The 282119-nt window shown below is 42.6% G+C and overlaps 2 protein-coding genes across 4 annotated transcripts; one reads left to right on the forward strand and one right to left on the reverse strand.

The window, feature by feature from the left end:
* Positions 1 to 62292: 62292 nt before the first annotated feature.
* On the forward strand, positions 62293 to 65827 carry irx3a (iroquois homeobox 3a). The gene is made up of 2 exons (XM_085765684.1): positions 62293 to 62846; positions 63475 to 65827. The coding sequence occupies exons 1-2, from the start codon at positions 62628 to 62630 to the stop codon at positions 64531 to 64533; spliced, it is 1278 nt and encodes a 425-aa protein (XP_085621810.1). The 5' UTR covers positions 62293 to 62627; the 3' UTR covers positions 64534 to 65827.
* Positions 65828 to 107562: 41735 nt separating this feature from the next.
* On the reverse strand, positions 107563 to 221908 carry fto (FTO alpha-ketoglutarate dependent dioxygenase). Of its 3 annotated transcripts, none has more exons than XR_015034633.1 (11): positions 221754 to 221908; positions 201590 to 201667; positions 200442 to 201477; positions 197894 to 198019; positions 193810 to 193889; positions 193188 to 193331; positions 187071 to 187190; positions 170073 to 170197; positions 109569 to 109709; positions 108333 to 109091; positions 107563 to 108298 (listed from the first exon to the last, which is right to left on the reverse strand). XR_015034633.1 is itself a non-coding variant. In XM_085765696.1 (10 exons), exons 1-10 carry the CDS (start codon positions 221829 to 221831, stop codon positions 109085 to 109087), a joined length of 1935 nt encoding a protein of 644 aa, XP_085621822.1. In that variant the 5' UTR covers positions 221832 to 221908; the 3' UTR covers positions 107563 to 109084. The 3 variants fall into 3 exon arrangements, 1 of the variants encoding a protein (XP_085621822.1); XR_015034632.1 differs by having other exon boundaries at positions 108329 to 109091; XM_085765696.1 differs by having other exon boundaries at positions 107563 to 109091.
* Positions 221909 to 282119: the final 60211 nt, after the last annotated feature.

Raw genomic sequence — 282119 nt, forward strand, 5'->3', positions numbered from 1 at the left:
TGCTCTTCTTCTCTCTCTGCCTATTTCGGACTCTTTTTCTGTTTTTTTTCTCTCTGATTTATACCACTAAAAACTCAAAATTACAGAAACTTTGAAATACGAATACTTGAACAACGTGCTTTTGTCTGTGTTAGGAGAGCACAAACATTTGGTTGGAGACTGAATCTTTTCCTCTCAGTGACATGTTTCACCACAGCACCCTGCTGTGTCCATATGGGTTCACTGTCACACATTGAGGGCAGAGGGGCTGCTTATCTGTGCTATTGATTTTCTCATTGGCTCCGCTCCTTGTTTGGTAAATGAAAACATGCTGTGTGCAGGAAACCAGACTTGGGCTTTTCTCTCCTAGATGTCTGCAATGTACTAGTACACAGACAAGAACTTTTTTTGGGTGCTACTCTATTTTAGTCTATGTTCTTTCTTTCTTTTTTTTTTAACAAGATATCCATTACTGACACATATCATAAGTAATCTAACTAATTCACTGTGACATTTTCATACAATGATACATGTAAAAATTACAATGTGACTATAAGCTCACTTGTCACACAAAAACATAAAACTTTTTTTCCTCATTTGCAGCGTTAACGGTTGATGTTGTGTTCACATTGGACATTATGACAAATTACTGTAGTGGTTCACGCTACTTCACATTCACTGTCCTATCAATCTGGTTGGTATTAAAGCAGGGGATTTAGGATGCAAAGCTGACACTTTCACTGTCACTGTTTTGTGTTAGAAGGCTAAAAAGAACAATAAGAACAATGCGGCTTAGAGGGGGAAGGTGGAGGTGGAATAGGGGGATTCATGCCCCTGGTGCACATGTGCAGGCCTCTCCTGGCATCAGGTAGGAGCTGATTGATCGCACTTCAAAGGCAGGAAGTACTGGATAATTAAAGCTGCAGTATAAATAGATAGCAAACACTATACTCCGGATCATATGTTTGATAACAAATAGGGGCTGTACTTGAGTTCAAGCTGGTCTGTGCTCTGTCCTGAGAATCGCAAATTTACATGCCCTTGTAGTGGAGAATAGGAGAATAAAAGAACCTACGGACGTACAGACCAACCTGTGAATAATTAAAGTTTTTGTTTTTTTTCTTGGTTTTTTCTTTTGCACGGTGTACACATGAGTTTATTTTTCAGAGCAATAAATATGCTTTTTTTTTCTTTTAGAAAATAAAGTAAATTCCATTGTATCCATTTTCAGAGGTCTCTAAAATATAAATATTCTGATACAATATGCACCTGTCCCTGAAGGTAATGTTCTTTGTTTGTTTGTTTTGTTTTTATGAACTAAAACTTTTTCAAGTACAAATGGACTTTTAAATAAAATAGTTAAGATACCAACATGTAAACATAATTGATAAGGAATCATTTATACTGTATATGTCAGAATTAGCTAGCTACCCAGCTTTATTTCTGCTGTTTTTGTAGCGTTTTACAAATGTGAGCAAGCAGTATTGTTGGCAAAGCTAAATTTGCTGAATGTTAACACCCACAGTGAATCAAATGTCAGTACTTAAGATATGCTACCATATTGTTTATTTGTCGTAATTGATTTATTGTGTCGTTATTCAAAATGCCAATATCAATTTTACATGGATCTTACACAAAATTAACAAACATGCCTGCACCTGTTTTGTAAGAAATTGTTTTTAAGCCGTTGAACAATGCTGCTGACTCACCAAAACAGAGAAGCTTGCAAAATAAAAACACCACCACTAAACTGAATATTGCATAGACAGAAAAATACAGACTGAGGAAAATTTAAAACAAAGTTTCCCAGAATATGTTTTCATGGCAGTCACCATAAAACCCTAATGTGAACTATTTGAAAATGCTTCGGCTTGTTTTATTTGTATCTCAATCATGGTTTCAAAGATTCCCACTAAAAGCTGTGTTAATTGCAGGTTATGGTGGCCTTGACGCTCTGTAGACACAAAACCTAGCCAATTACATGCATGGTGACTGTAGCAGTTAAAGACACAATGCCGTTGGTGTAAAAAAGGCGGTACATTGGCTGCACGCGGCACAGATGTGGAGAGACGAGGAGACAAATCTCCCACTTATGGTTGGTATACACAAGTGCTGTCTTTTAGAGCTGCACAAACAACACTGCACCACAAACAATAGAGTTGTCTGCCACTATTCACAATAGATTGTCAACTCAACCGCCCTGTGGCTGACAGCCACCGCCTGCCTCTCATACAGGCATCATGCGGTTGGCTAGGCTGCATGCATCGCGCAAGAAGAACCGTAAACCCAAACCCAATGAGTAACAGCACGCACAGTAATGTCATACAGGATGGTTAGACAAGTGCCTGAGAGGGTAGAGGTTGATGTTTTCAATTCCATATATGCTTATGTACTAATATATTCTATAAACACTGTACTACAATGCAGCAGGCATTTGTAATACTGTAATTTGTTCCTTATGATGTTATCTGTCCTATAAAATGTGCATCTCCTCAGTAAGATTACACAACTGGGCCCCATTAAGTCCTCCATCCCTGTGTATCTGAGTCTGTGATGTGTCTTGCTGTTGACATCAACACCTAAGGTTATAGGGTCATTGATAACATAGATGCTTTTGTCAGAGCCCACTCATTCCTTTGAGCCAACATGGTCCACCGCTCTCATACATGATGGACTGAGAAATAATACTTAATTGTTTTAATTCCTCTGCCAGCGTGGTTACACTTCACCCTGTTTGTGTTTGTCAGCAAACTTTTGAACCAGTTTGAACCAAACTTTGTGGATGGGTGGGTAATGGGACTGTGAAGGAGCCATTAAATTTTACTGGCAATTTGGTTAAAGGGGCAGATCTATTATTATGTTCAGGATTGTTTTGCCTTGGCAGAAGTATGCACTCTTTGGAGTGCCATTCTAGTTTTACATTGGATTTTGTTTCAGCTTGAGGCAAGACCCAAGAGAGGGACAAATAGAACTGGAGCTCGGACTGATCCGAGTAATGGTCATGAAAGAGTACAGTCTAGGAGAGAGCGTGCCTGGGGTTGAAGGCTGGAGCTCTAACCGATGTTGTGGGACTCCAGACTAGGGCTATAAGGTCTAGTGGCTGCAGCTGGGTTTTGTGGTTAAAGTAGTGGGCTGGCCTTAATGGATTTGTGATGATGTATCTCTGAATTCTTGCCTAAGACCCCTGACTGGGAGTGGGCTCAGGATGCTTATCTCTGTGGACATCTTGGCCCAGCTTCAGGGTTGGGGATCTGGTTTCACCTGCCCATGGGAGAAATCCACCAGGACTGGAGTAACTGGGGATTAGTAGGGATGACCCTGGGAGCAGCACAGCAACATCTGAGACCACTAAAGAGAGAAAAGTTGTTTGACCTTGAGGCATGGACAAGGTGAAAACTAAGCGAGATTATTAGATTAGTTGAAGTGAAACATAACACCTGGATGTAGCCAAGCAAAATGGATATGGTTTGGTTGAAAATACTATTATGACAATAATTTAAGGAGACAAGTACATTAGAAAGGAAACACTTATTAACTTATTCTTGCCACTGAGAGTTTTAAAGCATGAAAAGCTTACACTCATGCTCCTATCATCAGATTCAGAGTTTTTGTTTACAAAGCTTGCCAAAGTAACAAAGTACATCACATGTTACCCAAACCCCCTCTAAGTGAGTCATCCAGGTTACATGAGTAAGAAACCACCCTCGAGCAAAACCAGCCACAGTGACACTAGTCACCACTCAAGGTCACATCCCAGCTTCTCTCATGACTGGCCAACATGTCTTCAGGCCTAAGCCCAGCAGACAGATTACAACAACGGTCCCAACAAAGACCGGCGCCTGTGCTCCCTGTGCTTCTACCCTCTCCAAAATCCTGCAACCAGAGAGCTCCTAAAGGGCTCGTCACCTTGTCTGTAGGCTGGAGCACCAGAGCAGGGAAAGCCGCCACTTCAATCATCTAAGGGTCAAAGGTCATGTAGGTCAAATACTTTGGCTGAGATCCCCCAACCCCCATATCACAGTAATAGGCAGTGGTCAGTGTCATGGGCCGGTCCCTGAATACACCCAACTCAGTTCCTGTTGAAACTACAGGGAGTGGGTTTACACTGGGATATCAATACCACGGTTCAGTGGTGAGGCTATTGAAAAGCTCATACAAGGGGACTTTGAGTGATATGTCTTATTATTGTGCTGTGTTAAAAAGTTATACTTCACTTATCATCACTCTCTTACTCTCCCCTCTTAATTTCCTAGAGTTATATCATTTTTAATGCTGTATGAACCTACTTTCTGTCAGGGTATACTTTAACATTCATTCAGGTCAGAGAGAGAAGAGAGATATGTGGAAAACGAGAATGAAATTTAAGACTTGGTTGGGAAAAAAAAGTGATTAACTCTTTTGTGCACACTCCAAAAAAAATAAATAAATAAAATAAATTGGCCCAGTTTGTAAGGCTGTGTTAACAAGATAATCTAAAAGTTGGGAGGGTGTTTTTTTAACAAGGGTGTTTTTATGGTCTCTGTTACAATAAAATGAACAGGTAAAACACTGAGTGATTAAAGATAATGAAGAACAGATATGGTTGACACCGTCTTCAGGATCCCTAATGAAAGATTACACTGCACTTTGAAGAGGTTTACTGCCTCTGTAAATCAAGACTAAAAACTTATTATTTGAAGGGGTATTAAGGGTGCAGTGGCCGTACTATGTGCTAGCCTGTTTACGATTAAGAAGGCGGGAAAGAGCATTGGGGATTTCATTGGGGATTTTATAAGGGAGCCCCTGTATGCCCTGGAATTCCAACACTTGAAGAGTAGCCCCTGCAAGCATGTTGTGCGAACATGTATGTCTTTTGTGCAACAGCACTGCGACATGACAAAGTGTGAGTGAAAGCAGATCATGGTGAACCTATGTGTAAGTCCTTCAATACCCCTGACATCCCAGCTCTGAGCTCTGGGATAAAGAACAAAAGAACAGAAACAGGTAAACATGTGCTAACAGCTAGCCTGTTACTTGTCTGCCTGGCTTAGCTGTCTTGTTTGGTTTTGACAGCCACACGTCTCTGATCAGGTGTGTGGCTGCAGATAACTTGGACAAAATTAAGACATTTTTCCTCTTTACTACACTTTTTCCCACGGACATCAAGAATCAATCACCAAGCATTCCAGCACTGTGTCAGATCAGTTGTGGTCTTGACTGAGGTTTTTCTTGCTGAGGGCTGTTGACCCTACTCCCCTGGCTGACAGGAGCCAGAGCTGGGAACCAGTAATCAGGGTCAGAAACTTTACTACAGTCTCTGGAAGGCCTTCAAAAGGTGGTGAATCTCCTCGATGATAAAAACACATTCACACCGAAGACACCACTTTTTTACCATGTCCTCTAAATGTCAACTGTGAGGGGATTACAACACTCCTATAAATCAAGCAGCAAGTGGGGCAAGCTAGGAATTCTGGCCTAATATGGAATGAGCAAAAAAACATTAGTGTGTTTTTTAGGCCTCAGGTCCTTTCAAAAGCAGAGGTCAGTCAGTATAGGCTGAGGTCATATGCTATACCCCTGTAAAAATACTGCAGAGCGAGTGGTTTCAATTTGCTCAAGTGATTAAGTTCACGCCAGCCCCCAGTGCACTGGCAAGGGTCATTTGTGCTTGGCCAAGTTACTGATGAAGGTAGGGAGGAGTGATGCTAACCGTCAGCATTGGTACTGACATGGCATTAGGGAAGCATTACAAGACTCTGAATCATGGGGTGTGCTACAAGGTCTAGTTGAGGTTACAGGGGAGCTAAAAGCATTTTATGTCTCCACATATGCAGCCAGACCTTTGTTCAAAATGCTCCAAAAGCTCAAAGTCAAACTCATCAATCCCAGGTGTATAATAACCTCTATAATTCAGATAGTTCAGACTGTGTAGAAAGCTTCCCATGCTAGTTGACTTGAGCCAGCCAAAGGAACTTTACACTGACAATAGCAATTTAATTAGCAGTAAAGACTCATCCTCCTTTTAGGTGCCGGAGTTAACTCATAAATTGTCTGTATTTGCTCTGAGGAGAAACTGTTGGAATTTCACAAGGCTCTGTAACCTGGACTTGACAGCATCTGTCACTAACAATTCAACTGTGTAGACAATTGACAGTGTTGCAGTCATTTTGCAAGGGGGATTGCTGTGCACTGTTTGGGGGTTGGCAGTGTAACACCAGATGTGAGCTGTGCACTGCGGCATCAATAATAAAAAAGTCTCCCTAATCTTAACTCTATCCTCAGTCACATCAAACCTTATGGTGAACAAAAACACAGTGTCTCACGTAGCTAAATTATTGATACAACCGCAATTTAAAATCTCCACACTGCAATTTTTCGCAATGTTTCCCTTCTCAGCCACAGCTCCTATTGTTGATTTATTTATTTATGTATTTGTTTTCACTCTGTGTTTTCCTTTTTTATATATTTCTGGAGGGGGAGGGTGTTTTTCTCCATTTTTCACCTTTCACATCTTGTGGAATTCAGTGCTCTCATTTCCTCCCTGTGATATGGAGTACGGTGCTTCAGAAACAACTGTCAGGTTCAAATCAAAAGTGGGTGGAGTGGGTGTAATATTGAACTACTGAACACAAGCCGAGACTTGAGCGACGGATATGGCACCCGATTATACTCCCCTCCACTTCTTCCTTTGCCTTTGTCAGCTCCGGGGGTTTCTCTCTGTAGTCAGAACAATGTGTGGGTGATGTCGGCGCTCGGAAGGAGATGTTCTGTACAGCGATTTAGTACAAATGCATCCCATAATGATCATGTTTTGTTACCTTTATGTATCTCCAGCACCGGTTCCACTCCTCTGGAAACTGAGCGCCGTAAACAGCTACAGAGGCTGCTCCCTTTTAGCCAAGTATTTACTACTGCTGCTTTGCTCCGCTATCGTACTGATGGAGGCTCCTCTTCATCTCTCTGCAGCGCTCCACAGCCAGCAGGTGTGTAGAAGATGTGCGCACACACACTACAAGAGCTCATACATACACAACTGAGTACTGAAATCTCCCACAGCTGTTCACTAGACACAGTAAATATCTGCATGTAATGTAGGTGAACAGCTTTTTGGCTGTGACACCCAAACGTGTTCAGCCGTTCCGCTGTTGTGGGCACTTAGAACAATCTCCTGTCATGTTGCACCAAAGGCCCTTTAGCTTTACAATAACAGAACAGGTTGACAAAATGAAAACTCATTCCTCCCTCATTTACGCGTCATTTCAGCCCTGACCCTGGCAGTAAAAGATCAAAGAGCTTTTGAGGCCTGCTCTTATTTCAGCCTGCTTTAGAAGGACAGCTGAGGAGTTTGGCAGTGGCAGAGCTGGGACGGGAATTTTTCAGACCCCTATCCGCTCACAATGAAAACCCCGACTCATATAGCTAAGGCACAAAAGTTGTTATGGGTTAGAGTAATGGTTATGGGATCACAGATGGTTATCTGCAATGACATGCACATCAGAAGCCCACTAACTCTGATACTTGGCAATTCAGTGCCGTAAATCTGGGGCCAGCGATGAGTTATCAGGCTTATGCTGAGCATTAAAGTTAAGGAGAATTAGACGATTATTCAAATGTCATCATTACATCATTCTCCCTGTGTCAGATTCATATTCCTACCCCCAACACCCCAGACCCCCCACCCCCCAGCTATAACCATGGTAACAGAAGAAGCCCCAGGGGTTGTGAATCAATAGCAATATGCCAATCTTTATCTAAGCAACCCCCACTCCCCATCCTTGTGTAGCGCTGTCACTTTAGATCTAATGATCTAACCTATGAAGCATTGATGAGCGTTCGGCTAGTGCGTCACTCTTCATTCACCCGCACACACACACACACACTCAAGCTCTCTTTGTTGAAACAATAACAACTGAATTACTTCTGTCATGTTTATGATATTAGTGAGTGTTGCTCCTCACTGAAAGAGGATGACAGAGTTGAGGGCGGCCATTTTGGTTGCAGTGACCACTGCACAGGCCATAACGCAAATGGATCAGTATTGACCAGTGTCACTGACCTCAGAGACCTCTGCTCTCTAGCCAATCTGCACCAAGCCTTAGGGGCGATTATGACATTTACTCACACAGATTATAATTTCAAATGACTGTTTAAAAAAATTCCCTGGTGGAGCAGACAGAGGAGAGCAGTGGTTAGAGGGGAGCGAGAGCAGTCAATAAGAATAGACTTGAAATAATCAATAGGAAATGGACACACAACAGAGGCCCTGCAGGCTGTGCAGATCAATAAGCTGTGTTAAGTGGTGGTGATACCCTCCATTGATGAGCAAATGGCTGTACAGCCTGTCCTTTCTCTCTCTCCCTCTCTCCCCCTTTCTCTCTCTCTCTGGCTCACTTCAGTGGGTCAAACAGCGGGGCCAGGTGGTTAACCACATGTCGCCTCCAGACATTGCACACCGGAGCTCAGTTTCTGATACGCTGAAACTAGTCAGCTGGTCCGCTCTCTGCCCTGCCCTCCACCCTCAAAAGGCCCCCCTGCTCCCTGTGCAGGCTGAGGGGCATTGTGGGAGGTCAGAAGTCCTGCTCCTGCATGTACTGGAGTAGTTACTAATTTTTTGACCCAATCCGCCATTGAATACATATCCCTGCTTTACCAAAGGGATGTCATATCCTTTTTGCTGTCATTTGCAGCAACTGTACACTGCCCCAGAGGGGACAGAACATAAGAAAAGCAAGATGGCTGCCAGCCTGTACACAACGTCAAGGTGTAAGAAAGAGTTACACAGAACTTGCTGCCTCTTTGAAGTGTCACAAAAAGATCAAATATAAGTTATACCTATTGGGTACACCACATTATAAGTCCTGTCTATTGTCAACAAATCTAAAATATATTACTCGCTGGAATAGTCTCTGTTGTTTCGAAACAACACCTGTTTTGGTGTCCCATTCTGGGCCCTCCATTGCAGTATAAATCAAAGCCGTGCTGTGCGCCAACATGTGTACATGAAGTGAAGAAAGCGGTGCAAGGCAACAGGAGAGGGAGGCTTGTGTCTCTCTCTCCAGTGTTGTGTTCATCATCTCCTTACCAGAACTCCATCTTATTACTTCTGCCATATGACACTTGCCTCAGATCGCACGACCCATGAATAATAGACAACCACGCCACCTCAGCACAGATGAAAGCGCATGCAGTGCACTGTGGGTCGGATACAGTGGGCTGAGATACGGAGGTAGCAAGGAGGAGAGGGGTGATGATGAGGAAGAAGAGAGCAAAAACAGATACCATGCAAAGGCCTGTGATTTTGAGCCCTCTGTGTGTATAGCTGTGTGTGTGTGTGTGTGTGAGTGTGAGTGTGAGTGTGAGTGTGTTCATTCCTACCTCCAGCTGCAGCAGGGGTGACAGCACACATCAGTGTCAGCTCAAGGTAGCAGCCAGAAGCACCTGAAACGAGTGAAGAAGGGGGGAGAATATAGGGATAAGGAGGGAAAGGGAACAATGAAACAGTGACACACAACACACACACACACACACACACACTCACAACGCATATACACAGACACAGGGGAAAGCTTTCCTCTCAGGAGAGCTGATCAGTGCGAGGCAGTTTGCCCGTCTGCGATCTGCAAGGGCCTTGGCGTTGCTCCCTCATGGGGTCGGGAAGAAAAAACAAACACTACTTTTGATCATCAGGTCCCACTTCTCACCTTGGAGCTTTTGGAGAAGAGACGCAGATTCTAAACACAGTCTGGTGCTTGACTAAACACACATGGGTGATAACACATGCTATGAGACACACTGTCACACAAAAACAGTCAACTCTAAATGCAGACAAACACACACACACACGCACACACACACACACAGGGCGTGTGTGCAGAGGTTTATCAAGCAGCAGAGCAGGGGATTAGGCGTAAAAACATGTAATCCCGGATACTACTTTCAGCAACACCCAATAAAAAAACATTGTTCCCACAAGCCTCAAGTTGTCCATTCAGGAGCAGGACTGTTACGTCACACCAACAGCTGTTAAATGATATGAGCTTACACTTAATTTTTTATAGTCACTCACTGCATGTGTCTCACATACAACAGTGATGCGTGCAGTGTTGGGTTCCCATTGTGAATTGCAAGTATTGTGTCACTGTAAAAAAAAACCCATTCAGCAGCAAATCCTACCAGGAGCCAGCGAGCAGGCAACAAAAGGCTTGTCGTGGTGAGCAGGCTAGCGCCCACATTGTGCTCTAGTCAGTGGCAGAAGGAGACAATGGAGAAGAGCATTTTGGGAGCTTGACCTGGGCTACCTTTACTTCACCTCAGGTAGACAAGGTTAAGATGGATGGCCCTAATTAAAAGAAAGGGCCTCTCTTCTTCTCTATAGCATCAGGTTTATTTTACAGGAACTTTAACAGGGCCTTTTGTGGGGAGGTAATTATAGGTAAAGTGATTAGAGCTCCCTGAAGGCATGGAGGTGACAGACAGACTCGACGGAGTAACCCAAGTAACCTTTCAATATGACATCTCTTCCTATTGTCATTCACACCGCACACTAATTTCAACCATGCAGCATGCATTTACGCAGTGCCTCTTGCACTCCCTCTCTCACTGTCATTTCACTATGTCCGAGAACAATGCACATATTGCCAAATGGGGCTCAGACGAACTCCAGTTATGGAGATCATTTTTCCAATGAGGAGGGAGTTATGCTGGCATAAGGGCAAAGGCGGCTGAGTTTCCTCCACAACAATGGCTGCAGACTGACCAAGCAAATCTTTGAAGCCGAGCAATTGATGTGGAGCAGATGACGTGCCTCGTCCCAACCGTTTAACATGGCTGGTTATGCCAACTACGAGACTTGCCCCCATGGGACTTTCTGAAACGGAAATGTGTGTTGGGCATAGCAAAGAATGCACTAATCTGCTGTTTATTAAGTGTGGGGTAACTTGAGATTGGCGATTAAATGGAGATTTGAGCGTGATACAGCCGCTCCATAGGCGCAGTCACATGGCGCTGTGGCTTGTCTCGCTTCAGCATATGGGCCTTGCTAAATGTGTGAAACACTGTGAGTAGCGTGTGCACTGTCAAGGTTGCCAATCAAGAAGCAAGCCTGTGACAGTGAGCTGCTTAACAAGGATTTCATGTCCCTGATATTTCCGATATTTCTGTGAAGCAAGCAGGGGACTTGATCATATCTTTAGAGCGGAAAAAAATTATGTAGGAGCAAGAGCTCAGAGACATGCCAACACCAGCTCTTGTCATTCAAGAGGGCTGAGTTTTGGATTTGGGGTTAGGGAAACAAGATAATGTTCACTTAAAAAGTCACAGAGTCATGTTTCAAATGCCTGCACCCGCTCCTCTGTGGCTCCTGAGATCCTGCAGAGAGCATTTGCCTCCACTACATTTATCTCTAACCTTTATGTGTGCTTGAATTAATGTGTCATTGTGTTGTGGGTGTATACATACTATTGGTGTCTCTGTGTGTGTACAGAGTGATCTCTTAGGCAAGCCTGTTTGAGTGCGCCTGAGAACCATTGCCACATACTTAGATATCACTACCAAAGCTATTCGGAGAAGCAATTAAAATCTGTTTAGCTGTCTGCATGCATGAACGCACCCACCCATACCAGGCTGTCTGAGGAGTCAGGGAAGCCAGATACTATTATTATGCCCCAGTCTCCATAGCAAAAGACTACACAGGTCAGTGTCAGCCTTAAAGATAAACAGGCAAGATTATAATTTCAAAACTCTTGGTCGAGTCCCAAGAGTGAATAACTCCTGTTGACCATGATCAATGCCATGATCCCATCACTGATGTGCCCTTGCTCAGTGCACATCATTATATCTGAATTTTTGCTTTGTATGGTTAAAATAGACCAAACATAATTCAACCCCTTCCATTGACGTGCTAATGTTAACAAACACATCAAGTTCAGAATTATGATTATTTTTGTAGTATGAAAAGAAAAGCTTTATCTTTATCTGTGAAAGATCATAAAGATTAAAATGTGTAACTACTTTCAATATGTGCTTCCCTCCTACTGGTTTGGAATCTCTATATCAGGTCCATCCTTCTCCCTCTGAGATAATTTTCTATCCCTAAAGTTTAGATTAGAACTTGAGAAACTTGGATGGCATGTGAAACTTCTCCATCTTTACAACCAAGTCCAGTTTCCCCTAAGTCAACATTTCCAACATAACCAGTAAATGTATTACTGAGAATCTTTAACTGATATTTAGACATAATTAGTTTGGGTTGGGTCTATAAGTTTGTAGATAGAGTAGACGCAAATGTCCACACAACAATCACTACAGCAAGAAAAGATGGAAGAAATTAATATGAAAAAACATACATTTTGCAAATGTCAGAAAAGAGAATAAAGGTACCAGTTGGGGTTGTAGTACAACATTAACCTTTGAGTACTCTTTCAGTAAGATGCCAGGTAGAGATTTCTTCTTGTATTTTGTGAGGTTGCACCACATTCTCTTCCACCAGCTTTCAAGAGACACGAGAAGCAGGATCAAAACATGTGTAGACTGCGCTACCACCGGAAGCTTGGTCCACCAAATCCCCATTTGTTTTTGGGTCTTTAGAGAGTTGATAGTTTGAATCTGGCTTTTGATTCCCTGATTTGAAACCAAGATGTTGGAGATGTTCCTTTGGTGGTAGTAAAGATTAGAGAGAGAGAAGAGTTTTTAAACCAGTTCCTGCCTTTTGTCATAAGCACTTTTATAGTTTTCACAATTGACTGGACTCACTCTCCTAAGTTGTTGCTTTCACAGTAATATTGGATATAGATAGCAATGATGAAAAGAGACCAAATTAAATCCTGGATTAAAATAAAATATATTGTCAGCATATAGACAAGTAAAGAATTATGGAGAAGCTGGTGTACATTAAATCAGTTTGTTCCGCATTTCTTAGCTAATTCATAATCAAGATGTTGATTCATTGGCCTATGGCTTGATGTCAGTAATGCAATAATAATGATCAATAGTTTGAGCAGTCCTGTGGAGCTACCTGTTTTTAAAAGCAGAGAGAGAATGACCACTCCTGTGGTCAGAAGTCCATAAATAAATCTGGTAGTAAGCCTGGTAACTCACCTATTTTCGTTGACAGAAGAGCGTTATGGAGTTTGGATGAAGATAAAGGAGCATCAAGATCAATGAGAACCTGCAGGGAAAGCAGCAGAACCTGCAGTGGGTTTAAAAAGCTGGAGCAGGATTGGGTGTCATATAGAGATGGGTTACAATGCAGTAAAATTATTGTTGGGTTTCTTTTGGGTCTGCACGTAATCTACCAATGATGGATTTCATAAAGATTGTATCAATGAAAAAGTCGGCTGCATGAGCAAGGAAATGATTGAGCTCTTTGCTGAATAACTCCCTCTGAGCGCAAGCTCAGGTGTAACATTAAAGGCCCTAATACTTTGTACTTCAGAAATGTCATTTTCTTATTTCTGAATATGCCGCAGTCTGGATTTGTTTTGCCAACATGCTGCACGTTTTGGAATAGTCTGAGTGGTTATTTTACCTGTCACAGCTCTGTGATCTGAGAAAGACATGGGGAGTAATTCAAGATCTCCTCCTTCTTCTGTGTACTTCAAACGTCTGAGCGGACAAAGAGGAAAGCCAAAGGTTTCCTACATCATAAGTGCAAATGTTAAATGGGGTTGGCTTCCATTATTCTTCCATCATCTAGTATCACTGCCAACACTTAGAAGTTTGTTTGTTTTTTTGTAAAAGAAAAAAATAGTCAATTTTTTAACAGAAGAATAGATAAATGCTTTGTGGATACTGATAGACATAATGCATCTGAGATTTTTATGCCAAATCAATATGCTATGTTTTGGAATACAATTTATCATACTGGCTGTATCACACATCATTGCAGGACACATCAAACATCATTGCAGGACAGACCTCTCTCAGGTGCACTCCCTTGGCATTGAGTGATAAAAGCAGGCATCGCTGTAACATGAGTTATATAGGTCCATTATATCATGTAGTAGCTCATGTTGATTCTGACCCTGTATCATAGCAGTGAGTTCATACTCAGCTGAGTGTGTCAACAACACATAGGCATGCCTCTGCCTCTGTGTCTTATCAAAGCCCAACCAAAGCCTTTTTAAGATGCTCATATAAATCACTTAACAGCCAATAGAGGTGTTCTTTATTGCGGGCATTAGACAGGGCCTCTTTTGTCAGCTAACGTTCTTTTGATAGTTTTACCAATCGCAGCTAATAATGCATCTGATAAGATAAGCTGCAGCGGGCCTCTCTCTTGGTGCAAGGGATTTCACAGGAACCCTCCTGGTTGTGTCAATACTCCTTTGTAAAGAGTCTGTGTGATTCAACACAACTGAACACATCAGAGGACGGCGAACTCATCTCAGGTCAACGTGCTCACCCCGGTCTGTGTGTGTGTTTGTACGAGGGTGGGAGCAACACAGAACAACAGACCAGGCTTTGTGCCTGCTGTACTAGCCGCACTAATAACGGCCCTTGCAACAAGCTTGCTTGACAGCTGGGTGGGACTTTGAAGAATTCATAATGAAGTGATGCCTCAGATTAGCGCAGGAGCGGCTGCCTTTGAAGAAACAGCTCAGGTTGTGAGGTCCTAATTAGGAATGGCCTATTTTAGTTTGAACACATGCTAAGGAAAGAAAGCTTTGTGTGTAGGCCTGTGTACGTATGCTTATCATCATGCATGCTTACAAGGGTACTGTCTGTATGAATTTCTGTATGATTGTGTTTGAGAGTGTATCCATGTGCACATGTGATGCCTGTCAGAATTAATGTTGTTTGTGTGTACAAGCACGTACATATGTGTGTACGTGTGGATGCAGAAAGATGTTATTTTGAATTTGCTGTGAGTTTTTAGCTTGTACTTCTGCAGCACCCCCTTGGATGACTGCAGGTCAGAGTTTGGGGGTAGAGTGTATGTGTATAACAGGTGTGTGCAGGAAAATAAGCAAGCAGTCAGGAAAGAGATGCAGGTTATCATCACTGTCTCATAGTGATGTTGTTCCAGCCACACTGGGCTTTTTTTGAATAGAATAAATGAATAGTCCACACTTACACTCATATTTCCCTACAATGCTCCCCCCCTTAACACTTCCTCAATCAACACTGCTGCAAAACAATGGTGGAATGTTCCAGCCTGTTACCATTCCTCAGTGGCTATCTGATGAAGGGGAGCCAGGGATAATCCAGGCCGTCCTTATCAGTGGCAGGGATCCCATTTCCAAATTCAGGCCCCGCTGGCTGATAAGGGCAGCCCCTGATAAATGTGTAGTGATGGAGTGATACCTGTGGTCTGAAGTTGATGAGAGCCTTATGAATGGCTAAAGCAGAGAGGTGATGAAGGGGGGAGTGGGGGTGGAGGCTGGACAGTAGCTTTCAGCACGGCTGATAAAAGCAAGAAGGAGAGGGTTGTGATTAATGTGCCTAAGTGGCCAAGGGTCACAAGCAGGCCCTCACCAGTGACTGCTCTTAAGAGAGGTCACCTCCACGACCATCCGTCACATAGACACACACATAGACACCATTACGCACACTCCTTGTCAGTGTTTGTGTGTGTATGTGCACAGCTGTGTGTGTGTGAGTGTTTGGATTAAACAAAGATGTATTCAATTATTACAAAAGAGTACATACACAGCCATGGTATGCAAGCATACCACTTGTGCATGCAATATGTATGACATATCTCTGAGTCTTTAAATACACTAAATCCTTGCACTTAGATTGGATGCACAAGTGTGCCATTTCCCAGTTCATGGATGTGGACATTGAACACTGAGTGGGTGGCACAGAGGGATCACTGACCACTTGAGGAGGACATATGACCTCCATTTTTCAGCAGCCCCGTCCTTGGGGCCAGACAGTCAGACACAAATGCATTATTAATTGGGCTCTGTTTCACTATGTCCATTGCTCCTTTATCAGCATGTCGACCATCACCAGAGTCATCCCTCATTTATTAGCTTAGAAAAAGACCCATTCTCATTATAAGTGACATGACAAAACAACTGTGCATAAAAACAAAAAGAGTCATGTTGTCCACGTTATGTCAAGATCTCACATGCCTAAAGCTAGTTTACCATATACCAGTTTTCACAAGGGCTAAATTTAATTGTGATAGTATGGTAGGCTACATAACTTGCTGTAGTAGTACTTGATGTACTTAGTAGTATTTTCTTCCTTCTTAAGACAAAAAAAATGATAAATGATCACCAAAACAACAAAAATGAACAAATTCATTGCAAGGAAAAATATAAACAATACGGTTTACAGACACACATGTGCATTAATTATTTTGTAAATAAATGAAAAATATTGCAGTGGTTAAAAGTGATAATTGATCAGGTATATTTGTAGGAAAACTGTATGAGTATACATATTTTACACTATAGCCTACACTATAAGATCCCTTTCAACATTGTATTCAAGTGGCAGCTTCCTGTAGGCTCAAACTTAGAATAATTATCTGTATGATACAGAAATGCATTTTTTTTCTCTACACAATAAGTATTTTGATGTTTGAGGATGTTGTTGATTTTGCTGTTGTTTTCTCCGTGGGGACTGTTACAAAGGGGCCCCAGTCCCTGGAGAAGTCCTTCACCACAGGGAACCCTTAAAAGCACATATTAAAAACACACTGTCTGTCTTCCTCCCATCTCCTCACATCCCCAGGCCCCACCACACACTGTAAACAGCTGGCTTACTGATATTTTATTAATGATGTTCTTTAATTAGTTTAATTACGTAGAATCAAGTCTTTGTGCATAATTTCACCCTGTTTAATGAAAAAATATCCCAATTGCCATTTATATATACATAGAAATCTCTGCCCTCTGGCTGAGAGAAGTGTAATTGTTTGGCTTAAAAAAGGAGCCATGCACTGCAAGGTGCTTGAAGTCTGAGTCAGACTCAGTGGGCAGGTTTGTTTCACATGCTTTTTGGTGTCAATCAGGCTTTGTTTGCTGATGAAAGCAGGGTGGTGCTGTGAGCCAAGCAAGAGCTTGCTCACACAATGTATCATGTTTGGTTTGATTATGCCAGTTTTACTTAGATTAAAAAAGAAGAAAAAAAATGTTTCATCATGTTTTCTTAGGCTTCTTGACTTGTCCGCTCATGAACTGCAAATGCCCCTGGGAAAATGAAAGTTAATTGATGGCTATAATTTCATAGCCGCATCACATAGTACATTCAATAATCCATAGCTGATGATTATGGAGTCAGGAAACTTGGACAGCATCCGCCTAGGTTCATCAAACACCCAAAGACCTCTGGGCGTAGGAGTGCCATGTTTCACTGTGACCCACATGCCAAGATGCAGGTCCACCTGGGACGATCCACTGTATTTGCACTGAAACCTAATAAGACCAGATCGGTGCTTAAACACAGGGCTTTATTTAGATAGCACAATGGTTAGTCAGCAGCAACATTATCTGACCTCATACATCTTATCATGCAAGCACTCTGTCAACAGTGTTACTGGAAGAGGACAGCGCTAATGCTCACACACATTAGCATCCCTCAACAGTTTCCAAGATGGCTGCCGGGATAGCTATGGGGGAGGGGGGGGTTGCTTGTCAGACACTGATGTTCCACCATGATGACAACGGGAGTAAATGAGGTTTCAGAGACCTCATCTAAGACAAAATCAATATGCTGCCTTCTCAGCTCAGAAGAGGAGCTTTCTGCATTATCTGCTTTAAGCTAACACGAGGGGAGGGATGGCAAATGAGAAAAGATGCTGCTATTTTTGGGGAGCTGGAAGATGTCTGTCTCCACCTCCCATCAACATTGTCTCTTGATCTCTTGCACCATCCCATCCCATCAACACACACAAAGAAATGATAGATATATTTTCTATCCAGCCCACCTGGTCTGTAGTATCACTCCACGGCCCAGACTGCTTTAAAAGTCAATTACCAGCCTAAATGACTTGAGGAATATCTCTCAAGAATGATGTTTCACACACTTTATCGATGGCAATAACATTACAGCTGATTAGCGGAACCAAATGTGCTCTTTTTGTAATGCAACACACAGAAGGGTAACTGGATCGCTGTGTTGGCTCCAGCAGTCCCCGGACGAGCCCCGCTGGCGGCTAGACTGGAAACATCCCAGAAAGCCTCAGCCCTGAGAGGGCCTAATGTTTCAGCTGGGGCAAAGGAGCTTGGAATGGTAATGTTGATTCACTAAATAGTTGACTTAGAGGTCAGCGGCTTTCACGCGTCACACAGACAATACAGTCCTGCTTTGGTAATACATTAGACTTACTATTTATTGAATGGGGATCAAACTGGAGGAATACCCTGGCAATCTGACACTGATACTGGAATGTGGGCAAATTTCTGTCTCTCTGTCTGTCTCGTTTCCTTTTCCACTATGCACAGACCATCGGCTTGTTTGCTAAGCCAGTAATCATGCTTAGCTACATTAGTACATATCCTGTTGTCCAGCCTCATCACAGTTTGGTATGGAGAAACAAATGAGGTTATGGATTTGGAGCCTTTCTCTCTGTTTGGCTCACCAACTGGAGAATTTACACTGAAATGCAAAGTGAGAAAGTGAGAACTACCCACATATTTTGCAGGATGCCATGTCTATTACTGGAAAAATAAAAGTAATAAGGTGTTATGGACATCTTCATAATTGATGTGTCTTCTTAGCTGTCTTCCTTACTGTCTATGCTGGTAGGCCTTCATGCAGTCATCTTGTCTGAACTATAAGCTTAGTCAATAAATATGTACATGTAACTTCAAAGTGTCAGCATGCTTCATAAATCTAGAAAAATAAAGTAATGTAAATAATCAATTTTACTGATGATTTATCAATACAATAAGGAATGACTGACCGTGAAGCCATAAGAAAAATGAATGTAACAAATAATGTTTTGTTTTGTCAGAAAACCTTTATCACAGATTGATTTTATTTTGACTGGAATCCTCTTGTCACTCGTAGTCACTATTGTCACCTCATCTCTCAACTGCTCAGGAGATGCAGAAAAGCAGAATGGTTTTTTTTTTCAGTTTACTCACTGCACCTCTCCTTACCTCCAGGGAAAACAAACTACTTTCAGTAAATGCATCATTATTACTTACGGAATTAAAGAATTACTACAGGAATAGCTAAATATCTGACACACAACTTAAAGAAACCAGCATATCTAAATAGCATTTAAACAACAGAAATGCAGCTGGAAATGAGACACTATGTTAAAAGCAACAAAGTCCCTGTTGTGAAATAAAGTGCTTCTGAAATGCTACAGAGCTTTTATTTGAGACTGTTATAGGAATTGTTGAGAATAATGCAGTAATTATAATACAGCAAAGTGGAGCAACTGAAACGGAGGCTTCATATTAAAAAGGTGAGAATAATTATATATTTATCAAATAGATACTGGAAATATAGACATCCAATACATGATTTTGTCAAATAACAAACAAAATCAGGATTTTAATAAAATACTGTATATATGTGAGCACAGAGAATAGAAAAAAATAGACAAATAAATATCTGAAACCAGCTGGGACTGGGCCAAATGCAAATAGGACACGATGATCACATGAGGATGTTTACAGTGGTTCCACAAGAGTTTTCAACTACTTCCTCAATTTCGCACATTGACCATATACAGTCAAGCCATATACTACGTTTTGACCTAGTCTTGTTGGAATAAATAGTAGTGTAGGGACTATAAATAATTAACTCTAATTAAGATTATGTACACATGCAGGATTAATTATTTAGGTTAGCATTGATGCATTGACCTACCCTCCATGTTCTTGGATGTGATCTATCAAAACGATGGTAGAGATTTGGGGCAGAGGAGGGGTGTGCTTATGTGTGTGTGTGTGTGTATGTGTGTGTGTGTGTGTGTACCAGGGGGAGAGGGAGCAGGCGCCAGCCTTGCTATCAGACACCATGCCTGGCATCAGAGGTGCTCCAGGGTATGCCTCAGCCTCTGCCCTGTTAGCATCCTACGCTAAAGCTCTGCTCTAAAGATGTACTCCTACTCAGCTCCTATCTCTTCAGCACTGGGACCACAATCCCTCAAAACAAGTTTGACAAGAATTTGCACCCCTATTTTTGGTGAGGGTGTGGAGCGCTTTTTTCCCTCCTTCGCTCTTGGTAGGGTGCCTTCCCTTTCCACTCCAATCTTGTCCAAAACCCCATCCCACTCTTCTCTGTTTCTACTTCAGACTTTGAAATAAGCAACAAGACACAGGCCGCTGGGAGAACACGCACACACACACACACACACTCTTCAAATGGCTTGACATTAATAACAATATCTTTAATGCTAACACATTAGGGACCACAGTAATTAATGAATGAATAATCACCAATGTGAAAATCGTTATCAATAATTGTATGAATAATGCACATGCATAATGCATGATAGTTGCCCCAAGGCAGAATCTGGCATGTGTGCTCTTAGCCAGGACATGGGCACTACATGGTGGCAGAGACAGGGCTAATCAAATGATGGCATACACGTCACTAGACTTAGATTCAGTTTAGTGTATCTTACTACAGCAGTGCATTTACCGACCATCTCACATTTTGTCACATTTCGAAATGATCCACTCAGCATTGTGGCCTGAACTTTTTGTTTTTGATAGTGGTCTGCTTGAAACAAAACTGGGAGTCAGCCTTGGAAACCAGGCTGAAATGAAAGGAGGGGTCTGGGTATTAGCATTCGACTCACACCCCAGCTTCATCAGAGCTAATAAGGGAGGCCTGCACTGGGGTCTTTCATCTAGATTAGGGCTCTTATCGCATGCCACCTGCATGGAGCAGCCTGCCATTCATATGTAGATCTGGGCAAGCCAGGACTAGGGTGTTTCCTAACTCTGTCACCTCTCATCGCATTAGTAGACATTTCCACTAGGATGGATAACCTTGTTGCTAGTATTCATTGGGATGTTTACCATCCATCTTACTTCCTAAAATCCAGTAGCATGTTGGAGGTAGATGTGATCAGACTCATAACAGATCAAGCATATTTTCCATGTGAGCGTTGGATTCTGTGACCAATGGTAAAGACAATGGACAAGAGAATATAGAGATTTTTAATTGCCTAAGAAAATAAAAAGTGCAGAGATTAATTTTCCAACAGGAAAATACTGACAAGTATGTTCTACATAACAAATAAAGCAAGAAAAAATAACTATTGATATTGTTTCACACATTGATTAAACATTCAGTATTAAATTCCAGAACAATTTCAAATAACGTGACAGAATACACTAAAAAATAAGAAACTAACTCACAAAGGATCAACTGTATGGATGAGCAATTAAATGAACGGCATGAGATTACATTACATCAATAATTTCTGTTATACTCCTCAGGGTAGAAGTCATTATTAGTGACTCTGAAAGGTTAGACATGTTACTATGGGGTGCCAATAAGGACACAATGGAGAGCGCCATGATGGATGGGTCCTGTGGGGATGACTCAGCCAATCAATGCTTCTCATGAAAACAAACATGTCGTTAAACCCAAAGCAGACTTCACCCTCATTCACCCTCTTCTTTTGGCTGTTCATGTGAACTCGCTATGATTTTGATGATGGTAACCAGCCAATCAAGATGAAGCATCCTACAGTTCGGCTGAGGAAAATAAGGCAAGACCACAGCATGTGGAGGCTGGGATGACAGCTAATTTGCTTTAAGTGTGTTCAGCTGGATGAAATGTACAGTGTTCTCTTGTGATATTAAAGGATGTGTAGACAGTGTGTTGTCTGGTTCTATAGACATGGCTGAAAAATTGGAGGCCTTCTCAGTGGACCACAATGAGTGATCAAATGGGCTGTTGGAGGGTGGGAGGGGGAACATTATCTCCCCGAGACAGTGAGAAATGGGGGAGTGGGACATAGGGGGACACATTAATGAATAGGTGGGGCAACTTTTTTTCAATTTTTTTTCCCCAGCACTTCCCTTGGCCTGCCAAGGCCTCCCAGGTTTGTGCAATCTCTCAGTGTCAACATCTTTCTGTAAGGCTGATTCAATTAAGATTACGCCAGTTGCAGAGAGAGAGAGTGACAGGGGTCAGGTTGATTTTGCCGATTGGCTTTGTGCCTTTTGTTTTTTCAGCTCGGGTTTCTGCTTTGCCTGCCACTTGCACTGGGAAGAGGATAAACTGTCAGTGCCCTCACCAGCTCTGTTGGAAATAGGCCACTTTAGCTCAACTGTTTGATGTGATGAGTAAATATATTAGTCACTTGTATAATTATGCTCCAGTGTGTATTTTCCCTATGTGCCTCTCTGAATTTACCACATTCATATGTTCATAAGCATGTGATGTGACTGGACACAAATGGTTTCAAACATCAAAGCCACATGCCACAGGCAGGTGACAATAGCAGCTTTTCAAAACTCAGCTAGGTACTGCTGTTGCTCTTGCTCCTGTTACTGGTAATGCCTTAACCACTCCACATCACCACAGTTTATAAGCCCCTCTTACACACATCAGTTGTATATTCTACACTAATTAAGTGCACTTTATGACGAACAGAAATGAGCCCATTAACATCCTCATCAGAGGGGGATCTGACAATATTTTACCTCAAGGGGTCTGTGTGTGTGTGTGTGTGTGTGTGTGTGTGTGTGCGTGTGTATGTGAAGGGGTGGGTGGATGCTCCTACACCATGCTAGCTTAAAAAAAAGCCTTTATAGCCTTCAATAGACCCTAGGCCTGGCTCTAACACAATGTGTTGACCTCTGCTCCACCAGGTCATCCTCCTCTGCCTGGGTTAACATTACACCCAGATTTTACCCCACAGCTGCAGCTCATTACAATGCCCCATAAAAAACGTGGGCAGCCAAATGAGGGGTGCAAGCCACTGTTAAAGAGGTGAAGGGAACGATTGTGGGGGCGAATGGAGAAGTGGGTAAAGAGGTAGAAGGGGGAGGCGGGGATGGGTGAGAGGTGGAGAATAAAAACAGAAGCGTTAAGTCATTAGGGCCCATTGTTGCGCTCAAACGGCCGCCACACAAGCTCTCTGTGAATGGGAAATGGAGCTTAATGACCTGAAAAGGAACTTCAAAAGCCGCGACAATAGATGAGAAGGGGCGGCCCCACTCGAATGTCACTCTGCCACTTATTGCTTAGTTGGAGAATGGCTCGGCTGTTTAGATTGGTAATGTGATGAAAGTAAAACTAGCTTGGTGCTTCCTATGGAAATGCCCCTTTTCCTTCCTTTGCCCAGCGTTCTCTTTCAAATAAATAGTTTTGGAAGCAATTTATCCACAAACACTCATTCATTTGTATGCATAGTTATGTTTCCACATTATTATTCAGTGCACTGTATTCAAATACAGAGAGAGGGAAGTGAATGTGTGTGAGTGTTTGTGTGTGTATGTTTTTGTCTTACATGTTTATCTGTGTCTATACACAACTAATAATTTCTGTGCACTGCCATGGCAAAGTCAGCTAGAGGGAGATTTAAATGAGCAAAACGTAAACGATATTAGCTCCTTTTGTGGTGTGATACATGCAGATCATCCATGCACCACATTTTTCTTATGGCAGCATAAGTAGTAGTCGGTGAGCTGGTTGGTGTCACAGGCAAGTTGGCTGAGTTGCAGCCATTTAGCCAGTCTGTGAAATCAGGGGTGACGACAATGGCTACCATTGCCAGGTTGGTGTTGGATGGAGACAGGATCAGCTGGCATGCAGCTTCTGAGACTGTCAGTCACTCAGCACTATGTCTACTGCCACACCGCAGCTGCGAGTTAGCATAGCCTATGCACTACTGACTACACCCTGCTGAAGTATCCAATGAGCGTCTGATACAGTTATGTTGGACAAGCCATATTGAAGAAGGCACCCAAGCGGTCAAAGAGCTGGGAGGTGCAGGATTAAACATTTAATATTTCATCATCACATGAGGGCAGAAACAGCTCAGGTATGAAAAACATTAATGCAGCCATTATAACCCACAATATCATGTAATGACAAGTATTACCAGTCACTCACCATCATTGATTATTCAAAAGGAAAATATGCACCACTACATTGTAATCAATTATTTCATTTAATCTAGAATTAATAATACAATTTAGCTCAGCTATACTTTTACAGTGATAGTGAATCATAGCAAATTATAGCCACAATATACCCACAAAAACTCAAACTAAATATTTCCAGTGTGAAAATCCAAGGTTAGAAGAACATTACAAACAAGTCTAAATTTAGTGTGATCTCAAATGCAAAATTGTGTTTTTGCCAACAAACACAACAACAAAAAATGCCCAGAAGTTTGTTTCCATTTTGTAGCCGAGGGCCGGCTATCACATTTTTGACTTATTCACTGCCCTAAATATACTGTTGCCTGCAAACAGCCAACAGTATTACAGGATTTGTTTTGCATACTTTGCTTGCTTTATTTTCACATATCTGTGTTAACTACTTGTTTTTAAGGGAACTTTTGAGTTGTATCTGCTCACACAGTGACTCGCAGGCTCTTTGATCTGACATGGATGCCATTTAATGGAGATAACTGGAGTCACTGTGAGTCTACTTGTATTTGCCTGCAGCACCGTGTTTGACAGCAATCTGAGCACATGCCAAATGCGATTTTGTTTGGAGTATACAATTAGCCTGAGTTCCTTGCTTATGAAAACGTTTTTTATTGAAAGAGAGAGAAAGAGAAGTGAATATGTGTCTAATTTATTCCCTTCAAAAAATAGTTGACACCATCAACATATCATGTGTTATAATGCCTCTTCAAACTTTAATGCAATCTCTTAAAGAATAAGCCAACATGGATAGCATTCATTAAAAAAATAAAAAATAAAGAACAAACAAAGAAAAAAAAAAAGCACCACAAATGTTATTTATGCCCATTTTGTAGTCCTAAATGGACTACAGGCAGTGGCAAGCAGCATGACAATCAAGTGCCCAGTGCATAAGCGACCAGAAAATGAGTTCTTGTGCATTCATACAAATTCACTTGGACAATTCAACGGCTAAGCATCTCATATCTACGAGGATCAGATGTCCAAAATAGCCATAATTCTCCCTGTTAACAGCCATGCCACAGGGATGCTGACATACTATCAAGCAGAGCTGCCAATAGGCTCTAGTCTGTCCTGAGGCAATTGGACATGTGTGCGCGCACACACACACACACACACACACACACACACACACACACACACACACACACACTTCACATAGCACGTAATACATACATGTCACAAGACTATGGATACACAAGCTTATATTATACATTACCACAGACAATCCATATTAGTAAGCTATCTGTCCTGCTCTTAAACTGTTGGTTTTATCACACAGACCAACGGCAAAACCTTTTGAACAATGGGAAAGCTGTTTGGAGCTCATATGTTCAGCCTAATACAGTGAAAAGTGTTTGTCTTTAGAGCAGATTGAGCCCCACATGGTGTATATCTCCCTTTGATACCTGGACTATTTGATTTTCAAAATAGTGAGCAAGTAATGTTTAACAAGTCCTCTATGTACGTGTGTTGTGAATATTTCTGCATGTGTTTGATTGTCATGTAGAGGAAGAAACAAAGGGGGCATTGACAGAATTTGCTTTGTTTCTCTGTTGTTGGCAATTTCTTGGCAATGGCTGGCAGATCCTCTGAGCTGCCAAGTACAGGGACCCAAGCCCACAGTAGGTGTGAGGTGTTTTCAAAGAGCGCCTGCAAAACAGTAGAATGGCAATGGGAATAATCAGATATTAAGGGGCGTTTATCCGTGCTCTGTGCAAGTTCATTATGGATACTTGATTTTAGCTTTAGGCCAGCAACCAACTATGCACAGTAGGACACTGAGGACAACTTCACTGAAAGCCGAGCTCCCACCCCTCCAATGAGATTTATCATAAATTTAATTTCCCTAAACCAAACTGCTGCCGATCCTTCCTTGAGATTTGGCATTGATTGGACAGTCTGCGCTTCTCCCTCCCACTCACTGATGCTGCCTGTATTAAGAAAAGGCCTCACCACTAATTACACCCTCCCAGTCTAATAGAGGCACCCTGTTAAACAAACAATTGATCCCCACTTAACACATGTACCCACGTTAGTAAAACACAATTTGCCAATTTGCCAAAGGCAACACAGACAGAAGAGGGAGAAAGAGAGGGAGGAAAGCGAGAAAAAGAGAGGGAAGGAGGGAGCCACTGGGGGGCTCCTGCTATGTGAGGAGGAGGGGGGATGATGCTGGTACAGGGGAGGTGGGGGGCGGCGGTGAAAGGAGAGAAATCTGGAGAGTTAGGGTGGAGAATGAGAGAGAGAGAAAGAGAGAGATGAAGATAGGCTGTCCACAGCTCTGGTCCCTGGCTGGATCTCAGAGATGTTCAATGTCGACTCTTTCATCAATGCTAATTTGACTGAATGAAAACCTTAAAGGACTTTAAAGGATGTCTAACATCAGATACATGTGTGTGTGTGTGTGTGTGTGTGTGTGTGTGTGTGTGTGTGTGTGTGTGTGTGTGTTAGATAGATAGATGAAGAATATAACTCAGTCCTATTGGAGGCCAATATCCGGTGTCTTAAAAACACTTTAAGATGCTAAAACAAATGAGTTTATCCAGAAGCTATAGTCGCTCTTCTTTATGTGAAAATCTATGATTATGAGGTTCTCATCATTTTTGAAGTTTTATGGGTGTGTTGATCTTTGACAGTATCAAGTCTGTGGCTCTGTTCATTCTTGAAATCGATCCTGCGTTATGACATCACAAGTACATATTTCAAAACAGGTTTGAATGTGCTGGGGATGCTTTGCGATCCACTTGCCTCGCCCCCTCAAGTGAGTTGGAATCACATATTGTTCACAGTGGTCGCATATCTGACAGATCAGATGTTGAGCCTTATTAACTTGTATTTAAATTCCATATAATGTAAACAAGGTTTTGAATTTCTTACTTGTATCTATGTATCTTGCTGAATGCGGATTTAGAAGTGGCTGCCCATTTCCTCTCAAATCACACAGTTTTGACAAGTCAAGTGGAATACAGCTACAAGTAGTCACTTGAGTTGCATTTAAGATGCATTCAGGTGCCAGGTACGGCCTGGAACCCATCCAAAATACATCTCAACTAGATCTAAACCGAAGACGTGGGCCCAAACAAATCATTTATGTTAACACATATGTTGGTCTTGTAGCAGGGGGAATAAAGGGTCTGAGCGAAGCTAACAGATTGCCTTGTTTGCCTCTTTGAACTGCCCAGCACGTTTTGGGAACAGGAGGGGAACAACAAAAGGTGTTAATAGCTTTATGGAGGCCCCATGCTGACAGATAGGCCATTATCTTCCTGATTCACTGCAGAATGGATAATAAGTCTGATCCGTTACCCTCTTTATCTAAAGGGCCATAGCTGTATCACTCCAACCATAAACGCTGTCATTAAAAAAACAACATTAGTGGAATATTGATCACTGTTTCATTTCTTCAAAGAAAACGCTACAGTGTAAATATACCAACTTAGATTACAACTTACTGTTTGCTCTGCTGAAATATTTGTTACAGACAAAACCCAACTGTCTTAATAAATTATTATGCAGTGGATAGGTATAAACACGTACTGTATACTGTGTGAATCAAAATCCTTAACGTGTGTTTGGTATTTGTTTTTTCCTACACATAAGTCTTTTATGTTGTTTTGCACCAATGCAAACTTTTGTCTGTGTGTGGTGTAAAGTGTTATTTGTCATTCCTTTGTCAGATGTGCGTTTGTCTGTGCAGTGTTTGCCTGCCTGATTAGCTTAGCACATAATGTGTGTGTGTTTGTATGTGTGTGCATGCGTGCGTGCGGCGTGTATGTGTGTGTGTGTGTGTGTGTGTGTGTGTGCATGCATATGGGAGGGGCAGGGCACGGTTGTAAACTTATCAGCTGGTGATGACTTTCCACACAGCTCTAAGACAACTTAAGCCCTCTCTAATTACAGCACATCTGTTGCAGCAGAGAGGTATTCTTGTCATGTGGTTTAACAAATACTTTCGCATTCAGAGGAGTACATACCTAATGAGCCTCACAGCCCAGGGCAACTCACGTCTTCCCACTAAGATCAAAAAACCTAACCTCCATGCAACATGCACACACGCACAGACACACACACCTACTTGTGAAAAAAAAAACACACACAACCACAGAGGAGCGCTGACACACGCACAGGCGAAAAGCAGAACACACAGACAAACACTGACACTACCGAATACACACACACATGCACAGACACATGAACACACACAGGCACAAACACCACAACAACCTGTTTTTCAAAAAGAGACAAGAACAAATGATTCAAATGAAAGGAGCCAAACTAAGAGCGGGTATGTATTTACACTCTCTGACAATATTGTGAAGGTGTTATCAAGGTGGAAATCAAACAACCCGTCTGCTCTAATTATTACCTGCCCTAAATAAAGAGAAGTTGTCTTTGCAACCTCGGGGATGAAATAGGTTGAAGAAAATAACATCAAGAAGCAGATGAAGAATACACCCACAAGGATATCTGGCAGTCAGTGTAAACGTGCTAAGGCTGTTCTATAATAACCCAGTAAGCTGACTGTAATGATTGTTGGGGAGACAGGGGATAAAGTGCTTGTCTCAGACTGCGGGAGTCACTCACAACAGGTGCTAGTAGAGCAGGCTACAGTCCCCACTGACCAATCACACTGCTGCTAAAGCTGAGGGGTGGATCTGTCATGGCTCCATTACATCACTGAGTGGAAAGCCATGAGGGATATTGCAACCTGCAGAACATCAGTCAGGAGCACATCTGCACATGGACCTAATAGAAGATAATGAGACATCATTGCCACTAAGACAACATGGCACATATACAAAAAGAAACTGTGCCCAGATCATCTCCACTAACTGAAAAGCAGTCCCTTTTATCAAACAAATTACACCAAAAAAGCCTCAAATTATTTTCCCTGCAATGTTTATCTTAAGGCTTTAGTCAATAGCTGCTGCTGGATCTTTGGAGTTGGGCATGACATGGGTTTAGCATATGGTTCACTGCAATGTTGAGGCTTAACTCAAGCTTGTGGTTTTCTGACTGTCAACCTTCTTGGCTTAGACTCCATTTTCCATAGACATTCCAAATGTCATTATGAGATATATTGCTTTAAAAAAAAAAGTCATACACACATTCTCTGTAACACGTATGCAGCCTCACAGACCAACACACAAGCATGCACATGCAGGCACGCATCCTCGGCCATAAGAACACACATGTTTCCTGTCTATATCCGCCTTAACACCATGTGTCTTCCGTGTGGCTGGTCTTCCTCCTCCTTCTACAGCCAATTGCTGCACTAATATGGCTGCACCCCCTAAAGATACAATATACGCTTATTGGCGAGCCACTCTATTAGTGACAAAAGGTCATACTGTGAAAATATTAAACTTATGAAGGACCTGCACTCTCTCCGCACCCAAATATGCGGAGAAAGCACAAAAAAGGTGTTGTGTCCTCTGTGTATGATTATATCTTCTTCCTTCATCCTTCGAGCAGTGACCCAAGGGCCACTATTTTATTGGTCTCAGATGCTGGCTGCCTCACAATGTACAAAAGAGCCCGTTATTCCAGACCAATATTAAAGCTGGCCTTCGCATGCAGCATTATCCACATGACACGCACATACACAAGCACACGCATACACACTCATTCATAATATGTGCACAGAAAACAGTGTTTTATGTGTGTGTGTCTGTGTTTTTTGGGTGGAGATGTCTGTAAGCAGCAGGGCCTTTGCTGGATATGTGGCCTCTTTATTCTGTCAAAGGTTGTGACAGGGCTGACAGAGAAGGTGCTGTGTCCACCTTCCATATTCAAAAGCATTATACTGTGAAAGAGCAATGAAAGAGTGCTTTCAGTCTAATCAATTGTCTGTTTGACTACAGGAAGGTATACAGTGCAGTCACATGTTGAATGTATTAGCCAAGCATCATTGAGTGGGTGAAGAGGTTGGCAAGGATATAAGAGTGTTGGTGCCTACAGTGTGAAATATGAGTGTTTATCTGCATATCTGTGAGTGTGTATGTGGTGCACATATATTGCAACACATGTGTGACCCTGTTATATGCAGGCCTGTGTGGATGTTTGTTTGTACATACAGTATGACAGTTTGTGTGTGTTCTTTTTGCTTCAGCCATAAAGTGTGTGTGTGTGTGTGTGTGTGTGTGTGTGTGTGTGTGTGTGTGTGTTTATTTGTGTGTATGGGTGTGTATGTGGAGTTACAGCTATCAAATACTTTTAAAAGCTTGATTTCCCCGGGGAAATGACAGAGGTCATCTCATCGGCAAGGGATGAAAACAACATTTGCATCCAATTGGTCACACCCACGACATTAAAGTTTTAGCCAGACAAAAACATGTCAAAGAAATTTACATCGCTGCACTGACAGCCCTACAGACTCGCGGACACAGCCCATTGCCACTTCCAATTATTAAGGCTACTTTTATTGTATGTGAACTCCATATTCCCCATTACCAATAAAAACATAACAGGGAGGAGATCTTTTTTCTTTGTCACAGGCATTATCACCCTCTCCATCCGTTAAGTGTGTATCAACCTGCCAATCAGAATTAGGGAGGGGTCTAGCAGACGTGAGATGATTCGCCTGGCTCAGCCCCCGTGCATGGATTTAAATAATAAAAGAGAGATTTCTCTCAAGGCCCTGAGCACCGTGCCAATAAGAGAGCGGGGAAAATGGGAAAATGGCCGTGTGCAATGAGAAATAACTGCAAATTGAGGGTATAATGAACACGTTTAATATTTCATTTCTCTGGATGGAAATATCTATAGTGGGTGGCTTTTTTTCTTTTGCTCACCATTTGGTGGAATTAGGCTCTTTTTTTGGCCTCAGAAATCATAAAAAAAATTTCAACCAGCTGCTGAAGCTGAGAGAAAGGAAGAGGGAGAGACAGGCCAGGCGGTATAAAGACAGTAATCATTTACAATTACACAACGCACAATCCCTTCATCGTGAGCTGTCCTTCGATCTCATCTACAGCAGATCAAGAGCTCATATGAGTGTTGGCCTGAGGATGAGAGATTTCCTCCTTCACTTTGATTGGTAGGCATTGCAAAGAGATTCTCTATACTTTGCAGAGCAATAATCACCTCCATTTTTTTGCCATACTTAATGGCACATATTGCCCATTACCCCTTCAAATAAAGCTCCTCGTATTACCTTTATTGTTCAGTGCTTGGCGTATATCTGCTCTAAATGCCCATCATCATCACACTTTTCATATCAGATATTCCACACACAGTATGTGACTTTTAAAGCAGAAGCCATCTCAACATTTTATCTGTCAGCATGAATAGTAACAACCCAGGAGAGGTTTTGTAGAATGATATAGGTTCCATGTGTCTTTTAGCTGAGGAAATCTATTAATATGTGGTCAAGTGCATTTTGCCTGTGTTTCATAGGAGCTAAATTGCATGAAATCTTCTTTTTGACGTTACAACACTGGGAGCTCTCGTGTTTTATGTCCCATGTGCAATACTTCTTTTTGTTTCAAAAGTTTCAAGTTCAGAGACTTTTCCATGTGCCGAAAATCAGAGTAAATGGCCACAAATATGTACCCTAAGTGAAAACAGGTTGGTCGGGTTGTTTATCTTGCCTTTATTTTGACTGGGAGACTTCGACTAGTGCCAGGACTGGCTAGACATTTCAAGGGATTTATCCAGCCAGTCCATATTATTTACCCCTGTGGATAAATGTACTTGATAGCTCTCTCTTTTCTTTTTTTCTCCTTTTTAAAAAAAAAACATGAATATTAAGTTTAGCAGCACACTGTGTTTAAATATACCACTCTGAAAACATTACCTGATGAATGAGTAACTGCAGTTTGGGAATTTTTCATGAAATAAAGTTACTGAGGTAAGATACTAAAACTGTATGGGATGTCTTATTTATTTATCTTTGCTCACAATGATAGGATTATTTAGAGGGCAGAGCCTTTGCCATTGCTGCCCCAACCCTCAGGAGCTCTCTCACTCCAAATATCCTTGTTTTTGTTTTTTTGTAGGAAATTCTCCATGTAAAGTGTCTTTGGGTGCCTTTGAAAAGCTCTATACAAATCTAATATATTAATATTGTTATTATTATTATTTGGGCAGCACACTGTTGAATATTTTAGGGTTGTATGACACAAACTTCTGTTTAATCTTCTTTTATAGTGCTGGACACAAACCCCAGCGTAATTCTCTCTTCCTGGCCCTTGTTGAGTTATGCATGTTATCAGGATAAAAACCTCAGTGGCATTATGGGAAGTAACACCTTTATCAATAATACATATATCTTGACTGGTGAACCTCTTCCAGCTACTTTTGGAATCTGCCCATTGCAGTCCTAACACCATGCTAATGAAGTCATCAGAATAGAGGTACCAGCAACATTAATTGCCTTACATGAATAATAATTATGATGATGGTAATGATCATGTCTGTCTGTTGTGAGCAAGCATGGATTAGCATTACTTGGTATTAAGGTATTGCGTTCATTAGACTTCCTGAATCGATGCATTAGGCTTTATGTTTTCCCTATAAATCAACTTCAAAGGAAAACTCTCAGACTGCATTTGGCGGAATGAGGTCAAGATGCACACCATTAATTCAACAGCTCCCAACACACAAACTAGAACAGAGAGACCAATGGGCCCGAGCAGTTAAAAATTCATTTTGGCTTGTCCTGAATTTGTGTACTGGTGATTACTGACTTTCTTTCTTTTTTTTTGCTTTACTTTTAATCTGTGTGGAGTCATGAATTATTCATCTCAGCACTTCAAATATTAAACGCGTGTATTAATTTCATTTATCATCTGCAAAAACAAGAGGCAAAAACAAAACTGCAAACTATCACAAATCTTCATTTATGCTTGAGTCAGTCTCAGGAGAAGACAATAGACTTTATACTATTAATTTTAAGTTTTCATGCAAGCATTTTTGAAGATGAATATGGTGAGATTAAAACCATGCACTTTCATTTGGAAAATGATTTAGCATAATAGTTGTAATTAGTGAGATGAAAGGACAACATTATATGAAAAAGCCATAGAACCCCCTAAAAAGCAATATTTCTTGAACTTATTAAGTATAAAGTAATAACTTAGGGGCCAGAGATATACTTTGTCCGTCAATCAGATCCAAAACCTGTCAGGTTGGGGGGAGGAGTCAGGTGTCAGCCCATCCTTACACTGAAGAGATGGAGGACAGAGAGTCAGGCTAATCTCTGCGCTGAGGGTTAGTTAGTTAGCAGCCTGTCATCATTGGTGTCTCAGTTGTGTGGAGATTGTTTGTGTGAGGTAGAGACACCTCCACCTCCGAGGCCCCTTCTCCTGTTGTGTTTCTCTGTGATCTTGCAGTCATGTATGTGATTGGATTTTGGCTTAACAAAAACCTGAAATTACACACCTATTGTGTTTCAGCTAAGCCCGCTTTCACAGCGATATGGGGCAGGGTCTGCATCGCTCTCTTGGCTGCCGACTTCTGGGATCCTGCCCCTTGTCCCTTCCAGGTTGTTGAAGGAAAAGGATAACAGGATTAGGTCAGGGTTTCTGGGAAGCATCGATTGCCATATTCGACGGGCTGGTAAATAAAGAAGGTGCGACATGGATTGCTAGCTATGAGGTGAGATGAGTTGTGAGATGGGCTCGGCCTTTACCCTGTGTGAGGGAGGATGGCACCTTGGTAGTGCCAAAGTGCAAGGTGACAGGACTTGGGAGACGGGATAAGAGCTACTCACCATCGTCTAAACCACACTCAGGGACCCTGACACTGTACCATCTGTGACACCACCCCCAGTCCCCTCAGGCTATGCTTATGCTCATCACAGAGATGCTGATAACACAGGGTGTGACTAACACGCCATACAAATCTCCACATCCCAGGCACAGAGAGAAACAGAGGGACACACACACACACACACACACACTTAGACATAGACTACATCCACTATCGTAACCAGTCGGCAGCAGGCAGGTTGCTCTCAGCTCTCAGGTCAGGGGGGTGTGGGTGTGGGTTTGTGTTGAGTGGGTGGACCCAGACAGGATAATGACAGGGTAAGGACTGTGTATGTTGAGTTGTATGTAATTAAATTTGAAACTGACAGTATTATCATACAAACATGCAGCAGGGGGTGAAAGGTAAGTGGGAGGAGCTGAGAAGCTGTGCCACGCTGGATTTGATTGGGGTCAGGATATCATAGTTGTTGCTGATCTCTCAGGCGGGCCAATTTAAAACATGACACCCACACTCGCTGCTCATTTTATGACTGTGAGTGTTTAGTTTGGGATCATGAAGACGTGATAATGATGTGGATACATAAATATGATATAAACTGGATTTTTTATATTTGTTTTTATTGCAAAGTCTCTGCTCTCACTGTACTATAAGATTTAATTCCTGAATGAATGCAGTGTTTGAACAAAAGAGGCATCAGTAGCTATTGCAAATGATCCCATACAGAGTTAGTTTTGAGATGTGGTTGAAAGTCAAAAAAAAATGAAGTTAGTGGATTTCATTTTTTCATTTGTCATTGTCATTTGGTTTTAAAGTTCATATTTTCAAAAGTACATAAAAAAGGTGACTGCAACATCTGTTTCTTCATAATAGAAAACGGTAAAGTTTATTTTGAGTGTGCTCGACTACAATATACTTTTTAGGAAACCTTGCATCAGCTTCAGATTGTTTCTGATAAGAGCAACAATACATCTTCTCTACTGATGCATGTTTACCGGCCGGAGGCCGCTATAGACGTGTGTGTGTGTGTGTGTGTGTTTGTGTGTGCTTTACCTGCCTGCCATATGGGGGTTTTCTTGTGCCCCTGATTCTTGTTCAATAAACTGTCTGCACGCTACACTGTAAAGACTTCCCACCTCCAAAACACACACACACACACACACACACACACACACACACACACACACACACACACACACACACACACACACTGCGTACAACACACAGACTCCCTCCTTGTTGTGTTTCCTCTTCCTTAGCTTCATAGCAGTTCCTCATTATGAAGACACAATGGGAAGGAGCGTCTGCCTGGGCCAATAGCACTAAGCATAAATAATGCAAGGTCAGTGTCTCTCTTCTCTCCTTTCTCCTTTCTTTTTCCCCAGGGGAGGGGGTGGGATCTAAAGCTCTGACACACCAGCAGGTCCCTTTCAGCCCATTTATAAGCTCTCTGTCCTCTCAACTTCCTCTCCTCTTCTTCTCATCTCTCCTCTCCTCCCTGCACCCCTCTTTTCTGTCTACCTCCCCTATCATCCCTCCATCACTTCTCTCCCTTGCCACAGTTTACCCCCTCTTTCCTTTTCTGTTCCTTTACCCTTTCATTTCTCATTTTTGGATTTGCACCCTCGTGTCCTTTCTTTCCCAGTAATCCTCCCTCTTCTCTCTCTCTCTCTCTCTCTCTCTCATTCTCCTTGTGCCCTTTCCTCTCTGTCTCTTGATCTCACCCCCTCCCATATTCCCACTGTCCTTATATGCCTTCTCATACACCCCCTCGTCTTTACTTTCTTCCTCCACCACCTATTAACCCTCCATCATTTAGTATCCTCAACCCTCCCTTCACTTTTTCCTCCTTCCATTCAACATGTTCACAATTTTCTTGACTCCATCCTTTCCCCTCTATTCTCCTACTGGTTTTCAGAGAAGTACATCTTGAAAAGTGGAAGGAAGGGAGAGGAGAAGAAGAGGAGGAGGGGCATGAAAACAAGGTTCCCCAGAGCCAGAGGGACAGCTTATTCTTATCAGGCTTCAACCTGCTTATTAGATCCTCCAGGACACGCCACGCTCTTCACTTTAACAACACCACCTACCCCCTCCTCCATCTCTTGCTCCTCTCTATTCTTTCTTTCCCCCTCCATCTGAGGTTTTAATACTCCATCTCACAGAGCTGGGGGAGAGAGAAGTTTAGTTTCATTGATAGGAGATGAAAACAGAGCCTTATGTATGGTTCATGAAATCAGAGTCTCACTCTAACTGCTGCTATTATAATACCAATCCATTTGTGTCATAATGGCACTAGAGTCTATCATGGGTTTACCTGTCTCATTTAATGACTCTATCTGCCTTGCAATTTATAGTGTCTATGTGTTAAGAGGATGGAGACAGGGAGGGACAGAGATGGGAAGATGAAGGAAATGTCAGTGCATGGTCTCCAAGCAGTTATTTTCTTCTACTCCCCCACCACCACAGGTCAAAGACTGCCAGGCCAGGAAGGCCCATCCTGCCCCACAACCATCTGCCGTGCCCCAGGAGCTGCCAGGATCTACCCCCATGGAGCCCGTGAGCAGCAGCACTGCTTATCCCCCCACCCACCCAGCCTTCAGCACCCAGCACCCAGTCGCATGGAGAGGCAGCCTGTCAGAGGGGGTGTGTGTTTCAGGGAGGCAAGGACAAGAATACAAGATGTTGTAAGTGTCTTGCATGTGAGTTCAATAAGGAAATATGAGAAAGCATAGGTTACCTCCACAAGTAGGTACATGATATTAGTCCAGACACCGTATCTGTGGATACTGTAACGATGACTATCCCTAGTCAGCAACCAAGCTCAGTAAAATAATGACAGGGTGTAATTTTTGCAACGGCAAAGCCAAGTGAGGGGACTGCTTATCTAGATATGTGTGTGGGTTTACGCCATCCAGAGGCAAGAATAGATGAGGGGCACATGGTGAGAGTTTCTTGCAGTAACTGTAGGCCACAGGCAGCCCTCCTGCTGCCTGCCCCCAAACCCTCAGAGACTTAGTTGAATGCCAGACCTCCATGTGGAGTCTTAAGATAGACTCACTCAGGCAGCAACAGCACAGGGTATCATATCTCTAAGATCCTTACCAAAGACAAGATCCCAACAAAGCGCCCTTGCAGAGATTTACACCAGCCACTCAACCAATGTAGAGGGGCCTGACTGTGGACATACACTTGCACGCCATCCGATTAGTCAACATCCATCATATCCTGACGAGGGGGGGACTCCCTCTGAAAATAAATGTATATTTAGGAGCCTTGCTGTGAGGAAGGGGGGCTGTGGGATCTTGTTACGACAGCCACTCCAGAGGCTAAAATTAATGGCTCTTAGGCCGTCACTGGAGTGACACCCAAGCCCTCGGAGAGCTATCAGCAAGCAGCAGTGGCGAATTCCACAGCTCGCCGCCACGTCCACACCAATTGTCACTACCATGTCGAGGGCGTCTTAACAGCTGTCACTCACAGGGCAAAGCATGATGGGAGGTATGGATATCCACACATGCTAATTTGTGCTAACAATATGGCATCAGCATTACCAAACAGTTTTGACAGCATCTTTGTCATATAACAACGATGTGAGATAAAGACAGCGATGATGATAACCATTCATTAGTATAATTATGCCCCTAGTCTGATCTCTTAAAAGAAAATTGCACTGAATGAGTAATCAAACAACTACCGTCTCTGACAGAACTATTTTCAAAGCAGACAGGAGGGAACATGATCTTTCAAGCACTCATCGCATTTAAATGTACAGAAAATTGAGGAGGTCTTTGATAAGAACTCTTTTACAATCATAATAGACTTTATCTGAAAAGGGAAAAACCCTGTGAGTTGATCCTTTCTGAAAGGTGATCAATTAACTCTGTCCATACAGACAACATGGCTCCTGTGTGGAGTATATTTCAGTATGCATTTGATGAAAATGTTTACAGCTTATAACTTGTGTTATGTTATATTTTTATAGAATAAAAATGAATGAACTTTTGTGATATACAAATAGAAGACTCAACAGAACACATAAAAGCTGGTGATGAATAGGGCAGTGCAGGTTTTACATGGATCCTTGGAAAAAGGGTGAAATGCTCTGGTGGGACGAAGGAATCGCTGCCACAGCCTAGGTCAACACTTGGATTCAATAACACACACACACACACACACACACACACACACACACACACACACACACACACACACACACACACACACCTATTGGCACTTTTTCTCTCCAACACACATGCACACACATCACCTTCCTCAAATACACCCACATACTATATGTAATGTTTCTCTAGAGCTCTCTCTCTTTCTCCATCCTACACACATACACACACACATACTCACGCCCCTGTAGGTGCAATAGACTCACATGATCAGATAGTGTTAAATGAGGAACTAATGAGAGCTGACAAGAGACAGACCAATTAAACCTCATCAATTCCTGCCTTCCCTCTCTGAGGTGCCAGCAAACACCCCAATCAACAACTTGATCAGTCAGAAGGTGACACTACAACAAAATGGCCACAGCAAATCACCTAACAACAGTGGCAGGCGTATAACCCACCTCTGGTTGTATAGGTGGGGGCTTCATCATGTGGTGGTGGTTAATAAACCTGGTCTTATGGGTCATCTAGATACAGAGCTAGTGGTGGATGGACCTAGTGGAGCCGATCCGGTCTTGAGTGGACTATTTTTAAGAGTGTGACTGAATGGTCAATTTGGAAAACTGTAGTCTATGACAATTACAAAATTGCTTAAAAAAAAGTAAAAGGACATAAAATGTTATTGTTATGTCATCAGAGTGCAGGGGAAAATATAGGCCATACACCTACCTCATAGTATTATGGAATACTGTGCAGTGTTATGACATCTGTTAAGCTTTCAAAAACATGATTGCAACACTCGAACTGGGGTGATATTGTATCTCCATACCTGTGTCTGTACTAATGTTTTCTCATTATACCTGTCCCTTGTATTTTCAAAGTAAAATCATGATGAACTTTTCTTTAAAAATCTATTTTAAATATGACGTCGGTATGTCTCCGGGTTTAGGATGTGCTAATACCCTGGACAAAATTCAGACTGTCCAAAATCCAAACAAACCAAGTCCCCAAATTTTGTCCCTCAACACAAAATATCACCCTGGCAAATACCGATGGTGGCCCCACTCAAGACTAACCTGTGTGTTGATAACCCCCTATTCCTGACAAGTTGGCCCCCAATGGACAATGAATTTGGATCTTGTGATCACAGCATATGGGCTCTAGCTGTCACAACTTTGACCACAAAAGTGAGCACCAGATACATCCACAGCCCCTTGAGGTGGATCCAGCATATTTCTCTTCTCGCATTGGAAATCAATGAGCAGCAAATTATTTATGGAAAATATACGCTGTGTTGAATTACTGTCACAGGAGACCTAGGGAATTTATACAGCAGCCTGACCATACAAATCATGCGTAGCCAGCACCTGCAAAGTGACAGGTGACTCACTCCAAGGCACAGCAGATATGGATGTGTCTGCTTACATAGAAATGAAACTTCCATTCATAACTTAATTTCCTCTCCAAGGTCTAAACAATAACAAGAAAAACTTGAGCAAAATCTATTACAATAGCCTTTTGTTTTCCATAAACTCTCCTGTGGCTACTGCAGCTCCCTGAGAGATGTGTTATCTTCCTCTGTTGACCCACTTAGGCCACTGTTGATATATGTATTGATTGTATCTTCTGTGGCTGTCACAACAGAGGGTCACGATAAGCAGAGATGGAATAGACCAATCAAGGCAGCCCATACAGTATCCCAGCACATTTGAAATTAATACCTAAGATGAATACCTTTTTTTGAAGGAGCAGCACTTTTTTTGTGTCGATCAAGTTGAAATCAGGTCATGGAAAAGGTATGTAGAGTGTGTTTGACAGGGTAAGAATGAGCACAAGTACAGATAAAAACAACAGAGAGCATAAGGGTTCACATGAGAGGTCAGAACTTGGGTCGTTTTTGCGAGAGACTGAGGTTAAGACAGACAGGAGCAAGGGCCACAGGGCAAAGAGGCCTGTACCAGCTGATTTACGACAGGCAAGGTGGAAGGCGCAGGATGCCGTGCTCTCTGTGATCACAGTTTCCGTGTTGTCCTCCTGTTTTTTTCTCTCTCTCTCTGGTGGGACACTTCCATCCCACAGGCCAAAACTGACAGATCCATAAACTTTCCCCCTTCCTTTCAGCTAGCTCCTACTCACCCCCAAGGTTGCTTAGAACTACATTTATCATGTTGTCACTTTATAAATCACTCTGGCTAAAGTGGGCCTGATAACTGTAGCATCACTGTCAAATGGCTGTGCTCCTAATCTGCCTGCCAGACAGCCCCACAGGTCCTCAGACCACCATGAACGTCCACACTCTCCCTTAACAGGGGACCACTGGGATATAGCAGGAACATTTGCGTGGCTGCTAATTCAGCTGTTAGGAAAACTGACTCTCACAGATATGACATTCTCCTCACACAGGAGAATATGAACAGAGAGCCCTGAAAGCCCCACAGACCGTGGCCAGGGTGTTACATTATCAAAACAGAGTCTCAGCCGCTACACAATCATCATTTCTAATTTCCTACAGTCTGTCAAGATTGAAGAGAAAGTGTGGAAACACAACAATTATTCTTCCCGTTGTGGGAGGCCTATGTGACAAGTGCATGGGCATGTTTGTTTAAACCTGCCTGGCAAATCAATATTCAACAGACTCAAGTTGAAATGCAATACCACACATTGACATAAATTTCCTAATTTACAGCAGAATGATATTCAAAGTATCTGTATGTCCTTAGTATGAAGTATGAAGTGCCTTATCTATACTATTTTTCTAAGATCCGTTTAGTTGATTAAGAAGATTAGCAGTTTTTTTTTAATCTCTACATGCAAAGAGTGTATCACTTTGTGCTCCAACAACCCCATCACAATATGAAAATGTACAGTTATAAAAATAGTAAAAAAGCAAGAGTTGTCATTATGTGAATTATGAGTGTAAAGATCATTGGTTGAAGCCCTGACTACACAAACAGGATGTGTCATGGAGGACACATGGGGGTCTTCCAGCATGGGGGTCTTCCCTCTCACAGCTTCTGTAGGCAGATTTATCATCCAGAGGTTAAGGGTGGGACACCGGCAGAGGAGGGCGAGCTTCAGCGTGGGAGGATGGGGGGGGCAGCAGGTCTATGAGGCAGGCAAGTTTGCTTTTACGTGTTTTCTTTTCTTCCCTTTGAAAAACAAGGGGGCTTGCAGGTTGCTTACCAAGGGCCAAAGTCCATAAAGCTGTGAGGAGAGAGCTGCAGCCACATGTCTGAGGAGTAATGCGATCCCAAGGGGCTGACCGCTGTTAACTTTTATTACTGTAAATACTCTCTGTTCGCTTCTGTCCTGTCACACACAACCCCTGGCAGCTTTTATGTGCGGCTTGTGTTTGATTAACCTCCGCAATACACTCAAGGCCCATTTGTACTCACCCAGTATACACATAAACGGACACAAAATGCACCGCTGTAAAGTAGGTATATGCTTGTAGACGGACAGACATTAATATGGTGTCAGTAAAGGTTACAAAAACATAAGTCTTGTATCAACAATGTTCCATTTGTTACACTGTCAACACAGATACCCATATTGTATGTAATGTCTCTATACACAAAAAATATGGAGAGAAAATAATACATCTCTTGTACATACTCAAAACTGTAAAATATGAGGACTATTTCTGCACACAGTGGGTACAGTATAAAAAAAGGCCTTATGCTAATTGAAGTTTTAGTTTAACAGAAGCCCCTGGAAATGTATTTGTGGAGAGTCTGCCTGATAGTGGGAGATGTACATACAGACAGACAGTCAGACAGACAGGGCTGTGTGGGGGAGATCAGTGAGGTAGAGAGCCCTGATTGATAAACTCCCTATCTGGCTATTTACGATCTGGCTGCAGAAGAGGCAGGCTTCGCCAGACAGAAAAGCAATTAATCTGCAAACGAGCTGGGGAACAGCCGGCCTGAGCATTGGAGCCTCCTACCAGCGTCGCTCTGGAGGGGAGATAAGGCTGCAGACGGCTATTTATTGTACATTTTAATTAAGTGCTTGTTAACGCTAGTTATCTTAACAGTCACAAAATTACCGTTGTAATGCATTTAGTTTGAGGAAAAATGGAGAGGGCTGGAGCACTTTATGAAAGCTGGCACAGCTTGCCTTCATTTGAAATCACAGGATAAATTCAGAGGAGGCGGATGCCACAATGATCTAAGCTCAGGCACTAATGGTTATTTAATATGGCCATCAGCGGTCCCAAGTCCCCAGCATACGGCACTCGCACAATAGCCTCCAAACCCTCTTTAACACTTATTTGAGATGACAGGAAAAATGAAACCGTTTGTGCTTTCAATGGAAAAGCAATCATTGGTACATTATACTCCGCTTGCCCTATCATGCTAATGCTGGGTAAAAATGTCACCAAATGTATTTAAAGGGCTGATGGAGTGTTGCCGTTTGATTCCTGCTGCCTGCCTGATTAATAAAAACCTTCAATTTGTATGTAAATGCAACCTGGGGCTCATATCATCTGCACACCTGCACCTGGAGAAAAATAATAAACTCAAGTTTAATGTGGCAATTATGAGAGTTTATGGGGATTGTGGGGAAGAGGGCGGCAGAGGAGAGGCTGGCTTGATGAGAGGGCTCTCAGAGGGGAGTGGGCCGACCTGGACCCACTCCGCTACAGGAACGACCTGATGCACAAATATAACCCCAGCCTGCAGAGTTTACCATAACACGCACACCTCTGCAAGACAGGCAGTTACCTAATTTTCTGTAAAAACAATTACTACTTTGTTTGCATTATTATCAGACACTCTTTGATCAAACATTATGTTTTTTTAACTGCTAAGAACATTGATATAAAAAGAATATTTAATGTGCAGAGGGTTACAGAGCACTCCAGTGCTTCTGATACTGTCTTGTTCCTCTAAATTTTATGTCGGCTGCTCAGCTCTCAACACAATCTCCTCATGGCTCTGTCTGTGTAGTCTTGTAAGTGCTTGCATTGTGCTCTTGTCAACAGAATTATCACCATGTCACAATGCTTAACATTTAAAAGAAACATGCTTGGGCCTATTATCATTCCGCATGTGAATAGTATTGACCTTACGTCAAGCTGGTCATACCCACTTTACCCCTGGTAATTGATTTGTGTATTGTGTTGTGCTTTTCTTTTCTTTTACATCATACATTCTCAGCCTCACACCCTACTTCCTCCAAGAACAAAGTGAGAGTGTATTGACTAAATGTGAGAAGAGTAAAGATTACAGAGCAAAGATTAAAGGCAGGTGCTGTTGACTGAGCTCGCTGGGGTGGCAGCATGCAGCTTTCACCCACACTGGGGCGACTTTGAAGCCAGCCCTATCCTCCCTCCTTCACTGGGCTCAGCACTAACGTGTCTCACCTTGCCCACTGTAACCTGTCAGGATCAGCACTCCTCAAGCAGCAAGACAGAGGAGAGGGGAGGAGAGGAGAGGAGAGGGCCTGCTGAATATTTTGACACGACCCCTCCCTTTCTTTGCCTCAGATAACAAGAGTTTGGACCAAAACAGTAACAGTGGTATATTGCTGTACTGATGCAACAATCAGTCAGGCAGAGAAAGAAATGAACAAAAAGGGACTGGATCTATGTGCAGGGAGCACAGCATAGTCAAGAAAATGAATATTTATTAACTGTCATTTCCATAGATAATTCACAAGGGCAATATACAAGCTCAGGTTTGGGTGCCCCAGCTTTGCAGGTAACCCCACTATTATTGAAGATGTGTGATACAACCGCACACAGCACACACAGGAAAGAAAGACGGTGAATATAGTGATTTGGAAGAGTGTCAAAAACTTCTGTGGTCTGCATTATGTGGGTGAGTAGACAGGAGTGATGCGGTGAGACGGTGATAATAGTTATCTCCAGAGATGATCTGCTCGGGCATGATAATAGCGCTACAGTAGTGTGACTGTGAATCAGTGCCTTGATAGAGCAGAAGATGTGGGCCCTTCTCTCTCAGCTCAGTGTAGAAAAAAAAAACCCACCTGCCTAATGGCTTTAGACAGCAGCCATTCGGCCCTGCTAATCTTCCGTCTCTCTGAAAATAACTTTTTGTGCTGTATGAAGATTGGATTTTACAGATCACAACGGCAAGGCAATGCATTCACTCAGCTGTACTTCTCATGAGAAACGTATCGTGATCTCTAATAATATTCTGTATACGGCTTCAGCCAAGCGCTACCTTTAAATGCGATGCTGTATTAATATTAATATTTATGGACTGTGGAAGAGCGCAAGTCATCTGAGCGGTACGGGCAGAACAAACTTCCATTAATTCCTATGGAGGGGAAAGTCCAAATTAATTCCTATTCACATTTTAATGCCTTTATGCTAATGCAGGTTCAGAGGGAAAGGATGGTGAACCCACAGGAGGAGGGTTAAAGTTGACTGCTACACCTGAGAAATCTCCCTTTACATAGGGAAATGGGCTAAAAGGCTGAGCTTATTCTGCTGCTGCCATTTACAGAATACACAGGTCATCAGATCGTCATTTGATTTCCTAGTAGTAATGTCCCTTAATGTTTCTAAGGGTGCTAACATTAAAAAAAAAGCTTTTTATTTGTCTAATTCTAAACAACCATTTGCAAATTTAACCACTATTATTTACGGATTAGTGTTTTTTTTTTCAACATAGTTCTTACTTTGGTCAATTTTACCTTTGTTTCTGTCAGTTATTATGACAGTCACTAAAGCAATTGCTGAGCAGCAAACAACTGCATAGGAAAGATAATCAAACCCACTTAAATTGCTGGTAAAACCAAATGTGTGCAGTGTTTGCAATATTCACTCTTTGAACAGGCAAACAGTGTGTCTTCATAATTACACCAAGTTTGGTAGGCAAAACTTCAAAGGGGCATTTGGTCTATAATCTGTAATTAATGTTTTACAACAGACAGTTTTTGGCTATCGTTGTACCATTTGCCTTAGTTTTTTCCCTCAAAGAGGCTGGCAAACTCTGAGGTTGGTTTAAAGCCTGAATTATTGTCTGACCATTTGTATTTTTTTCTTCAACTGATTCCTTTGGTAATCTTGCCACATTCCCAGATCACAGCAATTACAATTTTGTTATTGCCATCAGGAATGGTGCCCCCAAAGTATAAGATTAAGGCCGGAAATATCCTTAAAGGTGGGATGCACCTATCCAAACAAATTATGTTTGATCACCAGCACACAAATACATTTAACATCTGATGCAGAAACAATTTCAAGACCACATCTGCCTTGATCTTCATCTGATGAGGAATCCCAGCCCCTCCAGTCAACTCCCCTCTGTCCCACAGGGAAAATCCAAGTCTATCCATTCTGGTTTGTCTGGACTGGTTAATGCGGTGCTGAGCTGAGGCAAACACAAATAGATTGCCCTGGTAGCAATTGTGCCCCCCTCCACCCCACTGTGTTACAGCTGTTATCATTACATATTTACTTGGAGGACAAGCGCGTGCTCTCTCCAGATAGGTCCCTATCAGTACATGTCTGTGTTGTGACACCTGGAGGGTAATTGTCATTAATTGCACTCATTTGGGCGCAGGTCAGGGCAACTGAAGCGCAGGTGTTTGGGACAAAACATGATTATTCCCATCCAAAGAACGAGAGGCTGGAAAAGAATGATTTTGCTATTGTAGAAGGCCCCCACACATAACGACTGTCCATTTTTCTGGTTTCATCACGCATTAGTGGGTAATTGGAGCTAAAAAAAAAAAAAAAAAAAGTGGATAGAATGTCATCATCATTATTCCCTCCTTTCCTCCATTTTCTCCATTCATACAGAGATGGAGCACTCAATCAGTTTAGAATGGGGAACTCTAAAACGCTAAGATGACTCCAGTGACTGGACAATCAACACACCAGCTATTTAACTGTTACACAACAAGTCACACAATCTGGGGCAGCAGTTGCCCCAAAATAGTCTTTAAGAAATTGGATTTGAATAACATGACATTCCACTGTTATGATACTGATAGTTCCATATACCCTCTCCAGACAGCATAGCTTGTCTGTTATTACTAGACAGTGAAAGCACTGCTGTACCACAACATTAGAAGTTGAAAACAAAAATCGACTGAGCTTTGGAAAAAAACAAACAAACAAAAAACAACCCCATATAATATAATACAATTTAAAATGATATATACATGAAACCTCAACCTGTAAGTGTCAGCTAAAGAGATACTTCTGGTGTTGGTCACAAACACACAGTCTGGAGACGTGTTACCAATGTGGCGCCCAAGTGGGCCTTAAGTGAGACCTTTGTGTCATCAGAATTAATGAGACCCTAGTCAAATGAGGTTAATTGAAAAGTGAAGACCTTAAAGCACCGCTCCTCTGTCTCCTAGCCATCCATCTGTTTGACTCTATCATTATCTGATTACCCTGTTATCGAGCCCCTGATGATGTTTTCAAGCACTACCATTAAAGCTTTATTATGACTCAGCTGCTAAAAATGTAAAGTAATTACCAGACATCGTGTTCATGTCTGTATGCGTTAAAAGCTTGTCTGTGCGATGACTGCGTTTTTTTTAAAACATATTTTTTACAGTGTACATTCAACATTCTTCTTCACTCCGAAGTTCAGTTTTTCCTCCCCTGCTGCTGCTGTTCATCTGCATTTACCCTGAGACTGACATGACTGCGACACTGACACACACTCCTTAGGCTGTGATGTTTTCTTTTTTTCTCTTATGATGAAAACAACAAAAGAGCCATTTAAGACTCAAAACTACAACGAAGCCTGTCACTGTGTGTGTGTGTGTGTGTGTGTGTATGTGTGTGTGTACCCCACATGGGCGGAGTGCAGACACCAGGCGCAAACATCCTCAATCTGTCCTAATAGCACAGCAGTATACAAAGCACAGACTTCAAATATAACAACCAAGCTACATTCCCTCATAAAAACACTGTTTACCGTCGCTGTGATAATTTACCCAGTAACATGTGCCCTCCACAAGAGCAAACACCAAGGGATGCCAATGTGTGTGTGTGTTGGCTGACAAAAATACACAGCAACAGCTGGGCCCCATGTTTGAAGGCCTGCCCTCCACACTCCATAGCTCAACATGGAGGTACACTGTGACTTCTAGACTAGTTAGTGAGAGGAGGAGATTGAGGGTGGGCCTGAACTTGTGTATGCAGGTGTTTCTGACAAATGAGATGTTAATCACCACCTTCAGCACTGCACTTTCACCCAAATGTATGTCCTTTTGATCAGGACAGTGTTGTGCTTTATTATGATTTCCCATTAATTGTTTTAGATGGACAGAGTTTGACATTCTTTGCACTATATTTAATCTGTTCCAGGTCAGCACAACACAAAAAAACTTAATATTCATCACTGAGTTTTGCTCTCATGCCAAAAATAATTGTGTCTGAGTAGGTGTCACATCAGCCATCACCTGTTTGTGTCTAAAACCTGCTGCACATCACCCTTCTGTCCACCTGAGCTGTGGAGACTAATATGGGAGAACCTGAGGCTGGTAGTGCCAGAGCCTGCTTGCCAAAGCCTTGGAGAAGACAGATGGCATGTGGAAATCAATAACCTCACACAACATCACCCATTTTGTGAACAAATGAATTTGCTTTGACAGTATGTGTATGAGCGATCGGGTGACCTGCTCTCTTCCCATCTGAACATCCTCCCCTCCCCTCCCCAAGCGCACTGTTATTTATGGCAGTTGGGCCCTACGCTCCTGTGTGCTTTGATGTTTAATTCAAGGACCCACAGTCAGGCAGGGAGGAGAGCGTGGGTGTGTTGGGAACTCACCGGCTCAGGAGCTCAGGAACTCTTGATTTCCTACAAATATTCCCCATGTTGCTCACACTGGTCTCTGTCTCTGTGACTGCTGAGGAGTTGGTTCATGCAGGGCCTGAAGGTGTGGGGAAGATGATCTGTCTGTGGTTTGATAGTTACATTGCACAGACTGATACCATAAAAAGTGTCTGATGCATTAAGAGTCTTGCAAGCACAACATTCTTGTAGGTGTTCCTAAAACACCCCCACCCTAAGGCAGCCATGGTAGTAGGTGTTAACTCCAATCAAAGCCCGGTATTGTCTGTCCTATCATCAAACAGCCATGCTTTGCTGTCAGACCTTTAGTATCCTCCACCTCACTCTCGCTACCTCTAACCTCCACTATATCTTTCTCTCTCTCACCTGCTTTATCTCTCGTTCTCACTCTCTCTTTCTCCTTATTGGCCGCTCTCTGAGATTTATTCCAGCCAAGAGCAGCTCCAGTGAGGGGCTCGTGTTAGCAATTTATGGTTTAATAAGACTTACATAAGTCTTGCAGGTGTGCTTTACGTCCCCCACCCGAGCCCATTTGGAGGATTTATGGAAGGCCTTTGGATTGCTGGCTGATTTAGAAGTCCTCTTTCCTGTCTCTGGCCTGTCCAGGCCACCACACACTCCCCTAGACGTCTAGCCTGACCGGCCAAATGTTCATCAGACTGGGGTCTGGCTGGGAACGCATCTGCTAAAGAAACACAGACACCACAGTAAAGCCATGTCTGGGCTGAGTACAGGTGTGTGATATACTGTTCATAAACCCAGGTAATGGCGCATTGGTGTTGGCCAGCTTGTTAATATAAGCACTGAGATACAAATCAGTGTGACATATAGGCTAGACTGGAGGTGTCCCACTGGATATGCCTATAGCATTATGATTTTTAAATCAGAATGGGTATCAAAAGCCACATTCAATTCTGATACATGTGGCCATTGTTAGGCAGAGGAGAATGGCTTTGCCGTCTTGGCTGGCCTCACTAACCTCCACCATTGAAGGAACACACAGGGGCAGTCACAACTGCACAATGACACACAAGCTACACAACAGCTCTGTAAAACACAGTGAAAAGGAGCTTGAATGGAAATAAGTGTTGCCAAATAAGAGTTATTGTGATGAGGCAGTGCTCAGCTGTTAGGTTTTAATATGCCAGCTAAGAACACGGCCTTAATCAGAAACAACATCCTCTTCAGTATTCCATTGCTGATTCCAACAAGCATGCGAACAGCGTTGTTTGAAAGCCAGGCTGATGAAAAATGGTGCAATCTCCGTCCCTACTGTTGACTGGTAATTGCTCATCTGGGTAGATGCTAATTGACAATGACCTTTGACCCTCCCTGTCTTTTTATTTATGTAATCTCACAGGGTGGTCCCAAAGATTGCAAAAAAGAAAAAAAAAATATATTGGTTTCCACACAAGGAAAAAAAATGTAAATTAGTTTCAAGCAGAAAATTACCTCGACCGTTTTATACATGCACTCATAAATTGTTTTGAGGAAAAATATTCCTGTAATGTTCTGAAACTACTTCAAGGTGGGCATGAAATGGGTAGTAGGAATGAATTCTGTCACCCGAGCTTCTTGAATATCACAACACAATGACTTTTTGTCGATTTCAAGGCGGCGATATTATAACCACATATGAGGCCATCAATAATACAAGAGGCCATTTAACTGTAAACAGCCAAACTACACAGCGGCAATCCCTGAGCGACGGAGAGAGATTGTTAGGCACTGGCCGACTGGCAGGTGGATGAGATGTGTTGTGCCAGTGTTTCCACTGGGTGAGTGAGTGCGTGCGTGTGTGTGGTTGGATGGGTGTGGGTGAAGGACTAGAATTGGGGAACAGTCTGTCCTGCCTGGTGAATGGATGGATAGGGATGATAGTTGGCACACACATACACACACAAACACACACACACAGGACACTCCACCAGTCAGGTTCTGCCGTCAATGCCACCAGGGACCCGCCATTCTCATGCAACAATGCAAAAAAAGCTCATTACCATCCTCTAAATATGCATGAATAAGAGCCTGAATAACCATGGCCAGTTGTCACCTGAAGACTGGCCTTTTACTGTCCAATAAGCAAACATATCCATCTCCTGGACTGATAGGCCTCATAAAGGAGGTCCTCTTACCACTTTTCCCTGGAGCGCTGCAAAGAAAGGGAATTTTGAAATGCTAAGTAAGGAAGTGGGAGAAGGAGGGAAGGGGGGCTAGAATCAGTCATGTTGAGTGACATTTCTCAAATCTGTGCATCTTATCCAGGGTGAGATATTCCTATCTGACTGTCATAGGATGTGACACGACAAACCCTGTGTCTGTGAATGAGAGAGTGATTGCACAGCGCTTAACAGACAACACACGCCGCGCCTCCTTCCTGTTTAATGCCAACCGTAAAAGGGGAAGGGAGGCAGTGTGATCACACAGACAAAGTAAATACGGTTCTTTGTTGGCCTCACCTGTGGGAAATACTGATGCTTTGTTTCAGTAGCACAAACTGTTGGTATTAAGGAAAAGGAAAACAATGCAGTCAGGCATATCTTCAAACATTCCGTTTGCTAATGTTTATATTAGCCATAGCCATCCATCATTATGCAATGTAATTAACTATGGGTGGAAATAGAACATGTTAGTAGTTAAAGACGCTGCAGGCAAACAAGTTCGACCACTGTTGGTTCTTCCAAGCTTCCCCAGACAAAAGGCATGAGAGGATAATATGGATTGAAACGTATAAAGGGATGCCCTCCTCCATTTAGATTATCAAACTTAACCATGATATCACTTATACTGTACAAATAAGAGTGAATAAATTGCTGCTGGGTTTACGTACTGAAAAAAATCAAAACTAGAAAAATGATTTTGTTTCATCATTAAGTTTAGTCCCACGAAAATTCTTGGCAGCATTATTCAGTAATCAGAAATTCACTTAAGCAGAATTGACTGGATAACAAGAATAGGAATTTCACCATATCAAAAGCATCGGGCAGCCCTATCATTTTGAACTCTTGTCAAAAGCTTTGATGTGCCCAGCTCTCAAAGCGACAGTGTGCGAAAAAAAAAATCTCAGCTCAATTTAAGTCTCATCCAAAGAGCTTACAACTGTAATTAAATCATTAAATTCTTGTCTACGCTTCACAGAGCGTAGAGAAATTAACTTCCCACCAACCTCATTTTCTATTTGAACATGAAATAATGATTTTCTGCCAGTCTAATTACAAAGCCAACATCTGATCAAGCCCGCATCCAGAGGGGATTATCACATGCGCCAGTATTAGACCTCATTACCAGCCTGAGTGCAGAATTATTACATCTTGTAATTGGATGGTGAGATTTATATACAGATCGGGCCGGTTTCTGTAAGATTGTAATTACAAGCTTCGTTGGTTAGCTACTTATCAGAACTTTGCAGGAAAACAAAACAAATGGCTGAGCGAAATGAGCATGTCATTAACCTGTAACCCCAGCGTGGGGGGAGAAGTGGTGTAACGCTCGTGTCTGCATTAAGGGAAATAGGTTCATCCATTTCAGTGCCCCGCCTGTGATGGCTGAGCAAAACAGTCTGTTTCATTTATTTAACCTGGGTAATCTGTGTGGGTAGAAAACACACGCACAGAGAGAGGGAGAGGGAGAAGAAAAAAGGCTATAAATGAGCTGTCTCTTCTGCCAGGATGGGCTCAATGTTTCTATTACTTAAGGCTAACAGGCTGTGAAGCCATCCATTCTGGAGGCTGTGAGGGGGCTATTTCGCCTGCCTAGGAGGGAGAAGGGGGCCATCGATCCCAAAGCCCCTGCCGCTTGCCTGCAAGAGTACAGGGGCTTTGTTGCATCACTAAAACAAAATAGAGAGGTAAAACTCACACACACAAACAAACACAGGCACAAATGAGAAGAAGAAGAAGAAGCAGAAGAAGCCTGCGTAGCTCCTAAGTAACCCCTAACATAAACAGGCAAGTAATCAATGGAGAGGGCAAGCAGGCAGAGGGGGCCGGGGGAAAAAAACAAGGTGGAGAGAGGGAGACGGAGAGAGAAAATAAAAATTGTTCAATTACTGGGCAAACACGTTTTTTCTCTTTTTTTGAACAAGTGATTTTGCAGTGCAAATCAATGTTGGCAGGTCAGGCTGCCTGCTACTAATCTTGGCATTACAACTCTCCAATCAGAAGCTCTCAGGTAATGGAGTTGTTATTGAACTTCATAGTCTGGATTAGATTCTCGCTGAAGATCAATGCTGCGCCAAGATGAGACTGATAAACCCTTGATAGCAATCTGAATCCCTGAAGCCATGGAGTGAAGCATGCTGGGCTCAAATACAGAAGAGGGGAAGGGGGTGTCTGGACACCCCGCGCCACCCCTTCCCTCCCCACCCCCCACATTTTCTCTCACCTCTACAACACTGAAACAAAACAACAAGTAGCCTAACTCACACACAAACAGTTTATTTACACATATAATCTGATGAAACGGGGAAGCACAGAGAAAATGCATTATACTTTACATGGAGAGCTGACAACATTGTATCACAAGTGGCTTACCCAATCATCTCATCTCAAATGAAACAATTTAGAAATAGAGCCCAGATACACAATTTAATTTTACTCACTGAAAACAAACTGGGAAAAATGTGCAATTGGGGAGAGTGAGTTAATTATTGTACTTTATCTTCATGAGGACTTTCCATCCACACCTCTCTCTTATATTGACTCAAATCAGCTGTTTTCTGGAAATAAACCTATACAGCATAATACGATAATAACCTCCTAGTCCCATGTCCTCAACTTTTATTTCTTTATTATTATTTTTTTGTTTTTACAATTTTAAAGGATTTTTCTTCTTCTTTTTAAAAACATATTTACTATAACATATACTTGTCAATGTCAAAGAATTGGAAAGCATGTGAGAGAAATGATAAATACAAATGCAATAGTAATGCAGCATGCACATTGTCCAGCAGGTTGTGGTACAGAAACCGAACTCCAAAGGCACCTATATGTGTGCGTTTTTGTTTCAGCTCTGGTGCTTGCTCACAATTTATTCCTGCGACTCAGCCACCATTTAGCATTAACCCAGCTGGAGCAACAAAACGGAGCACAATCGATGTTGGATCAATGCAGAAGACGAATCAATCACAGGGTTTTCTTCTCCAAATATTTAATTAAACATGGTGGCAAATAACTTCAGGATTTATTGTTTGATGCTAAGAGCATTAGTGATTTTCCTCTTCCTCCTTCCCACACGGGGCCTGAATGCCTAGCCGGTCAAGAGGCTTAAAGGGACCTGGGGAATAGCATGCAGACACTTTTCCAATATATAATCATGTGTATATATACATGAATATATACTCTCTTGCCTGTGTTCTTAATCCACTGCTGCTCTGGGGCACTCATTTCATTAGACACTGCAGGCAAGGCTGACAGGCTATGAGGCCTCTATATGCTCTAACGGCTACCCAATCCCACCAAATGATGCCGATGAGCGATGTACATATTGTTTAAGTCTGCTAATGTGGCTGCTTGAGAAGTGAGCAAGGGTTAGAGATGGCTGACATGTGCTGAACTCAGTGTCCTTTTGAGTCACGGGTGATGAAAAAAAAGGGAAGGCAGAAGTTCAACACAACTCACCCCATGATTTATGTCAATTTAGGAGTGAGGGCGCATCGTTTGAAGAGTTCACTGCTTTTTCTTTTGCTTTTTTTTTAGCTTTATAAAATCTGCAGTCCATATGTATTGATTGGTATATAATCTGCCAGTGCCAGAAGGGCTGGAATCATTGTGGGTCTGGGGAGAGAATGTCGGACCAATGGTGCTCACAGGAAAAATCTGACAGGTACACAAAGATTAGTAGATATCCACACACACACACACACACACACACACACACACACACACACTCACACACAAACACAGACAGAGGGATGGGGTCTGGCAGTCCCTCAGAGGGCGCTGATAAGAGTGGGCGTGGGCAATGATGAGGCCCACTCATGGATGCATTGTTCTCCTAAAAGGGGCGGATCTCCCCTGCGTTGGTGGTTATGAAGCAGGAATCGAGGAGCAGGGAGAGGGTAATCATTATTGGTTGTGACAGCGGTGACCTGACAGCTGGGTCCAGTCTTGCTCCAGTGCTTGTTGTACAACAGACAGGCTCACGCACACGTACTCACACACATGTATGCACGCACATACACACATGTCTGTGAGCGCATGTGTATAGCTGAACATGCATGTGCTTACACACGTTCAAAACCCGGACACTCCATGAAATACACAGTTGTTTTTTTGTTGTTTGACTAGTTTGTTGTCATACACCAGGATATATTGTGGTGATTACACCTTAAAACATGAAATTGTTGGACAAAGTCAATGACATACTGGCCATGAAACCTTTATCCTCCTAGGAATACGAATCTGCTTGAAAATATTTAAATGGCACCTTTTGTTGGAGCATTAAATACTCTGTATTTAAAGTTATTAAACATTTTACGTAGAACTAAGCCTATGGAATGTCCAAATGGAGATATATGGATTGAGGATTTACTACTCGTACGATAAGAATATCAGATTTTATAGAAATGCAGCCAGTTGTTTTTGAAGGGTCTCACCAACACCACCATAGTGGACCCATGAATAGCTAAATTATGTTGGACCCACATTATAGATGCTATCTTTCTCTCAACCAGTTGTTAACAACAGTGGAGTATGGCTCAAAAAGTGCAGCAATAGACCTCTACACTACAAACTCAAAGAATAGTCAACATTTGCTCATTTTCACCTGTCACCTAGAGCTTCCTAAGGCAGTTACTGTTGGGTGTGTATGAAAAGGAGGCAGTGCAGCCCAGACTGCCACCATAAAAAAATGCTGAGTAGCTCAATCTGCTCATGTGTTTCAGAGGCTTTGTTTCCATGTTTTTGATTAAACAGGTACCGCCTCGCCAACTTGCCTTTGTTTACACTGGTAACATGCTTGCATTGTGCTTGGTCAGCATGGCAGTTTGTCACCATCATTCTCAGAGTCATTAAGGCTTTTTTTTGCCTATTAGCTGACGTTTTAAGCATAATGGGCTAATAAAAACATGATGTGTTGTAAGTGCCAAGATAACACCTGCATACACACACACACACACACATACAGAGGACACAAACAAATGAAGGTGCTTACAGGTATTCACTGTGTCACTCACTGTTTGGCACCATAGGTGCAGGGTTTAGGTAGGTAAATCCTTATCAAAGCTGCCCTGCTGAGATTTAAGTGTTTGCTTGTAGTCTCCCCTGACCTCAGTCCATTGGCATGCTGAGCCACTCAATAGCACTGATTATAAAGGCGAGGTCCACACCCACCAACCTCCATGACATACCATCATAGGATCTGCTCTCATAGCTGCCGATGCCACTCTTGAAAGCTGAGTGCTAGATAGTGAAGTACAAGGTGTCAGAGACGGAAGTGAGAGGGCATGAGGTATTTTCTCATGATGCCATTGTTAATGCTGCTCCTTCGTCACAACATAGTGATTCTGGGAAGTTTTTCTTCTTTTTTTGCATTCACGCCCCCCCCCCCCCTCCCCTCATCGTAACAGCTCTCCCTTTTTTGCAATAATTGCTTAACTTCACCAGCGAGACTTTTACTGCATGGAAAGCAAAATCTGTCACAACATTGCAATTCTTCCACAGTGACTGAATCTTATTTGAATCCCAAAAAGAACAAATTCTGCTACACTTGATAAATAATTAATAAGGAAACGCTAATTATAAAACCAAGACAAATGAGTTGAAAGTTTTCACTGGGGTAAAACCATGATACAGATGGATTTATAGACAGTTAACTCATGTATGACCATTTATTTCTACTCTAAACAATCTTGTTATTTCCCTAATAACAGAATGACTGATTAGGAATGATATGGTTGCATGTTATTCTGACAAGTCACTGATAATTGTACATTTTTAAGATGATAAATTAATATGTGGAACCAACTGGGGAAAGAGCCATTGATAATTCATATGCTACAAGTTAATGGTCAAAACACTTTGTGCAGCCTCAGTAATGTAATACTTTTTGAACCTTGAACACCTAAGTCTTTTATCATGGCTTGTGTGATAATGATGAGTGGTGGCATAAGTCCAATGTCAGCATGTTTGATACTGGTTACAGTCAACGTTTATAGAGTTGTAATGCAAGCAAATTGTCACTCCAGTGTCTTCTACATCTATCCATCTTCAATTATGCACGGACACTAATGGCTGAAGTCCAAATTTGAAATCCCTCCTTGGATGCATCACTGTGCCACCTACTATTTACCCTGCACCCCCTGCAAAGTCCAGGCCACTATACAGATGAGGAGGCTCCACTCATCCATGTTGGTGCAGCTGCCTCCTCTCCAGCCTCAAACCAGCAGCAGCAACAGCTGGAAAGACTGAGGCTTTGTCTGGCTCAGTAGGCCAAAAGTGCTGGGAAACTGATATTTGTCTGGCCGCAGTGTCGAGCTGTGGGGCCATGAAAGGGCATGACTAGCTGCCACTGGATCAAGAAACTCTATAATACACACCAAAAAAACCAAACATGTTATGCTTTCAAAAGAGAATCAGATCGTGGGTTATGATAAGCCTTTTTGTCAGATAGTGGTGGTAAATAGTTGGTGTTCCCTTGAGGATGCACCACTTTGTGCAGTGGATGGATGATGGTTTGGCTCCCTGGACTGTTAGTACAAATCTGGGAAAGTAGAACAGTGTGAATGCTCTGGGAAACTGAAATGTACAACAGGGCTTTTAGGAATACCGGTACATATTTTGCTGACAAATTAACTAATTAAATACATTAAAAGAAGAAGAAACATTGTCCTTTTAATTCCTTGATCCAGAGGCAATAGATCATTTATTTGCAACATATCATCTATGGTTTACTACGATGTCAATGGGAGTGCTTTTCCGATATAACAGAGCAGCCAGAACACAGTTCAGTCAATTTACATTGGATTTAATTTGAAGCACAAAACAAAGCAAGTAAAGAATAACATATTGCGTAATATTCACTAAATTATTAAATTCAAGATGAATTTAAAAAAGGTTCTTGATTTTGAGCTGAATATTTTCCATTGAAAATAATTTGACTGCAACCTGGTTACATGTGTGCAAATCCATAGAGAATGAATGTGCAGGGGTGGCATTATGGGTAAGTGTGTTGTGGTAATGTGAGCTGAACTAAATAATAATAACAAGTATTGTCAGTGTTTTTTTGTCAATAAGCTACTTCAATGACACCACATCTGTCACTGTCATAAGTATTAACATCCTAACATCATCATCATCATCATCATCATCATCACTGTATACAGCTCTCTTTGGCTTGCAGCTTGTAATCTTCCTCTTCTCCTCTCTCTCTCCACCTCCCCCTCTCCCTTCCCCATCTTCCCTCTCTCCTGTCGTCACCTCTCACAGAGCCTGGCAGCATCAAGCCAGCTTGCATTTTAATTTGGCCCTGAAGTTACTTATTTCATTATCGATCATCCGTAATGCTGAATCAATGTTCATCTTGTTACGTGGGCCATACCCGTGTAATACAGTGATAGTGGGGCCCAGAGTTACTCATTCCCTTTACAAAGTGACTTTACCGTAAAATCAATGCCTTGTGTTACTGATACAGGGGAAACTGCAGCAGATGGAGTTAGAGTGAGTGGGCAGAGAGGAAACAAAAAAAAAAAAACAACAACCTCACCTTCAATGCAGCATTGTTAAAGGCGTTCACAAAGCTTAGCAAATATCTACAGTGTGGGCATTGTTATTATAGAGTGACTTAATCCTTGACTGCAATATAGCAACAAGAGTTTTGATAATAAAGTGATCATATTCTGCTTTCACTTACATTTAATTTTGTAGTTTAAGGATGATCTGTCACTGGGAAAATGTGGACCATACATTAATGACATATTTTATACTGATCAACAGTATGTATATATATATATATATATATATATGCTGGAATATATATATATCACTGGAAGCATGATTTTAATGTCTTAATGTCATATGAAAGCACTTGGTCTGACCTCTCCATCCCCTTGTGTGTGTGTGTGTGTGTGTGTGTGTGTGTGTGTGTGTGTGTGTGTGTCTGTAATTTTACCACTTCTCCACCAGTCTCCTAGTGCAAAATGAACAATTCTCCCAGTTCTATTTTTTCTAATGTTACGTGAGTATCTTAGGCGAGGTATTAAGTATATAGTTTATAGATTCATTCATCAACGTTAAAGGAATTATATAGAAGAAAGTGAATTAGATAGCTATATTAATGAGTAAAACTGGCATAGTCTGCTCAACAATTTTACATTTTATTGAGCTTACAGTGCAGACATTCCTTAGAATATATATATAGATAGATAGTAAGCATGTTGAGCTTCTATGGATATTCTGGAGCATACTGAATTGTTAGTCAACATCCTATACAGTATCTAGACTGCACATTGTACAAAAGTTATTAGCTCCCGGCTGTATGTCCAATGCTCTGTTCAAGGCCTAAATCTAAAATTGATCTCTCATTCAATCCATGCACTTCGGCTGAAAGACTGACTGTTTAAATATAGTGGTCGCCTACACACACAAGTTAACAAGTTAATGTAAAACATTTGCAAGGTAATGCATTAATTCACAAGTTGATCCGCTGTCATAACCCAGTTTAATAAGTTGCAGTCCATTGACTATTAATTTGTTTCCAAATGGTGTGAGCAGGAGGAACGGTTCCAAAATGCTTTACTTTGCCACTAATGCAAATCAAAGTTAGTCTATCTGTTTAATATGCATGATTGGTTGGTGTAATGTAATTAAAATCATACTATTTAAATTACCCCAACAGTAAAAAAAAATTAAACTTTAAATGTATTTTCAAAGTACACTTGCTTCTGCTGCAAAGAACAATTAATTTTAGGAACTAATTCATTTATTGGATTAAGCTTCACTGTTCTTTAAACACTATAAGATTTATTGGCCCTTTATTTCACTCTAATGGGACATGAGTTTGAAAGAGCATATTTGGAGATTGAATGTGTTGCACAGTTAGTTTTTTAGGTTACCCACAGATTGAAGTAGAAACCCACTGAGGAACATTTCTGATTAACAACAGCTTTGTATATTCCCTACAGGTAAGAATAATTGCTTTGTAACAAGATAGGATGATACCAGTCACTTTTATGAATTAGCCTACATTGAGATTTTTTTCTTAATGTTTTGTCATCTAGTTTCATCATTCTGACTGATGTCAAATATACTGTGCCTCATATATCTGGCTTCAGCTGACCAGTAGTTTTTCTTGATCATATTGAAAAAGCTGTGAATCACTCCGCTGCACTATATCATATGTCATATATCATAATTACAGCAGCAGTTTCTGCTCTTGAGATGTGAGATTCTGGAAAGTCTAAACAAACTCTGGAAACCACTGACTCAAGTTCCTTTTCAAGAAATGCTTATCAAAATAAGAGCAGGTTTGTCAAGCAGGTCAAGAGATTTCTAATCTCTCTTTTCCCCACCCTCCAAAACCACCACAGGCATCCAATGGTTGTTAATTACGTTTTCTCTTCAAATCCTCATTCGTCACCGTAGTTAACCAGTGTTGATCAGCAATGGCTCCCTTCAAATTGATTCCATGTGTGATATGAGAAGTGTTAGGTTTTTTTCTGTTACTGGGGCGTTATGGAAAAGATCCAAATGTGTAATTTGAAGTGCCTCCGTTTGAAGCCTTTGATCTCGCCTGTTTTGCGAGCCTCGGTTCATCATTTGCGACGTGTCGCTGGAGCCCTGTGTATTGCATAAGAAACTACTGTTGAGCGATAGGCCGTGTATGTTTGCTTATGAGAATGTGAAATTGTGTCATCTGCATAATTACCGTCAAAGAGCTCTCTACAAAACAGCCCTCAAGTCACTCGTGTATGATTGCCCTCTTTTTACAGCACCTACAAATTAAATTGGCTCCCGTGCGCTCCCAGCATTCCTCCACAGAAATTAAGAAAAATTCATTTAAACTAGATGTAAATAATAATAATTATTATTGTTATTATTATTGTTGTTGTTGTTATTATTATATTATTATTATTATAAATATTTTTTTGTTTGTTTTTTTGCAAATAAATGACCAACCAAATGACCGTTTTGATTTCTCAGTGGCCACAGTTCTCTTAGTTTTGAGTGTGTGTGTTTGTGTGTGTGTGTGTGTGTGTGTGTGTGTGTGTGTGTGTGTGTGTGTGTGTGTGTGTGTGTCTACACGGAAGTCAAGCAGAGGTTAGTTTACTGTTTACTGACACACTGTCTTTAGGAGAGAGGGGAGCGCGGTCTTAATGCTTTTATGGCTACGCCAGTTTCCCAGGTCGGTGTGAAAGTGTAAAGTTAGTGCGTGGTGCGCTTTGGTTGGAGGCAGTAGCCTGAATCAGACACGGTCGTTCCCTGGCGTGGGTGGAGTGGATAGAGACGGGAGGTGTGGTAAGGGGGGTGTGGGGGGACAAGCGACGTGGTCTCGGGGATGAGACACGTGTCCATCAGGACCCGGAGCGCTGCTTAGCGGACACGAGCAGGCAGACACCGCGCCGGACTCTCAGATTTATACTCACACTTCTAGCGTTTATCTACGGCCCAGCCACGCTCTCTGTCTCTCTCTCTCTCTCTCTCTCTCTCTCTCTCTCTCTCTCTCTCTCTCTCTCTCTCTCTCTGTCACTCTCTCTCTCTCTCTCTCTCTCTCTCTCTTGCTCTCTTCTATTTCTTGTGACGTTTGTTTTTTGTTTTTGTTTTTTGCCTCTTACACTTCACTGTTTTCTTCACATTTATTATGGTGCAACGTATCTAATTGTCAGATACCATCCACTTTTCTTTAACTACCCTTCACTTCACTTACACCCCCCCCCTCCCCCTCCCACCCCCACCACACGCATCTTCACCCCCCTTCTCCCACCACACACCACACACACCCTCGTGAGTGTGTGTGTGTGCCCATTAGTGTGTGCGTAAGGAAGTGTGAGCGTACTATTGACTGCTATGTAGTGATTACCATTCCGGTCGGATGGCACCAGCAAGCCGCTGTAATTAATAACCCCATAATCCGGGTTGGGTGGATGTCGGCGAAGAACACACACAGATTCAGGACAGTTTTACAGAAACAAGGCGTATCCGTATGGGTAGCTCCATATAAGAAATTACAGCTGCTATTATCCCTCCCAGACAATGATAACTATCTGCTTCAAAAGAAGATTAAAGGTTTATACAAGTTGAGAGTTCTTGGAAACCGGGATCGCCTTATCAAAACTAAACTGAGATTGATGAGATTTCATCTCGCTGTCAATAATACAGTAAGACTTACACCATATTCAAATAAAGTACGTGGAGCAATAATTCAACCTCTGTGGTTGTTTTGCAAACGATTAACAAAACAGATGCTGGTACAAAGTCGGGTTGAAATGCGATTATGGGTTGTCCCCTTACACACTTTGATATATTGATTCATGGAATTTCAATTCTGACTCCCTTGTTTTATTTTAATCCGCATTATTTACAAGAAACATCAGGTTGCATCAAAATTATCAAATGGATTTCTGAAGGTGCAGACTGTTAGGATGATCGTTTTGTTTTCAGTGGATTAGGAGCATTTATTTAAACCAAGTTATTTGTAGACGCATCAATCTGTTTATTATTATTATTATTATTATTATTATTATTATCATCAATGTTATTATTATTGATCATATTTATTCATTTGATTTTTTTTTTTTTTTAACTCTTATCATGCATTCAGTGTTGTTTCCCAGAATCAACATCTTCTCAGCCCAATCCACTAAAATGCTTATTACTTATCACTGTTGGTGCTTTACACTTAGTCTTCATTAACAGTTTAATGCGCCAATCAGCAGCTCTCTCTGTGATGTCAAGTGGCAACATGCGACCCCGTTTGATGTCTCAAAATAAAGAATGAACTGACTCCGATTCGCCGGCCACCAGGAGCCCACAACACCTCAGAGCCGGTGTAAGAAAACACAGCTTGCATCCAGTGACAGATAAAAAAAAAAAAAATTAAAATAAAAAAGTGTATATAGCCTGTGATCATGGTCATTACAAGGCTTGACCACGCAATGTTGTTTTTTGTTGTTTTGCTCGTGATCTCCCTATTTGATGCTGTCTGTTGAGCTTTTTTGGGACGTGTCAGTTCAAAAAGTGTGTGTGTAAACTCCTTCTCACTGGAAAAAAGGGGAGGAAAGGAAACTGACTTTAAGTGGGTTTAAACTTAACCTTTATTTTCAGAATTTAGTTAAAAACAAAACAAAACAAAACAAAACAGAGGGCCTCTTGTAGACGATTCTTCAGATTTAGTTGGACAAACTTTCCTCTGCATTTGTGTATTAAAAGACGACTGGAGATAAAAAAGAAAGAAAGAAAAAAGTTAATCAGTCACTGACACCGAAAATGCTTACTGTTGTGCAAATGGACAAAATTTGTGAATTAACACACAAAAAAAATGTGGAAGGACAGACGCGAGCGAATAACAAATGAAATAGATTGGCGAGCCATAAAATGAGATTTGAAATCCCATTCAAATAAGAGCTCGCGACGTCAGCGCACTTATCCGAGAGAGAGAGAGCAGGAGAGAGGAAGAGAGAGAGTGGGAGGGAGAGAGAAAGAGAGAGAGAGAGAGAGAGAGAGAGAGAGAGGCTGGTGTGTGGCGTGTATGAGAGGGGTGAGATTTGAGAAATAGGAGGGGCTTCTAAACGACTAGAAATGTCAATCTGAGCAAGGGAGTCCCAATAATCTAAAGCAATCTGTAAGGACCTGACCTTAGTCCATCCAGATCAATAGGGAAGTGAGGGTGGAAAGAAGAAGAAGAGGAAGAAATAAGGGGCGCAACCGGATCGTTTACACTGGCTGTTCCCGAGGAAATATAGACTTCCCTTGCTTGCACCTTTTGTTGCTCACATGCTCACACTGTAAAAGTGGATATCGAGGCAATTCCCTTGCTTTGTGAGATTGCAGAAGACTTTTCTCCCCCTTTTTCCTACCACCATGTCTTTCCCTCAGCTGGGATATCAGTACATCCGACCGATATACCCGCCGGAGCGCCAGGGGATCGCCAGCAATGCCCGGGCCGGGACAGAGCTCAGTCCGTCCGGCGCACTCTCCAACGTCCTCTCCACTATGTATGGATCTCCTTTCGCCGCGGCAGCGCAGGGCTATGGAGCGTTCCTCCCCTACTCAAACGATATATCCATTTTCAATCAATTGGTGAGTCACTTTTCTCTATTAAGTCATCCATAACTCCTGTTACGCTCTAAACGCAAAGATATAGGGCTGTTCATTGCCACTTAAAAAAAAAAAAAAAAAAAAAAATCGTCCAAACTTTTCGAGCGTCAGGCTGAACTTTGTCGTTGGATCTTTTCAGAAATTGAGTTAAAAGTGGTTAAAAAGTGACACATTAACACACTGTTCGCATCTTCCTGAAACTGATGACAAAAGAGTTAATGAAATGATGCAACGTGCTGTGGGACGTTTACAGGTAGAGTATATAGGTGGTGTAGAAAGTGTAGAAAAGTATTCTTGATCGATGTAAATAGGTTAAAACATAGTTTTAGAGTTTGATTTTTTTTTATTCGATTTTGAGGCTCTAGGGGCGTAAATTACGATTTAAGTTGGGAGTAAAAAAACAACAAAAAAACAAAAACGTTAATGGTTTAGTTTGTTTACACTTTGATTATAACCGAGTTGTTTTACTTCCGTAAATTCCACATGTCACACTGTGGGGCATGGTTTTATTTATCATGAAGATTAATAAGTAGGTTATCCTATGACATTAATATTTTTAGTCTAATAATCCCTCTGACTCTGATTCTTTTCCCTACTCTGATCTTTGCAGGGTGCTCAGTATGAACTGAAAGACAGTCCCGGTGTCCAGCACCCAGGGTTCGCCCACCCTCACCCTGCTTTTTACCCATATGGCCAGTATCAGTTCGGTGACCCGTCCAGACCCAAAAACGCCACCAGGGAGAGCACCAGCACCCTGAAGGCCTGGCTCAGTGAGCACCGCAAAAACCCCTACCCAACCAAGGGCGAGAAGATCATGCTGGCCATCATCACCAAAATGACCCTCACCCAGGTGTCCACCTGGTTCGCCAACGCCAGGAGGAGGCTAAAGAAGGAGAACAAGATGACCTGGACCCCCCGGAACCGCACCGACGAAGAGGGAAATGTTTACAGCAGCGATCACGAGGGGGAGGAGGGGGACAAGAGGGAGGACGAGGAGGAGATCGATTTGGAGAACATCGACACGGAAAATATTGAGAACAAGGACGACTTGGACGACCAGGACGACCTGCATTCAGATATTAAGCTAGACGGGAGGAGTGACTCTGAGATTTCTGACGGCTATGAGGATTTACAAGGGCCCGACCAGAGGTTTCTAAAGGCTGTGGGGAAAGATGGCAAAGACGTGGAGAGAGGAGGAGAGCACTTCCACAGCCACCACCACCATCACCACTCTCCTTTGGACATCAAAGCGTCCCAAACAAACGGGGAACAGCTCAAATTGAACCCGGTCTCCGTTAGCTCGCCGCCTTCAGAAAACAACCCTGCCCCAGCCCAAAAGCCAAAGATCTGGTCTTTGGCAGAGACAGCCACGGCCCCTGACAATCCGCGCAAATCGCCACAAATGAACGGCAGCAACTCCGCAGGGCCGGCCGCCCAGACCATAATCGCTCCTCACAGACTCATCTCTTCTTGTCCCGTTGGGAAAGTCCAGAACTGGACGAACCGAACCTTCTCGGCGCATCAACTGGCTTTACTGAACTCTAATCACTACCTGGGACTGGCAAACCAGGCCACTGCCACCGGCCTGGCCCTCTACAGCAGCAGGCAAACGGAGGACAAGAGTCATAGTTCAGAGACTCCAGTCACAGGTACATGTCCCCGACACTGAGACGCGCATGTATAAATAGTCCTAACAACAAAACAAAGACACTAGTCCATTGCCCGTCATTCATTTCTATTATTTTAGACCTCGCTTTTTGCCTTCTTGGATTTTCTTTCCTCTCTAGGCCACACACAGATGAACAGTGTTACAATGTTATAACTTACAGAGTAATGTGTGTGTGTGTGTGTGTGTGTGTGTGTGTGTGTGTGTGTGTGTGTGTGTGTGTGTGTGTGTGCGAAAGAGTCCGAGAGGTGGAAACCTCATCAGAGAGCATTTAAGAAAATGTGGAATTGGGTGAAAACTGTTCTTTAATTTCTGTGCCCCTTCCCCTCTTTTATTTGGTTATTGTTACATCCATGTGATAATTATGCCCATGTGCTTGTATTAGTGGTTTACATACCACACCACCACCACCATCCACCCCAAACCCATTCAACTCAACTAGTCTTCAACACTAAATTTACTGAAACTCAAGATGGGCTCTGATCACAGGGAGTTCACTTCACATTTTAATTTCCACAGTTTCAGAGAGCTCTTTAGTGCCTTGGATGCAGAAAAGTTGTTAAAAACAGCTTTCCACCCTGTTCAAACGATAGTAAGGCTGTCAGTTAATGACATTTGGGATTTTTTCTTTTAGATGCCATATCACATTTTCCTTTTTTAAAACGCCATATTTACCCGTATTTGCTTTTATTCTAAGCTTTTTTTTTTCTTTATCCCTGTGTGTGCGCTTGTGTTATTTCGCCAAGGCCTGTTACACTTAATAGTTTGGTCATGCAAATGAGCTCAATGCAAATTCACTACAGGCTGGTTTTTGAAAGGCAATTGTCACTTTTATGTCTCTTTGTGTTTTAGCTCTTCATGAGGCTATTATTAGTGATTTTTAGATCACCTTTTTTTTTACCCCTGTATATTCCAGGCCTTAGAACCAACTAAGCAGCGATGGTTCTCTCGGCTCTCTCTCTCTCTCGCTCCCTCTCTCTCTCTCTTTCTCTCTCTCCATAAACCTTCACCCATCCGCTGTTTCTATTTTATTTTATTTTAATTTGAATATGGAATGTAAAATAAGAATAATACATCTCTGTATACTTACGTTGTAAGCATGTCCTGTGTAAAACTGCTAATGTAATAATGTATGAACCTGTAGTCTGTGAGTTTTTCTTTTTCTTTTTGTAAGTTCTGTGAGGATTTGATGTTCAAATGTTTTTGTATATAAAGTTAAGAATATGTACATACTTGTGAACCAAATTGTACAAGAAAGTCTATATTTTGGCTAATAAATGAACTGCTGCAACTTTAAGGAATTGTTGCTTTTTGATCGGGCTATTTTGACAACTGCTTTTGATGGTGGCTGTTACTGTGCATTGCAGCTTGAATTGCACTGCTTTGCTTTTTCTTTTTTCTTTGTGTGTGTGTGTGTGTGTGTGTGTGTGTGTGTGTGTGTGTGTGTGTGTGTGTGTGTGTGTGTGTGTGTGTGTGTGTGATAGTAGTGGACAGCCTGAGGCACAGACTTCATCCTCCGTGGCAGTGATAAGTAAATATTCGAGAGGGATTTATCACACTTTTATAGTGGAGGGACTTAAGGCTAATTAGCCAGCGTTGCGGCGTATACATTTGGATATTCATGTTTTGGGATTATCCTTATAGAGGCGTAGCGGACGTATTAAAATGAATAATACTTCCATTAATTTTTGGTGTGAAACTGTTTGGTGTGCAACGAAACTTTTGGTAATGAATAATTGCTAGAGGATCATTGGTAGCCTGTTTGGTCAATAGTGGTTCAGTTGATCCTAAAGATGGATTCTGGCTCTGCAAAGCAACTCCCACATCTCATCATGCTCAATTTGTAAAGCCTGTGCACCTTACATATATCATACACACCCCCCTCAACCACGGCCGCTCTTTTGATATAATTGTAATATATCGTTGCTGTATAACTAATAATAACATCATTTATTTTGTTTGCCCGTGATGTGATCATTTGCATGTGTGAGCCCTTATCACAGGAAGTTTATGTAAACTTAGTGTTGGAGCTCCCTCTACAGTCTCTCGCAGTCGTCCATGTTCTTCTGCACAGATTCAGCTCATGCAGTCTCAGTTTTTTTCCAGTCCCATTTCTAATTTATCTATCAGTTGTGATGTGAAATTCGATAGAAACATTTTGCTCTTATAAATCTGTCACAGTATCATATCTTTTTAACGTGTTTTTGAGCCCCAGTGTTGTGATTTCATGATGCACACGCAGGACAGCTGTGATCAGGAAGCAGTGGATTTATTTGAAAAGCTTCAAAAAAAAGACAGAGAAAAGATTTTGTTGATGTAAAAAACAAAAAAAAATTCTTAAGTTGGGTTGAGAAGTTTAGGAATATTTAATAAAAAGGAAAAATAAAAAAAAAAAAAAAAAAAAAAGGTCACAAGCAACAAACCGTTTGGCATAAACATTATGCAAATATTCACCAAAAAGCGCAATAAAACATAACCAGGAACATACACTAAATAGAAAAAATGAGTATTTTTTTTAACCCTTGCAGCAAGTGAAAGATTTTGAAAAGTCGTTTGAAACTGGGACTTCTCAACAATCCTTGAAAGCGCGTTCTGTTGTTTCACTATTTTTCCTTCTTTCTTTTTTTTTAATCAGACACAATGAAATGTAAGAAAAATAAAATAGAGAGAAAAGAGAAAAAAATCAGCAGTTGAAAAACGCTGTCAATATTCTTATTATTCAAATTTCGCAGAGATGATAAAACATCTCCAGCCTTGAAAGACATGAAAGTCTCACTCATGCACATTCTTATTTTTTTCATCCGTCTTATTTAAAAGCAGTCAAAATATATTTAATGTTTAAAACATTCTCAAAAGTATCATGGCTGACAAACTTTGATTCCTAACTCATTCTACTCTGAACGAAAAGCATTCCCTTTTTTGTTGATATTGTAATGTTTTCATCATTATTTATTAAAATCATATTTTATTTCTTCTCGTAGGTTCAATTTTGAAAGGACTTGGATTTTGTGCTTGTGTTTATATTTAAAGCCGTGCGCGCAGAGACTCGGGCTGTCACACATTCCTCGACTAGACTCAGATGGTCAACGAGGACAAAAGCTTTTAATGTCTGCGATCCAGGGCAGCAAGAGGCAGATGAAAAGCGCTGATTCGCCCGAGCCGTATCCTCTCCAGGTTTAGGATCTGCTTTAAACAAACCCCAACTCAGCCGAGGGAGAGACTGCGGAGCCTTTTGCAGCTCCTCTCACCATGTTGCCTTCCTGTCTAATCAATTATCTTCAGTGAGAGCCACATCTAACCGCGCGATGCATATTCATAAGTGGCATCAGCCAGCTGATTGATGTAATAGCTTTTTTTTTTCTCCTTCCTTTTTGTAGCTTCATGCCCACTTCCTTGAAGGAAGTAGCTTTGAATGACCAACGTTACACTAACACTTTTACAATTACACGATAAAACTACACAGGGGAATGAGGTGTTCTTATGGGATGTTATAACACATTTAAAATGTTAAAGTTTTTTTTTTTAAATGCCTTTTTAATAAATGTAAATCGTAAATTAAAAAACAAACTATAAAACCAAATATCAGTCATAAAACACACCACTTTGATTCTGAGCATGACTTTTATTGTGAAATTCATGTTATAAAGATTTATGTCAGCCAAAAATGGATGAAATAATGTGAGTAAAAAGTGGGCTGGCTGCATGTGAGTGTCCCGAACCTTGTCATAAATAAGGATGTGTATTTCCTGACTGTTCACAGGATGTTTGCTCCTGAGAGGCCCGCAACAAGCCCCCTCTTGATCATGAGGATTCAATTGAAATGCTACTGAAGGGCCAGTGATCGTGTCTAGAGCTCAGGGCCTCTCCTCTGATCAGTCCATGAAATTAGGGATTAAAATGCCTCGGCAGAAACAAAGTAATCATGCCTGCTTATGTTGCCATACGTGTCCAACCTGCTCCCTGTTACAAAGAGCAAATGGAATGCATTAGCTAACATTTTGCTCTCAGCTACACAGGGACCATTTCCAGTGGGGCATGGTGTGTCACTTCTTTCCCCGCACGTTAAGTGGATGTTCTCCTGGCTAATGAGCAATAATCAACACTGACTCCTCTTCTTATTTCTGAGGTCCATGCTGTGTTAAACGCTCAGTGTCTGTGGGGCACACTGAAGCGCTGTGCTACTCAACTGCCTGAGAAAGCACAGGGCCATCCACTGCACACAGGGTTGCAAGAAAGTAAAGATAGAATTAAAAAGATTAGGCATGTACATGCTGCAGGCTTTAAAACAGCTACAAAATAATCACAATGTGACATCATGGATTTCTCAGATTCAGATGTACCACATTATAAAGCAATAGATTCTCAATTATACTCGCTGTCTTGTAATTATTTACTAATTAATGGATAGTTCTGCAGTATTAAGAGTGTGGGAAACACAGATGTATTTGACAATGCACATAAATTGTACTTCATTTCCCATCTAATCACATGTTGTCCTTTTTTGCCCACAGTACCCTGAGACCAGACTATACACAGCTATGTGGGAGAAAGAGGAATGCACTGTTAAAGAGCCATTTAGAAGGGCAAAAATCTGAGAAAGATGAAATCATTAAAAGGAAATTGAATCTGTCTTTCGGAGTGTTAATTGATCTGGGAGAGGGTGGGCGGCAGTGCCAGGCGGCTGAAAGGCTCTGGCCAATGGAGCCATCAGAGGACCATGTGTGAATGGGGAGAAACCATGGAGTAAATAAACACTAGAGTGGCCCAATGGAGGGGGCCAGAGGTGCCCAGTGAAAGAGGAGGCCGCGGCAAATAAAGAGGGTCAGGCTTGTTTTATTCACCTCATCCACCTCTTCTGTCATTGTTGCCCCACCACCAGTGCCACCTCCTCCTCCTCCACCTCCTCATCCTATCCCCAGCCTGGACCACTGTGCCACACCCCCTCCTGCCACCAAGACAGACAAATGTCATCCCCTTTGTGGACTCAGTCAGACTTAGAAGCGGCCCACTGTCTTTGTGCGGCGGACTAATCCTTTTATGAGCCAGTGTCGACCATGCCGCCCACCCCCACTCACCCCACCCAATGCTTGCCCAGGCCAAGAGAGGGGTTGCCCTTTTTGCAAGCAGTGGGCCTGTGTGTTAGCTGACCGCAGGAGGAGATCTGCTCTCGGGAACACATGCCCCACGCACCACATAGCTTCATACATAAGGGCTTACAGGCCGCGCACTCCACGGCAACTTGTTACAGCGGCCCCACTCCAGAGCTGAAAGAAGAGAAGGAGGAAAAGCTCAATTTTACCCCTGCCAAAGATATGCGACTTCTGTGTCTCCTGCATGTTTTATGGCACATTCATTATTGAGAGTGTAAGTGAAAGTGCAGCAGCAACATGTTAAAGAATAGCCAGGGAGCAGGGAGAGAGGGGTTGTTGTGTTTCCCTGGGCTGAGCAAAGGACAAAAGGCCCCGAAGGAGTGACATTCTCTGGGGCTGAAGCGGGAGAGAGGGAGGGCACTGATTTCATGCCTTTTGTTGATGGAGGTTAGAGAGGGGGAATTCTGTCAGTGAATCTGAAAGGCAACAAGTGGGGAGGGGTGGGGAGGGGGGGGGGGGACGACAGGCCGACAGGCCAGAGGGAGAGGCGTTGGGGCTTTTGCCGTTCACCCAGCTGAAAGATTGTGCTTTTCTCAGCCCCCTTCAGATCCTGCAGACAGGCCCGAGTTACAGGGCAATTATGGAAATGCAGCTTTGAAGCCAAGCATAGCCTCCTTCCAGTTCTTCCCCAGGACAAAGCAAAGGCAATAAGGACTTTTTATGCACACTCTTCTATAAAACATGTTTCAGCTCCAATGTGTGTATGTTTCTAACTTTTCTTATCTAGTTCACACAATATTGTTGGCAGTGTTGACATTTCTGAATATTCTTTTAAAAATGAGTGTAAAAGAAAATTAAAGATCATTGTTTTTTTAATAGAAATATTATAGGAATGTTTTAACAAGTTTCTGGGGAAAAGCTGCATTCCCTCATCTCTCTACCGTGTCAATCTGCCTATAAAGCGTTTACCGGGGAGATAAACAGAGGGGAGGGTTTATAAAGAGTGCCTGGCCTGGCCTCAGAGCTGCTTCCAACAGCTGCACGATTTTACCAGCCTGATGTCCCCTCTCCTCACCCTCTCCACTCACACGTCACTAACAGAGGCCCAGTAAACCATCAGCCCTGCGCTTTCTCAGCTTTGTACATTAGTCAGCGGTGTAGCACAGAATTTCGCCACCTCGTGTGAACTAATAAGACACATTTTCTCCAGCTTTTGAGAGGATTGCAAGAGAGTGATGTCTCTACATCACCCGACACAGCAGAGGCCTTGTACAACAGTGCCTTTACACTCCGAGCATATCTGACAAATGCCAATACTCCGGCTTTCACTCATCACTGTTAATGAGAGGACATATTTTGGAGGTTTCTAATATTTGTACAGAGTTCATACATTATGAAGGCCCTTTTATTCACAGTACCAGGCGGGGAGGACAAGGGTGGGGTAAGGTTGGGGGTGTATTCATGACTCCTTAGGATTGGCTGACTTGGTGAAGGGAACTTAATAAATTCTTCCTCCTTGGAACACTGTCAAACAAGTCCTTTCTTACATCTCCCATGAATACATTACCAGCCGGCTTGATTGATTAGAGACCCTCCCGAGAGGGTGAACCGATGAACCGACTCCCCCGGTGTGATTAATAGACTTTATTAAGAGAGTCCTCTCCTTTTTAATAATGGTAATGTAAAGGAAGGCGTGATGGGGGTGGCGGGGTACGCAGGAAGTCTAACGATGATCACTGGTGCTGTCCCTCTCTTTGATCCACATCCTCTTTAGTCTGAGTTCATTTTCACAACCTCCAACTGGTTATATCCATCACCTCCCTATCAGTGCCACACACCGCAGATATGAGGTTTCTTTTATATACTGTTTTCACTTTTGTGCCTGCGCACTGCCAATATGAAACAAAAAAAAAACTCTCCTGGGTAATATGAGAACCAGAGTTGATTTGGATTCCCACTCACAGTTTACAGCTAAATGAAATTGACTCAGTATCCATGAAACGTCTTTAATAGACTTTATATCAGAAAACCAAGTGATGACTGGATAACTCTGCATTTCGTGATTGCACTGTAATCAAGCATTGTATGTGAGAATATGCTATCTGTTCCTTACATTATGTCTCTCTGCTTGTAGATATTTTTTATGTTCAAGGGAATTAAAAAAACATGGTGGCTCCTATTTTCCCAGAAACACTTCACACTGACTCCATCTTACATAATCAGTCTAAAGTGCAGGGGTACCATGACCTTTCACCTCCTTGTGCTTTATTGCTTTCCGGTTTGTTTGTTTTTTAGTTTGAGGGATTCCAGTTTTGTGGATTGTGGATATATGATATTTCAATATAAATGCATCATATACACAGAAAATATCCAGTGAATACACGTCCCTGTGTGTTTGGGTATGTGAGGTATGCATATCCAAACAGCTCACTAGCTAATCATTGTTCCTGAAACTAGTGTGGTCTTAGGTAGGGGTAAAGCATGTACAGGAAATTGTTTAGCCACCCAGAGCTGAGCCCGCTTATCAGCACAACACAGGAACAACCACGACTCTGCTACAACTGGACACGAATGCTCCAACTTATCATCATGCTGGATGTAGCAACACACAACCGCAAGTGATTTATTCAAACATGGATACCACAGATAGGGCTATTCATGTCCCAGCACATTACTGCATGACCCAGACAGGTTCTGTTTGCTTTGCTGTTACAAAACCAGACACACACATACACACAACCATATATGACATCACCAGACAAGCCAAGTGTTGCTCACTGCCGCTGTAAACCTGAGAGGGTGGTCGATAGCAGCAGGTGAGAGGGCTTTGCTGTGTAATGATGATGCCTACCAGTGTCTAAGTTGTAAACCATGCTATTGATTCTCTTCAGTTCAGCCAATAGTCTCCACAGTACTCCATGCCTGAAAGTCTGCAGTAATGTGTCTGCATAGAATCCAATATCCGCCACTATTAATGAATACTGACAAGCAGCTCAACCTTTGTATTTTTTATTTTGATTTAACCAAGTTAGTCCCACTGAGAGCACAGATCCTGTTTCCAAGGAAGACCCGGCCAAGACCGCAATAGCACATTTGGTTATAGTAATTTACAGTAAATTTAATAAAAATAAACACATTTTATATTAAGAAAAAAGAAAATAGAAAGTGGGGGAACATGATAGAGAAACACAAATAGAGCACAGACTAAGAAAGGCCCAGTGCTAAAACAGTAAATGTATGTTTTTAGAAAGTGTTAACCGTGGGTTTTACCAGGGGGGTATAAATAATGGATTTGCCACTCTATCATGCAGGATGAGACTGGGTGACATGCTTCCTCGTACTCCATGGGGAGTTGAAAAGTATGTATGGTGAAACCAGTGGAAAGAGGAGTGAGAGAAAGTACTCCATTCTTCTCAACTTTTCTTTGTGCTTAGATAAACTTGTTGTCAGGCACATTGTCAGCCACTCCAGCGTGACACCTCACAGCCAGATAATGGCATTGCCATGCAAATGAGAGATGCTGAGAGGTATACCACCAGTGTGTGTGTATGTGCATGTGTGTGCATTCATGCATACATCTGTTTTGTTGGTGTTTATGAGAGAATGAAAGGGTAGGCGACAGATTGATTCAGCGGTGGCATGAGGATAGATCGGTGCCTTGTCTATTATAAGCAAACTAAATACATGCTGAAGCCGGATTGTTCAGCCAAAGTCGGCTCTCTCTCATCTTTTTCTGGAAAGTTGCCGTCATGACAAGTTGCCTTAAGATATTACAGAGAACAATTAAAGATGACAGTTAGTCATAAAACGGAATTGCTTTAATTGCCAAGTAGAATTTATTGTGTGACAATACACCCTAATGTGACTGCAAGAGTCAAACAAGATAAGTCACACCTTTGTAAAACAACAGGCCTACACACACACACACACACACACACACACACACACTGAAAAAGTAAGGCCAATTTAAAGTACACCAATTACAGCCTAATTATAGCAAGTGTTTTCACAGGGGAAGACAGACAAGTCGGTGGCATGTGCTTAGGGTAGAAACAAGGAGGTAATAATTACAGATCACAAGATCTCCTTTAGCATCCAGAGGACTTAATCTAGACAGTATAATGTAAAACTGTCACCCCATCTCTTGTCATTGTCAGCACAGGAAGTAGGAAGTGGATTCTTGTGAAACACAGGACAGAAAAGTGTCTAACCAAGCCAAGCATGCAGAATGAATGCTCCCTGCCATCTCCTGCTGTGTAGACTCTTGAGGTTTTGTCCCTCAGCCTGGGCACAATAAAGTGGTGATAACACAAACAGAGAGGGGTGGGCACCGTTTCACTGTCTCCCCTTGCAGAAGGGCCAGTACAACCCACCCCCTTCTGTTGTCATGCTAAGACAGCAGCGCTCACTGGGAACTGTACCCTTTATTCACACTCCCACCTCAAGCCTATGCACATCTGCACACCCAGGGACAAACATTGCACCGCATCCAGTTTCCACTCACTTATGTCCGCAATTCCTCTCAGAGACAAAACCCATGCAATTCTTGAAAAAAATTAACTTTTCTCCTTCAGATCTGTGAATACGCTCAGTGAGCTGATGACTTAAGGGAAAGGGGTATGGACCTGGAGCTCCCATGGGCCTCATCACGGAAAAGCACAGCCTTCATCTGTAAGAGACCATGAGAACAGGCATATCTAATGTCATTTTACAGGTAGATAGAGCGGGAGATTGGGGAGTAATTGGAAGTAATAACAGATAGCTCTCTTTCAATCCCACAGGACTTCTCTCCTCCTACACATCCAAATTCCCAGAAGACTCTGCAGCATATTTGCTGTCGCATGAAAGAAATATACTGCGAATGAACTGTGACCTTTGTTCTCCTTCCCTGAAGGTCACCGGTCCATTTTACATACACAGATGAGGTCCTCTATTCCGGAAATGATAAGACAAACAGCAGAGAAGAGGTAAGGTCAGCAAGTTAAACCAACAGCTAGAATGACAGTTAATTGGCCGGAGGGTAGTGTAACTGTCATCCATTTCCCCTGGGCTGACTTGGGAAGACTCCCCCCGGCTGCCTCCACACGCTCTCCAGAGACCTCCACTCCACACAAGAAAGCTCACTTATCAGCTGTCTCCCACAGGTTCAACCAGTGGACATTGGCGCAGGGGAAAACAAAATGATTATATTGCCTCCGATTTGATTATTACTTCATCATTATTGTTTATATTGTGGTAATACACAATAAAGACTGTGACAAGTGAGGAGATGAAATGTCAGAGTGAATTACAGGCATATGCAGAAGCTGGCCACAAATCAGCTGGCAGAGCTAAAAGGTCTTTTTTGCTAATTGCTCATATCGTACCAGCAGTGAGAGGCGTCCAGCCGCTGTGCAATAGCCTGGCTGACTGAGAGCAGACAGATAAGACTTTGTGTATGGATGATTCAACCCATGCTCTAATGACTTGTTTAGTCCTGTGTGTCAGAAGCAGTGACACATAGAGGATGGCATAGAAGCTCTTGGGCCTTGTGTGCATCTGTGTGTCAGTGTGCAAAGACATGGGCAGAGAAGGGAAAAGAACTCCCCACACAGCAGTTAGAGTAAATGTGTGTGTGTGTGTGTGTGTGTGTGTGTGTGTGTGTGTGTGTGTGTGTGTGTGTGTGTGTGTGTGTGTATGAGAGGGTGTGTGCAGGAGACCACATGCATGTATAAGGAGGAGTGATGGTTTTAGCAGAATCTGTCTGCCTGATTTCACAGGGCCAGGGTTTGGGGTGTGAAAGGCGAGGGAGAGTGTGTGCGTGTGGGAGATAATAGGCCTTTCTCCACGCCACTCAGCGTTCTGCTGGCACACAGCTGGCACACAGCTGGCCATTCAACTAAACTGTCCCGGCCTCTTTTTCCCCCTCTGCACCCTCCTTCTCTAGCTCCACCCAACCCCCCCTACAGAATGCCAGACATGCAGGGTAAGGGAATACCGGGGAAGAGGGATAAGACAGAAAAAAAAACAAAAAAACATTAGTGTTAATGGGGAGGAGGAAGTTATGATGGGGCCCACAGCTCCCTAGATCCATCTGGGGCTTGGCAGGAGGGGATCCGTCAGTCACAGACAGGTGTTCCTCAGCAGCCACGCTAATCCCCATCCAGCCCCTCTGCTCTGTGGCCCACAGGGACCATTTCCATGCTCTCCCTGATATGGCAGCAATCCTTTCTGTACCCTCTCAGAGTCTTGGTATATCTTCATATATTGTGAGGACGAAATAAGGGGATTTGGAGATGCTATGGAGTCAATAAATTCTTCTTTTATTTTATTTTAGTTTCTTTTCTTTTTTCCACATTAAGAACAAAGAAAGCAGACAGTAATCCAAAATGAGTTTAGATGAGTTATGACCACATATTTTGATGTAATCCACGATGACATTTGGCAGATGAGTCAAACTCAGACAGACCAGAGCAGGTCATTTTATCTTAACACGTGGCAACGAGCTTGTGCTTGCCTTCGTGCAATAAATGATTAATGACACATTACAAATACATCATACATTAATTATACTGCATGTTTTTTAAAAACTCTGTATTGACAATTTATTTGATGGTTAAATCATCAAGGCACTTTGTCAACACCCGGTGAAGGTTGGGCTGATACACACCCTTTGGTTTAAAGGAAGTGATGCCTTTTGCATTAGAAAACTTCGCTAGATGATGCCACAAGTGAACAACATCCATTGATGAACAGATAAAAACGCACAGGTACCAACAGGAATATAATATTTATCAATTTAACAACAGTCCTCATATGGCTTTAAGTGAGAAAGAAAAAATATGCACAGTTTCCTTGTACACATGTACGTTGCAAAATGATTGCCCTGAGATAAGTTGGATATTGGTCTTCCCTTCATGAGAGTTTAAAAGTGAAGCAATAGGTGCAGTAAACTCTGTAAAAGAGAAGCTACAATTGTTATTATGCAATAAACATGGGCCGCTTCCCAAGTTCTGCAGTGCTAAGTTGCATTTGAGAATCACAGGAACAGACACTCAGATGGTCGGCAACATCCAAGTGAACAGAGCCAGGCTGTCTAAAGTCTCACTGTTTCCATTGTGCAAATATGTTCACACATTATACAACCTGCAGCAGGTTTCCAAGCGTCCAGGTTTGGAAATCACCACCAGAGCCAAATGCCACAAAATTTGGCTGAGACTGGCAACCTTACAGCCACTGGCAGGTAACCAGCTATCACATGGAGGAGCTACTTAGTACTAACAATCTTGCTGGCTGGTAAAATGGCAAAAATGGCTGGTAAAATCTGGCATGTAACATGAACTGTGATATGACAGGAGTGTTTAACACAGCAGTTTGTCCATCCAGTGTCTTCAGCAAGTGCAGAGCTAAACTACATCTGCCACGACAGTTAAGTGAAATCAAATCAGTCAAACTAAACAACATTTAGTGAGCATCTTATTTCAAGACCTGTAGAAGTAAACACAGAAAACAAATAAGCCATGATTTCAAACTATAATGTCAGTGTTCATGTATACTCTGTTAATCTTGACTCATGGTCGTGGTGCATGCTTTGATTACAGGTTAACAAGTGACAAAGTAATCTGACATGTCACACAGCTTTGCATGGATATACTTCCACCTGTGCTATCAATTGTATGCAAAAGAAGGGGGAACTTCAAATCTACATCTCTGCATTTGCATGCAAATGGCCCACTTAGCTGTTTTTGTCACTGGGCAAAATACATGAACCACATGATCGTGAGATTGTAGGTTGGGAGTGATACAGATAAGGAGTGTACGCTGTTGAGGACGGCAAAGCACATCCAGATGAATATGGACACAACACTGTTACACAATATAACCCTGAGAGACGTGAGTAGCACAGTTTACACAGGGCTATAATCTAGACTGAGATGACTCCATGCAGAGCTACAAATTAAATAAAGCCAAAATCTGGATTCCATTATCATGTCTCCCAATGCCTACATTTTTGTAACATTTTAACGGTAAAATAAATATGAATGTTGCTGTATCAAACAAGGCTCTAACCAGTATTTGTTTTGTGGGAACAATCGAAGAAATGAAAAGCTAGCACAGTAAACAGCCCCTTTTTTGTCGAAAATTTGTGAGTAGCACCAAATGTTCTTGGGAGTAGTAATTGCTGGCAGATTTGTAGATGTGTGTTTTAATTAGCCTCGACAGGCTGCTGATGGCGTTACACAAGTTGTTCCCGTCAACCAGGCCCCAGAGATGGCAAACCAACAGAGATCAACCATGTGGACACGCTGCAGTGATTCTGAATAAGACCCAAGTTAGTGCTAACAACCAACACCTATATATGAATGATCACACATCCGAGCAGCTGCCCAAAAGTGTTGTTAATGAGGTAATACGTAGACGTTCTGCTTGAAACTATACACAGTTCTTGAGAATAAAAGTAAAAGTCGATCTAAAAGCAACAGTTGTTAAATATTTTTCATAAGTTACTGGATCAAATGCTCAACTTTTTTCTTTTTTTACTTTTTACCTTTCTTCATTAAAGTGTTTTGGAACTTCCCTCCAATGAGGGCACACCATCTCTACACGCCTTTTGAAATTATAGATCATAACACAAATCTCAAGAGCTGCTTGCCTTACACACACACGCACACGAGAGACACAGACATTCAACATTACAGTTATCACTCCCTATAATCCACCAGCACTTTTAGGCCTTGTATCCTCCCACCGACTCCCCTTGCACCTCATCTACCTCGTGCTAACACAAACCTCCTCTTATGTGGCTTCCCCTTTCCCCCAGCGCAGGATCCACATCACTGAGACTGCAGCCGCCATGGAGGGCCTTTTTCCACTTCTCCAGCCACATTCAGCCAAGATTTATTAGACTCTTCAACCAAAATGTAATTTTCACCATGTTGGTTTTTTGAGACTGAAGGGAATAGGGAAGGTTTTTTTTTTTTTTTTTTCTTTTTTTGGTTCTTTGACAGTCATGTCTGCTCAGCTGGGATGGTGGGACAGCTCGCTCCAACACCAATACCCCAAACCCACAGAGACAGCTAAGTGATTTATTGGCCTCTTTTTATTGAGAGGGTGAGAGAGAGAATGAGGGAGAAACATAAGTAAGAATAACAGTGTAATTGAGCCTGTCTGCAGTGTTGCGCAGCACAAAGGTAACACAGGTGGAGGCTTTTTAATAGGTTTAGGTTTTATGGTGATTTGAGGAAAGGACTTTTGTTTTGCAACAGGATTTTCTGTAGTTTATCAAAACATATCCTTTAATTTCTCTCATAGAGTTATTTGCTCAGTTGTCATGCATTCATTTAACCACCTATAAGCCATTTATTATGCATGAGCAGAAATGTCAGTTCATGACAGATTTCTCAGTCATGCTGGAGTTACAATATCTCCTTAAAGTATGATTTTTTTTGTCTTATCATGATCATATAAATCAAACAACCGTGGGAACATTTTTGACTTTCACATTAATCCAAGTTGCAAAATGTTACCCAGAGACAAACTTTGTAGCCTAATCTTGGCACATTCCCACACCAGATAATGGTTTCCATGAACAGGGCCGTGGTGCAAGAGACAGATACTCTGAACTCGGCTGTAGAAAAGAACAGTCTTCACCATTGTAGAGTGAGTAAATGCACCTTATAAAACCCAGGAAATTACATGTAATAGAAGTGATGTACCATTCTGTGGTTGCACTCAGGAGACACACAGACTTCAAGGAGACAGCTCACAGAGATCACAGTCAGTGAATCATAACATTTCAAAGAAAGGCAGATGAAGAAAGACAGAAGGAGATGGAAAGAGACAGAATGGGACAGATGGAGTGAATGACGGAGAGATAAAGGCAAATTAGATGGAGAGACAGCAGAAAGGGGAAGGTGAGAGGGCCGAGATAAAAATCACACACTGAATCCCATTCTCTTTGCCAACACAGATGTCTATAGTGAATAAATAATGAAGGGTAACAGTTTCACAACATCATGTTAGATTGCCACTTCTAAACTGGGGCTCTGACTGCTCCTGACTGTTCTCTGACTATGACTCAGGCTGCCCTCTGCCCCAGGGGAACCTTCCAGACCCGTCACTTCACGTCTCCACGTAAAAATCAAGCCCAAAGGATAGGCCTGGCAAACACATGGGGATGTGTGACTCTTGGTGGCTGAGTTACGTGTGTCACACTCCTCTGAGAAGTTGTGTCCCTCCCTCATGACTGACCAGGCTAAATATACACACTTCAGTAAGCACTCACACGTAGTTTCTTTTCTTGGCGTGCATTAACTTAATGTTTCTGGATTGTGAGGTAATGGTGAGCGCTTTGTAGTTTGCTCATGGTGTAGTTCAGCTTAGCCTTAGCATCATATAGGAGGGTGAGACTCCTGGCCTGGTTTGATATGTGACAGAATCACATGGTTACACAGTATCAGTTTGTGTCACAGACCATGCCTTGCTAATAAGTACACTTGCACTTTGTGTTGCTTTCCATAAGATAAGTAGCTGAGTCATACCATTTGGATTTCTATTTAAAATTTAGATTTTTTTATACAGTTTAATAAAACACATTATGGGACATGTTACACTCAAAAGTTTCTGCTGTCTACAGTAATCCTATTTTGTCTGTATGATGCCACTAGACATTTATTTACTAAACATGGAAACCGATCCACTTTAGGTACAATCAGATATATGACAAATCAATCTGTGGCCAGAATTTCTACAAGATGGAGACAAAATCATTTTTCATATTTTGCCCTTTGTGAAAGAGTATCCAAGGCCTAATCCAAAGAGGGCTGAAGTATAAAAGCTTTGGCCTATAATATCCCAGCTCTGCTGTCAACACCACTTCACCAAAATTCAGCAGTTATTGTGAGAGGGAGCAGTTAAGTAACTGTAAGTGCACCGTACATCCCCTCAAAGTTAGTGGAATGACTCAGAAACTTGCTCCTGTGCAGTATAACACTAAGAGAGGGCAAAGGGACTTGAAAGCTACACACATGCACCAGTAATGCACATGCAAACACAATTACATTCAGACATACAACCACACAAACATACATATGCACTCCTACTGCTCTCCGTCTTCTTATTTGTGCAAACTCAATGAAATGATTTTCTGAATAGCAATAAAGCAGTCTTTATTTTGCTTTGCTGGGCACACATCCCGAAAAACCCCTGCACCCCCCACCCCCACCCCCAATACTCCCAGCCCTCCAACCGCACCACAGCAGGATCAGTTTTCCCCCCAGAATCCCACTGAAGCGCTGCCATGTCGGCTGGAGACAATCAGCTGAAATGCTCCTTAGATATTCCTGCTCCTTTTCAAAAGCCCCAAATTCAATTTATGGACACATTTATTACCATGTCTGTCAGTGACTAAAAGGGAGTTTCATAATCAGGAGCACACATCTGATCTGGTCACAGCAGGCTGCCTCGCTTGGCCAATACGCGCTCTATTACACGGTCAGAGCCAGCCGATCCACAGAGGAAAAGGAAAACATGAGCAAACAAAAGACTAGGTAGTTAGACGTGGGATGGGGCCTTTAGATGTTGCATTTTTAAAAAGCTGATCTGATTTAGGAGTGGGGCCAGAGGGAGAAAATCTGTTAACTCAGTACCCTGAGCAAGGGCCTTGACCATGTGATGAGGGATCACATAGCACCCCCCTAAAACTACACAGTATTCCCAAAGCACACTCCTTTTTCTGATGTTATTGAAAACATAAATGGGATGTTTTTGTTGTCTAATGATGTTTCTGTCAGTCTCTAAGTAGCAGAGGGCTTGAAAACCTAGAGGGCCTCTTTGAAAGACTGAACAAGTTTTCATCATGTTGCGGTCTTGTCTCTTACATCAATAGTTTCCATTGTTTGTCATATTTTTTCAAAGTTGCCAAAAACTACATGAAATCCACTTTTAAACTCCAATAAAGTAGACAGAGAGTGGCTTGTTAGGGCCAGCTATAACAACATCGAGGCCTGAACGATTTACTATCCCTGCTCTGCTTGTGAAACATAGATTCTAATGAGTGCTCTGCAGGCAGCGCGTCACTCAACTCTGGAACATGGGGGCATGGACTGGACCAAGACCCAGTGATTGAGGGCTTTTGGTCTGCTGTGGTGTGTGCATGAGACACACACATACACCGCAAACCGCAGACTCCAATCAGTGGTTCTTGGTCCAGTGGTTCGACAGAGTGTCAGTGATGTCTGAGAGCCACTGTTCACACACGCTTGTGTCCGGGCAGGCTGCATGCCCCAGGAGAGATGCACACCTCAAACCCAGGCCATAAATCAATACTTACTCACAAAGGTTCACCTAAACTCTTGCCAGTGCCCACTGTAGTAAAAACAAGAAAAATGTAGGCTAAGCTCCCCCTAGAGGCTGAAACTAGAGGGTGATTCAGTTAAGGAAACGAAGCGTGTCCTTCATTAGCCGAAAGATCACATTTTACCACAGGAGCAACACGTTTACTGGTGTGGAGGGCTCTGTGAAATCTCAACGAAAAAGATTCTCTGTTTGCCTTCCAAGGTAATTAGGAAGGCTATCACCTGACACTCACACAGGTAATGTCCTGGACCGGGGCCAAAACCAAATTTCATCATGGTCAGCCACGACTGCAGCACCCTTGGAAAATATGTGCAGAAACTGAAAACTGCATTTTCAAAATTGCCTGCTTGTCCCCTGTGTTGGTTTTGGATGAGGTCTCCAGGCCAGGGCTTAGGGGTTCCTGGAGCCGGTGCCAGGATCCTTAAAAACTAGTAACTGATATCTGCCCCCCCAAAACACACACACACACACGGCCTGAAGTGTTCTGTTATTAAAATGGGAGAAAATCCCACTGGAATGTTTTACACGTTTACTAGGTGTACGTCAAGGTGAGAGACAACACTAGTGAATTATGGTTTAGATTTGGACCTGGGGAATTGGGGCTAGGGGCAAACTGAAAGAAAGATGGGGGAGGTATTACTGCATGTGACAGTTCTGACTGCCAGGATATAAATCCACCCCCCACCCCCTCAGCCCCAGCATGTCGCACAGAAACCACAGTGCCCCCTACAGTTAAAACCCACACATGTCAAACTTTATTGGCCTTAATAGTAAATGCCAGAATGATAAATAAAACAGTATCAAGAGTCCTGCTGTGGAGAGTTTAGTATGAAAGATCAATGAGTGGCTGTCTACAGGGAGTAGGCTAAAAGCATCCGTGCCATCTGCGGAAGCAGTGGGTTGACATGGCACACTAATCTCTTCTGGTTTGTGTGTTTGGGGTCCAGGACGTCCAACAGGCTCAGTGACAGCTGCACATAGAAGCAAATCTGAACCATGCTCGTGAACAGAGCAACTGCAAACTGATGACATACGCTTTGTTTGGGGAAAAGATTTTTTTCTTCTCTGGCCTGTTTTAGTGGGATCACAAGTCTGGATGTACTAATGGGAGAAAAAGAGCACCAATTAGAGATGTAGACCACGCTAGCCTCAGTTATTTCCAAACCACTTAAAATGTGTAATAAATGATCAAATGAGACAACTCCTTTTTAAGCTCACAGTTGGATTTTGTTTTCCTCAAAAGCACATTGGCTCTAATAACAGAGCGGGCCTTTGATTTAGCTCTCAGTAACAGACAAGTGGGCTACAGACACAAAACTTTCTGCTGGTTGTGGTGGATAATCAGAGAGTTGGAGGCATGTGGGTGGATCGCCCTACGTGGCTTGAGGCTGCTGGCTGGTGTGAGGTGGGTAGAAGCTGGTAGACAGATCACCTTGATCCCTGAAACTGCTCACTTTTATGGTTACTGACCCCAACTGAGACCCTAGACATTGCTCAGCTTGTGACTGTGAGACATAAAGCAGAACTGGGCTGAACTGGTGGTACAAAACAGTCACTCATCTGCCACTGCAGTAGGGTTAAATGCAGATGGTTAAGGCAAATTCCCAGAATCCAGTGTCGCTGCCGATGGCACCTCCTGCAGTAAAAGCGCAAAGAGAGGCAGGGATAAAAAAAAAATAAAAAAAACACGTGTCCTATGTTAAAGGCTTGAACCAAATCTCTGTGCATTAGCATCAAAAACAGTCTACTTCTTTCCTTGTACATAATTTGTTACTTTGATTATCCATAGGCATTATGCTTGATAAATAAAAATCCATCCTGTGTCAACACTATGCTGGGCTCTGATAACAACTCATCCAGCAGGACCTTCTCCCGCCGCTCCAGGTCCCCCACGAATTCACCATCAGTTCCACTCCTGACTTTCAAATGCTATGACCAAGTCCTACAAGCGATGCAGCAACATACTGGAGTGTCTTGAAAGCATAAAAGAAAAGATGGGAGGTGAAACAGGATAAAACAGTGAAAGTGGAAGGGGTGAACTACACCCTCACAGGAGAAACCCTTGATTGTAGTTTTTAGCCTATGTATTTTTGCTAAAATGTAGCCGGTAAAGAAAAGCAAGAACCTCTGCATGGATCTTGTGTTGGTCTCTGCACGCTCACACGCACACCCGCAAGCCTCTGCATTTATGTAATTGTGGCTGGTGTGCAGACTCGGCGCGTGCCTCTTGAAATTTGAAACATTAGGGTCCCTGGCTGTGCCAATACCGTGCTGCTCCTTTTTGATGATTGGCCTCTGCTTTGTAAGCCTAGCAGCTGGTGGTCACAAAAACAGTGTTCTTTTGTCTGGGGAAAAAATGATTTCTTTAATCAAATACCACCACATGATCAGCATTGTATAAAGGAATTCATGATTATCCCCAGTTTTACATTGGCATGGTGATCAGCTTGTCAGTCTTCTTGCTACACATTTGTCCACAGCACAAACTCGAGTTCCAAAGTACAATACTAACTGCAGCACACAAATGCACAGATTAATGGTTACACACAGGGTGCAGATGTAGATGGTTGTCAAGGAGAGGGTGTGTGGGTTGTCTAGTAGACCATGCTGAGTCCTGAAGACGTGTCCTGCAGTTAAGCCTGGTACTAATATGTAAGTTTAAGTACCTCTGCTCCAACCAGCAAATATTCATGAGCTAATGATGCTTTGAGGTTTTTTTTTTTTTTTTTTTTGGGGGGGGGAATTATAGTATTACCCAAAATACTCTTTCAACCCCTCCCACCCCCTCACCCACTCCACAATGTCTTTATGAGTTCCCAGTGAGATTTCTTATATCCTTTGGGCTCAACCATCCCAACTCCACCCTCCCGGCACCACACCCCCACCCCGCAGTCCTAATGGCATCCATCCTGAGGACAAGCACATGGTTCTACTTTCTCCCATCTAGATCAGCCAATTCATGTATGTGTTTCCAAACAGAAGACGTCACCACCACAGATCACTTTACAGGGATCATAGGGACATCTGTTAGGAAAATGGAATAACAAAACTGAACCAGGTTTTTACATGTTCAGTGGAATTCAATTAAAATGTGATTAGTGAGAGTATTAGGGGGACAGCTTGGTCCGCTATTACACGTTCAGTTGCCACTATCCCCTGGCCTGGTCAGGTTACCGTGGGGATTACCCCTAACAGGATGACCCCTGACCTCCAGACAGGTGCCAGCAGGATGGGAGAGTGTTCGTGTCACGATACCAAGTAGGATTCACAGGCCCAGAGGATGACAGTGGTTCCCTCATGCCATTCCAGAGGACATTCCCACTTTGTAATCAGACATGCAAGCACGGACATTCTCTAAATACTCAATGTATTGCATGCACTGGAATCACATAACCTGATTAGTCTTTTTATAATTCCCAATCAAATCGAACCTTTAAAAAACACTTATATGTTACAAACTAGTGTGTATTTTTGATGAAACAATCGCATGCAAACTCATAATCTTGAGATAAATATTATTGTTGTTTTACTTCATGTAGGATACTAAAATTTTATATGTACAATTAAACTTCACACTAATATGTACATTATGTTATGATGAGCACAGCAGCACTAATCTGGGCTGGATTATAATTCTAAGAAGTGTTCTCCAACCAGTGTGATATATTTTGTTGATGATATATTTATGTTCAAATATTGTGGAAAAAATATATATCTTATTGAAATCATCGTGCTTGTAAATTTGTGCACACTAACTGTGATCCCACAAAGAGTTTACACATGTGGTAAAGCTCAAGATCAAACTGCAGTTCTGTCATTACACAATAGCAGCCTGTAAAAAAAAAAGTGCTTTGACAGTAATATTCTCCATCACATAGAGTACAAAGAGCATGGTCTATCGAAGCTTGTTCAACACAAGAATCCACGATATTTACCCAACCCAAAGTGATTGTGCAGAAACGGGAGCATTTAAATAAAAAGAAAAAAAAAACCCTGAAAACAAAAATCCCCAGCTGCTTCCATTCTGTGCTGTTTACCATGGTTTTCCCCACCAGACTAAATAGGCCCGTGTTTGTCCTCACCATGCACTACACAGCCACTCCAACCCCAAGACCTCTACTTAGGCAGTGTGCGGAATAAACAGCTTTCCTCAGAGGACCTGCGAGTGGAACCAGTGGTGGATTCATGAGACGATGGGAGAGGTGAGTGGAGGACTTATTGGATGAGCTGTTATCACAGTCCAACACAGCACAGATGCTGGAACACTTCTTGTTTTTATTTATTTATATTATTTTTTCATGTCCTCTGTTGCAACATTATTGGATGATCAGAGTGGTCTACTTTCCATGCCTGGCGGAGCTCACATTACAAAATTATGTAAAGACATAGGGAAAGAAGTAGACACTGTTTTTGATCCTAATACACAGAGATTTGGTTCAAGCCTTGAGGTAGGACATACGTGGAAGCATTTCCAAACAGCATCAGCACCACCAGCTCTTAGCTGAGGCCATTTGCTGCAGAGCATGGCTGAATCACTGGAAATGTGTGCTAAGAGAGGGAGCTGCAGAAATGTATAAAAACAAAGTCAATCTGTACTTTCCAGCAGCTTGGAAATGCTTCTGAAGGACGGTAAATACGCTGTGACAAATACACTGGAGTGAAATTCCCTCATTTAGGGATCATGACCTGTTCTCACAAGTGCATTATCTCTGGAAGAAAGCCTCTGTGTGGCAGAATCAATTAAAAACAACGAGACAGAATGGAAGGATTAAAAAAAAAAGAACAACTGCAAGTGCAGGGCTGATAAGACTGTTTGAAATCCTCATTTATCAGATAAAATGATTATCCCCCAAAGTAGTTGATGTGGCCATTAAAAACAATGCAGCAGATTATGGATGTCTTATAAAGTTTACAGTTAAATGCCAATCCTCATCGATTGCCACTGTGGAGGCTCAACATATTCTGTATGCGAAATGAAAACTGACTGAGGAGCGTGTTTAACATTTGTTTGTGTGTTTTCTTTTCCCCCCCGTTTGTATTATGCATTGGTTGCTCAAAGCTGCATCAAGGACAATTGTCGACCAGATTATTTGAATGAGTAAAACAAAATAAACAAAAAATATCATCCATAGCCCACTTCAAGGAAGTAAAATAACCATATAATAAGAAGCAGATTATGTGTTTGTCTTTATCAACACAAACAGACACACTCGGGCTCAACAGAAAATCTATTTTCTCTGTACAGTATACAGTTTGATATCCTAGCCATCATGTCCTTTTTAGTCAATTAATCACTTACTGACAAGGCATTGAATGTAACTCCACTGTGAAAAGACGTATCACAGATAAAGTCTCATCAGTCAGACTTTTTGCTGTATGACAGATGATCACAGTTGGAAAACATCACACTCACAGTTCGATGCATGACCAGCTTCTGTAATGTGTTGTGGAAATCAGCATCCCACTTCATGCAATGCTTTCATTCTGGGAAGGAAAAAAATCCTGAGTGTTAAGTGGGAGACTACAGTCAGATCGGATCGTTCTGCTCAGTTTCGCAGTGACCCCACAGCTTGTATTAGGGGAAAACAGGCTGACTAATGGGAGTGTGTTTTCCAGCTGTGATCCTGAACAGAGGGTTGGCTGGTACTGTGCAGTAGGTTGGTGACAGTTATTTTACTAAAAAAAGTAAAACAGACATTGTTGGACACATGGTGCTCCTGTTATCACCCTACAGTGTTGCTACACAAATGCCACAGCTATAAAACATTCAAGGGCAGGAAAGGACAACCAGTCTTTCCTCCATGCCACCGCTGACCAGGCCTGTCACTCTGTTATATCTCTTTAATGGACTCCAGTAAATTCCAATACTTAAATATAGACATGTGTAACTTGTGATTCTAACAATAAGCAACTGCAGAAATCCCATTACACAACAGACCCTCAGCTCATAGTACATTTGCAACTGGAAACAATAAACACTGTTGGCACCTTACCAGAAGTAAGAAGTCTGAAAAAGGTCAGTTTGCCCCAAACACAACAAAGGCATATTTTCTCATTTACAACTTAAGTAGTAGTAACATTTCACACTGCTAGTATTAAATTTAACTTTTGTTTAAATGTTTAGATCTTTGGGCCGGATCCACTCAGATCCCAGATAAGGGGCGCTAAATTGCGTGCTCCTATACAGAGTTTTGCGTGTTTGGTTAGGGCACGCAAAACAGGTGATCTCAGAGTAACCCGCTAAATGACAACATGCACAAACAGCAGCATTTAAATGAGTGATTTGCGCGTGGTAATCATTTCCGCCATGGAGAGCGTGGACAGAGAGCTGGATGGCCACAAACGCAGAATAAAAAAAATGATCTTGATGGATTAATAGAGAGGGGCAAATAAACATATTGTTGAGTTGCAGCAGAAGAAACGTGGGAGATTATCTATGAGAAAGTAAATGTGGTTGGTAAAACAAGAAGAGAACAGATGAAGTGAAGAGAAGATGAGGAGATATAAGGTGAAGAACAAAAGAAAATGTGGTTCTATGATAATAAAACGCTTAAAGGACTTTTAACACACCTGAAAAACTGCTACAGTTCGCTGGAATGACCCAGACGTGAGGAAATGCAGAGATATATACGTTTACCCTGCAGGTATTAATTCAATAACCGCCATTTGTGGTAGCTAAAGCTGTGCCAGTTAAGACCTGCCTTTCAAACAAATAAAGACGCAGAAACGCCCATATTTGCATATTCATTAAACCCCAAGTATCTGACTGGAAGACACACAGAACAACCACAGAGCCTCTACTGCACTAATTATGAAAGAATATAGTCATATTTTACATCAAATTAAACAGCAGAAGCTGGCCTACAACGTGTAAAAACCATGTTTATATGACCCAAACACAGCCCAAACACTACACTCAAATAAACAACTAAACATCAAACTTCATGAAGCACCTCTGTGTGGACCCCGTCGCCACATTTCTGGCTTGTATACTACTGTAGCTACATTATGCAAAACACACCAGCTACCGCTCATATGAAAGAGCCAACAAAGATTGGAACGATAGCACCCACGGCAACACAGAAGCACAGCAGAGAGAGAAGCCAAAAACGAGCAAATTCGAGCAAACACAGACACTGCTTGGCCAAAACATGGTTGTACATTTCCTCTTACCTTTGCTGTTTTGCCGTGAAAAGTTTGTTTAATGGGTAAATCCACAATATTTCCCGTTTGAACTTTGACCAGTGTTACATCTAAATCGGTCCGGTGCGACCCGGACCGGGGGGAACTTTGTGAGCACACAACAGCCCGCACGTCACACATTTCAGGATTCTGCTTATTCTGATTGGCTGCCAGTACTGTCAATCACATCACTGCCAGTATAGCCTCATTCTATTGGCTCTAACGGTTGAAATGAGCTGTCAATCACTCGAATCAACCAATCCGCTGCAGAGATAGAGCCTGGCGTAACTGCACCCAAATAAGCAGGTCAGTGCAGCTTTGCAGAGGGACACAGAGGGCCTAGGAAGTAGTTGTTGTTTAGTCTAGTGAAAATAAAGATTAAACAATGGTTTTTAGTGGCAGGTGGCGCCAAGCTGTGCCAAAAATTGACATTTTGGAAAGCTCGCCTGAATATTTTAGTAAAATCTCAATCATTTTGTGCTGCTTCACTTTATCAGAATCAACCACTGCAGAGATAATGTTCATACATTTGATAGAGGTTTTGAGCTTTAGCAACATCATTCTGAAGGACACTCATCCAAAATGTGATTTTTTTGGGGGGAGCGAATATTACATTTATTTAATTTTTGCTGTGTGCCATCTTTATTTACTCTTCACCAGTAACATAAAAAAAAATTACACATCTCAGCAATTTCTCTTTTTTTTTCCTTTTACTGTGACACCAAAAGTATTCAAATAGATCTTGTGGTTGCAGATACTGTATACTCATTTTATTATGGATATGCAATTTTCGAGAAAAGGCCTAGAAAATAGGCTTTGTGGGGCGGTGCGTGGCGCAGTGGTTAAAGCGGCCGCCCCATGTAGAGGCTATAGTCCTCAACGCAGGCATCCCCGGTTCGAATCCCGCGTCGGGCAGACCTTTCCTGCATGTCATTCCCCCTCTCTCTGCCTCCCCCTTTCCTGTCTATCTCACTGTGCTATCAAATAAAGGCAAAAAAGCCTAAAAATATACTTTAAAGAGAAAATAGGCTTTGTTCCTAAGTCAAACACGATAAATGGATTGCGCGTGTTATTTTGCCTGTTTGGGAGACGCAATCCTCGGTGCACCCAGTTAGTAGATCAGTTTCAACATGTGTTTGCGTGTGCAATCAAGTTTGCACACGTTTTTATACACGCAAACATTTAGTAGATCCGATGAGGCCCAAAGAAAAAAAAATCGCCACTAAATGTTTAATTGGAACTATTTCTTTTGGAGAAAGTAGTTTCAATGAGAACTGCTGAGAGCAGCATCTGTGGAGTAACATAAGTCTGTGACTCACGTTAGACATGTAGTAGGTTTTAGTCACACAAATTTGTTTCTGTGCTCACTAATTGTTTTTAAAAGAGATTTAATTATTGGCTCTGATTTTGATCACAAAGCCTAATACTTATTACCGCAAAGAAAATAAATGTCAGTTATATCATTACTGGGATTTATTCTTAAGAAAAGATGCTTACCAGGTGTTTTCTCAACACCTATTTGCCACATACTACGTGATTTGAAAGTCACTGGGTACACATAACATCAACACCTGTCTCCTTAATTTGATATCTTTGGACAGCCCCCAGAAAACTTGTATAGGCTTGTTGCATCAAGTGGCTGGTTATACACACACTACATAGGCTACAAGTAGAAAACAGATGCGGTGTTAACAACAGAAAGACATGAACTATTATACTTTACTGCAGTTTAATTTGAAAATGGCATTCCCTACTGTTTGGAATTCTTCCAAGAAAAAAAACAAAAACATAAACGCTTAGTAGTTAGGTAGACCATACCTTAAAAGGTACACCGTATGGTGTACAATGTGTCTTCCTCTCTTTCTTGTTTGGTTTTTCATGGGAACTATGGGGTGTGGGCACAAGATGATATTCACTCTCACTGATACTATGTCAGGGCAGGTGTTTTTGTTGAATCATTGTGAAATAAAAACATACATATTAAAAAAAAGAAACATTGCTACTGTTTAATAAAACAGACATATTTCAAAGAATGGGGTATATTTTCTGATCAGCACTGGATACCAACCTTTCTCCAAGCAGATTTACAGCAGTTTGGAACAAGACCCTTCATATAACCATACATTTTTTATAATGCTGGATGTTGGAATTGTGATCATCTTTTGACGTTCATCTTAGTTTACCCACCTTTTGATTTACCACTGCATCACTGGCCGTCAGGGAGCTGCTGAGGGCCAGAGAGGTGAGGGGCTGCTTTGTTCTGAGGCAGCGCTGACAGTCTCTTTATCTCCTCCTGTCAGACAGAATACTGTTTGATCTGCAGCTCCTCCATGTCTGCTATCTCTGGTCAAATGACCTCAGCCCACTAGCAGAGGCTGTTTTAACAGTCCCACCACTCCCAGTTTCATACAGTTTCTTAGGCTGGTGCTGGCATGCATTTTGTTCACACAAACGCACACACACACACACACACACACACACACACACACACACACACACACACACACACACACACACACCCTAGTGTTCAAAGCATGTATGTACATATACATGAACTGCACATATATGCTAACATACACACACACAATATATTGTATGCACACACTTGCGCTTGAAGTTTGGCATTGGCCATCACTATACAACCAGTCTGTGCTGAAGAGAATATATTTCACTGCCTCACTCTGTCTCCGTCTCCTCCTCTTTTGCAGGATGGGTGTCTTTTAGCAGCTCACATCACAGAGCCTACAAACGGCAATTAAAACGGATGTGCTACACTGGCTCTGTATGGGGAGAGAGAGCACAGGGAGAAAGAAACGAGAAATGAGAGGGGACATGAGTGAGGGAGACAGAAAGAAAGAATGAAAGAAAGGGAGGAAATATGTGAGGGAAAATGTACAGCACCACCTCTCCTTCAAAACCACGACTGATACCGTGTCTATTGATCTTTATTACAATAGCAGCAAGCTGTAAAATGTTTGATGGTTTTGTACAGATCTTAGTCCCCCTCATTCATAATTACTGCTACACATGTAGAACCAAGGGCAACTTCAGAAGGGGCGCTGTTTGAAAAGCTGCTGCCAGACTGTAGGGATGATGGGAAATCTCGGTGGGGCCTCACAGTAGCTAAAAGCCCTAAGGCTACCATTCCTCTTGCCGAACACCTGCAGCAACTTAAGTTTTATAAAGATCAAATTATGGAGCTGATTTTAAATAAGAAATGAGACCAACCCCGTCCCTTTACCCACAAAGTAAATCTGCTTTATTTTGATTTCCGACTTTAGCATTTTGAGTCTCCGAGAAAAGTCAGTAGTGTGCATTTTGCAGAAATTTAACACCTCCTATTTTGAGCAGTGTGACCTCAGATCTAGAAGTTTAATGCTAACAAATGCAGCAGTTTGCATGAACAAGTACGCACATGTGGACTTTCTCTACCTCTTTTCCTTGTTCTGCTTTGTAAATTGTTGAATGCACTTAAAACTACACTGAGATGAAGTTTTGAGTTGAAAGCTACAGCAATAACTACTCTAACTCATAATGTTCTAAGCCCAGAGAAAGAGTCTCGGCGTAGCCTAAACAAACAAGCAACCCAGAGTCCTCACAACTTATCAACCCATGCTCTGTTTTCTGGGACAAAAGTGTGCAGCAGTACACCAGGACCCCAAGGCTGGCCCTGGCTCTCCATCTCCCCTCTCTGCTCAAATTTTAATGTTCTTCTCTTGGTAGAAGCGAGGGGAACACAGAAAAGAGAGTGACAAAGATAACAGACCCGGGATACAAGAAAATATATTTGGATCTCTTCCTCCATTCCAGTGACAGTTCACATCAACAAGAAACAAAAGCAAAGAGGCTAAATTATAGGATAGTGGTTTGAGTTTAAGAGATGTGTGTGTGGAGAGGTAGAGTGACACAACAAGGAACAGAAAAAGGATACAAACTTTTCAAAACAATTATATTGTCACAAAATAATAACTCCCTTTACAAAACAACAACAGCGTAGCGGGGACAGGGAACAATTCCACCAGGAATTTGAATAAACACCAGTGGTGAAAAATGATCATGATGTAACAGGGGTTAGGAGAGGAAGAGACAGAAAGAGAGGGTAGATGGTGGTGGGGGTCATCCCTATGTTCCCCGCTCACCCAAAAAAGGGTTATGTTCCCTGTTTAAAAAAAGGTTCTATGTTCCCTGCTTATCCAAAAAGGGCATGAAACATAGCAGTTGCATGAACGTGTTGTTTGGGGTTAGGGTTAGTGTTAGTTAGTTACTGCTATTTCCTGCCTTTTTTGGATAAGCAGGGAATATAGAACTCTCGGGTGAGCGGGGAACATAGAACCGGGGGAACATAGAACCTTTTTTGCAGGGGTAAGAGGGGAACATAGATATGCTCCCAGATGGGGAAAGAAGAGCTTACAGACAGAGAACAGTGTCCTAGCGTGATGATTGTTGCTTCCAGCAGATGAGAACAGGGAGAACAGTCTTTAGCTTGGCACGCCCTGAATAATGTATCACCCATAGCTGTAGCTGTAGCCGGACAGATATATGGGTGAGGGGAGCACTGATTTTTGCCCCCTGGCATTGTTGGAGATATGAATAATGGATAGGTTAAATGCTTGTGGTAAGAACAAATTAGTATAAAGTCTGTTCAGTAGCTGTATTTATGTAATTGTTTGATTTGGACTCTACAAAGGGAGTAGACAGTTTCGTGTTTAGATGCAGTACATACTCTAGTTAGCACTGATCTCACTGTGGTCCGTGTCCATCTGCTGCAGCTCAGTATCATCCCAGGCCAGATCCCAGTGTCCCAGCAGAAGCTGGAGCCTCTCGTGTCACCCTGCTGCCTGCCATTGATTAACATTTAACAACCAGGGAATACTTTGTCACTGAAGAGAATAGCAAACTTTGAGGTCTTGAAAGCAACAGTAGAAGGAAAGACAGTGAGAAAGAGGGAGGGAAGAAGGGGGTTAAAGAAGAAAAAGGGAAAAATAGAAAAGAGCATGATACACACAGTACACAGGAAGCATTTTCACATAGCACGTCATGTATAACTCATGAAGTCCTGACAGAGCAGCGCACACATTCCACATTCCCTTTGGCTGTCTCTGGCTGGCAGTCTGCACAAGCCAGGATGAACAAGTTGTTCCGGTCTTTCTCTCTGTCCTTCTTTCTCTTTCCCTCTTTCTGTCTCTTCAGGCTCTGGCACTTCTCCCCCAGGCTAGAGGTTACAATGATGGAAATGGGGGGGGGGGGGGGCTGGAAGTGAAGACAGGGCCGCAGCCATGGCCAAGCGCTGGAGCCAAGCTGGGGCCGCCCTGCTGGTTGTGCTAGTGAAGCTGGCTGTGTGCTCAGTGCCCACTGCTGCAGAGCATTGCCTTACAGTGGGCCCTGTGTTTAGACAGTCTGACAGATCTCAAGCTGAACACCTTGAGAACCCTGAGAATCAGCACTCCATGCATACATCACCCCCAGCCAACATCTACATCCTCTCTCTCCGCTTGTCTGTTTTGCGAAGCTATCTTGGTTTGTGTCTCTTCATCCTTCCCCACTTGGAATCCCTTTCCTTTCACTGTCTCTCTCTCTCGCCTCCCTCTTTCTCCCCCGGTCCCCCTTCAACTCTGCTCTCTCTTATTCTCTCATGTTTCTCTCTCTGTCTCTCCTTCCCTCTCCCTCCCTCTCCTTTTGAGATTCAATAAGAGCCCTGGAGGCAGGAGAGAGAAAACAGGGGGGTGTAAAAACATCTATGGCTTTATTTACAAAGGGCCCAGGTATTGCCTGGCGTTAAATCCGGGGGAAATGATTTATTTTCCACCCATGTGTGGCACTGATCCCCGAGGCGTAACTCAACAGTGGACTGGCTTCGTGCTTGCAATTTACGGTGGCTGCAGAGGCTCATAAAGGAAGAATGGATTAATCTGGAACACGACATAAACAATATGACTCTGACAGCCCTATTAAAACCTGTGCTACTCAGCATCAATTCCCTTTCATGCTCTCTCTCTCTCTGTCTTTCTCTCTGTGGTTCTGCGCAGCCAGTGCCTGTTGGTGGGAGGCCGACTGGTAGCTCCAGAGAACTGACCAGGGCTCACAGCCTTGTTATTGTGATTCCCAGAGTATCGGATTCAGAAAAGGGGGGTCCTGCGTATCTACATATAGCAACCGAACCTTTTAACTGTTTAGCCTTTGGACATCATTGGGGGTATCAGATGTACTGGGTCCAGAGAGGAGGCTCCCACAGTGCTCGTTAGGGCCAGGCCGAGAAGGCTTCCTGTCCCAGCGCCGGTGGCCTCTCATTTTCCATGAGCTGGGCTTCTTTAGGGAATGTGCTGCGTTCACTTCTGCTGGCATGAGCCTCCGTATTTGGATGTGTGCACAAATTTGTAGGGAAAACATGTTGTGCATGTGATACATGATATGGATTAGTAGCGGATGCTCATGTAGTCACAGACACACACACATACACACACATACTGACATACACAAACAGTCGTCAGCTGCTCCCTGACCCCCTTGGGGAGAGGTCACTCAACATCTTCGATGGCCCCCAATAACCGATGGCGCACATATGCGCATGCACACACAAACACACTCTCACACACACATGCAGAGCCTGTCATTTTGTTAGCTCCATCTCTGTCAGGGACAGGTGTATGCTAAGCCGCACAGAAAATGCCCACACAGACACAGCATCCATCTAACCACAGAAGCTTTTAACACATTTAAAAACAGCATTTCCAAGATAGTGACCTGTCTCAAAGAGACAAACCCAGCCAGCAAGAGATGAGCGAGAAGAAAAAGCAGGAAAAAAAGTCCCCGAACAAGAGACAGAGTTACTAATTTATGTCCAGCAATGGATGAAAGCTTCAGAAGCGTCAGGCGGGGAGAGAACAGCCCTGAAATTGAAATCAATAAGTTCATTAGACTGCAGAGCCTGTTCGTGCTGCTCCCTCCACTTCCCCTGCAGACAAACACAACAACACATGAAAAAAACAGGGGCAAAACAAGGCTTGACCTATGTCCACTAGCCAAGCATTCCATTTATTTAGCCCTTATCACAGGCGTGATCTGAAGAGGCAGCTACACACTGATAACGCCCCAGGATAATAGCAAGACTAGACAGGGTCTGACCAAAGAAAGACAGCCAAAAGAAAAGAGAAAGTGAAATAAAGAAAAATGCATTTGGGATCTTCTTGACATTCATTCTGTTTTTTCTTCATGTACACACACACACACACAATGCTGAAATACAGGCCTCTTAAGAAACTTTTACAGGGATTGTTTTTTGCCGGCGTCTCTCTTGTTTGAGCCTGTAATTTAGTGGATCCCCATCAATAAGTGAGAGAATAGCTTTGTGGATGCTTGGCCTGACAGCTAACAAGGCCCAGGCCCTATCTGCAACAAACAGACAGAATAACAAACGCTGTTTTCTGTGTGCGCACATTCAACAAACAAGTGAATACAGCTCATCATTCATGCAGCAATACAGTACTGTCAAGGCTTCGACTATAAGCGCACTGTACAGAAGTGAGTGTGTGTGTGGTAGAGGCATGCTGAAGGAAAAGTTTTTTACCATCTGAGTGACCTGAATAGTGTTTCTTCTTGTACAGGAGTAATCTCCTGAGCCTTGCAGGTTAGTAAAGATCAGTGCAGCTGATGTCTTCCTCCACCTGAAACAGGGCCCATTATAGCTCCAGTCCATATCAGCAGGGCCCTGCAGCCTGTGTCACACACTTCCTATTGCTGATTTATGGCTACAAGGCTCATGGGTGTTAGAATACTGCATATTCTCACCGTGACACACACACACACACAGACACACACACTCGAGCCACACAGAAAATCAACGAGGCACAAATTGTTCATGACCTGAGCTCGACACTGCTGCGCCAGAGGTAGCCAAACCTGTCTTCAAGGGCACCTTTATCACACTCACAGTCCCCTTTTCACCTGCAGATTAGCGCACAAGGCTAAATGGCCTGGCTAGACCAGGACCATATCTCCATTCACACAAATGAAATACAAATGGACTAAATATATCTACAAAAGAAAATCTTTATTTCAATCCCTCTTATCCTAATGCCTATGCAACTCTGTAAGACATTTCCTTTGTCCTTTTTTCTTTTCTTTTTTCAATCAAAGAGAAAAAGTGTTCGCCCCTCCATCCGGAAGCTCAGGGAGTCACCATCCCAGGGGGTTTCTGGGAACGCAAACACACTGCTGCAGTTGGCAAGCCGCTGTTCGCTAAAGAGTTCAACAGAAGCCAAAACATTTGTTGCAGACTCATTTCATTTCCTGGTAGAAATGTCCAACACTGCAAGGCAAATGTGAGAACAAGCGTTTACATAGGAAAGCTCAAAGGAAACCAAGCGTCAAGCTTTTCCCTCAACAGAAACAAGAGCAGCTTTGGAGCTTCTGGGGGGAGAAAGGATGGAGGTCTAGGGGGTCAAAATGATGAGGGGAGGGGTAAAGGGTCAGCTGACATTATTGGAATGCAGAGAAAAGCCAATCATAGTGACACAATTAACCAGTGGTTAGGCATCAGTTCACCTGAATCGGAGTGCCCATCCACAACCATTTGTGCTGTGGAAATGACGAAAGCTTAACGGTGCCTGTCAATGTAAAGCACATCTAAACCCACCTTTCAACTATCAGCCTTGCATTTCCCAAGATGGCATAAAGATTTTTACATTTTTCTATTTTAGGTCTTGTACCATATATACCATGTGAGTTTGATTCTACATTATACCGACTACAAAGGAGCGTGTCCAGAGGAGTTTCACGGCGTATCCATATTTAAGGCCTGGAACTTACTGGCAGGGCTTAGCCCCGGGCACACGAACAACTCAGCCATATATATACAGGAGGCGGCAGTTGGAGAGGCCCCTGTTGACCATTTATTTATGAAGTCAAAGCTCTGTGGCAACAAGCTAGCCACTCTGAAACAACTTAAAGCGCTTATATCCAGGCTGAATATTTCATCTCTGGATCGCTACTGCTTTTGAGTTCTTTTTTTTTTCCAAGGTAAGTGAAGAAATCGACACAGTGAAAACCAGAAAATAGAAAGACAGAGGACAGAGGACACTGCAGGTGAGGCAAGACCCCTCTCTAACCTAAAGTAAACAGGTGGGACTGAGAAAGCAAGAAGGGGGAGGAAGAGAATGGAGGGAGAGGGGTGCTGCTCACAGGCCTCTTCAAGGTCAGACGAAGGAGAAGCTTAGTATTCACTCTCTCTCTCTGTGTCTTGTCTTGAGCTTGCGCCAGCTCATTGTTTTGTCTCTTACGCTGTCTCTGTCGCCCTCCTTTCCCAGCACAACCATCTCGGAAACTAAACCAGCACCTTTTATGTGCTGAGTGAAAAAAAAAATGCTTCGGGCAAAAAAAAAAAGGGGGCCTCAGAAAGCAAAACGTTGTTGGGCACATATTTGACAACATCCAGGGAATCTTTCAGTCTTTTGAAAGGAGTCAGTCTGTTATGAAGCCAGGATACAGAGCAGAGAGCCCCAGCTCACTGAAAATGTAAATGCACACTAGGCAGGCAGAGCAGACTCCTTCTCCCTATCTCTCACTTCTTTTTCCACCTCCTCCTCCTCCACCATCACTTTGCTCTCTTTCATTTTTATCTGTCTATCCATGGTCTGTGTGTGTGAGAGGAGAGGCGGCTGGCAGGTGGCTGTGTGCAAAGGTATTGAGGCCTATGAAATATTTACCAAAGCAATAATGACTCCCTGGACAGAGTGAGGGGAAGAAGAAGACGAGGGGAGTGGAGGAGAAAAAAGAGCAAGAAGAGAAAGAGATAGGAGAGTGAAGAGTGCCTGTCTTCTTTTTTTGTCAGAAGCAAGGATGAACAAAGATGAAGGAAGCGTATGTGAGACTTTCAAACTTTAGCTGTTCTCTGAATAAAGAATAAAGTGTGTGTTAGTTATGTCACACTAAAGTGCTTAGAATATCAAAGTGCAGACAGCAGTGTTAATGAATTCAAAATTGCTCCTGTTTATGACCTTTGCCAAAAAACAAATAAAATAAAAATACAAAACGCTGTGGGAAAAGGTTTCCTCTCAGACAATGTGTTCATCATCTTCAAGTTAAAAAAAAAGTGTAAATTAATTTTTGAACTTTTTCTTTGTTATTTTTTTCATCATGTTGTTCTTACCTTTGTCAGGTGACATCTTTTTTTCTTCAGGTTTCTATTCCCGGGGCAGCTCCTTATTTGCTCCTGGTGGAAACAAGAGCACCATTTCATGCGTGTTAGGGGATTTCTTCAAGGAAACACCTTCCTGTCGCCCAGTGTGATGAGAGAGATGTGTTTTTGTGTTGGTTTGCACATACATCATTTGAGGACAAAGAATTAAAAAACTGGACAAATACAGTATTTAAAACAATCTAAAAAAACTGAAAAAAAGAAAAAAAGAGAGAGAAAAAAAAGCTTTTCTGAGAATGACATTAGAAAATCCTGAAAATATATGTGAACACACACTCAGGTGCATACACACAGGAACTCTCCTTGTAATATTACCCTCTCCAGGGCTCTTGGAGAGCAATATTTCTAGGACGAGTGCCCCTGTGGCGAGTCTTTAATGCATGGGCCTCCTCTTGTTTGCAGACAGGACTCGGCTTCACACTGTGGGCCAGTTTGATCCGGACAGCCAGCAGAGCCTGCTTCAGATGAGACAGGGGAAGGAAACTCCACTGCGGCGCTGCTGTTTTCCCTTCATAGAACTACCAGGATGCTGGAGTGGCTCAGAACAACAGTGAGATCTCTAACACAAGACTCTGGATTAAGGATGGAAGGAAGGACTGCCTCAGTGCAGCAGAGGTAGGGGGTCCGTTTGGATGTGTCTACAGTGGGAGTGAGCCGCAGATAGAGAGCAAGGGTTGGGACAAACAAACACGAACCTTTGCACTGCTTAACTCTGTATGAGACCGCCACAGATGGGAGGAAAAGTACTGGAATACTTTTAAGTTGAAATGCTTTTATTTAAGAAAGAGTTTCTCAAGTTTGAGAGAGATTCTTTTGCCTGAGGAACTAAAAATATCATTAAATTAAATTGGACAAAAACTTGATAAAATGCTAATAATTATTTTCAATTTTAGATAATTTCAAGTAGTTAAAGTAGGTAAACCGTTGCTCTTAATACACACATGTTTTTTTCTTCAAATTTCAGCCTTTTTATATAGTGTAGTAGTTAATACAAGTATTGAAGTTGTCCTAATCCTTGCACTAATTATCATGAGCAGTTATGATGAGCTGCAAACAGTCAGTAGCACAGCCAGTTCTTGTATTGCTACTTTGAGTGGTTGTTACTAGCATCTTCCTACCACTTTCCTTCTTAGCAGGGAGCTTCACTGAATGTAAGCACGGAAGATTTATGTCAGAGTGTGAGTATGTGTCCAAAACATGACACTCCCTGTGTACTCCCTGAAGCGAGAGGCTACACTTCCTGATCAGCAAGCCTGACACACTGGACAGCTGACCTTTGACCTCTCATTTCACCTGAGTCGCAGAGCAACCCCGCAGCCCATTCTCTGGCTCCTGCAGGGTCGCTGGGGTCACAGTTGACACAGCAGTACTGTGTTATGCTGAGCTCTGAGAGCCTCCACACGTCAGCACCGCCCTTCACTCAGGAAATCAGTGTCAAACCAAATGGACTCTACGGCTGTGTGTAAATGCGTTTGAGTGTGTGAAGACGTTTCTTTTTCTTCTGCTAAATCTTCTTTGCATAATCCTTGTCAAAGAACACAAATAGTTATCATCCATTTGAGTAACTGTGTCTAGTGGTGAATATCAAGCCTGCATTGCTTTCACATGAGAAATTTCCTTTTTTCCAAATACAGATTTTTTCCTACACATATCTTTATTAATAATACAAACATTAATGTCTCCCTATGTAGATATTGCAAATCTAAGAGAGATGGAAGGAGGGAGGTGGATTGAAAAGATTGAGCACCTTTTAGAAGAAATGTGTCATGGGGGCCATTCCAAACGAGTCCATCTGTATGATCTGTAATTGATCAGCGTGACAGAGTGTGGTGCAACAGCGCTTGTGGGCTACATCTGACAAACGACTAGACAAGACCTTAAAAGCTGACCTACACACAACTTGGAGAGTGGAGGGGAAAAACAGAAGGAACATACAAGCAAGCCTAGGAGAAAAATCTATGCAGCTGAAGTGAAACTGCATTTCGTCTGATGAGCGATGTTAAACAACAACTGGACCGGCGGGCAATTACCATTATTGGAGTGGAGTTGCAAGAGCCATTGAGACAGAGAGAGAGGGTTCGTAGAGAGGTAGAGTATCCCCACCTTCTTTCTCCTCCATTGGCCACAGAGGACCAGTGCTCATTAGCATGCATGCTTTTACAGGCCAGGCCACACCAGTCAATGCTCTCCACTTTATTTATTAGTAAATAGAGACAGATGGCGATGAGGAGGTGATATCGACTACCCATAGCCTTTTAAACAGGAATCAATAGCAGGGGTGGAGCGCTGAGACGGGGGCATTAACTTGCTAATATAACCTTATGAAATGAGCCAGGGTTGCATTGTGGCTTCTGAACCTTTCTGGGTTTTCTAAGCCTGCAAATGTCTTCTTTACTTTGTTTATCACGGCAGGGCAAAATGACAACTTTATGACTTACAACCAGATGGAATACACCATTGATCTCATTGATTTGCCAAAGCAGTTGTGTTGCAGGCTTCTTTTTTAGTGACAGGAAAGCATTAGCATGTAGTGAGCCATGGCCGAGCTGTAGCTTGCATCTCAGATCGAAGTTGGCATGTGTTGTGGTTGTATGTGACAAGATGGGAGAGTGCTTTAGCAACATAGATGGATAGATAGATAGATAGATAGATAGATAGATAGATAGATAGATAGATAGATAGATAGATAGATAGATAGATAGATAGATAGATAGATAGATAGATAGATAGATAGATAGATAGATAGATAGATAGATAGATAGATAGATAGATAGAGGTGCGGAGCATGCATCATGTCTCGTCTCCAACATGCAGTCGAGGCTCACTGCAGAGCTGCTGTCAGAGGTCATCTCCATCATCTATATTAATAAGTCTTTATCATCTCCCAGCACTGTCTGCCAACACACTGCAGCCTCAACCCAACACTGAACACCTCCTACCACCCCCCACCCCCCCAATAACCCTGCAGCCCCCTGTACAGGGACGAGCTGAGCTGCAGTGAGCCAGCGCCTTAAACCACCCACTGCTGAGGCAATTAAGAGTTTAACCTGGATGCAGCCCGGGGAATCCAGAGAGAGACTCCAGTCAAATAGTGCATGGCTCTGCAGGAATACAGGCAGGCAGAAGGAAGAGAAAAAGTCAGGCGAAGAGAAGAGAAGAGAAGAGAAGAGAAGAGAAGAGAAGAGAAGAGAAGAGAAGAGAAGAGAAGAGAAGAGAAGAGAAGAGAAGAGAAGAGAAGAGAAGAGAAGAGGTGGGTGGAAACTGATGGGAGAAAACAGGAAGGAAACATGTCTGTGTATACAGACAGACTGAAGAATGGCAGAGGCTGGTGGAGGCAGGGAGAGTGAATCTCGGCACAGTGTACACAGCCCTCTCCTCCATGAGAAGAAGGTCACCGGCTCTCTCTGAGGACTCCCTTAAATAAAGTCCCCTATACTGCACTTTTCTGGGCAAACAACCTCCTCTACTCTTTATTAACTAAATATGAGGGGACTTTGACCGGGGGACAAAAATTCAATATTTTTCCCCCACCAAATATTTAAACCAAGCAAATAAACAGACAAATAAATAGATCTCCTCTGCCAGGGGAGAGGGGTCCAGCCATTCCCCTGGATGTAATTTGACGGCCCACTTACTTGGAGGCCCAGAGCCCAGCGCTACTCAGACACTCATTTGAAGAGCTGTCAATCAAAGGGCAGCAGTGTTGGTGATGGGGACAAGTCTATGTGTGTGTGTGTGCGTGCGTGTGTGTATGCACCACTGAGTGTTTATTTGTGTGTTTGAGAAAGCTGGCCTGCAATTCATCCTCAAAGTTGGAGCAGATCATGAGGTGAAGGCGAATACATCACACCTTCCTACTCTCTTTTTTTGCCATTTTAAACCTCCTTTTATCCGTCCATTACCCCTTCTGCTTTGTTTTCACCTAATATTGACATAACTTTATTAACCACTGGTTTGTTCTGCTCATTCCGCAACAGTTAAAAACACCTTAAACAAATAATGTGACGGTTTTTGTAGTTAAGTATTAGAAAATGAAATTAGGGAAGTTTAGAAATTGAATGGGCACAGTGTTCTTGTTTTACTTGACTAAGTACTCTTAAATGTGTTGTAATTGAACATATAATGATGGCTACCTTTTTAAAAACAAGTGATGCTAGACTAAGCCTTTTCCTCTCTCCTGCTGGGTAAGGGAGGGTGAGGGGGGGCTGGGGAGGGGGGGTGAGAGGCTGGTGATATCAAAAAGTCCTTTCATCCATTTTAGATGAGATGCAGATGACTCAATTATGCTTGGCCTGACATCAAGACCACTTGGCGGAGAAGCTGCTAACGCTGGAAAACGATCCATTTAATCCCACTGATATGAATGGCAGGGCGCTAACAGGGCTTGCAATGGTAAGAGAGCGAGACAGGTATGAGCGGAGATGCATCAGCGTCACTCTAGAAGAAGAGGCCTCAGTGCATCTGAAGGGTGGGAAAGTGAGGAGGGAGGGTGAGGCCTTGGTAGCAGATAAGAGTCAAGGAGGATTTAAAGATACAACATCCATGTTTTGATTTTACCAAATTGAAACCATGTTACTAAGACTGTTTTTTGTCACTTTTTGTCATTGATAACAGCTATGTTATTGTGAATCTGTAGTTATAAGCTGATAAGTAGATGACAAGTAGCTACAACTGGTTTGTGTTTTGATCAAATCAAACAGTGGAACAACTGGATGCCTAAAGGTTTGTCCTTCTGTTGTTTACAAATAGGATGCAAATGACTTCTTTTTGTTTGGACTGTAAATGAAAATGGAGTGGACAAAGGTGTACAAAAAGCATCAAGTGAAGATTAGTAGTGAATGGGAGAAATAGGTCAGCCACTTCAGATTGGAAATGAGAGAGCTAGAGATAAAGAGAGTGAGGTCCTACAGGACAGATGATATCAGGGCTGCTGGTCGCTAGAGCCAGGGCCACAGCAATGACCCACAAGCATGCTCTACATTTGATCAGACTGCTGTTTGATCTGCAAGGCTTCTCTCCCTCAAGACCCACTCTACATTCTCCTTTCATACACACACATATAGCCCTACACATAGACACACACACATCATGCCATGCCCTCCACTCATCAGAGCTGCTAAGCTGCCAAGATCTTGACAGCATCAACATCAGCATCAAGACTTCACCATCACTTTGCTTTCACTCTTGTTCTAATACTAAGCGAACTGGGGGCAGTGAGCATGTCAGTGGTGATCACCCTACTAACAGACAGGATAGCTGCTAGGAAGAGATTCTTGAAATTTTAGAGCTCACCAGTAATAGTGAGTAGCCCCAATGATGAGAGGAGGATAGGGACGGAGATTCATCGGAAGGATATATCCATTTTAGCATTTTGGATTTATGATTTAGTTGATAATCTGATCAACACGTGCAACTAATTAAGTACAAAATAATTGTATATACTGCACAGTTATGTCTTGAGCTATCATAAAACGCAGTAATAAAACAAATCCTAAAGAAAACAGTAGGCCTACCACTTAGGCAGTTAAGCAACTGTGCAAACACCCCTAGCTGAATCCATTTTTAGTTTGAAGGAGTTTAATAACTTTTGCTTGTGCTTTATCAAAAATATTAGCATTAAAAGCTCTTTACTTACCAGTCAAGAGGAATAGTGGAACATTCAGCAACAAAATTAACTAATTTACTCGACTACTGGAGTAAAGGAACACAAAGCTAGTTAAACCAGGTAATGCATGTCCGTCTCTCATCACCTTCCAATTGCAACTCACTGAAGCTTCCAATCTACCCTAAAGACATAAGGCTGCTGTGTGGGCATTATAAATTATTATAAATTATAAAACCAACCGTGGCTGAAGCCCTTGTCAAGTAAGTCACTGCCACTTGCTCCTCGCTATACAAAACTTTTAACCATTTTGGTAACATCTCATTAATCTGCTTTCACTGATTAATCTAAATCAGCACCAAATGAAGGGATTAAGATGGTATTTAGTGTAGTAGTCTTATTTTTTGTGTTAAATAAAAGTGCTCTTTTTAAAAAAAATCTTAATTTTGCTTAATGTCTCTATGACTTTTAGTGCAATATATGGAGCAGTTACAGTCTGCTGGCTTGTATTTACGATGTCAAACTTCTGCAGTTTGCCTTTTTATGACCTTTAGCGCAATTAACAGTTGCAAAACATTAGGGCTGGTGTTGCTTCACATGTGTTCAATCAAGTCAGTGTTGTGTCAGCGATGAGTGGTGTTTGTCTGTGTTAGTGACAAATGAGCGCGGCCCTTCCCACTGCTGACAGCCGCCCCAGAGCCACGATGCTATCTTCAGCTCTTCACCCGGCTTCTACAATTACTACTGAGAGGCCTCAGGCCCCAGGGCTTCTAACACCAGCCTGCACTCTGGATCCTGAGACACACACAAACAGTCAGATACTTTACACAAAACTATTCATTTGTACAACCGCCTCAAAGACAATTTTACACATGCATTCATTCTTGAAGACACACAACACGAATGCTGTAGTGTTCATTGCATTTACACAGAGGAAAGCATAAAGACTCGTCTAAAAACAGGCACAGTTTATACAATCTATACTACAATATCCTGGGTTAAGGTCAGATTTATACATTTGTCGTTCACTGACAGATAGAATCATTATTCACAGTAATGTAATAGTTCTTGATAATCTTTTGATATTATCAAGTCATTTTAAAATTTGGATTCAGATCCATTTCCTTATTTCATTGAACTGCACCACAATCACCCCCAGCCTAATAGCCACACGCCGAAACATTTGACTGGAGCATGACCCCAAACCAGTACCCTCCCCATCACACACCTGGTTATTTTATCTCTCCTTGCACCTATTGTTGGCCTAATTGAGGCTGGCTTGGCTGGTTAGCTGGCGGCTGACCCCGGTCAGAACAATGCATACCTGTGGCTCTCACCAGCGCTGTGTAATTGTCTCTTCAAGTGGGACCCTTTTCCAGTCGGCCCCTGAGGGGAGAACGTTCCACACTTATCCATCACTCAGTCACTCCGCCACTACAGGAAGTAGTTAACATGGTCGACCTCTGGGATGGCGGTCCACTGTTGGTGGGGGGTGTGTGCAGTCAGTGTTTTGGAGAGAGGCACACACAACATTAGCCATCACCTCATCACTGGTAGTGACATCACTCAGTCAATCAATCCATCAATCAATTTGTCAGAGAAGCTGTTTGCGTTGCTAATCCAGCCAGTCCCCTTGAAGTTTAAAGAAAACAGATAGAAAGAAGCTGCTGAAAAACAAAGACTACTTGACACAAAGACTTATTTGATGAATGTAGAGCAGATCTACTAAACAGACATGTCATTGTCTTGTCCAAGTCTATAATTCATTAAAAATGCTTTTTTTTTCCATGCATTTATCAGCTTTATGTCTAGATGGAACAAGACAAAGAGTCTGAAGGCATGTCAGAAGTTCTATGTAGCTGAACTTACACAATAATGCCCCATCTCATGGAACCAGTGATGAAAAGCTTATACATACAATATTGAATACTGAAGTAGATATAGTTGTATTCAAACTAGATTTGAATTAGGTGAGAATGGTTTGAGGGAAACAGCATGTATTTGTAAGAAACTGACAAGTTGTGCGAATAAAGCACAGTCATGCTACAGTATTTGTGTTTAAATGAGTACTTTAACATTTATTTGCTTTTGTTTTAACATCCTTGTTTTCCTCATGGGAAATTACCCCAAAAAGTGTTTATATTATACACTCTTATGGTTGACAGTGCTACTGTAAATTGTCATGATACAGTGAACCTGACCCATCTGGCAACCTCATTCAAATATTTTGAATTATTTTTTTGGCTTACTGTGCATGCTATCTGGCCTTGGCCTGGTGAGGATGCTACGTCACTAAATAAGGGATCTTTGTTCATTGCTTCCCTGTTTATCTTGAGTGAGGCAAAGATTTGAGGAAGAGGTTGCTTCAAAGCAAAGTAATTCCCCTCCACCACAGTGGGAGAGGAAGGATACACATGTTTCCTTGGGATGACTCCGTTTAAGGTCAGGTCAAAAATAATCAGGAGAAATATAATCAATCAGCATTAAAACTGAAACACACACACGAATACACACACATACACACTCAGACAAATACGAAGAAACCTTTCTACCTGTCATATTTCTGTTACCCACCAGACATTAACAAAAATGCACCAAAGCAGTCATAGAACAGAGGACAGATGAGGTCATTGGATAAAACACTGTTTTTTTTAATTACTGCCATTTCTATTGCTTCAGACAGACAAGCTGTGGCGCAGGGAGCACAGAGTGATTCAAACAAGTCAACGCTACTGCCGATCTACAAACAAATCTTTCTGACAACAACAAACAACAGAGGCGCAGCAAAAGAAGAAGCAAGAAGAACAGTGTTTGGCAACCATTAACATCTTGGAAAAAACTTAAGAAGTAAAAAAAGGAGTGCATTCTGCATTTTTAATAGTAAACAGCATCTCTACTTCATCATGAACTAGATAGAGAAAGAAATCAAACAAGGAGGGCTGCTACACTGCTTTGACGTCGGCCCCCTTTTCCACCCTTTTTAGCTTTTTTGAAAGTGGATTTTGTCAGAAGTGCCGGATCTTTCTCTAGCTTTCTCGGATGGCCTGCAGCATTACAGGGGAATGTGGTGCTCTACACACTTTAAGAGTAATTAAAAGCGATTGAACAGCTGTAATTATGAGAAACGGCGGTTGTGTTCCAGGTCATTCTATCAGCGCTGCCTTTCATCAGAGCAGAGGGGCCCTGCTGCTAGTCTTCGTTTCTCCATATGCACATCTTCAAGAACAAACAACTGGCAGGCTGCCTACAGGCTCACACACACTATCACATTCATACATACGCGTCTTCATGTAGACATGTGGGAGAGTGAACGAGCACATGCACAAACACACAGGCCTATGAGTGATCGCAAGCATAGTCACATGGCTAAATGTACACATGCAAACACACACACACACACACACACACACACACACACACCCTGTCACACATTAATATGGCACAAACACACCATTGGGCTGTCGACACAAAACAACACATTCTTCATGTTCTCCATTGGGTGACATTCATAACTTTTTTATCATAATCTTTCTTTGGTCTCTTCAGGCTTCGTTCCACTTCTGAACACAATAAGGGGGATTACACTATACACAAGTGAAAGATGCAATACCATGTGAGCAAGGTGACTTTTTCTAACCATTGTATACCATAATAATAACACTGTGTGACAAATAGAAAGCATATATGTATGTACTGTACTGGACTACTGAGAATGAGTCAATCCATTGATAAAAGCATGACTGGGTTACATGAGATTAAGTAACAGAGTACACAGAAATAATAAATACTTGCACAATGTATGCTAACACTGAAATGTAGGTTCCACTTATGTTTCGTTAGACCGTTGTGACACTAGTAGCTTGTGGCTAAGCTTGCGTTGTTAGCATGTTACCGAAGCGCTATACTGGTTCTACTGTGGTGGTCTGGTTTTCTTCCAGCCAAATCCAACCGAGGGTGGTTGAGATGCCAGGGTCATCTGGTGTAGTAGAGGGTGGAGTAGGTGGAATGTAGATGCTCCAATCAAAAGAAAATCAATCTGGATGTGATCACAATGGAGCTGTCGTCAGTGGTCTGTCCCCTTAGATAACGTGGGGGCCATTCAGAAAAGCTGGTGGGTTTTTTCTTGTCTTTCTTTCTCAATTCATCCATCCTTCACATCCTGTTCAAGATATAATAGAAATAGACCAAAAAAAAGATCAAGGTCCACTCATGCCCTGGCCTACAAATCACATTCTTCAGAGCTAAAGCAATGAGCTTGTTTGGTGCAAGGCCCATAAAAATCCCTTATAATCGCAATAAGCCCAATACACAGTACAATTAATCTGCCATTGACATTAGCATGAGGAGATCTTGTATGTACTTTAAGATGCCCTTATACTTATGGATAGCTGGATAGCATCACACCTGCTTTGTTCACCGATTGCCCAGCCGTGTTCTCTCTTACTTTTCATGTTAACATCAAAATGCAACAGTAGGAGAGGCTGTCTGAATTTCTTCTGTGTTCATATGAAATTAATCAAATGACATCAAATAATGGCTGAGTAATGAATAAGCAAGTTAACCATGTGTGAATGTAAATATGCTACGTGGCTTGTGTACATAAGCAAAATTCTACAGTTCAACATCTTGGGCCCACCTCCAAAGAAGCGATTCCACTCTGTTGATGATGTCTGCCAGATCAAAGGGCAGCGGCATGCCGGGGTCATCCACACCCCAGAAAGGTCGGTCCACTGGGGCCTCCTCAGGGGGTAATGTCTGGGCCAAACTTGAGTGGCACCTGAGGCGACAGGAGACAGGAAACAAATGCACCCATTAACTCCTCCCTCCCATCAAAACCAACTGGTAGACACTCGTCATCATCAGAACACGTGTCAAATCTCCGCAAACCTTTCTGCTTTTAGTTTTTGAGATGTTGACCCCTCTGACCTTAACAATTACCAAGTCTTCAGAATAATCCCTCTGATGCCCATACACAGTAACTAGGGTTGGCAGGCAAAAGATGAATTGTAGTTACAAATCATTGATGTGTGTGTGTGTGTGTGTGTGTGTGTGTGTGTGTGTGTGTTAACTCATCCCTAAACACACAGTGGGTGTCGTGTGTTTGACCAGGAGGCAGTTGACGTGTGTGTTTCCTCTCCTTTTTATGACCCCTAATAATAGTAGACCTATTAGAACCTGCAGGGTATGAGAGAATAAGTGTGTCTGTGGTTACAAAGGACTTCTTTAAAAAAACAAAACATTTTTTGTCCTGCACATGTAGTTCAAGATACAGTATGTAAATTATTGATATTTTAGCACCTTGTACTTCCTTATTTTGGCAATAATGTTTTGAAACTTTTAAGCCAGTAAAGCTGATTAAGCTGAATGGAGCTGAGATGGCAGATGAGTGATACAAAATGATGTGTCAGGAAAGTGTTTCTAAAGCCATAAATGGCTGCCACAGCACCAAGCTGATGAGAAACCATGATATCATGTATCATGATTAATGCCCCATTCATCTTATGCACATGCACACACACACACACACACACACACACACACACACACACACACACACACACACACACACACACAGCAGGATGTTTTCACGAGAACATCATTCTCTGCAATCATGACAGGGCAGTGAGAAATTCAGCCGTTTCATATCACTGCATGGTTTTATGTGATTAATAATCCGGGGTTAGTTGTAATTTCTACAGTGTTTGGAATCCCCACGGACCTTAGCCACATCTTTTGTCAGACCAGTGTAAATATTTACTGCAGAGGCTCGGTGTTACTCTCTGCTGTCATTGTAAATCTGCCCTCCCTCTGCCTCTTGACAGACGAGAGTGACCCTTGACCTGGAGGTGCAAGAGGGAGAGGTGGAAGACGGTATTTGTATGTCATGTGTGTAGTGTGTGTACTTGTGAGCAGTGGCCCAAGAATTTCCTTCAAGAGCCATGAGGCCAGTTACATTCCCCACTCAGTCATTATGCCAGGGTCTGTCCTGTCATATCTCTTTGGCCCATCCACCAACAAAAAAACCTCAACCCCCCCCCTTACACACACACACGCACGCACACACACACGGTCACCACCATGTGGCCAGCAACTAAAGGAAAGGATGGAGAGGACATAGGGAGCTGTGGAGAAGGATATGGGGGTCGGTTATGGATGAGATGAGGGGATGTTAAAGTTGTCAGGGGACAGACAGGGGCTGCCACAATTTGTGGTTATATATTTTCACCGGAGCCACTTAATGTTCGACTGGCTCTCAGCCTAAGTGCTGCATTTTGGTGCGGTTAGCCCTTTAAAGAGCTGCTGCATTACGGTAGTGAGGACCAGCATTAACATCCACTGTTCCAATATATCTTCTGCGCTCTGGATCAGGGCCTGATAATAGCATCTGTTAACATGCACTAAGTACCATTATGTAGCACATCACTTCATAAATAATACGATTAGGCGACCTTGGGGCTTTGCGACGAGCCGTGTGTTTAAATGTTCTCATCATTTATTTAGGGTGCGAATTAAAGGAAGCACCACTTCAGAGAAGGAGGAGAAGGAGGAGGACCTGGCTCGCATACATATATACAGAGTGTGTGAGAGAGATAGGGAGTGCAAACCGACCCAGACAGCGCACTCTCACACAGTGTGTGGTTCTGCTGACATCAGCTTGAGGTCACCATAGGCCAAGGGAACTAAGGTCTTTGATTTGGTCTGATTAAGTATTCATGCAGGAGGGTTATGAGAGAAAACACTTGCCTCTTTTCTGCTGCCCTGACTCATAATGAAAGGCTACATACTGTAAAAACCTGACCAGCCACCTTCAACACAACTGCTGCATTTATCTGACAAGGGATCCTGGAACATTAGCTTGCAAATAGAAGGCTCCTGGTTTACCAGAGATATAAAAGATATCGAGATTGGAAGACTATCAAAGATAATATAGTGTAGGTAATTCAGCACACACTTTTACACAATCTACTCCTGTTTACAGAGTAACGTCCCTTGACTGCTAAAATGGAACCAAACAAAAAGTCAATATCAAGCGAGGTGCCTTAAGCTCTCCGGGGCTCTTGCTAGAAATTCAGTGTAAGCCACAATGGCGTACAAACAAGGCTCACCAAAAGACTTTCCTATGGCAAAACAGGCCACCTTAAAGTTAAGGTCAAAGACAAAGAGGTGTGTGTGGGAGGCTGAGGAGGGAGAGAATATGTTTGTGAGTCCTGGCTGTTCCAATGGATTAACCCCAGACAGATATGGGCCTAACTATCCCATCTGGCGCTCGGTCAAGAGAGATTGGCAATACAATCACTCATTTCAATTTGCCCTGAAACCTTATAGCCTGGCAGGCCCCCACTCAAATGGTATGCTAATGTGAAAGGTATCTAGGATTCTATCGCCTCTATTCCACAGAGGCCTTTCCCTCCATGCAGCACAGTGCACTTGAACTGCGGCTGGGGTGGGAGCTTCACGGCCCTTGCTGCAATAAGGGCCGAAGCTCCCTTTGCGCTCAAACTAACCACTTTAGCTAAAGTGAGTGTTAATTATGGACAGGCAAAGCAGTCAATAAAAGGTTAATGTAAAAGTCAAAGGATAAATTCCTTTAAGCATTGCATCATTCCACCATCTCCGCGACCAACACACTGCTCGCAGGTCTCCTAATCAATACGTTTTACTGTAATGCGCTCCCCATCGATTTCTTCCCCCCTGCTCCATGGTCCGAGCTCCATCACTTGGTTAAAGAAAGGAGAGGCAGAGGGAGAGGGAGGTAGGAAAGGAGAGAGGGAGAGAAAAACGAGTAAATAAAATGATTAACCTCGGTTTCACTTTGTTGTTTCACTCTTACTCTCTCTCTGAAAGGCTTGTCAGAGGAGTGCCTGATGGTCCAATATCACTGCCATCACCACCATCCCAACCATCACAATCATCAGCATCATCAGCCCACTCAATCTCAGGCTGGTGTGTAATTGTGTAGCAGTACACTCAAGCAGGACCATACATTAAAAGGCCCTCTGCTCTTAACAGGATGGAAATCCGCCTAATAGACAACATCAGTGCTTCCGACTCATGCAATTACACTGATAAATGCACAATTGTGTCAGACCAAGTGAAAAAGAACCCAGAGAACGTAGATAGGAGACAACACTTATTGCATTATTGCTACAGGAGGTCATTTGTAACCACATGGGACTAGTCCATGTGGACAGCTTGACTCAAGACATCATCTTAGGACAAGGGTGGAGTCACACTATGCTGACAGAGGTTTTTGGGATGACTCTATGTGGATTATTTGTTTTATGTGACAGCTATGCACATGACCTTTATGTGTGTCTTTTAAATATTCTGTAGGCTATAAAGGCCACCACAATGCCTTAAATAAATTGTTTGTTTTTTTAAATCAAATACACCCAAGCACAAAATCCATACAGATCTACCATAAACGTTTACCTTGTAAACTGCATTTCAGAGGTTTCTGAGTAATAACACTAATGAGCAACATAATGAAAAAGTCAAAGACAAGCTTTCACCTAATTTCTAATATTTGTGGCTATGACAACCTGGGTGTTTTGGTCTTTGCTATTAAAACAGACAGCAGATTAAACCATTGATAACAGATCTCATTAGAGACAGTTCGTGTTTACAGTAAGAATGTGGTTTGGGAGAATCATCGGCAAAATATGTGCCGTGCCCGACACATTAGCTAAGTTACACCAAAAAAATAAGATGTTGTTAAGGTCCAATGACTCACACCATCAATCAATCATCCGTCTTAATTTCGAGATGTATTATGTGCCTGTGCTGATCAAGGGAAGTAAAAAAAAATACCTTAGATCACCTGCTCGCTCATGCTCTGACTGTGCCTCATTTGACTCTCTAGCAATCCTGTGCAGGTGTGAATTTTTATGGTTTTGGCAGCTGAGTACCTGTTACTCAGAATGCAATCAAACAAGTCATGAAAAAAGTGGCATGTGTCTCATAAATCAGCCTGACCCTGGAGGTAAGACATGCAATCACGTCCCAGGGAGAAGGAAAGAAAGAAAGAAGTATATTATCCATGTACATTCTGTATTTACGCAGTGTTGTGTAAGAAATGAGCGATTGAGCACATCTGTCTTTATATATCATGCAGTTGTATAATAGGTGAGCGAGACAGATAGCATTTATCTACATACTTATCTTGCTAACATGTTGTGCAAGATATTAGTGCTGTCATGCAGAGGGCAGTGTAACAGAGAGATATTCAGAACAAGGCCCAACCTGTGAAGTGTCAAGCCTTTGGATTTCAACCTATACACCGCCCAAGACTCCAGAGGTCCTGTGAACACTCGGGGCTGTCCTTGTTACAGCCTAAGAAACCCCTCAGATCCCCACCCACCATACCCAGCTCCCATTATCCCAATCACTGCCACATTCAGCGATAAATGTAAAGTGGTGCAGAATGTGAGCCAGCCAGCCAGAAAGCGTGGGCAGGGCCGAGAATTAACCGTTTCCTTAGGATCAATCAAATGCTATTGTGTCTGCAGACAGCTGCTGACTGTACACTTTGTGAGTGTGTGAGGTGGGCAATTGTGGAGAAAGAAACAGAGAGAGAATGGAGGGAGGTGGAGGAGGGGGGGGGGGCGTCATCAAATGCATGACATATGTTCCTTTCATTTTGATTCCCTCTAAGGAGCCTGGGCTAATAAAACTAACATCTGATGCACTCTTTTCCCCTTTAATTAATGGTTGTGGAAACCACGCAAAAATGCATTAGCAAAGGGGGGCGGGGGCGAGGTGGGTGCTGCTTGGTGCTTTCAACACTCCCCCACGTGCCACCATGTAGCTGCTCCTTCTGGGAACAATAATTCTGCAAAGGAGCATGGGTACCTTTGGGTGGGGCAGCCCCTTCCTCAGACTCTGTGAGGTCTCCCTTTCGCCAGCTGCAGTCTGGGCTGTTCATTAAACCACATGAAACAAATAAGGCTCTTTATTGGCATCGGTTGGGAATGCAGAACTCTGAGTTCACATCGGGTCCAGAGAGGTAGTTGGTGCCCTGCACCTGAACAGGCCCTGCCTACTTCACACCCTGAGTGCTTGATGTGGCCTGGCCGGCTGCCGCGTCTAGAGCAGGGTGAACCAGTTGTAACAGAAAAACACACACAAAGCTAGGTAGCCTCTAAATAGCCTTCATAATTGGAGGCAGTAAAACACTACTGCAGTCTGGAAGTGCAAAGGAGGCAAGCCCCTGAACTACAGCTACTGCTCTCAAAAACCAGGTGGACGTCCATTAGGTGCTTAACAGCGTAACAAATTACCAAACACCCTGGCCTGCTACTTCTCTTCCTCAGGCTAGGGGATGGAATGTGGCCTAATGTCAACACGGGCACAAAATTTACAAGCAGACAACTACTGTTCAATTGCAATCAAGTTGTAATAAAAAAAAATAAAAAAAAGAGGCAGGAAAAGGACAAACAGATAGGGCCCTCCTGGCCATTTACTCTTCCCACAAGGGGTGTAGAGACAGATCACCCCCTAAGGCTCCGGATCTCTGTGTGTTGGTGTCTGAGGGAGAAAAAGAGTCAGAGAGAGGGAGAGAGTGAGAAGCCACGTGTGTGCAGTTGAGAGAGAAACAGTTTGTGTGTGCATGCTCTAGGCTGATTAGGGATGAATGAGGGTGGCTGAGGCTTTTGGCCTACTAGCCACCTGTGCCAGGCTACAGGCTAGTTCAATAGAATCAGCTGGCTTGAAGGCAAAGTTAATAAAAACAAACAAAAACACAAACGTTTACTCTGGACCATGCCACTAACACCCAAAGGACAACCCTAAGCAGGGATGGATGCCTAGCTCAACACAACAACCCTCTCCATCATCGTCTCAAACGATCCACACGTGGCCGAATACCAGAGTGAGACATTTTGATATATACAGGCAAAACTAATTAGAGTTGGTTCTGAAGAGACACTGAAGTTTTTCCTGATGACGCTGTTTATTTATAAAGCCCAGGAGAGAAAATTGAGCAATAAGAGAACTTGATGGCGAGGGGAAAGAGGTTACGAGGCTGCGAGTGATTGCACTTCTTTACAGCACGCCGTTTGAAGGCTGTAAATCTGCTGTTAGGGAATCAGGAAGAGGGTTACTGTGGCATTGGGAGCACTAACTCTTAGTTTTCCAGGGCAGTGGCACGTCGTCGCTGTGAAAACTTGTTGTTCTGAGAGTGTTCTTGTAAAACGATCATTTTTAACCCCCATTCTTCCCCTCCATCATATACCCCCTCCCTCCTGGCCAAGCGTCATTGCCTTGTGGGCATCATCTGAATGGTGTAATAAAGCTGGTGATGGATGAGGCTTGCTTCGACAGTGATACAGCCAAGCCATTGGACGACACCTGACCCCAGTCACATGATAAGGTCGATCCAACGTGGGCACAATTCCCACCTGTCTTCAGGTGACAATGGCTGGGTCAAGCTGGGCCAGCTAATTATAGCCTATTGTAGCTTCAATTGCCTGGTTACAAGTCACCCTTCTAGCTCCAGGGGACATGGTGTTGGGTTCTGAAGCTTTTGTGTAAAGTTAAACTGTGAGAGAAGCTTTAAACTGTTGCACAACAGGTATTGGGTTTCAGAAACGTGTACATTAAACTGCTTTACACTGACTCCGCTGTTCCCTTCACACAAAGCACAGAAACAAACAAGTAATTCTTCAAAAGAGGGAGACAGCAGCAGTCTGCTTTTCTTTGACTAAATATGAAACTTCAAACTGCATACAAACAGCCACCTCATTGTTGACAGTGCTTGTCACAATGAGATCACATAACAGGCTAAGCAAACTGGTGACACATACCTCCCTGAAGCAGTCATAAATTTTAAACCCCATAAACTGGACTGTTCCAGGCATAGGCTAATATGATCATCAACAAAGAAACATTCCTGTTAAAACAAATACTAAAAAAATAACAGTTGTTCATATTAAGGTATGACTAAGGTGCTTACATCAATAAAAGATTAACATCAATATGTGACTCAAAGAAGAAGAAAAAAAAGAAGAACCCAAGTACATGCTAAACATAAGATGAAAAAGTTCACACGCCTAAAACTGGATCTTAACACCTTCAGACAGGAAATATCAGATCATAAACTCTGACATATAGATTATTATTATTTAATGTTTCTTGTTTTGTCAGTCTCTGAATAGACAATCAAAGGAGTGGCACACTCCAGAGTCCACACAACAGGAGAGACAACTATTATTCATTCTGTTTAGATTAGTTGTACTTTCCCAGATATATTCTTTTTTTCAGTAAAGAAAATATGGCAAAATTAAAAGTCTCTTATTCAATAATGTGAATCTAAGCATTTGTGATCCAGCATATGAGCATGCGTGCATTCAAGTTTCACATGTGTACTCTGTGTGTCCATGCCAGAGGAGCGCTTTCCGCCAGGTGTTTGAACTTCTGCATCACCTGGTGCTCCTGCTGCGTGAACACGAGTTTTGTTTCACCCTATTAAGTAAATAGTGTAATTAAAGGGCCTCGCCATTTAAAGTGCTGTGAACAGCCAGCAATTTGTTTGGAAGAACAGCCAGGCAAGGCCCTGAGGCGCTTTACTGAACAGGATGGAAAGAGTCCGCATGGTAAGCCAGGGAACACAATATAATGGTGCGTGTTTGTATAGGAGTACATACGGGAAGGATCTACCTGTGTAAAGCTGGTGTGTGTTTGTATAGGTGTGCGTGTGTAAGTCATTAATTAAAAGTTGTTCCGGATGTTTTGACAAAAAAATACTTGTGGTCTAACAGGTACTTCATGATGTTCAGTTGACAACATCGGACTTGATGTAATAACTGTAATACCAGCATCACTAAGGACCAACCCTTTGTCTATAGTGCCACCGGCATTGTTCATACGAGTACTGATGTCAATAAAGTACAGGGTGGTGTTCATTATTTAGTTAAGTAAAATAAAGTAAAAGGTGACGCAGACTTAGCTTGTTTGCCACATGGGCAATAAAAGCCACACGCACAACTCACTACAATAAAAAACTAAGGGATTACAGTTGAAATGGTAGCAGAGATCATCCCTCTGCATTAGCTCCCCCTCTTAATGATTTCTCAACTCCACAAACATCCCCTCTCTGCACCACCTATTCCAGCGAGGTTGCCTCGTACTAAATTCTCTGCCGTTTTTGCTGATCCAGGGTCAGCTGTGGGGAGTAAGAGAGGGATAACCTCTTTCTGAGCCCCAAGAACCCCAGATGGCTGTGTGGAAGCTCTGATCCAAAAACTAGCTTACAACTCAATCACTTTGGCCACATCTCCAAGTCCACAGTTTAACCCCCTCCGATGTCAGCCAAGGTCACAGATGCACACTTGAGAGGCAAAAAGAGCCAGGAGTGAAGTGCTGCCAGAGTTGAGGGAATTAGATCCGGGCTGAGTGGCCCTCATCTGGCTAAGCCTGGTAAGTAGCAAGACTAACAGGCTGAGGCACGGTGGTTTGGATTCATAGACACACTTACACACACACACATCCATGCTTGTAAGCTTGCACGCAACTGTACACACACAAGTATAGAAGTAAACAGGCACTTATATAGTCACACACATATACACACATACACACTCACGGAAGGACTCCGAGGGCTACAGATGGTGTGCCCTGGGCCTGGTGACTGGGGCTCTGAATGAGCTAGTTTTAGATCCAGTGTGGAGGCTGCCACGATGCACAGGGCTCAGGGGTTGAGGCGGAAGACAAAGAACAGCGGAAGAAGCACATGAGGGAAAGAGAGGAGCAGACGGGGTCTAACTCCTTTCCCCCGAATGGGGGCTCCAAATATTTTTTGTACAACATCAACATGTCACTGTCCATTTGTCCCCTTGCCCCATTGCCCATGTCCTACCCCCGTGTCTCCGCCTACCAGTACAAGTGCACACACTCAACAAATACACAGACACTAACATACAAATACACACTATGGGAGCCAGTGGCCACTTCAGCCATAATTCTGCCTGACTTCCGCTGTCTGACTGGCAGGAGACAGGGAGGGTGAGGACAACAAGCTGTGAATACGGGAAGAGACAGAAAATCATTGAGAACCTTGCCTTTATGAATCTTTGATGAGAGAGAGTGGGGGTTGATGGGGGCTTTGCCTCTGGTTAAATCAGAGCATAGCGTGTATAGTGTGTGTATGAGTGCCAACAGAGGTTGAGATAAACAGGGCCTGGACCAGTCCCAGACAACTGCAAACCCTGCAGTCGGGAACATTTGTCCCTGCAATTAGTCCCTGTCTTTCTTGTTCATGTTGCAGGTAAATGTATTGGTAGCTAGAGAAACAGCTGCAGCTATGGGTGCATAGGAGACAGAGATTTGAGTTGTGTGCCAGTACAGTAGAAGGCATCGTTTGAACTTAATCATAATGCTGGCAACAACTGATTTACCACACAATCAATCAATCAGTTTCTGTACAGGCAGTTGACATCATAAAATTAACACTTCATGCGTCACGAAAGGCCACATGCCAGGTCAGGTGGCATGAGGCTGGGTGACACAAAAGGATTATACCAGTGGTTCCCAAACTCTTTTGGCTTGGCTTTTGACATCACAAGTTTCTGGCAACCCCGCAGTCACGTGATCACGGCCATCAATCAAGATGCACCAGCTCAGATATTTTTATATGCTGCATTTTATTTGAACTCGATTTATATTCAGGAAATGAAAATAATACAATTGTTTAAGATTGTGTGTGGTGTTTTTAATCATCATTTTAAAAAGAATAATAATTAATTATTAGTTAAAAAAAATATTTTTATCAGTAATCAGTAATCAATTACTAGACATTTCAGGCGACCCCATTTGAATTCCAGGCGACCCCACGTGGGGTCCCGACCCCAAGGTTGAAAAACACTGGGTTATACATTGCCTGTCCAAAAATAAGTCACCACTTGGATTTAACTAAGCTAATAGGTAAGAGTCTCCAATTGCATAATTACTGCATTGATGGTTATGTTTCAGCTGGCAGCAACTTGTTTCATTCAGTTTGTCTGTGTCATTTTGTTTTGTTATCAATTAGTACCACAATTATTGGTTCACATCAATTAGTGAACCACTGACATGTTAAAAATATTAACAACATTCAACCTCCACGGCTGACATTAGAAGTTGTGCTTGTATCTATGAACCTACTTCAGAGTCTCTATGAAATGTTTGAATTATGTGGTCTAGCTGTGCTGCATTATCCTACACCGTTTTTTTTTGTTTTTGTTTTTTTTTCTTTTTAGAAAATATCAAATACCCCTTTTCTATGAAAAGGTAGCAATTTAGCCAGGTTCAATAAAGGGTGCAAATTGCAATCTATTCTCAGTGGTGTTCTGACCTTTGAACTGTTTTGAGGTGTGCTTGGTTTTGGAAGAAGAGTCAGAGGTTTGGTGACACCAATTGATATTTATGTTTACAGTTTTTTTTTAGCAACTTTGACAACCTTCAAATCTTTCAAACTTTTCTAAACAGTGCATTGCAATCAGAAAGTTTAAAATACTACCTCTTGTCAAAGCAACAAAACAAAACTTGGAACCTGACCATTCAGACCTTTTGATATCTTTGAAGGTGCCTGTTTCATTCAAACTTTGCAGGCAGCTCTCAGCATTGGAAGCAATTTGAAAGCATTCGTTATGGCTTACATAACTGGTAATGGCATCCATTTCTCATCTGAGGAAGGACCAGTTTAACATATACTAACAAGTCTGGCTCTCTGCCATGATAAATGACATGCAACTAAGTGCAAGAAGGAAAACAAACAATATGATGAGCTGGTGCTATGTCATCCAACACTGCAGTTTTCTAATTAACAATGATCAAGTATGTTGCAATGTCTTGTAAAGACGTACAGGCTTGCAATTAAAGCGTGAGAAGTTGAATTACATACACGCCCTTGTGGTGTACCGTCTTTCACTGTTCATTGTTTTACCTGCACACCTGTTCTGATTTCGGACACATGAAAAGCAGATGATGACTCAGAGGAGCTTGTTTTAATTAAAAATACAAGACATGTTACAACAACCCTCCCTCACATCTAAGAAACTGCTTTTTAATAGGTGTCATGCAGGTGCCAATTTTTTTCTCAACATAGGTTGGGTTATGTTACGAAACAAGCAAAGCTGCATAGTAGCTTTATCTCATCTGCCACCTGTGACAGCTAAGAATTCATGGTCCTCCAGGAAGCTTGGCTCATGTTAATGTGTCACCGATGAGGCCTTTTGAAGACACGATTCATCCGTCTGTCAACGAGCACAGAGGTACTGCTGACTTCCGATCACATAAGAGCTTGGCAATGAGATGAACTGCCTGTCTTAAGCTGATCAAGAGTTGCCTTGGCTTCCATCTACATCTGTCAGGTTCAAACTTTACACTTCACTACACATGTTGATCACATATAGCAAAGTATAGCTGCCGCTTGGACTAATCCACTTTAGGGTTGAATTAACACAGGATTTCCACTTTTTGGGATCCTGAGATGAAAGTGGAGGATTGATTGACACCTAAAGTGCCTTTTCTCACAGCTTGTAGACCTGCCACAGCTGTGAACTCCTGGCCTACTGCAGCCTCAGGAGAAGACGATAAAGAACTAGGCTAGGTTCAGGTTGGGTGATTCATAAGGTGTAAGAGTGAGTCTAACAGTGCCCCCTGATGGTTCATACATGCTTTGTGCCAGGGAGGGAAGGCATCAGTGGGGCCAGTGGTGTGGCTGGAATAAGTAATGCCAAGGAAACAACGTCACCTGACATCAAATGAAGCCTGTGTCCTGCCTTTGTTTGCAGGCAAAGGGAGGTGAAAAGAGCAGGACTTAGCAGAGTACCTAACCTGTGGTGTTATCTGCTGGACAAATCAATAGCAGTGTCTGAGAGCAGAACAGAATGTGCTGGGGGGGGAGCTGGAGGGGCTACCCCTGGCCTACTGCCCCCCGGGCCCCTCCTGGGTGGTACCTGCCTGTCTCTTCGCCCTCCATCTCTTCTGCATCAGTGCTCCCATCCTGCAACTACTTGCTCACACACACACACACACACACACACACACGGGGGCATGCTGTAACATCTTGTAGCACCATCTTTTCTATGAAGTGCAACAAGGGATCCATAATGTCTTAAATCTTACAGGGCAGGTGCAGACTTGTGAAAGGTATATAAAAGCATATACATGCAACTCAAACATGTGCATTCACACACACACACACACACACACACACACACACACACACACACACACACACACACACACACACACACACACACACACACGGTGAGATACATATTGATACAAGTGCACACACTTTTTGTCCCCTGACACCCAATAGTACATGGACCACAGTATGGACAAGGTACAAATGGCTTCCCATTGTTGTGGTCTTTCACAAAGGAGGGCAGAGGAGGCCATACCTAATGCACAACAGAAAACCTGCCCCCACCTGACCCAAAAGCCCTGGAGAAAAGTGTGGCCCTGAGCAACATAAAAAGTAGTACTCTTCCAAACTGCAGGAATCCACTTCTCTAAAAAGCAGAGACCCTTCCCATCAGCACTTCTTCACTTGCTGCTGCCTTCTTACTTTCAACCACAGTTAACATCACAGAACAAGAAGTGGAGGAATGGGAGGAGGCGAAACACAAGCCTGCTGCACAATGCACTTGTCTGGCAGCTGCTTGCTCTGACATTTGAGGCCATGGGGACCTTGTTGAAAGAGCAGATGCTCACTGATGTACAGGCACAGGAACATGGCAACTACACAAGTGGCTGAAGCAGAAAAAAAATCTGCACAAACATATGACAGAAAAGAACAAGGGGAAAAAGGCGAAGATGACAGGCTCATGCAGAGATGCGTTTGAGTGTAGAAACAAATACCACAAAGACAAATACACAGCAGAGTGGACATGGCACACTGACATACACGGAGAGGGAGGAAGGCACCAATGCAAACCAAATAAAATGGTCTAATCAGAGGTATCTTAATGAAAATAACAGATACATGATTGCAGATTAACAAGCAAGAGAAAGGTACATGGAAACTACATTTACATTTGTGATGTACACACTCACACACACACACACACACACACACACACACACACATACACATGGACTCAATGAAACTCACCTCCATACAAGAGTTACACATAAGACTCTCGTGTTATAAAAAGACACAAGTAATACAAAAGATACAGAGCAGAAGAAACAGATTCCCAATGGATAGGAACAGTACAAGGTGCCCCAGCCTCCACACGCATTAAATATATAAACACATAAATCAACCTATATGCAACTTACTGCACCTTGTAAACACTACCGTGGGATACCTTGTTAATATGCCCACGACCTATTTCAGCTTGCTTCCCCTTGAGTGACAATATGTTCCTGAAACTGGCAACAATTACTGATGAGAATTAACAGGAAAAGAACAGAATTCAGTTGGAGCTGGAAGAAGGCCAAGAAAAGATGAGTGAAGTGGGAGATGGAGAAAAAATAAAGACGAAGCAAATGAGGAGTGATGGAAAGATGAGATGGGAGGGCAGCAGATGGAAACAAAAGAGAGAAACAGAAGACACAGAATGCAAAGTGAGAGAGGTACAGAGCAGGCAGCATCGTGGAGGATCTCCGGCAGAGCGAAATTAGTTTCCGCAGAGGACTGCAGGCAACGTTATGGAAATGGGTGGCTGGCAGCCTCTTTGGCTGACTGTAAACAGGATCTTGGTAAGGCATATAGCCTCTGGTGAAGCCTATGGAGCCTGGCATCATCGCAGTGCAGTGTCGAGCTGCAATACTCCCACGGTCCCTCCTTCTATCTGTCTGGTTCCTTTGCTCCAACCTGCCCAAACTCCACTCGTGAGTAATTTATGAAGCGGGTGGGGGTGGTTGCGGAAGCGGTACGCGCACATCCTGACACCAAATACATGACATGTTCCATGTGTCTTCCCACGAAACTACAAAGAGGCCTTTTGTCTCTACAAAGAAGAAGAAACATTAAAAAGTAGTTGAGGCGTTCAGGATGCTTGCACGTTGTGAACTACTGGGAACCAGGTAGTTAATGGAAACCATGGCTAAGCAGCTTTCTGTGCTAAGGGTTAGTGTAAACCCTAATTAATCTGTTCATTCAAGGAATATGACATGATCTGGCAGCATTGTCTCCTGATTATGCCAGAGCACAGATGTGATACAGTGCCAAGTGACTAGAAGAAAAAAAGGCCAAAAGCCAAGCCGGCATTAAGGGACCCTGACCATAGGAGCACAATCAGTGCACTCGGAGAAAGATAATACAGGACCACATCTCTGCAAATTACTTAATTAGGTCAAACAGGATAACCTACTATTCCACAATACAGATGTTCCCACCAAAATTCCACTATCATGCCAGTACATGTAAATCTAGTCCTTAGTAAAATTCCAATGTCACATATTGTTCGTGTGTGTGTGTCATGCCTATGTGCCAGTGTGGCCACTAGTCTACCTCTTCACAGTATCTGGTACGGGGCTCTCACTTTCCTCTTCATAACAGTTGTAGCAAGCACAATTAAGACTGCATTATCTTTGCCATGCTGCAAAACAAAGTGCAGTGGTGTAATGCAAGGTCTTAAACAAAAGTAAACAACTTCATCTTGTGTCTGAAATATGTGTCACTGCAACAGTGCAAAGCTGCCCATCGACACAGCCGTGTCGGGTTGAAGGAACGTCTCCTAATTAATGAGAGAGAGAGAGACTGAGGGAGAGAGTCAAAGAAAGAGAAACTCTCTCTTCCACAGTTCTCCTTCAAACAAACACTACCTATGGGACCCCATTGTTTGGACTGAGGCATCATGGGTAGCCTTATTTACAGATTTTAATTGCTCTGGTGATCTGTGGGTAAAACACCCTGTCGTAATCACCCCACAATAGAATTGTTACTCTTTCTGACAATTGTAATAAAATGCTCTACAGCGTCCGGGGGAAAACGAAGAGGAGGGGAAACAGAGAAGGGCAGAGGAAGAGAGACACAGATGGTAGACGATGTACAGAAAAGAAAGCAGGAAAAATAGAGAAAAATAAATAAGGAAAAAATATTTTGGATGCAAATTTTCTCTGAGAGAGGAACTAATCCGAGCGGGCGGGAAGCAGGGATGAGGATGGGACTGTTGTCCAAGGAAATGATTGCTCTCCCACCTCAAAGTGACAACCATGAGAAGCTCACCATTCCTGGACCTCCAAAGCGTAACCGCAAAGGAGACATACGCCGCAACCATCACAGAACACACACACACACCTACACACAGGCAGATTGGGAATGTGGAGGTAGGTCACCTACAGGAAGAGATTAGTGTCACCAGCCAGAGGTATGAACATGGGACTGTCAACTGCAGCTGTCCCTAATCTGGAAGGAGCTGGCACAACTAGCTCTCATGTACTTTCACACTGCTCTCAGAGAGGTGGTAAAACGTAGTTTATGCTGGAGTTAAGACCAAAGGATTCCCATTATTAGAAATGAAATAGGGAACAGGGAACAAGGATAATTGCTTAATTTTAAAAAGACAACCATTTACGTTCAATGAGTCACCGGTGAAATTAAGCACCTGTAATGTAATATATTGTAATGTAATGCAATTGAATATAATACAAAAAATTTTGTATTTTATAGCTTGTGTGTTCATTCATGGCAAGAGCTGTGATGATAGTGTTACAGTGTATGAGGGTGAGGAATATATTGTCAGCTTCATTTACATATTCAGTTCTTCCTCATTTAGAATAAAAATATTCAGTGACAAATTGTCAATCTGACCGTGGTCCCTACACATAGAAATATTAAATTGAGTCGTCATTATTTGCAGGACAGATGAATATTTCACACCGATGTGCATCAGTTTGTGCAGCAGTGAAAACATACCAACAGCCCACTGAGGTTCCTTTATACTGAGACAAAGAGCAGCGACCCCTCTCCTCTGTGAAAAACCTTGTTTTACTTAAGTGTGTCAAACTTTATCCCATTATTATGCCTGCTGATAAAGGTAATACAAACACCCTGCGCATCAAAGGTCCATGAAAAATTAAACAGCCAATCAGCTGGCAATTATTCTCTTTAATCTCCTGGAGGCAGCCAATGGGGATATGCCTCCGGTGATGGTGGCCTGGAAGGGATTCTTGCCTTCAGTTCTGCACATTCCACAAACCAAACACTTACTTTGCATTATGCTCAGCTCAGGCTAAAATAAAGTAGAGCCAAACTTTCTGAAGTGTTTCACTTCTTCGTATTTGTGGAAAGACACTGTCTTGAGTATTGATATATTTAAAGCCAGGTAAGTCAGTTGGTCTTTGTCTCTCCTAGACTATGGATTGTGTAAAGACATTTGAACTGGACATGAAGACACCTTGTTCACATTCCAAAGGAGTTGATCAATGGCTCATTTAAAGCAGCAGGATATGGTGCCAAGGTATTTAGAGGAGGTTATGCTTATTGCATTACCATCAGAGATTAAGACTGTTCAATGTACACCGTAGATCTCAAGTTGTCAGGGTTCACTGTTAAAATGTATTACATAGCACTGAATGCTTTGTTATTGATTACGACAGCTAAGCATCCGCAAAAAATGTTACAGCTGCAACATAAAAGCATGGAGATGGCAATGGTAACAGCCAATTAGAGGGTCATATGTGCTGCATTTACAAAACTAAATGCAGCTACAGTATCTGTGAGTCACCTGCTCCATGATATGATAAGAAACACAAAACACTGTGTGCAAAATAACATAAAAAAGGTAATGATCCACATTGGAGGTTTTCTGGCCCGTCTTACTTTGTCTAGCATCACTTTGGCCCACCAGTTTGATTCCTGTCACTCCTGTCCACACTACCCTCACAAACACCAACTCACTCCCTGCTCCAATCGATGGGCGTGTGGAGCCACTCAATGCCAATGATTCTCCCCTGATCTTAATTAGAGAAACACATCAGATACAAATGACATCTCAAATCAATCGACAAGTACAGGGTGAGGCGACTGGGGCCGCATACTGAGACATGTTTCAGTCTCTTTTTCCAAGACATGAATTAGAAAAACATCTAAATCCTACATTGAAAATATGAACTAAACAGCTTTTAAGGCTTCATTCAAAACGCCGGAAGACCCATGCCAAGTCTCTCTCTGGATTTCAAATTAGTCAGAAACGTGCACAACAGAGTTCCTAAATGTGCTACTGAAATATAGATGTAGAGAGATTATACAGTCCCACTCTGACTTTGCCACCCTATGTTTTTTCTACTTTACTCTTCATCCATCTTCCCTACTCTCTGATGGTGGATGGATGGTGGCGTGAACGCAGAAACAGGCTGACTGGCTATTTAAACGCATGGCCGAGTGTATAACTAGCAACATCAGTGAACGCCTAAAGAAGCACACAGACACACACAAGACACACCTGTGTGCCAATGCTAGCACACGTGTACATTTTATTGGCGCGTATGAGCATGAGCATGTATGTTCACACAGTGATATGTTGCAAAGGTACACACATACACACACACTTACACACATACCGCTAAGGAAGTCAATAGTGCTGATTTTCCTTGTCAGCTCCTCGGCAGGCACTGGTTTAAAGAGACATCAATCTGTGATGTCAGCACTTACCTAATGAACCCTCTCAGATCGATGGAAGCACTGGTCCGCTACACAGCCTGCCTTTGCTGCTTTTATGTCTCAGACTCTTTTGGGATCCATGCTGGGCCAGGCCACAATGTGACCAGGTGCGTGTGTTCATGTGTGCATGCAGCTGTACAGACCTTGGAAAAAAGGCTGCTGATGTGCCCATATATTCTGTGTATCTTTGCATTTACAAAAGAAAATGTGTCAATTCTGAACTCTGTCAAAGGCTTGTACAGTATGAGAATTTGCACGGCTATGGAGGCCTTTGTAACATTTCACAGTTATTTGTTTGCATCTCAGGCATATTACTTTCTATATGTGCATATGTGCGTGTGTTCTTTCTATAAGTGAAGAGCTCTTTTTAAGTTTTACTATTGCTCACATAGCCAACATGAACATTGGCATCTGTTTTCTTAGAGTCAAACGGAAACATTGCAAGCTCAGCATCAAACCTCATTCTTTTACTGTACTTGCCCAGAGCTGTCCCCTTCGTGTAAAGGCACTATCTATTTCTACTTGCATGCTAACCAACTAGCCCCCTATGCCCCTGCTGCCCTAAAGAAGTGGCATTGTTAAAAGACAATATCCTCATACTATGAATGCAATGATGGCTGAAGCTCTTAGGAAGACTGTTAAGTAATCAGAACAATAGTACAATAGCCCCTTCAAGAGTGTGTATGTAGGAACTATGAAGGCCTAAATGTCGTAAGTAAGCAATCTCTATATATCTTGATGTATACACATGTGCCAGACACAGCCTGGCTATCTCTGTACCTGTAAACCTTTCCTGTCCCTTCGCACGAGTTGATGTTCTGACTGGCAATGAGAATGGCTATGGAGGTGGCAGCAGCGTGATATGCTGTACAATTTGATTAGTTCCATTTCCTTTGATCACCCTCTCCCTGTCCCATCTTGCATGTGACACTTCAAATGCAGGAGCCTTCCTGTGCCACTTAATTGACCAGAATAAACATATTATATTGTGATAAGTGTCGCGATTGTAACAAATTGTACGCCGTGACTGACACAAATCATGGCATTAGCCTTGCCTCTCTTATCAGCGGCCTCCTCGTGCCTTTTCAATAAACAATCTAGTAGACCGAAAGAGAAAATCAGAGCAAGGGAGCAAGAGGGAAAGGGGAGAGGGAGGGATTGATGGTGGGTGAGGCGAATGGGAGCTCTGCGGCCGTGATCTAACGTTTACCCACTTAACCATTCAAAAAGTCATCTTCTTCCATCAGCGCCTCACTCTGCGCTGCATGAGAAACATTATCTTTCCACAGGAGCTATCATTCACAGATGGCTTCCCCGTTCTCAGCAACCTGCCACCATGCATTTCCAACACTGGGTATTGTGAAACTGTGTGTGTTTTCCAGTGTGTATGTGTGTTGTCAAGGGCAGGTGAATGGTGTAGGAAGTTCAGGGAACAAAGAGAAGAAAGGTTAGGAAACAAGAGGAAGGGGATGTGTGTGTGTATGGATTTGTTTTCATATTTACGCGTGTAGCTACGAGGTGTAGAGGTTTGAAGGAGGAGAGCGAAGGGTTGAGGAGAACTGCTAGAGGCATGGTGGAGGAGTGGGGGGGGGGGGGCTGACGTGTTAATCAGTGAATCAGCGTCCATCCACTAATGTCTGCCAGTGTAAATAAGGCCCTCATCTCCTGCCGTCACATACGCTGGCTTTCCAGCCCATTAGGCCCGAGCTGGCTGGCTGAGGCGGCCCACCACTCGCTGGAGACTCATTTACGTGTCTATAGGCATCTGTGACTGGTGATAGGGAGCCCACGTGAAATTAATGGGACTATGGGTGCTGCCAGCCAGCCAGCTCTCCTGCGCCCACGCACACACACACACACACACACACACACACATTTTTTACACACACCAATCACCAGCATATACGCTTGAATGCATGAGCTTGCACACCTACATGTGCATGCACACACACACAAACAGAGGCGCACACACACACACACACATGCAGTGGTTTTCATGCATGCTGGGTAAACTAACCTTTGCAGTAAAGATTTAGCAGCTTTATTAGTTTAGGAAATGGCTGTAATTAAGGATAATTCATAATGGCTGCTTCTTCCCTCTCTGCGGTATTAAAAGGGGGCCGGCCTAATTTACCATGCTTGCGTTTGTGCACTAAGGCAGTAAAATGGGTGGGGTGGGGGAGATACATAGGCACTGAGAGTGTGAGGGAGGCCTCTGCAAGGCTCAGATATACTGTATGGTCAACAGGCCAGCTGAGGGTTATTGCCTAATGGTCTTTTCACATCCTTAATAAAAGTCAACATTTTACACAGCAACATTTTATTGGCGTGGCAGTTTCCAAAACTCCCTTCATTCATATAAATATAAAATAACAAATGCAGGGCAAGACATGACCGCATCTGCATCTCGATCTACCACACCTTTCACAGTGACAGTGACAGTTTATGGACTTTACCACATGAAAAAAACATGAGAATCAGCTCAACTGATATTTTTCAATCAACAACAGCAGCAGAGGACAGATCTTTTGTTCTCACAGATGTTATAACGCTTTAGCTTGTTTCTAAATCAAAGCTAAACAGGGCACTCTAATCCAAAACAATGGGACAGTAATGTCTCGGTGCCAGGTGGCCTTTTCTCCTCCCCCACTGGAGGTGAGGCACGAAACCAGAGGATAGGATCAATAAGTCCACAGATGCTGCTGGCTCCTCTCATTCATTAGGACTGATAAATAATAGACAGGCATCAAGCTCCTCAAGATTCTTGTCCTCTCTGAATGTGCACACATACAGAGGCCCACATTAAACCAAACATACTGTAGAGAGAACTCCAGCAGGAATATGAGACCAGTTTAATCTCTATTAGTCGAGGACAACTGCTATTGTGAATTAGCACAAGCAAAATGTTGGAGTATTATGCATGCCCACATGTCCCATGAAAAACACATTAGACTGCCTGATCTCAAAATAAGGGAAACACAATGTCTGATCACTGAAACAAAAAACAACAATTGGGCCATTTCTGTAAGACAGAAAATCACACCCTGGAAGCGTTTGGCTTAACACCACCGTTCACCTTTTGCATCTTTAGTGTTAGAGGTGAGCCGCAGTGAGACACTGACTGTCAGCCTTTGAGTTAAAATAAATAAATAAATAAATAAACTGCAGCTGCTTAAAGCTACACCCAATCAATTACAAAGTAGCAACCTGTCCAAAATGTGATTTCCACACTGTTAGCTGCATCTTTCACACCATTATCGATTACCTTCGCTTGTAACGTTTTCTGTTAATTCTGTTCACCCACACAAAATCTATATGTGTGCATTTCAAAGCAGGCATCTGAGCCGAGCAGAGGCTGCCTCTGCTCTGCAGGCCAGACAATCACTGTCAATCTACCTAATGACCAAGTGTCTGCTGATGCATGCTAGTGAAGTGGAGAGAGTCCCCGGGTACAACATGAAGCAGAATGGAGAGCATCCCCTGCTTTATAAAGTGTTGAAAGGGCATGTAAACCCCCCTGCTGGAGCCTTCCCAATGCTTCTCACTTTCCTCTGTAACTTTAGTTAGATCAAAGAGAATAGGGCCCTTAAGTAGAAGTAGTACAGATCAACCAGGGTTGGGGTAAGTCACATAAGGATGCACAGGGAAGTTGAATGATAGCGTATTCTGTCAGAGTGCAACTCCTCTGCTAACGAAAGTGTGTTTTAACAATGTATGGCGCAAGAAAATCCTCCCTGAAGGTTCAGGTTCAGAGAGCAGGAGGCTGCAAGACACGAGGGCCTGATGTTCCTGCTGTAAAACCCTGCCCCCTCTCCATGCCTGCGAGCACCATCACAGGCGGCACTGGCTCTGTCCAGTACATCAGCCTCAGGATGTAGGAGATTGAATCAGACCTGTGGGTTCGCTGGCCATTCCAGCAGCAAAATAAATGACAAGGCAAGTGCTGGGGGAGAGAGAGTGAGGGCAGCCCAAAGGTGTGACCCCACTGATGAGATGAGAGGCAGTTCAGACCTGCCAGACGCACTATTAGAATCTGAGACAGAGATGGGAGATGGAGAGAGGAAGAGATAGTGGGGGCCAGTGTCACTTTATCAAATTCCTCCCTGGCACATGGTAACAGAGGTCAGAGGAAGAAAAGCATGGGGGCAGAGTGTAAAGCTGAGTGAAAACACAGTGCTGCTCTAATACCTTTCATAAAGAGAAAAGCCTCCTCATCCACCAGCCATGATTAAATATAACCTGAGTGCTGAAAAACTAACCCCCCCTACCCCACCCAGGCCTAAGTTTGTGTGTGCTTGTGTGTGCGAGGGTACACTCATGGGGTGAGGAGGGTAAAAGCAATTTGTGGAGAACTTGTTGGGTGAGTGGAGTGTATGTTTTTGTGGCACCAAGAGTGGAGAGGGGGAAGAGTGGGTGCTGGATGTGCACATCCTGGCCTGCAGCTCTCTGACACCAGCCGGCCAACAGTTAATGTGTTAGACGGCTGGTCCCCCGAAATTAATGCTGTCATCCTGCAGCTGGAGAAGAAGAGTTTAAGTGAAAGAGTGTTACTTTTGCTGTACAGCGGCCACTGCGGCCATATGTGGCCATTACAGATAAATGGCATTCAATTACCCTTCATATGAAAGACTCTCTTCAGTCAGTTGCTTCAAAGGCATCATTAGGTAACTTGAGGCCCACTTCAACAAATTAGCAACATGCAAGTTGCGACCTATTTTAGATCATTTCCTCTCCTGTTCATTTTGACGTTTCATTAACCAAAACAAACTCTATACTCACCACCAGTCCATGAGCACACAAGTGCCCTGCATAGATGTATATGCAATTTGTGAGTGACAGTCATTTGTAAAATTTGACACCACCACTACCATTTGCAATCAATATGTAAACATTTCTCACAAATTGCTTTTACGAGACATGTCTACATTAAGCACGGTCTAAACTTTAAACTGTTAATTTGACTGACCACCCGCAACAGGCAGATGACATAATAATTTTGGAAAATATCAGTTTACAAATCCAATTTATCCAAATCAATAAACACACACACAGACAGAACCACCAAGGAAACAAGCGTGTACCCTGTGTGTGTGGTTAGTCTGATTTTACTTTTGTGCTTAAATGATTAAAACGTTTAAACATCACATGCTAAGAATGGATAGAGGAGAGTCATAAAGTGAGTGATGTGACTCACTGTTACACATCATATCTAGCTTATGTTTACTGACAAATGTTAGCCACCATTAGCCACCATGAGCAACTGGTCATGCCAGACCAAGTGAGGCAGTGCCAGCAAAGGTCTCCAGTGTTTTAATTCTGCATATGTACATTTATTTGCTCCTGAATCCAACATTTCATTTAAGAGGACAGATTGTGTTTTTTCTTCTTTCAAAAGTCATGCAGCCTGATCGGGAGAAAGACTGGGAACAAAGAGGACTTGTAGTCCATCTGGAAATATTAAGGATCACAGATTGATCCTCCACAAAGCCAGTGTGTACATTAATCCAAACTTCACCTGCCCCTGGGTGCCCTCTGACCTCTGACCTCATCAGTGCCATACATTCGTGTCCAAATAATTAATAATTTCTTTCTAGGTACAATTCACCAACAGAAGGGCTTGCAAATTCAAAAAAAGGAAGACAACACAGTTGACACTTGGATGTGAGGAGCCAATATATACAATAACCTTATTTTATATATGCCTATGTGGTCCTCGGGGATAGAGAGAAATTGGACCATCAGTGTCACTCAGTGCCCCAGTGTGGAGGCTTGTTTTCTTGATCTAATAGAAGGTAATGATCCAGAGAGTAGGGCTAGGCTTCCTCTGCCACAGAGCAGGCCTCCGGGGGCTACTCCACCCCTGACAGCGGCAGTGGTCGTGGCAGTGCAATAAGAATAAACACATGCAGGCGGGGAGTCTATTTGGCTGAGAGTGATGGCTAGCTTGTTGCTTATCCCAGCCCAATAAATCTCCATACAGGGCCAAGAGATGAGCGCCGCTTATCTCATCAGGCTCGCGTCTGATGCCTCCGACCGAGTGCCGCTGCTCAGACCCCTGATTTATCATGAGCATGCAGGGGAGGGGAGAAGTTCCTCACCGCAGTAAAGCTAAAATAGAAGGGGAGAGGGATACAGCGGGAGATGCAAAGACACGGGAGGGAGGGAGAAAATGAAATAAAAAGGGGGAGGAAAAAAGACATATTGAAAAGCAGAGGGCAAAGGCAGATAATGCAGAAATATAGAGAGCAAACAGAAAGGTTTTCAAGGGAAAACATGGAGGCTTTGGCGTGAGGCGACGCAATAAACTAAAAATAAAAACTCCCAAACCTGAGGAGGAGGAGAGGGGAGCGTGAGGGTAAATGTCACCATCTCCATGTCAGGGCTTGGTGGTGAGGGGAATTGCACTTGACGGCTGGATTCTGTGGGATTCAGCAGTTTTTTATTTTTCAAGGCAGGGAAAGGGATAGAGAGGGACACCAAGCTGATATATTTCAAAGGAAACAGATACACTCCGTCTTACAGGAAAACATGCCCTTTTCTTGACGGATGCTGGTAAAACACACACTATACCATCCTCTCAGGGCCTGCTCATTAGAAAGAAAAAAACTTTGTTGTGAGAGGTGACGGAGATGATGTTCAGCATTTGGGAGTTGGGATGGATGTCATCTCACAAAAACACAGATGGAGTATTAACATTATAGCCCCGATGAATTTCAATATGGCCGAAATTCAGCACTACCGATGACACTGTGCCCCCATCCGCCCACAACTGCTCCGATATGATGAATAGTTTGGTTCTGTAACACCAGCAGATTAACCCAATTAGAGGTTTTTAGCAGTGTGAGAGCTGAGGTCCAGAGGATGAACTGTGTGTGTGTGTGTGTCAATAGTAGGAGTTGGTAGTGGTATTGGGTGTTGGTTTAGAGTGGGAGGGACAATAAAGAGGGGCGAGAGGGACCAGAGGGGAATTGTGTTAGTGTGAAAAGACAGCAAGCTGGAGGGGCAGCCAGCGTACTTCTCTGTCTCTCATTTTACCTTGCTCACACCTTCTCTCTCTATCTTGTGGCCATATGAATTAGTGTGGTGAGAGGAGAGAATGAAGAAGGTGGGAGGGGAGGATGGGGAGTGACGGGAAACAGACGGGTATAATATTCTCATCACTCTTCACTCGGCAGTTGTTGGTGAGGAGCGTGGCCCAGGGCACTCAGCGGCCCAGCCAGCCGCCTCGCAGACCCTGCAAATATTCCTAAACCTCAATTTTTCATATTTCCCTGTATGCATAAGGAGATGAAAAATCATCCGATCATTTGTATTGTCTGACTGAGGTTATACACAAATATTAGTTTATCTACCGCACCTAAGATTGCCTCCCTAAGCAAGACGGATTGGTCTTTTGGAGAGGGCAATATTCCCTGGGAACATATTCAGTCCATCTTTTATGTGCTGCAATTCACAGAGCAGCAGGTATGAGTTCTATCTCCAGACAGGCTCGATAAAGCTAAACACCCAATAGAGACAACGCTTATTATACACAATACGCTTTAATTGCCAGACAATTTGCAGCCGGGTAAAATTTATACTTTTCAAAACTGATCTCATACATAGAGGCTTGGGACCTAATATTCATATTCATTCTCTGCACATTTACTGAACACTTACCTAAAATGAATATTAAAGCAAAACAAGCAAAGGAATCAATTTGACTTGAGAGGGGTGAAAAAGAAGAGGGGAAAAAAAAACTCTTCAAATCACAGTCTCAATTGATTTCCGTTACCTCTTCTGTGAACTACCGAGTGTCTGGTCCTCTGCTCCAAGAGAGTGAGAAAGGGAGAAAGTGAGAAAAATGAGAGAAGGAGGGGGTGTGAAGAAGAGTTCTGGGTCAGAAATCACTGGGTGATTATTCACCACTCAGCCATGTGTAAAACTCATTAGACAATGCGTAATGCCTTTAATCGAATCAATGGCACAAGCAACTCCAAACTGATAGCTCCCATCAAAACTTACATAAAGCATGGCTAATTTCTCATTTACTTATAAAAATAAGTGAAGACAGGGGAATTATACTCAAAATGGGCCTAATTTTTCTCTCTCTTAAAATCAATACTGTGGTGGGATATAAATAAATAACAGACAAATAACAAAAGTTAAGTGTTAGAACAATGTGGGAAGAGGGATGAGCAGGAGAGAGAGAGAGTGAACAAGCTTCTGCTTCGATATAAAATGTTTTCTGAGCAGTAAGATATAATGTTTCAGGTAAAAGTAATAGAGCCGCCATGTAAAACAATTAGAACATACAAAACTGTTCACTTAGCACAGTGTAGTACAATAAACATTGAGTCTAATCATCTCTGAAGCTGGAAAATTTTAAACCAGGGAAAAATAAATCATATTATATGATAAAGACTGGCAAGGGGTAACAGTCTTCTCACCTCCTCCGTTTCCCTCTTCTCTCCAGCGAGCTTTGAGGTGGTGACAGACTAGGAAGCGGTTGGGCAGGGGTGTTGTGGGTAATTAGGCGGGTGGAGGTACAGATGTTGAGCTGTGGAGGACCCTTACTGGGACACTGAGAAGCACTGAAGCACAAATAACCCTGCATCTGCCTCCCTCTGCCAGCTCTAAGTACCTTTCTTTGTTAGGGTGTGGGTCTTCATTTTTTACTGTTGACAGGCAATGTTATTTCAGTTATTTGGTGGCATCTGGTTAGGCTGGGTGTGAGAGAAAGGGAGTAAGAAAAAAAAACTGCTTTCACACACATACACGCATGCATGCACACACGCACAGACACACACACAGGATGCACTTTAATTAATTGCAGGGAGATTACATGGTCTTCCAACCGTGTAGTTTGTCATCAGAGCCCATTACACACTTCTATTAGATGTTTCTTCACAGTGTCAAGTGTAATTTGAAGGACAGTCTTGGTGGAGGATCTCTGAGTACAGTGAAGGGCCTAATCGGGGCTAGTAAGGTTCATCTCAGCTGAGGCAAAAATAACAAACTCTGCCAAACCTCAATTAGGGGAAAGCAATGTGTAAACAAAGAAGTCTTTTTGGAGCAGTACCTATTTCATGGTGCGTCACTCACTCATGCTGGTGACACCGGGCTTTGGTTGTCTCCAGGCCTGGCGCTGGTCTGCCACTGTTGGCCTAGTGCAATTGCTCTTCATTTCAGTGGGAGAAGCTTTATTTTCATTGCCAAGCAATGAAGTGTCTTTGTATGACTGTGTAACACACCACAATCAATCTTACAGCAGCGGAGTTAACAGGACAGAAACCAATGCAGCCGTTACTCGGCACAGAACATTACCAGTGTATGGACTCATTATTCATCACAGGCTCCATTAGACACCGCTCACTACACTGCCACACTGGATATGAGACAGACAGACAGCAAGTCAATGCTGTGTCACACACAACACTGCCCACAGTGGAAAAACACAGCACAGGATACTATTGTATTAACTGCAGCTTTAACACAAAAAATCTGACAATTCATATGTTTGTTTCTCTTGTTAAATGGAAGGTTTGTATAATTTGGAGCAAAGTTCATGACTCTACTACTAATCTTTGGCAATCCATAGCTTTTTAATTTGAGAAGCCAATCTCAGAGTAAAACTGATGTACATGCTATTTTCTTCTAATTAGATGGCAGCCTAATAATGTGGTTTCTGGTTTACTCTACTAAAATTCTCCTGAGCACTGTCACCGTTTTGCAGGCACATTCCCGTGTCCCATGCCATGTGCCCACAGAGAAATGTGCATGACAGACTGTGTGCCTTCCTGTGCCGCTACCACATTTGGTAAAGTAACTAATGACACAGCAGTTAATGGTCAACAATCAGGGGAAGAAGGAATAATAGACTATAATCCATACATCAGCCTCGTAACCCCAGCTCTAATTGGCCACACATACTGTGTAAACTGGGAGGAACGCACACGACTTCAATGGCAGCGTCTCATACAAGGTTTTACAACATCAGACAGCAGTTAAAAGTGGTGAGGAGACAGACAGGGGGAGCGAGCTGCTGAGCAGGACCAAGGTGGCAGCACACAACACATGAGGAGTCCCTTATAAGCCTGTCTGCTTCTTCCTCCTCCTTGCTGTCACCGCTGCAACCGTAACTATCTCCTGCCATCACTGCCAATGGGGCCTAGGACAGCTGCTCACCAGAACAACCCCAAAACACACTCAACACACACATATACACACACACAGACACACACGCACAGCCACAACTACAACTGCAAACCAGGCACTGGGACCCATGGTAATTGGGCTTTCTCACTCCAGCAGCCAACAACAAGCAATGGCACATTCCTGTCTTGCCACAATGGCAGTTAAAAAATGGCATAATAAAAGACAGCACAAACAAACATCCCAGAGGACCCCGGCTGCAACATTCAGATGGTTGCAAACCAGGCGATAAACACCAGCCCGGGAACAGACGACCAGAACATGCTCAGGAAAACAGGAAGCACTGCCACAAACAGGAAGTGACACGGGCCCGCTCATCTAGATCTCCTCGCTCAATAACGTGTGGGAGGAAATAAAAAAGAAAAACTAATGAGAACAGCAAAGACATAGGTACGGCTGTTTACAAGTGTCTGCCTTCAATTTGAGAGGGAACTGAAATGGAAATTGAGGACAAACAATCATTGCCTCATTATAATCTCACATCATGTACACAGGCTTGTTTTTATACCCCTGTCAGTTTATTGTAAGAGACTAATTTTGGCTTGTGTTTGTTATGCTACCGCTATTACAGGCTGATGTGTCCTCATTTTTAATTTCTGTCCCAGTTACTCTTTTTTTGCTTTCTTGTTTATCTTCTGCTCAAATGTTTACTTTGAATCTACGGTGCATCTTCAGCAGATCCATGTGAGTTCCCTCCCTCAACAGTGAAACAGTTAAGTGGATGGCATACCTCTCACATGATTTATCTGCAGCATTATCTTTTCTTTTCATAGTTTCTTTTCCAATGAAGAGGGTGTGCTGGTGTCTGCTAACTCAACTCTTATAATCAGTCAAACTTGCAATTACTGTCATGTATATCTCTACCTTAAACATTGCTTAACAAGAAAAATATGCCAATACCCCACAAACGCTTTAATTTGGCCTCTGAAATTAAGCAAGCTGCACGTAGTCATGTTGTAAATCACCTTGAGGAATGTGCAACTGTGTGCAGACACAAAGAGAACATTACATAGACTGCCACAATGGCAGAACACTTATAATTTGTAACATTTTAGAGATATTTATTATTCTTTAACCTGTTCTTTTGTCCCAGTGGCCCTTTCTGGCCTCGGGGTGTAGCTCTTATCAGATTAGTGTGTCATGTCAGAGATTTGTCACAAAGCCATAACACACACCTCAGCTTTCCAGAGAAGCAGAGGCACCTCCTCAGCATGTGAAGACATGGCCACATTGTTACTGTTTAGTGTCTGTCTGTCTCTTAATGACATACAGTAGTGTCATTAATACAGCTCTGTAAACTGTATATGAACTCTCCATATGTAACAGTGTTTATCAATTACAATTTTATATTAATAGATTGATAAGTTAATTAAATGAAATATTAATATTTATTTAAAATTAACATATTTAGGTTTTAAAGTTACTACTAGCTAGTGTTATAACATAACATACAAAAACAACACAACCCATGAATACACATTGTATTAAAAGCTTATAATCACTGTGATGAGTAAAAATAGTAAGTTTTATACCTTGAAATTCATCCACTACAAGTTTCTCAAACAATACATCTGTGCTTGGACACTGCTTGAGCAAATGATTTGGCACTTTGTTGTGGACATTGCAATTAGATTCAGCCTCTGTTAGGTTAGCCAGTAACTTGACAACACTACCTGCCATAATTAATTTCAGCCCGCATTTAGTGGCTTGGCGGATGTTAATTTTAAGTCCAGTGCACTCATGACTACGGTAGCACCTGAGGGCAGGACTGGGCCCTAAACAGGCCTTAATACCTGGCTCAGTGTCCCGCCTGAGGCTGCTGTCGGTGCATGACGGATCAGACACACCTGATGGCTCTATCGCTAACAAGCATCTCTGAATCCTCATCACAGCACTTACTGAATCGTGATTAATTCCATCCAACACTGCTGACAGACAAGGTGCTTCATCTGTCGCTGTTCACTTGCTTGGCTGGGCCCCGAGCAAAAACAGACAGGCGGAGATGGAGCGATACAGACAGAGAGAAAAAGACGGTGTAATGCAGTTTAGCTTCTGGTAAAACAAACAATATTGAGAGCAGCGTACTGTAAAGGCATAAGAACAAAGAGCATGAGTGATCTATTGGCAATCCTTTCATTTAACAAAGGGAGTAGTGTGAGAACAGCAGAGAGAGAATGATAGAGCGTAACAGAAACAGAAAGATGGAGCGGTAAAGAAGAATGACAAGAACAGAGCAGCAGGCAAAATAAGGAAAATGGCAGGCAAACAACAAAGGGATTAGGGGAGAGACATGACGAAACGAGGAGATGTTCGTTATGCAGTAAGCGGGGGAGACAAAGACGATCATCTTCTGACACCTTTACACTTTAATTGCCAAAATAAGAAATTAGTGCTGGCTCTTTGTATTTTCTCTTGAGGAAGAGGGGGCAGGCAATGAGCGGTGAGGGGTGTCAAAGTGGAAGCCTCTATCTTAAGCCTTATGTGTCATACACACAGTCTATCAGTATTGTAAGGGGGCAACCTCCTCTTTGTCAAATGCTTACAAACTCTCAGATGCCGTAAACACAAATCCATGATTCCTCTAAAGTTCATCATCCTTTGGGTGGGAAGAAAAAGCTACAAAATAAAAGAGGGGACGATCTTCACCACTAAGTGTGAAATTAGCTCACTCAGATCTTTAAATATCTGGACCACTTTCAATTTGCCTGCATATCAGTGGACATAACAGGTTAGTGCTTACTAATCATTTCCAGGTAGTGACGTGTATGTTGTGCTCGATTAGCAGTGAGTTTGGGAGTATCCGGTGCTTTGGTGGTTGGTCTCCAAGGCTGAAATGGAGTAAGGCCAAATCAATGCTAGCTGCTTTACCCCTGTCATCGCTGATATCATAAGAAAGTGCTAATTAACTTACTGAAACCTCTGGAACAGCTCTGACCAGAGGGCTAATGTAGCCTAATCGCGTGTGGGGCCCTGCGCTTACTTCTCCAGGACTTTCTCCCTTCCCAGTCAGAGTTAATCGATTGCAAACTGCAGCTGGGGTCACGGAAGCCCACAACTTCCCCTGGTGACCCCTCCACACCCCCGGGCAGGACCTTAATGGAGCCATGCTCCCTAGAAATCAATACTCAAACTGGCCATGGATCACTGTATGAGCCCCCTCCTGATGGGATCTGACAACAGGGCTAAGCTTTGTCTAAATACAAGAAGCAGTTACTAAAATTTATAGGCTGTCGCCTTAAATTTTTTCCTTCTCTAACCGACTTGGTGAAACCATTCCAGAAAAGGATAAATGGAACTGCATAACATATGGAAAGCAAAAAAAAAAATATAGATAGCACATTTCCTCCTCTTATTCTCTTTTCTCTTTTCTCCAATCCAGGAGCTTCCTCCAACTTATGTCTCAACACGGCGCTTGCAGAAGAACACATGTCAGCTACAGGCCGATCTGGTCTATTGAGACTCCTAAGCTCAGGCGCTGAGTGAGGAGCGACCTAAAAGACAACAGCAGCAAAAACCAATAGACAGGCAGCCACATTAATTCCTCCTCACCTTGGGAGGACCTGTTTGAGTGGCTGTGCCCCGTTAAGATTAATTCCTGCCTAATACTAATTGGTCCTTTGGCTGGGAGGGCCCTGGGGGAACAGTTCCCTTTGGTCCACTCTCGCTGGGGTTCGCCACCATTGGAGGGGTGCTGATGAGCTGGCGTTTTTATCAGCCGCAGCATTCCGCCAGAGCTCCCCCAGGGCTCTGCACAAGCTATAATTAAGTCTCACACAATCCATAATTGCTGTGTTTACAATTACTGTAGAAGAGGAACACAGAGGCAAAGCAATAGAAAGACAGAGGAGCGTGCACAAGGAAATGAAATAAAAGAGAGAGGATGAAAGTGAGAGAAGAAGTAGCCTGGCCCTACATTAAAAGGTGCAAAATGCATATTAAAATCTCTTTTTCTGGTGCCCCATCTCCCTTCACTTTGGCTTAATAAGCTCTCAGGGCTGTTTGGCAGGGGTAAAGCCCATCACTTATTTATTTTTCCCAGATAGCCCTATTAATTTTCCCCAGGCCTGGAGTGCTCCAGTAGACAGAGATGTGGACTGGATCTGCCGTCCCTCGGGTGCTCCTCGAGGAAGAGCCGTAAATGACCCAAATAAAGGGTACTTTTGAAGGCTGCGGAGAGGCGCCGGCACCATTAAAACTAAATGAAGTGTTTATTAGCCGTGCCGACAGCACTCTAAACACTGCCAGATCAAGGGCAGTTACAGTTAATGTGTCTCTCCAAAGCATTCGCTGTTTGTTTAGCCTCGCCAATGGGCCTGAAAGAACCAAAGGACAGTCTTTTCATGCTATTTTTCATGCATTTCACTCGCCCAGACTCTCCCTTTCTCTCACCTGGTCTTCCCTCGTCTGCTTTTTCTATCTCTTCGTTTTTTTTCCTTTACCCACCACCCCCAACTCCCCAAGACTAAGTTCCCTTTCCTGTCTTTCCAGCAGGGGAAAGCCTGTATATTGTGGTTTCCTCTTGGATCTGGAAGCCACATAGCGAGGTTAATGTGAGGGAGGTGTGACAGCAGCAAAGCACACCCATTGAAGGTAGAATAAAAACAGTAAGATGTGTGTCTCTGTGGAAAGGGGGCCCGTTACACAGTGTACTGACAGTGTCTGTGGCTGGGCAGGAGACTCTCTGATGGGGGGACCAAAAGCTACTTTTAAGGCTCTGATTGCTCGGCATTCTGAAATTCCCCTTAAAAGTTTCCCTTCCCTCTAATTACATTCTTCGTTTCATTTCAGCTTTTAGACAAACTGCCAGGGAAGCTTTAGGAGCAGGCAAAAAAAAGTGAAGCTGGGCTCAATTTCACTTTGTTATTTTTTATAAGGTTTGAGTTTGTAATGAAAAAAACGTGCTGAAATTGGATAAAATGGGAAATAAACTGTCCATTTATCTTCTTTATATTTTCCCTCTAATAGGCAGAGTTATTACGCACATGACATAAAACAGACATTTGCATTTACAGAAATATATTTCATAGCAAACACTGCACCTGAAACGGCTCTGTGGAAGTTTGGATGATGCTTAAAAATCAGTCGCTGAGTGCTATTTTCTCATTAACTCATATTTAACATTTTAATGCGCTATTTTTCCCAAGCTCTCATATATTTTACTCCACAATAATATCATATGTGAGTGAGAATAATGACACTCATTTAGAGCTGAATTAAAAGTTCAAACAATGAAAGCTGCGAAAACTTTCATATGCCACCTCAAAAACACATTTTTTTTCCTTCCACACAGATCTCTAATTATTTTTCATAACCTCAAGCAGTGTACAGTAATATCACGGCTTCCTGTTCTAACTTGCTAGTCTAAGGCTGACACCATTTAAAGCAGCCATCTACTTTTCCTGCCCCATCACCTTTTTAACACTTCACTTCTCTTCTTAAAAATGAGTCGACTTGAAGACTCCTCCAACAGTGGCAAATGAAGTTCTTCTCCACATTGCAGGGTTTCGTATGAAGATTTATGCAGGACAGAGTACACTTCTTAAGTCAGAGGCTTCAATTACAATCCAGACTGATTATCCTTGCCCATTAATAGCAGCAGATAGCATGTCACAATCAGGGATGTGCATAATTAATCAGTGGTTACTCGTTGCAACCCCCCCTCTCACACTTCTTACCCCTTTTCCTCTGGGCTATTTTGAGTGTAAAACAGGGTTATGGACAATTCCCAGCAGTGTAACTAAATGCACCGCCAAAGATTACAAGACAATGTGAGTCCCACTATTGACAAAACATCACTGACTAGTAATGAACACAGTGAGGGCTCTAGCTAATTCTTGATTCCTTAATTTGTCATCCCTACGTATTATCTCAAAACACACACTGCATGTAAGATCATCTGACAATAGAGAAAACACACTCACTTCCACTTTGAACACAGCTTTCAAGAAGACATTATTTATGTTCTCTTCCTTTGTTGATGTATCTGTGCGCTTTTTAATGAGAGAAGCCTGATTTTGTAATCCAGCATTATTTTTCTCATTTTCTTTTTGATATCAAAATAAAGCCCTTCAGGCAAGGTAGGCAGGGAAGAAATTCACACAAATTCAGCTCCCTTTTATATTTTTTTTATATCTTCACCTGTCCTGGTCTTACACACAGTTTGTAGATCACTATCAAAGCTTTCCTTTCTCTTTATTTGACCTTCCTCCCCAAAAGAAAACCTCAGGCTTATTCCCTTTGCAACAAAACAACACTGTCAAACGTAAAGCCCGCTGACTTTCAAACTTTCCCTCAGCATACACAAGACTTTCTGCTCACCATTCCTCTGGAGAACCAGGCCTTCCATCAATGCCAAGCCCAAACCGTGGAGCTCCAGCTCAGTCACTGTGATTTATATAAGTTATTATAGCCCATTACAGAACAAAAAACAGGACAAAAACCCACTTCACAACAGAAGCTGGGCCAAACAATGGGACCACAGTAGTGAGCGCTGGCGTACGGGTGGGTGAAGTCCGGCACATGCCTGAGCCGCCACTCACCACACATTGTCTTTAATCTAATTCTACACATGGTTTCGTTTCAATCCGAATCAAAAGCTCTCATGTTAACAAACCATAACAGATCTCCCTTAATCCGCCTGGCAACAAAAGATGGATGCAAGAGACACTCTGCTTCTCCGTCCCTGAAATCACACCTAATTTGCATACAAAACACTTGCTGGAGGTAAGGGTATATATTAAAGCCATTATTTTTGCGTTGTTCTCAGAGAAAAAAAAGTTTGCATAATTGTGTTTAGCATTATGCGGGATGGAGGCTCAGCTATCCAAGAGCAACTTAGCAAATCCTTCCTGTTGCTGCTGGCCATCCATACTCCTGCAGTCTCTTGATAATGCAAGAGTAGACAAATAGGGACATGTCTCTCTCGCAATAACCAAATTGGAGACACCACTGCTTCAAAGGCATGCATGCTGCAATGTTAGTATTCATGACCTTCTTAAAAAGGTGTCCTCCAAAAAAAATATTATAATAGCTGCACAGAAAACTGTTCTTTACATGACGTACAGCACATTTTCAAGGAAGGAGCCTGACAGTGCTGTATAAACATCAGCTGAAACTGAAATTACTCCAGAAGTAAACAAAAAACCATCACATATGAGTCATTTTTATCATTTGGCCACTAGTGACTGCTCTCTACTGTGAATGTTTGACAGCAGTTTTTTCCAAAAAGTTTAAACAGACATCCACAATAGCAACAGAGACGTGCGCACCCACTTGCATTCCAAACATGGATGCCGGTCCTATGACTGACAGTATGGTGAGGGCATGTGCCCGACTGATGCCTCTTAAGAAAACCATGTGGGAAAGAGTGGGAGGATTCAAAGACTTCGCTCAACTCCTACAATTGCAGTGTGACAGCAGACCTTCGGAACGTGTGCTGTTTCCAAACCCACAGCCAAGGGAATTAGTCAGTGCTAATGTGGCCACTTTGCTAGATCAAACAGTGGAGAGGTTAGTCACTGGCAACAGGACTGGGTAATAAGCATCCAACGGCATGTCGGTGCAGGAGGTCTGATTTGCACAATCTTCATACTCCAACACTAGCAGTAATGATGAGAACCTGACTTGTACATCTGTTCATGACAGCCACCTCAGGCGAAATATGCAAGGGCTGAATCAAAACATAATTCATTATGTTGATATGATGCTGTTTTTTTTTACAACCTTCTCCACGTACACTGTCTACGCACACGCACACAGACACACACATACACACTCAATTTTTTCAGGTGATGTGACATTTGTGATGATCTCTATCTCTGAGATACACAGTAACTCACCCAGCCTGACTTGCTGGGCCATGTTCTGTACCACGTGCCTCCAGGGGTTTTACCGCACACCTGTGTGTTGAACAGGACTTGAGCCGTCCTGAGCAGCAGTTTTCAGTGTTGTCCCTGCCTCCTGGTGGCTTGGAGCAGCAGCACTCAGCATGAAAAAACATAAGCCTCAGCTCTCTTCAAACACACACATAAAGGCCTTGGTGGATGCTTTTATCATGTTGCCTATTAGCCCTGCCCCATTCATACATGTGAGTGCATTACCTCAAAGGTGCGCTCATATCATATGTGTGCAGGCCTGTCATCTGCATAGGAGCGCACACACAAAAAATACATACAAATTAGCATGTCGTCATGGGTGTGTGAGCGGCAGCTGGGTGTAAATTGCACACGGGTCTGGTGTAATGAGGACTGATGGCTTATGCCTGCTGTATATTCCAGGAGGGTGTCTTCTGACAGCTTTGGGAGCCGATAAAGTAATAACTAATAATGTGCAGATAGCGGCGCCACTGTGTGACAACTGTGCTGAGAGAGTGTGAGGTTGTGTTTGAGTGAGTGAGTGAGCGAGAGAGAGAAAGAAAGGGAAAAAGAGAGAGAGAGAGCGGGAGGGTGGCAGGATGAGAGAAAGGGAGGGGGCTGTGCTATGGGGGCTTCCTTTCAAGTTTCAAACACAACCTCTGGTGATGGTTTCAAACCTAATTCACTACCTCCAATAAACACACAGGCAGAAAGAGAATACATAAACTGTTTAACAATCACTCGCTTTGAAAAAAAAGAGAGAAAAGAACAGAAAGGGGAAAAAAGAGAAGGTATCCATTCAGCATTGCTTTTTTATAATCCGTCAAAACTATAAACAGAAATTGAAATAAGAAGAGCGAAGATAGGTGTGTAAGAGAAGCACTGGGGACAGAGGAGTCTCTCTCCCCCTCTTTCTTCCTGCAGAAACGAGTGATCCTGCTCAGGTTCTTACAACATGGAGACTCCTCCATAAATCATAGTCCCCACTGCAAGAAGACTGAAGAGTGTCTAGCAGTGACAGAAGGCTCTCTGTGCATACTGCTCTCTGTCTCTTCTTCCTCTTCTTCTCCATCCTCTCTTCTGCTACAACTTTACAGGAGTCAAAGCCACCGTCTTACTGACAGGGTCTTGTGACTCAGTGCTGCAGAACAGACAACCTCCACAGAACAAATACAGTAGAGTTCTATGTACACTGGAGGGAGAACTGTGGAGAGCCATGGGGTTAGCAGAAGTTGGGACTGCAGCAAATGCATTCATGATGAGAACTGGTTTTGCCAAATGAATGACTGCATGAATTTTTGTGACAAATTAAAGCAGATAGAAACATGCACAGCTGTGGGTGGTGTGTTAGTGTAAAAACAGTCTAAAAACATGTCCAATCAAGTTAAGAATGTTTCAATTTAAGCAAAATTGGAAACGACCGTGAAAGTGTCTTCATGACATTGACATCAACAAGAAGAAAACTGTGAGTTTACAATCTGTTCAATCAGGACTGTAGCATATATTATGAACACAGACACACAGAATAGTCACATTTAGAATTATACTAAAAGCATACTACAGTTTATATACTATGTTTTGTCAGAGACCTCAAAGTGGAGCTTATTCACTGTAAGTTAGCTCAAGACATTAACTTACATATATCTTGACATTGCGGCCTCTCTGGTTCAATGAGCTATTTGTAAGTTATATCTGCTACTGAATGTGCCGGGAGTGGATGGTGGTGGCCGCTCGCTAAGAGCTCCAGCCATTGTATCATACAAGAGGTTACAATATGCTTTCTGAGAAGTGCTACCTCTTCAGGGCAATCTGGATGCCACAGTGACTCTCAACAGTCTGCTTGGACCGGGGTCTGTTGGTTAGCATGCTTAGCAGGAGAAAAAAGTGATAGAAACAGAAGCAGAACACATGTTAACATTGGCGCTGTACTCCACCACTGGAGACAGCTCTTGGCAAGTAAAGAGGGGAAGTTTGATGCTGAGCATTTCTTCTAGACTCATAAGTAAACAGCTGTTAAATAGCGTAGGACTGTGTATACAGTACATTCTATATATACATATGCTACCTCTATCTACTGTACAGAGCATGTTACTACTCAACATCCACTGATTGTCACTGAGGAGAAAATGTTGTCTGTTCATCTTTGATGAAACCAAGCACTCCAGCAGCATACACTGTACATGTACATCATGTGCCCTGTCAGGCCAGACTTCAGCCCTGGTGTTAATGTATTTATTTACAGATCTGTGTGGAACAGTGCAGCTGCACAATCAACTTTGGTCAAGTCTGGTTATAAAAGAGAAGATTCATGACAGGAGGTGGAGGGAACGACAGAGTGGAAGAAAAAGAAAGGGGAAAAAAGAGAGAGCAAAGGAGTGTGGTTATGTTTCAAGAGGTAAACCACAGGTTGGGTCTGGTGTAGCAGGACTGATCCGTCTTTTCCCTCTGTGTGATTGGGTCTCTCATTAGGAGCCAGGCCCTGAAACCGGAGCCCGGCCTAATGCCTTGCCGTGTTTAGAGAAGCACAGAATCCATTTGGCTATAATAGCAACCTTTTCAAAAACAAACCTCTGAAATGAAAGGCGGCCAGACTAGCAAAAACCGACAGCCGATTATTTTGAAAAGGAGGTAGGGGAGACATGACCATGAAAAATCGTAAACTGCAATTGAAAATAAAGCCAGGCGTGCTGTATGCACCACCCACTCGCCTCCTGCCATCTTTCCCATTTCCCTCTCCGCCTCTCTGCTTTCCATGGTTGTGTTTCACTCACCTTCACCCTCACCATGAGACATGTCAAAGGGTTAACTCTTTTTCTTGCGCGCTCTTTCTCTCTCTCTCTCTCTCTCTCTCTCTCACACACACACACACACACACACCTTCATTCCACACTGATGCTGTCACATGATAAGCTGCTGTCTCTGTCACTTATCAGTAATTTACTGCTACTTCTTTCCCCCCGTCTTTCTCTCTCTCTTTCACACTAAATGAGCTTGTTTCGCCTGAAGCCGCAACCTAGGAATTTTCCATACATATGAACGCAGCGCTGATGAAGAGTCAAACACACCGAAGTGATCTTGCCTCGACTTGCAACAATCAACATAATGAGCATGAAGCTGTATGACCTGTGTTTTAATGTTAATCACCAATCATGCTTATGGTGGACATGCCTGTTCCCATGACTAAAGTAATAGAAAAGTCAAGGGGTAAGTGGGTTTCACGACAGGGGTGCTGGATGCAGACCCAGTTTAAGTTCAGAGCACCATGCTCTAGGGGACAGTCCATCAAACAGGGAAGGCCACCCTGTTCTGAGCAACAGCTCGGGCCTCAGGGGCCCCACCAGTGACAGCTCCCATGTCACAGCCAGCCCTGTGGAACACAGGTAATGCACCCTGGGGGCCTGCTGAGAGATAAAAACGCACCGGGACACCTGCGTCTGAAGCTGTAATTTGTCTTCTCACATGTTCAAGGTGTTTTATGAGAGCAAAAGGACAAGGTGAAACAGCGAGCAAAACAAGCAAGCCCAAGTACTCCTCCGGAAATCCTCCTCCTCCCCGCGTCTGCAAGCTGCTCTGAGCATATTCTTAAATAAGCTTCGGCACAAATAGAAAGACGTGTGGCATGCTGTTCATCAAACTGAGTGAGGACTTCAATAATATGTATAATTCCAACATACAGTATTTTGGGAGAGGAACATAGTTATTGCACAATCTAGCATTACAGATCCATCATCTAGGAGGCAACACAAGTAAAAGTCAAAAAGTTTACTGAAAGTACTTTTCTGTTGTTGTCTAAGTAAGTGGGTGTGTGCATGTCTATGTGCATGTATGTGTGTGTGTATGGCTGAGGGTGACTGGTGATCCCTGCCTCTTGCTGTATATCTTATGCTGGGGTATTAGTGAGGGTCCCTCCCAGAGGCAGTGACTACACAGGCTCTTCTGAGAAGGCGCTCATCAACGCCCCTGCTTTCAAAGGCAGCTTTAGCCAGTGCCATTCAAAGCAATCAGCCCAGTCAGGGTCTGCCCATCCAGCCCAAATCCCTTCATGGCTATCAGAAGAACTCTGAGCTGGGCCTGCTGGGGGCAAGGCATGGCTGGGGGTGGGATTTCCTCATAAGGGATTGTGAAAAGGCCGTGACACACGCTTATTCATGCCCCAATAACCCCCAACAAAATATATATACTGTTCATGAAATAAATAATTAAAAAGATAGGAGTTAAGAGATACCCTGCTGCAGAAGTAATGGAGCCCATCTTGAGTACTGCACATACTGATGTTGCACAGGCATGTACGCAAACGAGCACTCACACACACATGCATGCAGTCAAGCCGCTGTCTGCCATGGTGGATGACTCAACCGTCCACATTATTCAGATGCCATAGGACATTGGTTTGGAGTTTGGGAGTGATGGCATGGCACAGGATGAGTACCAAAGGAGAGACTACTGAGAGACCATCAAAGTCTGTCTGTATCAACGTTAGCAACTAATAAAGCTGTTGAAAAACTAGTGGACATAAATGAAAAGCCAGAAGGAACCTGTCTGTAAGATCATCTGCGTAGGTGGGCTACTCACTCTCCTATCTAAGCTATTGATTAACTACGTCCGATAAAGTACATGTTTAACACGGTAACTCACTATATATGACGTGGCTCCTCATGAGCATGTGTAATTACCCCATGCCAGTGGGTGGATCATTTTCTGTCTTCTGCAGAACACAATAACCCAGCTCTGCAGTCTTTACAATACATGAAAATCATTTAAAAGACGGATGCACTGAGAGATAATGAAAGCAAAAATAATTAGAGGTAGGTGAATATCCGTTATAGCCTGTTGTTGGACACTACTCTTTTGGATTATGAATGTGAGCACAAATCCAAATGTGGTCCCATGTGTAATCTATGTGTGTGAAAAGTGAAAGTATGTCAGAGTGCCCTGATATCTGTGTGGTGGGGGCAGAGAGGCTACAGAGTGCTGGGAAGAATCAGCCAATTTTAAAGTGTCTTGTTTTCTATCTGCATCTAAATCCAGTGGTTGTCTTTGGGCAGCTGCAGCGAAATACATAACAAAAGCTCTTCTTGAGAAACACAGAGCCAATCAAAGCAGGAATCAGGAGCTTGATGCAGTAAATATGAGCCAGTTATTTGAAGTTTGAGGTTTTCTCCTACCAAACAAGCTCATTTACTTTTCAAGCTTCAAGGTTTATGACAATTTCCCATAAAAGAGCAGAAAAATAGTTGCACAAAACAATTGTTTGGGTTTTGGACCCAGATCATGATACATTTCAAATATGTATGAAACACAAACATACGAACAAAAACTTAAACAGATGAAGCAAGGCAAAGTAGAAATGCATACAGAGGAGTTTTACTGCGATCAGTTTATGACTGTGAGCAACACTGATGTGTGAAATGAAGCTATCAACATTCTTGACCTGTTCTGTCCAAATGACTTTACAGTTAAATAAAGTTTTTGGCTACTTTGCCAGTAAAGAATGACCATAAAACATTTATCATTTATTCAGACGTAGGATGGCTTCATGAAACCTTTGCATACAGCACCTAAAATATCCAGAATATCATCTGATAGACGGGAGTGATAATGGGGGCCCTGGGGTGGGCTAATACCATGTATGTTCCCCACAATTAGCTGCATCTATCCAAGGTTGATCCACCAGTATGGAACCAAGGCCCCAGCCTCATCCTGCATTTGGAAACCCAAAAGTCTCAGCATAATTACCCCCAGCAACTGTGCTCCTCCTTTGAGACTTACTAATCTGTGGAGGCTATGGCTGCCACTCGGTCACTGACAGGGAGGGTAGGTGGGGAAGGAGACACAGTACTGTATCACGTACACCCCTGCTACTATGAATCATTATGCATAAACAGAGCAAAAGAACAGAGGACATCTTGACCTAAAACAGGATGAGGGACAAGGGAAAGGGCACAGACAGGAAGGAGGTTATTGGCCCAAACTTTGAAAACAACTATCTGCAGAGGAGTCTAAGGAGGGCTCAAAATTCACCTACTGAAAGTTGAGAGCACTGGTGCTTTCAAGCCCAGGACAGTGTGGATATTAGGAAGGTAAAGGGCCTATTGAGTGCTGAGCTATCTTGCCCTGGCACTTAATCAAAGGGATTAAAGCTTGGGAAGCCAAGCCCACAGGTTATCCTCCAGGAAGCATACCAAGTAGTTATCAAAAACACCAAAGTTCAAAGCAGCTCAATTTTCCTATATTAGAAGTGTTTTGGTCACAGCCCCCAGGCTTGTTTCTAGGTAGAAGAACTGTGTAAGAAATGTTTGTGCTTGCATGCTTGGAAGAGTAGTGGGCGGGTACGTGTACTTAAGTGAAGGCCTGAGTCCATCAAGCTCAACACAGTGTGATCAATCACTCCCAGACCCCAATTCTGTCCCAAGAAGACCTGATCCAACTACCTCATTTTCACATGAGCATCAACCCCAGACAGAACAGTGTGAGGTGGTGGATTTGTTATAATTAACCTTAACACTTTGGGATCACTGTCAGTAGGGGATGTTATTATCCCTGTGTACAACTTTACTTTTATGCAGCCTTGATAGCCATTCCTGGAGCCATCAAATCTAAAACAGGAGTTAGCAAGCCCCAAAAAAGCACTCTCTTTGTTCCTGCTGCATTGTAGCAACTCAGGAAGGAACATGATCAGACAGGAAGTAAGAAGACTACCCCATAACAGCATACAGGATTGTGGCCAACACACACATGCACTAAGTATAAGGGATCAGTGTGATGTGTTTTGTGAGATTTTCTTTGACATTTATAATTGGGCAAGCATAGGGTCAGTGGTTTGAAGCTTAATGTGTAGAATTTGAAAGTGAAAGCATGTGACAAATCCCATGACTCCTCAAAAGTTGCAGTGGTCTCTGTAATGTTCTGTTGCCTTTACAGTGGCACCGCATAACTCAACTAGAATCAGGATTGCATGTCCCTCAAAATACTAACTAACGTTGTCAAGTTTAGTGGTTACAGGCCCGATTAGGACTGGGGCTTTCCATGCAGTAAACATCTGCCTTCAAAGTACTATAAGGTGTTGTGCTAAAAAAAACCCTGAAGATCAGCTTCATCACTTTGTGTCTTCATATTTTGAAAAACGTTCTTTGACTCATTTCTTTGGTCAATACAGTACAAATCTTGGTTTATCAACAAAAAAACTGTAACAGCAGCAGTCTCAGAAAATGTAAACATGCGTGAGTCAGATGAGTCCAAAAGGCAACTGAAACTCACACCGCTATAGACAAATACCTAAAACATGAGCCCTGTATTTCTCTTGGTCTATCACCAAACTAAAGTGCGACAGCTTAACTTCATGAAAAGAATAGTCATCCCATACAGGCCTTGTTATGATGAAATCAGCCTAGTTGCATGCTTAGCATGTTCATTACTGAAGCTTCTAACCTGCCAGGGTCCCGGTATGGCTTCAATAGACAGACCCCATCTGTCTGACGTTAGGACCATTGGAAACAGATGGGCCTTTAATTGTATTTTTGTCCAAATTGCAAAATAGCTACTTGGGAAAGAAGCTAAAATAACATACAAACAACAGCAACTATGATAACAACTGCGTCTGGAATGAAATGAGTACAGTAAGGGATCAAAAACATAAGGCATACAAATTCAGCTCAGCTCTTTGAAAGGGGATCCCCCCCTAACATTACTGGCCCAGTATTGATTTACTCCGCAATTTCGCGTTTCTCTCCTCATGCCAGCCTCACAATTTCTGTTGAGCAGGAGGTCCAGCAAATAGCACTCATCAGATTTTTCCAAAACATAAAAGATTTATACCTTGCTTCTTTTCAGACAAAAGAATAATTGAGGAAGGGTTGAAATTGGTATTTGGAGAAAGAAGCACTGAAACCAAAAGTAGATACTCAGGCCCCAGAGGTAGTTTAATAAACCATAATGGGAAAATGCTGCAGAAAGGGCACTCGTGTGATGAAAAATATGTACCTTGTAAAAAGCCCATTCTTACCTTTAGATCCTTCAAATGAAATCCTATGCAATGGCACTTGTGCAAGACAGAACTACAAAAATCAGGTCTGAGTACTCATGAGTGATGACATTAAAAATGTATATGGAGCACGTCAAATGTCACGTAAACTTTTACAACAATACTTGTTGAATAATTTTATCCCAGCTTTGGACACTGAAACAAAAACCGATATTTCCTTTTCTTCAACTCCTGCCAGCAGTGCACTGCATCTGAATAGCCTCCCTTGCCTTAGCCCTGCAATTTTCAGACATGGACAAGAGGGAAAGAACAGATAAACAGCCTCTTTTTACATTTCAGTCCAAATCACATCAAGGTATAAACAGTGAGCCCAGAGCACATCGCCTATTCTTTTTCAAAGTAAGTTCTGCTGTTCCATTTCAAATACCTCAGGGTTATGGGTCATAATGCTGCTTTCCAGCTTCTGAACACGTTTATTCAGGCATCCTACTGTAAATAGGGGGAGATTCAACATCAAATGCCTCTATTCCCCATGCTGGCCCTTTCGTCTGTTCTGAGTGGATGTGTGCTTTTGGCTAACAAAGTAATGATTCCTCCTCTTCTCTCACCAGACTCTGAATACCAAGTGGCAAAATAATTGAGGCAAGTGCTGAATATAGTTCTCTTTGGTGTCACAATGCATTAAGCAAGGCTTGAGATAGGACTAGGTATGAAATCAATCAAGTTGGCGAAATAACCAAAACCTAAAGATAACATGAAGCCAATATATGTCAGGAAATTAAATTAGTGTTAGCTTATGTTATGGCTCACAGCTTCTCGGCCATTAAAGAGGTAATAAATGTGTTATAAAGCTGTTACAAGCCCCTAAGGCCATTAAGGGCTGAGCTGCAGAACTGTTTACGAGATTGTTTATTACAGGCTAGGCTTATCATCATTTACCACGCAGAGGTGGCTAAAAACGAACTCTATAAATAGCAGATTCACTGGTACTAAGCCAAGCTAAACAGGGCTGCTATAACAGGGATATATGAATTGTCACAAATGCATCCAGTGGCAAGGTGAGGCAATGTGAGGAGTAGCGGAAGAGAGGGGGAGAGCTGAGAGGAGAGGAGAGGGCAGGGTGACTAGCAGGTGGCTTCATATTGTCTCTATCCACCACATATGTCCCGTCTACTGCCGGGCTGACAGGTAGGGACACAATGTGTTGACCTGAGAGCCTGTTAGAGACCTTCAAGTGGATAAATATAGAGCAGTGGGAGAGCATAGGTGTCTTAAATGACATATCTAATGATGCTCATCCTCTGCAGTCTATTCCCTCAGTCCAGTAGAGGACTGAGGGAATATGAGAACCCGACTGCCGGCTGCTAGCAAAGCCACAGCTCTAAATGCTTGCTCTTTAAAGTAAACACTGATAGCAACACAATTGTGTCTTTCATTGTATCTTTCATGTGATTCGACCAACACCCATCCATTCTCTTCCAGCAGACGCATGCACAATATAAACATAAACAGCCCTATGCCTCATTTGGATTTGCAGTGAATGGGAGAGATTCATATTAAGCCTTTGCAACTGTGTGTGTTCGCTTTGCATATGAGAAAACAGTTTCAAAAGGCTTGTCTATAATGCATAAGAGCCTTTTAGGCTGTGTTTACTGCAACACTCAATTCCTCCCACTGACAATCCATGCACGGGTTTGCATCATTTTGTGAGACATGCCAGTTTTGAATTATTCAGTCACTCATCTCTTCCACAGCACCTCATTTAACAAACACATATGCACATTCACATATAAAAAGACAGAGTGGTCTACAAGGATACTACAACAGCACCTCAGTCAGTCCCTTTGGAGAGGTGGGAATCCTATTACCTAGACGTCAGAACCTGTCGGACGCGTCTCCCTATGCCAAGCCCCCTTTGTTAGGGGGGAATACGATGTACACCACCAGTCCATTTAGAGACTGCCTGCTCCGTGTACTTTAATGGGCCTTGGGCCTTGAGCGTCATGAGCAGAAGAAAACACAGTTCAATTTCCCTTCACGAGTGCATAAAACAAGCACCTCCACTGTACCAGCACCATGCATAATTCACTGCCGGTGATGTGCGTCTTAAATGCTGCTGAAATATACATGGCGGCATATGCAAATTTGGCAGTGCTCTCACATGCTGTACTCACTAAACAGACAACAAGAGAATAGCATGCCACGCAGACAGCCCCTTCTGGACATAGACAGTATGTAGTACAGAATGTAACTGTATGTGTGCGTGTTGTGGGGGTGTTAACTGTAGGTCTTGGATGTGTAGAGAGAAGCGACAATGCTTGCTCTGCTCTTAACTCTCCTTCAACCTCACTGCAGTATTTAAATCATGTGTAAGGACTGACACACTGATGTGGAAAAACAAAGATGTAGCATCTGTGAAACTGCACATAGGTCTCTCAAGGTTTCGAAAGGTTATTCTGACGCGAGTGTAGCCTTGTAGCCACTTTTTGGTAACGTTGTGTTTACTGTTGCCACAACTTCAAAAGTATGCTTACTTACATATCACTACAATGCAACAATGACTGTTGAAGTCACCATCGCGTTACTTGTAAAATAATCTAAAAGGACACTCGTAAGAAAAAATATCTACTCAAGACTGTGAGGGCAATGATTTCTTCCAATCCAGCATCTAGTGGGCAGCAGAGAAAGTGCAGCTTTTGACTCCAGACTGCAGCATGGATTTTCACTGTATGTGCACCAGCATGTGTTTGCGTGCGTGTGTGTATGTGATTTTTGTGAGGGGATGTTGATGAGGGAGGAGGAGAGGGCAGACTGGTGGTGTCAGATTTTATAAATGAGGGAGGAAATGTCTTTATCCCAGGTTTGGACACCCCCACCACTTTCCTTACCAATCCCTCCCAGTGTGTGTGTGTGTGTGTGTGTTGATGTGTGTGTGCATGATTCGGGCCAGGCACTGGCTCAGTCCGATTCCCAGCAGTGTATCTTTAACAGGGCCTTCCCGCCGGGCTGCCAGGCTGTTCCCCCCTGACGGGACAACAGCCCAGCTGACGCCCCGGCAGCCCTGCCAACACAACCCACGCCTTCGACCCACAATCTGCTCCACTGATCCTGATGAAGGGAGGGTGGGAAGTGATTAAAAAGAAGATGAGAGCAAACACAATAAAGAGAAAAGGAAAGAAAATGTATTTTTACACACACAGCACATAAATTGCAGGCCAACGGGTGTGTATGTAATTTCCAAAGGATACATTTTAGTCAAGCATTCTTTTGTGGTATATACACACATATTTTGGGTAAGGATACAATAAAATAACTGTGTTGTTGTTTCGGTGTGGTAAATTCCAAATTATTGGACATGATATTGAAAGGCACACAACTGTCTAACAGCTGACAATGCATATCAGAGCAAAAACCAAGCCATGTGGAGGAAGGAACTGCCTGCAGAGCACAGAGACAGGATTGTGTCGAGGCAGTGATATGGGGGAAGCCTAAAAAAAAATTCTGCTGAGTTGAAGGTTTCCAAGAGCACAGTGGCCTCCATCATTCTAATAGAAGAAATGTGGAACAACCAGAAATCTACCAAGAGCTGGATGCCCAGAAATCCAGTTCAGAGATGGGAGACACTGCCAGAAGAACAACCATCACTGCATCAGGCCAGGTGGATGTCTCTCCTCAGTGAGGGACACATGATAACTGCTTGGAATTTGCAAAGTAGCAACTAAGAGACTTTCTGCTAAATCTTTTGGCATCAAAACGGGCAGTGCTCATCATCGCACGATACCATCTCAACGGTGAAGAACAGTGGAAGCATCATTCTGTGGGTGTGCTTTTCAGTTGCAGGGACAGGTAGACTGGTCAGGGCAAAACGTGAGCAGGTCTGAATACTTAATATATGCACAGCATGTTCAGCAAAGACAACCACAATCACATTCATAAGTTTTCAGTTCTCTTCTCCCACAAACCTGCAGGGACAGCATGCAAATTCAATACCAGCAATTGGGCAATCCTCTAAGTCATCACGCCACCGAGGTTCAAATATGCCTCAGTATAGTGTACTAATGTTGTGTATGTTTATGAAGAGGGCAGGCATTTTAATCAAACAGGATATAATAGGAACATCCCTGACTACAAACAAAAAATAGTATAGCAAACCAAATCACAGGGTAGCTATTCAAAGGTAGTACAGAATGTAACCAATTAGAGCAAGAAATAAGGGAACTACTAATAAAAGAATGCAATAATCAGATGTTTTATAACATACAAAATAATGCAATATCTGACCAAACAAAGAGTGGATGGGGAGCTGCAGCTGTGTAGTCATTAAACTTGAACTTGACATTCACTGAGCTGCTAATGTGCTGTGCATATGCTTTGATTTGACATTTATATTAAGGCTGCTCGTGTTTTTATAAGCAATATTTTCTCTTGTTTTCATGTGAATCCATGTAATCTTTTTTTCCCATTCTCTTAGAAGTTTATTTGATGACTCCTTCTTCAACCTTTATAAATGAAAACAATTACTACAATTTTATTAACATACATCACTGTAGTTGAATTTCTGTTACGAAACCCCACCACAGAGCTGCACATTGTTTAGTTACCCTTCATTCTAAGAATAGGCAATGCCACAGAGTTGTTACTTTTGCAAATCCCAACGAGATTTAAGCACAAACAAAATAAAAGTTGCATTGGATATTTTTTATTCTGCCATCACATGCATATACAATATACTTGGAACCATGGTACATGTGTACAGCTGCCAAAGCTTTGGTGTCACTGGTGTTCACTGGTGTTGAACAGTGTGTTAACAGGATGTGTAATGCGGTGTGCTGGTCCTCTGCTGCAGCCAGGGCTGGGTGGCAGCGGCACTGTAGGCTACAGTAGGGCAGTTATCATGAAGCAGTCATGTAGCTGCTCTGCTGGGCCAGTCTAATTACAGGAGAACAGCGTGCACCAGCCTGGGCCTCCAAATGGCACCATATGTTTTCCCAGACTAACCAGCTGAATAAATGCCATTTACCCATTCAGGATGCACTGTCTACTGTGTCTGGGAATCAGTCACTCACACTCATATAAAACCATTCACGCACCCCCAAAAACACCCTACCACCCACCTCTGCCATATAAACCTCAGCTGTCTGTGATTTACCCTGCTCACCGCACCATGTATCCTCACACAGCTTCCTGCTCGGTTTAACCATTCACAAATCCTATTGTAAGTTTGCCTGTGCATCTCTAACACACACTGACCCGCATAATGATGTTGCTGCTTGTGCTGTAACCAGTTTAGTTAACTAAGGAGGTCTGGTTAATCAGAAACAGTGTTTCCAAAAAGCATGCACCAGTGCTACGGTGTGGTCAGATCCATCTTTTTTCTTTGGTGGCATGTGAGCGACCCACTCAGTGAACATTCTCAGTAACCTTGCAAAAGGTCGCCACGGGTAAAATGGAAAGTTAGTCAGTCAATTATTTTACATCTAGATTATTTAACTTAAATATTTCAGTATATACTGTATATCTGCTGTCTTAACACTACAGTTGTGTTGTCAAGCTCATCTTGCTGTTAGCTGGTTATGCTGCTGATATGGGTTAGTGGTCCTTGATTAGTGGTCCGCAACATCTGCGGAGTGATTACAGTCTCAGTTTTTTTCCTACATGTTCAAAGAGTAGAGCTATTGTTTTTCAAATGAAAAAAGTAAAGATTAGAAATTAATTTTATGTACATTTTTTCATCTATTTTATCTTGCAAATCATCTACCATCCCTACCTCATGTTGGGAGCTTGTCCCTTGGTTTATCATGGGGTAATACTAGAATTTAATCAAATTCTGATACAAGCTAATGGTGATACCTTCATTTGGCTTTGATGTGAACATAGGGCATTTCCCCACCAACACTCACTGGCAAATTTACAATCCCAGCGTCGCTGATAACAAGAACATAATTCTTTGTGGTTGCAAAAAGCTGACAACATTTGTATCATGACCTCTTTCTTTGGAAAAGCTCCCTGTATCATCACTTGATAGACCTATCACACATCATCGGTCTGTTAATGAGAACAGCCAAAGCAGAGGCACTCACAGATGCCTATCGAGGGCAGAAAACAAAAAGAGAATGTAAGTAAATATGGACTGTAATTAGTATGACAAGGTTGAAAAAACAGATAACACACCGCGGCAGCCCGAAGGTCTACTCTTTCACACATGCACATGCACGTGTACGCTTTCACACGCACGGGACACACACAGGCACTTGACTGTACGCTCACACACACACTGGGAACAAATCAAATGTTTTAATCAGCTTGCTACAGCACATAATGAGGATTCACTAAGCCCCAGCTATCAGCTGCCATCGGCCACTTCCTTGTGCCTTCAAAGAGCTGATTTTTCACTTCTAATACAGTAGCTATCGAGACTGAACACAGTCTGGCATGGGCAATAAAACCTGAAAAAAGCAAATTAGGTTTTAGTAAGTGATATATGCAGTAAAAGCAAGGAAGCAATTACGTGCAAGTGGACAAGACAGTGCAGTCTATGGGAAAATGTGTGGAGGCTGAATACACACCCTATTTGTCTCCGCTGTGATTTACAGCATGCAAATACTAGAGAACCGGTGTCTAAGATCTTCACTGGAAATCACTGGGAAGAATATGAAAAATAGCAGCACATGTAATGACCTTACATACCTTGCATAAGCCAAGTGATTCCTAACCGATACTATTGCCCTGAGTGATGCAGCGCAGTGTGCACCTGGCCCTGCCACACCTGCTGCATAGCACAAGGCAATCACATGAATCAGTCAAGTCAGTTACAACCAGTCTAGTTTCTACAGAACTGCAGGCATGTTAGAATTCTTTCTCAACCGTCCAGGTGTGTGTGTGTGTGTGTGTGAGAGAGAGAGGGGGGGGGGGGTGTATGTGTTAAGTGTACGTGTGAGTGTGTGTGTGTGTGTGTGTGTGTGTGTGTGTGTGTGTGGGCCTCCTGGTGCAGTTTCTAGCCTCTTGACATAGCTCTGACCTCTGTGAAGAGGACTTACAGCTCCAATCCTCCAGCTGGAGAAGTGATGACCTAAGAACTGAACAAACTAAGAGTCCTCATGTCCTTGTCTCCTTCCTGCCTGCCTACTGCAGTGTATCCTGATTGGGGGGACATGCATCGAATTCAGTATTTCTAGTCTTGATTTTTTATCTTCACTTTTTCACTGTTATTGTTTTGATGACTTGTTCAATTATTCTTTATTTTATTATGTTTATATCTGCTAGAGTAGATATAAATTATGATAAATAACTCAGTATAAAGACAATATATCCCCCAGCAAAGCACTGCCCAACAAAGTGTGGCTCAAGCAGACACTGAAAATCTGTCCCATCTTTGACAGAGGTTGCCATACATGTCAAACCTAAAGCAAGCTAACTCGTGCCTCTGTAGCGACATCCAGTGCAGCCTGCTGTAAAATAAATGACGTTGTTAGCTGCAGTCTCGCAGGTGAAATGTGCTGCTGCTACAATTATTCTAATGCCAGCATGCCAGAATGCCAGTGCTACCAAATGCTGCTGTCAGCCCAGGGGTTTAATTAGTTTGGCACGTGTGCCACTTATAATCACCTGCCATTACCAGTTCTGGCTGCATCTGCTTACACGTCTGTCAGTGCCGGGCAGGCTGTGTATGTGTGTATAGGGTTGTGGGTGTGTTGGATAGTCAGTGCATATTTTGGCAACAGAACACAGGCCTCAACCAACCAACGCAAAATCTAGACACAAAGGATTCACTGGCACCAGTTTTCTGTAATACCTATACATTTTGAAGTGTATATTAAAACTGACTACAGCCAGGACAATTGTATTAGTGGTAGAGACTTGTCAACAGTCCATCTGTACAGATGCATTGTGAAAACAGAGGGAAGCAGGGCCTCATAGTGTCAGACTGCATTGTGAATAGAGCTACACCTCAGGCTGAATACATCACATTGTGATTTCATGAGAGCTGGAAGAGGTGAAAGATGAAAAAAAACTTCAGGGCGGCTGGTGAATCTCAACCCAAAACAGGAGAAATGGAAGTTAAAAGTGAATCGTTCACTCCCCCTGGCGTAGCATTGGCTACCTTTAGGGTTGGAGTAGGAGGAGGAGGAAGAGAAGGAGGAGGAATGGGAGGAAAAGAGAAGCCCCCTGGCTCTCACAGTCATGTGACCACTGAGCTCAATATCTGAAGGATGGACCTCAGGCTGTGTATTTAGCTATCAGGCTGTGAGCTTTTGTGTGTGTGTGTGTGTGTGTGTGTGTGTGTGTGTGTGTGTGTGTGTGTGTGTGTGTGTGTGTGTGTGTGTAAATGTGGCTCCATACAGGCATTCCCACTGACAAAACAGCAACTCAGTTCCTCACATTCACCTATGTCTGCCACAATACAATAGCTCTAACTATCCCTATTATTTTCAGAAAGTTCCCATTTAGCACTAAACCAAGGCTTCAATATTGTGCCGCCTCAAAAACATCTGTCGGGACTTGTGTGGCTACACTAATTACAAATATCTGCAGTAATCCGGCGCCGATAAGAGAGTCATTACTCCACCAGACATTTATCACTATGGGATTGATGACCCATTTCAAAGGCAGCCTTTGTACGGGGAAGTGAAATCGCTGATATCCCTTTTATCCTAGATCACTGATGAAGCCATCCATTCGTCAGGAGGCAAGCTAGTTAGAATTGTAATTAACAGCTATGGACTTTGGCCCTAATAGAATTTTTGCAGGAAACTGCGGATTGACGTCGGAGTGGAGGGGGCAATGGGGGAGCCTTTCTGTGTTTTTCTTCTTTTACTAATTGCCACTTGGAGTGAGTGTCTGTCATGAAGATTTGCTCTGTGTTCTGTCAATAAAGAACATAGTTTCTCCAGCTTGTAAATATGTAAGATTAGTCATTTGAAGATGGTCCATTGCAATAATCTGTCATAAACCCAAACGTACTAACATGAAATATGTGCATCCCTGCTCGAAATCATAAGTTATGGTTCTCCTCTGACTCTTTCCCATTCTCTAGCTCACTTGCACACCCACCCACCAACACACACACAGAGTGGAGCAGCAGATGATCACAGTAGGTAAGGACTAAAGGTCTGGCCACCTGCTGGCCACGTCCCGTCTCTGTAGCGGTAATGAACAGAGACAGCTTGGGGACCGCCCTGTGAGCTTGTCCCCCTTCCCTCCCAGTCTCTCTGCTTCGGGGCAGAGCTGGGGGCCCTGGGGTGACACAGACGCCAGAGATGTTCCCCATTCTGACAGGCAGGTCTTACCTGGCCAACCCACTGTACACACTGGCCCAGGCACACACACACACACACACACATAGATGCACACATGCACATGGGGAACAATTTGAACACAAAGAAGTGCATGAGCGCTGTTTACAGTACATTTGCACATTGTAACTGTTCACACATGTTTATGTACCTACACATATGCACATGCTGAAGAATACACCCACACACACACACACACACACACAAGCTGACCCGGTGTAGTTCCTCCAGCACATGGCGGGTGACAGGAGCAGCTGCGGCCACTACGGCAGACAGATGAAATTTTCATAACTATCTCCTCCAACTTCCATCCTCACCTTCAGGGTAATTTATGACCTGCCTGCCAGCCTTGAAGAGACAATATGCTTGCTATGAAATGAAGTGCTCCAGTGGTGTAGGTTATAATTAACAGAGAAAGATGTGTGTGTGTGTGTGTGTGTGTGTGGGGTGGGGAGGGTGGGGGTGGAGGGCGCTGTCCAGGTGGGGCGGTTGTGGGAGATGAAGAAAAAGGCAAAGGATGGAGCATGTGGTGTGTCTGCAAAGACGCCCTCCCGGAGCACAGCACAGAAACGTGTGTGTCTCCACATCCCATAATTCTCTGTGGAGGTTCCACTTGTGCTCATTAGCTCAAAACAGTAATGTTTTAAGGAAAGCTGCCATCCCAAAACAAACAGGAATTGGATGAGAAAACTGTATTGACAGTGTTTTTTTTGGTGAGAACAACCTCTATCACCCCATAATGCTATGTTCTCGCTGTTTGTTTCACATGCCTGCCACACATCCTCACCCAATCATGCTCTATCAGCTCTCTGGGATGTTTGGTTTGACCAGAAAAAATGTCCTGGTTTTCCTGACTACCAGTAAAACAGGCTCGAACCCATTCCCAGCCCCCTTCTCCTTACCACATTGTCTTTTCCAAACACAAATCTTGTTTCCATATTAAAAAAGGCAGCATTTAATGGGCAACTGTCTCTGCAACAAGTGTGTTTAAATGTCTGTGGGACTTTTAATGACATCTCTAACTCTCTCCTTCTCCCTTTCTGTGCCACACTTCATTGCCAAGCTCTTACTGTGAAATGCCTAATTATGAAATGACTGTTTCCATTAGAATCTGTAAGCAATTTAATGCTGTTGACTCAATCAAGGATAGGCGAAGAAATTTTAACAAAGAGTGCAAAACAGATCCCTGCCAGTTGCGAGCATTCCTCTCCCACACCCAACCACAAACCAAGGGAAAGCATGTACCTCAAGAGCTAATTACTGAGCCAGGCAAGGGAGGCATACGTGCATATTTAAACAGGTAGAATGTGTTTGTACACTGAGTAAAAAGTAAAGAAATAACCTCATCAATCATCTTGCTCACAGCATATTCCTGTTACAATAAGACACACTCTTGATGTCCTTCTTGGTCTGGGAGTTGCAGAGGAGGAGAGGATGATTACTACGTCAACAGCAGCTGTGAGGTTCTGCTGAGGTCAGGACATGTCATGCATAACTGAGGGATTGCTAAACAGGGGCGAGTGCATGAGAGAGGAATTCATAATTTACAATCGAGCACACACAAACATACACCTCACAAACACACAGGCCACAGGCGATCTCGCTGCACGCATGTAACCAGTCTGAGGGACCACACAGACATGTTTTAGATAAAGACAGACAAATTAGACGACAGCGTCTCAGGCTAACCACTGCGCTTGCGCTAATTACAGGCTGGCCGCCGATGAAAGAGACAGATGACATGTCCTTATTTGTTTTCTCCTCCAGTGCCCCGAACCAAGTAAACACAGCGATGCATGACGGCAAAAGTAGATGGTACAAAGAAAAGGAAACACAGACAGCAGAGATGCAGAGCATGGTTGCGGGTTGAGAGTTCCACACACAGGTGTTCGCCCACCATCACAGTGAACATGCCCCTGAGGTAGAAAAGAAACAAGGGCACAGCCAGCAAAACTTTTGGCTGGCAACTGATGCCAAGGAAAACAGACTGAGCTATAGCCCTGTCTGATCTGCTTGCAAAACAAGACTGCTGTTGTGGGGGCGTGGTGTTGAGGCAAATGTGGAGCTGCTGTCTGGGAGATCTGATTAACCTGTCACCTCCAGTCGCAACTTACATCACACAGGCCTGGTTGACAACATGCCCAGACCGACCTGCCGCCAACCAGAACGCTGGTTTTTGATGTCAGCTCACCCTTACTAATTAAACCTACTTCCTAACAGCTTGATGCCACTTTCTCTTTACTGTACTCCACACACCCTGTTTCCAAAACATGTCTACATGATAGCCAGCCAGATTCCACAGTAGTGAACTAAAGTCATGAGATAACACCCACACTGTGAAATTTCAGAGACTCCTCCCAGTTACTTGTGCAATGACAGTTAAACAGATGATGGCTTTGCTGTGAGAACTTGTACAGCAAACCTATAGAAGAGAGTAAGTTGTCAATGGCATGAGAACAACCCTTGCAGTATGGTGCCTCTATTTCCAACACTTGAAGTAGCCCATTAGACAAAGCTGTCTGTCCATCTTTATTATGGGTGTGACACTGACAATCTTTCCTACTCCCATCTGGGACAGGGGACCTCCATTGTCTCCAAACTCCCTGCCACACCCCAGTGCAGAAACTGGGGCGGGGTCTGTCAGAGACAACACAAAAGAAATGTCACGACTCCTGGAATGAAGTGCCAGCCAACAGAGGTCTCTCTCCTCCTTAATCTGTGTCACTATGCGTCTCCACGGGGGTGCAACTGGTAGCTGACAACACTGCTGGGGTCATCCTTGACTGGGCACAGTTCCAAACTCGACTCTGCGGCCCCTTCTGGCCCCTGGTGACCCTCGGTTTTGATGACAGACTGAGCCTTTTGTGTTGTAGAGTTCTGTCCAGGTGAAGACAAGAGAGGATGACAATGGCAGGAAACATAAAGCTGATGGAGGCTGGGAGACGGACCTACGGGGTCAAGGGTCAGGCTGGACAGCTGAGTGATGACTGCAGCTGTGGACACGTGGACCTCCTTCTCTGTCCTTTGGCTCGGCTTGCCATGTCAGCTGATGTTGCCTTTGTCTTGGGATAAAGACCTCACGAACTTTGAACAAGTTGGAGAAAAGTAATAAACACAGGCAACAGATGTAGTACTGCGTCACAGATTCTGAGTGTACAGCAATTATACTGACTCCATATAACTTGTGCAATGAGGGTCAACTACTAACATTTTCATAGGCTGACTGGAACTGAATAAGATAATGAAAAGACTAATTCTGAAATGCTTGTTGCTTGATAGAAAAATTCAACAAAAATATAAACAAATGTTAAAACTGTTAAAACTACATGGAAATAAAAGGTATTAGATGCTCCCCTTGCAGTAATTACTCTGAAAACAATGTGAAAATATATCAGTGTTCTAAAGAGAAAAAGGCTTAACACAACTTTATCAGTATCAGCCAACTGCTGCCAGAGTTTATTGGGTCTTGATTGTTGCTTGGTATAAATCCAAAATGATGCAAAAAACTGCATCAGTTTCACTTTCTTCAGTAACAACTTGTTTCAACTGTGAGGAGGAGGAATATTTTAAACCTTGTTTTGTATTGCCACACAGCCTATTAAAAATAAACACAAAAGTGCCTCCAAACTACAGCGTTCCACACATCCTGAGGTGTCCAACTGTTTCTGATGCCAAAGGTCAATGGCTGCCTACTCCAACTTCTACCGGCCCACACTGAGAAATGGGAGGATGGGGTTTGCCAAGTCAGGCACAAACCCTGCTTTGGGTCATAAACACCTCCGCCTGTCTCTCCTCCTTTTTCTCCTCCACAGAGGTGAGTTGGGTTTTCACTCTGTTAATCTTTCACTAAGGGCCTGCTTGCTTTTACACTGACCCGCTGGAGAACAGAGGAGGGGAATGAAAGAGGGGTAGTAAAGGACAAGAGTGGATAAAAGAGCAGGAAGAAAAAGCCATAGAGAGGGCCAGATGGGCACCTTCACAGTCCATTTATCAAACCCAATGTGGCCCTCCCCTCCCCTCCCCGCTGCTCTCATGTCCTAAACCCCCATGTAATTCTGTAATGATTTTCATTATCATATAATGACCTTACAAAGCCTACAGCAGTTTGCATGGTCAGTACAAAACTCGCAGCTGTTCAATTCAGAGTTTGCTCGCTGGCTGTGACAAAGCTTTTTTTTTGTTGTTGTCATTGGTCAGAGCAGTGACCTCTAGGCTCCAGGAGGTTAGCATGAGGTCAACTCATCTAGGATCCATAGGGTTCAAAGGTAGTCATACTGTAAGCATGGAGATTCACGATAGCATCCCCCAATTACAAAATATTTGATTAATATTTTGAAAACAAAACTATGGAATATAATTCTAAAAATGTGCGAGAAGATATTTGCATTTCCAAAACCTAAAATTCCTGAAGAAAGTGTTTTAAATCTCTATAGTTCTAGCAGGATGTGTCATTTCCTATCCTAACAGGGCTGCTCCCTGGAGTTTGTGCCTTGCTCTTCAATCTGCACTTCCTGTGTGGCATATATTATGCTTCTCTACAATGGTACAGTCACCCACCCACATAACAATCCATCTATTTCCAGCGTACTCATGGGACATTTACCAAAGGGACACGGAGGGCAGCATCTATCAAAGATTTCACCATGTGCATCGGGAAAACCCAGTTACCAGAAAAGCTCATAAGAATAAAAAAGCTCTCATAACTTTGTTGGCTCAGAGTGAATGAATGGACTGCATCTGCTAGCGGGCGAGCAGCGGCATCACTCACTCTGAGTGCCCATAAGTCACTTGTGAAGAACCACTGGTCACCGGGTCCAATTCCTCTTTTCTTCACTCTACCTAGTGCTAAAAATGCCCTGGAGGCAGAAAATGGCAGCTAGCAGGCCCATGTTTCCACACAGAGTGCTGCTTTAACTGGTGTTTGAGAAACAAAAGTCAGCGAGAAACTTAATCAATCAATGCTCGTTGTTTATGCTTATGTGCCTCTCGCAAATGTCATCAATCATTTCTTTTTTCTTTCTTTTTTTTCCTTTTCTCTACACATTTGCAAGCATTATGTGCTGAAAGGAAACCATTGAAACAAAAGGCAGTATTATGATAAAAGCTTGCCTGTTGCATATTGTGTGGAAACCTAATTAGGAAGCCTGATTAAAAAAAAGCAGCAAAATAAATCAGCAAATTAATTTCAGAAGTCCTATTTTGGTTTTGTGCTTTTATGGAAAATAAACAAAGGTTTGAATGCATCTGACTGAAGTGAATTAAATTCACTCTCTCTGTGTGTCTGATTCTGTAATATACTGTATCTTTAATTCAAAACAATGACTTTGCCTCTAAGCAGTATGCAAAGAGAAATACAAAGTTTTTCTTTCTTCACAAAGAATGAGCAAAGAAACCCTTTACACTCATCGGACACAAATCTCGAATCTCCACCAGTACGTCCCACTTAACATTGCACACAGCCTTGTGTTTAGGTTTGTGTAAATGCTATCTGTTGACAGCCACTTGACAGGGTGACCTCTGGCTTTTCTGCAAGTGGGAGCGGTGGAGGTTAGGGGTAGACATTTAATGTGTGTAACCCATGTGTCCAAATGTGAGGGTAGGTATCAGGAGCAGCTGGAGTTCAAACATATTGTGTGGGATGCTTACCCTTTACCAACACTAATCTAATCAGTCTTTCACTGCTGATAGAGTAAACGTCTGTCTGCCCCACCGACAAGGACTGAGCATTTCCTGTCCTGGTGATACTAGTTGTCAGGACCTTTGGGGTGGGCTGAGCAAATTCTAGGGTTAGACATGGTTAGTAGGTGGTAACATCGCCCTGTGGGTGGTGGGGGAACAGGGAAGAGGGGGGACGGTGCTGATGTTCGGCTGGGGGTTGTGTGTGTGGTGAGATGGTTTCTAGCTTTCAGCACCTGCAGCTGGAATGTACTATCAGCACAGGCCCTACATCAGAGTTGTGAGGCGGTGGTCGTCAACACAGCAAAGCAAGGTGTGTGGAAACAGCCTGTTTACAAGGCTCATCTGGACGGGGCATAGCTAAGGGTCAACTAGAGGGGACAACTCAGGGGCGCCATGGGAGGATGAGGGTGGAACACGGCAGGAAGTTAACAAAGTATTTCTCAAAAGAAAAAGTTGCTTTTAGGAATTTCTTGTCATTCAATTCTGCCTCTGGCACTTCTGCTTTTTCTTGGCTCTGGATCTGGTCCTCAGTGTGTGTGTTGGTGTGTGCATGCGCGACACTGAGGTCAAATCTGTCGATAGAGACAATAAGCAGTGAAACATATGCAAGTCTAGTGTTTACATGCATGTCAGTATTTGTGTGTGTGTGTTTGCTGGTGCTGAAGGGGAGAGCGACTAAGAGACTGAACAGCTAAAATAACACTGCGTTGTGTGTGTGAGGCCCGTCTTTATCTGAATGAATGGTCAGTGTTCTAATCCCTGCGCTCTCTGCTCTTATCTGGAAGGAAGGAAGTGACTGAGCTTATCCAAGACACACGTGTCGTTGTGATAGCTGTGATAGCTGCCAGGCCTAAGGACCACAAACAAACACCAGCTACACCAAATGTAGTATATCTGTGGAAATCACATCTGCTCTTCAGAGGGAATCATCGTCAAAGCACAGAGACTGAAAGTGGGACTAACGTGACGATTCCTCATCACTCAGTCCCATCACTGTTTCAGTCAAGCTTGCACATGAACCAATAAGATTTACTCAGCTTAAACGCAGTAGCCTCTCCCGTTCTGGCAATGGAACGTTTGCATCAAAGTTTGGTTGTGAGGCTGTAAAGAGTTCACTTAATATTTGCATTTATTGTTTATTGGTTATTGAGAAAGATATAAAATTAAATCTTAGTCAAATTTACTTGGAGTAAATGTTGGCGTACATGATCATTTTCTGTCTGTGTTACTGTAGTTACTTGTTGGCATCTGTTGTGAAGCCATAACATGTGTCATGTGTGAGTTTTATTGTCTAAGGGGTTAATAATCACCATGGTTGATGGTAGGTAAAACAAGAAGTAAAGTAGAGACATTGAATTTTCTGAGCAGCCCACAACAAAATGTGTAAATACACATTTTAACCCAACTGGAGAGAAACTTTGTGTGTGATGTTGTTTTCATCTTGAATATCAGACTGCGCTTGCGCTTCAGAGTGACTTACTTGTCATAATTGTATTTTTCCAAGTCCAATACAGGGAACAAAGTTGAGGGTTCATTGTGTTACCTGTCTCTCCATGTCTGTCTTTGCTGGTGTCTGTCTGTCAAGGCAGACAGCAGGGTTTCTGCCATCTCCCTCCGTCCCTCCTCTGCTCCGCCCTCCTCCTCCACTATAGCCAGGAAGAGCATGGTCTGGAAAAGAGAAGGGGAAAATAGATGCATCATGGTGAACCAAATAAGAACATGTGTAAATGACTACACACTGGACCTCAGGACAACTCAACCTTGTCTTCATTTACTTTAACTTTCATTTGCAACAAAATACCAAAGGCCCCTTTAAAACCAGCGGCTAAAATGAAATGTGTGGTTCTATGTTCCACTACATACATACTTAGCTTTATGAAGTCTTTCCCTAAATATTGAACTAAGTAGAACTGAGGGAAAAGACAACCTGAGGCAATTCCCGCCATCCTTGAGCTTCTATACTCAGTTTAGAAATTACACAGCTCTGAGCCAAGACTCCATTATAACATCCCTGGGACGGCGACATACAGTAAGTCTAGTATAAAGTCAGTTTCACATCAGAGGATGGGCAAATTACACCCAATATTAGAGTGTGAGTCAATTAATCACGTCCTGCACAGCACAGTGTAATGTGTGAGTATCCCCCTGTTGAACATGAATTACAGGCCGGCTTAAAATGTGACGTGGCACATCAGTGCTAATCTGAGACATCCTGGCAAACCTTCGCCTCCAAGTCCTCTGCAGCCTCTAAGCTGGTTGAGAGGGAGTCAAATGAAAAAGGATCTGGCAGCCCAAATTAAATGCAATGCTGTCAGCCACACTCAAATCCCTCTTTCCCCTTACCGTCTCCCTCCTCTTTTCTACCCTTCACAAACTCTCTCCCTCTCTACATGTCCCCCCCCCCCCTCTCCTAGCCTCTGAGATGTGATGGATCTGTAACTCTGACTGACTCTGACGTCTTGTTAAGAACAGTCTCTTCCTGTCACATCCACCAGTCAAGCGTGTTCATTTCTTCCTATTAACAGTCACTCGCCTCCCCTGTCATCCAACCCCCTTTTCAAAAAAAAAAAAAACCCACAATGTAAAGGAACCTTCATTCCTTCTCCTCTCCCACTTTTTTAATCCCTCGTTGACAATCCACCTGTCTGTCTTAATTCATGTGAAGATAGGTTTGATTGTCTGTGTGTTTCCAAAGGAGAGGTGTGTGATTTGGCAACAGAATATTATGCTTACTTCCTCAACACCACACAGGACAGGTGTCAAAACACGTGGCAGTGTGTGACTGATTACACCTGACTCTGAGGAGACACCAAAGATTACGTTGACCAGGAGGAAGCAGGGGCCGGCTGTACTGCCTATGGAAACTGTACATTTTGGTTTGGATCAAACTCTGTCCTCCAGGGATGAGTGACAGGCTAAGAAAGTGATAGAAAGTGCATTCAGACTGTATCACCATCTCAGCTGGTACACATCATATTGCCATGCCGGCCATGTAGCACATTTTCACCGGTTCAATCACAGAGCTGGAGAGCAAGTGAGTTGTAGTTGATCTGAAACCTGCTCTGATGTGCGTTTGCTTCAGCTTGTTCCCAAAGCCCTGAAACAGAACAAGTGGCGAGGACAGAGTGCCATCTAATGAGCCCTTATCTCTGCTAAAACAAAATACAAAATGCCGCCAGAAAAACAATAATTCAATCATGTTCTAACATCATCATCTTGTTTTATGTTTGAGCCGATAAACCAATGACCAAAATCATTGATGAGGGTTTTTGTCCCAACTAAGTGATGATGATGGAAGTCAGCAAAATAGATCCTGACGCCTGCCAACACACTCACGTCTGTTCACCTCCTCTTCCATTTAAAACACAGGTGACAGCTTGTGCTTTGGAGCGTGCGTGTGTACATTTTAAGATGTGTACGCAAAAGCCTCTTCTTATGTTTGTTCTCGGCTCATTCTGGTAGGGATAGGTGTGCCTCTGATAATGAATGTGTGTGTGTAGTGAATGTGTGCTACCAAACCTCCTATGAATGTGTGCATGTAGGTTTGCATGCCAGTGTTTGTGAGTGTGTGTGTGTGTGTGTGTGTGCTTATGATCTTGTGTTTAGAAGAGCCGGTGCTGAGAGAGGCCTTCAGGTTTAGCCTCAGGCTGATCCCCTGGCCATTCAGACACCCCACTGGTTGTTTACTGGTCAAGCCTGGCCTCAGTCAGCTACAGCCACACCACAGCCCTTTGTCTTTAGGGGTGTGTTAGCACTAATCAGCCCACTCATTCCTCCTATTTACCCCTTGGTGACAGTAGCTGTCCTCAGTTTCCACCTCTCTCAGCCTGATGCTGACCACAGATGTCCCCCTGACCCAGGCCACACTCTGAGGTGAATGAGAGGACAACGAGGACATGGGTACCCCCATCCCTGGTCGCTAGACCCCAAACTCAACTTTGTCTATTTTACCACAGATGGGCATAAACATTTCCGGCCCTGTGCAGAAGCAGGGTGGGTAAACAAACACACTTAGGTGATGTTTGGTTGGTGGAGAGCTGGAGTGATGATAGCGTTCCAAACGAAGGCTGGCTGGAGGGCAGCCTGGGGCAGCTCACTAACACCTCAAGCCGGGACTGTATCTTAAAACCAACAAGCATCTGTCTATACTATCAGATAACAGCATGTCACTCATTCAACACTGAATGATAGAATGGGAAGATCATTGCAGCAAACAGTGCAACATGGTGTTAAAATTTCACATAATAGCCGTCAAAGGTCACATAATAGCTAAGAAGCAAGTGCTCAAGGGGAGGAAGGTTAAAAAAAGATGCATGCAGAACTGAAGGTTTACACTCCATAAAACAGAGCTACTAGCTGACCACCAGAGCGTCTGAGAAACTGTTAACACCCCATGAAATGTCTTAGCTGACTTTAGACCAGTATTTTCAAGGGACCCAGAGCACTCTTAAGCTCACTGGCACTCGCTTATATAGGAAACCTTTTACATCAGCAGGCCACAAACGCTTACAAATGTACCTCCCTTATTAACTATTTCAACTGACAGGGGTGATTTCTGGACCAGAATAGACCGAATGATGGATGGTTCCAAAAAAGTAGGGTGGTAAACAAACTCAACAGTAACACCAAACATTCCCCAGGTTTTGTGCGGATGGATGATGTTACACTAATTTGGCACCATGATGCCTCCCCTGCTACAGTAAGTGCACCTCTGTCTGTCAGACTGGCAACCTCCACGACTGTCTCCCTGCCACCAGCACATGTAACAGGCCCCAGCAACAGGCCAGCAGACTCCCCTGTCTTTCTGTGTGCCAACACGTCTGTGTGGCCATATGGAGGCAGGTGTGGCGTTGCCCTACCTCGTAATCCATTCTACTGTTTGTGACCGTTGAGTTACCATGGGGGCCTTTAACTCATAGTTATAGCACTCAGGAACTTAAAACCTCCACGAAAACTAGTCCAATATAAAACATTACATCAACAGCATTACTGTAAGAAGCCAATCTAATCAAGCCTGGCTTACTCTACAGTGAAAGAGAAAAAACACCTTTCAGCAGAATAAGAGACGGTGCAACCTTCTGGCCATGGACCAGGTGTGTGATATGGAACTCTTAAGGACTTTGCTTTGCAGTTAGAGATAGACACCTAAAAAGCACCTAAAAAAGATCCTCAATTGACAACCTTTTCTATAATCTCCAAATATATTTTCTGTGGAGCAATTGGAGATTTAATAATTCATGTGATGAAAAAAGGAAAATGTTCCTGTTAGATTAACACTGGTAATTACAAGATAGTGGCTCTTCAAGATTTCAATTGAATTTGGACAATGACCTAGACCTTCTGCTGGTTTTTATTTTAGCCATCGGCTACACCACAGATTAACACCTCAGAATAACAGATGAATGATTTCAGAAAATCCCCTAATATCCTGGACAGAGCCACTTTTTCAGACAACAGCAATTACATAGGATTTGTAAAACGAGTGATCCATATCTTGTCTGACAACTCCCTTCCTAACTTCAGTTCCACTTTGCCACCTACATGACTAGCACATTAGCAAGATATGCTTTAAGGTTGAACCTTTAGGGTTCTCCACATTTCCACACACTCCACTGATGTTCACCATAGCTTAAGCCCAGCTGCTCTGACATCTGATTTCATAGGCCGTAGGAGTGGGAGTTTGGCAGACTCTTAGCTGTCTCCATCCCCCTCTCCCCTCTAATACGAGAAACCAATATCACTTTGACCGCTGGTGGAAAAAGGCATCAGGCACCTTGCTCGGGGTAATGGATAGCTTCTGCTCACTGATATAAACAACTGGGGAGCTGTGATCCTGCCAGGGCCAGTTCCAGTCTGGACAAGGGATCTGTGTGTGTTTGCTGTATGCCACCGCTGAGTTACTTTGCTCTTGAGGGGGTGGGAGGGACGTGGGTGGGGGAGGCACTCCACTGGTGGAAAAATTATATTAGCCCAGGAAGAAATCAGACTAGACCACATTCACTTTTCTGTGACATCACACTTTGAGCCATAAAGTAAGAGAGAGAGTGTGTGTGTGTGTGTGTGTGTGTGTGTGTGTGTGTGTGTGTGTGTGTGTGTTTCCTGCCGTCTGCCTGCTGTCACATGATTACAGATGGCTCAAAATTGAGGCATATCTGAAATTAAATTTGCTCAGTTTCCATTACGTAAGATTGGTTGATAAAGTGTGCGTTTGTGTGTGTGTGTGTGTGTGTGTGTGTGTGTGTGTGTGTGTGTATGTGTATGTGTATGTGTGTAGGGGAAGAGTGAAGGGTGTCAACACTGCTAGTCAGAGTTGTCTTTCAGACTTTGAATAGCTTTGATATAATCAAAGAGGAAATGGTGGAAAAATTGCAAAAAGCAAGATCTATTAAAATAAAAAAATAAAAATCTCTCAGAGATTATTCAAGGGAGTCTTCTTTTATATTTGCACGTGTGTTTTCATATGTTTCTTTTGAATTATCTTTGCAACTTGGAACAGGTCTTACATCTGAAACTTTACAGAGCAGTGACTCCAAAGGACCTTTCAAAGAGGTTTGTTGCAACACTTCTTTGCAGGTGCTCCAAAACATCCTTTTATTCGTAATAAATAATATAAAGAAATAATAAAGACATTTTCAAATAATTTAACCAGGTCTATTTTAATGTTCCCTTCTACATACTAAATAGTGCTATTAGTGATGAGAACTTAAACTCAGCCCTGTAAATTTAACAAGTAGGTTCTGGTCAAGGTTTATCTAGATGTAACAGAAGTTAATTCATGTTTCTTAAAAGGACATCTAGAGATTCCTAAGTTTACTCTCTGTGTATATGTGCGTGCATTCGCGTGTGAGTGTGTTAATGTGCTCTCGCGATCTCCGTGGTGATAGAAACTAAGGCCTTTCTGCCAGATTGACCTTTGCAAGGTTGCGGGCACCATCAATTATGTCAGCCAGTAAAATAGGCTTCGCTACGCACAGCAGATTATATGGAGTGTAAAACATTAGAAAAATGTGTCTGAAACATCAGAGTAACATGTTTGAAGTGACAAAAGGTTTGGGGGTGGAGGGGAACCTCCCAAAAAGGGAAGACCCCTGACAAGTGATTTTGTTTGAAGGCATTGTAACACACTCAAGTGGGCAGGGATGCTTTCCTAGGAATGGCCCCTACGGCAGTCCATCTTCTGGACAGAATACAAGCTGCATGGAGGGACATATGCTTTGCACAGGGTCAAATGAAGCAGAACTCACAGGCTTTTGTGGTGCTCCCTTTTGGTGGTTAAAAGAAAAGGAAAATCTGTTGTTGGGTCGTAGTCCAGTGGGCCCAAGAATATCACATAAAAATTCACCGGCCTGTTTCTTGCGAAGCTTTTGTCTCTGTCTCATGATAAGGAGTGTGAATCCAGAGTGGCCTTAATGGCTAAACCACATAGTTCTGAGTTTGAATGAGCTCTGCAGCAGGGTGGGTCACAACACAAACACACGCACACAAACACACACTTGTACAAACTCCTCATTGGCCTGGCAAGAATGCAACATCCATCCATCACAAGAAAGCTTTGAGAGGCGCTTTGACTAATTCAGGACAATGAAGACAGAGCTGGACAGAGATGTTTGCGATGAGCGTGACACTAAAGCACCTTCTGCTCTGTTAAAACTCCCTTTCTCTCTTTCAGTATATGAAAACTGAGTCTAGATTCTCGCTAGATAGCAGATTGTGATCAGCACCTCACTTTCCTGCCAGTAAAAAGCTTTTTGCTGATTGGGGCCAAAGCCAGCCTTTCTAAGCCCCGGAGTTAAAGTGTTACACACACTGCACCATACTTCAGGTCTTCAAAAATGCTAAACCAATAAAAAGGGTTTCCATCCATCCATCTAGACACGCTCACATAGAGCAGTTTTGTTTTAGAGGGAGAGGGAGGGGGGATTTATGCCTGCAGGGGTTGAAATACGCTGCTAACAATGTTTTGATTGACTACAAAAACTCTGAAGTGTAGTGATTCTCTCAGTCTTTGCATCTGGCTGAAGGCTGCTGTGGTGAAACTAAACAAGCCCTGTTGTGTGTCTGGTCTGACATCAAATGTGAATTACCTACAGTGGAAGACTGTGACTAAAGCAGGACAGATTAAGATCTCCAAAATGGCAGGTTCCCTACCATAAAAGCACTCTATACTTCGGTGAAGGACATACGGCGTATTATGCAGCATCATTGGGTTGTAACGACTTTACATTAGTTTTCTTTTTATGAGATTTCAGATTTCAATTACGTGATCTCCCTTGTTTGCTAATGTAACACCAAGGTATGAAGATGATCAATATGTTTGCTGTTATATCATTCTACCTTAAGTCCTCGTCCTGATAATTCAAAGTCATACACATATAGAGTGTGTTTAATCTGCTCCTTCCCTACTGGCAGCCCTTCACCTAAAACAATTCCCTCCACACTACATGGCTAAACAGTGGTAGACAATGGCGCACATCATGAAGCAGTGACATATAAGTGGATTATGGATTCACATAAAATGCTGTCTACTTCAATCTAGCAAAGACGTCACAGACACTAGCAGATAGATGCTCTAAGAAGAATCCGCTGCGGAGTACAATGATATAATCCAACTAATTACAAGGAATTAAAAGTGAATAGATCGAGTTACATCGTGTACCTGATAATTGTACTGGATCACACCTACATTGGTTTGTATAAAAAAAATAATCTAGTTCAATTTTTCTTTATAAACTTTATTATGTATTGTATTTTAGGTTTAATCTTTCAACAAAGTAGCGCCCAATATGAGTATAAAGTGGTAATGTACAGTGTAGATTCATTATGGTAAATGGGGGCCCTATACAAGTGATAGTGGTAAGGACAATGTTAAATATTCCATGGTGTTCATGTGGTGTTATTGTGTTATTACTGACTGTTTGTTAGTAAAATATATAATGAAGTTACTCAAGACTGTGAGTGTGTCTAAACACACATGATTTTCCACTGCTCTACGCCCCCCCATGTGGGCTGATGAGAGCGGCTAAAGGGTGTTTATGAGACTGTTAGCCAGGAGAGGATGCCGCCCTGCAGCTCTCACCCAAATAAAAGAGCCATTTATTACATCCAACATGACCCTCTCATTACACACAAATAGGAATTAATGAGCGCTATATCGGGCACTCCCAGCGGAGCGAGGCGGGGCCCGCTAAAGGACTAGCGTTAATCACACTGTCCTACATCTCACCCATTTAACACCACCCATCAGACTGCTCTATCACCATGGGAAGGATTGGATGGTATAAGCATTGAACTACCTGGAAGGATGGACAATGTTTACATGTAAAGCTCATTCTGTCTTTCTGTCTGCAACTTAGACTGACATCACCTGACCATGAGTGAAATGGTCGATTTGCCAGAAATGAACATTAGAGATGTGTGGTATTTTGTTTTCTTGTGAAGACCTCATTCCTGGTGGTTATGAGAAACCAACTTAACTGATCGATGTAAGGGCATGGAAACACGGGTAGCCATGGCTTTGAAACAAGAGTAAACAAAGCAGCATTTGTGTGAGTGGCCAGACAGGTTTTTTTTAGTAAGTCCAGTGAAAACAAAGGTGAAAATTAAGATTATTACCCAAATAGCCAGCTGTAAAAGTCAATTAGATCTCAGACAATAACTTCTTGGTTTCTTTGAGTTACCATAATTGCTGGAGTTATGTGAACACAGTTTAACAATGCAGTGGAGCATTATCACAGTCAATTTGGGTGTGTGCACTTCTGGTGGACGAAAATAATTCCTCTGTGTGAACAGTGATGTTTATCATCCTATAGGAGTCAATTACCAGTGTTGGGATCTTTGACGGGGCACTGAGGAGTGAACTGTGTAAGTAAACCAGTGATGGTCGAAATTACAGAAGCAGACACAAGTTGTAAAAAAAGAAGGGATCTCCTTTCAGGCTTCACATGGGAAAAATGTTCTTTACCAGAAAACACACATATCAGGTTTGATCTCTACTGGGTTATCCTCTTTACTGTACATGCCTCGTTTTGAAAGGTGCACAGACCAAGAAACAAAAAAAAAAAAACAGGGCATGGAACTTCCCAGAATGCTCCTAGGACTTGTACTTCCTCCTGACTGTACTTGCACGTGTCTACAGCTTCATCTTTTTATTTCCTTCTGGTTTACTTTCCCTCGCACGTTCTGAACTTAAATCTTTACTGTTATCTCTTTATTCCCTCTCCTCTGAAAATTATGCCCCCCTCCTCCACCTTCCCCTCCTCTGCTCCCCAACTCCACCCCACCAAATTTATTTTCCCCGTTCCACCTCCTCCGCCTCCCCAAAGAGGTAATACAATTATCATCAACAATCTTTTCCCATATATCTCCCTTTTCTTTGCGTCTCTTCAAGCGAATCAAACAATTTTACACTGTCTTCCCATCAGTATCTCCCCATTCTTCCCCACTCATTGTGTTTGAAGAAGGCTTTATGTACTTCAAAATCCCAACATGATGGCTGCTCCAGTGATTTTCAAGCATTAGAGAGGTACTGGGGCGAGCTGGCTTTTTTTCTGCGCTAGTTGCAACAGTTGAACAAAAAGCTGATTATTGATAAAATCTTCCAAATATTAGAGACATTACACCTGAGCCTTTTTCCAAGACAATTTGGTGTCAGTGATACATGAATTTGCAGCTTTGAATCCTGTTTTTGTTTTGTTTTTTTTGTTGTATGTACGGTATTACTGTATGTCATTATTATGCTGCAGTCTTTGACCACACCTGCGTGCAATATTTTCTAAAAACTGGTTGCCTTTTTTCTCTGTTACAACCTTAAGAAGATATGCTCTATTTTTGTCACTAATTAGGTTTAGGGTGGGATTTTTTTTTATTGTTCACTTTGAGGATCTGTAGTTAGGGTGGGCTGTTTTCATTTTCATTAATCAGTTTCATTTATTGTTTCACTATGTGTGGGCGATATGAAGCCCTCAGAGACTGTGGCTGTGATTAGTGGCTGTACAAATAAATGTGAAATGAATTTCCGTTGATATGCAGATAAACAATAATAAGGATCTCAACCAGGTCCTGATGAGGATCCAGATCCAAATGATTTTCATTAAAAATACAGGGCTCAGGGTATGAGGGCTGTGTTTTTCTTCACTCTGGTTTACAGAGCTCAGCACATCTCAATGTGTATATTACTATTTCTGAACATGAGACATATTGAACCAGTAACAGACAAGCTGTGGCCATGTACCCAATATTCAATAAGATTAATACTGCACTAAAACACAACATAAATTTGTGTTTTTTGGTGTCTGTGGTTATTCCTTTTACTCCACCACTTTGACATGATTGCCTGCAAAAGTAAACAATTACACCTGGATCAAAGTACTGGAATAATTATATGTCAAGCTCTGGTTAGTAGTAATGTCTCTAGTCAGCCTCAAGAGGGGCGGGCTTTGCTATGAGATGCTCTGAAAACTCTCTTTCATCTTTTTATACTTTCTCCCCCATCAAGGCACTTTTCGACACACACAAACATACATGCAAACACATACACACACTCCTTCCTTGCATCTCCCTCTCTTGGTATGACACAGGAAGAAGCTGGGCCCTGCAGCCAACCCCGCCGTCCGCACTGAATGCGATTAAACTGAGCAGTGATTAATCTGGGCTGCCCCATAATTCCTCTTTACCACTTTAATGGATGTTATCTCCCCTCCTCTGAAGGCTTATCTTGCTGATCGGGGCCAAGGATGAAGAGAGGGAGAGGAAGAAGAGGGGGTGGTCGTGAGTACGGGGGAAAGAAATCAAACCAAATCCATACAGAGGAAAGTAAATGAATGAGTAAGTAAATAAGTAAGTAAATAAATAAATGCAGGGATTGAGGGAGCTGCTAAGCGGATAAGGCAGATCAGTCTCTGTAAAGTGCTCATTTGTTTTCTAAGAAGACGAGACAATCCGCCTGCAAAGCCTGCTGATACAGTAAAAATGCTGTCAACATCACAATTCACAGACAAACAAAATAAATTATCCAAACCACTGTCAATAAAACTCCCCACACCTTCACTGTGAAGATGAGGAGTACGCCGATCAGGGGTAGAAAAACACAAAAAAAGAAGAGGGATTTTTTGATGAGCAATTTTTTTCTGTCATAAATGCCAGTATGACAATAGCACACTTTCTTATTGTGTCATACAGTCAATAATGGCCGAGTTCCTCTGATACTGTACATTCCAAATTCAGTCATCTGTAGCCCTGAGAAAAGCTTACTCAGGTCTGAGTTTATTGTAGGAATGAAATTGCAACAGTTCTCCACACCTAAGCTTTGATGACAATGAGCGGCATCCTGTTATTGAGAAATAATTACATATTTCTAGTCATCTTAATCATTTTAAATGAGAAATCACTCCACACAGAATATTACTCAGAAAGAAATGAACTGACACACTATGAACTATGACACGATGAGTAATTATGATTGGCAGCCCAGCGCGCATGCCTGTGTGTGTGTGCCTACGTTTATTTCACTATTATTTATTTATATTTTATTCTACTAACATATAAAGATAACTGACGCTATATAGATTCAAATTAACTTTTAAGAAATCAGATCAGAGGGATCAACTGTTCAATTGCTCTCAAACTCTCTCAAACTGTTACTTCCATGTGTTCACCGTGTACACCACAAAGTTTCTTTTAAACTTTCCATTGTATGTGTTTTTATTAGTGTCTCTTGCAGCGTCATTGTCCTTAGCTGTATTTGTTCGTATATATGCATGCATGAGACGCTACCATAAGAGTGACAGGGTTAAACCTGTTCTTAGCTCTTTTTTTTCTCCACTCTGGCTTACAGCGATGTTGCAGTGAGATTCTGTCATAGACAAACCTCTGTGGGATTCTATTCACTACTAGTGTACATCTTTAGGTACAAAGCTGCGGGCTGCATTGGCTCCAGGTAACATAAACGCTCCCTTCAAGCCACCGCGTATCTGCCCATGAAAATTCTCTAAAGGGCTTTAAGCATTTACGCAGAACACTATCAGGCAGTGCCGAAAATTCAGCTTACCCTGTTGAATAGGGACTTCAAAGAGAATTGCAAATACCTTTGCACTGCTACATTTTCTCCCTTCTCCCGCGTTCCCTCTCTCTCCCCGTCTCTTCCTGCTTCTTTTCATTTTATATTTCCAAACACAAGCTGCTGCGTGATGTAAAATGTATTATCAGCCATATATTTCCTCTTTAAATGAATAATAACAATAATCTTTGAGTAATTTCTTTTTTATACAGCTCCGTCTAAATAGGGCAAAGCAAGCAAGCTAATATAGAGCCGCAGGTAAACAAGGCCATGCAATAATGAACGTGTGGATTAGGCCTCTAGTCTATGTTGTGTGATAAGGAAAAACAGCTGCTACTATCCAGGTAACAGCACGTATTGACTGTCAATGAAGGATAAACTACTGTGCAGCTGCACATTTACTTCCTTCAGTCACACTGTGGACTCACTGTGCAGACACACACTCACACAAAGATGAATGGACACAAACAAACCTAGATACAGGCAGCCAAACACAAACATACACACACAATACATATGCATAAGAACCGCAAAGAATTGGGATATAATAAATATATAAGCCTATTTGTGCAGAATAGAGCTTGAAATGCAAAACAATATGTTGCATAAACATAGTGTGATTTAATGTAAGAGATAATAAATGGCTTCATAATGAGCAATAAAAATGGTCTTTAAACAGTTTACTGCTTAGTTCACACTTATAATTAATCTGCGTTCCAAGTGTGCATATAAAGTGGGTATAAAACTCTGCTCGACTGTGCAAGTAAAACGGCAACCAAGAGAGAAAAATGACTAGTGGTAAACATCTGCAACATGGTTCAGCTCCGGCCTGCCTTTCCAAATATGCTGTCTTTTTCCCTCAGCCGGACCGGCACAGCAAGCTCTCCAAATAATACATTACAAAAAATTGCTCCCTGAAATTATTTACGGTGAAACGCACAACAGAAACCATAACATTTATAATGTTTTACAAAGCCATCAAATAAGTGGAGAGGGGATTAATTGCCCCGGCCCGACCTTAAAATAATTATTTTGAGCGGTGCAACTCTAAACTCCAATGAAATTGATACACTTTGATAATTAGATTCTTGGCACTGACCCGCTGAAGTCAATAAAGGTTATTAAGGCCAATTGCTGTCTAAACGCATTACGGGCAGGGTAAACTGTCCGTCGGAGGCCCCTGCTACTCCAGCGCCAATATGATAATCCATTCTCCGTCCTGGGGGTTTCTTCCCTAGCGCCTGTGTCTCCACTCTGCCATACAAAACCAGATTGGATTCGCTTAACCTTTCCAGGACTTTGATCAAATGAGCTCACACAGCAATAACATTTACATTGACCCCCCACCCTCCCTCCCCCAAAACACACAACCTCTCTCCCTCTCCGTCTTTTTTTTCCTGCTCACCCCTCTGCCTCTGTCTGCCTCTACAGACTCTCCCCACAGCTCACAACCCACCGTCCCTCCCTCCTCGACCGCCTCCTGAGCACTCATCCCCTCCACACACTAGGTCAATAACCTAATCAGCTATCAATGGCGACCGGGCCAGGCTGTGTACGATTGCAGTGTGACCCTCCTCAGCAGCCCAGATTGTTTCCGAAGACTGTTATTAAAGTGAGGGGAGAAGATGAAATGGTCACTGAGCGCCTCCCTGCACACTCACACACACACATGCAGGTTTGCATGAAAAAGCCAGCCTCTGTTATGAATCAGAAGAGGATAATTTTGTCACACAATGAGGAAAAAAAGAGAGTGCGTGCTGCATACATATGTGTGTGTGTGTATGTGACCAAACCAGTGGAAAACAGGGAGTGACAGGCTGGGTGAACGGAGTAGAGGAAGACATGGCCCCGATACCACTTCCTGTTTTGTACATCTTGAAGTATACAAATGTATTCAACTCTGTGGATCCCATTTATTATGAAAGTAGATTAATTTCCTTGATATGTGTTGAAAAGATTTCCATCTACAAGGCTCGTTCTCCTGTCAAATAACGGGGAGAGTGTGAGAAAGAGACAGAGATATGGCGAGATAGTGGGAGCGAGAGAGGGAGAGAACAAGAGAAAGAAAGAACATAGAGAGAGAGTGTGAGAGAGAGAGAGACGGAGTGAACTGAAATCTCTTTGCATCCGTGGTGGCTTTTGAAGTTGCGAGATGAGCAGCCACAGAAGTCAGGAAAGTGACAAATTAGGGAAAAAGCTGTACTGTGCAAGCAGAGCTGCTAAATCAATTAAAGTCATGCCGAGTGAATACATTAACATCAATGGCGCACACATACACACACTGACACAAACACACACACACACACACACACACACACAGGACAGGGAAAAAAATAAATAAATAAAAGGGAGATGTGCTCATGGGCTCGTCGCTGTTGCTTCTCCCCCACAGTGAAAAGAGGAAAGATTTAAAAAAAATACCACACAGGTATTTAAAATATTCTGCATAAAGCCAAGACTCTCTGTCTATTGTCAGTCAGATAAAGCCTATTCATTGTTACTAGTTTAAGGAAATGTCACTATTGTATGATAGCCATGATAGCAGAGTCCTGAGGGAACATAAGCCTGGCAGCCAGGCAGGTCTAAACGGACTTCAGCACCCTGCATCACAGGGGAATGTAAAACCTTTAAGTTAATGTCATTTTTCCAACCTCCAGACACAACCTTGACATTAAATACACACTCTTAATCACACACACATTATATGCTTGCTTTACATTCACCTATACCTACACTTGAAGTTTATTCAGGGACTCGTCTTTGTTTCTATCAGGGAACCATATGAATTCAAGAGCTACCAAAAGAGGCAAGCAAGCAAGTGGACTTATTTTTTTTCGATTCTTTATATATTTATTTATGTATTTTATCAGAATGTCATTCAAATGGAAGGATAAGCATTTGCATGACAACAGGCTGAGGAGCAGAGAGAGAGCCCCAGGGAGAGACGGTATCCATAAACAGGAGCTAGTCCCCCCACATTGCAATATTCTTCATACAGACTAACAAACGCATACATAGCCCTGCACATCCCACAACACCGTGTGCTAAATATGACAATAAAGAGAGGAAGACTGGCTGTTTGTATTGCTATTTTAGCAGGATAAAACAATAGGCTGTTTTATTGCAACAGCACAGTGTATAAAACAACACATTGTCATTTTATAAACCCTATTTAAGGAGACATATATTTGTTATTTTAAAAAACCCATGGTGATATCAAATTTGACAAAAATAATGCTGCATTAAAATATACTCTGCAGGCAAGTGCAGAAACCTGAAATAAATAAATGGCAAACAGTGTTTGCACACAGTAGGTCACTTGCATTTCACTGAATTACAACACGCTGTCAATTGCCAGCTTCATAATGTAAAATATATGCAATAAAGGAATGTACAGGGGAACCCACATCATTTAAATAACTCTGAGTAATTTAGAGAAATGTGTTTTAATCTAACTGCAGAAAAGCCACAGCTATCAAAACCTCCGAAAGCAAAATCTATAAGTCACATCTATAAAGTGCTTTTCATCAGCATATCACAGGTCGATGCACGTATGTAAATATTGCTTGCCAGAGCAATAACGTTGTCTTTCATCACAATAGTGAATCACTATATTTATGCGCTCACCACTGTATTATTTTTGCATAGGTTCAATACGCAATTCTGCAGAGGGCATATTTTGCTTTTGTTTGATTTGATATTAGGTAATTAATAATTTAGAAAACAATTTAGAATTTAGATTGTAAATGTCAGAGTCATTTTAGAAAATATAAAAAACTAGAACGTGCAATTTTATTTTCAGATACATGTGTGTATGTACATAAATGTTCACATATTCATTCAGTACATTTAACTTCTAATCATATTTAATTTATTTAACTTTTTTTTCTTATTTATTGTATTAAGAGTGATACTAAGTTTCTATTGCAGGAATGGACATGTGAACACAGACACACAGACACACACACACACACACACACATACACACAGTGGATATGGTTTGCTTGTCCATTAGAAAGACAGAGACACAGCAACAGAGAGCGAGAAAGACCTCACATTTCACTGATGCCCTTTTCTAAATACAGGTCCAAATCACACACTTCATCGGGGCCCGGAGGTGGAGCTCTAGATGAGTTTAGACCCTGTCTACTAACTCCCCCACACCCACACCCACCCACCCTCTGCCAGGTTGTTTGACTGTGAGAGAGAGGGAAAGGGAGACAGAGAGAGAGAGAGAGACTGAGAGCGTCAGCAGCAGCAGCAGTGCTGTTCTCCTCCAGCCCCTGTCTTTATCCCCGCCTGAGCATTAGATGTGATTACTGCTCAGCACTCGACACTGACAGAGACAGAGAGCTCCCAGAGACAGAGGGAGTGGGTGAGAGACATAAAGAGACAGAGGGAGAGAGAGAGGGAGAGGGAGAGAGAAAGCAGCGAATAAAAGGAGCACAGCTCTTTCATTCCCTCTGCTCCTGCTACAGTGATACAAGAGTGCCCCCTGCTGCTTCTGGTGTCTGGGTGTTAAATACACACACATACACATATGAACACACGCACGCTCTTTGAAATCTACCATCTACCTTTGAAAGAAGAACTACGTAGAACCTGTGGGGAGAGAAAAGGCAAGACCAAGCATGTGTTTTTGTGTGCTTTATATCAGCAGTGTGTGTGTGTGTGTGTGTGTGTGTGTGTGTGTGTGTGTCTATGATGCATAAAGAGTACAGAACTGTGAGTAAGTTGACTGAATTATGAGTCTGACATTACTAAATGATTCCTTTCTAATAACTAATAGCTGTGTGCCCACATTCCTGTCTAATTTCTGGTTATGACAAACATGACCCATCCCTAATAACGCACTGTGATGATCAAACAAGTCAAGTCAAACAATTTATCATCTCATTTTTAAACACACCCTCCTTTGTGTGGAGCAGATCACTTAATACATTTGTAAAAAATAAAATTAAAATAAAAAAAACACATAGAAAAGAGACATAATTCGACTAAACCAGTATTGAATCTGTTCATAGTTTTTTTTTCTTTTTTTTCCGGAACTGATAAAAATGCTTCTAAATTTTTACTACCATTTATTTTTAAGAATATTTTGATATCTGGCATTTTTATTTGCAATATATTATTTACAGCCTTCAGGTGTATAATCAAAATTAGGTTAATTAAACATGGTTATCTTTTTTCCTGTATGAAAGATGTTTTGTATATTACAGTAGTAGAAAACTATTTCTGCATATATTTTCTAAAATAGGAACAACATAAATGTGAAGCCGAGGACTGAGGATGGTGTCTGTAAAGCCAAACAGGAGGAAAAAAAACAAGTTATGTGCTCCGGAAACTGGCCTGTAAATTGCAATGGAAACACATTTCATTAAAGCACTGAGGGATTAGTAAGGCAAACTGAGTGACACTGACTTGACGACACACTCGGTAAACTATACGCGGGCTGACACACCTGACAGTACGTCTGAGCGGCCTTACCATGGTCTCCATGAGCCTCCAGTCTTTCTCCAGCTGCTCCATCGGTCTGGTCCACCAGCTGCAGAAACGGGTGTAGCGCTGGCCCTGGAACCAGTACTGCCGCAGCCACTCAAACTCCACCTGCGAGCATTAACACACACACACGGACAAAGAATAAAAATTCTGCTTCAACTAGACAATTTCTGAATAGCTTCATCTCATCCAAAAAAAAGCAAAAATAATGTGAATTTTTAATAAGTCAGAAATGTTTGTAAGAAATACATTGAGAATATACTTCTAGTCTTATTTGATAATTTAATTCCAAAATGATCTGTCAACATAGAACAATTACCAAGTAAAAAAAATGGAAGCTGTACAAGCACACAAATTACACAACCTCCAGTAAAAACTAAAATTATACATTGTGAGATGTTGGAGTCTTTCATTTAAAGTAAATAAATAAATAATTTTTGAAAGACACTCTTAAACACACATTGGCCTTTTTCCAACCAAATGACATTCATATTTGTAATTTAAAAATTGGAAATGAATCCTAACCCTAATACCTAAAAATGTCCCTGCACTGTGTGAAACCTATTTATTACTTTTTTATATTTTTTTCTAAAGGACATTCAGTGCTTTTTATGAGGTCTCATAGGAATTAACAGTTAATGTGCATGACAAATGCTACAACCACAATAGGACAAACAGTGGTCATGTTTGTGAATACAATCACACCTTTATCAAGCAGACACATGGAAAACACACACATAAAAGTCACATACATATATGAATATATCTAGTCACACAAACACAAATACACATACGCACACACCTTCCAGTCAGTACACCTGAAAACTCCACCCTCTTCCTCCTCTCCTCATTCTCCTCCCTCCTTCCCCTCCTCTCCCACTCCCTCGCTCCGTCTGGAGATGACAGTCTCGGCTGCCGAACTGCTCCCCTCTCCTCCGCTGGGAGTGTTTTTCTTTCCTGCTCTTTTGAAGTGCTGATTTAATCCTCGCAAGGATACTTCATGTAGCCAGGTGTAGCCTATCTATTCTAAGTATGTCTTTCGGTGTGCATGTTTGTGTGTTTGTACCTGCATGAGGATCAGTGTGTTTGCGCCCTTGCTTGCATCTGTCTACATAGGTGTGTTAGCGGCTTTGTTAACGTCTATGCATACAATTGCCAATGTGAGTGTTTATGTCAAAGATTGCCCCATTGCTGCCAAGGTAAACATGAGATGCGAGGTGCCCTGCCCCCCAAAACGTCCTACAAAGCATCATCCACCCAAAACAATTCATGCTCTATTACATGTTGAAGCAGACAACTGTACAACACAAAATGTAGTTGCATACAAAGGGCTTGCATATCAGATGGGACTGAGAGAGCTATTCTCCTTTTTTTCTGAAATGGTTCCGCTTAGTGTTCCTCTAACAATGCATTAACCAGTGTATAATATACAGGCTTTAGAGCTGCAAGCTCACAAATAGTCATTGCAAGCTGTGAGTGTTTTACTCCCCAAAATCTATCGGGACTCAAAGGGTCAATATAAATACGTTCCTGTTGGTTCCTTTTGGTTTCAGTGATGCATCTTGCACCTATCATTCTATTCATGTAGCACAGATTTTTGGATGAGCCAGTCATCAACTCTCATCTGACCCTGTCTCCTACAAATTATGTTCATATACAACTAATTTGTACTGGCTAATGAGTTCAGATCAATTTTAGCTCTGCATTAAAACAAAGTCCTCTCATTCATTCCGATGAGGCCTGTCCATTGCAAATAGGGGTGCAGATAGAGGTGGTTAAGGTCAGACAAGCTGCAGTCACATCCCAGGTGGATGACTTTGTAATGTGACTGTTGTATGTCTGCTGTTTACCTCATACTCATCTCAAAGACAGAATAGTGGCAACTGATGATATTCCAGAGTTGTCAAATCATTTTTCTAAAGATTACACACCACAGTGCACTGTTTTGAAATTTCCGAATGTATTGGATATTTCATTCCTCAACAGCACCTGAAGTAAAACACTCCACAAATGTGTTCTAATGAAATATTAAGACAGGTTAAAGGTGCAGATGTCACTTTTCAAATATGTTTTCCTCCAGTGCTGTGGTATAAAAAGCAACTATAACTACAGCTACAGTATACTCTTGAACTCAAACCAAGTCCCAAATAGCCTGGTCCATGTTAATAAAATAAATATGAAATAGTGGTCACTGCTCTGTATTGAGAAGCAGGTCACCTAGCATCCAGGCCCCCGAGCAAGTTTAAACAAAGACTAAGAAATTTCTGCACAAACAACTTGAGTAAGGCCTGCCCTGTGTAGAAGCTGCTCACAGAATCATCCTGCCATTTGCTTCCAAAAGGCTCTGATCACAGCAGGGATGACATGCAAGGACTGAGGCATGTCAGGGAGAATACACAGCCAGTGGCACTGCTCAGCAGCCTCTCAGTCACTCCATACAACCCACCCTTCAAAGAAATGTCATCCTTTATGGTCCCTTCAACACCCTCCAAATCCACTCCCCTTCGATCAGTACAGCTCAAACACACAACAAAGCCTCTGAACACTGATATCGGACGTCCTTTTCTCTCTGTCTGTCCCTCCTTCCATCTCTCTGATTGTCTGCCTGTCCTTTAGTGAGAAGAAACCAACCTGTGTCTACACTTTGAGCTGACATGGCTGCCTGTCCCCCACTGCGCAGGCCAGTGGCAGCCACAAAGAAAGCCATCTAAAGCAACTGAGGAGTGCTGCCCAATGTGGCATTTGGAGTCCGGCCACCCAGCTGAGAGTTACCAAGAGGGGAACTCTGACTAAATGCCACCTATCCAGGCAGACAGATCGAAAGTGTGTGCAAAAGAGAGTGTGGTTGTTAGGGCTAGTTTTTCTCTGAGAAGGCGCAGGGGAGCGAGAGGGGAGCTAGTGGCTCCCCTGCGGCTGTAGCTGTCATCTCCCCAGGTGCTGAACACACTAACTACATATTAGCCTCACATTAGCCAACCGACCGCCCACCATGGCAACTCTGGAGTTAAAACCAACCAGCCACCTTTTTTCCCCATTTAATGAGGCGCAATTTTTTCCACACCTTCACGGTATTCCCTGAGTGGGTCCAAATCAATTTCCAGGCCAGGGCCCTGAGGTTGGAGCTGATGAGAGTGGGATCGATCCCACTCTGCGTCCTCTGTTTACCTCTCCCGGCCTCCTCACACATCAGCCAGGAGAACTGGTCCACCCAGGTCTCTGTGAGCGACTAGGAACACAATTTACTCTAATCACAAACTTGCCACAGTGGTCATACAGAAGCTAGGTTATACTGTACACCCACATGAGGCTGTATACATTTTCATTGCTATCTAGGTGACAGAGAGAGGTAGAAGTGGTCCTGCTGTCTTAGTTGCTTCGAAACAGTGTGACTAATATCATTCAATTCGAATTGAATCAGTTCATCAAACCTTAAAAAAAAAACAGAAAAACAAATTGGAAATCTCTTGTTTAACTGTGATATTGCAGAACTCACAGCAGAGGTAGGTGTGGGTAGATCTTTATTTACATAGCACTTTCAAAACAAACTTACAAAGTACAAAGACATTTAAAAACCCAATAAACCTGCACGGTGAACAATAAAAATGTCTCACATGAATTAAAAACAGTGTTAAAGGGTAATAAAACTGGTAAATACAAGAGGAATAACAAACATAGTCTGTAAACTGCTGGCAAAACTATTGAGAAGTGATTTATCAGATTACAGTGATACTGCTATAAGCCCCTCAGCTGAGGAGCTCCACAGCCAAGCAAAGACCTGAGAGTCTGGGGACATAGTCTACCCTGGACGAGGACGTGGGAAGGTCACACACTCCTGCTTCCAGTTTACAGTTTACTTTCTGCCAGAACATGTGCTGAAACCTTGTCCCACCCTTCAATATTTACTGTGGGGGGACTAGCATCATTAGAGGGGGTCCCTCAGGGCACTCTGTCACACACCCACCTGGGAAGTGACACAGTGGCTTTAAATGAGACAAGACGTTTGTGTCTTGGATTAGCATTTCAAAGCCAAACATGCACACGGGGGCCGTGTGGCGATGCTATGTTAGACTACCCCCCTCCACCTCAGACAGGAGGTAAGATTAAAAAGAGACAGTGAAAAGGACCGTGCTTAACAAACAGGTGGGAACTTCAGTTTTCCTCATTTCTGTCTCTGTCTCCCATCAACCCTTACTACAACTCGACATCCCACCCCATCCCCAAATACTCATACTCAGATGGCAGACGCTCTGCTTCATCATCGTCAGACCCGCCCACGGCCTCTGACAAGTGTCAACCTCCACTCCCCCTCCCGCTGCATCACAGTAGCCCTGACACGTCAGCCGGTGGTAGCTTGCTGTTTAGCACTTTTTAAGGAAAGGCCCATAAGGCACTGCACAGGTTGGGCTGCCTGCACATCTCAGGCTTGTTCGCTCCTTGGCCGTGCATGTCAAACACGACCTGCGCAATATGCACCCGCCAAGCGCCAAAGTGTGCTGCCATCATAAATAACTCCACCAACAATACATCATTTAAGTGGGTGTTCTGCTCTCACGGGCAACTCTAAACAAATGGCCACATCGATCATTGCGGATGCCACATAGGGGAGGTTTGAGCCCCCCCCCCCTCCCCGAACATACAACATACAGTACACATACATACACATACACCTGCTATTTCATAAATAGCACTCTGTTTTCCTAAATAAACCTGCCTTGCCCTCCAGGTGGGGGCCTATGCTTAGTAATCCTGTGGCGCTATGCGGCAAACTAGCAGGTGCAGCTAGTTTAACTAGCGCAGCACTCCTCCTGACACAGACAGCCCTATTGTTTGGCGGTGCTGAATAATTAATATTGTCTACAACCTTTAAACAACCTTACGTCAGACTCATCTGTCATGACGCCCCGCTGAGGGGCCTGGGTGCTAGCGTTGGCTCGGATGTGTGCTTTGAGCCCAGGGGTGTAAGAGGGGGAGAGGTGAAGTGCTATATTAACTGTTGGCCTGCGGCAAGCTTACACAGGAGGATGGTGGCTCCACAGACGGCCCCTCACGTTCTTCCTTTTTTGACCTCACTCCATCCCTCAATACCCCAAGCCAGCATCACTCATTGTTTTGTGTGGAAAGAGGTTAGGGAGGGGAGCGGGGCATGACTCCATCTTTAGATAACATATGGAGAGGCTATTGCCTTACAATCCATCACAGGCCAGGACAAATGAGAACAACCTGGATTTCATATTGGAGGCATTTCCCTGAGTAGAAACAACAAGGTAAGTAGAAGGTGGAAAGCTGGCAAGCTCCCATTCTGTTGTTTACAAAGCTTTAACCTGTTATCAGAGGACCACCAGCACGGCCAGGAGCTCCCATGATGAAAAGGAAATGAAAAAGGCACATCACACCATCCTGTATAGTAAGCACACTTAAGATTTGAGAGGCTGACCATTTAATTCCTGTATTGTAATTTAAATTGAATTACTCAAGATACTGACAATTTCTCATTAGTGAACTGACCAAGATTCCTGTGGACTTGATGCACAGCACAAATGCAAGTTTGTTCAAAAAAAAAGAATTTCCTTAATTGGATTTCTATCCATATTATTCATGAGAATACCAGAGTTCTCTGCAGCTCTGAGAATGATTTCTTCATTTCACGACAATGTCTGTGATCCTGTCCTGATGAAATCCTGGCATATTTGCAGATGGTTCTCAGACATTTTAACCTCCCTGGAGTACCAGATGGTTGAGGATTAAAGCATCAGGACAATTCAGATAGTGTCAGGCAAGTTCATGATCACAGAAAAATATATGAAAACTTTCAAAGACTGGCATAATATTGGAGAAACTTTCTTTGGCACATACTATTCCTGTTGTCCACTGTGGCAAACGCAACTCATCTGGTTATGCGCGAGGCCAAAACAGTGTTAGGTCAGGGTGAGTCATGGAGACGGCAGGTTTTCGCAAGTCAAAGTACCCGTAAATGTTAAGAGTTCCACACACTCACAAATTAAATCATGCAAAAACCACAGACCCAGCCTCAGTCATGCAAAACAAACACACATATACAAACACACATGAAGACAAGCATGTGAAAACACACCACCGTGTCCCCACCTCATTGTGAATCTCCTCACAGTGCTGTAGCGTTGTCGGCAGCATGGCCAGCAAGCTGTGGGAGCCTGTCTCTGGGTCAGTGTGCAGGTTGGACAGGGCCTCTTGGCAGCGCGACTGGATGTAGGTCAGGGTCCCACTGGAACACTGGTAGGGAAGGGACAGTGTTATACAAATAACTGCCAGGCAGGGTTTACCTAAAGCCTTGAACCTGTGTAACATGCAAAAACATCTCCGAGGTAGGGGATTTCATGATGAATATTCTTTATATTCTACTTGGCTCAACATGATGCTGTTGTCAGCATCAGCGTACAGTACATCTAAATACATTGTAGACATAATAATGTACAGGTCTTATTTAATTGATCACACGTGCAACGTTTATATTTCTCAGTGGATTTTAAAATGACAAGTTAACTGACTTCATATTACATATATATGCAAAAGATAACACTGAATTTATGAAGGTTTGCATTCTATGCAGTCTTTGCCTAAAACAGCATCTAAGCACTGGTGTCATTCTTTATTGAAAGCAAACGGGAGGGTGTGCACGTTTCCACAGCATTTTTCAAAACAAATTTCAAACCCTGTGTTTATCCCTTTTTTTGGCCTGTTTGCTTCTCACCTCGGCCACTCTGTGTGTGGAGCTGAAGCGTGCAGTTTCTCCAGCCAAGACACAGTGCTGGTGGGAGCTGTTCAGGTCATCTGGTAAATACAGGAAAGAGGAAACTATAAGAGCACTCTACGATACCACCAAGTAATCACTGGCAAAAGCAGCAGAGAACACTGATTGGACTGTTTATATCCAGGAGAAAAGTCCAAAGATGAGTTTAATTTAAAATGAAATTGAAATTGAAAACAGTAAAACAAAAAAGAGCAGCAAAACAAAAGAGAGCAGTAACAAAAATAGAATGAGAGTGTAAGAAAGAGTGTTTCATATTTTGATCTGCTATTAATTAATCGTAATAAAGAATAGAGGAGGCCATAAAAAGCTGAAGAATTGATTACAGCAGAAAAACAGATGAAAAGCAGAGCATGAAGGAACATGACAACTAAATCATCTTGTTCTCTCAGACAGATTGCACTTGGTCCAGCACCCAATCAAATAGAATGAGCAGCATTGTACTATAATTTTAATTACCAAACAAAACCAGATCGCACTCAATCTGTCAAGATGGAAGAGCCATACCAACAAACATTTGTCCAATATCACAGGAGCTTTACAAAGAGGCCTTACTGCTGTTTCTTGTGTATCCCTCCATGTGTTTCTTTGTGTGTATAGATGTTTCTCAGCTCTGCCATTATTTGCCTCATACCAATAATTAATTTAGCCATGACAGAGCTGTCATTCACAGCACATGTGCATATTTACACCCGCCTTGAGCAAGAGTACACCGGCTAATGCCTGTGATTTGAAAGTCAAACAGCCAAATGCTTTGGGAGAAAGATATTATTGTTTGGTGGGAGAAAAAAAAGATGGTGACAAACAAAACAACTTGCCGGTGTTTTCTTCACCCTGATGAGATTGTGAAGGATTAGGTCTCTGGGCAGAATTACTCTGCGTCTTTAAAACTGTTTATATCCAATAACAAATTATCTCCATCAATCTGTTCTTTTCTTGGCGCGTCTGATGCGTCAGTGGGATCAGGAGGGAGTAGAGGCAAACTCGATAACTGTAATAAATATTTATCTTTCTTTCAACCCCTGCGCCTGCTGCCACTTGTCCTCCTTTTCCAGGAAGCAGGCTTTTAAATATATTGGGTCAACTCTTTTCTCCAGTCCCCCTGTGCATTGGGAGCTGGAAATCTGATTATTGAACAGGCCCGGTGTCAAGACTTGCATTGTTCTTTTTTAACCACTGAAATTCCATTTGGGTGGAAATGATGGTGATTCAATTTGCCTCCAGCAGCTCAGACATTAGCAGTTCAAAAGGGCCAGCCGGCGACAAATGGTGCTGAAAAGACATTATGGTGTCTGTGGTCATACACCACTGTCGTTTTCTTTTAATACCACAAAACTACTTATCATATGGTGTATGTCACTGAAACACTGGTACAATATATTTTAACACTTGGTTTAGCGGTGATCGCTCTGTTGGTGTGTGAGTGTGTGTGTTGGTTGCGTGTTGGAAATCGAAGGAGAGGCATGCCCTCCTTCCAATGAGCGGGGGGATCGTATTCTTTGCATGTGTGAGCATTCATTTTTGTGCATGTGGGTTGTGCAAATTTATAGGTGCGTGCACATGTTTGCGCACCGTGCCAAGTCTTTAATGCAGGTAGACCAACAAAGCAACAGACGGCCAAGGACTGTGTGAGCCGCTATCGTTGTGCAGCAGTTGGCCTCTCAAGGGCGTACTCACCAAGTGGAGCATAAATCCCCACTGATCCGCGACAGTCAAGTCCCATTAGAATGGTCTGCACAACAGCCCATCACTCTATTATCATGGCTGGCCTGAAACTGACTGTTCTATTGTAAATCTTATCCAGCTAAAGGAGGTCGGCTTCAAGCCCTTTCAAGCTGAATATTGGGTACAGACATCACTGCTCTCAGATGAAAACATAGCAGCTTCAAAGAGTCAACTTCAGGAATTCATTAAAACCTTCCTATTCCTTACTTGCAAAGGAAATGATTCAGATTGGAAAATACTTTCTGGTGGCATATTTGAAAGCTACTCTAACATAATGTAGATATAATTGACATGATCAAATTATAAGTGTAGAAGTGGTATCTTTTTTTATTTTGCTGTAGATTTAACTGTAAATTGATTGATTGATTATCAAAAATCAAAAATGATTTATTTCATTTTTAAGACAAATTTGGTCAGTTTAGCATCATCAGATTGTGAACTAATATTTCAGGTTTCTTCTATGTGATTTAAGTCTGGACTTTGGCAATGCGACTCAGGGACAGTCTGGGAAGCCACTCCATTGTTGCCTTGTCCTGTGCTTCAGGTCATTGTCTTGCTGAAAGGTGAACCATTGCTCCATGCTCAGTGGTGTGCACTCTGAAGCAGGTTTTCTTCAAGGACCTCTCTATATTTGGCTGCTAAGGAACCACCATCAGTATGATAATACCTCTATGCTTCACCAAGGTGCCTGATATTTGCCAGTCTTATCACTTGAAGTTCTGTTCAAAGAGTTTATATATATATAAGGTGGATTTCCTGTCTCTTACTTATGACAATAACAACTCCTTTCCTCACACAATTAATGACTAGTAACAACCTTGCAAAAACTCAGTGTGAGCTGTTCTGCATAGCAAAGCCTAGATTTTATAATTAAAGCAGCGTCCTGTGTGACTGAGTTGATGTTTCCTTAGTACTTCACGTACAATTGTTGGGATCTTTATATTTTGTTGTAAAAAATATTACCTTAGGTTAGAATGGGCTCTACTGCTATAAAATAAAATCAAACTCAACAAAAAACAAAGTTAATATGGAGCACATTGCCTCCAGAAATGTATTTGCTATTATGTCAGTTACATTGTCCTGAGTCTAAACCCCTAACATCGTTTAAAAACTTCTGAAAGCTAAGCTGCTGTAAATCTTCGCAGTTTATTTATGACATTTACGCAGAGAGCACAGGTAGGGGTTCAGTCGCATCATAAAAAACACTGACAGCATATGTGACTGTGGACCAGATGGATATACATACATGATGTTGAAAGGATCAGAACAGTGATCTTTTAATCACACGAAAGCCTCTTTAATCACTAGGTCAAATACATATGCAATATATTATCACATATGTTGTTGGGTAAAAGATTAGATAGCAAGATAAGAACATAAGTAAATGAAAGATCTTGTGTATTGATTTTTATGTAAATATTGGGTGCTATGTGTGGAAAGATGCTTTTGGGACAGAGTGTTTATTGGAGGAGACAACAGTCTGTCCACAAAAGTTAGCAGTGACAATGGCTGCATTACAGGACAATAAGATCGGATAATAAAAGTGGTGAAGTGCTTTGCCAACATGAGTTTTTTGTAGTTTTATTTTGGGGGGAAAAAAACCTAAATGCAGTAAATTGACTTAGCAGACAAAGGGAGGAGTGACTCAAGATTTTACTCTCGCTTTATACTCATGGAAGCAGAATGCCTTGAAAAAACAATAAATTCCCCCATTCATCCAACCAGGGGTCCTAACTTCTTGTACAGCTGAACACAGGCTTCTGCTGTGATGTGGATAAATGTCCTCACACTCAGAAAATATGAGAAAGCTTGGAAGGGCCCACGAGGCCAAAAAGAGGAGGGTGGAGGAGTCTGCTGTAGCCAAAAGCATTAAGCTATGATTTACACCCCTGTGGCTCGCTGTCTGTCCTCTCCATTGAGACATAGTCAGCACTGGGTCACAGTACTTCAAAAAATAACATTTGGTTTTCCTAACCTCTCTAATGCACACAATTTCATGGAACCTTAAAGCTAAGTGTTCAGGCCAAGTAACCCTGCTCACACACACACATGCGCCTCAGCTCTGTTCCTCCTGCAGGGAGGGTTAGAAGAAGAGAATGGGGGTGATCGCCAAGTGCATCCTGCTGGCATGGGTCATTTGGGACAAAGTACAAGAAACACTAAAACACAGAGTAATAAAAGTGCTCCTTCCTTAAAGTCAGACATGGCTGAATGTGGCTGAGCTGTGTGAGCAACGTGTTTACATGTCCACGTGCGTGCATCTGTGTGTGTGTTTGTGTGTTTAGAGAGCAAGATTTAGTACCTCTCATGTAATAGCAATCTCCAGACTCCAGTGGCAGCATCAGGCCAGGTGTGTGGATGTCCCAGGCTACCTTCAGCCCAATCCTCCAGCATGCCTTCTCACCACTGCCTCCCTCACTGCTCTCACCTGTCAGTCATACAAAGTTGCTGTAACATGTGTATTTTACATTCATATTGACATTCCAGGCACTGAGTGTAAAGTTTAAAACAGTATGACTTAATATTTCTCACACTGTTATGGAAATCCACGTTTTATCACTTTAGAAACCCACTGATTGAATACAATCTTAATATTGTCAATACATTTAACTATTTACTTGCAACTTGCAACTGAAAGTATAATATAAGGAAAATACAGTGATAGCACCATGTGAAATATGTGTAACTCAGCATCCTTTGACCATTCATCAGCAAAGATGCAGCCTAAAAATAGCCAACATTTAAAAAATGAAATAAAATCAAAAATATAGGATTGCCACTTAAAAAACCGTGGACTGCAATGATTAAATCCACGACCACCACAACAATAGATGTAAGGTGCTTGCCTCCGGAAAGTAAGAATCACTTCACAGAGCAAAGATGATATGTGTTGCTGTGATCATGGCTGTTAGCACAGGATCTTTATGCTACCATTATGCTGTGCAAGAGGAAATAGTTGGATAAAAGCCCTTGATGTTGTTTAGTGTGTGTGAGAGTGTGTTATTAGATGGCAGGTAGCCTATGATATTCCTGTTTTTGAACCCATTCACTGTAACCACCTCCCCTGTTCTTCTCTCTCCTTCCATTCTTACATGGCATACTAAGAAAACAAGATTTGGCCTGGCTGGCCAACACCCTTCAGCAAAATCAATACTAAAGTCTTTCTGGGCCTCTCTGCCCCACAGCTGCCTTTTCCTTTGCTCAGCACGGATAAATAGTAACTTAATTTCCAGCCATTGTGCTCTGAGAGCCAGCTAATGACAGCACTCCCCACGGCCTCAGGAATGGTGGAAGATCATCCTCCTTGCTGGAAAACACTCAGTCGTGGCAGATTCCTTTGGATCAGTGCAGCTGGGAAAAACACGGCTCAGAACACTTTGCACAGGCTGAAGCAAAAATACAAAAAAAAGAAAACAAGGTGAGGCTGATCAAAGAGGAAAAAAGCCTCTCAAAGGAAGCAGGTGCCATGCAAAACATCTAGTCTCTGAAAATCTGAGATGTCTGAGGTGCTGTGTTTCTTTCTTCTCTAAAAGTGCAACATTCCTCAAAGTAACAATTTCATTAGATGGTGCTGGGAGCCCTCAGAACCAGCAACTGGAATATATCTCTGTGGCGCTCGGCTCAGACTTTCCTCTCTAAAGTCTGTGAGAGCTGTGGGGTCACCCACAACTAGAAAAGGCACAGCTGCTGAGCACGGCAAAGTGTTACGGCATAGTGTTTGAAGCCCGTGTTCACAGGGTCAGAGTTGAAATGGCTTAAAACAAATCATCGAAGCAGACCTATGGAGCAGGTGTTTCTGGTTAAGAAAGCCCAATGAAGAAAGCCCAGCTGTAAAGTGCGCTGGGATGTCAGGGCAGTTGCCACTACACCTGTGTGACACTGTAAAACTACAGTTTCAAGACACACATGCAGACTGTGTTGTGCTCTCACCTCTAACAGTGCCATCAGTATATTTGCTGAAATACTTTACCTCCACCCACAGCAGGAAATCACATTTTGTTCTTCATCCAACCTCCACTAAGTGATTTAGGGCTTTTATTTTGAAACCAACAGCTTTGGTTTAATGGTAGCAACACGCAAATTAAAGCAGCAATGTTCTACTTTTATGTTCAATTAGGTTAGATTTTAGATTTTACACTATTAAGTAAAACATTCTTCATATCATAATACTGTCTTCTTGAGCTGTTTTGCATGTGCTCTAGAAAGCAACCGAGATCCTCTATCAACTCAATCAGCAAATACGATCAGCTTTTGGAAGAGAGCGCATTCCATAATTAGGAGACATCGTATCATCCATACAGTACAGTCAGGAGCACTTTTCAAAGCAGGGCTCATTATTCCATATCAGATAATTACACATCGATCATTTCTTGGGGAAATGATTTAGATGAGATGCAGTGTGTGTGATAAGGCCCGTTTCTTAGACTGCACCATTGAGCGCGTGTTAAGAGCTCAGATCCAAATGTCTGTGATCTCCCAACGCACAGTCGGCGATAAGGCTGTCAGCAGCAAGCCGGTGATGACATTTGATAATGCCCTGACACTATCACATAGATGGATCTGATGGTTGGCTCACCAGAGGCCATGTCTACAGCTGCTACAGCGCTGCTGTAGGGCCATAATACACAAGGTTAGTTGCATCTGATCCACCATAAAGCAACTGAGATAAGTTGATGGGCTATTGAAGTGGAAAGAGAAAAAAAGGGTCTTAATTTTAGAAACAAAATGCGAGGAACTAGCATGACGTACTTTGAATTAAAAGTGTTAAAGTCAATAAAAGATTAGTGTCAAAGTGTTAAACAAGACAAGTACACTGGAGAAAAGCCTAAGATTTCAGTGCTGTCCCTTACCTTTGTCATCACAACAACTGTAGCTGTAAACAGCAACTGGCGAATGGGTGACCAGGTTCTCGTCGTGGTGCCACCCTACTGCCATTTTTCCCATGCCGTAGTATGGCTCCTCTTTCAGCTGGCTCATAGCTGCTGGGTCCATGTAGTTGAGTAAGGTGACATTGAACTTGACCGGACCAGTGCATGCCTGTGGTGGACTGGGCTGGGAACAACCCTGCCCGCTTGCCTTTTCCTCCTTGTCCTCAGTGTGGGAATCTGACAGGCTGTGCTTTAGCTGGGTCACAGGTTTCCCATGGGCCTCTAACCCCACTGGTTCAGTTGGTGTGTCACTGATGGCCTTAGGCGCCCACCCAGGACATTTCCCTTCACTGTGTTCTGACCCTGCTTCTACACTGGTTTCACTTGGTTTGACCTGGGAGGACTCTCCCTCCTCACTGCTGTGTTTGGACTCCGTCTCCCACCCCCCTTCTGGTTTTGACCCAGAGCAGCCTTCTTCGCTGTGTTTTGACTCAATGTCCCACTCCTCACTGTGCTTGGACTCTGTGTCCCCCTCTTCACTTTGTCTGGACTCTGAGTCCCCTCCTTCACTGTTCTTGGAGTCCTCACTGTGTTTAGACTCTGTGTCCCCCTCTTTTACCTGTTTCGTCTCCACCTCTCCCTTTGCGCATTGTGTAAGCCTGTCTCCCTCCTTCAGCTGGTGCACATCAGAACAGAAGAAGGTGTTAAGCTCCCACAATGCCTTGCAAGCAGATCTCAAGTCAGGCTCGCAACAGTTTTGTCCTTTGACCTCAGTGTCCTCATTGTGCCAGGGGATGGCAAAGAGCCGTGTGTCAAGATAACGATAGGTGTGGCCCGGTTCCCCCAGCAGAGCCCGTGACACGGCAGTGAAGACATCTCGGTCACGCACACGAACCAAATCCCTCAGGAGGCAGCCCTTGCTTCTTAGGGTGAGGAGAGCTGCCTGCACCTGGCCATGGAGCTCGGCAGGAAGCGAGCAGGATCTCCTCAGAGCCAGGCCAGAGTAACTGGAGTCCCACTGGAAAAACAGAAGTCATTTCTATCATAATAATACTGACATAAATTACAAATATTACTGACGAGGGGGTTCAGAGATAAATGAGCATTATCTTTATCTGTGGATGTCTCACCAGTTGCTGAAAGCCCCGGTCTGAAGGTCCCAGAAAGGGGATCTTCTGGTCTCCCAACTCCTGCAATAACTTCCGCCTCTGTGGAGCAAGACACAATTAAATTGGCTGATGAGCAACTGCAGCTATACTCCTGAGTGCACCATTTGTACATAGGACCAACTTTACTCAGAAAATATGCAGTGTTTTTTTTTTTTTTTTAGTGTTTTTATTCTCTCTTTTTTATTACTGAACTAGATAGTTTTTTTTGTTTTCCAGCAAATACATTTTATATTTTATTTATATATGTTGAATTTCAAATGAATTGAGTTTGAACTCTTTTCTACTTTTAACTGCTGAGAGAATTTTTGGTACTGCTATTTGGTGTTTTGATGACACCTTGCACACCTTGTTTTACATACTTACCTGTCTGAGTTGACATTGGCCTTAACCTTGATTTTCTGATCTAATGCATTCAGTATAAGAGCTTTTGGGGAGGAGTAGAAAGTGGTGTGAGGGGCAAAATGCATAAAGTGAGACAAACTACAGAGAACTCAAGACCTTGACCTTCTAGAGCTCAAGTGCTGAGATTAAAATAAGACCAAGTTTCCTAACAGCCTGCTAAGAACCAAAATAATACCAAAATGCCCGCATTTACCTGAGCCCCACATTTAGAAAATGATCATGCTACATGTGTAATTCATCAAAACATATCTGCATAAACATTACTGATTGATGGATCTATTATCAGGGAACATCCAGAGTTTAGTTGTTGCTTCTTCAACTTTGACCCATAAAATACTGACTGAAAAAGTTAGAGCACAAGACTGCCATCCTGACCTGAACATACTGTATCTCTAAATCAAATCGCACAATTGAAACACTCTGTGTTTGAGGCTTCTATTAATGAAGAAGGTCGAACAAACGATGCATTCAAAACTGGCCGCAGTATCACAGAAACTTGGTAACAAGTCACTTTCATTGACGTCTCACATTTTTATGATATTGTGAAGGCTGCGGTGGGGTTCCTCACAACCTTATAAAAGATGCCCTGTGCCATGCGGAGCTCCTCCAATAAACCTGTCAACCTGGTGTAGGGATCAAAGCACCTTTCACTAGGCCACATTCCATTCTGACCTGTAAATCCAATGGCAACTGGCATAAAAACTATATGCCCAAATAAATTTCACAACTGTTTCCCCGCCCTGCTTCTTCTTTCCCCTCCTGTACCTTCTGTCTGTGGGCTCATGACCTCATATTCATTCCCCACCGGGTGCACACACGCACAGGCCTCCACATGGTGTCTCAGCAGCAGGCTGGGGAGAATGTCACTGACATGCCACTGTCTTTTTACATCTCTTAAAGTTTTGGGCAAATGGCCTATGGATTAACTGCCGTGGAGTGCTTGTGACAGTTTAAGGGAGACCAAAGCCTGCGTATATTCCTAAGACATTTACAGCAAATATCTCACATTTCTTTTACCTCTAATAATGCCAACACAGTGAATATGGCAACCGGCTGCCAAAATATAACCTGACTTTAAGAGTGAAATAAAATGTTCCGTTAATAACAGTGAAGTGCAAGTATAAAAAAAACAAAAACAAAGATGTGTGCCCTGACTCAAAAGGGGGGACCGGATCAAAAAGAGGGCAAACGGTGAAACGATGTGCATTAGGAGAGAGGGAAACAGATCCCAGGATCAGAGGCAGAAGGGATGGGAGGGCATCAGATCTGAGGCAGTATGGTGAATTTACCTTCAGGTCTGAATCTTTACCTTAGGCTAAACAACACACCTGCTGAAAGTTTTCTTAAAGGATGCACATGAGTGTACAGGCCTTCCAAGTTATTCTGAAAAAAAAAAAAAAAAAAACAGACTTGCAGACAGTTGGAATCTAAAAAACAAAACAACATGCACTATTCATGGCCAGACTGCATTCAAAGCCTGTTGGAAGAAATTGACAACCTGACACACATTCATTGGTGTCAAATTCTAACTCATGACAGAAACTCAAGATATCAAGGTGAGGCTCTGGGCTAGTGTTGTATGTGTATGTGCCTGTGTGTATTTGAGTGTGTGTCCTGCTGTGAGTCTGGATCCTGGCATCCAGCTCCCGTAGATGTGTGCATGTGTACACACAACTTCAGCGAGATCATTACAGTTGGCTTTATTCAGAGTGGGCAAAGCACTAGTCTGTACACAAGCACAAAAAGTGTGCCTACATACTGTGTGAGCGTGTGTGTGTAAGGCTGCCATACACACACACACACACGCATGTCCTGCCTGAAAAACACACAGCCGGGGTAGCGAGCATGATGCCTCAACCCCAAATGCACACAACCAGGGCTGTCACACACCTGTCAAATACATCAAGCTACTCAGAAATTCCACAGAAAAAAAGAAAGACAAGAAGTTACCGGAGCCCTCTGAAGCAGATGGACTCTTGCAGTGTCAGAGAACTGCCGTGTCTGTCTTCCTGTGTCTGTCTGCGCATGAAAACCATGAGGCGCAAAAAAAAAAGAAAGAAAAAAAAAAAGGTCTGCCTTTCCACTCAGACCCAAGAAACGAGATTACCAATCCCATAATAACGCAGATACTTCACGGTAGCCGTGCCAACCGTCTGCGCTGAGTGATATATCTGATGCTTTTTTTAATCTCTCTCTTCCTTGATGGGATTATTCCCTCAGCCGGACTGTTTATCAGAGAAAAACATATTAGGTAGAATAGAACTCAATTGGTTTGCTTTGATCTTGGCCTATAAGAGATATCAAACTGTGTACCATATATTTATTAATTTCATTTATTCCCCATCTGTGACACTTCAACGGACACTTTCTTCAAAGCGTTCTTTGCAGAGTAGATTAATGTCCAGTGCTAAGCATCAATAGCTCAAAATAGCCAGATAACTCCGCTGCTGCGGGGATAAAAGCACTTCCAGTCTCACTTGTGTCTGCCCCAGAGGTTCTACTGGAATGTACTGGAAATGACTGCTGAGGGAGGACACATGAATGTTCGTAGGCTTGTCTAGATTTTGTTAATGCATCATAACTGCAGATAAAAGCTACAATGTAGAGTAAGCCCTGCGGAGGGCTTTATAAGTAAAATTCTCACCCTATGTAGTGGCACTTCTCACATTTTCCAAAGCATATTTGGTCTTTTTGTCTGAAAAGATGAAGTTATGTACCTCGTCTTGTTCTCTTTACTCAATGTGAGACAACAGGTACACCATATTTTATTCAAGGGGCAGCACCTCCATCAATACAGGTGCCTCAGAGCGCAGACAGACAGAAAACCTCAGCTCTCAAACGGGTCAACTCAACTGTGAGGGGAAGAGATAGCTGTGTAACAGAGCGTTTTGTTTAAACAGCAAGCCATTGGTACTTGTGTGACACCCATTTCAGAACAGATCTTCTTCTGCAAAAGTGATGGTGAATCAACAGTTTTGACAAGCTGGCTGTAAAATGTCGGGCTCAAACAGACAGACTACCCGTGTACATCAAAGACGCTTCCGCCGTGCTCCATTTGGCACCGGATCGAAGAATGTAGGGAGCTTGTGCGAAGCGACAGAGGGTGCAGAGAAGGGCAGGGAGTGCCCGCTCCACCACAACAGTTGTGTTCAGATGTTTGACACGTAGAAAGTTTGTAGAGGTCTTGAGTTCAGTTTTGAATGTGAACTGAGGAAAAAGCATACAAAAGGGGGACAATCTGGAAAAAAGAAAATCCCAGGACACCTTCAGCAAATGATATTCTCCTTTGCTCCATAAAGGTCTATATAGGTCAAGGTCCACCTCATCTTCAGAGTACCACAGTGAGATAACACAGCACCTAGGTGCCATCACACAAATACCAGACACACACACAGAACCACACATACAGGAAGAGGCTGCTGCTGAGCTGGATCATTTATACCACATTTTCCTCAAACATGTCTACAACGTGTTCTGTTCTTCTTAACTCACAAACTGCAAAACAGTAGCTCCAGTAGTAGTTACACTTGTCAACTATTTTCGCTGATTATGCTTCTTCATCTCATGCATGCCACACTAAAATAACACCCAGGGACAAAAATTAACCATTTCTCTCACTTCTGACATTTTGTTTACAGCCACTTGTGGCATTCATTTATTTTAAGAACAGTGGCTAGGAGTTGTGACTCAGTGTGATGGCTAACTGGGCCGACTGGTGAATAGCTGACTGGAATGTGTGGGAGTTGACCTCAGAGCGGGAGCATTGGTAATGTGTAAACCCCATGTCTGCACACACTCCTGCTAAGGACAAGCCCATGAATATGAATTGGACTGTGTGAGGCAGAGGTCAGTCGGGAGGATGTTGCTAGAAACATCTAAAACATGGGCTTTCAGCTACTTTTCTATGTGTATTAACCAGACATGTACCTACAGATTCAGTTTGACATCTAAGTCCAAGCCATGTTTAATGCAAGGTTGGTCGTTCGAGCTCATGGAACAATACAATGGATCATGCTGTTTCACATCATACATGACACGATCAGAAGGTTTTTTTTGTTGTTTTGTTTTTTGTTTTACTTTTGTTGCAAATTGTACATTAATAAAACTTAATTTCCCCCCTTAATGACTGAGGATGAATGCTACTTCATTAACCACTGCATATTTTTTCAAAATCTGTGAAGTGAACATTGTGTATGTATCGACAGACACGTTCAGCATGTGTTCAGAGGGGGGTCCACAGGTGGGGTAAGTGATGACAAATGGCAGACAGGTTGGCTCTGGCCCATTAATTGTTGTTGGAGGCTGAAGGCTGCGTTGTTCATTTCACCTCGCGACAGGTCGGCGGGGGACGTGATCATTAATATTAGAACATTTCCATCCATCTACCTGAACAAGCGGCCAGTCATTTAAAGGGCTGGCGCTGGGCAGACCTTTCACGCCCTGTTTATAACACTGATCTAAGCACATTACTAGAGCCGTGGGGGACCGCTGCCAGTCATTAATTAGATTCACACATCCAAACACATGCACATACACACACACAATGTGACCACCTTTATTGGGCCCCATTCACATTTGAAAAATGTCACATATGCGAGATAAGGAAAACTAACACACACCTGGTGTGCCAGTTTAATAAACATCAAAAGGCCTGTCCTATTCTCTCTTTGTGTGTACACTGTCTCACACACATACTTATTTAAAGCTACTCTTCCAGTCCTCCCAGGGTACATGTAATTCTGTCAGATAGAGAGTATGTGTGCATGTGAGAGAAAGAGAGAGAGAGAGATGAAGAGGGGCAAAAAAAAAAGTATTGGGCCTCATCTGTTTTTTGAACTCTCCCACTCTCCATCCCTCTCACTGCACCTGACAGGCTTACAGAGAGACCCAGGTTTCCAGATCAATCATTCAAAAGTATTTACAAATGCACAAAGCCAGACACAGACAGGTTGGCACATGGCCACTCTGTTTAAGTGCTTTTCAATGTGTCTGTGGTGTCAACTTCTATTTCACACTTATCTACACCTCAAAGGGGAAAAAAAGATGTTTCTGTGACCTTTAGCAAGTGTCAAATCTGGAGAGAAAAAGAGAGGGAAAAGAAGAGAAAGAGAGGAGGGCGATTTTAGAGATCTGTCGATGTATGCCTTACATAACCTTTTTATTTATCCGGGAGGTATTGACTGAGCATGCTCTTTATCAGAAACACACTGGCTGCTTCACACCCACATACCTACAAAATTTCACACACAGGAGCTGCCGAGTACATCTGAAGATTTCTGCTACACAATGAAAAGTTTCTCTGAGGGTTGAACATCTTCTTCAAGGGTATCTTCAGTTTTATCCACCCGGTGCAGGATTCGAACTCGCAGCCTTGCCATCAGAAGAGACAATGCACCATTTATGTGAACTCCTGGCTACCACCACCAACATGGATGGGCCATTTGCCATTTTGCCTTAATTGTTAGCTTGCAGCCACGCCGTAATGTTTCCATTAAGACGCCGTCGATCGAGAAAAGCTTTTTCTCCTTCAAATTACAACATGCTTTCATGAGGTCAGCTGTTTTCCATGTGGAATGGCCAGTTTTAATGCAGACGCAGTCCCTTGGTATTCAGGCACGGTCCACTTCAGCGAGGGGGGGGGGGGGGGGTCAGGGGAAAGAGTGAGAAAACGAGGAAGGGAGAGAGAGAGATGGAGGGAGGAGAGGGAGGAGAGCGTTGATTGAAAGACTGTGATTAGCAGTTTTCAGCAGGGCACAAGGGCCATTGAGTTGTTCTAACAGGGTTGTCGCGTCTCGAGGTGCAGTCAAGGAGAAGTCAGTGCTTTAGAAAGCTCCCTCGATCTCTCCACCCACCCCCCTCGCCTCCTTCATTCGCTCTCACCACCCAGCCACACTTCTCCTGCCCCTCCAAAAAATCAATATGGCTGTGCAAAGTGCAGCTTGGCCCAGAGGGGGAGGGCCGGGTAGTTGTAAGGCGGCTAGATGCGGGGCTTACAGTGAAGACAAGAGGTGTCCTCCAGGCCTATCCCACAGGCGGTGTCAAGGACAGACCTGAGGACCAGAGGACTGAGGCCACCACAGTGCCCTTCCCCTCTGCATCACGCCTTCTCTCTCTCCCTGTCTCTCTCCCTCTTTGTAGCCCTGGCTTGGCTGGCTCAGCGGGGCAGAAGAAATCGATAAGCAGGTGGAGCGTTTAAAATCCCCAGCTCCAGAGGCTGACGTTACGCTCCTCAGGGCCCAGCAGACCAACACATCGCTCAGGGTCTAGAGCAGCTGAATGAATGGACGCGTGGGTGTACGGTGGTCGCACCTGGTCATTGAAAGGTTTGTGATTTGTGACAATAAACAATTCAATAGCACTTAGCCATACACAGTGTCTGAGGGGTGTAGAGCCAGACTCTTCACACACACTGCCATTGTCTCAACATGTCACAGATCAGTAGCATTCAAGCAGGTCAGACAGTGCAGACCAACACACCCTGGTGATATAACTCAAGGGCAGTACCTGTGCAACTGCAGCTACGATGTACCGTTAGTTACGGACTAAAGTATCAAAAATGGATTCGAGAAAAAGTAAAAAATACAGCATGTACTATCATTGTCAACAGTGGTGTTCCTCATTTCCATACAGTAGGCTTGACGAAGACGCCTGTACATGATGTGGATGAAGTGTGCAAGGAGGATTTCAGTCCTGCCGCGTGTCTCTGTGCGTGAGTGACTGATCACAGTAGAAGTGGCTTGTGTCTCTAATCCAGTACCACTGTTAGACAGTGCAAAGACCCGGCTCTGTGTACCGCAGCACAGGCTGATCAAACCCATCATGTGACAAGCAACCTCTTCAAATGACGATGATTTCCCAGCTCTGTGTCCTTTCAGCTCCACATTAGATCATCTTCTGACACCACCGAGTCTGGTACTTCATCTGGGATAAAGATGATGTGCAATCCGACCCGAGGGGTTGGGAGTCAAGGGTAAACGAGGGGCTAAGGCAGGGGTACTGTGCCGAACTGGCTGACAGCTGTGACAATTACCGTTCGCTATATTATAACCTTATGCTAAACATAAGATTTGATACCGTATGTTGCTTGACAAAACACTTCAAGGATATTTCACCATCAACTCGACTGTATGTCACATTCACCACAGCATAAAATGAGCCATTTGGGAGGGGGGAAAAACATCAGAGGATCACACAACATATCAAAAATTTGAAGGCTCCTGTCCGTTTCAATTTTCCCAAGCACTGGCCTAAATTGCCGTCCATCAAAATGTGACAAGCGGTTTTACTTTCCTGCAATCAACTCGATCGTGTGTTTTTCTGACAACGACAACAAGGACAAGCTCTTGAATTATTTGTGGAGATGTATTTTTGAACATGGTATAATTAACAGGCTAGAGCCTTGGTTCAAATACTGACAATCACCTAAGCCACCAGGAAAACATATGGTGCAAAACAAATGAGGACTGAACATCTAGGACAGGTCCAATTCTCTACCATGTAGTCTTTGACCCAAATAAACTGGCATTATGATGTGACCTCAGATTAATATTGAATTAAGGACTGAATATCATTTGTGGCTGTTTACATGACCGTCAGCCTGTCTTCCTGGAAGCCGGAAGCAGATAAGTTTGCTGTAATGGCATTAGCCAAATCCTGAAGTATAGCAGACGGCACTTGTCTTGCTTGAGAAGCCACCTCATTTCTTTATTTATTTTTCCTTCACTCATTCTGAACAAAGGAAAATATTCTACCAGGAATTGAATAGCTTAATCCTCTTTTCACTCTTCCCAGTAGCTTGAATGGTGACAGATTAACATCCTGGAGGTTTACAAACCCAGCCATTTGAAAATGTAATTGCTGGCGCCACACCACATGCATGTCTTTAAGTTGAGAGTTAATATTAAAGCTCAAAATACACACATGCACTGAAGTCAGGAGGGATGTGGCCAGACCCATGTCCCTGAAAACCAGGACAAGCAGGACATACCATTCAGTCACGTACATATAAGGGAGTCGCAAGCTGTCCAAAACCCTTGCTAGACGCCATAGTTACTGTTCACTTTTGCTAATTATTACAGCCAATCAGAGGGGTTAACGGGGCGGAGCCTGGCCAGACCATGTTCTGGGGCATTTAACAGCTGGCAGGAACGGAGGTGAATGCATTACACACTGCCCTCATCCAATAAAAATAAAACACCCTGACATCTGAGGTGTACTTAGCACAGAGGGGTGGGAGGAAGTGAGGGAGGCAAAGAAGGAGGGAGGAAGAGAAGGAGGGGAAGAAGCTGGCGGTGGGGGGGTGGAGGGGAGAAAGCATCTGATAGCGTGATGTCCAAGTGCCACCTAGTGACAACTTTCTAGCTTCTCTACCCCGTAAGGCACCAGCGCATCTGGGGTGTAGGGGGTGGGGGGGTGGGGGGGTGGGGGGTGAACAGATGAAGTGACCCAGGACAGAGGGATTCAATATCAGTAGCATATTGTTCTGTTCTTTCAATCAAGACATCACAGGGAAATGTCATAAATCATTTTTTTTTCCAAAGAACAGCCCAAACCATTCATGTTTCAAGTCAAGTCACAACCTACAGTAAAACTCTTGATGTTCCAAAATGATGTAGATTTTTAATGACTTTTACATCTTGCTTCCAAATCCCAATCAAGAAAACTCTCCGCCAGGCTTCCTCATGTGACCCCACTGTCTGTTCAGTTGGGGGAGTAAATCTGTAACACTGCACTGGTAGGCTGGTGGCCCTGGGCTCCTAGGTCCCCTCCCCTCATTAGCCCAGGTATAAATCACACTCTGGCGGTGCCCAGAGGTGAGAAGGATGAGAGTTGAGGTGAGCTTGAAATAATGCCTATGTCACGGTGGGTCAGCCCTCCATTATGGCCGTTTCAAAAACTATTAATCTTGCTTGTAGTCAGTGGCCTAGAAATAATTACTTCATCTAACCCATGTAATACAGCATGACCAGCAGTCGAGCCTGGTCAATTTGAGGCTGGGGAGGCAGGATGGGTGGGTGGTAGGGGTGGAGGGGTGTGTGTGAAGAGACCAACAGAGAGAAAGGGAGGGAGGGAGGGGAGGCAGCCACAAATTACTAGGCCCTGTCTCCTGCTACTGGGTGACTGATGTCCTGCTCACTTCAGCTGTGGCCTTTTACACTCTCAACACTGATTTAGATAGATACACACACAGACACACTCTGAGAGGCAGATCATGTACAAGCACACATATGTACGCACATTAATGCATGATTAAATACACCCACTCTCACACACACACTCTGACCGAGGAACACACAAATCACATTATTTTAAACAAGGGCTCTTACGGACTCACAAGAGATAATACTGAATTTAATTTGTTGTAGTTAGCTTGCAGAACTGGCTCCTAATAGAATTAGACCATCCACTGGCTACTGCTAAAAACTACATGATAATATGTTAATGCTTTACCAAAATAAGACTTGAACGTTTCAATATTCAAAACATTTAACAAATAGTGGATGATTTACACAACAGAGTAAAAAATATGTAAACTTTGCAACTAATGCAACTTTGAAAGCCAAGATATAACACCCAGAAATTCAGACATATTGTGACAGTGTGTGTCCATCTTCCACCCCTCTTTTCTTTTCAACAGTGCCCTCTGCAGTGGCTCCAGCTGCAGATACAATCACCTGCCTCCATGGTGGAGGAGCAGACCAACCCCCTCGCCTGCCCGTCCATCCCCCCCACCCCCCCTCAACATAATGGCAGAGAGAGAAACACAATCAAAACAGCTATTGAAGAAACCCACACTGCGGGTAAACAGATGATCTAGCGCAAACTCAGCCTCCATGAACGTCACAGGAAGTATGTATGGAATGACATAAATAAATGCAGCCCTCCAGTGGCTGTCACAGCTGGCATTGCAGGTGCAAATTTAATTAGTCAAGGTGAAGTCTCCCTTGTTGTCTGAGAAGGGGGGTCCTCGCCATGCACGACTGTAAACACGCGCTATATCCTAATCAGGTGTCACCACAGCGTTTGATCAGCCCGTGAAAACTTGTCACGAATCCCCAGCAGAGAGTGGGCCGAGGGGGAGAACAAAGGAAAAGAGCTGTCATGAGAGAACAGGGTGGTGGTGGTGGAGATGGCAGAAGCGGTGAATGAAGAGAGTTTGCCCATTAGCAGTCTCTGTCGCCCATCTCTCTCCCACTCCCCTCTACGTTGCTCCTCCTCCAGTTCTCTGTCTATCTCTATGTGGCTACCTTCACTATACAACTCCCATCGCAGCTCTGTGCTGGAAAATCTCAACCACAGTTGTCATACTCACAACAACCAAACAAAGCATCCAAAAATCACACACATACACACAAAGTAGTACTACACTACTTTTGTTTACCTCCCCAAAATCCACACATGTACAGCGATACAAGCTGTGCTCGTTTTGTTTTTATCAGGTACCAGTCTAAGTAGTTGGGTCTTTCTGAAAGGCCCAGAGAGCCAGAGGCAGACATGCTGTTCTTCTCCCGCTCAGTGCTTCCAGGCTGCACAGAGGCAGTGCAGGAACACACACAACATTAGATACTGTTTACCTTTCAGTTTGGGTGATATTGAATACATTAGCCAATTGAACCTCATAAGAAACACAGACGAGTGACAAGGCCCAATCGTCTTTGCGACTACCATGGTAACTGAGATTACAGGCTAACAAAGAGCAGACAGGGGGAAAAAATATTTAAAACCCGAATAGTGATACATAAATTAATTAAAGGACAAAAAAACAAGTGGAGAATTAAAGTTGGAACATCTGTCAGCGACTTAGCTTCCCAACGTAATACCAGTGTTAGAACATTTATACCCTTGAAGTTAATGATCCCCTCTTTAATTGACAGTCAAGGAAAACTGGCTGCGGCAGCATCCTGCCGAGACTCTGATAAGCGCCCCCCTTCCCCCCTCCCAAAAATAAAATAAAAAAAACAGTTTAAAGAACCTTGGCACTAATCCCTATTGTCATCCCAGCGCAGCAGAAGGACTTACAAACACAGATAACTCTGCTGAAGCTGTCTATTTCTCAGGAGTTATGGGGACAGCCGAGCCGCTGTGCGCCTTGAATCAGTCACTCAGATTAGCCCAATCCCTCTGTGCTGTCAGTCAGTTGAGACACTAGCCTGTCATCGCATTTACATGAGTCCATCTCCTATGTGACAATGCCCCCTATATATGACAATGGCTGTGGGGAAGGGGTCCACTTGCTGGCAGATAGCGGGTGTACAGTATGGCAGACGGGCCGTTGTTGGATTAAGCTCATGGCATGTGCTGTGCTCATGTCTTCACTGACACTCCGACAACAAGTTTAAGGAGTCTTAACCATTGCTGTTTTTCTATAGTGGAGAGAATGTGGGAGATGTATGTCAGATGAAACGCACACATACACCTACAATGACAAACAGGGAGACACATACACACAGTGGGATAAACTTCAAATAACTTATACAGAACGACTGTTTAAAAAAAAAAGCTTACCTAGTGTTTGTCTTCCCAAAGTTGGCTTTAAGCATGACTTTAATCCACCTACTTCACTTAACATGATGAAGCTCAAAGAACAAAAGATAGCGCAACATAAAAAACTAAGTATGTGCTATACAAAACATCTGGATCAGTCTGCATCTTCAATACACACAGTAATGGCAGAGATTAAAGGGCCAACCCTGAAAAATATCTCTAAAAAGACAAACTAGATAAGACCCAAACTTTTGACTGTCAAATTAATAAGGGATTAGTTTCTACAAAGTAGGAGTTTGTACTTTAAAATGAATGTGTGGTACTTGAAGGTACCTGAGAGCTCACCGTGTGCTGACTGTTTTTATGCTTCTGTGGCTCACTCCACTTCAAACAGTCCTGCAACAAATGACAGTGGATGCCCTCTACATAACAAGGCCAGGGCAAGCATGACACAGGGGTTGACAACTGAACCCTCAAACTCCCTAACCCTTACCCCTACCATGGCACAGGCATACGCACACACACACGCAGCCCTGAAAACAGCCCTGACATGACCGCTCGGCAGCCCTTCCTAACCCCTCCTTGTGTTTTTTCTCTCTCCATCTCACTGGAGACAACCCTCAATTCAGGACCGTTTTAGCAAGGCAAGTGGATGTGACCCACTGCCCCCCAGTCAGGCTCATCTGAATAAACAGAGTTGAAGAAACAGGCAGAGGAAGGGAAATCTGCCTACATTATGATAGGATGAGAGAAGATGGGATTCAGCCAAGGGGCTCCTTTCTTTATGCACGTTTGATCAAGTGCTTGACAGCACCAGCGGATGGAATTACGGACTGTTGAACAAAGAGTTGTGGTGTGGGTATAAGTGTGAGTGAGTGTGTGTGTGTACTTCAGTCTGGACAGGTGGGTTTCCATGGCATTGACAGTATAGGCTTGTGACAAGCCTGCCGCACCACACCTCCACCACATACAAAGGCGCAACTCGCCCACCAGCCTTCGCAGTCCATCACTCGGCCGAGGGAAGCGCCATGAGAAGAGGTCAGACATGGAGGAAAGAGGGAGGGAGGAGAGAGGAGAAGAGGATGAGGAGGAAGAGGAAGAAGGGAGGGCTGGTCAGGGGTTAAGTGTGGAGAAGACAGCGATGAAAGGCAACTGTCATGCACCAGTGCTCACCCAGGAGCACCTGTCTCGAGAAGAACATGCAAAGTGTGCCGGTCACGTCCTGACAATACCCCCACTTTTCTACACAGACACACAGATCAACACACACACACTCACACACAAGGATATACACACATACAAGCTCTCAGGAAAGGGCTGATGCTCCACCATTGAAAAGGCATCGCCCGTCTGACAGCATGCCAGTCAAGCTGTCGTTGGCTCCTTCGCATATGCAAGGAAAAGTTAGGCTGATGAAGAAAAAACACACAGGTGCCCAGAGGAAGAATCACTGAGACATGAACAGACTACCTGAAGTGAGCAGACACTTCTCAGAGACTTGATGCTGAGTAAATGCTGGAACGAGCAATATGAAAAGCTCCATGAAAGCAAATCCAATACAACCAGGACACCTACTTCACACTACAAGTTGATGTGGTTACTGAAAAATAAAGGAAAGATTAAGATTAAAATCCTAGGGATGGAAGAAGCAGTTACCTTAAACACCTCAACACCAGGACTAACAATCACAATGTTAGTCTTGTTTTGGGAGTCAGGTTGCCAATGGTAATACAAAAAAGGAGAAAAAAAAGACAAATATTACACTTAGAACACAAACATACCAGCTATTATGAAATGTGACATTTCATAATAGCTGGTATGTTTGTGTTCTAATATTTGTCTTTTTTTTCTCCTTTTTTGTAACATTGGCAACCTGCCTCCCAAACTGACCTCTGCTAATTGAACAGCATAGACAAATGTGACCCCAAGCCTGAGATCATACAGTTTATACTGTAGCCTATATCTCATGGTGTTCAGCATGGCAGGCAAAGGAGGCCAAATGTATCTCCAGCTCAGAGAGTTGGCCTCATGTACTCAGCCTCTAGCTCTAAGCTGAAGGCCAGGTATTTTAGCACATTTTCATTGCTCACGTTTATGGAAAAGAACTTATAATGTACAAATTAACAGTTACTATTTACAGCACCTTGTGAACCTGGTATCCTGCAGCTTTTGTGAATGAAGGGTTTTGGACTTTCCATTGAAACCAGATGTTGGGCAGCACCGTAGCAGTAGGCACTTTTATTGGAAAGGTGAGTCATTACAAAGGAAAATAAATTCACAAATAAACAGCATGAAGACGGCTCTGTCCTACGCAGGTGGCTTTGCGCAGTGAAATCACTTTTATTGGAGTTGGCTAAAATTAGCAACAACCAGGGCAGCAAGGATACAATTCTGGTTAGCGTTGATTATTGCTGATATTTTTGGTTTGGAGGCTGGAGCTGCGAAAGTCTAATGCAGCATTACCACGGTAACTGATCATTTCTCAAATATCTGTGGTGCTAAACAAACTTTTTGAAGACTTATAATGTTATATTCTCTCAACACACACAGAAAAGTGTGTGCTCACAACCATGCATTCAAGACAAACACAAATCCAACCTACACAATACCCTACACCGAGTGCACACACACCACCAGAATTCCAAACAAACAGAAATGGAAAATAACGACTCATCCGGATCATAGCCTGGAGTGGATAATGAACTCCCTGGAGGCGCTAGCCTCTGTGCATGAGGTGAGAGGGTCATTCCCATGTTTATTCAGCACCAGTCCAATGAGCCACCACCATCTATTGATTGAACTGATTATTCTGTGTCTCTCTTGTGACGGGACACGTGCATGACAGATGAACCCTACTTGGGCAGGTCACATTCGGTGTAATCTCATTGAATCTGACGGCTGATCTGGTCGGCCAGTTTGCATGATCCACAACACTGACATCTGTGGCTAATGCCTCAACACTAATATGAGGTGCTCGGTCGGGGCTGTCAGACACATGGGCTGTCAGGGGCTGTTTGGACGATCCCAGTGACTAGTTCCATAGGAGAAAACCAACGGCATTGGCAGCTGTAATTCAATGGCAGAATATTTCTCCATGCTTTTGTTTAACAATCAGGTTTCTTTCTTTTTTTGTGGGGAGGGTGAGAGGGTGGGGGGGTGGGGGGTTACACAAACTTCAACTGATAATAGAAGGCAGCCAGCGGCGTAGTCTCTGCAGTACACGTGATCCTCTCAGTTACAGTTAGACTCTCCATGGCGTTCAATCCCACAGCCACAGCGAAATGCCTAGCATAAAGCCATCCTGTTATTGCACTTAATGTATAGTAAGGTCCACAACCACATATGGGATTCCATGGCAGGTCATCTTAGCCACGTACTCTGAGATAATGCAGGCAGGGCCGTAAAAACTGATATCCTTCCAGATGCAGACCAAAATGTAGACATTGTGCACATTCAGAATGTCATGCATTCAATACAGACTGCAATAAAAAGGTGGTAGTAATTGAGAGAATGATGTGCAGGGTTTCTCACATTGATCATCAGAAGCTAACCCAACCCTTGTATAAATGATATCAGAATGTCATCTACAGAGAAGACCCTCCTATGAGTTATAGACAGTAACTCATGAGTGCTTGATTTTAACTTTGGGAAACAACTCACTTGTGCTTGAAATCACTATAACAAACAAATAAATAGTAATATAATTAGTAAATTGTATGATAATAACATCACAACAATCAACTCGAACCTTTGATCACAGACATTTCTAGGGCCTACATACATAAATTTAAGATGATTTATGTGAAACTAGGGAATCTCCTACACTGTGCATAAAAATCTATTAGGCCTATCTAAAATCAAAAAATCTAAATTCTATTCTTTGAAAACTAAACAATTCAATACAGTAATTGTAATACTATATGTAAATGTATTTCAACTCGTATGTCATATCTCAGTGTCACTCAAGCATAAGTTGTGATAGTAATGCCCCAAACTGGCTGAATTAGTGTATAGACAGGCTTGGCTAACCATGCTGATCTATAAACAGCTCAGTCCAAATACATGAGCCAAAGATCAAATAGGCAAGACAAGGTAAAGACATGTAGAGGAAAAGCTCAGTGGCAGACTAATCAGCCCCCTCTAACACTCAAATAGCAGATCAATGAAAGACCTGGGGCCTTGGGCCTGCACTATATTACCCACCAAAACTTCATATTCATTCATTGATTTTACTTTTCAGAATAGTATATCACTGAACCCCAATGGGAGCGAAAAATGTAGGCTGGGGCTGAGGTCAACCCTCGTGTGGACGGATGTTTGCACAATATTGATAGCGCACGCAGAAAGAAATGACTAAATATCTGGATCAATAGCTAGTTTCCATAGCCACGACAGGTTGTTCCAGATGGAAATATATAAATACTTCTTTATGGCGGCTGGAGTGGCCCTAACGAACAGGGCTAAATGTCCCCCTTAAGGTAAACTCTTTGATTAGCCAAGGCCATAGGTGACAAGAGAGGTCTGCTGATGTAAGGATGCCACGCGTCCAATGGCCTGACCATGCTAATGCACACAGGGGCCCAGTAAAGGGGCCAAGGACATGACAGGTCACAAGCCCTGGGCAAAGTGCTCTGTGCTACCTGACCCTCTTATTCATTTGTAATGATAATGGGTCCAGGCTACACTATTCTCAGTCATGTTCAAATGAGGCATACCATTAATAATTTATAAATCTCTGTTCTCATATTTTCTATCAATATTTCATGTAGAGCTGCTGTACTAATTGTATTAATCAGAACTGGAAGTGGGAGGTCCACTACATTGAGGCCCAAGGAAATACATTAGCATGTGGAGTTCCTCAGTTTTCCTCCACATTAAGAAGAGTTCAATAAAAATATGTAAAGCACTGTGTAACCACATCAGACCAATGGCCTGGTGAAAACCTTTCATCCTGCTGTTGCTGATGGACCAGGAGCCTCCTGTACTTATTTACAGCACAGCACAATTACTGGGAACAACACCCAACCTCACAGCTTCCCCTGCTCAACAGTGGCCAATGGGGCCATAAAGAGGGAGGAACCACATCATTGCCTGCTCCTTAATTAAATGAAAGCTGTTAGGTTCATTTGCCTTCTTTTTTTACACATTGAACTGGCCAGCCCACCGTTGAAGACCTCCCAGACGCCATCCCTGCTTGGCCCTAAATCATGACAGCGTAAACGGCCCAGTGGGTCCCTGCTGGACACACAGCGGCCGCCCAGCGTCAAGGCCAGAGCAGGGCATGCGGTAGATCGACACCTAGCCTGCGATAAGTAATTCTGTAGAGGATTAGCAGCATGATAGCCTGATCAATACTGTGTGCTCAGGCCATTAGGAATGCAGCGAGGAAATGACCCCCTCCGGTAATAAAGCAGGGCATCTGGGTTCTCCTTCATTTGCCAGCTCCATTAGTGTAATGGTATCATTATCTGCCACAGCCATATTTTTCTGAGGCCTGGCTTTTCCACAGCTCGACTGGCGGGGGTCTGATGAAGCTGTGAGAGCCCCCATGAAGCGTTCCCCTTTCTACCATTCTACAGAGAGTCTAGGTGTAAATCTAGCTCTGTTGGAGCTTATGTGGTACTCTGCCTAAGGTATCCATACCCATGTTTTATGTCAGCACCCAACACTATTTCTCCATTATTGGCTCATTAATAGAGCAAGCAGCATGTAGCTTGGGTTAAGATGGAGAAAACTATGGCCGGCACAGCACAAAGCTGCTGAATCTGCTGAATCTGACACCCCCCTCTTGCTAAAACACCAGGCCTGACATGACAGGACGTCGGCATTAGTCACCATAAATCGTTTCCTTTACACTAATTCACCAGCTAACATTTTGTGGGGGAGATTGATTAACCATGTCTGGATGTGTGGCCACATAATCAGCTTTTACCTCGCTAGTTGTTAATTTAACAGAATTGCCAAGGGAAGCACAAACCATTTTAATGAGTGTTCAGAAATTAAATACCTTAAACAGCTTGCACTGGGTGACACAACCAGAGCAAACCAATGAGGCTGATCTAAGCAATGGGCTGGGCTGGGCTGAGCCCAGGACCTCACAACATCTGGTGACCCTGTGTGATCATTACTTAGCCTGCTGCTCACACACACACACACACACTTCCTGTTTCGACACAGCGCTTTATACTTGTCATCGCTGTCCAAATGGCGAACTTGCATCAAAGACAGCATTAGAACATCGGGTTAAGGGACAGGGTCAGTGCTGTTTTCACACTTGCTGAGGCATGAGTGGAAATTCATCCTGTGATGACAACACTGATAAAACATAATGAAATGTTTTCAATTCATTAGGGTACAAGGCGAGCTGAATGTTGCCATGTGGAGGAAACTCATGAAAATGTGGCTACTTGAAAACATGAGGCCATTCCTAAACATACAAAGAGTCTGCAATGTCTCAATTAAAGCAGCAAAGAAAACAGTTAATGTGTCAAACAATGTCTCATACAGTACATCCACAAGTCTTAGTAATGTAAAAAAAAAAAAGAAAGAAAAAAAACTTCGATCATTTCAGGTTTTTAAAAGAAATAGATGTAAATTACTGTGGTTGGGGTGTGTTTACACCCCCTGGGCAGTTAGGCCAATGTCCTATTATATTTCACCTACAGTATATGGCATCTCACCTGTCAGTGTGTTATACTGACTTGCTGCAGTGGGATTTTCTAAGGCGATTGTGTATTCATTTGGTACTAATCAGTTGGTGCCTGCATTCTCTAACTCAGACTGACAGTGGACCCATCATAGCATATTTCTCACACTCACTTGCTGGATGAGGCAAACCAAGTTATTAGTTATTATAGTAACTGTATTATTATAAGAACTACTGATAAAATAAAAAGCTGGCCAAAACGCATGCAACTCCTTGCTTGGCTGCTCTACAGTCATATAGTCGTTTTGCAATTACAATTCCTCTTGCTCATCCTTTTATTTATCTAAAGAGAAAAGAAGCTAAGCCATTAGGTCTGTGCCGTGCTGCTTGACTGCCTGAGGGCCAGCTGGAATGAGTTCTCTCTCTGAGCCACTCATCTGGCCGCCATGGCTGCTTTCATAAACAGGAGGAACTGCGTCCTACATAGTTTCACTGCTGTCTAACATGATCCAAACACATGTGCCACAGCAGACGACATCCAAGTCAGGAGATAAGAGGAGAAACAGACAGAGAGGTAGACAGACAGACACTATGACTATAGGCGAAACACAGCTTAGGATGCCTCAGGCACAGCTGAGTCCTTTCCTTCCTTTGCCCTAGAATCTCAACAAACCCCAAAAAGTCGGGGGTTATAGAGCACATGAAAGCCTGATTAAGCCCAGGTCAGCACGGAACACAGCTTAATGCACCAGCACACAAAACAGTTGGTCCTCACATGTTATAGACTGAACACACCCACCTCTGTTCACATTATGTGAAAAATAACCCTGCAAACATATCACTTTAGGGTTCTACAGCTGGCCTACAGTAACAGAGGATAGCCTCTGATCGATTAGTAGCTAATCACAATATCAGCCAATAAGTGATCAGTTATTTAGTGTAGACACGAACGCACCACCATCCACTGTATTTACAGTAAAGCCACAAGCAGCTGTAGACTGCTGGTCTGGCATGTTGCCAGATCTGCCATGCACTCACTGCACACGAACTTTACCATTTGTTTTCACTGTTTACACTGAGCTCTTCAGCTGATACTACACAATTAACACTTGATTCCTTGTTCACTCTTTACACCACAATGACACCCAAATTAAGCTCTGACGTTGCCTATTTGTTTGTTTGTTTGTTCACTTGTTTGTTTTTTCATCAACTGTCAATAACTAAGCAATGTAAATGTCATGACTTTAACTGTTTTCTCACAAATAGCCTGTAGACTCTAGTTCATGTCGTATTTCCTATGGATGTGGGATGCTGCCAAGACGTTTCTCTGCGACCTACATCTTCGTACCAGCAGTGTATTTACGTGATAAAAACAACGTTTTAATGTAACTGTAATTCTTCATTGTGGTAGACTGAGGGGGGAAAATGGAAAACACAATAAAGGAAAGAGGCAAGGTGAGGTATGCGCTGACACTGGCGTCTTTCTAGCCTTCGTAATGCAGCCAGCAGCATCACATAAGGAGCATTAGATATTCAATGAGCGACAGGGCTTAGAAATATGCCAGACCTAACGGAGAAAAACGCTATCAATACCTTTCTTCTCTTCTCCCCCTCACTGTCACCCGATCTTTTCATGTTCCTGGAGTTGTGTTTACACTGCCTCGCTTTCATTGAGGGCGACGTTGGTTCTTGTAGTGCCCGAATAAACGGTGGCTAATCTGGTTTCCGTATTAGAAACGGCACAGGCGGGAGCGAGCGATCGTTTTATATTAGTCAGAGCTCAATTGATGATATTTTCAGCGTGAAATTCGTTTTTGTGTGCACATTATTGACGCAGATGCTTCAAGCGTGGCTACGAGAACTACAAGTCCCAGCGCGACCGTGTCCTCGAGGCGGAAGTAGCTTAGGCACGTTCCAAATGTTGCACTGCGCAGATGCCGCGCAGGTACGGATCTACAAATGCAGATATGCGCGTCAACATAGTTTTAAATCTGTGAAGTTTCACAGCCCATTTAAAATGGCTCTGACATAACAGAGAAAAAGTATACAACTCAGAATAGCAATACTAATTGTTAGAAGAACAACAATACTACTGCTACTGCTGCTGCTGCTACTACTACTAAATAATAGGCTAATAATAATAACAACAACAATCAGAATAATAATCAGAATGATCATTATATTATTATAATAATGGCAGTAGCTAGTGGGCATAATTGTGGAAGTACAGGAATATTTTGAAGTTTTATGTTGAAAAGTTTTTAAAAGAAAAATCCTCTCTTCAAAATATCCTGGTCTTCAACATGGATATTCCATATGCTTTCCCCTTTCTGTAAATCAAAAGCAGTGCCACTTTCATCTCAGACTATGTGTAAAAATAGCAATCATGCTTTGAACGTGCTCCAGCTCCGGTCCCGCCAACCTTCTTTCAACTCTTGCATGCATCTCAAATCCAGGTGCTTTTCTGCCGGTGTGGGCTTCAACCACGTCAGCCCTTTTCAACTCACTCCACTGCATGAAAGAGCACCGTAAATGCACAGTGTCTATGTGGCTGCCCTTTGTGTATCACCCGCAGTTAAAGCACCCCTCTGACGGTTCATCCAGATTGCTCATAACGTGTTTTGAATAGTGCTGAAATGTGTTCTGTCCATTGTTCCTATCAAAGCACATGTGAAATACATGAGAGAGTTTCACGGATGGAGCAGCAGTGGTGGGAGGTTGGTGCAGCCTGGGCGGATTGCAGGAGTCTGAAACACCTGCTACATATTACCATTACAGACTTTGATCAGTGTCTTCATTAGTTTCCTTTGTAATCTCTTTTCTTTTATGGTAGAGCTGACCCAAGTGAGCCGGTTACAGTGATTTAACACACATGTTTCTTTCACCTGTCTTGTAAAATGCTCAAAAGCTCTACTACTTTCAAAGATGTCGGTGTCTCTGGCATCCCATACTAATAAACGGAGTGGGTTCTTTTGATTCTTGTTAATAACCTACATTTCCTCTCCTCTGTCCCGGTCTTCCATCGCAAGAATACATTTGAAAAATATCCTTGGAGTCGTTTTGTGGAAACTAGATCCATGTGCATCGGTGTAAGTTTTTCACATGAACATATGTCAGCCTATAGTCCATTTTTAGAGCTTGTTGTAAATAATTTCTTTTTTTTATCTCATAATGTCAAAATCTGCCTTTATCCACCCCAATCCATCATTACACTATGTTCCTTTTATGCGTCAAATATCATTCACATATTCCCACTGTCAATCATCTTTATGGTATAGCATTTCAGGGAACAGAGGCTTCGCTTTCTTACTTTCTTTGGCTAGGTCTGGCAGCTTTGGGGCTCTTTGGGTGATCATAATGTATAGGCACTTGTCCAACAGCTCTTGCAGGGGTTTGGTTTTTAATGCCACTGCTGGTGGCATGTCGGTGGGATGGAGTCCCCACAAGTGTCATGGCTGAAGAAATATACTGTATGTGCACAGTGGGCCCTATTAAATTATTCACAATGTATATAAACCGTTCATAACATGTAGTGTAGTCTAGTTCTCAGTACTGGAGGTTTGAGGAAATATTTCAGAGCCAGGGTTATAATTAGGTTCTTAACAAACGTATTTTAGTTACTTTATTAAAAAACTGCAATGCAATCCTAGAGACATTATGTCTTTACTATACTTTAAATGAATATTTAGATATTTGAGGAAATATGCTAATTAAATGTTTTGCTGGGGGTTGGATGAGAAGATCAATATCACTCTGCAATAAACAGTAAGGCTAGAACCAGTCAGTAAATGGTTGTGTTGAAAATGTGTCCTACAGTATTGTAAAGTTATGTTGAGAAAACTGCCATTATTATGCATTCATATTTAGAGCACAATGCCTGTAATACTAAAAATGCTTTCTCCTTGTGCTGGTGATTTTCTTTTTAAATCCACATCAGTCCATTCAATCCATAAACCCAATCTATCACCATCACTTTAGGGGATGTGTCAAACTATCATTCACATCTTTTCACTGTCACTCATTGTGATGGGGAACATGTCAGAAGGGAGAAAGTTCTCTAGATGGTTTTTGTTTGATGGTCAGATCTGAGGCACTGCTAACAATCACAGCATACAGGCTTTTTACATGGAGACCAGCCAATTACCTTTCTCAAACAATGCCTGTCGTTTGTCCTACAGTGAATCATGGCTCTTAAGCAGGCACCTCTCCTCTCATGTCCAATCTGTGGGGTTCAGCATAAGGAAAGGTCACCTGTGCACACTCTGATGTGGTATCATATGGGACTGAGAAGGGGGGTGGGGTGAAAAATCACTTTGAACTTCTCCTAACTTCATCATATAGCCCTGTCTACTGATCTGGCCAATGTGTTTGTGCTCACGATGGGGTATGTTTTCTGTTATTATGCATTGCATCAGCTCCGGATGACCCCTTGACAAGGCTTCTTTTTGTGATATAATGGGCGACTAAAAAAAAAACTTGGGGGGGAATAAAAGATGAGGAGAGCATGGTGCCAGAACATACTAAAGCAAAGTAAAGGAAGACAGAGACCATTGTGTTGTGCGTGTATTAAAACCAGAGACTGCAGCCCTGCAATCATCTCTCCCCATTCTTCAAACCATTGTATGGCCTGAAAAATCAAAAATACAAGAGACAGACCTCTTTGTGAATAATGATATCTTTCCAATGCAGGAGTTTCTATTGGGCCACCTAGATTTTATTATTGCGTTATCAAGTTAAGCTGTGGTGTCTGTTTGAAAGAGAGGAAGCAAACTACTGGGAAAACTGAAAACAATACAGTCAAGCTTTGTCCTGCACCACATGGGACCTCTGGTGAAGGTAATGTTAAGAATTGTAAACAGCATTTTTTTCTCCACCACAACTCCGGCCAGCACATTGTGCTGCCTAAGTGAAGACAAGCTCTTTCTTGATTTTTATTTATATCGAATGAGCATATGGAGCAAGTATGTGCCTTCTTTGCTTGCTAACCTTCAATGCTTAGCCTTAGGAAACTGTTATTTGTCAGTGCTATAAAGCAGATTGCTGCCCAGTGGTTTCAATTAACATCAAAGAGCTCTTCGCAGGCAGTAATAGTTATATCAAAACCTGAAATGTATTATTTAGGTTGTGTGCTGGAGTCCTCGGAACGATTATGTTCTCGTTCAGACAAGGGTTTTCTTTTCTTGCTGACTTTTTCCATTCCATATATTCCACCGCCTTCACCGTCGACTCTTTGAAGCACCGTCACATTACACGTGCACAGTCTCTTTGTAGCACCAGGGTACCTGTGTGGCTCACACATGGTGGCCTATTAGTTATGGGGCATTAAAAACAGTGCTACAATAGCGATGAAGGAGATTAAAAGTCCTGTGTAGCTGTAAGTGGGTAGATTCTAGCATATTTTGCAAATTCTCCCAAATGTAACTGTTCATTTCATTTTATTTCGCTGGAAACACATATCATTTATGCACCGATGGTCCTGTTAGTTGCATTATATTGAAAAGGAAATTATTTCCAGTGTTACGGGAGAGTTGCCTTTATGACTTAACAACAGTCTGTTGTCTAATGTGACCCACATATGACTTCTATGCCATGGTCTTTTTAAGCAACAAAATGCAGCATTCAGACTGAACCAAGTGATGTGATAAATTATTTTTTGAATAATTAAAATTGTTAAAGAAGATCGCTGATTGAAGGAACTATTTACTATTGGGTCTTTTAAAACAATGTCTAAATGGTCTAGCACTGGTTTTATTTACAAATGTTAATGCAATAAGCAAAGTTTTAATAAAAAATAATATACATATGCTTTGCATTTACAGTAAATCATCTCATCTCATGAAGATGTGAGAGACGCTGGAAAAACTGGCAAATTTGAGGAGGTAAGACAGAGGCTACTTAAGACTACTTATCTTATTTATTAATTCTATGTTTGTCTTATGTCATTCAGTTTTATTCACAATTGTTTTCTTTTATTTTTTGGAAATAATCACTAGGCTAAAACTGTATCAGAGAGGCCCAGACTGGATCAGTGCAAGTTAGCTTAGACTTGCGAAGCTGTACAGCTAGAGAAAGGACTTAGAATCACTTGCTGTCAACCTAATACACTTATTTTCAGTTTTCCTGGAAAAAGAAAGATTCTTAAAGAAACAATGATAGTTGTGCAGACAGGAGCTTTTTCCTTTTTTTTTGCCATGAGCCCTGAGCTGGAATATCATTAAAACCCCTGCAACCCCATGACCAAGGTTTAAATGGGGCCCTTGAAAATGGTTTAAAAAGTACACACACTATTCAATACATGTTGATTAAGCCTCAATAAATTATCATATAGCACCGCAGGAAAGAGCCCTTTGGTTAGCGAACAGAAAGAGCGTGCAGCCTTAGTCTAAGATGTGGTACACCTCCTAGCCTGGGATCACTTCCAGACACCGAAATGAGGAAGCGCTTTGCTGTTGCTGTGATTTGAATACCATGATCACTGAGCACTTTTATAAGAAGCCCATTAAAAGTGAGGTTCTGACATACAAAAGAGCCCGTGTTTAAATCTCACGCACAATGTCAGGCTGAAAGGCGTTATAAAACTCTATACGGAAGCATACATCCTCTGTGTGTGTCCTTGCATAGCGCACTATCCGGACGGAATATCTTTTGTAGAGGCAGAGATGTCCCGTTTCTTTTCCTGGAGAAGCCTGTGCCCGATTGCTCAGCACCCTGCCGCAGATTAATCGCACATTTGTTCAGCATGATAAAATCGCCCACTGCAGATTTAACTTTTTAACAAAGACATCTGCATGAAATATGCTGATTTGTCAAAATACTCCATAATCTAAGAAAATAAGTCGCCGTGAATGGGACCAGCTGAGGTGGACACAATGGCCCAGTGTGACCCCTTTGCACCACCTGCTCTTGACAGTGTTTATAAAGTGCCAACTCCTCTCATTAGCGCTCCTATTACCCAGAGTTATAGCAGCCCTGCAGATCAAACAAAGCCTGAGCGAACAATGGCTGAAATGGCATTAATATGATATGTAAGAGTTCAACAAATATTGGGAGGGATCTCTTTGATGGGGACTGTTTTATATTAGAGGCTTTTTATTAGGGCTTTTCTGGTCTTTAATGTGCATGTTTTCCCCTTGAGTCAGTGTTACCAGGTTTAGGTCTTATCGTGTGACCGGTCACTGAATTCAGTAGAAGACAGACATACAGCGCACATATGATTGTAATTCTTAGTCCACGCACACATGCACACACACACACACACACACACACACACACACACACATAGGACATACATTGGTGGGACTTTGGGAAAACAAGAGTTTGGGGTCTGTTTGTGCGCAAATCAAAATCCCAATGGGTTAATAAAAATGTGCTCTATTGTATTTCATTTTCACTGGTGCAGTGAAGCTACACATACTCAAACATCTTTTGGATTAATCTGCCCATTTGTTACTAATAAAAGTGCGACTGATGGATGTGAAACTAATATAAGTTTGGCAAGTGCTCAAGAATCCATCAGACAACCCAAACTGTACCCAAACCCACCAGTCTGACCACTGACATGAACGTTGAAATGTGTTTATTTATCCATGCACGTTTCTCCTCATTTCCTAATTAGTTGACATTATGGAGCGTGCTGATGGTGACAGGTACATTTAACACTGGCTGAAAAGTTTAAGTCACACCCAGCTTCCTATATACAGAGCTTCTTACATTCTCTTTGAGGCTGCCTTCATGTCTAATTACTGTACAGTGAAGTGAATGGCAGGTTGGTTTATTGTAGAACGTAGGCCCTTTACGTTCCTCTCCCCAGCCCACCCTGAAAGATTATATGAAGAATTTGGTGTTATGTCTTTTTCGGTTTGCTTCTCATTTAGTTTTGGTGTTCCTCTTCTTTTCTTCCCTCCTTCCTGAGAAGGATGGAGCTGCAGTTCAATGCAGAGCGAGGAGGACATGAGTGCAAGAAAGTACATATACGGTATATATGGGGGGGGGTTGAGAAAAGAAAAGCAGCCCTCATCGCCACGAAGTAGATTAACTGTTTTCATTCAGCAATAGAAACGCTGAACAAGTCAGGTCATTTTTCAATACTGCTGTTTTTCCATTCAGTCAACTGTCGCGAGTCAGACGTTCCCTGCCGCCACCATAGGACTATGAAAGGAGGGGAAGACTCAGATTAGATGTAATGTAGCTATAATTGTCTGAGCAGTATTGAAAATCTTTTGGACTCAGTGCCACATGTGTTTGCATGTCTGTTTGATTTGGCCAGAAACTGACAGCAGCTTCTGGTTATCCAGAACCCATTAGATGCTTTGATCCCAAATGGGCCTTGTTTCCATTTGCTGAAAATAGTGTTCTGTATTTGAGCTGCGGTACATGGATTGGACCTCTGTGATTTGTTTCTACGTGCTAAATATGATGTCTTGCAAGATCATTTTAAGATGCACAGGATTTCTATCATCTTCATCATCCTCCTCCTTGTTCTCATTTTCATTATTACATCATCAGTCACTGATTCCTCTGCTGAAATACAAGAAACAATGATTAGCTGTTGGGGAACGTTACTCTCCTAGGTGTTTTCTGACAATTGTAGGATAATTTATACGGATTGTCTATTGATAATCTCTCATCGTCTCACCGCATTCTGTTTGGGTAATTCCTTTTGGTGATGTCAGAGTGTCAGAGTAACATCATGACCTCTGCAAATCTGTATAACATTCATCACAGAAATACCACACACCTAGAGGTAATGCTTTTCATGCACCTCTGACACAAAAGCAGCCTGCAGCCGTAATTTTTTGAAGCCATTGAACAATTCTGAAAATTATATTGTTTTGTGGTATATGGTTAAGGCAGATTAATGGGGAATGTGGGCTGCCTCACTATAGGCTGAGGAAAAGCAACTGACAATGTCAAGAGAAAAAAAAAAAAACTCCACAGCTTTTTTACACATGTAGATCATATATGTCACGGAGCCAAGTCCCCATTTCAACGCTGTGTCAAAGGCGGCTCTGGACCGCATCCCGAGCTCTTTGCTTGTTTGTCTTTTGTAAAAAAGGACAACTACCCCAGCAGTGCCAAAGCACCCCAGGCTCTTTGATATGTGAAAGCCTAACAGTGGGACTGCTCCCTGCTCAGCTGGTACGCAGATGTGTGTGTGTATGTGTGCACGGGTGTGTAGGGGGAGCCCGCTGTCTGAACCGAACACAGATTAGTGACTCCTTTTTTTTATTCCTAATAAATAAACCCCAGTGCATGCTGGGGTATGTGTGAGGGGAAAATAACATGCCACTAGCCAATCAGAAGCAGGTGGTAGGGCTTGGTGGCTACAGACCCTGCAGCTCTTATCATAAAACAACTGCACTTTTAACTTTAATTGTAGTTGTGGATAGATTTTGGGGTTTGGGTTAGAAGTGTTTTATTACATCGGACTGGAATCAAAGCAACAGAAATATAATTATGTTAAAAGCAGGCAACAATTTTGTTGTAATGGATGGTGGCCAGATTTCAGGGTGAACTCACTGATACAGTATCAGCACTGCCACACTGTGACTACATTTACTCAAGTACTGTACTCAAGTACAATTCTGTGGGACCCATATTATGTCAGTTTTCCCATCGTACTACTACTGTATACTTGAATAATATAAAATATTGTATTTTGTATTCTACAACAATTATAACAACTATTACAACAACTATGATCTGTAAAAAAAATAAAATAATAATAATTAAAATACACTTAATTTTACATGTGACATATGGTTATTTTTTTAAAATATGTTTTCAAGTGTATAAAAGTTAAAATTATACCACACATTAAAACATAACATGTTAATATTAAAATCATAATAATGAACAATATAATTCAAATAGGAGTTGACAATATCTTATGAAATTTTTCTTGGGTAAAAATGTTACTGTAGTTCAGGATCAAAGTGTAACACTACCATGTTGAAAGATAGACCAGACCAGTGCTTAAACTCCCATCAGTCAGACTTCACATGAAATACATATTTAGATGTTTTTGTAATCATAGTCAGCAGTAAATTTAGCTGGATGTGCTGTTGTTGTTTCTGTTTGCCATCACCATCTGACCGGTTTCATTTGCTAAAAGCCGCACACCAACAAAATATATTAAGTAATGCAACAACTTCAGCTTTTTGTGTGTGCGGTTTTGGCACTGGGGTGTGCGTGTATGGTCCTGTATGCAGCCTGTCAGTCGTCAGCCGGTGCAGAAAATAACAGCTGCACGACAGAGGTGACACTTCTGTTCAAGCGGTCCGAAACTCAGACTGGTTCGTTAACACATGCACATCCACTACTGTACATCTGACTTTCTCTCCACTTCTCCAATCTTAAAATGGTGGCTGTTAATCCATAAGCTGTCTGTGTAGTGAACTGTTCAAATAGGCCATAGGTAGATCTCTGTGTGATGTTCAAGGCTGCAGTTCGGGGCTGATGGCCTCCAGTGAGCTTTTCTCTGAACGTAGTGGGGGAGATTATGATGAAAGGAGCAGAGAATGAGATGACACACCCTGTCTCCATAATTCGCTGCTTCATCATGAACAGAGGCATTAAGCGCCCCCCACCCCCACCCCCCACCCTCCTTTTTTTTCTCTCCGGAGAATCGTACATGTCACACCGCACAGTGCCTCTATATGAATGAGTCACCTCAGGTGTTTCGCATGCACATCAACCAAGGCATGGCATGTTGTCAGATTACTTCATCCACAGCATCTGAGATCACAGAGGTAAAAAAAAAAGAAGAAGATATGATTGATAATGCCAATCAATGATTCTTCACTTTGTCATAAAGTTTCCTCCCACCACTAAAATGGTGTATAGGGTGCCGTGCCTTGACGATCTTCTCACCTGTGCTACACAATGTCAGTTTCTTGAATTCAGTAGAGAGTTTTAGTGTTTCTTTGTTTCATTGCTAAAACAGAAGCCTTCCCTCCCTGCCAAGAATACAAAAAAAAAACTCTCGGAAAAACTGCTCCACAGATGTACACTACATTCCCACATTCATACATTCACATAATATCTACTAATGTCATGCTAAAGGAACAATCTGAGTCCCAAGTCCTCAAGTACACACTAAAATAGTTTGCTATCAGACCAAGTTTCAGTGAGTTCATCTGTAATTACTTCACCATGTAAATGATTTAATTATAGTACTGCCTCAACTGATAACAGGCTCCATTTGCTGGTGGTAGCATCTCTTGTGAGTCAGTTGTTCAGTACTGGTACAGTATAAAAAAGTTAAGAAACCAATATATATATGAGACGTGCATTTCAACAATGTAATGTATATTTATATTTATTTTATTTCTTTATATAAATTTAGTTTTTGTGTGGATTTAAGATTCTTAAAAAAAAACAAAAAACAAGCTGACCCTAATTTGACCTATCTCCCATCTGACCTCAGCTTCACACACTGTAAATCAGCAGACAATCAAAAAAAAAAAAAAAAAAAGCAGAAGAAGCAGCAATCCAAAATGCTGAACCACAAAAACATCAGACTGTCATTTTTGGGGCCCTCCCCATAACCCTTTGCTCTTGGTAATTAGTCAGCAATTGGAGATAAAGTGTGTGATTGGGAGTGAAAACAACGTGGGGATCGCAGACTGTGGTTTGGAATGGCAAATTGTTCCCGGAGACACGAGTCTGTCACAGACGGAAACGCTTGATTTAAAGGCGTTTATTCAGTAAATTGCGTGCTCTGAGAGACAGCGCAGGAGTTTTTAATTGCAAACATTAAATTACAGACTGAGAAACTGTGGTGTGTATAGTACAGTATGTATTTAGGCAGACATGCAGTTGTAACTTTGGTCCTGATAAGTGTCTGTATCATCAAAACATGTGAGTTGTATCTTGATGCATAAATGCAACCTTTTGAAATGACTCAGAAACAGTGTTTATCTAACATTTTTTCCTTGTGCAGATATTACCCAGGTAAATATACTGTATGTGTGCTTTCCTGAGCCTCTACAATCTGCTGGCTGTTGTTTCATTCGTAGCTGTAATATTGTTCAATTATCACACTAAACTGTTTAGGGTTACTTTGTATCTGGCGCCTATTAGTTAGTGGTAAATCATTTGTATTGCACAGTTGTCGTGTTACTGACTCACCCATTCCTTCCAGCACACAGCATTTCTCTCACATATGTAAGTTGTGATATCTGGTCCACCAAAATGTCTACATAGTGTTTTCTGGTTCTCGGTGTGGTTCTACTAATCTCCCAGTGGCACCAAACAGATTTGTGTCTCTATATTGGGCTCGGCAATGGTTACCGCTCGACTATGTTGATCACATTGTGGACGGATGTGTGTAAAAACCTGCCTCTCACATGTGTGTGTGAGTCCTGTGTGCGTGTGTGTGTTTCTGTGCAGTGGTGTTGCAACATGGGTGTAAATGACTTAGTCCTGATATTTTGTGTCTGAATGTGTGCGTGTGACAAGTGTGTTGCGGGGAAGGACTTTGTAATGTCAACAAACAGCAACAACAACAACAACAACAGTCACGCTGGCTGCCACTGAGCCTCAGCTATGTTGTAATTAGAAGTGGATGAAAATGTGGGGCAACAGTGCCTTTAACCCTAACCAAACATTTCTCTCAGGCGGAGGATTACACACTGAAATTGAATGCGGTCTGCTCTGCTCTCCCCTCTGCGTGCCACATGTCGCCACTCCTCTGGCCACTCCATCCTTGGTCCTCTCCTTTGCCACCGGCCATTTGTGTCTGCACCCCAGATGTGTGATATGGTCACCTTCAACCGCTGAAGTGCCTAACCCTCTGTGTGTAAACGCATGGAAGTGTGCACGTGTGCTCTGCAACCCTATTATCCTCCAGTCTGTGGTGCCTCCCACTGGCTGAGCATGATACTGACACAGTGACACTTGTGTCTCCTCAGACTGCAGCCTCTCCGGAGGGAGACAGCTAAACTTAAGCAATAATGTGAGTAATCCATTTTGCATCCATGTGAACCTGCTCGGAGTTAACGGCATCAGCACGACTCAGACGAACTATGAACTGTAATAAATCACTTTTACATACTTCACATACTGACTCTAAACCAGCTCGAAGTCCAAGAAATTAAATAAGTGCTTACAAGAAGGTGCAAATCCAGTGTTGCCTCACATCTGTATTTTCCACTGTCAAAAAATGAATGATTTTTCACTGCAGCTCAGGCTAAAACAAGACCACCACATGCGTGAATGAGTTTCAGGCTCTGAGCTCTACCACCATGTCCTGGCATGGGGAGCACATCTGAGAAACCTTGTAAACAGTCAACCATAATCATATGTACCCTAAACGAAGACATGATTAATCTAATCCCTGCCTGTCTGAAAATGCCAGAAAACGTCTCTCTATTGGAAAGCAATCAAGACAGGCTCGCCCTGTGGATATACATTGCAACGCCTGTGAAAAGATAGAAGCAAAAGAGTTTTATCCAATTTGCTGAGTTGATCGGGTTACAGTGAAGGCATGCTGTGTTTGACCCAGTGAAAGCTGCAGCCTGGGGATTACTGAGACTTGTTAACTGCTACCCCTTCTATGTTTGGCTTGCACATCTCAGATTGACCTGTGTGCATCCTCTGAAAAATAGATATTGAGTTTAAGAGTTTAATTGGCTGCAATAAAAAAATAAAATAAAAAAACACAAGGCATGCTTTGTTTTCCAAACGCTCCATCCAAATAAGCAAGGCTGCTGCCAGCATCCTGAACCCTGCATGGGACCAGATCTCAGCAGGGAAGCAGGACTACAAGTTCAACTTTTGGCCTGACTTGCTAACATTCCTGTTCGCCATGTCCGCCCTCCTTAGTCCCTCTGGGGTTCAGTCAGGTGGGAGCAAGTCCCTCGCCTCTACAACAACAGCAGCAAGGGGTGGGGGGGTTGGGGGGTGGGTTGAATGTGGACAGAATGGTTTGCTCAGCAGCCTGTTGCTTCGGTTTGTTTGGAGCTGCGGTCCTCGCTGGAATATGTAACCAAATTCCTTTCCCTGTCCCACAATCGGAGTTTGCTGCCAGCTTCCCTGGCAATGAGGCCCTGAATTAGGGCCAGTCCTCCTGCTCATCCCACAAAGCCTTTCATGTTCCCAAACCGCAGCCTGAGCGAGGCGCCTTGGTTTCAACAGCAGCAGACCAGCATATGTTTGCCTAATTCCTGAGACATGATGACAGTGGTCTCCCAGCCACGAAAAGACAGCTTCAGTTTTTTTTTTTTTTTTGCTTCATCCTGCACTTTAATTATTATTTTCTGTTGCTGATGACTTCCAATAGTTACACACCACATGTTTTCTCATTACACATGTTTTTATTCTTTCTTTTTTTTATGAGCAACCCCCACCACCCCCAACCCACACCCCTAATCTTTTCCTCCTCCTCCTCCTCCTCCTCCTCCTCCTCCATCCCAGTCACCCTTCTCTACCCACAATGCTTTGCTAGCATGACCCTGCAACTGGAAAAAAAACAAAACAAAGAGCAGCGGGGGAGGTTTTTCATTGCCCAGCAGGAGATGGAATTATGGTTGATTATTACCCACAAGTGCTAAGTGTAAGGACGCATCACAGAGCTGAGAGGTGGACACAGTTTTCCTGCCATAGGTCACAGCAGATTACCCAAAACCAGGCCGGATCTCATAAAGACAGGGCGTCGAAGAGCAACACCCAGCGCTGCACCCAGCGATGCCCTCTTGAACTTCTAGTCACACTTACTGGCGCCTCGTACTATCGGAGCCTGTGTTTGTCGCTGTCTGGGGAGTTTCACTGATACAATTTTTTTTTTTTTTAATGAAATAAGAGGCACTTTAATCACAGAATATAATTAGGAATATGAATTTGATATTTTTCACCACAGTGGCTGGAGGCGGCAGCCAGCTGGAGCAAGTAGGTGTTCGCTAAATCTCCACAGTGATGGATGAACTGGCTGTTGCTGGAATCAAACTTGCAACTTTACAGTATTAGTATTCTGCGCCAGACGTGAGGCGTGATAGTCATAAAAACAAGAACAACACCCAGCGACATGCCACGATCCCTTCTTGACCTTCTCCTCACATTTACTGGCGCCTGCAAAAGCGCACAGTGTTGGAGATTTTATCTCCGGTGTCGGTGGAGGCTTTATTGATGGCGTGATGATCATAAAACCCAGAAGAGGCATTGCTCCTAATGCCCACACAATCTACAGTTATAATCTCCAGCCTCTGTCCTATTAAGCACAACGTCTTTTGCCAGTGAGGTGAAACACAGAGCGACAAATCTGTTACAGAGCCAGAGACGAGCTCTGTGCAGCCAAGAGAAATAAGCACCAGATTTGCACTGAAAATAATCAGAATTTAGTGGCGTATAATGGTTTTCTTTGAAGGGGAAGGTATTCATATTTTCTGCTCTTTATTCCACTTATCAGTAGCCTTGCTCTCTCTCCCCTTGGGTCAGTCTTTTGGGAGCTAAGACTCCTTGGCTCACATCAACTGCCTGTGGCTGTCATTGCATGTGTTTAGTTTCACCGCTAGTTTCCTATGGCTTACTGTGGCCCTGCTATCCTCTCAGATGGCGTGTGACACACACTTATCCTAGGCAAATCTGCGCATACCCTCCTGCCAAGTCAAACAACTCTGTGTATATTGCTGACGTCTAACCCAATATCTTTGGACTTTTCAAGACGTGCGCTTTTTCTGCTTTTTCATGTACAAATCTGACCATCGTTTCAAATACTCAATCATTAAATTCTCAGCACTGCTTGCTGAAACATTCAGAGTTTATTTTATTCCTGCATGTACAGACAGCCGCAATACATTTTTAGCAGCCACGGCAGGAGCCGTGTGTATTTTAACGCGCTGGCCATATGTGGCACCCTGACCTCTTTCATAAACAGAACAGTCTGCAGTGCACCACGGGTCTGTTTCACCCGTTTGGGAAAGGAAGAAAAGGGGGTGGGCGGTGGTGAAGGGGTGCGCTGCTTTCTGTTGGGGTAGTTTGAATGGAAGTCATGCTGGAGCCATTCCCCTTTGAGGAAAGATGGGCAGCACTTGAAACTCCACATCTATCTGAGGTCCAAGTCATTCTTGTATTAGTTGAGCTAAAGACTTCATCCGTCTGTTCACCAGAAGGTTGTCAGAATTAACTTGAAAAAGATTCCCTGTCCTTAAACTGTAAGGCAAAATCCAATCCTTCAGGCAAGTCCAAATATGTTGGACTATTTCAAATCCAGCCCTGCATCCTTTTGTGCTTTGTATTACAGTCTTGGACGCAGAACAGTGGCTAGGTAGAACAATTAGCTTTTCACGAATAAACAGCTCTTTCTTTCCAAAACAGATGATCATCTCTGTGTTATGGGGTCTTTGATTGATGTGGGTGGCCAGAGTTGAATGCTGGTTACTCTAAGCGGGCTCTTGGGCCTTGAAGCCCTATCATTGCAAAAGCCCCCCTCCCCCCTGTGGTTCTCTACCTGCGGGTATCAGGTGAGCTTTCGTTTGGGGGGCGAGGGGGGTGGAGCGAGGTGGGGTGTAATTACACATGCATGTGAAGGAAAGGCCTCTGAGGGTAATGAGGTTTGGAGGATGCTGCCATCTCAGCGGGTGGTCCCACCCTCCATTGCGACACCGATCCCACTGCCCCTCTGTCTGCGGTTGCTCACGCGCATCCTACCCCCCACCGCCACCCCCCCACCCCCCCCACCCCCAACCCTTGTGCTTGGACAATCGGATGGGCTTCACTGGGGGGCCATAGATGGGGCGCCCACCCCAGTCGCTCCAGCCAAGCAGGCTCCCAGAGCTGCTTCCAGGCATTTCATCACATTACATCAGATCAAAAGCAATAAGCTAATTACAAACGACTGTGGGCATGCAAGCAGTAAATACAGAATCAACATAATTGATTTAATCCTCTCAATGCTAAGTGAAAAACTTATCAATGCTGGGGCCAAAATTACAGCTCTGTTTTCCAGGGCAGCTGCGACAATTGGATGAATTAAAAGATCGCATGAGGTTCATTCAACCTAAGTAAACTCCACTGACGCCGGCACAATTCATACAGAAAGGCCGAGATCAATTGGGAAGGCCTCGGCATTGCACCTCGGACACATTTAGACTCACTTGTTTTGTTTTGCTCATCTGTTTTCTTTTTGCCACAAAGAGGTTTTTGTGTGCACAAGTTTCTTCCATCATTCACTGCGTCGGCGGAGAAGGGGGGAAGAGGATGTTTTATGCATGCTTCAATATGCATCTTAAAAGCAAAGGCATTAGGAATGATAGTGAAAATGCAAAGGGTTTTCGTCACCGTTTACTTATTCATGATGCTCTGAGAAAAGCAGCGTATTTTAGAGCAAATCCATGTTATCATTGGAGAAGCTCCCCCACAGAAGTCATTTTCCACCTGAGGACATGCGCTTTAATGACAGTTTGAGGTGGTGCCGCTGGAACAGAGATACAGACTCCATGTTCACAACGCATGCAATATCAAAGCAGAGGGGAGGAGGGGAGTTATACACTGTATATAAAACTTGTGCTGTATGATAAGGTTTTGATTCCCTTCTGTCTTATCCTTGTTTTAATCATCACACTGGGATGAACATACAAAATTGAATGTTTTTTAATGTTGTTTTGAATGTTTCCCACCTGATCAGCCAAGCCTTACTTTTCTACTTATACCCTGCAAGCTTCCTCTTGCATTGTCCAGAGCTTACAGTGAACACACATTCTTCAGTTTTATTAATGCACTTTTTAAAATGACATTTCTCATATTTTTTCATTTATCTTTTTAAAATATGTTTAAAATTACTCACTTGCTCCTTTTCTGTGTTTGGCAAATAAATATAGCCTTTTGCGATGTTTTCAATTCATTGTTGTATAACTTATTGTTGTACAAATACACATCAGAAAAGTTTGTCAGTAGTAGTTACTGATCATAATAGTTGTGTTTATTTGCTGCATGGTGCCAAACATGTGAGTGGAAAAGTGTGTGTCTGTGTGTGTGTGTGACAGAGAAAGAGCGAGAGAGAGAGAGAGAGAGAGAGAGAGAGAGAGAGAGAGAGAGAGAGAGAGAGAGAGAGAGAGAGAGAGAGAGCAATAATGTGTGTCAAATTGGCTTGCCCCCTTCCTTGTCTTTTGGCTCCTGCTCTGTGGTGGCAGCCCTCTCTCTGACCTCTCATATGTCACACAGCACTCTTATCCAGCATTGTTTTCCTGGAAGATGTCGACCATGGCCTGATCGTGAACTATGAGCCCCCAACCTCACAGACATCCAGGGAGTTTGTAGTACAAGTAAGCCATCTAATGGACAACAATGGAAACAATTTTGGTTCGAAGCTTGCCTATCTATCTATCTATCTATCTATCTATCTATCTATCTATCTATCTATCTATCTATCTATCTATCTATCTATCTATCTATCTATCTATCTATCTATCTATCTATCTATCTATCTATCTATCTATCTATCTATCTATCTAACTATAGTTTATAGGATTTATAAAGATTAGTACTCTAGAGTGGAGTAATTGCAGTGAATGAACGTCCAAACAGCAACCAGTGTCCTCCGTGCTGCTGTCTGGGGCTCGTTATTTTCTTATTTATCCTGCATAAATAACCTCAAATTATCCATAAAAACATAATGTCTTAGAATTCTTCCCACTTCATCTGGCTCTGATTAATGTTTTTACAGCATGGAATTAAATGTGCTGGAGAGACGACCCATGCATGTATGGGCCCCAGAGGAACAGAGCTGTGAGTCCTTAAGAGTGGGGGAAAAAAAAATCCCTTTGTTTTCTGTAAAGGGACACGTAGTTCTTAACTGCTTCCATGTGGCCTCAGTCAATGTGGATCTGAGGAGTGAGGTGGCAACAGATAATAATGCAAATAAAACGCATGGCAGTTAAAGCAAATATACCAGCTGTGCTGTTTGGAATCGCTCGTCGTCACTCAGCCGGCTGTGTAGGCGTGTGATTGCTGGAATGGGACAGAGCGCAGTGTGATAAACTTATAGTCTCACTTATGGAAATGTTTGTATGAGCTCTTGACGGATGAGCGGCACTTGTGTTTGCTGCAGCCTAAAAAGAGTTTCCTATCTGCGTCTACCAAGACCACAGTAGCAGGTGTCTAATGTGACCATTCTGGTTATTCAACACATGAGTCCATTATGACCGCTGAGCCGTGAGAAGAATGGGGGGGAAGGAGGGTTCCTCCTTTAAATGGAATCTTTAATTTCACAGGCCTCTTGATATCCCGCCGCAGTTGCGATTGTGTAACAGAAAAGAGGAATCAAGGCTTTTGAAAGCACATTAGGCAGAAAGCAATTAACCAACACACAGTAGTTAATTTTTGTATTAATACTTCAACAGCTGGTGCAGATTGCTTCCTCATTTTTATCTCTGCTCCAGCTGTTCTTCCACCGACAAGAACATTAAAGAGGATTTGTCCGTAATAAAGTGGCTCCATATATAGATACCTCGCTGAGAAAGAGAACCCGTGGGGAACGTGGATTTACATACAGAAAAAGTTGGGGAAACGGACATCTTTTCAATACCCCGCTGGTCTTCCTTTCAGTGATCATCTCCAATGGGAGCTATTTCAAAGCCCTCTTTTCTTGTCTACCGAATGTTGGTATTGGTGTACATTTCAAAGTCCTTTATTGACATCCTCTACAGATGTGCTGCCTGGAGGAACATTAGCCATATTGTGAATTGGGTACTAAGGCAAGGCCCAGCATCATTTGATTAATGCTCATACATATGGTGTGCTGGGCCGAACTGCCTGTGTATGAGTATCTTTATTCTATTCTTAAAAGCCAGAAGGCAGAGGGGAAAAATTAAAAGGACTTTTTTTCTGTTGTTTCTCTGGGCAACAGCTTTCCATATTTGAAGGATAATGTGGCTTCTATTTCTGTCTCCGAAAACCAAATGTATTATGTTTTTGGATCAGCCGGGGTGAGGAGGGCCTGCCCATGGGGTCTTAGCTGACTGTCAAAACGAACATACCAGGAACAAGTTGAGACAGGCTGCCACTAGTGCCACATCCGTCCTGTCTTAAACCAGCATAAACCACAAGACATGTACTTATGCACCCAGGCAGCTGCCACACCATGCCACATGCCTGCTTGATTAAGTGAGTGCTGGGTACGGCTGAGTGACAAGCCTCGGGCAGGGGAAGGACTCCTCTCCTCTCCTCCATGTCCCACTCCTTCTTTTCTCTCACATGTCAGGTTCTTGTAATAAAGAGGTGAAGCAGGTCTGATTGTCAAGTGGTCTGACAGATTTTTTCTTGAGAAGAGAGACTATCAGGGTCATGCACGCTCCTGGGTAAATTATATATTTTGTTTGAAGTGAAAAGAAGTAAATACAACCCCTGCGGCAAACTGTCATTAAGTATGAACATTTCTTCAAATGTTAATGCACTGTTACTGTTTATTTCATGAACTTAAAAAAATAAGGGAGAAAAAAATCAAACAGCAATTGTGGCATGTGTAAAAGTTACTTGTAAAGTCTCATTATTTCGTTAGATGTTAATTCACCTAATGGGACCTGTCAACAATTGTCACTTGGTGATGATAACTCTGAATCAGCTCAACAACCATGGGCACTTCTAAAAAACTGACAGAAGATCTGAAATGAAGCTAATTGATGTCTACGTGGTCATAAAAAGATATCAAAGCACTTCCAGCCTGAAATTTCCACTGTCCAAAGTGTCATCAAGAAAAGGAAATTAGAGTCGAAGTCATGACGGGATATGGGAAAAAACCTTTTTTTTCTGCCATGTAAAAAAAAAAAAAAAGTAAAAAGAATAGGAGCAGCAGGAACTTGTGGTGCTCAATTTTCACCGTCCAGTGTTGATGCACCAACAAGGTCAATGAATTGAAACCTTACCTTGTGACCTCATCACAAAAATTAACATCTGAAGTCAGGGAATCAACATCTGGATGAGTCAGAGTCATCCTGCGAACAAGTGTTGTGGACAGATGAAGTTAAAATTGAGCTCTTTGATGAAAAGAGCACCTTGCCAACTGTGAAGCATCAGGGGCTTGTGTTGCAGCCAGGGGCACAGGAAACAATGCACAGATAGAGAGAAGAATGGATTCCTCAAAATATCAGCAAATTCCGGATTCAAATGTCCTACAGTCAGTCGAGAATTAGAAAAATGAAAAGAGGCTGGCGTCTAAAACGCGACAGTGATCCAAACCAGACTTCAATATCCACAATGAACTACTTGAAGACACACAAACTGACCTGAACATCACTGAAAATCTGTGGCTAGATCTTGAACACATTGTTGCGTGCAACACGGCCTAAAAATATCTCTAAAATCTGCAGGGAGCGTGGGTGAAAACTCCCAAATCAAGAATAGAAAGTCTCTTAGCTGGATGTACAAAGCTGTGATATCTGCTAAAGTGCAGTCACAAAGAACTGAATGGCCTAGAAGTGTCCAAACTTCTCCACCCAACTATAGGTCAAAAGTCACTCTGTTAGCCAATCAGAAGAGTGAACCCTCTCTTTTACAGCAGTGCGTTTACATCATGACATGAGCACAGCTGGTACAACAGGGAGATTTGGAGGATTTATGTAATTGAATATAATTGTTGTGCTTGACACTTGATATGGATTTATAGTGCCACTTACCCAAAGAAATGTTTCTCTGTTGGCTGGGTTTTCGAAATGCTGATCTTAAATGAGATGACTGATTTTGGCTCTTTGCGTATGAGGATTCACGGCATTAATTATAACGATATTGCATGAGTAACTGTGGCTTTCATTTAATCGGCTCACAGAAAATGATTTACTAGGGGGAAATATGTTTTTTTGTTTGTTTTGTTTTTTTGACACACTCCATATTTGCTTTGTTGTTTAGCGTTAATAAAAGTGATGCACAGGGAGGAAAAGTGCACTGTTGTAACTTTTTTGCAGCACAGAATTAGTGGCAAACATTATGAGAGTGCAAGCCATTAAAGTAAGAAATAAGTCTTAATTTATAGCTCTGGTCTGTTTGTCATTTGGCTTGGCTACTGCTTTGTTGCATAAAGCATGTGTGGAATAATTACGGACACAGTGAGATTGGATTTATAGTGGGGTATGAGGATGATGAGAAGTGTGGAGGAGGGGACTGCGGCCTTCTGCAGCAGCGCCTCCAGATGTGCAGACGGGGCCCGCAACACTGTGTGGTTCCACTTTAAACGCAGTGGGAGAGGAACATGTCCTGTGAAGTTGATGCGCCAAGACCAGAGTGTGCTTGGGTGTGTTTGCATGTGTGCGTGTGCGTGTGAGTATGTGCAGGGGTACCAACTTCATGATCAAATATTTCAACTTGCATGTCATATGTGCGTGTTTCAGAGAACGTGTTGGCTGGACTTTTCTTCTTGGACTTTAGTTTTACAGCAACAGCCAGAGAAAGATGGGCTGTCTGTAAAACATATGCTAGGGACACAAAGATTTATTAGTGACAGGTAACCTGATTTCACCCTGCTAGTACTGACACACAATCAAAACACATTCCTTCAGTCACTCACACACACACACACAAGTACGCACACAGAGACTCACACGCATTTCCCCCAGTTGATCCACGTCTCACCTAGGTGTTTGAATGTCATTGTTAAGTGCCTCTTGCCTTAGATCAGCTGCTCAGCTGGTTGTTCTGGTAACACTCTTCAACATCCCTCATGCTGCAGCTGAGCCTGGGCCCTCAGAATGGCACTGCACAGGCTCTTTCTATCCAGATGCGTTAACATTGGCTCCAGGGAACCGGGCGTTACTTCCTTTAGTTCTTTCTCCTCTTCTCCAGGACCAAGAAGGCTGCACTGTTGACCGGCAGGGATGGAAAGCATTAAGGGTCAGCTCCAGCTTTAGAGTCAACCGATTTGCTCAGCTGCTTGACGTGGGAACCCACAAGGCTTTGAGAACCAAAAGTCACCTCAAAAGCAAAGCAGCTCATTTATTGCACTATTCCAGTCTGAGTTGTTTGCGTCAAGGTTGCTATACTTTATCAGGAAGGGCGACAAAAATTGTGGCAACAAATGGCACTCTTCCAATTCTGTCACCTTTAGTTCTTTCTGTTTTATTTTTGGTACATTTTAGTGTTTAATAAATGGTTTTATTGGGTCCGATGTACCAGCTGGTGTTCTCACATGTTAGCTCTGCCGCCGATAATAATAGAAATTCACGTAGCGTGTTGTCTGCCTCTGGGAAATGTCTTTGACACTGGTTACAAGGTCCGTCACCACATACACACCCAAGCATGTTGGCTATTGACAGCACCATTGCTGTATATTTCTGTACTGTGGCTCTGACAAGCACGTCGGATAAATCCAATGTCAGTGTGGCTGCTGTCGCCACTGTTTCAGCCACCCACACAGCTGTGGACAGCTGTTAGGACATGGTGGCCCTCTGTCTCTAACTATAGGCCATGCAACGACTTTTTCCATAACTCCCAAGTGTTGTATTAAGGCTTTATAGCCCTATATTCACATATATGTGAGCGTAGGCTTTACATGCCAAAACAATCTGCCCTCTTTGTACTCTGTCAGCAGCTCAGACTCGACTTTTTCCTGGGCTGCTTTTATTCACAGAGCATGTCTGCTGACTTTCCTGTGATCACCTGTGATATAGTAATCGAGCACAGATCCTTTGATGGCCTGAACCAACAGCTGAAATGATGATTACATACCATGCCTGGTCATAAAGAGACAGCAAGAAAGTTCACATTTTGTTCTAAAAAGCTTTCCTTTGATTTCTCCATTTCAAAGTCTGGTATCATACAAATATGCCGGGCAGAGATTATGCCCCCCCTGCTCCATTTTATACATGCTGCTCTCATCACTGAGAATGGAGTGTATCCATAATAACTTGCACATGTCCCACTTTTGTCTTTGCGGTTTTCATTCGGCTATAAATTGAAGGTAGACACTTTTTTCTGTGCCTCTTTGGGTGATGTGTAAGACAGGTTTAAATGGATGTAATTTCACTTTGAAGCAATTGTGTGACTCATTAAATGGTGCCAGTTTGCGTGTACATTGCTGGTGGTTTCTGGAGCAGCACGAGGGCTCTCCAAGTCACCATGCTTCAGGTCCTCAGCTCTAAAAAAAAAAAAAAAGACATCTGGCATCCATTCTGGTTGGAAGGCGAGTGCCAACATGAACACATTAGGCGATGGACCAAATGCTCTCAACCCCAGTCTAACACGGAGCGCATGACAACAAAAATCGAAACCTTTCGGTGAGCTTCAGCATTTGCACTTCATTCTGTGTTGTGTTGCTCTAAAGATTTCCCTTCCCTGACGCCAGCACTCTCTGTAGTGAAACTGATCCTTATTGAATTATGAAGAAAGCATTGCACAACCGTGTAGCCCAGCCACTCTCAAATCCGCTGTGGTCGGCATGAAGGGGATGGTTAATTTTTACATTAGAGAGACTAGGGATGATTTGGTGAGTGGCATGTTGTCACTACTCCCTAAATGACCCCTAAGCCTTCTGGTTCTTATTGGTACATCTCATCCCTCCCCTTCACAGCTTAGCTGACAACCACATCTTCTAGGAACACAGGCTTTGACAAAACAGACACAATAAATATTCATATTGGCAAATATTCCCAACAGCACAGTCAGTGCTTTTTTTTGGGTTTGCACTTCCTTGTACCTTGCAATATTTGCTGTGGTTTTCGTTGGAAAACAATTGTATAAGTGTTTTAGGTTCCAACTGTTCCATGGCAACATGCTTTCACTCCTTCCAAAAAAAATTGTTTGCGGTTTGAATTTTGCAATATATGCAAACCTTGTTTGTATATTATCATCTGTCAAGGTTTTGACTTTCATTCAGCTTGTTCATTCATTGCAGTTGTTGGTGCATACTGTTGTGATTCTACTCTCATTTCAGACTCAGTGTCACTGCCTGCTTTTCCCACTAGTAGAAACACCTGGCCTACTCATCCTATACACTCACCTGTTCCCTATTCACTCATCAGCTCCTTGCCATATATACTGGTCCATTTCCACCTCCACAGTCATATGCTTTATTGTTCCAGTTCCCTGTTCTGTATTTGTTTGTTTTGAGTTTGGATTATGGCTGTTTTTAAAATGATTATTATTACCTCAGACTGACCTTTTGTACTTTGTCTGCATATTTGGACTTTTCTTTGTCTTCTTTTGTTCAAACTAAATACTTTCACATCTGCCCCCAGAGTTGTACCTTTTCTCAGAATCATGACAGTATTGGTCATAATAGCTGGCTTAAAACATTAATACTTTTGGGTCTTTAACACTTTCAAACACACTATTTTTATGGTCCCTCGTCATTCAAAACACATACAGTACAGTAGGCTGGAGCTCGACTGGTGAACAATCTTTTATTTCATCTTTGGCACCATGAAACTAAAACACATGAAAAGATTCCATTACAAAATTGCAAATATTAAAAACATCATACACAATAAATTAAATTACACACTCCCGCTCCTCGTCCATATTCATACAGTTTACCAACACTTCATTCATACCAACAATTCATTGTAGCCAACAACACAGAAAAACACAAACATTTACCTCACTTCGCCAACCAAGAGCATAAACTCTGTGCTCCGACACGGCCAATCAGCTCCGTCTCATATCTCTCTGGCAGTAAACAAAACACCACAGTCAAAGTCTAGTTTCCATACACAATCGCATCATGACTAACATACCGTCGCCCTATTAAAATAATGGCCTAAGTCATTTTTTGACGAAAATGAGTTTTTGCCACAAATCATCTCCTGATAATGCTGGCCACCTCTGGTAAAAAAATCTTAATCCTTAGTTGAGAGGATCATGCTTTTTATGTCCTATAAGACAATGGCCTATGTCAAGAGGGTGACTTAGGCCATTTTATTCTTGGCCTAAGTCAAAACTTTTTGATTCTTTAGGATAAAATGTCTGACTTGGGCAATTTAACGCTTGTGTGGTTTTAGCTTCCTGCATACACTGGTACTTCACTGAATTGAAATTGAACATTTTAAACTCAAACATTTCAAGTAAAATAAACATGTAACATCTAACTTATACTTATTATCCCCTATTACATGGCTTACGACTTTCATCGATTCATAAATTGCATCATTTAGTGAATCTGCAAGTCTGGTCACTTCTCCGCTGTTTTGTTAACATCCCCCCTGGTCGTGTGCATTTGTTTTCAACGAAGCCTTTGATAATCAATCAGTTGATCGATGGATTATCACATACATATTACGATTCAGTACCTGGGATGAGAATCAGTACCTCCAAGTCCAAGGCCATGGTTCTCAACCTCCAGGTTGGGGGAGAGTTTCTGCCTCAAGTGGAGGAGTTTAAGGCCCTGTCCCACTTTACCCACTTCCACTTAATTTTGACCCAAGCACTCAGTTTTGCACATTCTCGTGTAGGGGTAGTGTGTCCTAATTCTTTCAAGAGCGAGGGAAAGTGCTCCTACGTCGTCGCTATGCGTCACATAGGTGACCATGTCGGCTATGCTAAGTGGTGTCCCATTGCGTAGGGTACGATCTTTACTTCTAACACTTCTCTCTTAGTGCTAGTGTTAAGGGTGCTAGTGTATCGGATGCCCCCTGGACGCCTACCTAAAGAGGTGTTATGGCCATGCCCCCCCAGAAGGAGACCCTGAGGAAGACCCAGGACACACTGTAGTGACTATGTCACTCGGCTGGCCTGGGAACACATTGGTATCCTCCCGGAAGAGCTAGAGGAAGTGTCTGGGGAGAGGGAAGTCTAGGCCATCGAATTTCAAGTCCAAAAGATTTTGTTTACTAAGTTTTTCCTACTCTTAAACGTGCCAACCAGGTCATGTTTGACCCTAATACCACACAGGGGTTAATTTAACTCAGGGTAATTTCAGTTTTGAGTTTGTACTATGGAATGTTAGGGCAGTTTAAGCCAGGTTTAACTTTGCCTAAGTCACCCGAAAATGTTCGGAAAATTGCCTAAGTCACTTTATTCTTTAATGTTACATAATTAACACACAACGTTCTATGTATGTCAACAGTCATCCACTGTCAAGGCCTTTTTGATTGAAATGATTAATAAATATCATATGCTCTGAATTTGGCAAAGTTTTTTGTGTTTTCCCGAAAACTTGAAAAAATGACTTAGGCCATTATTTTAATAGGGTGACGATACTTAGGTTACATACTGTCTTCTTTTATTTCACTGATTTCCCCAACCCCAGTGGCTACCTGGCAAAGCTTGGTGTGTGTGTGTAACAAAGAAAAAAGGAGCGTGTGACAACACCAATAATCTCTATACCGTTTCCGGGGCACCAGGAACAAGCAATAAAACAGGTACGACCCCCTGCTGGTCACCTACACTATTAAAAAGGTGGACTGTGTGACTCTAAATTTATAGAATGGAAGATGTTTAAGAATGTTTAATTAAGACACTACAGAAACATCTATTCTGCCCATTTCCCTTCATCTCCACTTTTTATAAGTAATGTCAAGCTTGCTGAAATTGATGTATCAGGACTTCTCTCTAAACAATTTTATGAATACTGCCTGTCAGCCAGGTTTGTGGTATTTGAATTGATATGCTATCTGGAAACTCTACGCCCAGCAGATTTATAGTACATCATTTGAATCAGCAGGGCTGGTACAGTTTGCCAGCAGTGGCCTGGAAAAGTGATCATGCTGTTTTTCACTTATTTTCAAAATTGTTGAAGATATACCCTTTGAAGTCTTGAAGTGATAAGTTGTAAATCAGCAAGAAATACACAGTCTTAACCTGGGATCTATTACATTTGAAAGCAGGCTCAGAGAAGGGGAATATTACATATTTAAGAAATAAAGTCAAAACCAGGCCATGAACAACATTTATTCCATTCAATGTCAGTCCATCATGTTATATTATGAAGAAAAAGAGAGGCCATAGCTCAAAAAGAAATCTATCCAAATAATTGCCTCGTATCACACCTCAGCGTCTTTGTGTTTTCTTTGTAATCAGTCAGTTCTCATCCATCCATCCATCCATCCATCCATCCATCCATCCATCCAGCCATCCAGCCATCCAGCCATCCAGCCAGCCATCCTATTGTCAGAGCTGTGGGCAGAAGATCAAGGTTGGGCATCATTTCATTCAAATATCTCATTTCAGGATAAAACTGCAACATCTTGAATGTGACTCTGCATGGAAAACTCTGGAGCGGTGGTGCACATCTGACCTTGGGGATATGCTTACGCTGTGGCTTTGCGGAGATTTAACAATTGTCATGAAAACATTAAATTGAGACCGCTGCATCTGGCAGTCAGACAATAATGCCGGTACATCACAGTGAAGCTTTTTAGTGCCAAGAAACGGTGACTCATTTCTGATAAACATCTGCATCATAAAATAAAAGCGTGGCCTTGCTTGCGTCTCAGTAATGGTACAGTGAATATCAGTAATGCGAGCAAAAACTTTTTTTTCACTGAATTATAGTTTATTCAAAGCATACATCTGCATCTGATACAAAATACTGGGCACAGATTGAGTGAGCTCTGTCATGGTTTCCACATTTAACAAGGGATGATTAGTAAATTATCAGTATAATTACAGTATTTCTCTGTTACACAGTCCTATAAACACTATTGCCATTTTTTAGATTAGCAATGACTATATATTTTTTTTGTTTTATTCCACAATCTCTTTATTGATATTTTCCAAATTGAACAGAATACAATGACGTATTGTCAACACAGAAGTAAGTACAATAGTAACCATGATAGGAACAATATAAAACTAAGACAAGACAGATATTTCAAACCACAGGACCCAAGACTAAGATAATACTATTAATAAAAACATAAAATACTAAAACATAGAGTGATGCTCAATATGTTTGTGTCACAGTTTTAATGTCGCCAAAATAACAGTTATCCAGGGACACCTGTGGAGTGCAGCACTTGTATATGCTTGAGAAAAGGGGTACCACAGTGTATGTGTATAAGACTCTGGCCTTCGTCTATGAGCAGCACGAAGCATCTGGCTAGTAGAGCAACAACACTGATCAGTTCATTAATCACACTGGATTCAAGAGGTATGAATGCTGAATCTGAGGATGGATGTATAACATCATTCCTTTCAGAGTGGGAACTGGCTTGAGGATTGTGTCCAGTTCAATCAATGGGCACATTAGGGAACTTAGGGAATCTACAACTAACACTTACTACTAGCACCATCTAACAAGGGTTTTTTCTGTGTAGGGACATCAATGTTTCTGGTTCAGAGGCAGTAAGGGTGATGGCAGATAATATTAAAAAATCATCTCAAGTTGAGTGCTGACTATTAACTAAACATATCAATGAAACAGGTGCTAATTTGTGTGGAAATGTTCTGTAAAACTTCCTACACATTTGCCACCTTGTATAGACGTAATCACAACTGACATTTCAGTAGTAGTTGGTTTCTGCAACTCTTCAGCCATGTCAGGTTGAACCACACGGACTTCAGACATCGCTGAAAGTTGTCAACGTATTGAATGTACAAGTTGGTTTCAGATGTGTAGAGCAAAGCATGGTAGTCTTTGAAGTTACCATTCAGTCTTCTGAGCTCCATTGTAATATCTGAATATGTGGAAATTTGGATGGTTTGGTAACAAGAAATGGTGTGATGTACTTGGTGGGCCAATAATCTGACAGCTTTGTCACTGTAGAGAGGCATTTTCCAAACACATCTGGGGTTGGTAAAGTGGCATATGGGCTATCCAGCTGAGCCTCATTGATAGATCAGTTAATTTTACCCCCTTTTTGTTTTCTCTCATGACTTACATAACTGATTATCTGCCCTCCAATATAAACTTTAAATGTCTCCCACAATGCAGATGCAGAGATGTCAGGTGTCTTATAAACACACCAATTTGGCTGGAAACCAATTCTACAAAGTTTTCGTCTGAAAGTAAACACATGTTGGACAAAAGCCTTATGGGATATTTAAAAAATGACATCTGGGATTTTAATCTCATTCACGAGGGCTTTCAAAGTGTTTAAATGCTACACTACTCAACACTAGCTCTCCAGCTATAGCAAAAATGTACAGTACAAATACTTTGTTAATTCTCTTGTCACATCTTGACGGCACACTGACCTTCATGGAACATCAAATTAAGCCAGCAATTTAAGTCACCTCCCAAAATGAGAAAGTACAAGGACATACCAGGAAGCTGGTGTGAAAATCTGCATTATTAGTATGTATACATTAACTAGTGAGGTGTATAATACTAGCAGACTGTGATATCATATAACGTATGTCTGCTTTTTGGGTCGTAGACCCAAGATTCAAAGGGAACTGATTTATGTAACAAAACCGAAACTGCTCTGGGACACAAACCACCAGTTCTTTATTCTTGGATACATACTCACACAGAATTGATACATAAACTTTAATAAACCATTCTTAATCCATCTTTACTGCATGTATCCTACACATTTGATAATATTATGTGGCCTTGGTTTCATTAAGGGGATAGCAAAGTACAAATAAATCCCTATTTCACTTGATGTAAAAGGACAAAGATGAATTTCCCTGAGGAAATTAATGGGGCTTAGAACATTAAAGGGACCCCTGGTGATTTTTTCCAAATCAATTCTGGCTACAAAAAAAGTAAACTTAGATTGACTGCATCTGCAAAAGTCAATAAGATCACTTAAACACTGTTTTGTTAGATGAGGACTGAGCTGCAGAAGACATCAACTTAATCTTAAGTTTTCCCCCCTCGCGCCAGTGTCTGTTCCGTTAAGTGGTAAACACAATTTAAAAAACTTCTTCAAGCCAAGTGTTAATCAATAGCTTTCTCTCTCCTGTTTAATCAGCTGGCAATATTTTTAATATGTTTGTTTGTTTGTTGCTCAGATACATGGCTTTATCTAGAATATTTATTTTCCCCAGAGGTTTCTCCTGCTTTGATTTGAGTCAGCATTTTGTGTTAGCAGTCCTTGTGGAATTCTCTAATGACAGTCCCGATTTGGAGCTTTAATTCAGCAGTGAACAGAAAACACTCTTCGCCTCAGCTGGCTGGTATGAAAAGCTGCCTCCATCTCTGGCCAAAGCCATTGTTTTACAAGTGGAAACCCCAACGACAATTATGCCTTACTGCTTACGGTTTGGCCGAGTGAAATTGCAGAAGCCTTCTCCTCATGCTCCACAGTTAAAGGCGAAACAAACAAACAAAAACAAACAAACAGACAAAGAGACCAAAAGCTGAACAAACCAGAGGGGATAACATCGCCAAAGACACAACGACATGGCTGAGAGTTTCCAGAGCTGTCACTCCACTGAGTTCTAGAGACCCAGTAATGCACATAAATGGAGGATTAGTGGTCAACCTTGGAAACACATGTGCTGAAAGCAAAGGAAGTGGAGCAGAGAAGGAAGCTTGGCACGTGCAACAGCTGTGTGGTTGTAGGCACTGCAGGACTCTTTGATCTTCTGTACTCAGGTGTGACAGGGCTTTGGCAGACAGAGAGCCTGGTGCAGGCTGAGACTGAGGCTGGACGGGCCCATATGGTCTCAGTGAGAGCGTGAGAAAGGGCACCTGCCATGGGGCAAAGAACAACTCAACAAAATGCTGAAACATTTCCCAAAAAAACTTCTGAAGTGTGCAGGCCCAGTCAGCTAGTATTATTCTTTGAGTTTGTTTGAGACTCGTTTGTGCTCCACATGGATTTATTTGATGAAATTGGAAAGCACAAAGATGATGTAAAAATAAATTTAGGATACTGGATGGGATTGACGACTCATCTGACACTATCTAAATTATCCTGATGTGGTGAGCTCCACCCGTGGCTTGTCAAAGTTGATTGAATTCACAGAAATCCTTTTGCACAGTCTGCTATTACTGCTGTGTACATCTTTTATAAACCGATACCACTATAAAGGATGATTACCCCTGCATTAATAGTCCCAGGGCTGATTGCATCTCATATAGCAACTGTCATTGTGTTGACCCTTTCATGAGGAGTGTTCAGCTAAGCTCCAAAGGAGCCTAATAGGCTGTGGTATAAAAACATGGTGCCATCATCAACTCAGCAAATTCACAGTTCGTCTGGTAACCCGTCTTAAGGTCTTTCAATAAATCAGTCCAAGCAAGGATTTATGAAAATGACTGAGTGAACCCAGAGGTCACAGGCGGTTTAATTTGATACTTGGCAGTAAATCCTCTAATTGTTTTTCAATGCGCCTTTACAGTTGTACAATAATACCACAAGAATACTAGCTTGCATATCTGGATACATAAAAGGAAACAAAATATCATATTTTACGAGCTGTCTGCTGGACACACCTATGTTTAATACATTTTTTTCTTTTTGCATTTGATTTTGCCCAATAAACCTTGTCTGAAAAATAGGAAATTAGCTGGTTACCCTGATGCTTAATGTATCGCATGTTTTTGAGGAAGCCAAGTGAACCATTACTGCTATTTTGTCATTATTTGGCGGGCTGCGCTTCAGTCCTGGGCTCTATTATTTCTTACAGGCTAATTAAGACATTAGCCATTATAGAAATTCCTCCACTCTCTTTGTGGAGTTAAACCGTGTCCTTTCGACTGGTTCCAGCTCCTTGGGTGCCTAGGCAGAGCGTAGGCCTGAGGTTTTCCCCTTCAGCAGCTGTGATTTCTGGGGCAGAGACAGGAGTTACTGACCACTGTGACCTCCCTGACCCTATCACTGTCCATCCAACACATTAACTTGAGGATTCAAACGGATAAAATGTTGAGTTCTTCCACTGTATCCTGCACGACAAAGTCCTCTCCCTCTGTTCCAGTTTTCAACCCTGACTGGAGTTTGTTAACTCCGTCATTTGCAGGGAGACTTTACAAAGGTCACCGTCTGTGTATTTTTCATTAACAACCTAGTGCCGCTCACTCCTCAGCTGGATAATGAGAACCATTGCCTCGGCAGATCGGGAGAAACATTTTTGGTGTCAGCAAATGTCGCAGCTTGATGGCATATAAATGTAATTTATCAGCGTGTTTATGTTGCCGGTTTAGTAGGACATTTTTATGCCCCACTAGAGCAGGGATGCTGTGTCAGTGCATAATGACAATGTCACTTGCAATAACAGACAGATTTGGTATTTGTGGCGTCATCTCATAAAGCAGCTCTGCACAGTTTGTGAACTGTGACAAGTTTATGATTGTATTTTTTTTTCTCTTTAGGGGAACTTTTCTATATGAGCATAATACACTATCACATCACATGTGAAAGAAATTAGAATACTCTGGACTTTAGACAAGACTAAAATAGCCTTTTGTTCTTCAACTATAGTGTGTGCATATTGTCATGATTTACAAAGATGTACTTTTAAAACAGTACCAACAGTGGATGTGTTGGATTAGAATGCACAGGAGACAGGGTCAAAAGTCATTTGGCCATTTCAGTATGAAGGCTACATTAGTCCACATGCATGTTTCATACATACACATAAAAAATACTGTAATCTTCAAACAATATGAGGCATTGAACTTCTCTACTGCTCACATCATGTCTGCAATGGAAGGGACACTTTTATGGCAGCACTAAAAGAAGCTGGCTGAACTTCCATGTTTGATCCTCCCAGGGAGTAGAAAAAAAGCGTAACACTAATCAGTTCAATGCCTTTTGTTTTCTGCATGGACTTAACAGCACCATCACAAAGTAATTGTCAGTAATTTTGCTTTTTAACCCAATTCCCCTGCAGATTCAGAATTTTCCAAAGCCTTGTCTTTATCACATTTTCTAGGCATGTCCCAAGTGTCGTGGGCCAAACTGTGCTGTCAATGATAATTATTCATACTGACAGCTACAAAGAAGGAGGAGGCTCCTTAATAACTTGTAAACAAGTTGCAAAATGGAAAAGAATAGTACAAGCTTCAGTTCAGCTCATGACGCTGTTACAGTATTGATTATTACTGATCAAAGCGTTTGTGCTATTGGATAATGGCCATGTTAGCAGTCCAGCCATTGGCAAGCCATCATGCCGGAGCTTGATAACAGAACTCATTTGAATTTAGTCTCTTTGCTACAAAGGTTTTGCATGCCAGCTTATTCATGAGGTGTGCATTCCCCATTTCTGCTGTCATTGCTGCTGAGATGGATTTCATATGGATGACTGCCACTATATCAGAACCAGACCAGCTGATGAGCAATTATCACTTCTTCAAACTGATGGCTTGTGCTTTCTTTGAGGTGAAAGGCACCAAATAGTTAAGGAAAGGAAAAATAAAATCATAAGAGAGAGAAAAAACTGAAACCAGAAAGAGAGTGTGTGCAATGGCAGGCAGAAGACTCATAAATTCTTTCTTGGGTTTGAGACTAATCAACAAACCTTTTTTTCATTTACTTGCTGGTGCCATTTTTCATGGATCATTTCACCTCCACTAAATATGTGCACAATCACGCTGCCTCTCTGAAATGAGAAAAAGAAACACGATTTCTCTTTGTCTTCAATCTTGTAAACCACAACATTTGTATGTTGTCCAGTAATGACAATGTCAGACAGAACGAGCCCCAGAGGGCCCTCTGGGCTTGAGTTCTGACGGCCACAGGCTGACAGATACATGTAAGAGAACAAGGCAGAGAGGAAGCCTCATCATGCATTTGTGCAACCACCACCCCAGCCCCTCATGGCCAAGACTTCTTCAGTGACCGGGATAGCATAACCTCAAGCGGATGACATATCCCGATGGCAGACGCTCTCAGGCAAGCAATGTTTTTATACGAGGGTGTAACTGCTATTTTTTAACAACAGCAACTCCACAGTGACTCGAATCAATCAATCTTTAACTCTTAGCTGTGAGTTCAGACATGGGCGAATGTATAATCTTGTGTCTGCTGGGTGAATTGAATATAAGGCATAATGTTGAGCTTTCAATGGTTATTTAAGTCTTGTTACCATGACTTCAACACATATATCTGTGCCAGACACAGCTACAGAATATTATTTAAAGTAGTGTACAGATTTAAAGTTTGATCCTTGAATATCTGATTAAGTGATTATTAGATTTTTATAAGGATCTAATGTATAGCTAATGTAGCAGAAGCAAACACAGACTCACCATGGTTCTTTGTGTATGATAAGTTTTAAAGGGCACTTCCACCATGAGTTTTGTAATTTCCTTGTTGTTCACTAAGGTAGCGTAATTACCCTAAAGAAGTGACTATCATTTGGTTCACCACTGTGGTCCAGTGACCCATAATGACATTATATTTCAACAGCTGCTAGATGGACCAACTTTTAAAATTCAAGCTTTGAATTGTTAGGTAAAACTCTTAATTTGCTCTGCAGATTTCTACAGTTCAACACATTCCCTTCTTGAAATAAATGCACAGAGCACAAGTACCTGCAGAGACTCTGAGAAAACTGAGCGATCCAGTCCGGCCCAATGCGGATTATACCTGTGTCAAAATGCTCGACACATCTTCACAAGTCCTTAACAAGTGCAAGTTCTGCATGACAGTGATATTTCAAAGAGTTACACCATGAGCTGTGATAGTACACACGACTGCCTGTGTAAGTGAGGAATCTTTACAAAGAGACCTTCAGCGTCCCAGGAGATATCCTCATCTTCACGGAGAAAGGTAACACAGAGGACAAACCATACCAGATACTGGAACTATCTCTCTAATGTATATTTATAGCACTTCACTTGCATTTAAAAAGTTTAAAAACCTATCTTAGAATGCTAAATAGCTTTGATCTGCTTCTGAGTGTAATGCAAACGGATAATTATGTTTACTTTTTTCTCCCTATTGATATATACACAGTTTTCCTTATGAATATAACAGACAGTATCAAAGACAAGCCTGTTCCTACATGGAAGCTTTGTGACTGCTCTCTAGTCTGCAATTTGTCAGCGTGATATTCATATTCGCTTTCATATCTCCACTGGCACTAATGGCTTGTGGTCTGATAAACAAGAGAGAAAACTCCAATATGAATTCATCTATTGGATTCGCTATTCATTGGTTTTCTCATTGTCCCTATTTATTTATTTATTTTCTCGTATATTCTTGGTCTAATAGTTGGAAATGGTCTACAGGTGGGTTCACGTCCAGGTTAGCTACAGCCCCCTCTCCTTTAGTGAACTCCAAAGCTAAGAGTGATTGATCCATTAACTCTTAACGTGCTCAGCTCTCAGGTGTAACCAGCCATCAGTGGTGTAGCTGCTCCTATCATTTGAAGATAAAAATCAACTTCAGCTCATTTCAAGTACATTCCGTGTCATCATACATTTTACACAGACATTATAATTTGACAAAGAAAAGCAAGCAAGAAGGTTAAAGTCATAATAGCCATTAAAATTTAATAGAGGACAGTATGAAGTCGCTTTACCTCTGACAGCTGATCAGTCGTGCTCCTTCTCTTGAGTTGGATCGGCTCTCGGCTCCATGCTAGTCAATCATCAGGAACAATAAACCACGTAGCTGCAGGCGTGACGGCATGGAGAGTGGAGAGGAGCTTGGTGGCTATTCGTCAGACTAATTAACCATACAGACAGGGCCTGGCACCATAACCCAAGACAATTCCAATCTGAGAGGCTGTAATTGAAGTGACAAGTTAATTACAGGCTGATATTATCGTTCGTTCCTTGTAACACCCCTCTCGAACCCCCTCCCCACGTCTCCCTTTCCTCCTGTCTCAGTCTCTTTCACGTTCTCTTGGACCTGCTCTACCTCCAGTCCTCAGATGTGTTAATTATCAATGGAAGCCCAACAGGTTTTGAGCTTGTGCACATGCCCTCCTATACCCCTGACCTTCTCACCTGTGCTGGATGTATAATTAAACCGAAATAAGTCCACTTTGTCTCATTTTCATTTACAACATTTATGAGCTGCACTTTGTAGACTTGAAACTCCCAGCAGCAATGGTGACAGCACTGCCACCACAAGCTGCTAGGCTCAGCCCTCTCCACCCGATCCCACCCAACACCTCTGTGCACCTCTGTAATTAGCGTTAGCATCTTCTTTAAACAAGCTACATAAAGTTTAGTGGCAGGATTAAATCAGATCATTACCATAATATGGCTGTGCAATTTGCCCCTATCTCTCTGCTTTTCCGCCACATCAAAGCCCGGCGGAGCACTGGTGTAATTGGGCCATGCCGCCTTGTCAAGATGATTCAGCCTGATGGCTGCTCCTCTCCTGAAAAACCTCCTGGGCATGATAATTAATGGAGAAGAAAGTCAAGTCAACATGAAGAGAAGAAGAAGGAAAAGAGAAAGGGGATAAAAAAAAAAACTTTGGACAGCTCCACATGAATCTTTCACACCTTTGACTTATTCAAAATTAACATTATCAATTTGATGTATAATGGATATTAACTTTGTCAACGTTGTTTCCTTTTAATACAGCTATGTTTTTTGTGATGTTCCTCAGTCTGATTACTTATGCTGTGACCTTATGAGTGGTTCTAATGATGTAAGTAAAGTGAAATCAAAGTTTGTTTGGCTCATTGTATCCCTCTTAGATCAATGTTGTCATTTTTGATGAGGTGTCGACACGAGGACAGCTGTCATTCAATGAGTTCACATTCAGATGATTTTTTGAGCCTGATTTCCCTTTGGAGTTAAGGTAACAAACAGTGCCTTGTGTATCTATTATAATTTCCTTTTCAAATAGTCTCATGAGACCAACGCCAATGGCATTACAACAACCTCAGTGTCTTACACAAAATCAGTTTTCTTTGATAATTTACATCATTATGTCACCTTGTAGGAAAAATGCAAATTATAGGCCTGCTGTGCCTTTGTTGACACTCTTTGCCAACACACTTTAGTAATGAATAAGGCAAGGCTTCAAACACAGACAGGTGCTGGGCGTCTACTTACTCTCACTGTGAATATCTGGAGTAGAAAGTCAGCCTGGGTCACTGTTGATTTGTTGCAAATTAGCACCATATGTTTTATCTCTGCGTTTACATATGAATGACTCAGAAAGGGAGGCTGGAGGTGGGCGAGGGGATGAATATCGATGATTCTTCTTGTATGCTGGGTTTGGGGAAGGGTGGGTGGGTGTGTGGGTGGGTGGGGGGGCAGAATGGTGCCTGCCATTCAATTGTCCGTCATCTGTTCAGCCAGTGAGGGAGGAGAGACAATGCCGGTGACAGTTGGTGACAGAGACAGCTGGTTGTCCCACTAGCCCCTGCCTGTGATCCAGTGTGAGGTGACACTTTGCCTGAAAAAAAAGAAAAGGAAATTGGAAAAAAAACAAAAAAAAAAACATCTTTGACTAATCAAAACAGCAGGCCAGACGCCCTGCCTGCGCCAACAGGAGACCAGTGCCACGAGGACGCCCGGCTGGCACGTTTGACAATGCCTTCTCTGTCACAGCGGCCCACTACTCCTCTTCTTCCTCCTTCCATCTGCCCCTCCTCAAGTCTTCACCCACCAGCATTGGGGCACTGGGGGTTGTCAGCTAAACCAAGTAACCTTTCCGCTCTTTTATTTCTTCCACCCCAAATTTGAATATGAAAAGGGACTCTCTCTTACCCAGTCAAAGACCATCACTTTAATGACATTTGGCAGTCATTTGATTTATTAGGTTTTAGAGGGAGGGGAGAAGAAATCCACTAAATATTTCATATGCCATGCTAATCCTTGTAATATTGCCAGCTGAAGCCATGTACCTGCACCGCTAAGACGTGAGACACATGGATTTCTCGCAGTCAGATGGCTGGAAATGCCTGTGAGTCTACTGAATAATAAAATAGCTGTATTGAAATATTTAGACTTTGATTCCCATTAAAGGAATCTTTAAAACATGAGATTTACATTCCGGGAAGAAAAGAATAGTGATAGTAGAGACAGCAATCACAACACACTCACGTAGAAAAACCTTCAGCCGGTCTGAATAACAGTGTCTCCCTCTGTACTCCCTCTAAAAGTAGATTTGGGGAGAAACAGACAACATAGGTTCAAACAAAGAGCACGCCACCACGGCAGAACAAATGGCTCACAAGGAGCAGTTTGCGTGATAGCATGTGTTGTGTTTCTACAGTTGATGTCGGGTGAAAAGCGCAAGTGACGAGAGATAAGGCCTACACATATATAAAACATTCTGTGACAAAAGTAGCGTTAGAACTGGGAATGAAAGGAAATGAGGTGTCAGCAGTTTCATCCCACTCGCAACACTTCTCTCATCTCATCCCTGTTTGACATTTCCACAGCTGCTCCGAGCAGTAAGCGTCGTACTGAGGATACCAATGCTCCCTTTGTTCACGGAGCACTTTGTCCATTTGACTGCGTTCCAGATAGACTGAGAGAAGAGACAAAGAGTGACAGAGACATAAACAGAAGCATGTGGTTGACTATCTGCGTCCCCAGCCCTCGTGGCCCGCAGTTGGCTGACAGCGCACAGGCCTGATGTGCAGGCGTGTAGGCGAATGTGCCACATGGTGCCTTTCTTGCCTTCCATCTCAGGACATTTCTAGTTAAATTTGTCTCTCCCCACAACATCTTGGCAGCCACTTCTCCCTCTTTCATATTTGACATTGACCTTGCTGTGACATCACCCCCTCTGGGCACTGTGGCATCACTGAAAGATATGATGAAAGCATCCAACGGCAGGCCACCATGACTACACACAAAACAGACACCGCTTTGAACTCTCTGTCTCCTTTTGTTTTCGCTGCAGTTTAAGAGCTGGGGTGGTCAGAGGCCAGCACAGCTCTTCGTAATGTGCGGCTCACATGTGGCCAGAGCCTGAGTAATGCTGTTTCTTCGGTCGAGCCATGTCAAGAGACGTGCCACAAATATCCACAGACTGAAATAACAACAACTGTATGACAGTAAACGCTACAGATCTAACATTTCATTTTTAACCAACCAAAACCAGCATGCTTTTCTATTCTGTTCCACATAACTGCACTGCTGTAGGCTATTTGCAATATGCAATACCCAAAGGCTTTGCAGCTGGTAAGATGAGAATTTGCTCTGTTGACTAGAGAAGAAACTGTGATCTTCCAGTTCCCGGCACATTCTTTTACTTTGGGAATATGTGTCACAGTGGCATGTGTCATACATTAGTATTGTTTGTAAATGTGATATCTGTGCTCACCCGCCTTTGAGACAGCCTGATGCATTTAAGATGTTATGTAAAATATATATGTGTAATATATACAGCTTGTCATCAAGGTGATCTCCTCTCTCAGCTTGTTGTGAAGACCCCTTGGAATCTTAAAGACGGAGATGAAAACCAAGAGGAGACAGAGTTCTGCACCTGCAGTGAGGGGGATTGTGGGTAATGAAGCAGGTGCTGATGAGGTTGTGTGGTGCTGCGTTTGTGTTGTGTGTAGTATGCATATGCACATGCATATGGGTGCTCATGCTGGAGCTTCTAGTTATACATGCTGATCACAACCACTGGGTGTGTAATTGGACATAACAGGCGTCACTCGGGCGGGGTGGGCGGGAAGAGGCAGTGTGGCTCCTTGCAGGCCCAGCTAGTTAATTTGCACACAGTGATATTCCCGCGTTGACAAGTGGAGGCAAATAAATGAGCTGGGTAGAGGCAGCCAGACGATGTGCCACTACGCACCCGCTGCTTGATTTGCCACCAGGGTTTCGGCACCCAGGTAGCACAATTACTGCCCATCCTTTCTCCCTAAATTGTGAAGCGGAAGAGAAGTGACACCCATAAGGCGTGCATCACTGTAATCGAATCTAAATGAAGGCTGTGCATAACCAGAGCTCCCACCTGAGACACTGGGAGAGATGTGACCGTGCCAGCCTGTCAACACCGTGTCAACACACCTGTTCACAGCCCCGTCCGCATGCATAATCACACCAATCATTACAGTGTCAATGATGATAATGTAAATATAAAGACTGGAGGCAGGAAAGAAGCGGAAGAGAAGGGAAGTGACGGGCAAAGCTTCAACTTGGAGAGCAGAATATTGATTGTGAGCGTGAACGATATAGAAAGGGGGAGAAAAAGTGTTCATTACATTATGATCAGTTACACTGAGGTTACTTCAAGTTGGAGGAATAGCACACATCAGATCTGTTCCAGAAAGAAGATTATGTAACATTTTAGGTGCAATCTTTTTGCAAACCTGACCAGCATCAACTAATGGCTGTTAGCAACATAACAGATAAGTTCATCTCTCAACTGTGCTTTACCACTCTCGTTGTACACATGTCATATTTGGCATTGCCATCATGGCCATATCATTCAGAGTTCATAAACTGAATGTATTACTTTTGCAATAGTATTGTTTATCTAATATTAGCTTAACGGCACCAGACAATGTCCAGTAATTGACAGAAAATGTAGTTTAATAAGACAAATTTATTGACAGCTCATTGATGTGCACTGTGACAGCCTAATGTAGACTTTTATACACCTCTCAATTGTATGTAACAATCTGAAATAATGAGCTATGTGCATGAAATACATCTGGCTCCTGGCTTGACATGCTCGACTGTGACACGTATAGCACAGGTCATTTCACATGGTTGTATCTGAGAGCTGGTTAGCAAGGTAGCTTGTTAGCGCAACACTGCTGCACCAAAATTGAACATTGCTGTCACTTAGCCAACTACTCCTATTGAAATCCACACAAAAGAGCCATCACATTCACGCCTTCAATATTTGTGCTGATGGTAAGTTGCAGTATGTCAGAGCTAGGTTAGCATTAGGAAAAGTGCAGTTGTTGAGGCATATGACAAAGTCAGTCTGCAAAAACTTTTTTTTGCATAATTTAGCCTCAAAACATGTTCAACATATTTATGCATTTCTAAAAACTGGTTACTCGTGGTATTTCTGTACTTAAACTTAAATGATAAAGGTGTCTAATGCTGCGTTCACATGGAGTCCGGCAGATGGCAGACGGCAAACCGGATGTCATTTTAGTGGACGAGAGATCGACGGTAAAACTTGGGGGAGGCCAGCAAAGAATAGCGTTGACGGCAACAGCAAACAGCAGTACCATCCAGAGTTAAAATATTTTAACTTTTGCCATCCACCGCGACGGTATCCTCAACCGGATGTGACATATGAGTTGAGTATGTCGACATCGCCATAGCAACATAATGGCGCGTTGTGCCGTCATGCCATCCCGTCGGACCGTTGGTTTGTTTTTACCGTTCTGTCCAGTGGCATTGGCCATCTGTCGTCTGCCAGACTCCATAATGCAGCTCTGCTACTATATCCTCTGGGGGCAGTTATGTCTGTTCACCACTCGTCCTAGAAGGTTAATATGTGTCTATTCAATAATATCCACAGTAGGTAGCCCATGTAGGCTATTTGTGAGTTGCTTTGTGTTTGTGTGTATGCTGTTCACCATATGAACAATACTGGGTCTACATACAATGTTGTGGATATTTGATAGGTGGAGACAAATCTGTCCAGTAAGGGTTTTTAATGGCTTGGTGTTTTAATTTACAATAGTGACCCAGGTTTCCAGTTGAAAACCAGCATATTGGTTGGCCCTGGCTGATGTGTTGATTAATGCGTGCTATCCTCATAAAAAACCATAAAGAAGACAATAGGTTATGTGAGGCGTCATTTGGACATAGTTGTGTGTGCATTCCTGTCTGCCTGTGAGTGCTTATATGAACTTGCTCACCATTGCGGGAGTTTAAATCATTCCTGATGTCAGAAGGGACACGCTCCATGCCACCCAGCATCATTATCAGCACTTCCTGGTGCCAAAGGGGAAGCATTAAATCCTCTCCTCCACTGCAGCGATTGAGACTGTCACTGTCATTAACCTGAGGTGACGTCGGTGTAGGCCACTCAGCCTGTTAGCCTCGATCCCCATTGACATCTACACACCACTAACCTGCCAGCAACAGAGACATATGTCTGTATAATGCCCAAGCCTGAAACCAGCCCGTTTCTAACTCTACTGCTCTAGAGCAAAACTTAACTCTGGTCCTCATACTAGCCACACTACTGCTGATGATTTCAGTGAAGAAGGGGAAATTGCAAAGAGTTTGCAGTATTTTTGAAGTGAAATTGTTGTCCCACAGGTAAAGGGACAGCTAAATGCATTGAAATCAAATGCATGCCAAATAAAATGTAAGTGTACTCAAATCAAATTCAGAGTTTCCAAATGATGCACCTGTCCACTCAGAAAAAGTGCTGGTAGGGGGGTGACGATTTGAGATCTTTCAATCCTAAATGATTATAGCCTACACTGAGTAAAAAGTAACTTAGCTATTGCGCAAAGAATTCAGTGAATATCCCTGTAACATTTTAGGAAAATCTTACTTGACATCATGTCTGTAGCCCAGCAGTGAGGTGCTAAATTTAGTTCTCCATGTTTTCGTTCCATAATCCCATCACTCCTGAGTTCTAGTCATCCCACTGGCCTCACCAGTCTCCTCGGTGAGCAATTTCCTTTCCTGTCATGAACACCAGCGGAGGAGAAAAAACAATCGACAGCACAGCTCTGGTCAAAGTGAAAATGGCGACACCCTGTTTAACGACGGCGTGTACTTTGTGCTGTAAGCATAACACGTGATTTACAGTACAGTGGATTTTATTTTAAGGGATCCAACTCCCTTCTTGGGTGATGATGAAGTGGCAGAGCTGGGATATCGGAAGTCGGCCAGTCTCTGGAGGCTTTGACCAGACATGTTTTCCTCTTTCTTTAGCCCACAATTAGAAGTGATAGTCTCCCACTCCTACAATGGCTCCCTCTCCTCAGCAGAGATATATTTATCTGAGGATAATTGGCCATTAAATCCTCACTTGACAACTGTGAAAATGCCACCCCAAGAGTAATCTGGCTGCCAGAAAATGACAACGGTTGGCAGAGCTGTCGACTGCTGCGAGCCACATCAGGAATGGATGGATCTATTCCACACACTCACATCCGTACACATGCACACATACACATCGAACGGAGCCGGCTGTCCTAATCAAATTCTGTCCTGTTCGCAGGGTTGTGCTTTTTTTTTCTTTTTTTCAAAAAAAAAAAAAAGGAAACCCCTCATTATGATCCTTATTAAAAGACAGGTCTGAGCACTCAGGATAAAACAGCATCCTGATAAACCCTTCTGTCACAAAAGAGAAATGCACTTTCTAGCTTTATTTATTTTCATTAACTTTGCAAGCTCCCTGCTTTGATCACTTTATCGGGGTACTCTATATTCAATTACGGATGTCGCACTTCTTTGAAAGCCCTTATGTAAAATTGGATTCTTCTTAGCCTAGCGTCTGTCTGACTTGAGCTGATCCTTATCATGCGGTTCAAAGTATTTGAGCTTACCAGCTTTTTGAGGCTGTCGAAAGCCTGGCCAAGGCAAATGAAAAGACAAGCACTGTGCTATAAATTTCTGTCCTTTTCGTCCAAGTGCCTTGGCTGTCGCTCAAGCTGCTAACACGAATCAGACTGAGCAGCAGATACAGTAAGTGTAATTATTCTCAAAGGATATAGAGAAGACGAGGTCTTTGATAGTGTTTCAAATACCGGCCATAGTTAGCCCCTGGGTGAACATTTTCCTGTATATGTGTTTTCTCTCTCTGTGATCAAAACCAGACTTTCTCCTACATTTGAAACATTTCCATTTTGAGGTTTAAACATTAATTAACTCGTGTTTTCATAAAGGGAGTCCTTGATGAGAACTTCATGGAAAAGGTGATGACAAAAGCAGACCATGATCAGTGAGGTTGGATTTGTACTTTGGGAGATGACAGTTGGGGCTTTTGTTGTTATTGACATTCTGGATGTTAGTGTGTTTCATTGTCTGGCAGGAAACCACTGACCATAATGGAGCAGTTGCCATAGGAATGTGCACATTATACAGTATCTCGAAGACGAGGTTGAGGGGGTATCTGTCTCTGTCTTGATCTGGTGAAAGTGTTGGAAATAGAAGGATGATTGAGTTACTGAATTTACTGGGGAAGGGTGAGGTTATGGGAGAGGGACAAGAGCCTTATGAAGCTGCCATATGTGTCCAGTGCAGTGAACAATTTCTGACTGGGTGACAATGCCGTGATTCCACTCAGCTCCTGATTTAGGCCAAAGCTCAGACACTTACAGCACAGAAACTGTGTATGGAGATGTCACAAGCTTTTAGACAAAGGTAGCAGAGGGAACAGAGGAACCGTGCTTTGAGTGTAGCCTGTCTATTCAGATGTCATATGTGTTGCAGATTCAACGGGCTACTCAAATCACAGCACCCTGCCAGAGCATGTTTCAGGAAACACCCATCCTACAATTCCCGTCCAGGAAGCTAAGAGCTTTCTCTAATATTACTCAGATGGTACAGGACAACAGGCAGAGGATGAAAAAGTAATATTACTAATAATACAGTGAGTGGAAGGAAAAGGGTGGGTTCGCTCTAAGAGCTCCAGACTATGTTGTTTATTAATTCAAAACAGTGTTTCAGTTTCACAATCCGTGTTATCAAAAATTCCAACCTTGTCTTGAGTGCAATCTCATGTCGGAGTGATAATGGGACGGTAAGTACAGGAGAGGTGAATAGAAGGTACGTAGCATAAACTATTCACCAGAGGGCATGAGATAGGAGGAGAGTGAGTGAGAGAAAGCAGTGTTTCTGTATTTCCATACCTCTACTCACCGGTGACAACACCCAAAACAGACAGACGTTTTAACAGTTTGTCTAAGAAGCTTTTGTTTGTTCCATTGTGTTTTTCCCTCTCTGTTGTTTTTTTACACCCCTCCTTTCACATCAGTCCTTTACTCTGGAGGCTGCCTCGCCGCTCACAAACAACAGTACTCTCCCAGTCGGCTCTGTTTGATGACCTACATTACATTCTCTTTGCATGGAGGTACAGCGGGCTTACATGTTGTGTGTGCATAAACTGTGGTGTAAATGACTCGAACAAAAGGGAGGAGCAGCCGTATGGGGATGGAAATGAAAGTGCGTACCATTGTAGGGGACACATTGCATCAAGAGAGCTCAGTGTAGTCTAAACACCACCACTGAAGGTTTGTGTCACTGATGATGGCTTGTGCTGGTTCGACGTGTGTGTGTGAACATGTTTTATGTGCATGTGTGTGAATACATACATAAAGTACAGGACGTGCTCATCATGAGTTCGTCCCTCACACATGAAACACAGCTGATGCTCCTTTGGGACCAAGTGGCAGCCACTTCCTTCCTTCGGTTTGACAAGTTGTATGTTAAAATGATCCACAGCAGCGCATCTTCTACTCATGGGGTTGGGTGTGGAAGTCTCAAACCGATGTGTATCTTTAGATCTCTTCTTAGAAAATCAGCACAAATGAGTTTCATCTGGCTGGATGGTGAGCATATTGGACGTGCTTTGATTGTAAAGCGATGGCCCAGCAGTGTGCAGGCCCTGCAGCTCCCCACATCATGGTAAAATCATGTACTCAAACCTCTGTTGTATGTACAGTGATTGTGCTCAGCAACCAAGCGCGCCTCTTCCAGCAAAACCGCACATGTTCAGCATGGATGCAAAGTCAACTCCATGATGTTCATTCAACAACAGCCCCTTTGATTACTGCTTTTAAAGCACGGGCAATTTCACCATCTAAAAGCCACGTCTCTTCAGAGTCTCTCTTCCACACAGACACAGAGTACACCCATGGCACTGTTGCAACTTGTGTAATGTGTCATGAGAACGTCTGTTCACTTGGAAGTAAAAGCTCACTTCTGAAAGAGCCGTCACACAAATTAAGCCCCTTCGTTTCCCCCTCTCCAAAAACTAAAAGTTTTGGTGTTATCCCTGAGAGCAGCACTAAAGCAGAAAGCCAGTTAAGCCCCATTAGGAGCCTGCGTGCTGTGACAATCTCATTGGAAGTGCTGGATGAAAATTGCCCGGATTAATGTGTTAATCCAACTCTTTAAAATGCTAATGTCCATTTTATGCCCATTAAATCTCAGTGTGCGTTTTCTTTGATGCATGCAATTTCTATCAATTAAACACAGAGGAGTGAAACAGGCAGGAGGGAGATTAGTTCCCTTGCTTCAAGCATGAATTTCTCCTTTTGGTTTCATATTTATCTTGAATGGAAAGGGGGTGGGTGTTTGGAGTGGGTTTGTGAAATACAGAGGGAGCAATGTGGGGATATGAAGAATTCTGGAAGCCCTGCATGCCTTTCACAGAGCTCATAACAAACATTCAAACATAGCAAAAGGAAATATGTAAACATACTACTACAGTGATTTTTCATTTCAAGGTTGTATCTATCGAAAAATAGTTTCATATTAAAACCTGCCTTTATTTACCTTTCTTTATTTCTTTCTAACACTTCTTTTCTCTCACCCAATTATAATAATTACATACTACATATAATGTTTTTTTTTTCTTTTACATTGGCGACAGTTGAGGGGGAACACTATTACGGTGAACACTATTACACACTATTGTATTATACAGTTTGGTCTAAACTAAACAGAACAATTGCCTGCACGATTTCTTATGCACTGCATTCCACAGTGATTAATAACTGTCCACAATTATTGAATAGCTTCACTTACTGTACAATGACGTGATTCATATTTTTGCATAATCCCATGCAAATTTAAGTACACACATAATTAATTGTGTTTTAATATTTAAATTAATTACACCAATAATATTCATTAAGCTAATAACTAATAAAAACTAGCTATTAGTAAATGAAAACAACAACTAATAACTGTTATTAAATAAAGCTACAGTGATCTATGTTCACGCATTGTTAAAGGTGTATCACCCACCTCTGTGTCTCCCTGTGGAGCTTCACAGCATCCATACACTCATTGTTATGGTTTTTTGGTCCACAAATTACTATTTTGGTTCAGTTTCACTGCACCCATCGACCTTTTTTTCTGGGTGCGGCAGGAAGCTAATTTCAGCAGAAAGCTTTAAGTATTCCACTACAACTACAAAGCTAGCCATTAGCTGGTGAACACAGTGGAACATCCAGCAGTTTAAGAGCCATTTATATCCCCCTGGAGATGGTGGAGACCCAACTAGAGCTAAAAGTAGGTGAATATTGGGCCATAGGTGGCCTGAAAGTCAACATCAAATGAATGCTCATGTTGTTCCGTGTCTGCTGGTGTTAGAATAAGTGACTGCTTGCTAATATGTTGCTATATAACAACTTATATAACTTGTTGTACCACTACTATCCAAACAAACAAATAAAACAATGAATGCAGTTGCAGAATGTAGAGAGTAATTGTTGTGGAAATATTAGATGTGATAATCTGAATTATTAATTGATTAATGGAATGGTAATGAGTTTTCTTCCCTCATGCTGAAAAATGGGCAACAAGAAAGACAGAAAGTCAAATAGAGAGGCTAGAGCAAAGAGGAAGTTAGGCAGTGAGCCAAATGATAGTGGCCGGTAGAGGTAAAATCCTGGAGACAGTAGATAATGAGACTGTGGGGTTAGGCAAAACTAGTGCATGTGCAACCTATGACATGGGAGTACACTGTCCTGTCCAAGTTATTCAGACAAAAATGAAGTAGTTCACAGTTCACACACTGTACTTCCCTGAGTATCTGACTCATATGATCACACATCAGAGCATTGGTGATGTGATTCAGCGCTATCTTCCTATAATACTGACAAATCCATTTACAGATTAGTCAGTGCAAAGATCCAGAAAGCCCTGGGTATTGATTATGGACCACAATCACAAATTACCGAGCTGAATCATGTGTCTGCAAAAGCCTGCAGATAGAATAAGCAGTTTGGATAGAAATGAACTGTGGTGAATCCTGTGGAATTTCTCATCCCACAAATGACGGGATGACTCGCGGATGCCCTCGCTGTTGTGCAAATCCTTTTAAGACCAGGAGTGACATAGCTTGTCCAATCACAGAGGCCTCTGTGGCTGACCATAAAATGCTTCCAGATTTGTCACACACAGACACACATACACACAGACTCATTGTTCAGAGTTAAAATGCTTCCAGTAAACTCACATTTATCATGTGAGCACTATTTTTGAGGTAGAACGCAAGGAATGATTTATGGAGGCATTTCGACTTCTCTCGCTCTCGCCCTCCATCATGAGCAAAATATGCTGCCGTAAAAGTAAAATACACCCTGTGCAACATGGTGAAAATGTACTAACTCATATTTTATTTACTCAGGCATTGTGTGACAAGCTGCAGTGTGCCAATGGAAGGGCCGGTGGCTTTTTGGGAGGTCCAGGAAGCTATGAATATAGATTATTTAGATGAGGAGTCACCAGCCTGTATAGTCCATTAAGATGACTGAAGATATCCAAAGCTTTAATTACTCCTGTTTACAAGGACTCTAATGTCACTATGCAACAAGGAAGTGCTGACATCCCTTATTTTGATGAGGGCGTCCCCCTCCCTTACACAGCCAACCCACCCACCTCTTCTTGTGCCACTCATTCCCATCCTCTAATACATGTATTAAAACAACTTCCCACCAGCAAAACAGCCCCTCCTCCACTCTAAGCATATGTGGACTATTCAGTGGGATGGGTAATTTATTAAAATCGACCTAATTTTCCGTGATATATTAAATCTCTGCCCCAGTAATCGTGAGCCCCATTTCATTGAGCGAATTAGGTGTCCACCGCTCTGTGTGATCAGAGGCCTGGAAAATGAAGGCCGGACTGGTATTAGAGAGCGTTCACAGCCTGCTAATGGTCGGGGGATGAAATAGATTACCACAACATTCATTACAGTTCAACGACAAAGTTGAGCAGCCAAATGTAAGCACACGGTCAGCACCATCATTACAGAGGCCTGTTTAAACATGTGAGGCTTTTGAATAACATTGTGGTATGGAAGTCCGGATGTGCTGGGCTAAGGAGAAAATGACAGAGCTATATTGTTGCAATATCAGAAGCTAGAATTGGAATTGATATACGAGTTCATCCAAATAGGGAGGATTTAAGAATTCAGACATTAAGAGCTTGTGCATTTTAATCATTTGGTACAGAAAATGATGGGCAATTCCCTTTCTTTCTGAGTGTTAGATAAACACCATTCTTATTTACCCAAGCACAGTAATGGACAACATACATCCCTACATGTAACTTATTGAAAAGTGTACATAGAAACAAATGTATTAGTTGTAATAATGAATGAGAAGATATAATAAATGAAACATTCAAACTCGTCATCAACCCTAAATTAAAGCACTTGTTAGACAGGAGTTACTAAAAAATGTAGTTGGATCACTGTAATGCTTTTCAAAGTAATGCATTTCTGTCCAGTACTAGTTCATGTGAGCTGGCTCCAGTGTGCAATGAAGATTTGAAGATAAAGATGACACAGGGGTAAACAGGTAGCCTGCTCTGAGGCTCAGACGTACACCACTAAAGCTCAGTCATTAACATTTATCTGTATCTTTCAATGAATCTAATTTGCGAGGGAGCCAGGTTATTTCTCTACTTAGTATATTTATGCTAAACTCGGCTAATTGCCTCCTGGCACTAGCTTCACACAGAGTGCTACCAACCAAACTATTAGCCTACTTTCGAACCACCCATTAGTTAGTTACATTTGAGAATGATGGATGGCACGACTCACAAGCACCAATTTTCTTCAAAATGTAACAATTCAGTAAGAGTTTAACAATTTTTGCATATCTGAAAATATTTTTAATTTTTATTAATATTATGCTAAAGGAAAAATAATTTTGACCCTTCATGCTGCCATCAATTTCTTATAGTTTGAGTAGGTGACAGGCAATGGAAAAGCCATGTAATCTAAATATGAATACATTTCAAGATGTCATTAACACAGTACACAGACTGGATCATTTGCTATAGCTTGATGGAAAGATGACTCAGGGCATCACTCTTTACCATTAACATTTCTTTCCATTGTAACCACTAATAGAGGATGACAGTGATCTAATCCAGGGTTCCGATCAGCCTCATAGACACTGGAATCCAGTTAGTAATGAGGTCTCTCAAACATGCCATGACGCCAGACTGAGTGCTCTGCCCTCAGTTTCAGTTTGAATAAATTGCCCAAATGCAAAAAATGTAGAATAAAATGTGCATTTCTTGGTCATGTTAAATGTAATTATTCTAAAAAAAATTTTTTAAAAAAAACCTCTCCCAGCAGAGAGTGGATAACTACAAGTATAGCTCTCTTCACATCTCGCCAAACCTCAGAGACCATTTTTGCGTGGAAACAGACAAAGCCTGGTCATTGTCATGTTGTTCTGCTTGTTTTGGGGTTGCGGCAAAATTAGTTGCAACTGAGTTTGAGGTCCCAAGACAGCATGCTCCCACGATGTTTGAGCCACCATTTGTCATTATACAATTTGTCGGTACTGTTTTCGACAAACAGGAAGTCCCTTAAAACTAGCAGAGGGGCCTGGCAAGGAAGTGTTTCCTCCGTCATGCTCATAGAAGAGGACTGATGGGATTGGACAGATTCAAGATGGTGTGGTTATATCTGACGGCTGGGACTTTTCCTTCCCAGTTTTTCTGAGCAATGAGCCAGTACACTTGGACAGCCTGCCAGCCTTTATAGCGCGTGAGAGATCTATCCCACAAAAAACATTGCCATTCTTGTACTCTTTTTGCCTCTGGTTTTTCTCCTGAAACACAAGCACCCATGCGTTCCAATAACTGAAGCAGCATTTTGGTTTGCGCTCCAAGATTTCCATTACTTCCCCTCCCAGTCTTCCAGTGGTTCCAGCTGGTGTTGTTGGATTGCATATTGCAGTATGATCCTTAGGGAAGGCATTGTTATGGAAGTTGGGTCTGCTGCACTAGAATCTATTCTAACTCCATTCAACAGCCTCCCTGTCTTAACACCACAGCTGTCAGCAATGTCACTACATGATGAGCCGTGACACCACCGAATCTAGCAACGCTTTGTCACCCTGATACACTTAAGCATTGGTTACAGAGCTCGCGGCTCGGCAAAGACATGCTGTCAAGTAAGGAAAGACCATTATCTGCAATAGACACAAAAGTACAGGGGATCCCTGCAGACACAGAGATGATTAAGGGCTAAGTGTCATTCTTCCTGTCTTGGCGTATTTTTTTTTTTAAAGAGCTCTATCTCTTACTGTCCTTTTTACCATGCGCTTCAGACTTATAGCGCTTCATGCTTGCTCTGAAGGGACACAGACCCTGACAACCATGCTGGGATACCTACTATCCTGAAGTACTGGCCCTGGCCATACACCAGTTCCCCTTCATAATAACTGAAGAAGGACAAAATATGAGTGATATAGTAAATCATCAGTATGAGGATTTAAATATCTGGAACACTATCAGTGATGCACATGGACAGCTAAGTGTAAACAGTATTTGCAGTGATGGGAAAGTATTTCTGGAATGCACATACAAGAAACAGAGTGCTGGTTCTGTGGGCCAAAATAATGTAGCTTAACTTCACTGACATCCATGGCTGTTGGTGTCTGATTCCTCAATGACTAACACCACTTGCATGCCACTAAAACAATTCTAAAGTTTAGACTTGTGATTCCCAGCAGGGCCAGTTAAAATCAACCCTCAGAATAGCCTATAGTAGCCTACTGTAGGTAATATTATTTTATTATTTTATTATAAAGCCTATATGCAATCACACAATCATTGTAAACCTACTGCAAACATAAGTGCCTTCCCTAAGAAACCCATAGTGATAGAGCATTCACTATATGATTATCACTGTGTGGTAATACACAGGCAACAGCTGGTTATTTTAGCTTCGCAGAACAACTGGAAACAGCTCTGGCTCAGTCTGTTGAATCCACTAAAAGCTGCCTCAGCTCAGACTACGCTCCATTTGGATTTAAAATCTGGATGATAAAGTCAATCCAAGAAGAGCTAGTCTTGCTGACAAATGCTAACGAGTTATTGAGGCTAACGTTAACTTGCATAAATAATACTGTGACAGATATTAACACTGATTGACCACTCCTTTCGTTTTATCATTGCTGCGTTAGATTGCACTCGGACTCCGACTCTGGAATTCAGGTAGGATCCAAGCATCCCAAGTTGGTCGGAATTACGTCAAAGAAAAATGGCGTTGCACACCGTGAGAGGTGTTTATTTATTTAGGCTATTTATTTTCCAACCTAGATGTTTAAGCAAGGGGGAAGTTATGGAAAAGGGAATATAGTTCCACACGTACAATGCAGCGTTGACACCTGCACGGCTCGCTATGACGCATGCAGGATCCCCCTCGCTGGTGCGTTCAGGACTGTGTTGCAGAAGTGGTGTTTCTCTTTCTCTCTCCCTCAAGTAGCTAATGTTCTTCTCCAGCCGTACTTTTTTATGCTACAAAGACATCAGCTTACTGTGGCCGGCCATGTTTTCCGCGGTTGTGCAATTAAACGCATTTACCTTGGAAGTCGGAATTTCCGACCTAGATCTTTCTGAGTTCCGAGTGCAATCGAACGGAGCATAAGGCATGTTAAGCCATGTAGGTACCTATGCTGTCTCCAGGGTTGGAAAACAACGCAAATATTAACTTTTTTCCCCCAACAAGTTAGCGTGCTACATAGCCAGTCCCAGAAAAAAAAACAACAACGACAAAAAAAAACAATAATTTGCGATGTCCATTGATGTCCTCTCTTCATGTTCTGTTCTGCAGAGTGGGAACCATAGACTGTAAAAAAAAATATGGACGTAGCATCCGTGACGTCACCCATTGGTTTTGGGGAGTCGTTTTTGTGACTGAAATATGGCGGACCTGTCACTAAACATTTCCGCGCCCTAATTGGCGAGAATTTTAAACCTAATAATAGTAAAACGGTAGAGTTAAAAAAAAAATTCACCCCCTTCAGAGTGTGTGTGGGGATAGAAACTATCGGTTGAGACCAAAAAACGTGATGGCACCAGGCTTTGATCATGTTTATTGAGGATGTAAAGTCGGCGATTTTAACATGGGGGTCTATGGAGAATGCTGCTTTCTGGCATTAGCCCCCAGTGGCAGCCGAGAGGATTGCAGTTTTTTGAACGTGGAAGTGAGCTTCACTTCTCAGACCAACAATTGCCCCCTTGGTGGGGACGTTTCATTTTCTCCAAGTAGTGAAGTGCATAAATTGAACCAAAAGAAACAAAACAAAGTAATCGCGCCTAGGGCACCAAAATGGCTAGAGCCAGCCCTGACTTTGGCCAAAGCTCTTACCAAGCGACAAACTCCACCACTGCTCCTGACAAGAAGTTATGCCTCTTTAAGCTGTATAAAAGTTAGAAAAGAGTGGGTAACTTCCTGGAGTCTCTTGTTGCCCAGCAACAGCTCCCTGCATAAATGATGAGTTGTAGTTTTTCAATGTATTTTCATTAAACGGTTCATATGGAGTTTTTATACTTTTTGTACAGCATAAACAAACAATATACTTTGGGTTAATTAATGAGCCGTAAATATCTAACCTTTCCCCAAAATGTTGAACTATTCAAAAAATGAAATTTACAATTTGCATAACTTCTTAATTTGCTTCACCCAGATTTGCAGCTAGACTGGTACCCTGCCTAAATGGGGAATCCACCAATGACCATCGTGCATCTCCTGCCTGAAGAGAGACAGATGGAAAAATAGGCTTCATCATTTTATCACTAAGCATTTGTTAGAATCAGATCAGAGATACAGCTGTATCAATAAAGATCTCATTTCCAGTCTCACTTGAACAACTGCGCCTCTTTCAACCTACACTGTGGGTATCAATTGTGCACTGAATAATGAAAAGCGATTATGTAGCTAAACAAAGCCATGGCGCTAATAGACTTTTGTTTTATTTTTATCCACAAAATGAAAATAGATTCTGTGGTTGTGTGGTTTTTCTTTTTTGAGCTATTGTAGGTCATGCTCAGGACACAATCCTCCTAACACCAGTCTGCCTGCCATTATTTGTGATGGAGGTTCCAATCCAGATGAATTAGACAGCAAGTCAGTATGAATGCACAGGACAGCGGCAGACAATCTGGCTCAAACGAGAAAGTAACAGAAGTCGGCTGCTTAGACTGTGTCTCAATTAATTATTCAAGGACCAGATTCTCTATCCAATGACCCCGTTAAAGAAGCACAAATTATTTAGTAAGCTGCCACATCAGTGCTTGGTGTGAGGACATGAAGCGTGGGCTCTCACTGAGGTATCATAGGAAGCATGTGAACCTCTGCTCAGGCTGCTTGCTGCCTGACACACAGCCTCATGGGTATTGATGGCTATATCAGGGTACAAGAGTACGGTTTCCCTTACCGATCACCCAGCTAGCCTGTCCGCATAGGCCGAGCCTGATAAGGAGGGTAAAATGTAAACCTTTGTTACCAACACTGAATCATTCAAATGCAACAAATGAAGAGTGTCCTTCCAAAATCAGATACCTACCATGTTTGAAAATGACACCAACTCCAAATCATCTCATTACTCAGGGTTTAAATAAATACACAGACCTGTTACAAGACATGGGGTGGCACCAGTGCATGATACAATATATTGAAGTGCTTCTTCATAAGCACGTGCAACTTATACTTGAGGTAACTGTCTTTTTTAGTTTCACATAGTCATATACCTGTAATGTACAACAATAAAGCATGTTGATGTGTTTATGCTGCAGTGTCACCGAGAAAAACTCTTGCACTTGGTGACATACAGTGCAATGAGACAACCATGTCTGACAGCGTGACTGTCAGCCTGTTATTTTTGTTGCTCTTAAAAAAGCTATACTTTCCACAGTCTCTCAAAATGTGTTATAATTTCAGAGCATGCCAGAGTGTGTGTGGGAGCCAGAGAGAGAGAGAGAGAGAGAAAGAGAGAGAGGGGTTGGATGAAGAGAGAGGGGACATACTGTTTGTACACACGTGTGTTTCTATATTGTGTATGTGATAGGGAGTTAGCCTTGATCTTGTTAGTGGTGATTGGGGTCTCCGTGGGACCTCACACACTGGGTTGTGGGTGTAATTGCCCCTGGCAGACCGGCCTGTAACCATGTGGAGACTTAGGGAAGAGGAATGGGGTGGAGAGTACGGGGCCTTTGTTTGTGGCAGCCGCCACATGTCTGCCTGTGTGGCAGTGCCGAGCTCCCGGGTGTGGAGGCTTGGCTTCAGGGAGATGATTGTTATAGCACTGGTGTTGGCTTTAAAAATGCCTTTTTAATGGGAATGCATTTCACAGGCAAGAACAGGGAGATCTGGGAAGCCAACATCACAGCGACGGGGTACAGAAGTTCAGCATGTGCTTGTCTGGAGATTCATCAGTGGAAACATCCTGCCATCTGCTGCTGAATGTAAGAACAGCAGAGGGCTCTTGTGTTTTTACATGTCTGCGCTTCGAAGACATTGTTTTATGACAGACTTCTAAATGTGCATGTTAAAGAAATCCTAGCACCTAAAATCATACTAAACCCAAATCCAATAACAAACAATAACATATTTTATAGTTAAATTCTTTTGGTGATTTTTATATAAAATTTCAAAGAATTGGGTCAAATCAACTTCACGATTTCTTTACTCATTTCTTTTCTTTTACTTATTCCCTTTCCACATACTAACGCTGCATGTAAACAAACATGATGTATATGTCATCAGCCGTGTAACTGTAGTTGTAAAGTAGCTTAATTAAAGATCCATTCAATACGTGACCTTTTCCACTTACCTCGAGCACTTTCAACGCTCTTCCTTAATGAACAAATGAATTATGCAGTAACCCTAGGCTCAGCCAACAAAAGGCATTTGCTGCCTAAAGTGTTTGCCTAAATAGCAGTGAAGAGCAGGCCTACCTTTTAAGTGGATAAGGTGCCTCTGTTCAGCTTGCGGTAAGTGTCTAGTTTAATTTAATTCAATAATCCTGATAAATGAAATAAATCCCTTTTGGGACATCCATTCCTTGAGTAGTGAGATAATATAAAATGAGGTTCACAGAGAAAAAATTAGGACATTATGGTTGATTGAGCTTTTACAAAAAGCTGAAATATTAATACAGAGATATTCTTTATGTTTATAATTTTGCAATAATGAATGAAGGCATCCATGTGGAAAACAATCAGCGCTCAAAATGGATGACAGTGATTGTGAGGCTTAGTGAAAGAATGCATTAGCATTTTCACACACTCCCAATGCAAATTGTTTCACTTAAACTTTTTAAATACCATTTTGTGTTCTGACTTAATTTTAATAAGTTTGCAGATAAGGAAGCATAAGCATGGACTTCAAAGGCAGATCGTGAGTCTCTGCAACACATTTATTCACTATTTGGTTCATGAGAGGAAATTGAAAAGAATGAAAGAACATGATCTTCTCTGAGAAATAATACATTTTGTGCTGAATCGAGATTATTTAAATATAATACAAATATCCATATCAAACATTAATTTGAATTCAATATAGATGCTTGTATAATTGAATGCACTACTCTGCACAAATTAAAATGGGCCTTTCTGGAAGCTGGTGCTGCTTATATTAAAAATTGTTTTACGTACCATACCCATGCAATTCTGCAGGGCTGAAACCTATTTAATAAATACATTTTGCACTGAATATAGATTTGTGATATTGAATAGCCAAATAAGTTTGTTTGTGTGCGACTCAGCTAAATGGCCACAGATTTTAGACCAAAGCTCATTCAGGTAGTTCCTCAGAATCTGGTTCTGTACTTGAATAATAAAAACAATGTCTGTATATTTATATATGACAAATACAAGGTGAGTTTTGAGTATCAAGGGGGCTAAAGCAGCAAATAGTTAAAACAGCACCATCAAATAGGATCATTTTGTAAACGTCAGGACTTCATTCATTAACTGTGTTCTAGTCAATGATCTCACTCTAAATAATGGACCTACTGTAAGTCTAATTCTGCTGTACCTGTGTAGTACCAGACTGAGCTGTTTTATTGACCCCCCCCCCCCCCCGCCTCCCCTTCACCTCCTTGCCCCCCTTCCTCCACAGACTTATCACTTGTTTCCTGCAACTGCAGCCTCTTGTAAGTCAAATTGATTGAGTCGTCCTTGAACATCTGTTGTTCAGCCAAGCCTCAAAGGTAATCCCGCTAATGGCCCTCTAAGCTATCCACATAAACACACACATAAATAAAAATGTTTCCAAAGAGATTTGGTCATTGACTTGCTGCTAATCAATTCTGCAGCCACATCTGTTGATGAAGGTTTGGGAAGTACAGAGCAAGATATATGTTGCGATCAATGCCTGGCACTAGGCTGGCTGGGCAATGAGTGACAGTCACAGCTCCACAGGGAGTCAACATTTACACACAGATGGACCGGGCCCGTTGGATGTCTTGGCAAAAGGCTGTTGAACACACAAACACACAAACACACAGACACACACACACAAAACAGTGAAACACTGACCGACAGAATGTTGTCCATCAACGACACAAGAGGGAAAATTACGGGCTTGTGTGAAGCAGAGTCAATAAAGTGAAGAAGTGGCATTCCATAATTTGAGCTGCTAAGCTCTGGCGGAGACTGATATGACTGCTGTTGGATGAGCGCCACTTCAGAGAGCCAGTGTTTTAAGATTTTAGGGGGGGGGGAGCAGGGAAAGAAAAGCTTTTCAATTTTCTGACCATGCATTCTTTACATTTTGTCACTGACTTAAAATAACATTTGTGGTACTGGTGCTTTTTTACTGTCTGCACCAGTTGTACACCCTCAGGAAAATATGAAAATGATCATAAAAACTGAGCAGCATTGTGCTAAATGCTAATCAAAGGCTGAACTCATTCAATAAGAACATCAAAAAGTTTCACTGTTAATCATCACAGCTTCATTCTACAATGGCCTCATGATTGTAATCTGTTGTCACTTTGAGAATGATAATCACATTATTTCATCAAAATACTTCTGTCCATTTAGGCTAAAGTAGCCAGCGGCATGACTTTCTACTTTTGAACAAAGACAAACACGAAATAACTGAAACATACCTGCTGCCTTCTCACCACAATACTCATGGGAAGACAGTTGGAAATTCTCCAACACCTGAGCTTACAGCTAGAGAAATATCTGCATATGACAGACCAAGCTGAGCTTTTTTGGATCACTCCTGGTGCCAAGCAATATTCATAAATTTAATTTCCAATCTGCTCTCCTTTTATTAGTTTGGGTGTTATTAAATGAGATTGCTTCATCTTAATATAATATATATCCAGAACCTATGAATGTGGCTAGGAGCTGATATTCAAATTCAATAACATGGCCTGTACTTAGTGCATGGTACTAATAAATGCCAATGTATGATGCATATAAAGATGGGGCTCAGTGTGGAAGTCGCGGTGGGCAATAATAATGCTGTGAATGTCCTTCAGAGGTGAGACATGACACTCTCCACACTTGGACTCCACTGCTCATATGCCAGAAGAAGCCCAGGTGACCTACATACAGAGGCAGGATGGAAGTGCTGAACAGAGGAGAGGCGGCTGTTCATATTTCCCTGAATGTTATTAACAAGAGCAACAAATCCCTGAAGAATGCATATACTGGCTTTGATACTGTACGTCACAGAGAAGACTATGTAAATCACGACTGTGTGACTGACCTTTAACCTGTCTGTTGGACACAGAAGGAGACTGTTCTGCTAGATCCATCTTTGAACAGACATCTGTGCTGTTTGGTGTAGGAGAAAGATGAACAAATGACCAAGGAGCTACAGTAAATAGTGGTAGATCGGTTGGAGTGTCTCACCTCTTGGCCTCTGCAGGGTTAAAACTTGACGCCTCTCCCTTTTTCTTATTTTATCGCTGGAACCTGACAACTGCTCTTGCAAAGGTTGCAGCTTAGCAAGCTTAGCTGCTGCTGTGAGTGACCTTTACTTTTATTATGAATATTTCTATTTCATCATTATTATAGAGTGAAATCCATGCATATGATCAGCACAATGGATTTCTTTTTCATTAGTTGTGTAAAATGCCAGTCAGTGAATAGAGGGGCAGTCGGGGCTGCTTGCCAGATTACTCCCCCCGGCTCCCCCACTGGAGGGATCTGACAATTGGAATTAATATGCGTGGAGCTTTCCCTCTCCATTTGTTGGCTGAGGTTTTCCAGGCAACTTTATCAGGGGTAACATTATCGAGAGCTTTGCCGAGAGCTTCTTCATCATGCTCACATCCGAGCCTGCCCAACACTTGTCACTGTCAATCACAAGGTGATAATACACAGATGATTCTCTCATTTGGTTTAATAAAATCTCCAGGCTTATTTGAACTGCAGTCATTACAGCAAATAATTGCTGCATTGAGGTTTTGGCCAGGCCATCGCCTCAGGGATAAGGAAAGACTATTGCTATATGAAAGATTTGGCTGATGTTTTTTTAACCTTTACTCCCCGGTTGTTCATATTTCTAAAATGAATATTACATTTGAATCTCGATTTGGCTTTCTTTATTCAAACTAACATTGTTATTACATATTATCTGGACATGGAGTCATCTGTTTTCACTTTTTTATGCCTGTGCTGTCAAGACAGGTTTCACCAGGGGCTGTCAATTGTAATGCTTAACTGTCATTTAAACCAAATTGTAGATCTGTATCTGTGCACCTCTGTGCATTCTCTGAAGGAATGGACTGACAGACAGGAACATATTTCACTGTAAATTTTAATCCGTCAGTCGAATATGTTGCTGTAAAGTACTACTGAAAACCCACAATATATGAATCTTTAAGAAAGTAAAAATCACAAAATATAATATCACTACATAATTAATCTACATAGCAAAAATAAAAAACATGCATTGGAGTTGCTATGGCATGACTCTCAGCTTCACAGGCGGTCACTGAAAAAATTGTTGGAACAGCTGGATTTCATGAACTGAACTGAATGAATTCCACATGTTTTAATTTAAATTATAATAAATGTATATCTTCGACACATTATGTTCATCAAAGTTGTTAATATATATTGCTATAAAATTTTAATTTTCAATTCTTATAAATTTAAAAGGAAGCTCTCACGGTCACATATTCAATTAGTTAATCCAATCTCCTCACTTTAATTACATTCATTAGTATATTTGTTTGACCAAACAAGGTCACAATAGTTGACTAGATAAAGAATCAATGGCAAAGACAAAAAACTCATTATGAAAGCAATGGTGTGGATATTTGCACCCTTGTTTGTGTCAGACAGTTTATCTCAATGTCAATGAAGGTAAAGCAGGCATCAACTTATTTGTTTTGAGGTGGTCTTTGATTTGTAGAAGTCAAAAGAAAGATGATGACCTTGCCTTGTTCGCTGCCCCAATACAGAAGCAGGACACTAATTACCTTTGTCAGTGAAGTGTACTTGGGACAATATACAATCAGATAACAATAATGGAGTCAATAATTTGTATTTACTCTGAAACTTGGACAAAGTCATTTCTCCCAATTAATGCAATCACCCATGCATTAAATGAGTTTTTTTTTTCTCACCCAGAAAAATAATTAGGTGTAATTGTTTGGAAATCAATCAATCAAACAGAATGAACTGCCAATGAAGCGTGGTCAAAACTAAAGAAATGTGTCACACAGATGGCTTGGATGAGCCTTACCCTCAAGGGACTTTTGCTGTGCAGTACACTGAAACATTGAAATGAAGGCACCAAAAGAGTGTGCCGTCAAACACTTTTAAGGGGACTATATCTAACCTATGTCACAACCTAACAGATAATATAAAATTGTTTTACAGATTGTCTTAACTGAGCCCGTGAGAAAGCTTTTCTTTACAACCATTGAAAGACCACATAATCCTGGAGAAAAATTGCTATATTTAACATCAGTAAAGTAAAACATTATTCTCAATTGATTTCATTTGAAGAAAGAAATGTGGTTCAAGATATTGATATTACAGAATGAATTTAGTGACAACTCCTAAACCTTCTATAACACGAAAATAAAGATTTGATTCTTTGGGCCACCAGGTTTAACAAGCAGTATGTTTAAACTAAAACATTTCATTACGGTAATCAAATAGGCTAGTTATAGCCTATGTTTGTCAGTTTTGGCAGAATTTAAACAGATACAAACAGATAGACCTACACACTTTGAATTGCAATTTAACTTTTTAAAGCCAAATTCATGAAAACATTGTCAACATGCCAGAATGATCGTCAATAACCACACCCACAGCTGTAATCAATGGAAGATTATTACCTGTACTCTCTTTCAATTAGTGCATTTTGCATGCTGGTGCGCTCA

The sequence above is a fragment of the Trachurus japonicus genome, chromosome 3 (assembly GCF_045865225.1).
Source record: "Trachurus japonicus isolate A0001 chromosome 3, Traja_1.0".
In the NCBI taxonomy this organism is placed as follows: domain Eukaryota; kingdom Metazoa; phylum Chordata; class Actinopteri; order Carangiformes; family Carangidae; genus Trachurus; species Trachurus japonicus.

Coding starts and splice junctions, on each gene's coding strand:
- irx3a (XM_085765684.1), top strand. CDS start 62,628: ATGTCTTTCCCTCAGCTGGGATATCAGTACATCCGACCGATATACCCG. Junction 62,847..63,474: donor TATCCATTTTCAATCAATTG/GTGAGTCACTTT, acceptor TGATCTTTGCAG/GGTGCTCAGTATGAACTGAA.
- fto (XM_085765696.1), bottom strand. CDS start 221,831: ATGAAAGCGAGGCAGTGTAAACACAACTCCAGGAACATGAAAAGATCG. Junction 198,020..200,441: donor CAGTTGTTGTGATGACAAAG/GTAAGGGACAGC, acceptor TATGACTGACAG/GTGAGAGCAGTGAGGGAGGC. Junction 187,191..193,187: donor GTGAGGAGATTCACAATGAG/GTGGGGACACGG, acceptor TAATGCTCGCAG/GTGGAGTTTGAGTGGCTGCG.